Source organism: Cetorhinus maximus, chromosome 18, assembly GCF_964194155.1.
Source record: "Cetorhinus maximus chromosome 18, sCetMax3.hap1.1, whole genome shotgun sequence".
Classification (NCBI taxonomy): domain Eukaryota; kingdom Metazoa; phylum Chordata; class Chondrichthyes; order Lamniformes; family Cetorhinidae; genus Cetorhinus; species Cetorhinus maximus.
Genome location: NC_135896.1, coordinates 7,982,954 through 8,192,879, shown reverse-complemented (window position 1 = coordinate 8,192,879; position 209,926 = coordinate 7,982,954). Strand labels below are relative to the sequence as shown.

Below are 209,926 nucleotides of genomic sequence, written 5' to 3'. Positions count from 1 at the left end.
GTCAGATAATGCAGGCAGATCTCTAGTTTCCCCAAAGCTTGGGGGCACTTGTGGAAAATGACCATTGGCTCCTTCCATGGAGATGAGGGGGTAGATGCTTAATAATGAAACCCACACTTGCTTTATAAAATTACAGCTCAGCTTGGAAAGAAAAGCATTGTAAACCATTATGTAATATCAGTGAGCCAGTGCATACTAACAGACCAGGATACAGAAATTTAATTTTAGATCTTCCTGAATTGCAAGAGTTTTTTTTTAATGCATCATTCACACTCATTTTGATGGAAAGATCCAATGCTTCACATGGGCATTTAAGTTGAGAAGAACAAATTGAAGCCGAGATTTGATTACATAACGGCCAGGGTTTTTAGGTCAGCAAGTGGGGGGCAGGGCTGAGGGAAACCCGCAGAGGGAGCACATAGCGCTTCTTGGCGGATGTCATGCTGAGTGGGCCTTAATTGGCCCGCCCACGTAGCACGCCCTCAATCAGGGGTGCCCATCGGAGGCATGCCCGCCTGTGCCCGCTCCTGCGCCTTCCCCCCCAACGGGGGGAAAATTCTTCCCCAATAGATGTATTTACAGTCCTCACTGGAACTACAATGGTGCCACTAAACAAATCAAATTATGCAAGCCTTGTGATTACGATACATTAGAAGTGACTGCTGACATTTTTAGTGCTTTAAATCTGGGAAATAATAGAGAACCTAAAGTATATTTTAGCAAAATAATTTCAAAAGAATGTCTTTTGAAACATTTTATAATGTTAAAATAACTGCTGAAATTAATTTGGTAATTACAGGAAAATTGCACTGTCGATGGAATAAATGGTGCATTCTAGCATTCACTTTGAATTGCCAAAAAAGAATTTAAATTGCTTTGCAGTAGTAATTTGTTACCATAAAATAAATAACCTCCAAACAGAAGTCAAAATATAGAGAATCAATTTCATGTGTTAGGATTCTGGTGGTGGGTGTTTTGTTAGCCAACACCTAACATGTCAACACACGGTGCTGCCAAGCTGTGAGAACAGATCATCATTAGAATGTAAGCTGTGACTCAATGTAAACATTCATTGCATATTCATTTGTCTACATAGTTTTTGCTTGAAAATTAGGATTGGGTTAAAAAAAGTACCGTTTTTAATTCTATAAGAACTTGTTCATCCACTCCATCATCGAGGAACTGTTCTCGTACATCATTGATTACATCTTCAATCACTGATCTGTAGAGTTTAGGCTAGAGAAATAAGGAAAAATTAAAGAAAAAGAAAATTAGAAGTTTAAAAAGTGAGAACTAAAATAAATTACCCCACTTTTAGTCTTAGTTTATTATTAGTTAGCTATTTCCATTGAAAGCTGTTCCTTAACATAAGGTTTTTTTTTAAAAAGATACCTGTTTGTATAACAGTCCAGTAGGAGTGAATTACAATGCAGGTGAATAATCTTGGGTAGGTTCCCTGTTTTAGGAGCAAAGGAACATAGGCCTCATCCATCATCTTCCTAGGGCCCTTTGAAAGTCACTGCCTCATACTACTAGCTTTAAACTTAAGTGCAAAAATACCCTTCCTGTGATCAACCTCTTAATTGCACTATTATTCCGAACCCACAAAGTGAGTGCTTTTAGCAGGACATGGTATATACGTTGGCTTTCTTCACTGGTTTGGTTCCACCAAGAACAGCTTTCTCTCCCCTCCTGAAGGTGCAGGTGTATGGTTCCATTTGCTCTCTACCCTTCACTACATCCCTCAAGTGAGAGTTCATAATAGGAGGCTGGACTCTGGGTGCCAAAAGGTCATTTGATCACTTGGAACTGGACCCAAACTTATTCACAGCCAATGACAACACATGCTCTCATTTTCCAGCAGGGCTTACTAGATAGCACTACATCCACAATAGATTGGAGCAGAAAGCCCGGCTCTTTTATCCCTTCCCTAGCCCAGGAATACTGAAACCAAATATATACTTCCAACATCCTAGCTGAGATTTGCCAAGATTGATCTGTGACTGAGGATGTATTTTCTCAGCAATTAAGGTAGTTTCCTCAAGGTCCCACAACTCTGAAACAGCTCTGGGTTGCTCTGAATTTACAGTTTCCGCCGTTTTCTAGAGTCTAGAGACAAGGGACCAATCCCCATCAGGATCACTGTATTTGCAAATGGCCGAGGAGGGGGATGAACTGTCTGCAGCAAGGGAGTGGAGTTTATAACAATGGCTTCAGTTTTCCCAACGTTCAGTTGAAAGAAGCTGTGCTTCAACTATAATTTGTCAGGATGTTGTGGCCTACCATATCTACTATTGAAGGGTGGACAAGGAGGAATAATTTACCAGTCACCAAGGATGGCTCAAAGGGCAGCAGGTGCACTGGAGAGATTGAAACAAGGAATCTGAAATGAAGATGAGCTTGGAGCTGAGAGGCGACAATGCATTTGTGGATGTTGAGAAGGGAAGGAGGTTAGACATGCAGTGGTAAACAGAAAATACAGATAGGGCAAGGATAGTTTTTAATGAGGACAGGGGGAAAGAAAGTTATTTTGAGAAGAAAGAGTATAGCAGCTACGTTAACATGAGGGCCTGAGGTCCTTGAATGGTCAAGGATTTGGTGAGGTTGGAGGAGGAAAGGGGAGAGTGAGCAAATTAAACCCAGTACTCCCAATGTGGTATGACAAGTAAAACTTCTACTCTATGATCCTGGTTTTGAGTGACTGGATTCTGTTTGTTTTAATTGCTTTGATATATTGACTAGACATTGAAAGTGACATTTTTAATATTATTCTCAGGTGTCTTTGTGCTAAATGGATTTCATTCATCCTATACTTTCTGCCCTACAATTTTACAATCTAAGTGCAATATTTATCAGTGTTAAATTTGACTTGCCATGCAATTAGATGAACATCGATTGTATCTCATAAGGTAGTTTATTTTCCCCCTCAGAGCTGGGAAATACCCCATGTCATTCCTCTGCTAAATATCAGAATAATATGTGCCATCCTTAGGACCTCAAATGTAGCTCCTGGATTAACTAACTCCATTGCCATTTCCTTAAGAGTTACAGGAGCATATTTTGTGATATGAGCTCTGCTGCTATTTAAATGACTGAAATCTCCTTTGCAAAAGATTGTACTAACCTCCACATATCTTAAGTTAATTTGATTGCATCTAGGCTATTGTCTACTGCCTTCATCCGTGAAGAATTCATTTAATATCTATTTAACACCATATAACATTTTTAACCAGCTCTCCTGTTAACACTCCAGCTTCTTTCTGTTAACTACAACCTGCCTTTCTCCTATTCTTTTGCTTTATTTAATTATCCTGAACTCTTTCTTACGACTCACTTTCTTCGCTGCTGTTTCCCTGCACCTATTAAGACAGATCTCCTCGACACCTACAATGGCTCATTGCACAGCGTATAACTGAGTTATACAGATCAGGAAGTTCTGCGATTCGTGCTGAACTTGCAGATTTCAAAAACGTTGGATGTGCTACAATTGGCCTCAGCAATCCTGGGGTTGCAAGGATTTCTAATGATTGCAATCCAGTAAACCCTGCTGAAAGGAGTTTATTGGTGTACAGGATCCCCCTTTGCCATACTGCCTTGCACAGTCAAATAGCCAGCCAGCAGACACCCAGGTTTAGTATGGAGAATGGTCACCAGGAGAGATAACAGAAGAGTGTGAGCAAGGAATTATACCTCACCAGAATAAACATCAGCAGGAAAGGAGGCAGAAACCCAGGGAGTGGGAAGGGTAATATCTTTATTAAACTATTAAAAAAGACCTAAAGAATAGAACCTTGGTTAGGCCACACTTGGAATATTGCGTGCAATTCTGGTCGCCACATTACCAGAAGGATATGGAGGCGTTGGAGAGGGTGCAGAGGAGGTTTACCAGGATGCTGCCTGGTCTGGAGGTTATTAGCTATGAGGAGAGGCTGGAGAAACTCGGATTGTTCTCACTAGAGCGACGGAGATTGAGGGGCGACTTGATAGAAGTTTACAAAATTATGAGTGGCATGGACAGAGTAGATAGTCAGAAGCTTTTTCCCAGGGTGGAAGAGTCAATTACATGGGGACATAGATTTAAGGTGAGAGGAGAAAACTATAGAGGTGTGCGGGGCAAGTTTTTTTTACACAGAGGGTAGTGAGTGTCTGGAATTTGCTGCCAGAGGTGGTGGTGGAAGCAGGTACGATAGTGGTGTTTAAGAGGCAGCTTGACAAATACATGAATAGGATGGGAATAGAGGGATACGGACCCTGGAAGTGCAAAATGTTTTAGTTGACGGGCAATATGATCGGCGCAGGCTTGGAGGGCCAAAGGGACTGTTCCTGTGCTGTACTTTACTTTGTTCTTTGAAATAGGCTGTGGATTGTGTAATGAACCATTTTATCCATCCTAAGCCAGGAATGCAACTAACACTTCAGTTACATTCAATGCAATCATCTCAGATAGCTCAGCATTTACTAGTCTCGTCTGCCAAGCAACAAGTATTTTCCCTAGCTTGTAACATGTCGTTACGTGCACCAACTCACCTGACAAAAAGTTTTGGCAAATATACCAGCGTTTTATAACAAATTTTCAGCATGCAAGTTGGTGCAGAACTTGATGTGCTGGTCCCATCTAGCGACAGTAAGTCAGTATTGCAACTGGCTAAAACAATAACCACACTGACCAATACAATAAATATCCAGATGGGAAATTGTTCAGATAACCAATGAGAAATGACTGGCAAGTAAAGGACCCTCTGGTCTATCCAATCTGCCCCATACAATTGAGATACCTTATTACAATATATACACTCCCCATTCCACCCAAAAACAATGTTATCTCCTGGGAGAAGCAAAACAATCCAAGGACAGTTTGGGGAGGAAAAATCTTCTCCAGCAATCAATACTGGTCCAGATCACTTTAGCCCTGAATTCCCTGAAATACTTAAATAAAAAGAGAAAATGCTGGAAATACTCAGGTCTGGCAGCAACTGTGGGGAAGGAAAGAGTTAACGTTTCAGGTCAATGACCTTGGAGCTCATGAAAGGTCACTGATCTGAAACATTAGCTCAGTTCCTCTGATCAGAGGACCTACTGAGTATTTCTAGCATTTTCTCATTCTATTTCAGATTTACAGCATCTGCAGTATTCTGCTTTTGTGCCCCTGAAATGCTTAGTTTTTATAAGAGGTGATGTTGTTGCCATTTTACAGCAGCCTAGATTTTTCTTTTTTCACACATACAGACTGTACTGATAACTGTACTTCCAAACATATTGCGACAATGGGCAGAATCGTCCCAGATTTGCACTAAGTGCGGTAGCAGGCGTGAAAAACGACATTTTACCCACCAGCTGCAATGGCAGCTTTTCATGCCATATCCACTTCCCACATCATTAATTATACAGCCACAGGAAACGCGACATCTTGCTGGCAGGGCAGCCTCTGACCCGCCTGCTACACCATTACCTCACTCCAGGTGCCATATCTAAACTGCAGCCGCAACAAGGTTCGCAATGCTTACAGCTTAGAACTGCTCCAGTGAAGACATGGTCCTGAAAGAGTTCAGTGACCCGTCACTGGAATGCCTTTTGGAGATCCACCATGATGTCCTCCGCCCCCTCTCGGGCCATAGGAGGTCCAGCAATCTCACCACTCCGGCTTAGGAGGCAGCGGCAGCGGTGATCAGTGCCAATGCTGCACAGATGTTTGCCATCCAGTGCAGAAAGAGGATGATCTCATCCGTGCCACCAGGGTAAGGCAACCATCTCATCACTCTAAACTCACACACTCACAAGGCCATCACACATTCACTAGCATCTCACTCACTGCCAGCTCAAGAGACATCACCACACTCTGTCTCTCACACACACCCTCAGGTATCCATCTGGCCTCATCTCCTCTGGAGACTGCCTCCTCAGTCCTATCTTAAGGCCACTTGCACAGATCAACTTGTGCCCCACACACACACTGAGATACCCCTCTTCCCCAGTGCAGTCCTCACCCTGCAGTCTTTTCCCTTGCCTGAGGCCACTTCTCTCCCTTCCCCAAGCAAGTCCTGGCCCTGCAGCCATTGAAAGGACACCCCCACCTTACAGCTGGTCTGGTAGGTAGAGACTTGCCCACAAACTGCAACCGCCCCCCCCAAACAAAAATGAGGTAATGCCTGTGAAACCTGGCTCTGAAGACTGTGTGTGCTGCCCGAAGCAAGATAGGCAAACAAACCTCGAAGTTCCAAGCAAAGGGCAGCTCATCAGGTGCACGTTGTTTATGTACAGTTGTGAAACACATTGGCTGAATCCCAGGTGATCCAGCATGGGAGGGATGATTCTGGCAAGCAGGGCTTATAATGAGATGCCAAAGTATTGAAATTAGGTTCCTGATGTGTGACGGTTGGAAATGCGGCCTGCCATTGACAGGTGGAGCGGACGATCGCAAATTGGTTTCACAACGGCATAAAATTGATTTTTGGTCTTCTTGCTATATTGCCTGCTCACGCCCGACATGATGCTCCCCCCTCCCACCAACAGGACTGCATGATTCCACCCTATGTCTTATCACCTGCAATAGCATGTATTTAATTTATGCTAATCCGGGTCTGGGACGTTAGCACTGGGGAATGAAATACTTTTCATTTCAATCAGCACAGGTCAGGGTGTTCTCCCTACTCTGCCCTAATGTAAAAACACCTACAACTATGCAATGCATATTCTGTTCCAAGTGGAAACTCCAGAACGCTTCCCGAGTCCTGGACAACATGTGCAGGAAGTGTCATGAGCTGGAGGAGCTTGAACTTCAGCTTGAGGCTTTGGAGCCTGAGCAGCAGCTGACATCACTGTGGTGCATTTGAGGCCGAGAGCTACGTGGAAATGGGTGACTGACCGTCAGACAGTCAAACAGAACCAGACAGGACGTGCAGGGGTACCTTGTGTATCTGACTCTTCAACCAATATTCAGTTCTGAATACTGGCAAGGCTCATGGTTCCTCTGTGGAGTACAGGCATAGCCAAGTCAATGGCACCACAAGTGGCTCAGGAGGAAGGTTGGGAAAGCACATAATTTCGGATTCCATAGTTAGAAAAGCAGACAGGTGTGACCTTGTTTCCACTCGACCTTTCTGTCCTTGGCTTGCTGCAGCGTTCCAATAAAGCTCAATGCAAACTAGAAGAACAGCAGCACCTGATTGTCTGAATGGACCCTTTACAGCCTTTTGGTCCCCGCATAGAATTTAACAATTTTAGGTTGCAACCTCTGCTCCCACTTTGTTTTCTTCTTTGCTGGAAATTTTTCTCACTTTGTTCTTTTCCTCTGCTCCCTCTCCCCTACTCAAAACCTATTACATTTCTACCTTTACCCAGTTTCAATGAATGGTTGTAGACCTGAAACGTTAACTCTGTTTCTCTCTCCACAGATGCTGCCAGATCTGATGAGCATTTTCTATTTTTAATTGCAGGTTTCCTGTACCCACGTTACTTTGCTTTTGTATTGGAGTAGTGGTTAATGGTTGCTTTTTGGAACAGAGGAAGACATACAGTGGGCTTCAACAGGAATTGGAACTAGGACCACTGCTTTTCTTGATATATATTAATTACCTAGACTTGAGTATGCAGGCCACAATTTCAGATGATACAGATAGACCACAAGAAAGGTAATGTTAGACTTCAAGAGGACATAAACAGTCTGTTGGAATGGGTGGCACATGATAGATAAAATTTAATGCAGTGTAAAGTAGTAAGTTTTGGTAGATGAATGAGAAGAGGCAATATAAAGGGTTCAATTCTAAAGGAGTTGCAGGATCAGAGGGACCTGGGGTATATGTGCAAAAATCATTGGAAGTTGGCAGAGCAAGTTGAGAATGTGGTTAAAAAGACGTATGGGATTGTGGGCTTTATAAATTTTGGCATAGATTACAAATGCAAGGAAGTTATGATGAACCTTTACAAAACACTGGTTCAGCCTCAACTGGAGTACAGAGTCCAAATCTACACACCATACTTCAGGAAAGATGTAAAGGCTTTAAAGAGAGTGCAGAAAAGATTCATGAGATTGGTTCCAGTGACGAGGAACTTCAGTTAAATGGACCGATTGGAGAAGCTGGGGCTGTAGATTTGATACAGGTGTTCAAAATCATGAGGGGTCTAGGCAAAGTAGATTAGGAGAAACTGTTCCAATTGGCTGAAGGATCTAGAACCAGAAAGTGAATAGCAAAAGAATTAAAGATGAGATGAATAAAAACCTTTATTCGCAACAAGTGGTCAGGGTTTGGAATGCATTGAGAGTGTGGCAGAGGCAGATTTATTTGTGGCTTTCAAAAGAGGATTGGATATTTATCTGAAGAGGAAAAAATTGTAGGACTAAGGGAGAAGGCAGGGGAGTGGGGTGAGCTGAGTTGCTCTTGCAGAGAGCTGGCATGATCATGAGCAGAATCAGTCTCTTTCAGTGTTGTAACTATTCTATGATTCTCAGCAGGTCTGCCAGTGTTTGTGGAGAAAGAAGAGTTAACATGAGGTTGCTGACATTATATCTCCAACTTTTTCCAATTTTGATGAAACAGGTTTTAAGCAAGTACAGAGGCAGAGAAAGGGGAGAACAAAAGCAATAGGGTGGAATATGAGGAAAAGAGATGACGTAAGGAAAACTGAGGTGGTAATGGGACAAGTAAAGAAACGTGTCTGGAGGAGGCGGCTTAATGGGTAACTGCAGAATCATTCCCAGCAGCTGCCTGTTAATGGCATATTAATTATATTGTTAAGATACACAGAGGAAGGGCATTGCTTAATTAAGTACTTAGAACACATATAAAGAGAGACTGGCTGGTGTGCTTCCTCACCCCACAAAATGACATTTTGATTTAGTCAGATAAGTTTCCTTTGGAGTTTTGTTTCTGTTACAGTGCCCTTTTAAGAGGCTATTACTTTAATTTGGTTTGTTAGTTTGCTCATTTGTTTTAAGTTCATACCCAAAAAAAGCAGACACTCTGTTGGAACACTGTGTTGGCAGGCATATGTAATGTTGCATTGTGAATAAAACTATTATCAAGAAAAGTGTTAGCGTCTGTTTTCATACTTCATTTATTAGCTTAGGATCAAAATAACACTGCCGTTCAAAACCACACCAAAAAAACTTTGGGGGCAAAGGTTAGCACCTGAATTTTTTATTAAACTCAATATTGAGACAGGAAGACTTTAATGTGCCTAATCAAAAGATGCGGTGCTGTTCCTCAAGCTTACACAGAGCTTCACTGGAACAGTTCCAATTTGTTCCCTTTGTTTGCTTGTTTTTGGGTGGTAGCTGCTGGCAATAATTATGAATTTTCCCATTAACACCTTTAGTTGACACATCTTTTGCCTTTCCTGTCGCATCACCGCCATCCTTTTCCTTGCACTATCGTCTCTCATCATTTAATGTCATGTCTTCCATCCTATCAGATTTTTCCTTTTGTTCTTTTTCTCCCCTCCCCCTTTCCCTTCTCTGTGCTTTAAAATTGTTACATCTCTAACTTTTCCAGTTCTGATGAAAGGTCATCAACCTCAAGGGTTGACTGTTTCTCTCCCCATAAATGCTGTCAGACCTGCTGAGTATTTTCCAGCATTTTCTGTTTTTTTCTTACTGTACAGTAGTCTTTCCTTTATCCTATAAAGTGTATCCTTTGATCTGTGTGAGCAACATTGACCATTGTTGCCAAATTAGCCCCAAGTCCACTAAGAATTGATTTGAAATTGGTAAAGAGCCTAACAGAAGAGGTTCTTATCCATCACATAGATGCCAGAAATAAAAGGAGAACATTGATGATAACTAGGTGACACACTGGATTCAATATGTATTTCTATGATATTCAGAAACAATAATTTCTATAATACGCACAAATATGACTCAAAGCAGTTTACAGGGCAGTGGCCAAAGGTAAGACACTAAAAGAGAGGGAAACATAAGCATGATTGGTGAAGCGTTGAGGATGCTTTTGAAGGCACTGAGGGATGCTTGAGATGAAGGTACTGACAGATGGTGTTCCAGAGAGTGAGGGTATAGGTAAATCAACTCGTGCAGTTGAGGAAGAAATAAAAACAGATAATGCAGGAAATATTCAGTAGGTCTGGCAGCATCTATGGAGAGGGAAACAGTGTTAACGTTTCAGGTCAAGGATCTTTCTCCAGTTCTGAACTCTTTCTCCCTCCACTGATGCTGCCAGATCCAAGCACCTCCAGCATTTTCTGCTTTTATTTCAGATTTCCAGTTTTTATAGCATTTATAGTAGTATGTAGAGAGATGCATACAAAGGCATGCAATATGAAGCTGAAGTACAGTAATCTAATTTTACTTGTGTAATTTTACATAAACACAAATTTGGTTTTAGGTCAACTGATGGTTTGTCAGATAATACTCAAGGAGATTCCTGGAGTGGGAAAAACCCAAAGCGATGTCTGGAGTTTCATGGGAGGATCTCAAAGCTCAATTGTCTTTTAGAGACACATTATTTAAAAAGGAACATGGGGAGTTCTTCCAGTGAGCTTGCTAACATTTCTCCATCAACAAACATTACTAAAACAAATCATCTGATCTTTTCCCTAATTGATGTTTGTGAAATGCTGTGCACAAGGTGGCTGTCCTGTTTCCTACATCACAACCAGGACTAGAATTTGAAAAGTCCTTCATTTCCTGAGATTGTGTAAGGTGCCATTAAGTGCAAGTTCTTTTCTTCTTTCACTTCACTGGGACAAGGAGAGCAATGGAAATGATTAAATACAAGGGTGATGAGGGTGCAAACCTTCGGATGGATGACGATGAAGGTTCCACAAACAGGGTATTACAATTAGGGCTCAACTGCTCAATTTCTGTTTAATGGAGCAAACAGCTTCATATGAACCAGAACTTTAACTGGTACACAACGAAGTATGGTAGTGTGATCCAGGTAAATAATGAAGCCTTCTATCATTGGAACATGTAAATTGTTTGGGATACCACCCTACTGTCCTAATGAAATATAAAACTGAGATTGTCAGGACTTCAAAACTAATTGCTGTAATTAAAAATACAGAAGCAAAAATAAATTACAACACTTCATTTAATTTTAGTGTATGTTGTAAAACAATAAAACCTCATGTCCCATCAATTCTTCTCATTTGCCTCTGACTTGAATAACAGCAGTGATATGGGAAAACTGAAGCAGCAGTTATTTATCCCCAGATTCAAATCGCTTTTGGCTACAGAACGGTCAACCAAAATTAGTATCGAAAACACTTGCAACATGGTAACAGCTGAACTGAATATGGCTCCACACAGTATTCAGGTGCCGTATACACAATGAATACAGTGGCAAGGCATAAACATGAAAGCCTAGAGGAGTTGGCTAGTTGACACATTAAACAAATTGTGGTGTAGACAAGTGAAGAAACCTAGTTAAATATTATTTCTGCTTATGCACTTGCGACCCAGTTATTTCCCCCACTCATTTTAAATGGGAGACAGAAGTTGCAGGCTTAGTGAGGACAATGTCTGAAAGCTCCAGCCAGTGCAAACTCAAATGCATTCCCTCACTGTAATTTGTGGGAGCAGAAGGCACCAAACATGACAATTTTAATATCCATATGACAAAGGTTGTTGGAGTGCCAAGTTCAAATATGATTTTGTTTTTACAAATGCAAAGTCTCCCCATCTTAAACAGTAATAAAAGTTTGATAAAATTAATGCAGTACTGGCCTAGTTAAAATTCATATATATGATCTGAAACCAATCTCCCTCTTTTTGCAAAAGTTATGATTTCAGAAGGGAATCTAACAAGGGGAGTGGGAGTAGTAATTAAACTTAGTCTTAAAAGGCACAGATAAGGGTTTGGCAGCAGGGGTCGACGTAGTTAGAAATGTTGTAGGTGAAGAATCAGATTGGAGGTGTGGGAGAAGTGAGTTTGGGGACAGCTTGGCTCAACGACTGCATTCTTGAGTTTAAATCCCACTATAGACTTGATCATATAATCTAGGCAATCACTGGTCAGCATTTAATTATCGAGGAACCACTGTGGTTCCAAAACATATTAACTGGTTATTTATCACATTACTGTTTGCTGGTCTGAGTAACCTAGGTACAGGAGCTCAGCCCCTCATGCCCGTTTCACCATTCAAACGGATAATTCCTAATCTGTATTTAACTCCAATTACCTCCATTGATTCCATATCCCTTAAAACCTTTAAGAAAAATCTACCAACCTAAGGTTTGACATTTTCCATTGACCCCCTCAGTCTCAGCAGTTTTTGGGGGAAAGAGTGTTCCAGATTTCCACTACTCTTTTTGAGAAGTGTTTCCTGATAGCACCCCAACAGTCTAGCTCAAATGTTAAAGGTTGTTTGCTTGTTCTAAACTCCTTCACCAGAGGGAAGTGTTTCCATCTAACCCATCCAATACATTCATAATCTTAAACACCTTATTTAAATCACCACTTAATCTTCTATATTTAAAGGATTACAAGCCTTGTCTATGCAACCTGTCCTCCAATATAACCATCCTGAGGAGCAGTTCCCCAATCTGAATGCAATAAACCAGATTCAGTCTAACTAGGGTTTTATACAATTATAGGTTCTTACTGTGCCTAAATAACATGTAAAATGCTTCGGAACATTGAGGTTGTAAAATGTATAAGTAAACAATAGTTCTTTATTTAGAGGTACTACGTAAATAATTATTTATTTGGAGGTACCATGAAAATAATAGCTCTTTATCTGGATTCAAGTAGTACATAAGAACGTAAATAGGAGCAGGAGAAGGCCATTCAGCCTGTCATGCCTGCCCCACCATTCAATAAGATCAAGGTCCATCTTCTACCTCATCTATACTTTCCCACACTATCCCCCATACCCCTTAATTCTCTTGTATCCAAAAATCTGTTGATCTGACTTGAATATACTCAACTGAGTATCCACCACCCTCTTGGGTACAGAATGCCAAAGATTTACAACCCTTTGAATGAAGAAATTTCTCATCTCAGACCTAAATTGCTGACCCCTTATTTTGAGACTGAGACCCTAGTTCTAGACTCCCCAGTCAGGGGAAACATCCTCAGCATCTACCCTGTCAATCCGCCTTAAGAATTTGACTTCTAAACCCTAGGGAACATGGGCCTAGTCTACTCAATCCCTACTCGTAGGATAATCCCCTGGTCCCAGAAATCAGTGTGCTAAAGTTATGGTCTTCTGGGTTCCGCCATGCTCACTGGCAGAGATCGATGGCATTGGGATCAGTGGTACAGAGATATTTTCAAAAACGAAAGAGGATGGCTTGAGTTTTGACCACATTTAGCTGAACTTGCAGCTTTATCGTGTCTTAATGTTGAACTTGGAATCTTGGGGTTGATGAAGAGGAACAGGTACAACTGAGGGCTGTCATCATGTTTGGAAGACTATGTCATGTTTCCAGATGATGTTGGCAAGCAGTATATAATTAAGAGATGTGGAGCAAGAATGGAGCTCTGCTACACATCAAAGAAAAAAGCCTTTAGACATTTCAGACATCACACAATGCCAGTGATGCAGCACATAGGACTGGAACCATGGCAGCACTGGCATACAGATGCATTGCTACAAGGATACACTTTGCCACATTTATTCAGCATAGATTTCTTCTCACTTCAAGGAAAAAGAAATTTGAACCACTTTCCTAAACACAACTAGAAGGGATATAGCTAATATCCTCAGGTTGTTTTTTTGTTCTTGGGTTGTGAGTAACACTGCAAGAGAGGTATTTTTTTTCCCCCATTGTCAATTATCCTGAGGTCACTAAGAGTCAATCATATAGTGTGGGACTAGAAACAGAAACTGGCACATAATTTCCTGAATGACATCAGAACATCAATCAGGGTTTGAACTCTCATCCTCTGGTTTGCCAATGTGTGCACAAAAGTGAAATGAATGACAAGTTAAGCTGACCTGGTTGTAAGATGTAAATCAGTCAGTAGATGAATAGTCAAAATTGGTAGAAGGTAATGATAAATTTAATTTTTAAATTGGAAAAGGGTAAATGTAACAAGACACTAGAAAAATAGAATGACCTGTAAAGTGCTCAAGTGAAAGATAGGTCATGGATAGAAGTAATAATGAGGCAATAGGAGACATGATGAGTAAACCAAAGAAATAAAAGGCACAGACACAAGACATAGGAATGAAAACACTAAAATCTGGCAAAGTAGAGCTAGGTTCCAGCAGCTCAGCATATAACTAGAATTGATACCCAAATGATTTTACAGGTGGGATATCGGAGTAAAATCACAAAGGAAATATTTTGACACTGTGATGGCCACAAGTTTTACGAAAGCATAGTTCGACAAGTTAAAGTTCCTCTCACATCTACATTCACCTGTGATAGCCATGTGAATTTTACCATTAAATTTGTAAACAAAACCTTAAATCTTTGACTTAATTCAAACATAAAATGGTTTCAAATTAAGTGAAACTACTGCAGACGTGTACTCTATGCACCAGTCTACCGCAGTTTGTAATTAGAGCATAGATAAGACATTAAATTACTACTTCTCTCTCAACAGAAGGACTGGACATTATAAAATATAAACAGAAAATGCTGAAAACACAACAGTCTCAGGTTTGAGAGTCCAAGCCAAAAACAGTAATTTTCAGACATTGAGTTTTGAAGAAACCTTTTGCCAGCATTTTCCATTTTAATGAGATTTTCAACATTTGCATTTCTTTCTCTTCCACCATCTCTAGTTATAATACTTACATGGCATCTTTGAGAATGCACAGATCTTTGTTTGCACTGACATCACCCACATTGAGTTGAAAAATAACAGATATTGAAGATAATTCATTAAAGACTACCTCGAAAATTTATTTCCAGTAGTATGATTCAAGTGGAAATTAATTAGGGTTTGTTTGTGATTTTTTTGATTGTGGAGGGAACTTGGATGCATCATCATAAAGCATAAGGCACAAATTGAAATGGAACTTTAATTTCTCTGTTCTAAACTTACGGTATTGATTACTTAAAAATTAAATCAAGTTGTAGCAACAGTAAATGGCCTCGACGATCCAATAATAATGCATCGGTAGTTGGCACTCTAAGGTGGTATTGCAAGAACGCACAGTGGGACTGCTAATGATACATGACAGGTTTTAATTGGGTAACACTGTCCCTATTATTTCACCAAGGAATCTTTTAAACAACTTCCACAGTTTATCTTTACTGCTTCACCCAGTTATTTCTGCCCTTTCCAAAACACAGGAACACACTTTTCTGGGTAGAGAGAGAGACAGACAGTATTTAGGCATTTAAGCGGAGTTCTATTCAAGCTTCGTTTAAGTCAGCGAATCCATGCTCCCATTGCCAAAGCCATGCGTATGTCAAGCTCAAGCCTGCTCCATAACAGCCACAGAAGAGGATGTTTTTGCATAGAACGAGATCCATCTCACTAACTCAACGACCTTCACCAAGGCAATCAATCACTCACCAGCTGACTCTTACAACTTTCCAGGGATGCTAATACTCAACCAGTTATTTCCTTCTGTATTCCACCAGTGAAATAGAATTCTCTGGAAGCGCTCCATCTCACGAGGCAATGGTTTAGGCTTGGTGGTTAATTCTAAGCACATCATCTGTTGTGGATCAAGAGTCCCACAGGCATGGCAATCTCTGGTGCACATGTTGCAGATACACAAGGCCATAAGAAACAGGAGCAGAAGTAGACTATACAGCCCATCGAGCCTGCTCTGCTGTTCAATACAATCATAGCTGATCTAGGACCTGCCCTTGCACTCCCATATCCCTCGATTCCGTAAGCGACCAGGAATCTGTCTATCCCAGCCTTAAATATAGGTCAACAATGGAGCATCCACACCATCTGTGGTAGAGAATTCCAAAGATTCAGAGTGGGCTGAGGTGGTTCAGAATTCCCTGGCCTCTGTTTTCTCTTGGCCCTCTTCTCGGCCAGCTGAGCTTTGCGTTTCTCTTTGCCTCTTCCAATACCCCACTGAACAGTCAGCCTCTAAGAGATCCCAGCTATCAGTGGCTCTGTCCCAGTTGTCTGTGTCAATGTCCAACACTTTCATATCTTGCTTACAGGTGCCCTTGTAGCAGAGGTATGGACATCCAGCAGGTTGCGACCCAATGGCCAGTTCATCGACAGACTGTCTTTGGTTAGACCACAGCCATTCACCCAATGAACGTGGCCGAGCCAGCGCAGACATCATTGGTTTAGTAATGAGTGCGGTTTAGTAATGAGTGCATGCTTGTAGGACTGATTTAAGTTTGGGAGTCACAGATTAGCAAAAAGGTAAAGAACACAAGTGATTTGCAAGTAGCTTATTAAGAAGCGACAGTTTAAAAACAATGCATAAACCAAACAGATAGGAAAAACATATGACCTGTGACAGGTGAACAGTTTACCAAGCCTGGAGGAGAAATGAAGGAGTGGCACAGAGGTAGTGTTGATTGCTGTAGCTGGTAGCGACAGCCTTTTGCTGTCCAGCCAAGTGTTGAGAAGCTCTTCCCTGCCCCCTCCCACCCCCAACAACCCCCCCCCCCCCCCCCCCCCAGTCTTCCTCGCTCTTCCAAGGTCTTCATCCACTGGAAGAAGGCTGCTGGCTTCCCTTCAGAGCACCCATTTATATGCTTTATTTCTAGGGATTGGTAGTTTATCCTAGGGCAATCACTTGTTCGATCCCATCTGGCCAATGACCAGAGGGCAGGTACCCAAGGATTCACCTGTTCCATCCAGCAGTTTGCTTCAAGGTCATTTTTCAGTTCATCTCACGCTGGATGCCATTTGCTTATGCCTGCCAGACACGTGCCCTGATAAGAGGGTACCAGACCACAGCTTGTCAGCTCAGGAACGTCAACATGGAGGCCTGTAACAGGAGACCTTGACACAAGACTCCCAAGAGCACAATCCTCCTTGGCTATTACCTCTGTGCCTGGCTGCTAAGAACTTCGGTCCCCAAAGAAAAAGAGAAAAAAAACAACCTCAGTCAGGCGATCACAATACTATCCCTGCTAATTCTTAAAGGTGCCATTCTTACAGCCCTCTCTTTGAGAAGGAAGTATCCTTACTGACTTCTCATAGCTGATTTCTAGCTAACCCAGTTATTTCTAAACTACAAGCTTGTTTCCCTAATTTCTTGATTACATATCATAGATAAAATACAAAAGCTACTTGAATTACGTAGTCACAGCTTGGAGGAGATCACACCGAGCAGCTTTGGTGGGCAGCCAAATTTTCCAGCAGCTTAAATGAACCTCTGCTCAAATGATCGAAGACTTTGATGAGGTTAATGATCTCCTTAGTTCACAGCCATTCCCTTGCAGCTGTCAGGCTGAGAAGATCATGTTGATTGTGGATTTTCTGGTTCTGAAAGCACATTGGGGTTTGGGACAGATGTGTTCATCCAGGTTCTGCAAACTGACAAGAGCGACTACTTTTCCAACGATGCTCAGCAGAGAGATGTTTCAATATTGTTGCAATCGCTGCTATTGCCCTTATTCTTATACAAGGTAATAATCTTTCCATCATGTGTATCCTGAGGCACTGCCTAATCCTTCCAGAAGAGAAGCAGCTGCTGGAGTGCCAGTATTCCATAACAAAAACAGAATTACCTGGAAAAACTCAGCAGGTCTGGCAGCATCGGCGGAGAAGAAAAGAGTTGACGTTTCGAGTCCTCATGACCCTTAAGTTCTGCGGAAGGGTCATGAGGACTCGAAACGTCAACTCTTTTCTTCTCCGCCGATGCTGCCAGACCTGCTGAGTTTTTCCAGGTAATTCTGTTTTTGTTTTGGATTTCCAGCATCCGCAGTAGTTTTTTGTTTTTATGCCAGTATTCCATGCTTGATGAGTTCAGGCAGTGTATGGCATCACTATTTGCCTTCCCTACTCCACAAGTGAAATACACAATGCAATATTAGCCAATCTTTCCACTTTAAGCCCATTTACCCATCTTCCGCCAACACCAAGACAGAAAAGGAGGCTCTGGGCATTCCACCGCTACCCCACTTCCTCTCCAAATGCACCAATTACCCCATAGTAATCATCTGTCCTCCCAGGGACCCTAATGTCCCTTCCCACCTCCAGGGCTGAAATGCAGCCCTGATCTTTTCACTTACAGTTACCACCCTGTGACTAAGCATTTAAACAGCAACACTGCCCCATTGACTACTCCCATCTTCAATAAAAATCCTGCTTTACTATATATTTTTTAATTCATTTTACAGGATGTGGACATCGCTGGTTAGGACAGCATTTATTTCCCATCCCTAATATATGGAAGGCCTGGGAGCCCTTTACATCCCACCAAAAGTGAAATCCCACTCTGTGTTGCTCAAGGCATGTCTTTGCTTACCCCTCACAAATTAAAATTCAACAAAGCCATACTGAAGACACCATCCCACCATGAACCACCACCATCAGCCTGCAAGAAAATTCAAAGAACAATTCACCACGCAGTCCAATAGTGAAGGAAATCGGAGCCTGGACAAGGAAAGAGATGATCCTTTTCCCCTGTCTGGCAGAGGAGGAAAGGTCTTCCCCACTCCCCTCCCAGGCTGAAGTAAAGGCCTGTGCCTGATGGAACGAAAGAGAACATCCCCAGGAGAAGAGCTCAATTTATTTCCCCATCCCTCTTCTCATCCCCATTTCATTCCACTGCCCATCTCCCTCCTCTCCTGTCCCCCATCATGCCTTATCTGCTCCTCATCACCCACTCTCTCCTTCCTCCTAATCATTGCCTCATTCCAATCATCCACCTGTCCGCTAACCCTTATTTGAATATTACACTTGATTTTGACTTCTTACGTAATCAACAAGTTTTTTTTTAAAGAAAAAAAATGAAAATTTTCATTTTGTGTAAATTTTAAACGGTGGACACATTTATTTGCATCGAGACACAAAGAGAAAACAGATATTCGAGTAAAACTCTCCAGTCTTGTCACAGGAATTTGACAATCAACTTGCAACATTTCTAATTACAAGAATGGCTAACAGCCGAAGTAATAATCTATTCCCAAAATTTTACATCAACTTCAGGAATACAAATAGTGCTCCAGGAATATTTGGGCAATTTTAACACCAGTTTCCATTTACTGATTGGACCACTTCAGATGACGCAATCATTTTGATGTATTACTTTTGCTTACTCTGCAGCCCAAGACAAAACGCCATTCTGTAACTACTTACAGTGAACAATGAATATGAGTTAAAACTTCTACAAATCAGATTTTCTCAATGGCATAATATGCAAATTTCCTTTCACATATCAGCACATTTTTAATGGAAAGATTAGATATTGCTGAAAATATATTTATACAAAAGACCAGATGAAACATTAAACCCGAGACCTCACCTGCCTTCTCAGGTGGACGTAAAAGATCCCATGGCACTATTTTGAAGAAGAGCAGGGGCGTTTTCCCTGGTGTCCTGGCCAACATATATCCCTCAATTAACATCACAAAAATGGATAATCTGGTCATTATCAATTACTATTTGTGGGAGCTTACTGTGTAAATTGGCTGCTGCATATCCCTACATTACAACACTAACAACCTAAGTCCCTAAGTGGTCCAGGGTTAAATCTACCTCAAGTGTGACAATGACAACTGGGTCAATGATTGATTAGACTGACAGATTCATGCAGAACGATAGCATATGTTACTGGACTAGGAAACCAGAGTCCTGGACTAATGATCCCGAAAAAATATTCTACCATGGCCTGTTGTGGGTCACATCCTTCCTGTAATGCGATCAGAACTGTACACAGTACTGCAGTCGAACTATTAGTTTATACAGTTTTAGCATAACTGCCCTGCTCTTACACTGTAGACCTCAGCCAACAAAGGAAAATATTCCATATGCTCTCTTGACCACCATCTCAGCCCTGCTACCTTCAGGGATGTGTTCACATACAGTCAAAGGTCCCTCTGTTCCTCTAGACTTCTCAGAGCCCTATCCTTGTTTATTCCCTTGCCTTGTGTTCCTTCCCCAAATGCATTATCTCACACTTCTCCGGCTTTAATTCCACCTGCCATTTTTTGCCCACCTGACTAGTCCATTGATATCTTCTTGTAGTCTAAAGTTTTCATTCTCACTATTAACCATACGGCTAATGTTCATATCATCCACAAACTTAATTTAAGTCCAAATCATTGATATATACCAGAAACAGCAAGGAACCCAGTATTGAGCCCCTCTGGAACCCCACTGGAAACAGCCTTCCAGATACAAAAACACCCATCAACTACATTATAGTCTAGAAAGTCAGTTGGCGAGGGATATTACTGGAGCCACTCTTTATACACTTTAATTTGTTCAGATAGTTACAGATTACAAGCAAGCACTTCCTAACCAGTTTAAGCCAGCGTCTATTTTTATGGGCACAAGTGAATTCCCATTTAATGTCACAATTAGTATGCAATTAACAGATCACAACCCTTTGCTTCCTGCCACTGAGCTGATTTTAGACCCAACTTGCCATCTTCCCTTAGATCCCACAAGCTTTTAGTTTTCTGACTGGTCTGCCCGGTAGGACATTGCTAAAATCCATATTGACTACATTCAATGCGCTATCCTCATTGACCTCCTTATTACCTCCTCAAAAAAAATTAAGTTAGTCAGACATAGCCTTAACAAATCCACGCTGACTGTCCTTGATTAATCCATCTCTCCCTAAAATGACTATTTATGTTCTCAGAAATTTTTCTAATAATTTTCGTACCACAGATTATGCTGACTGGCCTGCAATTACTCGGTCTGTCCCTTCCTCCCTTTTTCAACAATGGTACAATGTGGCAGTCCTCCAACACCATGCCTGTAGCGCTCACTAATGCCCTCTAGGGAAGGAAATCAGCCGTGCTTACCTGGTTCGGCCAATGTGTGACCCTAGGCCCACAGCAATGTGGTTGACTCTTAACTGCCCTCTGAAATGGTGTGGCAAGCCACTCAGTTCAAGGGTAAATAGGGATGGGCAACAAATGCTGGCCTTGCCAGTGATGCTTACATCTCATGAAAAAATAAATAAATAAAAGGATTGAAAAATGCTGGTTGGAGGCTCTGTTATTTCTCCCATTAGCAGCGTGGGATAATTTCATACAGGCCTGGTCATTTACCCACTTTTAAGGATGCTAAACACCTTAATGTTTCCTTCTTCGCCATGCTTTTTCCATCGAATATTTCAGACATCCCCCTCCTTAACTATCATGCCTTCTTCATCATTCTCTATTGTGAAAACAGACACAAAGCATTAATCCTGAGAACCATGCCGATGTCTTCTGCCTCTACACACACGTTTTTTTTTTGGTCTTTAACTGGCCCTACTCTTCTTAGTTATCATCTTGCTCTTCATGTATTTATAAAATATAAATTTGGGTTTTCCTTGATTATTTGGCAGTAATTTTTCATGCCCTCCCTTTGCTTTCCTAATTTCCTTTATGATTTAATTCCTGCACTTCCTAAACTCCTAAAGGCTTTCTGTAATATTGAACTTTTAGCATCTGGCCCAAGGTTATTTTGCCCTTTCCTACCCTGCAAGCTTTTGACATCCAGGCAGGTCTAGATTTGAGAGTCCAGCCCTTTTACTTTATGGGAACATTTTTAATCTGAACCCTTTCAGCTCCTCCTTGAATGCCTCACTTCTAGTAGCTGGCTCCAGTCCACGTTTACCAAATCACATCCCAGCTTAGTAAAATCAGCTTTTCCCCCATATGAATCGAGCTGTTGAACTCACAGCTGGGAGGTGCAACTGGCAGCTAGGAGGACCACAAGTCACGTGAGAATGACGACTCAGGTTAAAAACAAGGTTAAACAAGTATGTCACAGAAAAGCACTAGCTAGTCAAGCAACAGCACAGGGCTGTGTAACAAGTAAGTTTGAAAGCAATGTTCCAGGAAGCACTGCTTATACATATTCTCCCACCGAAATCCTTGAGGATAAAGGTGGTTTTACTGTGGAGCTTTATCTTATAGTATTCCTTTCTACATTGAAGGCAGTTAACACAGAACACGAGATGGCTTCTGTTGCTAACGCCAGAGCAATTAAAAAAGAGCATAAAGAAATTGTTAGACCACAGAAAACATGGAGGAAACAGGTTAAATCTATTAAACAGATCAATGATATCCTGCCTCTTCCTCCACAACCACCTCCCTCTTCACTCCAGTGCTAAATAAAGGAACAGGTTTACAATCACTGTTTTCCTCTTCAAGGAGCAAGAACTCAGCCAGAGGAAAACCTATTTCAAACAGGATGGCAGAATACAATTATCCAGCACGACATGCAGAAATAAATATTTTTATCATAGTATCGTTACAGTGCAGGAGGCCATTCGGCCCATCAAGCCTGCACTGGCTCTCTGAAAGACCGTTCTGCATGTCCCACTCCCCTGCCTTACCCTCATAACCTTGCACATTCTTTAATATATAAAAAGTGAAAAATGTATTCTCAATAGGAGAATTGGCACTATTGCACTTGCAATCCTCTAATTTGACAAATATTCCTAAGCAGTGCAATAGCACATGGTGGAAACATATTCGTTGTGCATTACCCTCATTGAGTGCAATCCTCGATTGACATGATAGGAGACTCAAAGTGACTGGTTTGATGTGCAAGATGCAATGTGGAAATATCTAATCTAGTTGATTTTTCTGATGGAATCACTAAGAAAGTAGTTGAGTATCTATGAATATCATTGACAAGGGCTCCCTGAAGACATTTCATAAAGCTCCATGTGATTCTTAGCAAAAATTATAAGTCTATCTCTATTTTTTTCCTCTGATAGGGTTGACTATTGCTTAGGGAGGTAGAGGACAGGGTAGGAATAAAGGGTTCTTTGAGTGGTAAGCATTGTTTCCCAGGGATATTTTGGCTATGGGTACCCACATGGGCCCCAGTTATGCCTGTCTCTTTATGGGGTATGTGGAACATTCCTTGTTCCAGTCCTACTCAGGCCCCATCCCACAACGCTTTCTCCGGTACATTGATGATTGCTTCGGTGCCGCTTCTTGCTCTCATTTGGATCTGGAAAAATTTATTAATTTTGTTTCCAATTTCCACCCCTCCATCATTTTCACGTGGTCCATCACTGACACTTCCCTTCCTTTCCTTGACCACTCAGTCTCAATTTCTGGTGACAGACTGTCCACCAATATTCATTACAAGCCTACTGACTCCCACAGCTACCTCGACTACAGCTCCTCACACCCCGCTTCCTGTAAGGACTCCATCCCATTCTCTCAGTTCCTTCGCCTCCGTCGCATCTGTTCTGATGATGCCACTTTCCAAAACAGTTCCTCTGACATGTCTTCCTTCTTCCTTAACCAAGGTTTTCCACCCACGGTGGTTGACAGGGCCCTCAACCGTGTCTGGCCCATCCCCCACGCATCCGCCCTCAAACCTTCCTCTCCCTCCCAGAACCCCCTTGTCTTCACTTATCACCCCACCAGCCTCCGCGTTCAAAGGATCATCCTCCACCATTTCCGCCAACTCCAGCATGATGCCACCACCAAACACATCGTCCCTTCACCACCCCGGCTGCATTTCGCAGGAATTGTTCCCTCCGGGACACTTTGGTCCACTCCTCCATCACTCCCTACACCTCAACCCCCTCCCACGTAACCTTCCTGCGTTGCCCCTTTACTTCCCTCCTCCTCACCGTCCAAGGGCCCAAACACTCCTTTCAAGTGAAGCAGCATTTCACTTGCACTCCCCTCAATTTACTCTACTGCATTAGTTGCTCCCAATGTGGTTTCCTCTACATTGGAGAGACCAAATGCAGACTGGGTGACTGCATTGCGGAACACCTTCGGTCTATCCACAAGCATGACCCAGACCTCCCTGTCGCTTGCCATTTCAACACACCACCCTGCTCTCATGCCCACACGTCCGTCCTTGGCCTGCTGCAATGTTCCAGTGAAGCTCAACGCAAACTGGAGGAACACCACCTCATCTTCCGACTAGACACTTTACAGCCTTCTGGGTTGAATATTGAGTTCAACAACTTTAGATCATGAACCCTCTCCTCCTTTCTCACCCCCTTTCTGATCCCCCCTTTTCAAATAATTTATCTTTATTTTTCCTTTCCCACCTATTTCCATTATTTTTAAATGTATTTCCATCCATTGTTTTATCTCTACTTTTTAACTCTTCCTTTTAGCCTATTTCGATTCCCCCCCACCCCACCCCACCCCACCCCCACTAGGGCTATCTGTCCCTTGCTCGTCCTGCTTTCCACCCTTAATGTCCCCATTAGCACATTTCTTAGCTAATATCACCACCGTCAACACCTCTTTTCCCTTTTGTCTAGGACATCTTTTGGCAATCTCCACCTATCACTAGTCCTCTATCCAGCTCTACCTGTCCCACCCACCCCCCCTTAAACCAGCTTATATTTCACCTCTTCTCTATTTTTTTTTAGTTCTGAAGAAAGGAAGAGAGGCAGAGAGGTGTAGGGAGGAAATTCCAGAGCTTGGGCCTAGGCAACTAAAGGTACGGCCACCAATGGAGGAGTTACTATAATTGGGAATGGACAAGATGCCAGAATTAGAGGAGCATAGATATCTCAGAAGGTTATGAGACTGGAGGAGATTACAGAGCTAGGGATGGGCAAAGCCATGGTGGGATTTGAAAACAAAGATGACAATTATAAAGTCAACACGTTGCTTGACTGGGAGCCAATGTAGGTCAGCGAGCACAGGGGTGAGCAGGACTTGCTGCAAGTTAGGACACGGGCAGCTGAGTTTTGGATGGCATGAGTTTACCTAGATTAGAATGTAAGACACCAGCCAGGAATGCATTGTAATAGTCGAGTCTAGAGGTAACAAAGTGCAAAAATGCCAACAAAATGTTGGCCATTATCTAATGGAATTCAAAAGTGAGGAAGTGATGCTTCTGTTGCACAGAACTTAGTCAGATCCTGTCGTCTGGAGTGGCATACTCAATTTTAGGCAGAATCTCAAAGATTTTGCTTTGGAAGGAACACTACTTCAGGATTTAGCAGGTTAAATTACAAGGACAAGCTGCACAACCTCGACTTACATCCCCTCAAGCATAGATGGTTTGAGCTAATCAAGGTATTTAAAATAAATAGGAATTTAGTAGGTGGATACAGAGAAGCCATTTCATTTGATGGGGAAGTCCATAACATAAGAGTATAATCTTAAAATGAGAGCTAGGCCAGTCAATCGTGAAATCAGGAAGCACACCTCACAACATTCGAGGATTTAGATGAGCAACTGAAAACCCATAGCATACAGGGCTACAGGACAAGTGTTGGAAAATGGGATTAGGATAGGTGCTTGATAGCCGGCACGGACACGATGGTCCTGTTTATGTGCTGTATAACTCTATGACTATTTGCCACACAAACGGTACTGGAAATCTTGAGCTGCCTCCCCCCCCCACCCAGAAGGTTGCAAATTCTGAACCAATTTAAATTTTTAAAATGAGATCAATAGATTTTTGTTAGGCAAGGGTGTCAAGGGACATGGAGCAAAGGCAGGCAAGCGAAGATGAAATACAAACCCCTCATGATCTAATTAAATGGCAGAACAGGCCAAGGGACTAAATGATCTACTTGTGTTCCTGCTCCTTTCAGTTCTGACAAAGAGAATTATAATTGGAAATTATCTTATTCCTCTCTTCATAAATGTTGCCCTGGTATTTTTAGATTTTTTTTTTAAATTACAAAATAAAAGTTTAATTCTTCTGAAAATGCCAAGAATTTAAAGCAGCATAAGGAAGACATTAAAAGTTTAACCACTGAACCCAAGCCAGTGTTAATGAAAATGACAATAAACGTGACAATTATTTTTGTCAATGCTACATCGACATTTACATTAAGATACTGGCTCTCACCAGCAAGACAGAGCACTGGATATTCACTAATAGTGGAATTTCATAACTTACCATGTAAATCATATAAAACAGGGAACAACCATTTGGCCCATTATGCTTGTACCAGTTCTTTGAAAAAACACTATCAAATTAGTCCCACCATCCTCCCCTTACCCACATAAGCTCTGAAAATTTACCCCTCACTCCCACCAGTTCAAGTATACAACTACTTTATTAGCGAAAGGATCACTGCTTCAAAACAATCACCAATAGTCCAATGGAATTAGAAAAACAAGTGCTGGAAAACACACAGCATTTTCAGCTTTTGCTTCAGATTTCCAACATCAGTAGTACTTTGTTTTATTATAAAGAAATAAAGATTCATTTATATATTTAGCGTGTCTTGGTTGATTTACGTCTGTGAAAAAAAAAGACACTAGTCTGGAAAAAGGGCTGTTTGCAGCTTTGAATGCATTTTCACACACTGAACACTAGAGTGTAGCCAACCCTGCGGGAGTGCACAGCTCAAGTAAAGCTCACACCCTTTAAAGGGGGGGGGGGGAAAGAGAGAGAAAGAGAGAGAAATGTGAGAACGCCAGGGGGTGGGAAAGGGGAAAGAAATAAGATTTGGCAAAAAAAAAATCAGAGTGAAAGTAATAAAGGCAGGAGTCGTAAGGGCCCAAACAGGCAAGAGGGAAGATATTTAAGTAGGCTGTTTATCCTTGGGCCTTGTAGCTGTTGTCGAGCCTCCCTCTCCCCCTGCTTGCCTGCATGGCCCTCGCCAGGCTAGCCTCTTATATAAAGCCTCTCATTGTGACGTAGGGCTGGCAAGCACATCCCCACCAGACAACCGAGATTATAATAGAGGATGCTGGCTAGGAGAGGGAGAGAGAGGAAAGAGAAGAGGGAAGGAAGGAAGGAAGGAAGAAGGCCACTCACTAACTACCCCACCCCCAGCACAAAACATTTTTAAGCTTATGGAACACAAACTAGGCACTGCAGAGGCCAAATTGCAGACTGGTCGTGAAAGGAGAGAGAGGACAGAGCAAAATCATCAAAGGCTTGGGGCCCTGAGAAAGGGGAGAGAGAAAAGACTCTCCCACTCCTCTCCTTCAACCAGACCAGCAACACGAAATAAAAACCAGCCAGAAAACAAAATGGTTCAGCAGCACAGTGCAGCAGCCTCCATCTCTCAGTGTTCCTCTAGGGGATCAGCAGGAGTGTGTTGGTGTTTGGATTTATTCTATTTTCTAGTTGGAGTTTTTTTTTTAAAAATCTTCATACATTTATCTTCAAGGATAAAATTTTAAACAACTTGAAATCTGAGGGGAGTTGGAACATGATGAAATCTCAAAAGAAACTTCAGGATTGTCTTGGCTTCAAACTTGATTCCCTCCACACACACATATATATATCTCCTGAACTTAAATTTTCAGATTAAAGCACCTCATGAATTTCACTTTTTTTTATTCAGATACCTTCACAAACACAGCATTTATTTTGCTTAAATCATCTTTTTTTAATCTTCAACCAAACACCTGAATTATTTCCCCCACTTTCTCCTCCCCCCCCACCACCACCTTTCTTTCCCAAGCCACTTTAGAAAGCACCACAAGTTAAATGTATTTTCTACTCTTAGGCAAACATTGAAGAGGAGATTGGGGAGGAGGGGGGGTGGAAATGTGTTTTTTTTCACCAGCCATTAAAGAAAAAGTAAAACTCCAGCCACAGCTCTTGCAAAATAAGAAATCCCCTGCAGTTTTCATTATTTTTTGTTGTTGTTGCTTGCTTTGCTCCAGTTAAAAAATAAACTGCTTGGGGAAGGGACTCAGATCTTGTCTTTTTTTTCAAAAAACAAAAAAAAAAGACAAGAATTATTTTTTTTCTCCTTCAAATTCCAACCACGTCCTTCTGAAGTTTTTTTTTGTTTTGCTGATTTTTCTTTTCCTTTCCCCTGACTGGAAAAACAAAACGACTTTTCACATTTATAAATTTTTTTTTTTAAAAAAATGTTCCTTTTTTTAAAAAAAAATGCTCCATTTTGGAGGAAGGGGGATGAGGAGGGGGGAGGGAGGGAGAAGAAATACCATCAGGTTTTATTTCTTTTTTTGTTGTTTTTTTAAAAAATATATATTTTAAAAATATAAAATGGTTCCCATCTTAAAGTCTCTTTTATTTCGGAGGATAGAAAAAAAACAACCACACTCAACACACAAAAAAAAATCTTACCACCGGGTTTGAGTTGGCCGAACTCGCCATGTGGATACGGAGGAGAATTTAAATGAAATATCCAGATGAGGTGGGGTTTTTTTTTGTCAAGAAAAAGGTTTTTTTTTTCCTTATAATTTAAACAAAAATAAAGATGCTATACATATATTTTTGGCGGTGCTGCCTGGAGCGGGCTTGGGAAAGCCGTCCGTCCTCTTCCAGCGAGCGCTTATATACTGCCGAATGGAGCTTCAATTGCCGCTATAGGGAGGGTCGCGCAAATGAGGCGTTGCGTCAGCGCTCTCTCCCCTCCCCCCTCCACCACCACCAGCAGCAGCAGCAGACCGGTGTCGCGAGAATAAGGCGGGAGGAGGAGGAGAGGAGGAGGGGGGGAAGAGACATCCGGGCCTCTCCGCCCGCTCTCCAGAGGCATGCAGGGAGTTGTAGTCTTTCCACAGTCTTCGCCTGGCGTCCGCCCCCGGGGTGCAATGAAAGCTAAGAAGAGGAGTCGTATCCGGACTGTTGTTTTTCCTCCCCCTCGCTGCAGAATTGCTGCCAAGCCCTGCTGAGTTGTCCCAGCGCTTTTTTTTTGCCTTTGCTTTTGGTTACCGGGATCTGGAGGAGTATTCTCCAAGAGCATAGGCGCAAAATATGGAGTTAGGAACGTGAAGGCTGGACAAACCCAGCAGGCCTGGCAGCATCTGTGGAGTGAGGAAACTGAGTTCACGCGTCAAGTCCAACTCGACTCTTAGGAAACATGAAAGCAAAATACTGCAGATGCTGGAGATCTGAAATAAAAACAGAAGGTGCTGGAAAAGCCCAACAGGCCTGGCAGCACCTGTGGAAAGAGAAAAACAGAATTAATGCTTCCAGTCCAAAAGGACTCTTCTTAGGAACCGATAAGATGTGACCATGTAAAATATTGAATGGACTGGTGGGAATTGACAGAAACACGCACCTGGTGTCCTCCGCCCAACGACAAAACATGAGGCAGCCATCCACACAAACTACAAAGACCATTTGTTTCCAAGACAGTGAATCAACAATCTTTCTCCCCGAGGACAATCCCACAATGGAACAAGCTGCCAAGGGAAATAGTCACGTCCCCATCACTTGAAATCTTCGAGACCCGTCTTTAGATAGTTTCCATTTATCGGTTTTTCAGTATCATGACTACCAGGCGTCAGAAGGTCCTGCCTGGTTCAGCTGGCATGAACCAGAATGTTGACGAAATACAGAGGTTAGCCTGTGATTCTGACAGAACCAAAGCAGAAGGCAAAGAATAATAGGGTCCTAACAGCACTGTGGGGGTAGCTACACCACAGGGACTGCAGCTGTTCAAGAAGGCAGCTCACCACCACCTCAAGGGCAACTAGGGATGGGCAATAAAAAAATGTTAGCCGAGCCACATCCCATGAAAGAATTAAAAAAAAGTCGTGTGGCGCTGTGGGTAGCAACCTCTGAGCCAGAAGCTCCGGGTTCGCATCCAGTTCGAGGACTTGATGACTGTGAAACGTGCGTTCGTAATGCGATCAAGCAGGTTGATTGTCAATGTGTAAATCCTTCCAATGCACCTATGGCACGTGATAAGAATGGGAGAGCCTCCTGGTCAGCCACACTTGGTGTAGAGTGGTGCCCCTTAAGCTATAGCTTCTAGCTTCAGGCTAGCAATCTGTCCCAGGGAAAACAAACTAACGTAAGCATAAGCTTCATCTGTCTCATGTGCCTCTAGATGTGGAAGTCTTGAAATAATAATAAAAAATGCTGGAAATATTCAGCTAAAAAAAGGTTGCTGCAAGATCTACTGATTTCCATCATCCACAGTATTTTGCTTTTGGATTAAAGGAAAACAAGACTTGCATTTATATCACGCTTTTCAAATTCACGCGCAGCTAACTTCCACAAACAACAGTGATAAAGACCAGATAATCTGTGTTGGTTGAGGGATAAATATTTACCAGGACACCAGGGAGAACCCCCCCTGCTATTCTCCAAAATATCAGTCATGGGATTTTTACACCTACCCAAGCAGGCAGATGGGGGGCACAGTTTAACGTCTCCGCTGAAAGACAGCACCTCTACCAATACAATCTCCCTTCGGTGCTGCACTGGATTGTCAAGCCTTGAGTTTTGTATTCAAATCCTGGAGCAGGACTTGAACCCAAAACCTTGTGATTCAGAGGTAAGTGTACTCCCAACTGAGCCAGGGCTGACACTCACCAGAAGGTAAAAGGGGGTTTGGGCGCAGGAATCAACTCAACCAGACCTTTCTGGCATTTATGCACGTTATCAATCTCCTCTCATTCCTCTAACCCTAGAAAGAAAAGAAAAACTTGCATTTGAATAAAAATACTTGAAATGAGAACATTTGCAGAGCTATGGACAGTGGGACTAATGGATAGCACGGTCACAATGAGTTGAATGGCCACCTTCTCTGTTATATCATCTCTATGATTCTATATTGTGCGTTTCAGGGCATGTGGGCATGACTGGTAAGGCCAACATTTATTGCCCATCCCTGACTGAGAATGTGGAGCTGAGCCACCTGCTTGAACTGCGGTTCACATGATGTCAGTTCTACCACAGTGCTATTAGGGAGGGAGTTCCAGGTTTTTGACCCAGCAATTTTGAAGGAATGGCAATATAGTTCCAAGTCAGGATGGTGAGTGGCTTGGGGGGGAAATTGCAGGTGCTGGTGTTCCCATGTGTCTGCTGCCATTGTCCTTCTACGTGGTAGAGGTCACGAGTTTGGAAGGTGCTGTCGAAGGAGCCTTGGTGAGTTGCTGCAGTGCATCTTGTCAACGGTACACACTGCTGCCACTGAGCATTGGTAGAGGGAGTAAATGTTGAAGTTGATGAATGTGGTGCCAATCAAACGGGCTGCTTTGTCCTGGATGGTGTTGAGCTTCTTGACTGTTGTGGGAGCTGCTCTCATTCGGCAAGTGGAGAGTGTTCCATTATACTCCTGACTTGTGCCTTGTAGATGGTGGACAGGCTTTGGGGAGGCAGGAGGTGAATTCTCAGCCTCTGACCTGCTCTTGTAGCCACGGTATTTATAGGGCTGGTCTAGTTCAGTTTCCAGTCAATGTTAACACCTAGGATGTTGATAGTGGGGAATTCAGCAATGGTAATGCCTTTGAATGTCATGGGGTGATGGTTAGACTCTCTCTTGTTGGAGATGGCCATTGTCTGGCACTTGTGTGGTGTGAATGTTAATTGCCGCTTATCAGCCCAAACCTGAGGTATGGACTGCTTCATTGTCTGAGGAGTCACAAATGGTATTGAACACTGTGCAATAAGCAGTGAACATCCTACTTCTGACCGTATGATGGAGGGAAGGTCATTGATGAAGCAGCTGAAAATGGTTGTGCTGAGGACACTACAACAATGTCCTGGGGCTGAGATGATTGACCTCCAACAAACACAAGCATTTTACTCTGTGCTAGGTATGAGTCCAGTCAAGTGGAGAGTTATCCCCTGGATTTGCATTGATTTCAATGTTGCTAGGGGTCTTTGATGCTACACTTGGTCAAATGCTGCCTTGATGTCAAGGGCGCAGTCACTCTCACCTCACCTCAGGGTGCCCTAAAGCACTTTACAGCCAATGAAGTACTTTTGAAGCATAGTCACTGTTGGAAAGTAAGAAGACAATTTTGTAGACAGCGCAAACAGCAATATGGGAATGATGTTGATTGAGGGATACATATTAGCCAAGACACCAGGGATAACTCCCTTCTTTGAAATAATACCATGGGATCTTTTACATCCATCTCAGCAAGGACAGACAGTGGGATAACTTTGACAGCTTATCTCAAAGGGAGAAGCTCTAACAGTGCAGCACTCCCACAGCACTGTAATGGAATGTCAGACTGGATTTTTGTGCTCAGATCTCTGGAGTGGGACTTGAACCTACAACCTTCTGATGTCAGAAGCAAGTATTCTACCAACTGAGCCACAGCCAACATAGCATAACAACGCCCAACAGAATTGCCTTTATTCTTTTTACCTTTCTGTGCTTGTATAACTTCTTAAACACATTCAGGTTAGTATTCCAGGCACAGAGTAGCCAAATGAAAGGTAGGTGGTGGAATAAAACTAAGCTCTCAATAAGGAGCTTTGCCCCAGCGTTTGGAAATTCTTTAGTGATTGTGCTTCACTGATACATTATTTCGTCTCTCCACCCCCACCCTGAGCTGGTAATGATTGTTGTTAACGGTGCTTGTTGGTTCCATTACATGGCAGCCTCTTACTGCTTGCTACTGTCCACATTCATCAAGAACACTAACAAAAGGTAACCGACAACTTCAAAATAAAAACATGTCCCCTAAGGGCCTGGTCAAGCCTTGGAATGGGGTGCAGAGGAGATTTACCAGCATGAGAGACACTATTGTGGAAAGATCAGAAGAGCTGGATTATTCTTAGAGCAGAGGGTAAGCAGAGATTTGATTAGAGGTGTTCAGGAATCCTGCGGCGGAATCCGCAGGAATCCTGTGGCAAGTAACTCACCTCCTGACTCCCCAAAGCCTGCCTACAAGCCACAAGTCAGGAGTGTGATGGAATAGTCTCCACTTGCCTGGATGAGTGCAGCTCCAACAACGCTCAAGAAGCTCCATACCATCCAGGACAAAGCATCCCGCTTGATTGGCACCCCATCCACAAACATTCACTCCCTCCACCATCAACGCACAGTAGCAGCAGTGTGTACCATCTACAAGATGCACTGCAGGAACTCACCAAGGCTCCTTAGGCAGCACCTTCCAAACCCACGACTGCTACCATCTAGAAGGACAAGGGCAGCAGACACATGGGAATACCATCACCTGGAAGTTCCCCTCCAAGCCACTCACCATCCTGACTTGGAAATATATCGTCGTTCCTTCAGTGTCGCTGGGTCAAAATCCTGGAACTCCCTTCCTAACAGCACTTTGGGTGTACCCACACCACATGGACTGCAGCGGCTCAAGAAGTTCAGCTCACCACCACCTTCTCAAGGACAACTAGGGATGGGCAATAAATGCTGGCCTAGCCAGCAAAGCCCACATCCTGTAAAATAGATTTTAAAAAACACAAAGGGTTTTGACAAAGAGAGAAATGGTGGGAAGGGCAGTAACCAAAGGAGACAGGTTTAAAAGCTAAAACTGTACATGCTGCAAATCTGGAATAAAACACTGAAAATAGTAGCAGCAATAACAATAAAAACAGAAAATGCTCAGCAGGTCTGGCAGCATCTGTGGAGAGAAACAGGGCAGTTCCAATGAAAGCTCATTAACCCAACATCGGTTTCTCTCTGTACAGGTGCTTCCTGAGTATTTCCAGCACTTTATGTTTTTAATTTCTGATTTCCAGCATCGGCAGTATTCTGCTTTGAATACTTAGGAGCATCTGTGGAGAGAGAAACAGTTCATATTTCAAGCTGATGATGTTTCAAACATTAATTCTTTTAATGAAATTAAAGTCACTGAGTCCCACAGGCTGCTCTCTCATCAGAGATCAAGAGAGATGACTGATGGTGAGTTTAACCTGAGGGTCACCACACCTCAGGCAAATGGATGACCTCAGCCAGCCCAGGAATTGAACCCACACTATTGGCAGTGGCTCTGCATCACAAACCAGCCATTCAGCCAGCTGAGCTAGATAATGAATGTATTAGTAAAGAGCAGGTGAATGAAATGGGTGTCAGTGTTCACTGCCAGAGGGCCATGAATCTTTGGAATTCTCTACTCCAGAGGGTACTGAAGGATGGGCATTCAATGTATACAAGGCTGATTTCGACAGATTGTTGAACTCTAGGGGAGTCATGAGTTATGGGGGTGGGGTCAGGCGGGAAAGGGAGGTAAGGCCACGATCAGATCAGCCATGATCCTATTGAACTGATGAGCAGGCTTGAGGGGCGAAATGGCCTACTCTTGCTCATATTTCTTATGTTCTTGTTACTTTAATACAGGATGCAATGCTGACAGTGTAAGAGGATTGAAAATTTGTTAACGTTTGTTTGTGTCTACAGGATGTGGGCTTTGCTGTTTGTATTCACTGGGCCTAAAGATGAAATAAAAACAAAAAACTATGGGAAACACTCAGCAGGTCAGGCAGATCTGGAGAGAGAGAAAGAGAGAGACAGAGTTAATGTTTCAGGTCAAGGGCCTTTCATCAGGATTCACAATGACTTAAAACTAAAGATGATAGATAAAGATGTACTTACAGGTTAAGTACAAAATGAAGTATGTGCTGAGTCGAAGGAGGTAACCTGAGCAACCCAAAATGGGTAGGTTTGAGTGAGAAGTTTAAATTTTTTATATTCCCAATCCATCTTGAACTCACCCACTTCCAGAGTTAATTGAGGTGGGATGGAGAAGGGCTAGCCAATCCACTCCCAGTGAGCGAGTTGGTCAATAACAGTGTGTAAAGAGACTGTGTCCTTCCATTTGAACAAACTTTCTATTGTAACTCATGTTGGTCGGCCTCGGGGATCTCAGGAGTGAGAAGGGTGGGATCCAGAAGATGAGTGGCTTTACAGCATTGCCTGTGGCCTAGGAGGATCAGGAGTGTTTCCTCTAGGCCTGACAAACTATGCTGTAAACATCTCTCCCCCCCCACACCCGTGATCTGTCCACCAGCCACCGCGAGCGATCACCCTCGTGATCTCGTCCCATCCCCAACCACGGTTTGCCCCACTACAATCTCTCCCCTTCCCTCAACACTAGACCTCTTGAGGGCGATCACCCTTTGCCCCCCACCCCTCCAATGTGGCCATGTGTTATAGGTTTTCCTGCCTGATGGAGTGGGGCCTGTCAATCAGGCCAGCTCTTCGGTTTAAACCTGGAGGAAAACCTTGTACTGCCTGACCTGCCATCCATAAATCTTTCCCCTGTTCCAAACTCGTAGCCTCTGTGTCAGGTGCTTGCGCTCTCAATGTTGTGTGGGTTCAAGTCTGACCACAAGACTTAAATCTTCGAAAGTGGCCGGACAGGTTAACCAAGTAGTTAATAAAGCATATGGGATCCTGGGCTTTATAAACAGAAGCATGGATGACAAAAGCAAGGAAGTTATGTTAAATCCATGTAAAACACTAGATTGGCCGCAGCTGGAGCACTGTGTTTAGTTCTGGGCACCATACTTTAGGAAGGATGCAAAGCCTTTGGAGAGGGCACGGAAGGAATTTACTAGAACATTTCCAGGCACGAGGGGGCTTTCATGTGGATAGGCTGGAGAAACTGGGGTTGTTCTGCTTAGAGCAGAGAAGGCTAAGATGAGATTTAATAGAGGATTTTAAAGTCACGAAGGGTTTAAATTGAGTTAATAAACAGAAACTGTTTCCAATAGCTGAAGGATCGATAACCAGAGGGCTCAGAAGAATCAGAATGAAATGCGACATGAGGGAAAGGTTTCTACACAGCCAGTGGTTAGGATTTGGAATGCGATGGCTAACAGGGTGACAGAAACAAATTCAATAGCAGCTTTTGCAAAGGAATTGGGTAAATGCTTGAAGGAGAAAAAAATTGTAGGGACATGGGGAAAGAACTATGAAGTGGAGCTAACTGGAAAGGGCTGGTACAGACTCAATGGTCCAAATGGCCTTCTGTGCTGTACTATTCTGTGATTAAAAGGAGTACTATATTTTCAGAGGTTTTATATATTTGAGGATAAGCAGGAGAGGTATCTTGACTATGGCTGCCAACTCTTGTTGGACATATTCCTGGAGATTTCATCATGACTTTCAACAACCTCCACCCAATAAAACAGCCCTTTCTTCCCATCAACCAGATTTTTTAAAACAAAAAGTTAATAAATGAAAATGTTCAGAGGAAAGTTCTAAAACAATGTCTTACTGCACTGATCTTTCTCCTGAGTTGCTCACACAAGAGCCCAAGAGATTAATTGATCCTTTCTGGAGGTTCTGAGACAACTTAGCCTGGCAGCCCTAATCCTGGTCAACGTTTATCTCCCAACCATCATGATCAAAAACATAATGTCTGGTTGTTCATTTTCAGAAAACAGGTTGGCTGCCAAACACTGACTGCACTAGCAATCCATCACTTGTAAGGTCTTTCAGGATGTTCTAAGGAAATGGATGTAGGAAATAAGCCATAGTCCACGAGGGACTGTGGGCATCTCTCTCTATTTAGTTAGTTCCATAGCATGAGGGGTACCACTCCACATCAAGCATGGGGCAGTCAAGGGAGCAGGTCCCAAGTTTACCTCAGCCAGAACAAGAATCGAACCAACACTGTTGGTGTTTTTCTGAACCATGCACTAGCTATCTAACCAATTGAACTAACCGCCCCCCTTCAGGGATGTGACAAATATATAAATTCAAACTCTTTTCTTCCTAAAGTTCTTTCAATTTTTGCCCAGAAGTAATCCATCACTTGTAAGAGTAGGATGTTTAGCCCCTGATGGGGCGGGGAGTGGATGTGGGCTGGCGTGAAAAGTCACACTGTCGGCTGGTGAGCCGGTTCCCTGGCTCCATCCAGTCCCTGGGCCAATTCCCTGGAGGTGGGTTAAGGTCGGGGGCGAGGGGTAGTCAGAAGGCTACCCACCCGTGACATTCCACTAATTAATGGTCTATCATGGCCTAATGTCAGATTTTCCAGTCGGTCTCCAGGTTCCTGAGGCATCGTGTAACAGTGTAACTGTCTGGAGGCAGCCTCCCAAGGGCACAAGGGCAGACCAGGGGGGCGGCAGGAGAGGCAGGTTTAGAGGTCCTTCTCTCCCTGCCTTCAGCTGCAGGCAGCCCTTTGATGGAGATTCCATTGCCCACCACCAGTAATGGCCCGATTTCTGAGGACTTTTTTTATTTTAGATCTTAAAAGCTGGAGAGAAGGCGCCTCTATCTTGGGGCGCCATCTCTCTCACTTAACATGAAAAGCAACTGCTGCTGCTTCCGAGCTGGAGGGTCTCTTATTGGTCCTCCAGCTTCAAGAACCTGCTCACTGTCTTTAATTGGATGGTCAGCCTACCCTCTGGCCAGTAATTGGCCAATTTAGAGAAGATCACAAAGAGTGACTGCTCCCCATAAGTACGAGCATTCCATTCGAGCCTGACGGTGAAATTCAGAAGCCCTAAGGAAAAATCCTGCCCAAGGTCTTTTGGAATGTTCCAAGGACATGATAAAGTGCTATATAAATTCAAGTTCCTTTCTGCCTAAAGTTCTTTCAACTTTGCCCAACACTGTGCCTTAACCTATATTCTCCTCTAGAAAAATAACAGCTTCATTTCTCCCATTAGCCAGACCAAGATTACCAATTCAGCCCATGTTGTGAGCCCATGTCCAAACTCACATCAAACAGGCTCCTTACCAGTTATGGGGATAAAGAAAGAAAGACTTGTATCTATGTAGTGCCTTTCATGACCTTATGGCATCACAAAGCACTTTGCAGCCAAAGAAGTACTTTTTGGACCTGCTGTAATGTAGGAAATGCAGTAGCCACATTGTGGACATTAACATTATGAGAGCCAGTTTGGTCAGACCAGTCTGTCTGTTCCAGAGTTAAGCTACTGTATCGTACAGTCCTCCAGGAGATGGCTACTCTATGGCACTCATATTTATTAAGGACTGTGAAAAAAACAGAGAGGGGGAAGGATTACCAGCAACCCAGGCTCCCCCTGCCCCCTCTTCCAATGAGCTACAGAAATTAACTGCAAGACGTCTTTTACAATTTTTTTATGGTTTCCCACCCAAACTGACAGACTGCTTACCTGCTAACCGAGATAGCATCTGGGGAGGGCATGTCAAGTAGGTAGGAGATCATGAGGGAGTGGGGATTTGGAGATTGTTGCAGGGGGGTGGGAAATTGGGGATCGAAGAAGGGTGGGGAATGGAAGATTGCAGTGGGTGCTGGGGAACTTGGAGATCTGGAACTCACTGCCTGAATGGGTGGTAGAAGCAGAAGCCTTCATTGCATTTACAGAATACTTAGATATGTGCCTGAAATGCTGTAACCCACAAGGCTATGGACCAAGAGTTGGAAAATGGGTTTAGACTGAATAGCTCTTTTTCAGCCAACAAAGACAAGATGGACCAAATAGCCTTGTTTTGTGCCACAAATTTTCTATTTTCTCCCTAAGCTTCTCTGCCTCTTTATCTCTCTCTCTCTCTCGTCCTTTTAAACTGCTACTTAACACTGAGCTCAATTGACCAAGCTTTCAATCACCTGTCTTAATATCTCCTCTTGCGGCTCAGTGTCAAAACTTTGTCTAATGATTCTCCTGTGAAGCACCTTGGGATAGTTTGCTACCTTAAAGGTGTTATATAACTGCAAAAGTTGTTGTTGTTACTAGGCTTATGGCCCCTTGAGCCTGCTCCGCTGTTCAATAAAATCATGGCTGATCTGCTGCCTTAACTCCATTTTCTCATCCTACCCTCACATTTATTCATTCCTTGAGATTCCCAAAAATCTACAGTTTTGAATATATTCAATGACTGAATGTCCTCAGCTCTCTGGTGTATAGACAGTCTTAAACTGTTCAACCTTCATTGATTACATTCACAAGCAGGCACTTGCAATGCCTTTAAGTTAAGCCTTATTTACAACTTACCCAAACGCCCACATGAATCTGTTGCTCCGGCAGCTGAAGATAGCTGAAACCCCAGTAGTTTCAAGTATGCCTGGTGATGATACTGCACCGGTGGCACAAGACAGCAACTTTGTGGAACACAGACACTATTGCAAATTCAGTGGACTATGCAAATCAATCTCCGTAAGCAAAAGTATTCGCAATGCCACAAAGGATCTGTTATATTAACTGCAGAAAATATACCGATTCACGGAAATCACCCAACTTTACAGTCCAGCTAACAAGATTGTGAATAGAAAAGGAAGAACTTGCATTTATATGGTGCCTTTCACAACCTCAGGATGTCCCAATGTGCTGTACTGTCAATGAAGTACTTTTGAAAGGTAGTCGCAGTTGTAATGTAGTGCAGCTGCAATAAGAATGCTCCTGTATGTAAGTCCTCTTGCAATGAAGGCCAGCATACCATTTGCCTTCTTAACTGCTTGCTGCACCTGCATGCTTGCTTTCAGTGATTGGTGTACAAGGACACCCAGGTCCTTTTGTACATCAACATTTCCCAATCTATCACTATTTAAATAATACTCTGCCATTCTGTTTTACCTACCAAAGTGGATAACTTCACACTTATCCGCATTATACTGAATCTGCCATGTATTTTCCCTCTCACTCAATTTGTCTAAATCACCTTGAAGCCTCTTTACGTCCTCCTCATCGCTCACATTCCCACCTAGTTTTGTGTCATCAGCAAACTTGGAAATATTACATTTGGTTCCCTCATCCAAATCATTGATATATATTGTGAATAGCTGGGGCCCAAGAACTGATCCCTGTGGTACCCTACTAGTCATCGCCTGCCATTCCGAAAAAGACCCATTTATTCCTACTCTCTGTTTCCTGTCCGCTAACCAATTCTCAATCCATGCCAATATATTACCCCCAATCCCATGTGCTTTAATTTTGCACAGTAACCTCTTATGTGGGACTTTATCAAAAGCTTTCCAAAAATCCAAAGATGCCACATCTACAGGTTCCCCCTTATCTATTCTGCTAGTTATGTCCTCAGAAAACTCCAGTAGGTTTTTCAAACACGATTTCTCTTTCATAAACCCATGTTGACTTTGTCTAATCCCATTGATATATTCCAAGTGTCCCGTTATCACATCCTAGCATTTTCCCTACCACTGATGTTAGGCTAACATCAGGTCTGTGATTCCCTGTTTTTACCCTCCCTCCTTTTTTAAATAGTGGGGTTACGTTTGCCACCCTCCAACCTGCTTGGGACCATTCCAGAATATACAGAATTTTGGAAGATGGCAACCAATGCATCCACTGTTTCCAAGGCCACCTCCTTTAGTACCCTGGGATGTAGATTATCAAGTCCTGGGGATTTATCAGCTTGCAGTCCCTTTAATTTCCCCAGTGCTATTTTTTTAGTAATGCTAATTTCCTTCAATTCCTCCTTCTCACTAGACTGTTGGTTCCCTAGTATTTCTGGGAAGCTATTTGTGTCTTCCTCCGTGAAGACAGAACCATAGTAGTTAGCCTAGACTACATGTTCAAGTCTCTGTTCTGGGGATTAAAGCCGCAACCTTCTCACTCAGAAGCAAGAATGCTACCGACTGAGCTATGGTCAAGATACAAGGCCAGAAAATGTGGAGGGTAGAGGTGAAGGAGCAAATACTTAATGACCTGCTGAATCTTATCCAAGAAAGCAGAGACCTTTTCTTCAATGTTATAGCCCACTCAGACCTCATACCCTCATTATATTAAAGTGAGTTCCAGAGCTTGGGCCCAGGCAGCTGAAGGCATGGGCAGAAATGGTGGAATGATTAAAATGGAGAATTTTCAAGAGGCCAAAGTTGGAGGGATGTAGAGATCTCAAAGGGATGTGGGGCTGCATGGAGGAGGTAACAGGGGTAAGGAGGTCTGAAGCCATGTAGGGATTTGAAAACAAGGAAGAGAATTTTTAAATTGTGGCATTGCTATAAACAGGAATCAGTGTAGGTCAGCGAGCACAGGGCTGATGGTGAATGGGACTTGGTGCGAGTTAGGATACAGACAGCAGAGTTTGGATGAGCTTAAATTTATGGAAGGTGGAAGATGGAAGATCAGCCAGGATGGAATAGTCCAGTCTAGAGGTAACAAAGCCATGGATGAGGGTTTCAGCAGCATATGAGCTGTGGCAGTGGCGGAGGTGGGTGATGTTATGGAAGTAGGAATAGATGGGCTTAGTGATAGTGCTGATATGTGGCCGGGAGCTCATCTTAGGGTCAAATGGCTTGTGAAATTCAGGTTCAACCTGAAACAGTTAGCAGGGCGAGGGATGGAGTTTTAGCAGGGACAAAGACGTTGGCTTTGGTCTTCCCAGGAAATTTCTGCTCACCCAGTATTGGATGTCGGACAAACAGTCTGATAATTTAGCAATAGTGGAGGGGTCGAGAGATGTGGTTGTGAGGTAGAGCTGGGTGTCATCAGTGTACATGAGGAACTAACGATATGCTTTCAGATTGTGTTACTGAGGGGCAGGATGTAGATGAGAAATAGGAGGGAGCCAAGGATAGATCCTTGGGGGACAGCATCGAAAATGGTGCAGGAGTAGTAACTGAAGTCATTGCCAGTGATTCTTGGACTACGATTAGACAGATAAGAATAGAACCAGGTGAGAGGAGTCCCACCCAGGGACGACAGTGGAGAGGTGTTGGAGGAGGATGGTGTGGTCAACTGTGTCAAAATCTGCCGACAGGTCAAGAAGGCTGAGGGAAGGTTTATCTTTATCACGGTCACATAGGATGTTATTTTGTGACTTTAATAAGAGCGGCTTTGGCTCTGTGGTAACATTTGGGGTTGAACCTGATTGGAGGGATTCAAACATAGAATTCTGGGAAAGATAGCAACAGATTTGGGAGCGATATCACAAACACGCACATGGGTGAGTTGTAGTTTCAAGCGCATTTCTCTTTGTTTGAGTATTTTGATAATGCCTGCACCAACACTGCTTCATCCCAATGTCTGCTGTGTACAATAACTCCACACTTTACCTTTTTTTATTTCAGCCCATTTCAAGTTTATATTTTCAATCTTACGTGAGTTGTAGCTTCAATCCTTTTTTCTCCTTTTGGCTGAGGCTCAGTGGACTGGTTCATCTAGTCTCTGAGTCAGATGTTGAGGGTTCAAGTCTCACTCCAGAGATTTGACCACACGATCATGAGTGATCCTTCCCGTGCAACGCAGAGGAGGTGCTGCATTGCCGTACGTGTCATGTTTCAGCTGAGACATTAAAGCTGAGGCCCTGTTGCCCTTTCAGGTGGATATGAAAGATCCCATGGCATTATTCCATGAAGAGCATGGAAGTTCACCCTGGTGACCCGGACCAATATTTATCCCTCGATCAACATCACAGTAACAGGTACATGTGGTCATTATCACATCGCTGTTTGTGGGAGCTTGCTGTGCGCAGATTGGCTGCCGCATTTCCTACATTACAATCAAAAGCTCTTCATTGGCTGTAAAGTCCTTTGGGATGTCCTGAGGTCGTGAAAGGCGCTTCTGTTTCTGGGACACACAGCCTCTTGCAGCTCATTTATTTTTAAACAGAGAATCAGCTTCTCCTAATAAAGGGAGTGCTTCCTCTAATCTCTAGGGCCAGAATTTTACATCCCGTGGGCAGGCGCACAGCCAACCCATCCGACCTTGAAATAGCGCGAGATGACATCGGACGAGCATCCCGACATCATCGCGCACTCACACGCTATCTCGCTTGGTGGGCGCACGTGGCAGTCGGAAGCGTGCCTGCCAACAACTAAGCAATTAAGCGGGCAATTAAACCCATTAAGGAGGTAATAAAAAGCAATTTTTTGTGGCCTGTCCACTTTTACGGTCAGCGGATGGACCAATTGGCCAGGCGGCCTTTACAATTTTGCTTAAACCTCGATCCGGGGCAGGATGAAATCTTCGTTGGGGGCTGTTTTTTTTATGAGGGATGCTTTCATTTGCTTGATTGTGCTGCATGGACATACTTTGCAGCATTTTTGCTTTGCTCTGTTTATTTATGCAGAGGTCTGCAGCTCCCTGAGGCTCAGTGGAAGCGCTCACCAGCATCCGGGGTAACATCAGCGTCTACCCTCTTCCCGCTCCCACCGGCAGTGCTGAGCCTTTCTCAGCGCGCGTTTCACGCTAGCTGGCCGTTAATTGGCCAGCCAGCATGAAATAAAGGTCAGGGGTCGATCGCAGTCGACGAGCAAAAAATTCAGGCCTAGGTTTAATTAAGGCTTATACAGTATTTGGGTCATTTCTAGTTCTGGGATTGGATTCCAAGTTAAGTCATCTACTTTTGCCATCTCTACCTTTCAGCATTTTAACAATCCTGATTGATTTTTTTTCCTTCAATGAAAACAGATCTAGTTCTGCAAATCTCTCTTTGTATGTCGTTGATTTGAGGTTCTCAATTTTTTTTCCTCTGCAGACCAACTTAGGCAGGGCAGAAGAAACCCTCGGACCACCAACCGATCCGACCTCGCCCACTTTTGCTTATCACCATCAGAATTAACTGATGAGGCACCAATAAGGTGATGTCTGGTTCCAGGCTGGAAAGCTTCAGTCTCATGTGGGGCTTCCCCTTTAGCCAGTTCACCTTCTTAGTTTTCAGCCCCACAAATGTTGAATCTTGCAGTTTGAACAGCAACATAAACCTTGCTTACAAATCTACATTGTTGTCACGTGTGCTTATGATAACACAAGCCATGGGGGCAGGTCTGGGTGTGAGTCTTCACGCAGGTGGTGAGGATGAGGGTTCTGGCCTGTTCTCTCGTACGGTCTCAGCCATTTTAGACCAGCTCACGGGCCACCTGGAGGCCACAATTTGAGAACCACTATCATGGAATAACTCCTCTCACTCTCTCCATTCCCTCTGCAAAGAACCTAATTTTTTATTTTTCTTGGACTGTGGCTTTAAAAAACTATCATGGCTGCAGTTGAAAGACATGTTCACTGGAGCAGGATGAGGAATATCTACAATGTCGCTATCCTGAACCATAGAGTGCCATAAGAGAACAGGATGGTGCCGGAAACGGGTTCTGGACTAAGGGGAACTGCCTGACGACAGCATTGGCTCCTGACCAGGGTTTTGTGTGGTAACAGTACAGGCAGAACAGTTCATAGCCTGCAAAGAGGAAAGATCTGAAACCTCTCTCTCCTTTGTTTGCAAGATTCCAGCAATTCTGCCATGATAGCTAGCTGGTTATCCCTCACATCTCTGTAACCTGCTTTCTCTGAAAACCCCTGTCAAGAGGAAAAGGGGAAAAATCACCAGAAGAGATATTGAGAAGCAAGTTTTCAACCAGTAAACCACAGGCTGAAAGTGTTGGGATGCCACCTCGTGTCATCAATAACAAACTGCAAGGAATTTGGAAGACATCAATCAAAATCAACCCATCTAATCCTGTACTCCAGATTGGTGCTATTGAACTGTTTTATTTCACCCTTAAAATCCATGTTTTGTGTGTCTTGCATGTGTGTTTGTGTATAGGGGTTTAAGAAGGGGTAGAGTTTAAGTTATTGAGTTAGAAGTTAGCACTTCATATTTCTTTCTTTTCCCACTAGTTAAAGACAATTTGTTCAATAAACAGTTATTTACTTATTCAGTTTACAAACCTGGTGCTCGTATTTCTGTCAACCTAAATTAAACAGTTCAGTAGAATTGGGGCAATCTAGTGGTTTGGTCAAACTTTTCACATTTCTCACGGCTCGGGTAACAGTGGGGTGTGATATTACAGCACACTATCCTCAGAGTCGTGACACCTCCCAATATCATTTAGAATGTAGGGAAGCCAAAATCCACCTTAAGGTGAGATCAACTTATTCAGCGCAAGACAGAGATCAAACCTGGGACGTGCCTGGTTACATGTGACTGTTCCATGATGATCTGCTGAAATATTGGGGCTGTCACATTTTATTTTAGTGATGACCTCTTTAAAGAAATAATGAATTTGCATTCATATAGTACCTTTCGCAAATTGATTTGCAGTAAATAAAGTGCAACCACTGCTGTAACTTAGGCCAGGATTTTCAGCTCAGTGTGCGGTCACCGCCTGACAAGCACGAGCATGAAACAGCGTGCGATGACATCAGGTGAATGTCCCAATCTCACCATGCACTCACGCAATATTTCGGTTGGCGGGTGTGTGCAGGAGCCAGCAGCGCGCCCGCCAACATTAAGAGGACTGTTAAGCCCATTCATTAATTAATTAAAGTGACATTTTCCCTGCCCGTCCAACCTTACGGCAGGCGGGTGGGTGACTAGGCCAAGCGGCCTTTGCATTTTTTTTGCGAAACCTCATCCATGGGCGGGATGAGGTTTCAAACAGCGATTTTAAAAAAATCTTTAAACTCGTTTTTTAACATGTCCCTGCGCGTGTGACAGAGTCACACGAGGGGACATGTTTTCCTTATTTTTGAATTCTTCATTTTTAATGTTAGAAATCTTCAGCTCCCCGAGGCGCCTCTCTGCCTTCAGGGAGCTTTTGCTGAGCGCACCCGCCGCACAAGTGCAAACTTCAGCGCCGACGCTCCTTCCACCCCCACCCCGGCAGCGCTGAGGTCATCAGCGGGCGTTTCACGCTGGCTGGCTGTTAATTGGCCAGTCAGTGTGAAATGGCGGTCAGGGCCCGATTGCGGGCGGCAGACTGTCGCACGGCTGCTCCTGGGCCCGCCCGCCCGACAAAGGAAAAATCCTCACCTTAGGGAACACAGGGGCACATTTACAGACGAGCTCCCACAAACAGCAAAGTAATAATGACCAGATAATCTGTTTTAGTGATATGAGTCAGGGGATAAATATTGGACAGAATACCAGATGGAGCTTCCCTGTTCTTCTTCACAGTGGTGGGATCTTATAGCTCCACCTGATAGGGCAGACCTCAGTTTAACATCTCACCGGAAGTGTTGCACCTCTGACAGTGCAGCACTCCCTCAGTAGCGGAGTGTCAGCCTGGACTTTGTGCTCAACTCCCTGGAATGGAATTTGAAACCACAGTCTTCTGCTTCAGGGGCAACCAACTCAGGCACAGTATGCAAGACAACACTTGTTTCAATGATTCGTAATTTAGGAAGAAACATTAGCAACAATTTAGACACTGTGCTGCCTTCTGTGCTTGATTTCGATAACGAGGAGAGCGGTAAGAGTTGTCTAATTATAGTTTTGCTCAAAATAGCCCAAAGTTGTCACCAATAACACTAGAACCCTTCAAGAATAAGGAGTTGTCACTCTACCGTGTTCCATTCAATAACCACTTGGCCACAATGATGCAACTTGGAAAGCACAGAATAAACTAAAACAGAAATTGGATTAATACCTGGAATGGGTGGGTTGTCTTATGAAAAAAGGCTGGGCTGCCTAGGCTTGTATCCACTGGAATTTAGAAGAATAAGAGGCGACTTGATTGAAACATATAAGAGGCCTTGACAGGGTGGATGTGAAGAGGATGTTTCTTCTTGTGGGAGAATCAAGATCTCGAGGTCACTGTTTAAAAATAAGGGGTCACCCATTTAAGACAGAGATGATGAGAACATTTTTCTCTTAGAGGGTTGTGAGTCTTTGGATTGCTCTTCCTCAAAAGATGGCAGCAGCAGGGTCTTTGAATATTTTTAAGGCAAAGGTAGATAGATTCTTGATAAGCAAGGGGGTGTAAGGTTACTGGGGGTAGGTGGGACTGTGGAGTTGAGGTTACAATCAGTTCAGCCATGATCTTATTGAATGGCGGAGCAGGCTCGAGGGGCTGAGTGGCCTACTCCTGCTCCTAATTTGTATGTTCATATGTTCGTAAGTGTATTTTACGGCTGCATGAGGAATTGCTCAGGGTCCAGGTACAGCACTGTGTCGACATGATCACATGACCATAGGAAAAATATTAATGCAATGAGAGAATATGGAGAAGAACAATGATGATGATTCTGGGTGTCCGTCATTGAAGTTATGAGGAAAGAGTAAGGAAGCTGTGTTTGCGATCCCAATGGGCTGCATGAGAGTTTAAATCGATCTCATTAACACCCCATAGGAAGAATATTAATGCAATGAGAGAATATGGAGAAGAACAATGATGATGATTCTGGGTGTCCGTCATTGAAGTTATGAGGAAAGAGTAAGGAAGCTGTGTTTGCGATCCCAATGGGCTGCATGAGAGTTTAAATCGATCTCATTAACACCTGACCATGTGATCTCCTGGACATATTTCGATCACCTGAGAGGATCAGAGCAGAATTTTCCAAAACACATTTTTCCTTTATTGGCCCTGTGTTGGGGTGGGGGTGGAGGGGGTTCCATTTTTTGCCTCTCCCAGGAAATTGCATGGCTATGGGGAGGAGGTGAGGGATGAGGTGGGGATGAGGGAGGGGAGGTTGTTGATTAAGGTATAAAATGTCCAGTCATAATTCTCCACCATTATAAGTATGGGGCAGGCAGGCTTGATGGAGCAGCTGGTCTTCTTAGGCCCCTCATTTGTTACATGTTTGTAACTAACTTGAAGTTTTAGGGAATTCAAAGAGGATTAACAAAATTAATCCAAGGCAAAGTGCGAACTAATAAAGAACAAGGAGAGACAATATAAAGAGTACAATTCTAAATGGGGTGCGGGAGCAAAGAGACCTGGGGGTATTTATGCACAAATTGTGGAAGGTGGCAAGGCAGTCTGAGAAAGTGATTAAAAAGGTATATGGGATCCCTGGGCTTTGGCACCAGGGATGGTTAGAGTACAAAAGCAAGGAGGTTATGATGAACCTTTATAAAATAGCAGTTTGGCCTCAACTGCAATATTGCTTCCAATTGTGGGCACTGCACTTTAGGGAGAATGCGAAGGCTTTAGAGACAGTATAGAAAAAAATTACCAATAATGGTCCCAGGGGTGAGGAACTACATTTAAGTGGATAGATTGGAGAAATGAGCTGTTGTCCTTAAAACAGAGAAGGTTGAAAGGAGACCTGATAGAGATGTTCAGAATCATGAGGGATCTAGACAGAGTAGATAAGGAGAAACTGTTCCCATTGGTAGTAGGGTCAAGAACCAGAGAACACAGGTTTAAAGTGATTGACAAAAGAGCCAAAGGCGATATGAGGGGAAAATGTTTTTACGCGGTGAGTGTTATGATCTGTAATGAAATGACTGAGAGTGTGGCGGAGGCAGATTCAATCATGGCTTTCAAAGAGAGATTGGATCAGCACCTGAAGAGAGAAAAGTTGCAGGGCTAAGGGGGGGGTGGATGGTCAGGGAAGTAGCTAAATTGCTCTTGCAGGTGGCTGACACAGGTCGAGTGGCCACTCCTGCGGTGTAATCAGTCTATGATCCTATAATTATAAACCACTCATCTTAAGTACCTAGAGCTCCAGTAACAAATCAATCAAATCAGAGGACGAAGGAAATCAGGCACAGACAAAGGTAATACTTGGAATAGGTTGACAAAGATTATCCCTAAAATGGATAGTAAAATACGTAGATTCTTTAGTGTGATGTTATTTAGCAAGTGTCATTCTGTGCCTCAATACAACAACAACAGATTGCATTTTTACAGACCTTTAAAATATTGAAGTATCCCAAGATGCCAAATCACATAAAGAGATGATATAGTTCCTATAGATACCAAGGGATAATGGGGATAGCACAGGAAAATTGCATTGAAGTAGAAGATCAGCCATCTTCTAGTTGAATGGCGGAGCAGGCTCAAGGGGCCGAGTGGCCCAATCGCGTTCCTATTTCCTGTTTCTATGTTCCGATGAAGACAGATGGTTGAAAGCTGGTCAAAGAGGTAGGTGTTAAGGAGCATCTTATGGGAGAAGAGAGAGAGAGAGATAGAGAGGCCGAGTGGTTTAGGGAGAGAATTCCAGAGCTTAGGGGCACATGCAGGCAGCTGAAGGTGGGATGATTAAAACTGGGGATGTGCAAGAGGCCCGAATGGACCAAAAATGTGCAAGAAAGCCCAATAACAAGACTGAGAAGAGAGTATTAATTCCTGGGTTATAGCAGCAGCTTTTCAGATGCAAAGTAAATTCTGTGGAAAAGTATCAGGAACTGATTCAAAGATAAAGAACAGAAGTCCACTAGAAACTTTAATTTCAGAAATATATTTAAGTGAGAACGGTCATTTTTAGATGTTTTTCCTTTTGAAAAGTGCAACAAAAATGGCAGATGAAAGTACTTTCAAAAAGTGTTTTGATTGCCTTTATTTCTGCTTCTTCTGTTGGTAGATTTTGCAGAGTGGTAATGCCTAGAAACGTCCCAACCATCTCACTAAAAGCAAAAGAACCAACCTTTTCAAGTTAGAAACTTTAAGGACACTCTAGAATATAGCTGCTGAAATTGTAGGGTATGTAGGGTAGAAGTTTCAAATTATACTGGCACTGGAAGGTTGCCCGACAGGGTTTCATGGAATCTTACAGAAGGAGGCCATTCAGCCCATCATGCCTGTACAGGTTCTTTGAAAGAGCAATCCAAATTAGTCCCGCCACTCCCGCTCCACCCCACCCTGTTGTCTCCCCATAGCCCTGCAAATTCTTCCTTTTCAAGTATGTATCCAATTCCTGTTTGAAAATGACTACAGGTATTGAGTCTCCTCCGAGTGTCCTTTCAAACAGTGTGTTCCAGATCATCGTAACTCACTGTGTAAAAGAAATTCTCCTTGCCTAGTCCTGTGGACAAATATCTTAGATCTGTGTCCTCTGTTAACAGGATTCAAGCTGGTTGGTGAAGCAGAAACCAAGGCAGAGAGATTTTCTTTATTGAGAGAGTTTAGTGACTTGTTCAGTCTCACAGCTCTCCTCCCACACAATCCAGTGTCCCAGCTATCCCCTATTTATAGACTCTTTTAAGAAACAAAATCAATAAATTAAACTAAAAATCAAAAAATCAAAGGAATCTGCTATTTACATGTGCTCAAAGGAAATTAATACCCATCACCTGTTCCTCTCAACCTTAACAATGTAATTGACATTAACAAACCTTAACAATAAAATTGTTAAGACATTGACACCCTCTAGTTACCTACCCTCCTGCCAATGGAAATGGTTTCTTCCTTATTTACGCTTATCAAAACTCCTATAAGACCATAAGATGTAAGAGCAGAAATAGGCCAATCAACCCATCGGGTCCTCACCCCCATTCAATGAGATCATGGCTGACCTGATAATCCTCAACTCCACTTTCCTGCCTTATCCCCATAGCCCTTGATTCCCTCACTGATTAAAAATCTATCTCAGCCTTGAATATATTTAATGACCCAGCCTCTACAGTCCATAGATTCACTACTCTCTGAGGGAAGAAATTCCTCTTCACCTCTGACTTAAATGTCTCTATTAAATCTCCCTTTAACCTTTGCTCTAAGTAGAACAATCCCGGTCTCTCCGCATAAGAGAGATTCCCCATCTCTGGTACCATTCTACAAATTCTAGGGGATGAAGGATATTCTCCAAAGGGACCTTTCGATAAGAGCAGATGGAAATACCACTGGTGCTGAGACAGGCACAACGATATGTCAGCCTCAATCTAAAGAGGATGTGCTTCTTGACACTTAAAAAAAAGATCACTTTGAAATCTGATCCAATCAGTCCTTTCACATAAGGAATGAGTCCTGTTATTTTAGTCCCACTGTCTCCTAGTTTCAGTATCTAATGCACTTAACATTTATACATAATTAATCACAGCTCAAGTCATTGAGGCTGTAAATATTGACTTCAAGTTATAAGCAATGGGAGTGTAACCAGATCTTGGCTGCAGCGTATAACTCCACCTCTGCATCTTTGTAAATTAATCCAAAACTGGGGCTCATCAACATAACATGTCACTAATAAACCCATTAAGGAATTCAGGAGAAACTTCTTTACCCAGAGAGTGGTTAGAATGTGGGACTTGCCACCACTTGGAGTGATTGAGGAGAATTGCACAGATGCCTCTGGAATGCACTGCCTGAAAGCAGATTCAGTAGAATTCGACAAATCCTTGAAGGGGGAAAAAAACAATCGCAGGGCTAAGGGGCAAGAAAAGGAGAGTGGGATTAATTGGACAGCTTGTTCAAAGAGCCAGCATAGGCACAAGGCCAAATGGCCTTCCTCTGTGCTGTATTATTCTAGGACACATAGATCCGTGCTGGAGCTGGGATTGGAGGTGTTTGAAAGCTAAATGAGAGGCTGAGTAAATTGAGTCTAAACTCTCTGGAGTTTAGAAGAATGAGAGGCGATCTTATTGAAACATAAATGGTTCTGAAAGAGCTTGATAGGGAGACGCTGAGATTGTTTCCGCTGGTCTGGGAATCTAAAACGCATGGTCTCTGGATAAGAGGCTGATCATTTAGGACTAAGCTGAGGACAAATTACTTCACTCAAAGGACTGTGAATCTTTGGAATTCTCTACCTCACAGGGCTGTGGATGTTCCATCGTTGGATATATTTAAGCATGGATAGGCAGATTTTTGGGGGAAAAATATCAAGGAATCAAGGGATATGAGGAGCGGGCTTGAAGCCCATGATCGTATTAAATTGTAGACCAGGCTCGATCAGCCCTATGCTCTACTCATGCTCCTAGTCCTTGTGTTCTACAAAATAACCCCACTGGATGGCATGTAGGTTCCCTTGCTTTATTCCACTTTCTGCCCATTTTTGCATAGGTGGGATTGTAGAGGCTGGCAGGGGGGTAGCCAATCAGGCTCATTAAGAACCAAATTGAGGCCAGTTAAAGGAAATCAGACTCCAGGTTCCTACAGATGATGAGGAAGGCGGGGGTGGGCAGTCTAGGTGCCTGGTGGCTGACATCCAGCAGCACGTTGGCAGGAGAGAAGGGCGCTGTGTTCCAGCAGGCCAAGAGGCCTTCTTCTTCCTGCAGGAGCAGCCTTGGGCCACCCCGCTGAGGTGTTCCTGTCCCTGGCAGCTGAATCTGTTCATTAAAGATTTAAAAATAGTTGGAGACAGGATGCCTCCATTTTGAAGCACCCTCTCTCTTACTTTCCATTGCCGTCTGCTGCTCCTTTCAAGCTTTCAGTCTCTGATTGACTTTACAGCCCAGCCATTAACTGGAAGTGATGCTGATTCTTTATAAAGCTCTGTTTAGGCAACAACTAGAGTATCACACCATGCTTTAGGGTGAGTGGGGGTCCTTGAGAGGGGCCAGACAAGACTTACCAGAATGGTTATAGGATGAAAAACTTTACCTACAAGGTTAGGTTGGAGAAGCTGGGGTTGTTCTCCTTGAAGCAGAGAATATTGAGGGGAGATTTGATAGAAGCGTACAAGATTGTGACAGCTTTAGATAAGGTAGGCTAGGAAAAGCTGTCCCCACTAGCTAATGGTATAAAAACTAGGCGACTCAGATTTTGTTAGGAAATTTAGACAGGTAGACAGTTTAAGTAAGTTATATTTGTATTTGTGGGTGTTAGAAATGAGTTTTAGCTTTAATATTTAAGTTTGTTTTGTATTTCTGTATCTGTGTGTTAAGAAAAAGTCAAGTTGAGTTTTAGTTTCACTTTAAAAGGTGAAACCTGGATTCTGGTTTCATTTTTAGTGGACATAGCAGGCCTAAAGCTGTTTGAATGCCTGCATTGCTGATGAGTTTTACAACTCTTGGGGAGAAGTTAAAGTAACCACAAGAGTAGAAAAAAAACTGTGCCGATGCCTAGTGACAAGGGTCCAGAGAGGCAGGCGGGGGGCCTGGGGTGGGGGGCCACACACACACACAGAAAAAACTAGAAGAAGCAGTTTGGGTTCAGTTGGAAGCAGTTGCCAGCAGAAGCAGGTTTCCCCAAAGAAACTAAAGAATGAAGTCCCCAAATCCAGGGGAGTGGAACAGGAGAAAGTCCCAAGAAGCCCTTCTAGTCCGAGGAAGGACAGGAACCTGGAAAAGGTCCTGTTAAGTGAAATTAAGAGTGAGGAGCAGAGGAAGGCTCCAAGCTTCAAGGAAGCAGGTTTATAGCAAAAACAGCTTGTGAGAAGTCAGAATGTCCAAAGAGACAGCTGAAGGTCTGTAACTCTTTACTGTGGGCATATGAAGCAGTGGGGTACTGTTGACATGGCTGAGCATTTGAGAGAGAGTGCATGAAAGAAAGCTTGAATGCATGTGGTGACGCAGGGGAGAGGGACATCGGAAGGAGAATACAAAACCCTGGAGGTGGACCCTTGTGGAAGGCGTCTGAGAGAAAGCGTCAGTTTAGGAGAAAACTCCAAAGTCAGTTCTTGGAGAATGGAGATTGGAAACCCTCATGTGAAAGACGGAGTTCGGTGAGACTGGTTGGCTCACGGTGTGACAAGAGTCTGGGGGCAGCTGATGAGAGATTCATGGCACCTGTTTGGAGCGGCATCTGTCACTTGGTTTCAGAGTGGGGTGTGTTTGACCACAGGTTGCCTACTGGTTTATGTGGTCTGTGTATTTACTGTGTATAAGATAGTATTTGTAACTTGTGCTATCCTTACAAATCTGTATATATCTGTAAAGGTATGGTTGCGGGTAAAGGAGTATTATAATATAGTTCATATTTTCTTGTTAAATAAATGCTTTATTCTTTTGTTAAAAGTTCATCAGCTGACTCCTGTGACTCTGTTCAGCAGCCACTCTCCACGTTTCTAACCAAAAAATAAATGTTGGGATCTATCAAGCCAGGTCCCACCCTGGGATCAGGCTTGTCCAATGGTAACATCAGCTGGGATTGTAACAATTTAATGATTTGGACAAGAGATTCAGGAGGGATGTGAGGAAGAAGTTTTTTACGCAGCAAGTGGTAGTGACCTGGAACTCCCTGCCTACGGGGATGGTGGAAACAGAGGTGATGAATGATTTTAAAAAGAAAATTGGATGGGCATCTGAGGGCTAAGGGAACATAGTGGGGAACGGGACTGACTGGATTGCTCCATAGAGAGTCAGAATGGGTTCAATGGGCTGAATGGCCTCCTTCTCCTTCTTAGACAGTCCCTTGGGATTGGGGGTGACTGCAGACTCCGCCACATGGGGGCCAGGTGGTGCTTGAAGGGTCAGGCAGATGAATTATTTGGAGGTTTATGCGCTTCCTCCAATGCTTCGAGTTCACCTCTGCACATTCCCGACAAAGTCTCTCAATGCGTTCAATGTCTTCCTGAATAAATATTCTCCATTTTAGTCAGTCACAAGCCAGGATCTCCCATGCATCAGCAGGGATGTTTGACCTCTTCAGGGATGCTGTGAGGACATCCCAAAAGTGTTTCCGCTGTCCTCCTGGGAGTCTCCTGTCTCGACTGAGTTCTGAGTAGAGTAGTTGTTTTGGGAGCCTGGTGTGAGGCATTAGAACAACGTGTCCTGCCCAGCAGAGCTGGTTTTCAGTGATTAGGGCCTCAATGCTGGGCATGTTGGCTTGGGAGAGAATGCTGCTGTTGGACCACGTTTCTTGCGACCAGATTTGGAGGAACCTGCAAAAGCACCGTTGATGATATTTCTCCAGTGCTTTAAGGTGCCTGCTGTAAGTTGTCCAAGCCTCCAAAACATAGTCTAGAATGTGTGCTCAAGTCTCTGCAGTGGGGGCTTGGAACAATGCCTTCCGGCTCAGAGACCAGAGTGCCATGACAGACACATTATTGAGGCTGTGATCAGTACATTTTTTACTCAATTGCTGCAGTTCGCAACATTTTGTTCTGACATCTGCTGGCTCGAATAGAGATCAGATCAGATAAAAATAAAAATGCCCCAAGGACAGGGTGGCTTCAGGTCACATTGTCTCTTGCAAACACTGGCATAAGGCTACTCACAGCTGCTAATCTCTGTCAGTGGTAGTTTCACAACGCATTATCTCAGGAGTCATTCATCAACAGTCAACAAGCAGATGGCAAATTAGTGCCTGTGGGAGAGAGTGTTGGTAAACCACCACAGTGCTCTAGCTGGAAATCTGTTTCACTGATAAATAGGTGCTGCGTAGCTTCCAAAATGGCACAGCGTCTGTAGAAAAAATAAAGCAAATTCTTGAGAAGCTGTGCTGTTGGATGTGTCACCTTTTGGTTGAGACATTCAACTGAAGCCCTGACTTGATTTTTCAGGGTTTTTTTTAAGGCACGTGCGGCATAGGTACAGCACCATAGTGGTTACACTACTGGACAAGTAACCCAGAGGCCTGATCTAATGAATGGAGCCTTTTTCGATCCCTTCCCCCCACCCCACCCCCACTAGGGCTATCTGTACCTTGCTTGTCCTGCTTTCTACCCTTAATTAGCACATTCCTTTAGATAATATCACCACCTTCAACACCTCTTTGTCCTTTTGTTTGTGACATCTTTTGGTTATCTCCACCTATCACTGGCCCTCTATCCAGCTCTCTTGTCCCAACGCCCCCGCTCCCCCCCATTCGGCCCACCATGTCTGCGCTGGCTCTCCGAAGAAGCAATTTATCTAGTGCCACTCCCCATCTTCCTCCCCGTGGGCCTGAACAACCTTCCTTTTCAGATAAATGGTGATCATGAAACTACAGGATCATTGTAAAACCCCATCTTTCTTCTTCCAGCTTCTCCCATTTTACTTGAGGTCACCACAATGGTGGTTGATCACCCTTCTTCACCTCATCCTGTCAGTCACCCATTCCTCTTCCAGTCCCCCTGCCTTTTAGCCTCTCGCCACCACATCTTTCCATCTGGTCTTAGGCCTTCCTCTTCTCCATCTTCCTGGCAGTCCCATCTCCATCACTTGCTTCACCAACATTCCTCTCTCTCTCTCTGCAACAGATGACCATACCATCTCAATCTCTTCTCAGCTACTTTCTTCGATTCTCCCACAATCTTCACTGACCCTCTAGTGTGCTGGATTTTGTCCTTTCTCATTACTTCACACATTAATCTCAGCACCCGCATCTCATTAGCATCCAGTCACTGTTCCTCTCTTCTTGATGTTGCCCCTGCACTATATGGCAAGGCCGATTTCACAACTGCCCCACAGATTTTTCCTTTCAGTTTCAGTGATACCTTTTTAATCACATAACACTCCACTGCACATCTTCCAATTACTCCAACCAGAGCTAATCCATTATATTCACATCACCTCTCATTCTTCTAAACTCCAATGAGTTTGGCCCAACCTGCTCAGTCTTTCCTCTTAAGCCAACCTCTTCATCCCAGAAAACAGCTGTGAACATTCTCTGAATGGCTTCCAATGCAAGTATATCCCTTAAGTAAGGAGACCAAAACTGTACAGAGTACTCCAGGTGTGGTTTCACCAATGCCCTGTACAACTGTAGCAAACTTCCCTACTTTTATAATCCGCCCTCCTTGTAATGAAGGTCAACATTCCATTTGTCTTCCTAATTATTTGCTGTTCCTGCATGCTAACTTCTTGCGATTCAATATGCAAGGACACCCAGATCCCTTTGTACTGCAGCCCCTCTCCATTTAATAATATTCTGCTTTTCTATTCTTCCTAACAACATCACATTTTTCCACATTATACTCCATCTGCCAATTTTTTGTCCATTCACTTAACCTGTCCATATCCCTTTGCAGACTCTTTGTATCCATCTCAGAACTTGCTTTTCTACCTATCTTTGTATCGTCAGCAAATTTGGCCACAAAATAGATTGTAAATAGTTGAGGCCCAGCAATAATCCCTGTGGCACTCCACTAGTTACAGTTTGCCAACCTGAAAATAACCCATTTATCCCGACTCTCTGTTTCCTGTTAGCTAGCCAATCTCTATGGATGCTAATATCAACCCCAACACCTGAGTTCTTATCTTCTGCATTAACCTTTTATGCGGCACATTATTGAAGGCCTTTTGGAAATCCAAATACATTACATCTATTGGATCCCCTTTATCCACCCTGCTTCTTACATCCTCAAAGAGTTCTAAAAAATTTGTCAAACACAATTTCCCTTTCACAAAACCATGTTGAAATTGCCTGATCACATTCTGATTTTCTAAATGCTCTGTACTATCTCCTTAATACTGAATTCTAGCATTTTTCCAATAACAGGCTAACTGGCTTATAGTTTTCTGTTTCCCTCCTTTCTTGATTGGTGGAGTACATTTGCCGTTTTCCAATCCACCAGGATCTTTCCAGAATATAGGGAATTTTAGAACATTATAACCAATGCATCCACTATCCTTGCAACCACTTCCTTTAAGACCATAGGATGCAGCCCATCAAGTCCAGAGTACTTGTCAACCTTTAGTCCCATTAGTGTAACAGTAACATTAAATGTCATATTCAGATGGAGTAACAAGGAGAGATGACTGATTGTAGGCACTGTGAGCTGTTTACTAACAAACAGATGGTAATTTGATCATTGGCTTTCATTCAGAATAGGTTCCCTCCCGGGCTGTGTTGCAGGCACACCACTTGTTACCAGGAACACAGAGGCGCCTATGGCCTAGTACACTAATACGTTAAAGTTCATGAAATGGCTACATGTCAAAGAACCAAGGTAAGGGGAGTAAGAGACATAGCATCTAAGCAGGTAGTTGGAGTTAAGATCAGAGCAACTGCAATCTAGCTGAATGGTGGTACAGGCTTGAGGGGCTGAATGGCCTCCACCTATTCACATGTTCCTATCAGGCCCTTTGTAGGAAGCCACCGATTTTGAGAATGCTGTAGGAAAGCAGAGGCATTGTTGATGCCCTGTTTACTTAGCAGTGCTGTCAGTGGCCTCCCCATCTGACCATCCCCACAATGATGTTCATGAGCTGTAAATGAGCTGGTGCTGCCTCTCCAGCAGCATTGAGACACATCCCAAAATAAGCGTTGCTATAGCATTAGGAGAGCAGGCAAGGCAAGATGGAGAACGTTAGCCCTCAAAGGGTCCTGGCCTATTTTTGACTGCACCTGGGCATTAGTGTTACCAATCCTCCAGGACAATGATAACCTGGACATTGGTTGCAAGCAACTCTGGGAGAAGAGCCATAGGGGCATTGTTTTATTCTCCTGGAAAACCTCTGTTTATTAGTTATCAAAAAATTATTGGGGGAGGGGCAGAAAGTTCATTTGACTGGGTGGGCAGTCAGAGAAGGTCATGTGATGAAACCTCCTGGAATACAACCAAAGACAGTTGGCAATCTGGCTGGGATGATGACTCAGGCACTCTGATCAAAAAGTCTGGAAATTTTTATGAATAATTTGTCTTTAAACTTTGGACCCATTTTGAATGGGGGCTGCCATGGGCATTGCAGGAAGGTCTTTGTGGGAGAACTGATGCCCTGGCCTGAACCAGTCCCTTGAACCAAACCTTTTAGCTGCACATTGCCAAGGGACACCATATCAGCCTGCCGTTGCCATCCAAATCAAAGACCTCCTCTGGACTGGACAAACTTGGGCAAAGTCAATCACCCAGGGTCTCCGCACTCAGACTGAAATTTGATGCTCTGTTGATTTTCAGGGCCTCTATTTTGAGCATCAACTGCTTGACAGTTTATCCATTTATCACCAAGGACTTTCAGTAGCATTATCTGGCAGAAGAGGGAAGTGTAGACACACTAATAAAAGGATATCATGTGACTCTTACTTAATTGTCCCATAGAATATCATAGGAGTTATTGCACAGAAACAGACCATTCAGCTCAATTGGCTTATGCCAGAGTTTATGCTCCACACAAGCCTCCTTACACATTACTTCATCTCACCCCACCCCATCAGAATATTCTTCTATCCCTTTCCAGCTTCCCCTTAAATGTATCTACAGTTTACTATCCACCTCAACTCCCCCTTGTGGTAGAGAGTTCCTCATGTGCACCACTCTATGCTTAAAAATGCTTCTCTTGAATATCTTCTTCAATGTTTTAGTGACTATCTTAGATTTATAGTCCTTGGTTGTGGGCTGTGCCCCTCAAGGGGAACACCTTCTCTTTGTCTACCCTATCAAATCTCTTCATAATTTTAAAGCCCTCTATCAGGTCACTGCTTATTGATCTCTTTTCCGGATATAAGAGCCCCAATTTGTTCAGTCTCTCCTGATATTAAATTTGTGATGGTTTCTTACAGTTATTAAAACTGATGATTTATCAAAGTAGTTCAGTAGCTCCATGTTCCAGTTATTCTATCAGTTAGCTGGATGGTTCATCTGGTAGCTACAATGCCCACTGTGGAACTGAGTAAGATACAATACCAAGAAAGTCCCCGGTGAATCCCTGGTCTTTGATTAGTTTTCTGATCACAACCAACAGAGTAGTAATTGGGTCAACAATTAGCCTGAGTATCCCTTAATTCTCAGACTCTATTGGAATACAAAGAAAGATATACCACCTATCACAACCTCAGGTCCTTCCAATGTGTTTTCCAGCTAATGAAGCACTTTTGAAGTGCAGTCACTGTTGTAATGCAGGAAACGCAGCAGCCAATTTGCACACAGCAAACTCCCACAAACAGCAATGAGATTAATGACAAAATAATTTGCTTTTTAGTGATGTTGGTTGAGGGGTAAATCTTGGCCAGTGCGCCGGGGAGAACAACACTGGTCTTTTTTGAAAAAAATGCCATGAGATCTTTCATATTGACCTGAGAGGTCATACAGGCCTCAGTTTAACATCTCATCTGAAAGAAGCACCCCCGACAGTGCAGCACTCCCTCAGTACTGCACTGGAGCATCAGGTTAGATTTTGTGTTCAAGTCTCGAGCATGGGGCTTGAAGGAACAACCTTCTGGCTTGGAGGCAAGAACTAGCAACTAAGAAACAGCTGACCACCCTTAAGTGCCTTCACCTACAGGTGCCCTTGGATGAATCCAACCTACGAGGTTTCTCTAGAGTATTGTACTCATCTATTATCATTGAATGTTGCCATGAGATGAGCTGGAGTGACCTTAGCCAGGTCAATTCCCAGCTTCTCCAACCCAGTGGGAATACTGACACAGTGAAGAAGTCTGTGTGAGCACTCAGTTGCTGGATAACTGTAAAAGTGGCTCCCAGATTGGTAGCAATTCTGGTGCCTGTTTTGTTGCAGTGTTGACACTGTGGGCTCTGCCTCCGGAGACTAGCACTCAATGATAGTAAATACCTGTAAGAACAGGATGATGGGAAACGAGTGAAGCAATGAGGAAACTAGCTCTTACTCAGCTTGGACATAACAGTTGCAGTTTTTGTGATGCCATGAGTTGATTTCAGCATCAAGAGTCTCAGACAGTGATTATAAGGGACAAGCAACATCATGCACACTGTCTTTCTCATTTCCCATCCAGAAGAGGCCTTGAAGTTTGAGAATATGCAGTTCAGAAAATCAGGAAGTGAAAAGCTGGTCTCTGTAGAAGTGATCATAAAGCTGTCAGCTTGTCATAAAAAGCCAACTAATGTCCTTTAGGGAAGGAAACCTGAGTCCTTACCTGGTTTGGCCTATACGTGACTCTAACCCCACACGATTGACTCTAAACCTCCCTCTGAAGTGGCCTAGCAAGCTATTCAGATATATCATCTTCTCCCAGGGCAACGTAGGGATGGGTAATGTCGCCTTGCCAGCAAATCCACATCCCAGGAATGAAATTCCCCCCAAAAAAAATCAGTGTTCATATGTAAACATCTTGGAAAAATGCTTTGCTTTCCATCTGTAATATTTTAAATCATTACAGATAAAGCAGAATTATAAAACAATTTATCCAATCATTTATGATGAGAGAAGTTAGTTTTGTGGGTAAGTACTGCTGATATTCTCAGCCATTAGTGGCATTGATAAACAGACAACCTTCTAAATCTCCTACTTCATCAGCTGACTGGAAAAGGGGAATAAAATGTTGAAAGGGACTTTGACACTTTGTACTGGGAGGTGTCAGCTGTGGCTCAGTTCATAGCACCCTCGCCTTTGAATCAGAGGGTTGTGGGTTCATGTCCCACTCCCGGAAAACCAAGAACTGTGATTGTACTCGAAAGAGTTGTGACTGTTGATAACTCGAAAGAGTTTGTACTGGTACTGCAATAACACCGAGTCTCCGCAGGGCCATTATAGAATGATGGCACATCTCTGTACGAACAAAGGGCTGTTGAGTAAGTTGCATGTCCAATGTGGCATTGAGAGCGTGTCAACAAGGTTGGAATTCCTGGATAATGCTAATTCATCGCAGGATGCAAAACTTGAGACACAAATGTTGCTCTCATGAAAAAAAAAGGAAAATTGATTACAAAAGATGGGCTTTGAAAGGATGGGTAGACAGTTTGAACAGTCTATCTTGCCCCAGTGCAATAATGCTCTTTGTGTACACTTTGGCTAATTCATAACTTGTCATGTTTAGTAAAACACATTAATTGGCTGCATTTAATCTTTGCAATTACAATAATTAACAGATTTTTCACTTCTGGAGGTTGGCACAAAAATTAAATGTATAATTTTGCCAAACTAATCTGCCGATATTCTGGGGGAAGATGGTGGGTGTAGTGGTAATGTCAAAGGACTAGTAATCTAATGCTCTGGGGCATGGGTTCAAATCCCACCATGGCAGCTGGTGGAATTTAAATTCAATTAATTAAATCTGGAATTGAAAGCTAGTCTTAGTAATGATGACAATATAACTTTCACTAATTGTTGTTTAAACCCATCGGGTTCACTAATGCCCTTTAAGTAAATCTGCCATCCTTGCCTGGCCTGGCCTACACGCAACTCCAGACCTACAACAATGTAGTTGAATTTTAACTGTTCTCAGAAATGGCCTAGCAGGCCACTCAGTTCAAGAGCAATTAGGGATGGGCAACAAATGCTGGCCTTGCCAGCGACGCCCACATCCCATGAAAGAATAAATAAAATTGTCTGTGGTCCTCGTATTGTTCAGCCCTGAGCCACCCCAATCTGGCTCCCAGCTAGTGCAGTCTCAGGACCCTGATCCTGATGGCAGGGTCCTAAAGTCTGTGGGAAAATGCTGCCCAGTGCCATACAATTTCAAATACTCAGCATTTTCAAATGATGGAACAGCTGAACTGTTACCAGTTGGTAGCCAAACTGAGCAGCTATCTAAGCATGTGTCTAGGCTGCCATCAATGTTCCCTGTAAATGGTTGTCAAGAAGTGCTTTGGTTCGCCAAGATGTGTCTCATCCCTCTGACAGCATGATGGAAGGATAGTCATTAATGAAGCAGTTGAAGATGGTTAGGCTTAGGACACTACCCCGAGGAAGCCCTGCAATGATGTCCTGGGACTGAAGTGATTGGCCTACAGCAGCCATCTTCCTTTGTGCTACGTATGACTCCAACCAGCTTGGCCTTTTCTTCCCAATTCCCATTGACTTCAATTTTACTGGGGCTCCTTGTTGCCACACTCAATCAAATGTTGCATTGATGTTAAAGGCTGCCACTTTCACCTTACCTCTGTTATTCAGTTCTTTTGACCATATTTGAACCAAGGTAATGAGATCTGGAGCTGGGTGGTCCAAGCAGAGCCCAAACTGACCATTTGTGAATAAGTGACGCTTGATAGCACTCTCAATTACTTATCTGAGCATCCTAGATTAATCAACTTGGGTCTTGTCAAGACATTAACTCGATATGCAAAGTCTGTACAAACTGCTGCATGGCAGAAGTGTCTTCAATGCTAGTTCTGATCAATAGTTTTAACATCTGAAAGGGCACCTTGAAACCTTTAAAATCTCTTTTCAATTAATTCATAAAGATTTTTTTTTTTTTACTCATTCACAAGATGTGGGATTCGCTGGCTGGGCCAGCAATTATTGCCCATCCCTGGTTGCCCTTGAGAAAGTAGTAGTGAGCTGCCTTCTTGAGCCGCTGCAGTCCATGTGGTGTAGGTACATCCACAGTGCTGTTAGGAAGGGAGTTCCGGGATATTGATCCAGCGACAGTGAAGGAACAGCGATTATATTTCCAAGTCAGGATGGTGAGTGACCTGGAGGGGAACTTCCAAGTGGTGGTGCTCCCATGTGTCTGCTGCCCTTGTCCTTCTAGATGATAGTGGTCATGGGTTTGGAAGGCACTGTTGAGGGAGCCTTGGTGAATTCCTGCAGTGCATCTTGTAGATGGTACACACTGCTGCTACTGTGCATCGGTGGTGGAGAGAGTGAATGTTTGTGGAAGTGGTGTCAATTGAGCGGCTGCTTTGTCCTGGACAGTGTCAAGCTTCTTGAGTGTTGTGGGAACTGCACTCATTCAGCTAAGTGGAGAGTGTTCCATCACACTCCTGACGTGCCTTGTAGATGGTGGACAGGCTCTGGAGAGTCAGGAGGTGAGTTACTCATTGCAGGATTCCTAGCCTCTGACCTGCTCCTGTAGCCACAGTATTTATATGGCTATTCCAGTTCAGTTTCTGGTCAATGGTAACCCCCAGGATGTTGATAGTTGGGGATTCAGTGATGGTAATGCCATTGAACATCAAGGGGCGATTGTTGATTCTCTCTTGGAGATGGTCATTGCCTGGCACTTGTGCGGCGCGCATGTTACTTGCCACTTGTCAGCCCAAGCCTGGATATTGTCCAGGTCTTGCTGCATTTGGACATGGACTGCTTCAGTATCTGAGGAGTCACGAATGGTGCTGAACATTGTGCAATCATCAGCGAAAATCCCCACTTCTGACCTTATGTTGGATGGAAGGTCATTGACGAAGCAGCTGAAAATGGTTGGGCTGAGGACACTACCCTGAGGAACTCGTGCAGTGATGCCCTGGAGCTGAGATGACTGACCTCCAACAACCACAACCATCTTCCTTTGTTAGGTATGACTCCAACCTGAGGAGAGTTTTCCCCCTGATTCCTATTGACTCCAGTTTTGCTGGGGCTCCTTGATGCCACACTCGGTCAAATGTGGCCTTGATATTAAGGGCAGTCACTCTCACCTCACCTCGGGAGTTCAGCTCTTATGTCCATGTTTGAACCAAGGCTGTAATGAGGTCAGGAGCTGAGTGGCCCTGGCGGAACCCAAACTGGGTGTCAGTGAGCAGGTCATTGCGAAACAAGTGCCGCTTGATAGCACTGCTGATGGTCCTTTCCATTACTTTACTGATGATATAGACTGATGGGGTGGTAATTGGCCAGGTTGGATTTGTCCTGCTTTTTGTGTACTGGACATACCTGGACAATTTTCCACATAGCTGGGTAGATGCCAGTGTTGTAGCTGTACTGGAACGGCTTGGCTAGGGGCGCAGCAAGTTCTGGAGCACAAGTCTTCAGTACTATTGCCGGAATATTGTCAGGGCCCATAGCCTTTGCAGTATTCAGTACCTTCAGCCGTTTCTTGATATCACGTGGAGTGAATCAAATTGGCTGAAGACTGGCATCTGTGATGCTGGGTACCTCCGGAGGAGGCCTAGATGGATCATCCACTTGGCACTTCTGGCTGAAGATTGTTGTGAATCCTGTGTGCCTTATCTTTTGCACTGATGTGCTGGGCTCCTCCATCATTGAGGATGGGGATATTTGTGGTGCCTCCTCCTCCAGTGAGTTGTTTAATTGTCCATCACCATTCACGACTGGATATGGCAGGATCTCAGTGCTTATATCTGATCTGTTGATTGTGGGATCACTTAGCTCTATGACTTGCTGCTTATACTGTTTGGCACGCAAGTAGTCCTGTGTTATAGCTTCAACAGGTTGACACCTCATTTTTAGGTATGCTCGGTGCTGCTCCTGGCATGCCCTCCTGCACTCTTCATTGGACCAGGGTTGACTGCCTGGCTTGATGGTAATGGTAGAGTGGAGGATAAGTTGGGCCATGAGGTTACAGATCGTGTTCGAGTACAATTTTGTTGCTGTTGATGGCCCACAGCACCTCAGGGCTGCCCTGTCTTGAGTTGCTGATCTGTTTGAAATCTATCCCATTTAGCACGGTGGTAGCGTCACACAACACGATGGAGGGTATCCTCAATGTGAATGTGGGACTTCGTCTCCACAACGACTGTGCGGTCGTCACTCCTACCGATACTGTCGTGGAAAATGCATCTGTGGCAGGCAGGTTGGTGCATATGAGGTCATGTATGTTTTTCCCTCTTGTTGGTTCCCTCACCACGGGCTGCAGACCCAGCCTAGCAGCTATGTCAGGACACCTTCCTTTGCACTGTTTTAGACATGAGAGCAAAAAAGAGGGATCAAAAGAGGGACAAGAAAGAAAGTAACACTAACTGGTAGCTTGTACTTACTTTCTTTTAAACTTCCCTGCTACTTGGAGCTAAATGAAGGATTCACAGAAACATGTAGCGTGGAAGGTGGCCAATCTGTACATATGCTTCTGTACACTTTTTGAAAGAGCCATTCAATTAGGCGCACTACCCCATTCCCTCTTTGTAGCCCTGCAAATTTTCCAAGTTTCCCCATTCCCTTTTGAAAGTGACTACTGAATCTGCTTATTTCATACAATTCATTCTGGATCACATGTCACTACTTAAAAAAAAGGTCCTCATCTTCACTCTGCTTCTTTTGGCAATTATCTGTATCCTCTGGTTACATTTTGCAGAAGCGAAAAGTTCAGCTGACTGAGAAGAGAGCCCAGAGAAAACAGAGGCCAGCGAATTGTGCACCTTCTCAGCCCACTTAGTTCCTCTGCAGCAAATGTGGCAGAGACTGCCATGCCAGAGTGGGGCATCTGAGCATGCCAGGTGATGCTTAACACAGAGTTGACCAACACTGTGCAAACAATCATCTTACAAAACGGAAGGCTGCCACTGCAACTGGTTACCAACCCTCCTGCTAGTGGAGACAGTTTCTCCTCACTCACTTTATTGAAACGCTTCATAAGAGTCCATGGTTTCATTTTTCACCTGAGGCTTTTTCATCGCTGGCAGTTCCTTAAGAGAACTGCTTGGCCTCTGTACTCATACATGGCATCTACACAACACAACTCAAGCAGATGAGGTTTTCCACCGACATCAACAAGCATGGGCTTCTCAAAGCACACAGTGAGTGTATTGTATAATTTCAGGTGGTTATTCTAACAATAGAAGCGTTCATTGTTTGGTCTATGTTAATGCCATCCCAGATATTTAGCACATAAGTATGCATTTCAGTTCATAAGAAATATGATTTGAAAGCTGGCTTTTTAATTGAACATAGGTCAAAAATATTGAGCCCTAGGTAATATTAGATTTTTCTCCCTTCCAGATGGAACCCTCACCTTTCATGCTCCTGACACTAAACCAAGGAGGACCTGAAACGATCTGCCTATAAATGGCCTTTGCATATTATTAACTTGTTCGGTATTACATTCTATGATGAGTTAAGGCTGATAGATTACTTTTTATCAGAACTTGGTCTGACAAAAGGTCATCAGCCTGAAACTATAACTCTTTCTCTTTCCACAGATGCTGTCTGGCCTGCTGAGTATTTCCAGAATTTTCTGTCTATATTATCTAAGAATGTACGTTGGCTTCTGCTAGAAATTTTCTGATGGCTGAAAGAAGCATTCTTTTCAGAAACAACTGATCTTTGTTCCTTAATGAGAGTTGGCATCCTTCCAAAGACCATAGTCCCAGAAGTGTATACATTACCTTTTACATACTCTAGAAACACCACAAATCGAAGTTGACAGTTGTTTTGTCTTCCTGAACACAACAGGACCTTCAATTTGCTCATGTCCTTCTAAAAAAGTCTGTTTTCATTGTACTATCTACTAAAGAAGAAACCTGTTTCAAGTGAAGAATGTACTCTGAAGCCAAAAAAATGCTAGAAACCCAAACATTTACTTAAAAATACAAACACCATATTATATGTGAAAGTTACAATATGAAACACTTTAAGCAGGTAAAAGTGCAAAAGTATGAGTGCACATATTTCGTTGGATAGCCTAGCTTTGATATTTTTCTGTTTTTAAAGATTAAGGTGATCAAACAGCATCATCTTGTATTCATACAGCGACGTAATTAGTTAAACATCCCAAAATGCTTCACAGGGGTGTTAACACAAAATTTGAAACTGAGACATGTAAGGAGATATTAGGCCAAGTGACAAAGTTGGTTTTGACGGTGTCTTAAACACAGACAGAGAGGGGTGGAGGGGATTAGGGATGGGATTCCAGAGTTTAGGGCCTTGACAGTCAAAGGCACACCTGTTAATGTTTGCACAATAGAATTCGTGGATGTTCAAGAGGCCAGGATTGGAGATAGATATCTAGGAGTTCTAGTAAAATGTATAATTTAAAATGGATGTAGAAAATAAACAAAATTCCAAAATGAGATCAGGGAGGTTGGAATATTTCCTCAGAAAGGGGGATGCAAATTAATTTTAATACCTTCAGAAAGCCTTTTGCCACAAGTCTAGGTAGCTCTCATGCTTAGACAAAGCAGGATCCTTCCTTTATCTGAAAGGATTCAACGTCTTTAACTGTTAAAACTTTTAAAGAAAAATCATTTCATTCACAGTGATAAGCAGCTATGGGGTTTATCTCATAGGACAAACTGGAATAAATATTCAGCAGAAAGCGCGGGCTTTTTCAGAATGGATTCTACTCTCGTTTGCTTAGGTATAACTGCTCTTCACATTTGTCTCTTTTAATCTTGTTTCCTTTCACTGCGGCACTAAAGTCTAAAAAAGGATTCCCTCTTTCTAACCTCCAAAGGCATTATCCTTGTATAGTGGACCTAGGTGCAGCAGTGTGAGATACAGAGCATTTAAATCATGACTGGATTAACTAAATTCCCCACTTCAGGCTAAGGAGATAATAAAAAGATAACTAAGCCATGTTCGAAATCCAAAATAAAAACAAAAAAAGCCGAAGTAGTTAAGACACATTTGAAAGAAGAAAGATAGGTCAAAATTTCCTTTTGCTTCTGGTTAAGGATTACCACCTGGAATGATAGGTTATCTTTTGCTTTCAGGTAATAGCCCACTGTCCACTTCGAGCATTTCCTGAACAAAAACAAAAATACCTGGAAAAATTCAGCAGGTCTGGCAGCATCTGTGGAAGGGAGCACAGTTAACGTTTCGAGTCCGCATGACTCTTCAACAGAACTAAGGAAAAATAGAAAAGGGGTGAATTATAAGCTGGTTTAAGAGGGGTGGGGTTGGGACAAGAGAGCTGGATAGTGGGCCAATGATAGGTAGAGATAACCAAAAGATGTCACAGACAAAAGGACAAAGAGGTGTTGAAGGTGGTGATATTATCTAAAGGAATGTGTTAATTAAGGGTAGTCCTTACTTGTTTACCTTGCTTGTCCTGCTCCTACCATATACAGCACACCCATTGTGTCTCATCCAAGAATAGCCACTTAACTTAAAAGGAGAATGTTAATGTGTTATATAAATGCACCTCCACTTATTTCTCCTGCTTGGAGGGATAAACAAACTTATGTTTAAATAGTAAGACTCAAAATAATTATTATGGTTTAGCTTAAACCATTTCAGCTTTTTCCCCAAAAGGTCCAAGCGTTTCTTTTGAAATAAAATGTAAGCCCTTGGTTTCTCAACATCCTTCACGGCTTGCACAATGCACAAACTACAACCATCAAAAGGTATGAACAAACGACGTTAAAAGTTTTCCTGTAAGTCTCAGACACTTAACATTTTGTTGATAACGTCCTATTGTGAGAAGGCACCATATCACCGAGTCACAGAACACAGGAGGCCAGTTGGCCCAATGTGCCTGTGCTGGCTCATTCAAAGATCTATTCAATTCGTCCCAGTAACCCACCCCTCAAAGCCCTGCAAATTTCTCCTTTACAAGAATATTCAATTTACCTTTGAAAAGTGTTATCATATTAGGTTCCACCATCTTTTCCAGATCATAACTGTCTGGGGAAAAAAGGTCTAATTTCCTCTCTGGTTCTTTGGCCAATTATCTTAAATCTGCATTATTTCTGCATCTACTATCCTGCCAGTAGAAATATTTTTGCAATTTTTACTAGTGAAACTCTTTAATATTTGAACATCTCTCTTAAATCTCCTATTAACCTTCTCTGCTCTAAGAGCAATACCAGTTTTTCTAGTCTCTCCTCATAACTGAACTCTCTCATTCCTGGTATTATTCTAATGAATCTCCTCTGCACTATCTCAAAGGTTTGATATCCTTCCTCCAGCTCAGTGAGCAATTGCAACAGAGAGTCTCGTGGTATTCAGTAAATTTGCAATATAGAATATTATAAATGAGTGTTGTATTGTGAACATTACCAATATTTGTTCAACAACATTGTTTGAGTCATGGTATCTTATGATGGCGTGTAAGTGTCCCAGTGGTCAATGTCTAACCTAAGAGTGCTGCTACATGAGAAAACTGATTCCAATACAGAAATTCTATCTGCAAAACTCTGGAGAATATAATTATAATTTCTTGCTTCTTGCCTTTGAATTATCTTTACCTTTTTCACAAACAACTTCCACCCTTAGCATTCTAACAACTTACAGTTTAAATCCATATTTATCTCCCCCTCCTTTTTTTTCTTCCTCTATGCTGCAATCTATAAATGTTCATCTTAAAGTACTAATGCTGGGCTATCGATTACAATTTGCTGTTTAAAATTTAATAGAACGATGAAAAGCTCCATTTTAAACCTAGAAGAGATGTTACTGCATCTGCAATAGATTATGGAGATTTAACAAAAAAAATTGTCCTTCTGCAATCTTTTCCTGCTGAAAATGTTGATTGTTGGTGTTTTCCACAGTAGAGACTTCTTTTGAGAGTCCAGATATTAAGTGGTTCATAGTGAATTCCATCAAAGCAGCAAGCTCTGGCAGCTCTTCATTTTTGCTAACCCAAAGATGCTGAGGCTAATTATACCGGTAGTGATGCCTCAGGTTAGATCACCTAATTCACCTCAGACTGGGGCTTGAAGCTGCGTCCTCTTACTCTGCATGGCTCAGAACTCCAAGTAGTGCATTTACGCACTAAGAAATCAGGATGCTGAGGAGTTCAAGGAGAGCATTAGCAATATAAAAAAACACATCATCCTTGCTCGCAGCTCTGCAAAACATTTAATTTTCACAATAAGTTGAAGGCACATTGCATTTTTCCAAAGATGATGCATCTTAGTCGTGTTTAAAAAAAACAATAAAGCGATTTGAAAACTGCAGTCTCAGCCAACCAAAGAAAGGAAACAGTGTATCTTTAATTTAAACATTTTCTTTTCAGAATCGTCTGGAAAAAATAACTATTGCAAAACCTCAATCTCAGATGCACAGGCATTGAACAGCAAGGAGGCCTATTGCATGATTCTTTTATTCCCCAAGTGGAAAAAATAAATGGGGGAGAAACAACAAGACCAAAATTTTACTCTGAAATAGGGCTTACATTCCCCATGGTCCCTCCACTCTGCTCGAGGTTCGAAGTATGCACAAAATTTTTTTTAAATAGGTTATGTGGTATTTGGCAAAAATGACCAGTATTATACATGTAATCCATATAAGGAGGGTTGAATCCACTCTTTTTTTAATGTATTTTTGGATCAATGTTCTGTCGTCCAGGCTCCTATCAGCCTCTGTCATTGTATCTTGTGCCAATCAAATTCATGAAATACTGGAATCAAAACTCCTCTTTTGTTCTCTTCAGGGCTTGAAACTTGTACAATGGCAGCATTGTGCTATTTGATGCATAGACAGGTTGAATTTGCATTCTAACAGAACTAAGTTCATTATCTTGTCTCTTGAGTTTGGAGGGCTTCACTGCTGAATGCACTCGTTTGGATGATCAGTTTCCATACCATCCACATTTGGAGCCCGAAACTTTTTCTGTTCCATTTCCACCTGAACAAAATTCAAACAAGACCATCAGTGCAGGTGACAGGTTAGCACAGCTTTTAAAATTAGTCCAGAATAAAATCATGTTACACAACAAGTGCCATCACAAAAGTTTAACATAATGGCTTTTGTCTTTGCCAAGAAATATGAAGCATGCTATAAGTATATTCTGGAGAAAATGAAGTATTCACGAATATATTTCATGTATCTTGTAACTGTTCCCATTTGATGCAAAATTAGCATTCAAAAATGTAAGCAAGACAATTAATTTTCCAAAGTGACTGACTCAGTTGTATCAAACAGGGCAACCAGGGATGGGCAATGAATGCTGGCCTTGCCAGTGACACCACATCCTGTGAATGCACAGAAAAATTTACAGCAGAGGTCTGGTAGAAATTTTTTTGGAGGGATGAGTTAAACCCATTCGTTTGCATTTTTTTCGTAATTTGTTTTAATGATCTATGCATGGAGAACCCTTCAGAGGAATTTATAAGCATGAGCAATTCAGCAACAAACCTTGGGATGGAAGAAGCAGCGCAGAGACATAATTGAATGCGAGGGGATGCAAGTTTGAGTTTTTTGTAACTTAAGATATTAGTTCTTTTGTACGAAGTGTTCATTGTTCAAGGACAGTGAATGAATTAGTAATGTACCAAACAGTGAACATAACCTAGAGTGTACCTGATAACTGTAGTGAGCTTTGTAAACAACCCATTTTCTCACATCACTCTTATTGCCCACTCCGATTGATCTAACTGCTGCTTTGGACGCTGAAGCACTGGGCATGTCGAATTCCACATCCACACAGTGGACAAAACTAACAGGCACTTCCCGGTCAGATCCCAGCTCAAGGTGGCAGTAAAAAGAATGTGGATGGCCTGAAGCTGGAGAAACATAATTTTATTGGAACAACGAACATGATAAATTTTAAACTATTTTTAGAGCAGTATCTATTAGCTTTTACTGGATGCCAGTGCAAGCCATTCAATTGTACATAATCAGCATATATAAAGAGTCACACAATAAAACTAGGCAACTCACTACATAACTTCGTGACCTGCATCAGTTAGGATTAGGCTGTAAAAAGGCTAATAGAATTGTATGTTTTATCTCAAGAGGTACAGAATATAAAAGCCAAGAGGTTTTGATGAGTCAATATAAACCTTGAGAAAACTTAACTTAGAATATTGTGCATAGCATTGTGCTACATATACAGTAGGAAGGGTATTGAGGCTTTAGAGAGAGTACAGCATAAATTTGTCAGGATATTGCCTGGTATTAGGAAATACAAATATAAAGACTTGAAAAATTTGGTCTTTTGTCAATAGAACAACGCAGAAGCATTGTGACAGAAGGGATTGAAATTGGATGGGGCAGGATAGTTAGAAGCAAACAATTTCCAGTAGTTGAGGATTCAAAAATGAGGAGTAATAGATAAAATCTTGAATGTAAGAGATTTCAGAGAGCAAGATAAACTTCTTCACACAGAGTTGAGGCTGAATTATTCACTCCCAGGGTTGGTGACTGAGGTAGAAATGGTCAATATTAGAGATTAGATTGAAGAAGTGGATGAAGGAAAAAGGGTTGAAGGGATATAGGAATAGGGTGGGTAAATATGATTAGAATTATTTGCTTACATGGAGAATAAACAACAACAACACAAGTTGAGTTGAATGGCCTATTTCCACGTTGTAATTTCTAGGTATTTCCAAGTATACATAAAGCATTGTGAAAAATATATTTTCAAAGCCTATTAAATGAATCATAAAATGCACTCCATTGTAACAGCTGAATCCCCTGCTTCCCCACCCCATGCCAGCGCCCACTACCATCTCAATAATACATATGTTCTATCATTGCTCCACATGGTCTCCAGGTCATCTGGAATTGCAGCTGCAATAACAGGTTCGGCACTGCCATTGGTACTTGGAAAAGTGAAACAATCTACACAGGTTCTGGTCTATTTAGTGCACCCATGTGCCAAATGGCAAACTGGCAGAGTAGCAGCTCTTTGAGTAAAGAGTACATTAGCTTGGGATGGAGGGAGGAGAAGTTAATTATTACAGATGTAACAGATGTAATACATTCCCTCAAAGAATGTAATAAAAATATATTTTATGTCTATGCTAGAATTTGATTATATTTTTATTACACAGTAATTACTATTTGTTGATATTCAAATGCAAGTCAAAGGTCAGGACCCCAAAATGGAGATGCTAAGCAGAGGCAGTGATACTGCCTCAGAAGAGAGGATAAATTGGAGAGAAGGCAAGATAATTGAGGAATACCTGGAGCTTCCAAGTATTGTCAAAAATCTGAGACTGGCTGAACATACAAAATCTTGCCTGCAAGATGTCAGACAAGGAAGGTGAAGGACAAGAGGAAACTTACAAGAAATATTTGCCTTGAAAATGTTCCCACTGGAATAAGACCATAAGATGTAGGAGCAGAAGTAGGCTATTCGGACCATTGAGACTGCTCTGCCTTTCAATGAGATCCTGGCTTGTCAATTAAAGTAGTCCAGCAAAGGATATTTTTTTAAACTCTCACTGACAGCCCTAGACTTTTATCACATTTAAACAGCAGGGGATTTAAAAGATTTCAGATCATGATACTTAAGCAGACCATATCCACCTTCAAGAGCATTTATGTCTACTGCATAAATGATTTCCACATTGTAGGTTAAGGCCCTTGCAACAGCCAAAATAGGGTCTATTTGAACTCAGCACTAAGTTCAAATGGCCCTGCTGAGTGTAGGTTTCCCTCCTGTGTGAATCCCCCCTCCCGCCTGCTGGCAAAAAATATGTGTTGGATATTGGAGTGGGGCCGATCCGGGTCCTGCCTGCCATTTTTAAGGCCCTCCCAATTCTGTGAAAATCCAGCCTAACTGTTTGGGTCAATGACCTTTCATCAGAACAGGAGTTCTGGATTTCATTTCCAGCATTTTCAGTTTTTATATGTTTTCCAGTATCCAGAATATTTTGCTTTTGTGTTATTTCTTTTGATGTAAGGTCTCCAACCCTGAAATGCTAACTCTGTTTTTGTTTCTCTACAGATGCTGTCTGAGTATTTCCAGTATCTTCATTTTTTATTTCAGATTACTGTAACTAGTTCTGCATTTTGCAGTTGTTAGAATGCTCAAAATCTTGGTATGGCATAGGTGTTTTTTTATATTTTTACAATACTCCTCTGCTGAAAGTGCAGACCTATGACCATCACTGAGTATCAACAGAGAGTCCAGGCAATGTGTGCCAGCAAGCAATTTGAGCATGGATGATCCTTAGCATGCACTCACTCAAATGTCCATACATGCATTTCACAGGATATCTATCAGTGGTGAGAATGCTGGCTCAATTTTTACTCCCCATAGCCCAGGGTGTAATAGACCAATAATAGCACTCCAACCACTATCCCCAGTGACACTGTTAATGCAGAGCAGACCAGAAAGTGTTTACTTTGAAAAATGCCCTTTCCCCCACTCCCCCAGTGCTGCATTGTTCAATACTGATAATTATTTTGTAATTGTATTGAAATTCCTGCTTAGCCGAGATAGCAGTGTAGACAGAAACAAAGGTTAATGCTTTCTGAGTACAGTTTGTTCAAACTTAAAGACAGCTTATAACATCTACAACAGATGCAAATTAGGCAATAATATTTTAGGCGTTGTTTACACACTGGTTTAATTCAAATATACCATCTGTGTTGATCTCTCATTGGGGTAATCAGTGGAACTAGAATTTTATTTGCTACAGTATGTAAAATTATTCACTGTCAGAATAGAAAATAGACATCTACAGGGCCAGGATTTTGTGGCCCCGCCGCAGCGTGTCTCCCCCCCGGTGGACGCAGTGAGACATTTAAATCTCCATTCAGTTCGGCAGGATCATAATATCCAGCTGGGCAGGAGAGGCCGTGAAATCCTGGCCCAGGTCCTTTTAGACAACAACAATAACTTGCATTTATATACCACTTTAATGTAGAAAAACATTCCAAGATACTTCACGAGCAGGATTAAAGCCAAAATTTGACATTGAGCCACATAAAGAGAGGAAATTAGTCAATCTTGGTGAAGGAGTGGATATGCGGTCAGAATTTCATCTCAGAGGCAAATAGGATGCCGAGGTTGCAAACAGTCTGTTTCAGCCTCAGTCTGTGACCAGAGAGAGGAATGGAGTCACTGGCTGGGGAACAGAATTTGTAACGGAGACCGAAGATGGCTTCAGTCTTTCCAATAGTTAATTGGAAGACATTTATGTCAGATGGTCGGACAAGCAGCTTGATAAATAAGAGACTGTGTAAGGAGCAAGAGAGGTGGTTGTGAGGTAGAGCTGGATGCCAGTGTACGTCTTTTTTTTGTTCATTCACAGGATATGGGCGTCGTTGGCTAGGCCAGCATTTATTGCCCATCCCTAAATGTCCTTGAGAAGGTGGTGCGGAGCTGCCTTCTTGAACCGCTGCATTCCATGTGGTGCAGGTACACTCACAGTGCTGTTCAGAAGGGAGTTCCAGGATTTTGACCCAGCGACAGTGAAGGAGCGATGATATATTTCCAAGTCAGGATGGTGAGTGGCTTGGAGGAAAACTTTCAGGTGGTGGTATTCCCATGTGTCTGCTGCCCTTGTCCTTCTAGATGGTAGTGGTCATGGGTTTGGAAGGTGCTGTCTAAAGAGGCTTGGCAAGTTCCTGCAGTGCATCTTGTAAATGGTACGCACTGCTGCTACTGTGGGTTGCTGGTGGAGGGAGTGAATGTTTCTGGATGTGATGTCAATCAAGCAGCAGCTTTGTCCTGGATGGTGTCAAGCTTCTTGAATGTTGTTGGAGCTGCACTCATCTAGGCAAGTAGAGAATATTCCATCACACTCCTGATTTGTGTCTTGTAGATGGTGGACAGGCTTTGGGGAGTCAGGAGGTGAGTTACTCACTGCCTCTGACGTGCTCTTGTAGCCACAGTATTTATATGGCTAGTCCACTTCAGTTTCTGGTCAATGGTAACCTCCATTGATAGGGGGGGAATTCAGTGATGGTAATGCGATGGTTAGATTATCTCTGGTTGGAGATGGTCATTGCCTGGCACTTGTGTGGTGTGAATGTTACTTGCCACTTGTCAGCTCAAGCCTGGATATTGCCCAGGTCTTGCTGCATTTGGACATGGGCTGCTTCAGTATCTGAGGAGTCGCGAATGGTGCTGAACATTGTGCAACCATCAGCAAATAGTGAAACCAGATGTTTTGTTTTCAGATGATGTTGCCAGTGGGGCCGCATGTGGATGGAATTTTGATCTTCTTGTCAAAAAACAAAGTATATTGCTGCATGTTTGGAAAGGTAATGTCGAAAGGCTAAGCTTACATGGATTATTTTTGCAGTCATGTGCCTTCTCTTTCTTTTGATGTTCTGTACGACAATAGAGAGTGTAAAAATGCTTTTTTGTAATTACGGCAGAATTCTATTACATTTTTGTGCGCAATTGCCTTTGTCCAGAAACATTGCAGTGTGAGTAGTAAAACTAGATTGGTCACTTAGGTTTTATCATTCCATCTTTTTGTAATACCTGTATTGGAAACAAGGGGTGGAGTTTAATGCTCACAGAGATGGGCCCATCCACTGGCTTAGAGAGCCAGGGGCAACCTACTGTGGCTGTCTGCCCACCCCCCCGACCTCATTTCTCTGGTTGCCATCGAGATCCTCTGTGTCTTCAGGGTAGACATCCCGCCTTTTGAGAGCTGTCAGCCTATCAGAGGCCAGCAGCTCTCCAGTACTGGTGGAGCCACCAGGAGTGGGAGCATTGCCAATACTGCAGGAGGCCCATGTTGCAGAATCATTGTTGAAGCCTGGAGTTAAGCTGAATAGGCAGGCTTTCCGGGGGCCAGTCAGGAAGGGCACAGCAAGGAGAGCGGGAAGGGGTTAGTATTTAAAAGCAAGAATCTTCATCTGTGGGTGGCCCATGCCTCCAATGGGTCTCTTTGTTGGGCATGGGCTACCCAGGTAGAAGGGACACACCCTCCCAAACCCCAGGTCACAGGCATATGCGCTCAGGTTTACCTGGCTGGCTGCCCATATGGTGTCTCCCCCGCCCACTGTTGGTTGAATACCAGCAGTGGTGGGATAAGACCTTTAAGTGGCCATTTAAGGGCCTCAATTTACTTTCAGGCAGGTAGGCTGTCCTCGAGCCCAAAGCGGGGCAATAAATAGTTTTAAGAGAGCTGGTGGGCTTTTAAGTCAACTAAAAAGTTAACGGAGACAAGGATGGTTAAAATTGTGTCGCATGAGATCGAACTAGCTCACTTTAGCAGAAACGGAATGGCTGGGGTTTCTCTGTACTACATTACACTTTAAAAAAAAATGTTTTTAAAACAAAGAAACATCAACCTATATAGTGCCTTACATACTGTCAGGATGTCTCAAAATGCTTCACAGGCAATGAAGTATTTTAGAAGAGTAGTCATTACTGTATTATAGGTGCATGTGGCAATCAAATTATGCACAGCAAGTTCCCACAAACAGCAATAAGATAATCAGCCAAATAAAATGATTTTGCATTGTCGGTTGAGGAATAAATGCTAGCCAGTATACCAAGAGAGCTTCCATGCTCTTCCTCGAATAATGCCATGGGAGAGAATGCAGACGGTGCTTCAGTTTAATATTTCATCTGAAAGGCATCAACATCTGATACAGCACAGTCGTGTCAACCTACATTAATGTACTCAGCTCTCTTCCAACTCAAATGTGACAGTACTACGACCAAGAATGCTGACCCTCAAAATGGCTTCTTCCAGAGCATATTGGAGAATTGTGAATGTTTCTCAGGGCTTGCCGGAAACATACAAGAAAGAAACCATTCAAGCTTTTTTTTTGATCATTAACAGGCATAAGTCAGTGGTAAACATCAAAACACCAACATGTTTCACTGGACAATTAGTAAACGTCCCAATTTGTTTGGGGCAACCTTAGCTTAGATGACTGTTCATTGTATGAAAACTAACTTATTTTTGCTGAGTACCTACTCAATAGTAAAGATTGCAAATAAAACAGGACCATGATAAGTTTTGAATGTTTCTGATATTCTAGTCATTTTAATTGTGGTAAATGTGAAAAGATACAAACTCTAAAGTTCCAAATGCCTATGTACTTCCGATCAATTTTGTTACGGGTCTAGGTATTATTATGAGTTTACTTTCTATTAATATAAAAGCTTGCAAAGAAAAGCCAGTCGACGAAACTCAATTGGTTGTTTAACTTTTATAGAACCTTGGGGAGACTACATCTAGATTATACACAGATCTAGTATCTATAACTACAGAAAGGATAGAGGCACTGGAGAAGGTATAAAAATGATTTACTAGGATGACACCAGAACTGGGATGTTATAGTCAGAAAGCCATAACAGGCTTTGGCTCTTTTTGAGGAAAGATGAGGCTGAGAGGTGAACTGATAAAGGTCTTTCAAATTATTAAGGGATTTGATGGGGAAGATAGAAAGAAAATGTTTCCACTTGTGGAAAATTAAGTAACCAGGGTCCACATATATAAGCTCGTCATTAATAAACCCAATAAGGAATTCAGGAGAAATTTTGTTACCCAAAGAGCAGTTAGAATGTGGAACTCATTACAAGTAGTAGTTGAGGCGAATAGCATAGATGCATTCAAGAGGAAGTTAGATAAGTACATGAGGGAGAAAGAAATAGAAGGTTATGGTGAGATGAAGTAATGTGGGAGGAGGCTAGTGTGAAGCATAAACACCAGCATTGACCAGTTGGATCGAATGGCCTATTTCTGTGCTGTAGATTCCACGTAAGTCTATGTAACTCCTTTCATACAGTTGTTAAACACTACTGTATTATTCAAGCTGACTGTCTGCATTTGGTGCAACTGTGAATAAGCTAATATAAAATGTTTGGTGTGACTGTTATTAATTGTCTTCAGAAGTAACAGGGATGTTTAGAGGTATTTTCATTATATATCCAGAAACAATAAATTGGTTTGTTATTCACCCAGAATCCACTATTGCATTTAACACTGTGTCACACAGTCACACTTCAAATCATAGGGAGCCACAGTAGGTGCCTATGGAAGCTGACTATTGTATTGAAAGGAGAAAAACATCTGGTGTCAACTTCAGGTGTAATTTTTAAAAATTCATTCACGGGATGTGGGCTTCACTGGCTGGGCCAGCATTTATTGCCCATCCCTAATTGCCCTTGAGAAGGTGGTGGTAAGCTGCCTTCTTGAGCCACTGCAGTCCATGTGTTGTAGGTGCACCCACATTGCTGTTAGGGAAGGAGTTCCAGGATTTTGACCCAGCGACAAGTGAAGGAATGGCGATATATTTCCAAGTCAGGTTTGGGAGTGGCTTGGAGGGGACCTTCCAGGTGGTGGTGTTCCCATCATCTAGTGCCCTTGTCCTTCTAGATGGTAGTGGTTGTGGGTTTGGCAGGTGCTGTTGAAGGAACCTTGGTGAATTCCTGCAGTGCATCTTGTAGATGGCACACACTGCTGCTACTGTACGTCAGTGGTGGAGGGAGTGATGTGTGTGGATGTGGTGCCAATCAAGCAGCTGCTTTGTCCTGAATGGTGTCAAGCTTCTTGAGTGTTGTTGGAGCTGCACTCATCCAGGCAAGTGGAGAGATCACACTCATGATTTGTGCCTTGTAGATGGTGGATAGACTTTGGGGAGTCAGGAGGTGAGTTACTCATTGCAGGATTCCTAGCCTCTAACCTTCTCTTGAAGCGCGCACTCGTTCACATGCACGAAGATCACGCTTGCCTGGCTCGCAACCCCCCCCTACCCACTTGCACAGGCAGTGTTGAGCGCTGCCGCTCACATTTCATGCTGGGCGGGTCTTAATTGGCCCGCCAGCATGAAATTGCTTTCCGGCCCCGATCGCAGGCGGCAGTCAGCTTCCTGACCTCCCCCGCCTGCCCCTGCGAGCCCACCTAACATGAGTGCGATCTTGCTCATTGTGTTTGCCTATTTACTGAGCAAATTGCAGATTTCCATACCTCGAGTTACTCTACAACTACACTTCAGGAACAGGGTAGGCTACAGCCCTTCTGCCATTTAATGAGGTCATGGCTGATTCCCTTCCAGCCAAAACATAGTCAATATTACTCTTTTTATGGTTAATTGGAAGTAGAATTTCATCCCAATGTGGGCTGGACTCCAATAGGTCACTCACTCCCCTCTTGACAACAACTTGTATTTATATAATGCCTTTAGTGAACTAAAACATCTCAAGGCACTTCACAGGAGAGCTATCAAAAAAAATGACATTGAACTACATAAAAAGTTTTAGGGCAGATGATCAAAAGCTTGGTTGAAGAGGTAGGTTTTAAGGAGCACCTTAAAGAGGTAAAAAGAGATAAAGAGGTGGCGAGATTAATGGAGGGAATACCAGAGCTTAGGGCCTTGACAGCTTAAGCCACAGCCAATGAAGGAGCAATTAAAATCAGAGATGTTCAAGAGGCCAGAATTGGAGGAGCAAAGATTTCTGGAAGGAGTATAGGCCTGGACAGGGTTACAGAGATAGGGTGAGGCTACGGAGGAATTTGAAAACAAGGATGAGAATTTTAAAATTGGGCTGTTGCTTAACCAGAAGCCAATATAGGTCAGTGAACGTAGGGTTGATGGGTGAATGGAACTTAATATGAGTTAAGATATGGGCAGAGTTTTGAATGGCCTCAAGTTTACGGAGGTCATGGGACGCTGGATATAAGTTTATTGCAATAGTCAAGTCTAACGGCCTCAAAGGCATGGATGAGGCTTTCAGCAGATAAACTGAAGCACAGACAGAGTCAGGCAATGTTATGGAGGTAGAAATATGTGACCTTAGTGATGGCAGGGATAATTCTAAAGGGGGTGCAAGAAGAGTAAGACCTGGGGGTGCTCATGCACAAATCTTTGAAAGTGGCAGGACAGGTTAACAAAGCAGTCAATTCAGCATATGCAATCCTGGGATTTATAAACATGGGCATAGGGTACAAAACTGCTGAAAATATATAAAAACACGAATTCTTCCTCAGCTGGAGTATTGTGCCCAATTCTGGGCACCTCGCTGTAGGAAGAAGGTGAAGGCTGTGGAGAGAATAAAGAAGAGTTACTAGACTTGTTCCAGGGATGAGGAATTGCAGTTATGTATATAGAATGAATAGACTGAGGTTGTCCTCCTTAGATCAGAGAAGGAAAAGAGAAGACTTGATATAGATGATTAAAATCATGAAAGGTTTAGATAGACTAAATAAAGAGAATCTGTTTCTGACAGCTGAAGGGTCAATAACCAGAGGGCACAGATTTAAGCTGATTGGCAAAAGAACCAGAGGTGACATGAGGAAAAACTTTTTAATGCAACGAGTGGTTGGCAAAGCACTGCTTGATAGGGTACAAATACAGATTCAATAGTAGCCTTCCAAAAGGATTTGGGTAAATACAGAGATAAAATTGCAGAGATATGGGCTCTAACTGTACTGTTCTTCGAAAGAGCCAGCACACATCCAATGTGCAGAATAGCCTCCTTCTGTGCTATACTATTCTATGATTCTATGATAGAAGAACTTTGCTGTTAATGTTACATATTCCCAACAAGCCTAATTAGATCTCTCCAATACTTTAACAACATTAGAAACTGGATAGGCATATCCCTTGCAGAATCCTTAACAGTTATATAGCTCCGATCACTTTTAGTTTTGCATTTACATAACCTATTAGGTTCCCTAGTACAAATCTGACAAGTAATACAGAAATGAAATGTTTCAGTTTCATTCATCCTAAGCAAATATATAAGATTTTTGCAATAGCAGCTACATTTCCCATTACCTTTCAAAATTTTGGATTGCCAGTAATCAAATGAAAAGAAGAAAATATATTTTTTACTACAATATATTAACATGTCAACGATATTGTCATTAATTCTTTTGATACACAGCTTGTCAGCCAATTTTATGGAACTTAACTTGTCTGGAGGCAGAATTCCATACTTGGTACTTTAAAACTTTCCTTTGTAGTATAATCATAATCCAATACCATACTTTGGTGTAAAGAAATAGACTGGTTAGGGCAAAACATTACAGTAAAAGTTCCCATACAGATACAACATCCTGACTGGCACTCACCTGAATTTTTGTCTGGGAGTCTGTTGATTCTCCATACAATAGCCTTAAAGGCATGTTCATACTTGGCACTTCCCAATGTTACTCTCATTACAGGCTCAGAGCCAGACATGCTAGTACTACCAAAGCTGGCACTCCTATTCACTCTGGCTTTCAGAGATTTCTCTCGTAAGACACCTTCTCGTCGAAAGTTCTTAACCCAATCCGTCGGCACTGGATACCGAATCATCACATTTTCACAAGGTGTTGCTGCAAATTGATCTTGATTGGACACAAACCCTGAAGACATCACCAACCAAGACTGAAGTTCTACTTCAGCACCCTTAACTGTAGCTAAGGTTTTAAGGGAGAAAGGAAGGGTCTTTTCACCAAAGGTAGTCCTGAAACGCATTAATTCAAACCTATGACCATCTAATGGTAAAAACTTAATTAATCTAGAATCTTTGAATTCATCAACAGCCACACATTTGTGGAACTGGCAGTCGCTCATTTTAATCCACTTGGTTGTAGATGTGGGAATAATGTCATGCCTTGATACCACTTCATTTCCCTTCATTTGAACATCATTGAAGCCTATCCTGCATTCTGGCATCCCAGACACAAAAGCCAGAACACTGACATGAGTGACCACAGAGTGCTGGATGAGTTTGTTGTCTGCTTTAGCCACAAGACCTCTAAATTCATCCTGTACTTCCACTGTTATCTCTTCTTCAAAATAATTGGCACAAATGTCCCTGGCACTTGGTAATTTCATTAGTATATCCTGAACTGTAGTCACAAAACTTACATAATCTTCATAACTCGTGGTGCCCAGTTTCATCACCTGCACCCTGACTGGTGCTTGCACTACTGTTAGCATGGGATGGTATTTCCGTTTTTCCTTGTATAATACTTGATCTATTCTTATAGTGTGTATTTTCCCATTTTCATCAAAGTTCTGAAGTTTGAGTTCAGACAACTCATGGCAGGGCAGAAGTTGGACCTCCCTAAAAGGCTTTTCAAGACCCTTTTCATAGAAGAGTTGTAAACATGCATTATCCAGCATTTTGACATATATGGGACCCCAGTGTCTTGATGACATTATGTTCTTTTTCTCGGGTATTCTCAGCATCATTGGCCATCCATCTTTAGGTTCCAGGTGATTAAAGCTAACTGTGCAGCTTTCTGTCTCTGGAGTGTGCAAAGGATCATAGGGTAAAGTAGGGCTCTCAAGTTGATCTGGATCCAAGGCATGGATTTGCTTAAGTTGAGTTAGAGCTTCAGGGGGAGGGCTGCAGTTCATTGAGTCGTCTGTAAATGTGGGATTTAAAGCATTACTGAACATAACGGAATCCCTTTGACCACTGACGTGAGAGCTGGAAAATGGGGAGTCTGGAGAATGACCAAATGACATAATAGAATCCCTCTGAGTATTGATTTTTACATCATTTACATCAGCAGCAGGAAATTGTGACATCATATCTTCAGAATTCATAAATACAGAATTCCTCTGATTACTGGTTTTTACATCAGAAAATGAGGGAATCAGATCCTCAGTATTACTGAATATAATAGAATCCCTTTGATTGCTGAGTTTTACATCAGAAAACGAGGACATTGGATTTGGTGAATTAATGAAAACAGAATCCCTCTGATCGTTAAGGCTTACAGCAGGAAATGGAGAGGCTAGATTTGGAGAATTTCTGAACACAGCTGAATTCCTTTGATCATTTAGATTTCCACCAAAACATGGCGAAGTGGGATCTGGAGAAAGATTGGTTGACATAATAGAATCCCTTCGACAATTGAGATCTGCATCAGAAAATGGAGGTTCAGGTACATTTTGTTGTTGAAAGATGTGAGATGTGCTTGCCAATGAATTCACCAAGGCAGACTTATCATTTTGGTCAAAGAATGCTCGAAATGGATTGATTGGTGATGGCTGGACATCACGCAGAGCTTCATCCAAGAAAGGGTTAGTAGTGCGGACTGGCAAAAAGGGGTTTATAGTAGGGCTAATTAATGCAAATACATCATTCTTCTCTTCAGCAGAAAAATCCACCAAATTATTCTTTGATGCTGTTTTTTCAATGCCAGCTTGAGGCCCATGGAAAGTCTTGTCCTTTTCAGTTTTATAGTTATGAGAAACTCCTAGTTTTAAAGGAGATGATTGTAATGGTGAAACAAGATCTGGATCATCATCAAATGTCACCCAGGTTGAAAAGCGTGCTGTTGACATTCTGCACCCATTCAGCTGCATGTTATCAGGGCGTTTGTTCACTGTTTCTATGCTAGTTCCATTGTGATGATAAAAAGAGCCAGTATCTGAAGAGAAAGAAACAAATATTAAAAATAAGGGTTAAAAACAAAATTGTGAATGCTAAAATATAGAAATAAAAGAGGAAAATACTGGAAATGGACCATGTCAGCAGGCTGATCATACTTAAAAATAAAAGACGGTAAGCTGCTTCAGGTAATTATTCATCAGATTGGTAAACAAGGTGTCAAAGTCTCCTGTATATGTTACAGTTAAAATTTCCATGTCGATTCATCTGATCAGCCTCCATAATATCAGTGAAAGATTGGCAGAACACTTTCTGATTTTCCATCAATGTAACGACAGCCTACTCTACAACTTCGCCACCCGTCACCCATTCCCCGCCCCCCCCACCCCCCATCCACCGCACTACGGAACCATTGTGAGAAAATTGTGGTAATGGTTCACTAAAAAATTGAGAATGATCCCATGTGTATGAGAGGCTGACATAGTATTAACGCAAAAGAATTGTACTAGCAAGAATACGTAACTTTTATTACAACTACACAGGCTGTGAAGAAAAACAGTGCTCGGAGAAGCATTGGAGATCATACAGATAATTTGGGCACAATTAGAACCATAGAAAGCTTATGGCACAGAAGGAGGCCATTTGGTCCATCGTGTCTGTGCCAACTGAAAAAATGGACCGCCCAGCCTAATCCCACTTTCCAGCATTTGGTCCATAGCCCTGGCACTTCAGGTGCACATTCAGGCACCTTTTAAATGAATCGAGGTTTTCTGCCTCTATCATTCTTTCAGGCTTTAGGTTCCAGACCCCTCCGTCCCTCTGTGTGAAAAAATATTCTTCATCTACCCTCTAACCCTCTACCAATCACTTTGAATGTATGCCCCCTAGTCACTGACTTCTCTGCTAAGGTAAAAAAAGGCCCTTCCCATCCACTGTGTCCAGACCCCTCACAATTTTGTACACCTCAATCAAATCTCCCATCAGGCACTTCTGTTCCAAGGAAAACAACCCCAGCCTATCCAATCTTTCCTCATAGCTGCAATTTTCCAGTCCTGGTAACATCCTGGTAAATCTCCTCTGTACCCTCTCTGGTCTCCTTTTTGTAATGAGGTGACCAGAACTGCACACAGTACTCAAGCAGTGGCCTAACTGATATTTTATGTAGTTGCAGCATAACTTCCCTGCTCTTATATTCTATGCCTCAGCTAATAAAGGAAAGAATTCCAGATGCCTTCTCGACCACCTTATTAATCGGTCCTGCTACCATCAGGGATCTGTGGACATTCACTCCAAGGTCCCTCACTTCCTCTACACTTCCAGTATCCTCTTAGTTATTGTGCATTCCTTTGCTTTGTGTCATGATTATGTGGCATGTGCATGTGTGATATTAGTCTTTAATTTTATCAGCCGATCAAATATATATTGAACTCCTTTAAAAGGGCTTTTAAAAAACAAACAGAAACACTGATTTAAGATGGTTGCCACAAGTCACCTGACATCTGGTATTACAAGCTGACCAGTTTCTGGAAGGTTCCAATTTGAATTACAATTAAGACATGCCAAGAGAACCTCCTATGGAATTTCGCACCTGCTGATGTCAAGAACTACTTCAAAAAACTTACTGAAACTGTACTGGACGTCACTATTTGCATTTCTTTAAAGCTACTTTTCGAGCGGAGGCAGAAAGTTTACCGGGACAATAGATATACAGAAGGTGCTCTTCCTATCTCATCAAGATGTTAATGGATCATTCAGGAGTTAATGGCTGGGACATTTGGGACATTACAGAATCTAATCACCCCAGCCATAAAACAATAGCTATAGACAGTCCAGACATGAGCTAATCAATAACCTTCTGAAATCATTATGGGGAGAGAGGTCATGTGATTGAATGACCATTTTTGAATGTCTTTATTACAACAGCCAAGCTGCTAAGCAGAATTCTTGAAGAAACCTGCCAGTGGAGGAGTAATACAATTTTTCTCTGCCTTCTCTCTCTCTCAAGATCAAGACCCTATCTCTATTACAGTTTGAAGTCCAGCACAGAGGTAGGTAATTCCCAGTGAAAGGGACATCAGGTGCAATATCATCAACTTTTGGAAAAGATGAGTTACGTTTAAGAAAAAAAGACTGTCTCCAGAAATTACAGTTTGCATCGGCTTCAACTCCAATGAAATTTCAAGACCGCAGTGGTAAAATTTTACTTCAGCCATGGCTGCCAGCAAAAGACTCAAACAGTGCACTCTCTATTTTTGCCTTTTATCATTGAATTTTCAATTTGGCTAAAAAGTAACCTCCTGCTGCATAGCTTGTTATTCGGCATGCGTGTGTGTGTGTGTGTGTGTGTGTTGCAAAGGTTGTGATGTAGGTTTACCCTTTAAAATATCTTTATATCTTTACCTGGGTGAGTTTTTAACTACATAAAAACTAACCCCTTTGTGTTTTAAATTCACCAAAGCCCGTCAGATTGATTTCTTTGCAATGAGCACGCAAATAGTTAAGCACTGACATTGAATTAATACCTTCATCCATTAACTTAATTAAATCCTTGTTTTTTTTTGCTAAAGTTTTTTGTCTTGTACTCATCAGGATAACTCACAAGAATTTTTTGCAAACTATCCTGATGAGTGCAAGACAAAAAGATTCGACAAAAAAACTTTTTTTTAGCAATACTCAAGTTCTGTACTACCAAATGGCTATTAAATTAAATCATTAATTCATTGAATGAAATAAAACCCTGTTATGATCAATCGAGGGGTAAAAAAAGGGGAAAGTCCTGACGTGTTCTCACTGATCATAGCACTTCACTAACCTCCCCAAATGCACCACCTCACACTTCTCTGGGTTGAATTCATTTGACACTTTCCTGCAATCAGCAGCTATCATCCTCACCGTCAACCACACCGCCAATTTCTGTTTCGTCTGCAAACATCTTGACCATTCCTTCTATATTTATGTCAAAATCATTAATACATCCACAAAAATCAGGAGACCTAGTACTGAGCCCTGTGGAATCCCACTGGAAACAGCTGTTAATGAAACTTCATTGAGTTGCAATAACACCTGTCAACAATTACTCTTTGTTTCCTGCCACTGAGCCAATTTAGTATCCAGATTGCGACATTCCCCTGGATCCCATGGGTTTTTATTTTTTAGCCAGTCTGCCATGTGAGACCTTGACAAAAGCCTTGCTAACATCCATGTAGACCACACCAACTACACTACTCTCATCAATCTTCCTTGTTACTTCCTCAAAAAGTTAAATTAAGTTAGCTAGACATAACCTTCCCTTAACAAATATACGCTGACTATCCTTGATTAAACCGTGCCTTTCTAAGTGACAGTTTATTCTGTCTCAGACTTTATTCCAATAATTTGCCCACTACTGAGGTTAGACAGACTGGCCGGTAATCATTTGGTCTATCCTTTCCTCCCTTTTTAAACAAAGGTACAACATTAGCAGACCTCCAATCTTCTGGCACCATACCTGTATCCAGTGGGGATTGGAAAATGATGGTCAGACCTTCCGCTATTTCCTCCTTGGCTTCTTTTAGCAACCTGGGGTACATTTCATCTGGCCGTGGTGATTTATCCACTTTCAAGGATGTTAATCCCCTTAATACTTCAACTCTCCCTATGTTTATCATATCCAATTCTTCACAACTCCTCCTCCTTAACTACAATGACTGCATCATCCCCCTCTTTTGTAAAGAGGGACGCAAAGTATTCATTAAGACCCATACTCACATCTTCCACCTCCACACATAGGTTACCTTTTGGTCTTTTATGGTCCCTACTCCTTCCTGAGTTATCCTCTTACTCTTAATGTATTGATAAAACATCTTTGGGTTCACCTTGATTTTGCTTGCCAATACTCTTTCATGCCCTCTCTTTGCTCTCCTAGTTTCTTTTTTGATTTCGCACCTCCTCTTTCTATATTCCTCTTGGCTTTTTGTAATATTGAGTTCTTGGTGTGTTGGATCCTGTGCCCTGGTTTGTTGGGACTGAAGGATCCGGGTTGCACACTTGTTTTGGGGCGACCGAGTTGGTAACACAGACAGAAAAGATCAGTAGACCATTCTTCGAAGAAACACATGCTATTTATTTACAAAAGGAACTAAGCAGCTACACTTGTGTGCTTACAACTCAAAACTTTGTCTTTACTCTTCAGACTCTTACTCAAGACTACTGATTACAGAGGTAGCCCTGCGCTACTCTGCTATTGGGTACCAAGATCATGTGATCTTCCATTACGACATTTGCTTTAAAGGTATATTACACATCAGATTACTACATGGTGTCTGATAGAAGCTTTCCTTTTCTGCCTTATCTTACCTGTAAGTTTCTTGATATCCTAGGGCTCTGTAGTTGGCGATCCCACTCTTTTTCTTTGTGAGAGCATGTTTACTCTGAACCCCTTGAATTTCCTCTTTGAATGCCTCCCACTGTTGTGATACCAATTTACCTTCCAGTCGACTTTTGCTAAATCACTTCTCAGCTGAGTAAAACTGGCCTTGCCCCAATTTAGAAATTCTAACTACTGTTCTATTTTTGTCCTTTTCTATAATTATGTTAAAACTAACTGAATAATGATCACCAACACCAAAATGCTCCCCTACAACCACTCCTTCCACCTGCCCAGCTTCATTACCTAAAACTAAGTCCAAAGCCATGCCCTCTCTTGTTGGACTAGCAAAAGAGTTCTCCTAAATGCACCTTAAGAATTATGTTCCCTTCATTCCTTTCACTCTAAAACTATCTCATTTAATACTGGGGTAGTTAAAATCCCCTACTATTACTGCCCTATTGGTTTTGCAATCACAACTCATTCAGAAATACGGGTGGAAAAATTAAAATACAAGATTTTGTTACGCAATAAATCGCAGGACGACTGCTGTTGAATTTGGAATCCTGGCAATGTATCAGGCTGTATGACATCAGGAGAGTGCTGAATCAAAGCCTCCTGATGTAGAGAACACATCTGTGCATGGCCTTCTCCTGTTGCAACACCATGCCACACAGACTGCCCAGGAAATAGCCAGCAGCGAAGGTCACACCACAAATGATCTTGCCAGAGGTGAGGTTATGCCAGCACCGCTTACTCACCCGGCAACAGCAGATAGCCAATTTGGTAATCAAGTGGCCAGTTGGGGACAGACGAGTGAAGCTGCTGAGATCTTACTGCAGATGACCTCCCACTGATGCTGAATCCTGGTAGATGGCGGAAGGCTGTCTCCCAGTGGCAGGCTGGGAAGTGGGAGGTGGCCAATGAGGCCATCTTTAACTCTGTGCCCTCTCTACCCATCACCGCTGGAGCTATGTCTGCCAAGAGGGTTACAGCTGCAGCCACATCCTTCCAGAAGGTCAGAGGACTGGAAAGAATATAAAGAACAGCAAAGAACGACAAAAAGATTAATAAGGAGGGAAAAGTTAGAGTGTGAGAAAAAGCTAGCTAGTAATACAAAGATGGATAGTAAGAGTTTCTATAGATATTTAAATAAGAAAAGAGTTAACAAAGTGAGCGTTGGTCCTATAGGGAGTGCGTCTGGGGAATTGATAATGGAAAGTAGGGAGATGGCGAATGAATTAAACAGGTATTTTGCATCGGTCTTCACTATAGAGGACACAAGTAACGTCCCGGAAATAGCTATAAATCAAGAAATTAAAGGGAGGGAGGAACTTGGGAAAATTACAATCACGAGGGAAGTGGTATTGAGCAAATTGTTGGGGCTCTGGGCTGACAAATCCCCAGGTCCAGATGGACTTCACCCTAGAGTCTTGAAAGAAGTGGCAAATGAGATAGTTGATACACTGGTTTTAATTTTGCAAAATTCCCTCGATTTGGGGAAGGTTCCATTAGATTGGAAAATAGCAAATATAACTCCTTTATTCAAAAAGGGAGGCAGAAAGCAGGAAACTATACGTACGAACATACGAGCAAGGAGCAGGAGTAGGCCATTCAGTCCCTCGAGCCTGCTCTGGCGTTTAATAACTGATCTGATGGTAACCTGAAATCTGCATCCCACCTACCACCAATAACCTATCACCTCCTTGCTTACCAAGGATCCATCCACCTCTGCCTTAAAAATATTTAAAGGCTCTGCTTCCAACACCTTTTCAGGGAGAGAGTTCCAAAGGCTCATGACCTCAGCGAAAAAAATTCGCCTCATCTTGGTTTTAAATGTATCAACTATCTCTTATTTTTAAACAATGACCCCTCATTCTAGATTCTTCCACAAGAGGAAACATCCTCTTCACATCCACCCTGTCAAGACCCCTCAGGATCTTACATGTTTCAATCAAGTCACCTCTTACTCTTCTAAACCCCAGTGGATACAAGCCTAGTCTGTTCAACCTTTCCTCATAAGACAACCCACCCATTCTAGGTAGTAGTCTGGTAAATCTTTGCTGAACTGCTTCCAACGCATTTACATCCTTCCTTAAATAAGATGACCAATACTGTACACAGTACTCCAAATGTGATCTAATTAGTGCCCTGTACAACTGAAGTATAACCTCCCTACTTTTTTATTCAATTCCCCTTGCAATAAATGGGAACATTCTATTAGCTTTCCTAATTACTTGCTGTACTTGCATATGAGCCTTTTGTGATTCATGCACCAGGACACCCAGATCCCTCTGCACCTCAGAGCTCTGCAATCTCTCACCATATAGATAATATGCTTCTCTTTTATTCTTCCTGCCAAAATGGACAATTTCACATTTGCCCACATTGCACTCCATCAGCCAGATCATTGCCCACTCACGTAACCTATCTATTTGTAGCCTCCTCTTCACAACTTACTTTCCCACCTATCTTTGTGTCATCAGCAAATTTGGCAATCATTGCATCCATCCCTTCATCCAAGTCATTTATATAAATTGTAAACAGTTGAGGTCCCAGCACTGAACCCTGTGGCACATCACTCATTACATCTTGCCTACCTGAAAAAGACCCATTTATGCCTACTCTCTGCTTCCTGTTAGCCAGCCAATTTTTTATCCATGCCAATATGTTACCCCCTATACCATGAGCTTTTATTTTCTACAATAACCTTTGATGTGGCATTTTACCAAATACCTTCTGGAAACCTAAGTACAGTAAATCCACCTGTTCCCCTTTATTCACAGCACATGTTACTTCCTCAAAGAACTCCAATAAGTTGGTTAAACATGATTTCCCTTTTAAAAAACCATGTTGACTCTGCCTGATTACCTTGAACTTACCCAAGTGCCCTGCTAAAACTCCTTTAATAATAGCTTCTAACATTTTCCCTACAACAAATGTTAAACTAGCTGGCCTGTAGTTTAACTAAAAGCAAAATACTGCGGATGCTGGAAATCTGAAACAATGGTTGCCTGTAGTTTCCCACTTTCTGTCTCCCTCCCTTTTTGAATAATGGAGTTACATTTGCTATCTTCCAATCTCATGGGACCTTCCCCAAAACTAGGGAGTTTTGAGAAATTAAAACCAATGCATCAACTATCTCACCAGACACTTCTTTTAAGACCCTAGGATGAAGTTCATCAGGACCCGGGCTCTTGTCAGCCCACAGCTCCAACAATTTACTCAGTACCACTTCTCTGGTGACTAATTTTCCAGTCTTCCATCCCCACTTTAATTTCCTGGTTTATAGCTGCTTCTGGGATGTTATTTGTATCCTCTATAGTGAAAACTGATACAAAATATCTATTCAATTCATCTGCCATCTCTTTGTTTGCCATTATCAATTCTCCAGACTCACTTTCTGTAGGACCAACGCTCACTTTGTTAACTCTTTTTTAAGTATTTATAAAAACTCTTACTATCTATTTTTATATTTCTGGCTAGTTTCCTCTCATATTCTAATTTTTCCTCCTTATTAGTCTTATAGTCATCCTTTGCTGTTCCTTATATTCTGTCCAATCTTCTGGCCTTCCACTTGTCTTTGCACAATTATATGCTTTTTCTTTAAGTTTGATACGATCTTTAACCTTTCTAGTTAACCATGGATGGTGCACCCGTACCTTGGACTTTTTCTTACTCGTTGGAATGTATCTATTTTGTGAATTCTGAAAAATCCCCTTAAATCTCACTGCATCTCTACTGACCTATCCCTTAACCTAATTTGCCAATTCACTTTCGCCAGCTCAGCTTTCATGTTCTCATAATTGCCCTTATAAAAACTTAGTCTCAGACTCACTCCTCTCTCCCTCAAACTGGATGTAAAATTCAATCATATTATGGTACTGCCATCCAGGGGCGCCTTCACTATGAGATCATTAATACTCCCATCTCATTGCACAATACCAGGTCTAATACAGCCTGCTGTCTGTCATAAAGAAAATGTTAGAAGCTATTATTAAGGATGTTATAGCAGGGCACTTAGAAAAATTCAAGGCAATCAGGCAACGTGGTTTTGTAAAAGGGAGATCATGTTTAACCGATTTATTGGACTTCTTTGAAGGAGTCACATGCGCTGTAGATAATAAGGAACCAGTGGATGTAGTGTACTTAGATTTCCAGAAGGCATTTGATGGGGGGGCCACATCAAAGGTTATTGCAGAAAATAAAAGCTCATGGTGTAGGGGATAACACATTGGCATGGACAGAAGATTGGCTAGCTAACAGGAAGCACAGAGTTGGAATAAATGGGTCCTTTTCTGGTTGGCAGGATGTGACGAATGGTGTGCCACAGGGATCAGTGCTGGGGTCAACTTTTTACAATTTATATAAATGACTTGGATGAAGGGACCAAAGGAATGGTTCCTAAATTTGCTGATGATGCAAACATAGGTAGGAAAGGCAATTGTGAAGAGGACGTAAAGAGGCTACAAAGTGACATAGATAGGTTAAGTGAGTGGGCAAAGATCTGGCAAAATGGAGTGTAATTTGGGCAAATGTGAAATTGTTTATTTTGGCAGGAAGAATAAAAAAGGTTATATAAATGGTGAGAGATTGCAGAGCTCTGAGATTCAGAGGGATCTGGGTGTCTTAGTGCATGAGTCACAAAAAATTAGTATGCAGGTACAGCAGATAATTAGGAAATGTAATAGAATGTTATAATTTGTGCGGGGAATTGGTTACAAAAGTAGGGCATTGGTGAGACCACATCTAGAGTACTGTGTACAGTACTAGTGTCCTTATTTAAAGAAAGATATAAATGTGTTAGAAGCAGTTCAGAGAAAGTTTACTAGTCTAAAACCAGGAATGGTCGGGTTGTCTTATGAGTAAAGGCTGGGCAGGTTAGGCTTGTATCCACTGGAATTTAGAAGAGTATGAGGCAACTTAATTGAAAGCTTTAAGATCCTGAGGGGTCTTGTCAGGGTGGGTGTGGAGAGGATGTTTCCTCGGAAGAATCTAGAACTCGGGATCACTATTTAAAAAATCGCTCATTTAAGACAGAAATGAGGAGAAATCTTTTTCTCAGAGGGTTGAGAGTCTTTGGAACTCTCTCCCTCAAAAGGCGGTGGAGACAGAGTCTTTAAATGTTGTCAAGGCAGAGCTAGATAGATTCTTGATTAACAAGGAGTTGAAATGTTATCAGGGGTAGGCAGGAATGTGGGGTTGAGGTTACATTCAGATCAGCCATGATCTTACTGAATGGCAGAGCAGGCTTGAGGGGCTGAGTGGTTTACTCTTGCGCCTAATTCGTATGTTCGTATGTATGTATGTTCATATGCCTAGCAGCTGTGGCTATACCTATTTTTATAGATTTTTTTTATATGTCTCAGAGGGTACCACCATCTTCAGGTGATCCCAATGTCTCTAACGGCAGTGCACACCGTGCCCATTTGTGCTGCCAGCTGACTACACCCTTGAGCACTCCCACTTGCCCTCCAGCCTGCCACTGTCCCTAACTGGATGGGGCTCCAGGAGGCGCAGCTACCTTGGAAAGATTGCATCGGCGGGCAGGACGCTCAGGCCATTGGCGTCAGGATCTGCATATGGTCCCAGTCGGCATTTAAAGACTAAGGCGGTACAATTCCGCCTTGTGTCTAAAACATGGAGCAGGCTCACTGGACCATAATTGTCTCCTGTTCCTACATGCAAGTTCCTGAATAATAGCTGAAATTGAATCATTCTAACTGCAGGCAATTAAATCCTATTACTTAATTTAATAAAATCTATATGAAGGACTAAACCAGTAACTTCAACATTTTCTAAAGATTATGGACAATGCATTTGAAAAACTTAAATTTATTATTCTATCTCAGAGAAAGAAGTGTGTTGTTTGAGACTATTTGGCCTGCCTGGCTTTTGTGTGTACTTTTGTTGTTAAAAGTCTAAAGGGAAAAATTTATTAAATTCAAATAAACTGTGGTTGGATTCAAAAGATGCATAATTAACACATTTTGCCACATGGATGCAACAGATAAGCAATGGAGATTTTTTTTAAGGATATAAAATGTTGTTTCTGATCATTATTCCATACATTTTTATCTGAGATTCATGTTACTTCAGGAGCATGATTATAGATAAAGTCATGAAAGTCATTATAACACAATTTAACAAATAAAATGTGGCAAGATTCATTGATTAATTTTTTGGAAATCAACTCTGATTCCGGTAATATTTGCCAGAGTTTTTAACTTTCTCCCTCCCGGTCTGTATGCCAAGACTGTTAACAGCTTCTGCAGCTACATATGCAATGAGTAGGAATTAAGAGAAACAGCACCCTGGGTTAAATAAAGAAAGTACTTGCATTTTTACCCCCTTTTCACAACTTCAGCACGTCTTGAAGCACATTGCATCTAATGAAATACTTGAAATGTAATTGCTTTTGTACCATAAGGAATGCAACAGCTAATTTGCACACAGCAAGTTCCCACAAACGAGAGAATTATAATCTGATGTTGATTGAGAGTGAAATCTTGATCAAGGTGCCTTTATTTCCATGTTATTTGCATAATTTATTTCCATTTTTAGTTTCCCAATGGCAAAGACAGGTAGCCTTTCATTGATAAAAAGTCAGAAACTTGCTATCAGGAGATGCTGCTTTCAGGGGATGGTACTATTCCTTAGCATAGTTTACCAGTTCACTGTTTTTACCTTAATAACTCTTCAACCTCATCTGCAATCTAGCATGATCCAGGACCAAAGCTATCACTCAATTAGAGTAAAATGTTACTGCAGTCCTGAAAAGACTAAAAAGTGTGACAGGTTTATTAAAATCATAGAATTTAAAATTTAATTCAAGAATCAGAAATAAAAATGCATACTCCTTCACAGTTTTTAAACTAAAACTTGATTTAGCGCAATTTAACTTTACAGTATTTGAATATATACCACTTAAAAACAAGCTGGGAACAGTAGTTTGTTCCTTTAACACTGTGTTCCTGAACCTGAATTTTAGTTCACTGTAACTATACAACTCACATATGAATGAACATCGTCCAGTGATTACAAGCTAATTATTTTTCCTTTTACATTTAGAACCTGTGTATAAAAATTGCATAAAATGAACTGAGTCTCAATGAAATGAAGAGAACACTGTTACCATCAGGTTTATCTAGCAAACAGATAATAATATGTTTCAGCAAAAATTAGCGTTTAAACCAAAACCCATTAATGTTGTGCACAGAAGCAGTTTACATTACATTCAGGTTGCTCCCAGATTTGTACCAAAAGTTCTTCACCCTAATGTGACATCAATGTTATCTCCAGACAGCCCAAATTTGGATGGAGAAAATCTATACATTTGTACTGTTGCCCATTTTCACAATTTAAATAGGTATAAACAAAAGTTTCACATGCCATTTTAATGAAACACTGTTAACAATAACTGGTTTGTTCTCTATTCAGGAAAGTATCAGCATTTGGTTGCTTAGCCACCTGTGACTCACCCAACTATTGACCTGCACTGAAAGTAACATTGTAAATGAATAAAGCTTCTTTCCACAAGTCTACCATTCCACTCATGAGGTTTATACTGTTCAGGTAGTAGTTCCCTTCATAAATGAAAAATCCAGATCTATTTTAATGGGTTGGACAGTTCATGTGCTCTGGTTATAAAAATCATTAAAGCAGGTTACTGAAGCTGTAAATAAGTATCCATGAGTTCTTGAGGTTTTGATACTTTATTTAAGTTATGGTTAACTCTTGGAATGCTGTAATAGTAATTTAATTTATCTTAATTCTTGGATAAAAACTGGGGCCCTTTGTGGTTCATTTGAATTAGTACCATACCAATTACTGCATTTATCCACTGATCCAGCCTAACTGCAGTGCTAACTTATAACAGCTAACAACACAGACTTGGCATCCAAACTAGCATGCCCCCTTGATCCAAACATACCAACTTACATCAATTGTAAAATGCAGTAACAAGTTGTGAACAAAGCTTTAGTTATACCCAGACTTGCATGGTATTGTCATCCTCAGCCTTTGGCCAAATATTTTTGACGCTGAATAACAATCCTCTCCAAGGTTCTTATAACTTTCCTCTCTCTGTCACCCACCCTTCCCAAGGACATTTGTAATCACGATTACTCGCCCACAAAAATGCTGGACACAAAATTTTGTCCAGCAAGATCTCAGAAGCAAACATCAATTTCTTACAAGGATAGATTTTTTAAAAAAGAAACAACTATGTACATAGCAGGGCCAAACATTTTCAGACTAAAAATCCAGATCCCTCCACAAGCTAGAATTTTCACTAGTGCTTGATGGTGCTTTGTTGTGCTTTGGTAAAAAAAAAGGATTTGAAATCCTTTCATTAGCCAAACATTTTAGAGAAAAACCTTTTTCATCATGTAGAGATAATTGTGCTACTGGATGTAAATTATTTATCCTATTTAAAGTTTATTTGTGCTCAACCAAGCATACATTCTGGGGCTGAAACATTGACTAATTTTTCCACTTCTGTCAGCAAATATCAACCATAAAGAACTCCCAAAGTCACATTTGCATGCAGAGCAAAAATCTAATTTCTCTACTGCTCAATGCATCTGCACCAATGTGAGTAAAACCTTGGCAACGGTATCAGTATGAACAGTTCATTTTCTTAGATGCAATTCAGTGACAAGTTGTGGACAGTTTTACGCCTATTCATATCAAGTTCATATTCCGATAACCAGCAGAAAATAGGACTTTAAACATTTTGCTGCTTGGAAGGACTAAGTTCAAGACCACTTTTAGTAATTTAGTTACAAACAATGCACTGAACTTAATTACTATCCAATTTTCACATGTCATGTGAGTGTTGCTCTATGCTATGGTTAATGTATACCTCTCAGCGAATCTACATCCTCTGTTTTATTGCATAAAAGGGAAATTATTGACAATACCAAGCTCCCACGCACAATCATTGATTTTGAATATCTACAAGAACACAAAAGTACATTATATCTCAGAATAAAATGTTTCAGAAGCTGCTGACTTTTAGTTCATAAGTATTTTTCATTATGACGTGCCTTTAAGTTCTTACTGAAATGGTAGCTCAACACATTTGATGTGCAAAGTCATGCAGCTATGCATAACTAGTGCATGTTTGCTAATTCAGATGTTTTGATTTTTCTTCTTTAGTTTCTATCAAGACCGTCCTTAGGCCTTTTATTAACAGTATACAAGATTAGCCTACGGCACCCTATCCTTGCCCTTACATTTATTTTTGGAAGTAAAACGCCACACATGCTTGGCTTCTTATCGTGATCGCACAGTTGAAACCGTGAACTCACTTTGTGGAATAATGTGGGGTGAGTGTTTATTCAAACACTAACAAGCTGCATTCAGAGGTGCTATTTCGTACAAATTGTGTGTAAAATTATCAGACATAGCACACTAAGTGTAACAAAAACAGACAACAGGGTTTTATCTGTTTGATTACTATGCATTTGCTTTTGGCAGAAGGCAGTTTAAACAATGCAAATAGTTATGTGTGTGTACTTTGAGATTTAAGAATGATAAAATAAGTAATTTATTCAATAAGCATCAACTTCATTATCATTTACTGGTATACATTTATATTAAATACATTTATATTTTACTGCAGTTACTAATATTACTGTGTTTTTCAACCTTATATTCTAATATGTTGTATTTTTTTTTCATCTTTGCTATTTTCACTTGATTTAATTCACTCATAGCATCAAAAGTGTTAAAGTCATTGAAACATATTCATTGGAATTTTATTTCATGGACTTTTCCTGAACTAGCATTCCAAGATAAAGGGTTTTTATAGGATGATTAATGAAAGCAAGTCAGCAGTAGAAGTAGCTACTTGCAGCCAGATTACACTTTTGTCATCTACAAATCTAACGTGTACGAGCACATTGTACTGTAGGCTTAGGTTGTTGATTGCAATTCTTTACTTGCTAATCTTGCTTGGTCTTTTGGAGGCAAGATGTTGATTGAAGTTAAGGGATAAATGTCAGAAACTGAGGCCTGTTCTCTCAGCAGTATCTAAAGATTTCATTTATAGAGAATGCAACACATCTCGTAATTATGGTTTCAAGGTTATAAATTTACACAGAATATCAGCTGTGAAACCATATTAACCACTTGCCTTTCCTGTGAAATTTTCTTCCATCCGGTGCCAGCAAATGGATCTCCGTCCCTTTTGCCAGCGGAAGTTCAAAGTTAATGATCACCTGCTGAACCAGGTTTACAGGACATGCATTAGGCCTAGGGAAGGCTCTCAGCTTATCCTTTTGTTTCCCTATGCAAACCCTCAAAGTATTTCTGCGGTCTTAGCAACACTTTGTGAAACATGTCCTCATTACAGTAGCCTCCAACTATAATGTGTTAGGATACAAACTAATGAACAAACAAAAAAAAAGCTGTTATATCCTGTAGCATTACCTCATACCTAGCATTCCAACAAACAACTTTTGATATACCAATAATATACCTTCATGTTCAAGTATTCCATGACAAAAATTTACCAGCCTCAGCCAGGTCAACTGAGAAGTGATGAATGAAGAGGAACCATTTTGTTCATTAATTTTCAAAATTTTTCTCTTATGAAAACTTCAGTATCTCTTTCTAACTTATTTAATCACAGAACAAAACAGTGCAGGAGGAGGCTATTCGACCCATGTCTGTGCTGAGCCCCAGTCTCACAAATATCTGCATGTCTCATGCAAACTCCCTCAGATGTATCAAAGTTCGAAATATGTTCTTACAGTAAAAGACATTAATCAGACTTGATTAGAGTTGTTGCAAAAATAAGAGAAAACTTTTGAGAAATAATTGCTAAACCCACCAAATTGTTTCCATTTTCATCTTTGCTGATGGATAGACATCTATTGTGGTCACATTTCTTGCTCCCTATTTCATTTTATATTACCTTTAGATTATCCAGCTTAAAATTCTTATTTAATTCCTTAATTTGATTAAATTTCTTTGATCGTAGCTATTTAATTCTAATGGTCACCCGGTTACATAACATGGTCTCATCAGTGAAACTTATTATCTATCACATTCTCGAAGTATTCTCCACTTTGTCATTTACAGGTAGCATGAACAGCAGAGACTTTGTGACATTCCTTGTGGCGAAATTAATTCTGGAAATTCCCACACAGCTGAAGCATATCTTAAAGGAGTGGCACTGAAAGTGGTTGCCAAAATGTCCTACCTTTGAACTGAAAGTAATAGCACGAATCCACGGGGATAATTGGAGATGGTTGAGGAATAACTATAGCAATATCAAAAAGCAAAAATGCACAAGACATACCATTCTTTTCTAAACATTTTTAAACTGAATAATCATAAAACACAGCTGTTATGACAATCAACAGAAAATGGGCAATAAGGTCATAATAATATTGTTTAAGTTACAGGGGTTGAAGGCCGACTTATCTGCACTGAAATCATAAATAGGCAAGAGCTTTTCAGCTGTTTCTAACAAGCTATAAGAACAGAGCAAAAAAAAATGAAGCTAAACCTGTTGCTAAGCACTGATGGCAATACAAATCAGCAACTCAATTCTTCTCGATCAGGCTGCAGTCTTTTAAACATTCCAGCTGGCTAATACATCAACCTCATGAATACACAAGGCTCAGATTTGTAAAAAGCACCGAATTCATTAAAACTCCCACAGAAGCCCACAAACATTCATTTGTCTATTCTTCAAAGCACAAAACCCAATTTGTATCCAAACTGAAGCAATCTGTAAATAAGTGAAACAAAACCTTTTATATTCCACAAATCCTATAAAACAATTTAAATGTTTGCTTCTGTGCTACACTATTCTTATAACAAGCACAAACTTGTTTATTTCTACTTTCATTTGTTAAAAATTAAAACAGGTAATAAGCTGATTTAATTATTTTTAATTTTACAAAACTCAAGACATAATGCAGTGTCCTGGATCCTGTGCTAAGAAATTATCTCCTGAACTTTACTCGACTACCAACAAAAATGCATGAAAGGTCAAAATAACACCCACTTTTCTCATGCTAACGCAAGCTCTGAAATTAAAATGCCAATATCAGGTTACTACTCCGTACAAACCAAAAGACCTAAAATTCCCTAGATCAACAATTTTATTTACAGGGAACAAAGAAATACTTGTTTAGGGTTAGGAAGTTCATTGGCGAAAGGGGTTAGAAGTACTCACTCAACACTCTCAAAGTTAGGCTCCGTTTTGATAAGTTTGCAGTTCAGTTCTCAGCAGATTCTTCTCTGACACTATCGTTTCTCTTGTCATGTGATGGACGAATTATGCACACTGCATGCATGAGGACTTGCGTCTGCATGTCTGCCTGGGACAGGCTGGCATTTAACTGCTCAGGTCAAACAGATTTAAAGATGACACAACACGACGCGAGACACCCACAGCATATAAAAAAGCTTTTCAAGATAACAGATTGTTTAATTTTCGCAAGACTTCAGCCTATTTATCCCTATGTCAAGACTGTACAACCAGAAGGCTTTAAACAAAAAGCTTTTGCAGGTTTAGTTGTTTCATGCTAGTAGTGGTGCACTAATTTTACAACTCTAATTTTATTTATGACGTGCAAATCCATCACACAAATCCTCATTTGTGCAACCACACAGCAAGACTTATTGAGTCAATTCGGTCCCTCACAGAAGCAGCATGCTCATTCACGTTCAGCGAAGTAACAAGGAAAGCAGATTCTGATACATTTTTAAAAAAATGCATTCCAAAGAGAAAAAATTTAGAGTGTTATCAAGAAAGGGAAAAGGAATGGGACTAGCTGAGCTGCTCTTTGCAGAGGCAGGGACATGATGACTAAACAGCCTTTGTAACGGCTAGCCGACATCCTTCCATCTACAAAAGATGACAGACAAGCAGGAAACAAATCCATTTCAAATGGGGTGTCTTCGAGAGCTAGGAACTAATTATTGTGCAAGTGTACATCCAGGGCGTTACATTTTGTGATTCTGTGATTTACTGCTCCGTTGCAGTCAGGTGCCAAGCACCAATGTATTAGTCCACCAGCCACATGGAGAGCGTAAGAAATACACTCGATGAAGTTCCAGCATTTTAAATAAAAGTGTGATCTTTTCGAACTTAGGGGAACCAAAAGGCAGGTGCATAGTGGTATTGTCACTGGACTGTTATTCAAGAGACCCAGGGTAATGCTCTGGGTACCCGAGTTCGAATCCCACAACGGCAGATGGTGAAATGTGAATTCAATACAAAATTTGGAATTAAAAGTCTGACCATGACCATGAAACCATTGTCGATTGTTGTAAAACCCCATCTGGTTCATTAATGTCCTTTAGGGAAGGAAATCTGCCATCCTTACCCTGGTTTGGCCTACATGTGACTCCAGACCCACAGCAATATGGTTGACTCTTAAAATGCCCTCTGAACAAGAGTAATTAGGGATGGGCAATAAATGCTGGCCTAGCCAGTGATGCCAACATCCCATGAAAGAATAAAAAAAGACATAATTTCTCTGCTGTAACCATTCTACAATTCTGTCCATCCTATGTGTGGGATCAAATAATCTCTGTTAGAAGTTAGAATTGACAGGCTGACAAAGGAAAGATCTATAGTGCAATCCGTTCATAGTTATCCATAGTATTGGCCTGGACTGGCTGCAAAACAAATGGGGTTCTCCCTCCAGGCAAAAATTCAGTCAGGCGTCAGATCAGGGACCAAGTGTTGCAGCAGAGTCGGAAGAGATACAGCCCAGTCAGTCGGTGTCTCAAAGTTCAATGAGACCACTGACACATAGAAACACAGAAACTAGGAGCAGGAGTAGGCCATTTGGCCCTTTGAGCCTGCTCCGCCATTCATTATGATCATGGCTGATCATCCAACTCAATAGACTGCTCCCGCTTTCTCCCCATATCCTTTGATGCCTTTTGCCCCAAGAGCTATATCTAACTCCTTCTTGAAAACATACAATGTTTTGGCCTCAACTACTTTCTGTGGTAACGAATTCCACAGCCTCACCACTCTCTGGGTGAAGAAATTTCTCATCTCAGTCCTAAACGATCTACCCCGTATCCTCAGACTGTGACCCCTGGTTCTGGACTCCCCCACCATCGGGAACATCCTTCCTGCATCTACCCTGTCTAGCCCTGTTAGAATTTTATAGGTTTCTATGAGATCCCCCCTTATTCTTCTGAACTCCAGCGATATAATCCTAACTGACTCAATCTCTCCTCATATGTCAGTCCCGCCATCCCAGTATCAGTCGGGTAAACCTTCGCTGCACTCCCTCTATAGTAAGTACATCCTTCCTCAGATAAGGAGACCAAAACTGCACACGACATTCCAGGTGTGGTCTCACCAAGGCCCTGTATAATTGCAGCAAGACATCCTTGTTCCTATACTCGAATCCTTTGGCTATGAAGGCCAACATACCATTTGCCTTCTTTATCGCCTGCTGCACCTGCATGCTTACCTTCAGCGACTGATGTACGAGAACACCCAGGTCTCGTTGCACATTCCCCTCTCTCAATTTATAGCTATTCAGATAATAATCTGCCTTCCTTGCTACCAAAATGGATAACCTCACATTTATCCACATTATACTGCATCTGCCATGCATTTGCCCACTCAGTCAGCTTGTCCAAATCACACTGAAGCATCTCTGCATCCTCCTCACAGCTCACCCTCCCACCCAGCTTTGTGTCATCTGCAAATTTGCAGACATTATATTTAGTTCCCTCATCTAAATCATTAATATATATTGTGAATAACTGGGGTCCCAGCACCGATCCCTGCGGTACCCCACTAGTCACTGCCTGCCATTCAGAAAAAGACCCGTTTATTCCCACTCTTTGTTTCTTGTCTGCCAACCAGTTTTCTATCCATCTCAATACACTACCCCCAATCCCATGCGCTTTAATTTTACATGCCAATCTCTTATGTGGGACTTTGTTGAAAGCCTTCTGAAAATCCAAATAAACCACATCCACTGGCTCCCCCTCATCAACTCTACTAGTTACATCCTCGAAAAATTCCAGAAGATTTGTCAAGCATGATTTCCCTTTCATAAATCCATGCTGACTCTGTCAGATTCTGCCATTGTTTTCCATGTGCTGAGCTATTACATCTTTTAGAATGGACTCTAGAATTTTCCCCACTACTGACATCAGGTCTATAATTCCCTGTTTTCTCTCTACCTCCCTTTTTAAATAGTGGGGTTAAATTAGCTACCCTCCAATCTGTAGGAACAGTTCCAGAGTCTATAGGATCTCGGAAGATGACCACCAATGCATCCACTATTTCTAGGGCCACTTCCTTAAGTACTCTGGGATGTAGATTATCAGGCCCTGGGGATTTATCGGCCTTCAATCCCATCAGTTTCCCCAACACCATTTCCCTACTAATACTGATTCCTTTCAGTTCCTCCCTCTCACTAAACCCTGTGTTCCCCAACATTTCTGGTATGTTATTTGTGTCCTCCTTTGTGAAGACAGAACCAAAGTATGTATTTAGTTGGTCAGCCATTTCTTTGTTCCCCAATATAAATTCCCCTGTTTCTGACTGTAAGGGACCTACATTTGTCTTCACCAATCTTTCTCTCTTCACATACCTATAGAAACTTTTACAATCGGTTTTTATGTTCCCCACAAGCTTACAATCATACTCTATTTTCCCCTTCTTAATCAATCCCTTGGCCCTCCTTTGCTGAATTCTAAACTGTTCCCAATCCTCAGGCCTGTTGCTTTTTCTGGTCAATTTGTATGCCCCTTCCTTGCATTTAATACTATCTCTAATTTCCCTTGTAAGCCATGGTTTGGCTGCCTTTCCTGTTTTACTTTTGCAGCAGACAGGAATAAACAATTGTTGCAGTTCACCCATGCGTTCTTTGAATGTTTGTCATTGCCTATCCACTGTCATCCCCTTAAGTAATGATTCTCAATGCATCATAGCCAACTCGCGCCTCATACCATCATAATTTCCTTTATTAAGATTTAGGACCCTAGTCTCAGAATCAACAACGTCACTCTCCATCTTGATGAAGAATTCTATCATATTATGGTCGCTCATCCCCAAGGGGCTTCGCACAACTATTCGCCAATTATTCCTTTCTCATTACACAATACCCAGTCTAAGATAGCCTGTTCTCTAGTTGGTTCCTCAACGTATTGGTCCAGAAAAACATCCCGTATACACTCCAGGAATTCCTCCTCTACAGTATTGTTATTAATTTGATTTGCCCAATCTATATGCATATTAAAGACACCCATAATTACAGCTGTTCCTTTATTGCATGCATCTCTAATTTCCTGTTTAATGCCATTCCCAACATCACCACCACACTTTGGGGGTCCATATACAACTCCCACTAACGTTTTTTGCCCCTTAGTGTTTCTCAGCTCTACCCGTACAGATTCCACATCATCGGAACTAATACCTTTCCTCACTATTGCGTTAATTTCTTCTTTAACCAGCAATGCAACTCCACTGCCTTTTCCTTTTTGTCTGTCCTTCCTAAATACTGAATACCCCTGGATGTTCAGTTCCCATCCCTGGTCACCCTGCAGCCATGTCTCCGTAACCCTGACTAGATCATACCTGTTTACATCTATTTGCGCGATTAATTCATCCACTTTATTGCGAATGCTCCTCGCATTAAGGCACAAAACCTTAAGGCTTGTCTTTTTAACATTACTTGCCCCGTTCCCACTATTTTTCACTGAGGCCCTGTTTGATTCTTGCCCTTGATTTCTCTGCCTATCACTTTTCTTATTCCCCTTTCTGTCTTTTGTTCTTGCCCTTGATTCCCCTTCCTCTGACTCCTTGCATAGGTTCCCATCCCCCTGCCATTTTAGTTTAAACCCTCTCCAACTACTCTACCAAATGTTCTCCCTAGGACATCATTCCCAGCCATGCCCAGGTGCAACCTGTCCAGTTTGTACTGGTCCCACCTCCCCCAGAACCGGTCCCAATGTCCCAGGAATCTGAAACCCTCCCCCTCACATCATCTCTTCAGCCATGTATTCATCCGATATATCCTGCTATTTCTACTCTGACTAGCACGTGGCACTGGTAGTAATCCTGAGATCACTACCTTTGAGGTCCTACTTCCTAACTCCCTATATTCTGCTTTTAGGACCTCATCCCTTTTTTTACCTATGTCGTTTTACCAATGTGTACCACGACCACTGGCTGTTCACCCTCCCCCTTCAGAATGTGCTGTAGCCACTCTGAGACATCCTTGACCCTAGCACCAGGGAGGCAACATACCATCCTGGAGTCTTGTTTGCAGCCACAGAAACGCTTATCTATTCCCCTTACAATTGAATCCCCTATAACTATTGCATTCCCACACTTTTTACTCCTCCTCTGTGCAGCAGAGCCAACCGTGGTGCAACAAATTTGCCTGTTGCTGCTTTCCCCTGAGAGGCCATTCCCCTCAACAGTATCCAAAGCGGTATATCTGTTTTGCAGGGAAACAGCCCTAGGAGATTCCTGCACTGCCTGCCTAGTCCTCTTGCTCTGCCATTCCCTTCCTGCCTGTGGACTCTTAGCCTGCGGTGTGACCACCTCTCTATACATGCTATCCATGATACTCTGTCTCGCAGATGCTCCACAGTGTCCCCAGCCTCCATTCCAGCTCTGAAACCCAGGATTCCAGGAGCTGCAGCTGGAGACACTTCCGCAAACATGCTGGCCCCGGGCACTGGAAATGTTCCCAGCTTCCCACATAGAGCAGGAGAAGGAGGAGGAGACTGTGAATCTTCAGCCAATACTCAATGGGAGCATGTGGCACAAAAACAAGCCAGAAAATTCAATTTTCTTGCACTTGGGAATTCAGAGTATAAGCGGAAAATTCTAACTTTTCACCAAAAGAAAATGGCCTGCTTAAGATCGTTGGCAGGTCTCCCAGCCATTAATCACTTACATGGACATACTGGATCTATTAATCGCCACTCTGATGTCAAGCAGGGATCACAATTCAATTTTCAGCACTGCTGGACCTTGAGCCAGTTAATATTGAAGTTCTGAGCATTAACAAAGGATAGGACTGCAGTTTCCACTTAGTATTATGACAGCTAAGAATGCACCCACCCACTAGGTAGATGACAGGCATTACAGTTGGAAAAGAGTCAAATGGGATGGGTCTCTAATACACTAATTTCAAAATAGGAAGAAAGCACAGTCTCCTCTCCCCATTGGTGATGGGCAATGTGCTAAATACAGAAAGAATTCCTTTCAAACATACATGCTGCCTCCAATTTATTAAGGATTCTGCATTTCACAGCACTGTAAATGTTTGAATGGAAAAAGAGGTTCTGCTTAAATGCACAATGCCTCAAAGGGATCAACCTAGCCAAAGAAAAAACTGTTGCTCCAAATATATCATTGGAACAAAGGACTTAGGAGCAGGAGTAGGCCATTCAGCCCTTCAAGCCTGCTTTCCATTCAATAAGATCATAGCTGATATGGTTGTGTCTCAACTCCACTTTGTCATCTGTCCCCCATAACCCTCAACTCCCTTGTCTATCAAAAATCTGCCTAACTCTGTCTTGAATAAATTCAATGAACCAGTCTCCACTGCTTTCTGGAAGAGGATTCCACATACTACTACCCTTGAAGAAAAATAAATTCTCCTAATCTCAGTCTTAAATGGTAGACCCCTTGTTCTTAAAACTGTGCCCCCGGTTCTAGTCTCTTCCACAAGGAAACATCTTTCCAGTAGCTAACCAATCAAATTTGCCTTTTTACATATTTAAATCTCAGATCTACCACCCCCACAGGGGTTTCTGGCTCTCCCCCTAATGTGCACAGGTTAAATGGGGGAATGTGAGCAATCCTATGGATTTTTAACATGCTGGCATTTTTTAATGTTGCAATCCACCCCCTCTTCCCAAGCAACTGTTTCAGTTTTCTAATTCCTGTGCCGTGGTTACTGTGTCCCATATAACCTGGAAGAAAGTTGAATCAACTTCTGTTCAGTCAACGCACTGAGGGACTGGGAACTGTTTAGAGCCCCTCGGGCTGTACAGCTCACAATGGATGTATGCATTGAATACTAGTTGTATTATAATTGTATTGAAGCACCTCAGAGTGCAACATGATGTATGTTGATAACTCCAATACCATCGTCTGTAATGACCATATTGAAATGATTGTAATATTCATTGATTGTATTGATGCACCTCGTGATCCATGTGTAAAAGTTGAATCTGATTGTACTTTTGTGATGGCGATTTTGAAATGTTTTGTAATGTTCTTCCAGATATTTTATGAATAAAGTATATTTTTCAAAAAAAAACTTCTGTTAAAGCAATGAAAGCACACTTCCAGAAAAAGATCTGTGAGCAAAAGTTTTCAACCTAGGTGAAGAAGCAGCTGTCCTCGTTCAGTATTTAAAGGCTTTCCAACCCATTGATTTCACAGGCTCATCAATCCCCACTAGCTCTCGCCTTGTTGGCCACAGTTGTTTGAGTCAGCTCAGAAAACCTGTGTGCAGGCAGTTAAATGCAGAATGCAGGTGTTTAGGGACTATTAGGTTGGAGGCTATGGAGAGAAGATTGCCTGAGGAGATAAGGTCAGTCACATTCCAGGAGACAATGTTTTGGTGTTTGGTGGTGCCATCATGATCCAAGAGGAGATAGGAGCGAATTGGTGTTCAACCTCTGCCAAGTAGAGATCAGTGCACCAGACAACAACAGCACCACCCTTATTGCTAAATTTGATGTCGTCGTTGGGGTTGGTTCGCCAGGTTTGATGGCGATGCTGGGATTGGTCAGCAGGTTTGATGGCGACTTTGGGGTTGGTCAGTAGGTTTATGGCAATGGTTGTACTCGGTCTACAATTCTTGTATCTTGTACTTTATTTGACTTTGATCTGCTCTTCCCTATTGTCAGCCTTCACTGTAGCATGGGAGCTGCTGTGCAACTCTACCTTGAACTTCTGATGAGGAAGAGGAGCAGTATCAGCAACACCAATAACATCAGGAGAAGCATAAGCAGGAACAGCAGCTGCCTGCTCCTCAACTACCTGCCAATCCACAGGACAGAGGAGATGAACTGAAGAACTCAAGCTTGAAGGAGGCAATACTCCCAGCACAGAGAGAGGATCAGCTTTCTTGGTATGTCAGAACAACAGTGCCTAAGCTTGCTGACTGGCCAGAGCAAGGTATTCCTCCATCCTATTTAAACTGTTAAACTGAGTATGCCGGACATTAGTGAAGGCCAGCTGCCTGCTGCCTCAGATGTGCCATACAAGTGGCCAATCTTTCTATGGAGACATCATTGGCAATCATACTGGAGACAAACTCCTCCAATCTCTCTCCAATCATGCGCAGTGTCTGGAAATGCCGATAGAATCACCTTTCCTGCTGCTGCTCCAGAACAGTCCTCTTTGCAAATGACCCATGAGGCTCAGCATCTATGTTAAGCTGAGCTTCAAGTATCCTGCACCCTTTAACAGGGACTCTCCACTGTTATCCCATCTCCAACACATGCTCCTGCTCACATGATTTGTGGTTCACTAAGTGATAATGTTTTTTTTCTATCCTTTCTTGGCATCGCTGACAAGGCCAGCATTTTTGAGAAGCAAGCAGGCTGACAGACAGATGGAACTGAGTGGGGAATGCTCAGCGAGGAGGCATGGAGGTGCTCGGAGCCTATGACAGCTCAAACCAGCCCAGCTTACTGGACTGACAATGCTTCTGGCATTAGCTGACCCTGATGGAATCCCGCAAGTGGTTAAATTTCACACTTTTATTCCAAGTATTATCAATTTAATCACGAATAGCCCTTGAATTGAGTGGCTTGCTAGGATATTTCAGAGGGCAGTTATGAGTTACTTTGAGTCTGGACTCACTTGTAAGCCAGAACAGATAAGGATGGCAGATTTCCTTCCCTAAAGGACATTAATGAACTGGGTGGATTTTTGCAACAATCAATGATAGTTTCATGGTAGTCATTACTGAGACTAGCTTTCAATTTTAAATATGTTAATTAATTGAATTTACTAATTGATTGAATTTAAATTCCACCAGTTGCTGTGGTGGGATTTGAACCTGTGTCCCCAGATTATTAGGCCTCAGGGTGTGCGCATCTAAGCTCATGGAGGGGGCACATGACACTTATGACACAGTTTCCTCAGCCTCCTCCTATATCAGCTCCTGCGTCACACTTGAAGGAGCTGTGGGAGATGAAAGATCTGAATAAGAACTGACAAGGAGAAAGGATTCAAAGCCATTGTTGTGCAGATGATCATTTCCCAGTTACTGATTACATCAATTTATGAATGAGTGTTGTACGCCATGTAGCTGTGAGATATCTAATTCTGTCACTAGGTATCTGGGAGACTATAAATTCTCCATCTCCAATGCCATTTAGCTGATCTCCATGACCTATTTGTCTGTTGTGGTCAGGGTGGCTATGACTGGAGGGCCAGCTCTGGCTCTCTTCATGCAGGGCTTCAGGGAAAGTTAAGAGTTACAGGTATATCAATGATTTGAATGAAGGAACCAAATGTATGGTTGCTAAATTTACTGATGACACAAAAATAGGTAAGGAAGTAAGTTGTGAAGAGGACATAAGGAGTCTGCAAAGGGACATGGGTAGGTTAAGTGAGTGGGTAAAAATTGGCAGATAGAGTATAATGTGGGAAAATGTGAACCTTTTCTACTTTGGCAGGAAAAATAGAAAAGCAGCATATTATTTAAATGGAGAGAGATTACAAAGCTCTGCGGTACAGAGGGATCTGAGTGTCCTGGTACATGAATCAGGAAAAGTTAGTATGCAGGTACAGAAGTGATTAAGGCGGCAAATGGAACTTTGTTTATTGCAAGGAGAATGGAATATAAAAGTTAGGATGTTTTGCTACATCCTACCTTGTAGCTACATGCTACTTTGGTGAGACCACATCTCAGTAGTGTGTACAGTTTTGGTCTCCTTATTTAGGAAAAGATATAAATGCATTAGCAGTTCAGAGAACTGATACCTGGGATGGAGGTGATTATATTATGAGGAAAGGTTGGACAGGCTGGGACTGTATCCATTGGAGTTTAGAAGATTGAGAGGTGATCTAATTGAAACATATACGATCCTGAGGGGACTTGACAGGGTGAATGCTAAAAGGAGACTAGAACTAGGAGACACAGATTAAAAATAAGGGGTCATCCATTTAAGGCAGAGATGAGAAGAATTTTTTTCTCTGAGGGTTGTGAATCATTGGAACTCTCTTCCTCAAGAGTGGTGGAGGCAGGGTCAATCAATATTTTTAAGGCAGAGGTAGATAGATTCTTGACTAACAAGGAAGTTAAAGATAATAGGGGGTAGGCGGAATGTGGAGTTGAGGCCACAATCAGATAAACTATGATTTTATTAATGGTAGAGCAGACTCGAGGGGCCGAATAGCCTACTCCTGCTCCTAATTCATATGTTTGAGAAATGGAATATTTTGAGAGGATAGAAGAACAACATTTATGGGAAGTTCCTGAGAGGGATGACAATAAGATGAAGGTGAGCGTCAGTGTTGGCTGTTCAGAGGGGAATGTGAAGAGGTGCCTCGAGAGAGAGGAATGGGTGCAGCTGCAAGGTATGTTGGTCTGAGAAGTGCTGTCCAAGAGAATGCTGGAGGATTCACAGTGTCGGATGCCACTCACCTCTCCTTTCCTGAATCTCTTTCGGCATTGCATCCGACTGAGGTATCACAATCCTGTTGCTGACCTCTCAGTCACTTCAAGACATGCCTGCTTCAATTCAGAGGCAAGCATCTTTCTCCTGTCTGTTGTACACAATATTTCCCTGTGGACTTTTACAGCTGTAGCATGACCTCCAGGGAAACCGGAGATATCCTGGGAAGTGAAGGGGAGAACAGCCATCCCACGTTGAGCCATCATCATTTTGCTTGCTCTCTTTCCTCTCAGTTCTGCAATCGAGCCATTCTGACCTCTACCAAGGTTCCTTTAAGTACAGAGTCTTTAAGTATCAAGTGCAGATCATCACGCTCGCCCATTCTGATTTGTTGGAAAACCCGGAAGTGGGATGGGAATGTCATGTCTGAATTAAAAAGTTACAGCAAAGCCCGCTCGATGAACCTTCGGGTTCCTGACTTGCTGCAGGCCTTTTCCACTCCAAGCAGGTCAAAAGGTAAAATTTCTGCCCCATATTTCAGTGAAATGGCACATTTTTATTTTGGTTCTCACTGAATATACGTAATCAAAGCTCGAAAAAGATGTACATATGAAATGAGGTGTCAACCTGGTGAGATTAGCATGTCCTTAATTTATGGTTAATATCAGAATATTAAAAGTATTGAACTCATCTTGATTTTTATTTTAAGAATAAGATAATAGAGTGGCCTCCTTCTGTGCTGTAATCATTTGGCCTGTCATGTCTGTGCCAGATTTCTGCAAGGGCATTTAACCTAGTGCCACTTCCCCACCTTTATAGCATCAGAGAATGATTACAGTACTGAAGGAAAAATTATTAAAAGGAAATTTAATACATTTTTTTTAAAACAATGATATTTTAGCAAAGATTTACAGTAAGATAGTTGCTAAAAAAGACTTGTAAATCTAGAAGTTATTACCAATAGAGAATAAAGGGTTAACTAAATTTTTCCAAACCGGTAGCTATCATCAGAGATTCTGAAATGTTTATTGTGGCAAAGATGTAGTTGCTAATGAGAATTTATGCCGCCACTTTTATAGTGTTTCAGAATGTGGCTTGTAGTCCAATAAAGAAATGGTTTGTTGGCAGGTTTAGCTTTCACCTGTTTGCTTCATTAGTTAGGCTAAGAGTACATGGAATCCAGACAAACAAGTTCTGTTCTCACCATACAGCTGCACTGTCATTCAATCTTTATTTTCCCTGGGCTTCTGACGATTTACTGGAATGTGCAATATGAACCACATCCGTCTCACCTATTCAAAAGCAGGTTAAAACACGTCCATCTGTAAGGTGTACCAACCATTTTACTTACAGCAGTTGCCATGGTGATTGCACAATGAAAAGTGTCCATTATAACTCAGCACAGCAACAAGGACCCAATATCAGCCTATGAAAATGGGAATTTTAGCTTTGAGAAACGATTGATATTTAGATATGCAATACTACATCTGAATCTTGTTACACAATATTGTATCTTTCCTCTAAGCAATTACACATTTGATCAATAATTACGTTTGTTGCAACATGAAACCATTTTTTGACAAAAGAAATTTGCAGCCACCATCAGTAACCAGATTCTGAATTTGTCTTGTTGGGTTGTAAAAATGGTCAAAAGTGCCAGCATGGCTCTAATATTGAAGACTCCTTGGAAAAAAGTTGATTTTTTTGGTCAGGAACAATATTCTACTTTCATCTTTTTGAGTGCATAACATCCTAACTATGCAAATAAACATAGCACATAGTGTGATAGAATTGAAAAGTGGTCAGAATAATCAGCGGTTGATCTGGAATTGGCTGGTTTACAGAACACTATATTTTAAAAAATTATTTCTCTAATAATTTTCTTTCCTATAGACACAATAACTTACGTCTCAAGGTGCTCAACAAAAGCAATAGCGATAAAAAAACATTTTGACATTGACTTTTTTATTCATTTACGGGATGTGGATGTCTCTGGCTAGCCCAACATTTATTGTCCAATCCTAATTGCCCTTGAGAAGGTGGTGGTGAACTGCGGTCTTGAACTGCTGCAGTCCATATGGTGCAGATACACCCACAGTGCTGTTAGGGAGAGAGTTCCAGGATTCTGACCCAGTGACAGCAAAAGAACTGCGTTATATTTCCAAGTCAGGATGGTGAGTGGTTTGGAGGGGAACTTCCAGGTGGTAGTGTTCCCATGTATCTGCTGCCCCTGTCCTTCTAGCAGTCATGGGTTTGGAAGGTGCTGCCTAAGGCATCTTGGTGAGTTGCTGAAGTGCATGTTGTAGATGGTACACACTGCTGCCACTGCTCATCAGTGTGAAGGGAGTGAATGTTTGTGGAAGGAATGCCAATCAAATCGGCTGCTTTGTCCTGGATAGTGATAAAAACAAAAAACTGCGGATGCTGGAAATCCAAAACAAAAACAGAAATACCTGGAAAAACTCAGCAGGTCTGGCAGCATCGGGTCATGAGGACTCGAAACGTCAACTTTGCTCTTCCCCGCCGATGCTGCCAGACCTGCTGAGTTTTTCCAGGTATTTCTGTTTTTGTTTTGTCCTGGATAGTGTCTGGCTTCTTGAGTGTTGTTGCACTAATCAGGCAAGTGGAGAGTATTCCATCACACTCCTGATTTGAGCCTTGTAGCTGGTGGACAGGCTCTGGGGAGTCTGGAGGTGAGTTACTCACCACAGGATTCCTAGCCTCTGACCTGCTCTTGTAGGTACAGTATTTATATGGCTAGTCTAGTTCAGTTTCTGGTCAATGGTAACCCTCAGGATGTTGACTGCGGGGGATTCAGTGATGGTAATGTCACGGGGTGATGGTTAGATTCTCTCTTGTTGGAGATGGTAAATGCCTGGCACTTATGTGGTGCAAATGTTACCTGCCATTTATCAGCCCAAGCTTGGATATTGTCCCGGTCTTGCTGCATTTGGGCATGGACTGCTTCAATATCTGAGCCAGTGCTGAACATTGTGCAATCATTAGCGAGCATCCCCACTTCTGACCTTAGATGGAAGGTCATTGATGAAGCAGCTGAAGGTGGTTGGGCCTAGGACACTACCCTGAGGAACTCCTGCAGTGATGTCCTGGAGCTGAGATAACTGACCAACAACCACAACCATCTTCCTTTGTGCGAGATATGACTCCAAACAGTGCAGAGTTTTCCCCGATTCCCATTCACTCCAGCTTTGCTCGGGCTCCTTGGTGCCACACTCGGTCAAATGCTGCCTTGATGTCAATGGCAGTCATCTCACTTCACCTCGGGAGTTCAGCTCTTTTGTCCATGTTTGAACCAAGGCTGTAATGAGGTCAGAAGCTGACTGACCTTGGTGGAACCCAAACTGAGCGTCAGCAAGCAGGTTATTGCTAAGCAAGTGCCGCTTGCTAGTGCTGTTGATGACCCCTTCCATCATTTTCCTGAAAATCGAGAGTAGGCTGATGGAATGGTAATTGAATAATCCAGGTTGGATTTATCCTGCTTTTTGTGTACAGGCCATACCTGGGCAATTTTCCACACAGCTGGGTAGATGCCAGCGTTGTAGCTGTACTGGAATGGCTTGGCTAGGGGTGCAGCAAGTTCTGGAGCACGAGTCTTCAGTATTATTACCAGAATATTGTCAGGGCCCATAACCTTTGCAGTATCCAGTGCCTTCAGCAATTTCTTGATATCATGTGGAGTGAATTGAATTGGCTGAAGACTGACATCTTTGATGCTGGGACCTCCGGAGGAGGCTGAGATGGATTGTCCACTTAGTATGCCTGGCTGGAGATTGTTACGAATGCTTCAGCCTGGTCTTTTGCACTGACGTGCTGGGCTCCCTCATCATTGAGGATGGGGATAATTGTGGAACAACCTCCTCCAGTGAGTTGTTTAACTGTCCACCATCAATCACGACTGGATATGGCAGGGCTGCAGAGGTTAGATCTGATCCGCTGGCTGTAGAATCGCTTAGCTCTATCGCTTGCTGCTTATGCTGTTTGGCATGAAAGTAGTTCTGTGTTGTAACTTCACTAGGTTGACACCTCATTTGTAGGTATGCCAGGTGTTGCTCCTGGCATGCCCTCCTGCATAATCATTGAACCAGGTTTGACTGCCATGCTTGGTGGTCATGGTAGGGTGGGGAATATGCCAGGCCATGAGGTTACAGATTGTGGTTGAACACAATTCTGCTGCTGCTGATGGCCCACAGCGCCTCATCCTATTTAAGAAGGTGGTAGTGCCACACAACACAATGGAGGATTTCCTCGATGTGAAAACAGGACTTTGTTGCCACAAGGACTGGTGGTCACTCCTACCGATACTGTCATGCACATGTCGGCAGGCAGGTTGGTGAAAGTGAGGTCAAGTACGTTTTTCCCTCTTGTTGGTTCCCTCACCATGTGCTGCAGACCCAGTCTAGCGACTATGTCCTGTAAGACTCAGCCAGCTCGGTCTGTGGTGGTGCTACTGAGCCACGCTTGGTGATGGACATTGAAGTCACCCACCCAGACCTCAGTGATTCCAACATGAAGGAGTACTGATTCATCAGCTGAGGTGGAGGGAGGGGTGGTGGGGGTTGGTGTGGTGTGAGATAATCAGCAGGAGGTTTCCTTGCCCATGTTTGACCTGATGCCATGAAACTTCATGGGGGCTGGAGTCAATGGTGAGGACTCCCAGGACATCTCCCTCCCAACTGTATACAACCATGCCGCCACCTCTGCTGGGTTTGTCCTGCCAGTATTGATGGTGGTGTCTGGGACATGATCTGTAAGGTATGATTCTGTGAGCATGGCTAGTCTGTGAGACAGTCCTCCCAATTTTGACACACGTTAGTAAGGAGGATTTTACAGGGTCGACAGGGCTAGGTTTGCCGTTCCAGTGCTGGGTGGTCATTCCTGTTTCATTCCCTTGTATTGATTTTTTAGGCCACTGCAGAGGGCATTTAAGAGTCATCCACATTACTGCAAATCTGGAATCATATGTAGGCCAGACCAGGTTAGGACAGCAGGTTTCCTTCCCTAAAGGTCATTAGTGAACCAGATGGGTTTTTATGACAAATCGACAACGGTTTTAACTCCATATTTTTATTGAATTCAAATGGTGGGATTTGAATCTGGGTCCCCAGAGCATTACCCTGGGTCTCTGGATTACCCATCCAGTGACAATACCACTACGGCACCGCCTCTCCTCCTGAGCCATAGAAGGAGATAACCAAAAGCTTGATCAATGAAGAGTGCAGGAGGGCATGCCAGGAGCAGCACCAGGCATACCTAAAAATGAGGTGTCGACCTGGTGAAGCTAGTCGTGAATGGTGGTGGACAATTGAACAACTCACTGGAGGAGGCAGCTCCACAAATATCCCCATCCTCAATGATGGGGGAGCCCCAGTGCAAAATATAAGGCTGAAGCATTTGCTACAATCTTCAGCCAGAAGTGCTGAGTGGGCGATCCATCTCGGCCTCCTCTGGAGGTCCCCAGCATCACAGATGCCAGTCTTCAGCCAATTCGATTCACCCCACATGATATCAAAAAGCGGCTGAAGGCACTGGATACTGCAAAGGCTATGGGGCCTGACAATATTCCTGCAATGGCACTGAAGATGTGTACCTATCCAACCGGCCAATTACAGCCCCATCAGCCTACTCTCGATCATCAGTAAAGTAATGGAAGGGATCATCAACAGTGCTATCAAGTGGCACTTCTTAGCAATAATCTGCTCACTGACACCCAGTTTGGGTCCCACCAGGGCCACTCAGCTCCTGACCTCATTACAGCCTTGGTTCAAACATGGACAAAAGAGCTGAATTCCCGAAGTGAGGTGAAAGTGACTGCCCTTGACATCAAGGCAGCATTTGACCAAGTGTGGCATCAAGGAGTCCTAGCAAAACTGGAGTCAATGGGAATCAGGGGGAAAACTCTCCGCTGGTTGGAGTCATACCTAGCACAAAGGAAGATGGTTGTGGTTGTTGGAGGTCAGTCATCTCAGCTCCAGGACATTACTGCAGGAGTTCCTCAGGGTGTCCTCTGCCCAACCACCTTCAGCTACTTCATCAGTGGCCTTCCTTCCATCGTAAGGTCAGAAGTGGGGATGTTCGCTGATGATTGCACAATGTTCAGCACCATTCGTGACTCCTCAGAAATGAAGCAGTCCATGTCCAAATGCAGCAAGGCCTGAACAATATCCAGGCTTGGGCTAAGTGGAAAGTAACATTCGTGCCACACAAGTGTCAGGCAATGACCATCTCCAACAAGACAGAATCTAACCATCGCCCCTTGATGTTCAGTGGCATTACCATCACTGAACCCCCCACTATCAACATTCTGGGGGTTACCATTGTCCAGAAACTGAACTGGACTAGCCATTTAAATATTGTGGCTACAAGTGCAGGTCAGAGGCTAGGAATCGTACGACGAGTAACTCACCTCCTGACTCCCCAAAGACTGTCCACCTTCTACAAGGTTAAAGTAAAACTAAAACTTAGCACCTAAATACAGAAATATAAATTAAACTTAAAGCTAAAACTTGTTCCTAACACCCAAAATACAAATACAACTCGCTTAAGCTATCTCCAGTTCCTAACAAGAGAAACAGTGAATGGTTCTGGTCGAAGGCTGAACTGAAGAAAGATAGAAATGTAAGGGTTTATAAGCCAGTGGAAGGGGAAAGGGGGCAGGAAGAACAAAGGGGGAGGTCTGTAATAGGGTGAAGGCCAGGAGAGATTAAGTAACAAAAGATTTCATGATGTTCCTTTGTTCTACCTGCTCCTTCCCCACTTCCACTGCTTAAAAACTTACATTTCTATCTTTCTTCAACTCTGATGAAAGGTCATTGACCAGAAACATTAACTGTTTCTCTTGGCAGGTGCTGCCTGACCTGCTGATTTTTACCAGCATTTTTTTGTCATAGAGTCAAAGTCATAGAGGTCTACAGCACAGAAAAAGGCCCTTTGGCCCATCGAGTCTGCGCCGGTCAAACAAGTACCTAACTATTCTAATCCCATTTTCCAGCACTAGGCCCATAGCCTTGTATGCCATGGCATCGCAAGTTTTTATTGTTTTTATTTAAGGTTTGAAAAGTATAGTCTTACATGTGGTAGGTATTGTGTGTGAGTAAAGCAGCCTTATATCAGTGAGATACTGTGGGTTGAATAGGACAATAAAAATGTTACAATTTAAACAAAGTTGGAGTGCAGTAAACATCTGATAATGCATCCTAATGACTCAGATATGCTATGTGATCGTGACTGGATATGAATTGCAAACAGTCATTGGTGTATGGGTTTTCTAGGGCGATATCATCCCTTCCTGCCAACACTTCTTTAAAATGATAATTTTTGTCTTCAAATTATTCCGTGGCCTTGACCCCTCCCCACCTCTGCAACCTCCTCCATCTCAGAGATCCATGTGATTCTCCAGTTCTGGCCTGTTGTGCATCCCTGATTTTCATCGCTTCATTATTAGCAGCCATGCCTTCAACTGCCTAGGGCCCTAAGCTTTACAATTCCTTCCTTAAACTTCTCTGCCTCTCTACTTTTCTCTCTCTCCTCCTAAAACCTACCTCTTTGACCAAGCTTATGGGCGCCGGTCCAAATAGCTCTATGTGGTTCAGAGTCAAAGTTTATCTGATAACGCTCCTGTGAAATGCTGTGGGATAGTTTTAGTACATCAAAGCCACTATTAAATGCAAGTTATTGTTGTCATCAAAGGGAGTGAACTACCCATGGGATTAGAGAACAACCTTCAGGATACATGGAAAAACTTTGCTCATTTCTTATTACCTAGCAAACTACACCTGCTAGAAGTAAACAAACAGCAACAGGAAACTACTGTAAATTGTGCATGGACAGAAACACGGCCTAGTTACTGGAACTGATTTTCCAAAGTGGCTAAAGTGAAGTTTCATGCAGAATTATATTTTATGTAAACCAGTTCAACTTACTTGGACATTTAAAACTTTTTTACTGTTTTGATATTGTATTAACTCTAATTATTCAGGAATACAAACTTATGCATGAACTACATTACATACTGATTTATTTTTGGCACACAAATACTGTTTTTAAATAGGTGTAGGCGAAATAATATGGGAAAAGAAGCAAGACTGGCTTCATCCCAGATAATACTAATGATGTGCTACACCACTGGGAAAACTGTTAGTTTTTTTTCTACACCTTATAATGAAAGGCCTCCACAGGTCAAATACAGAAAAAGTGAGACTACAGTAACACCAAAATTGCATAGCCTGACTGACTAGAATCACATTCTTGCAGTCACAGAAATCTTTTGCTAATTAACAAATACAGACAAAGGGTGATTACAATGGTGCAGCATGACCTAGGCTGTCTTGGATTGTGAATTAATTCAAACTTGTGTCTTTTTTCACCCCACATACCTTTTGTGTGTACTTATTAAAACACTAATTTGAATGATCTTTCATTCCTTTTCCATCGTAAGTGTAATGTAACTCACCACACCTGCTCAATGGCAATTAGGGATGGCCTTGTCAGCAATGCTCGAATTCAAGAATGAATAACAAAAAAATGATATATGCAGTCTTTAACAGTTAAGAAGTTAATAGAATATTGAAGGGTGCATAAAAATGTAAACTGTTTGGATGTCTATGGGATCTTGTTTGGCTCAACCCCCACTGCACACTTTGTGGTACATTCACAAAAAAAAATTATCAGTGCAAAGCAATTTCAGTTTCGCACCAATGCTAACCTTGTGTGGTATAAATGGGGTATGAAAGCCCAAACTAAATCCAGGGATTCTCCCTCAAGTTTCGATGGAAACACCCATTTTCTCAAAATATTAAATAAAATAACCTGTGTGTTTTATCAGGACATTCAATAGATTGCTGAGCAAAGTGACAACACAATGGAGCTATATTTCATGCCCAGTTATGGGGAGACTGCTTCCCAAAGAGAAGTCAAACCGCTACGTCTTTAGTCAGATCAGGATCTGACTCTACTTTGAACTGCCTTTTCTCTTTCAGTTTTTCCCATGTTACATGGGGTCACCACAATGCTAGATGATCACCTTCATATTAACCATCATTTTTTTTGGATTTGGCAGGTGGATGTCCTTCCTGCTGCTAACCCTCCCCATTTATCCAGGCTGGGGACCAGTCCTGGAATGGGACTTGAACCCAGGGCCTTCAGGAGCAAGAAAGTTACCCACTGAGCCACTCAGCTCCCTCTATTTGGCCATTGTCCAAAAGTGGCAAAATAACTGCTCACAGGTAAATAGCTGGTTGTAATAATAGTTGTTCAGACTTTAAAACTGGAACCATCCTAGTTTCCATCCTTTGAAAAAGTTACACTGGGAGAGGCTTTCAAATTCAGGAGTGTAAAACAATAGATATTAGATCAGCCACCTATTATATGTCCAAAACGAATTTCAGTCATTGCTGAAGTTGAAAATTTCACCATTTGACACAGAGTTGGTGAAATGTATATTTCACCTCCATTGACAACTACTCAGCAACAGTCTCTCCTCTGAAGCAATTCCAGCCAGACTTTTCTTACAAAGAAAAAATTTCAAGAACAAAATGGGTGTAAAGGAGATATTTATCCAGAGTTGTCTTTAGAGTGGATCTGGCTAGATCCAGTTCCACAAAGCTTTCCCCTAAAATTTAAGCTGTGGGAGATAGAAGATGAGAGGGTTGTTTGGGGCTGACTTTGATCAGACGATTAATGACTTGAGTAGTTCTGTTCAAAAGCAGACGGTCAATTCCTTTGGATCTTCCACAATGCATAGGATTCTTGGACAGATTCTATTTAGTGTGCATTGACAATAAAGGCATCCTTTGCAGGTCCCAAATGTTTCCTTTCAGTGGCATTCTAATTCATAAAGAACTCGATATAAATATGGACATCTATAGAACATAATGATCAGTAGTAGTAGACAGGGAAAATTGTGACTCTTGTTAGGAAACAGAGATAGTATACTAAGTTATATTGGTATTTGTGAGCGTTAGGAATGAGTTTTAGCTTAAGTTTGATTTGTATTTCTGTATCTGTGCATTAAGAAAGGTCAAATAGAGTTTTGGTTTCACTTTAAAAAGGTGCTTGTACTTCTAATGAGGAGTTTTACGAGTCCTAAAGAAAAGGTAAACAAACAAGGGTAGAAGAATTGGACTTTTGCCTAGCAACAGGGGACCAGAGAGGCAGGTCCCTCCCAGACACACACAGAAGAAAAACAGCAGTTTGGTTTTGGAAGCTGTTACAGTTCAGCTGGTTGAGAGTAGCTGCCAGGAGACAGGAGCAAAGGGGACAGATATCCAGTCCCAAGCTTAAGAAAAACCCCAAAAATTCAGGGGAGTGGAAGAGGGTAAAATCCCAAGAAGACCTTCTAGTCAAAGGAAGGACAGGAACCTGGAAAAGGTCTGGTTAAGTGAAGTTAAGAGTGAGGGGCAGAGAGAAAGGCTCCAAGCTTCAGATGTAAAGAGACAAAAGCTGCAAAAGCAGAATTAAAGCAAGAACAGCTGGCAAGACACGAGATCATCCAAAGAGATGGCTGAATTCTGTAACTCTTTGCTATGGGCATGTGAAGCAGTGCTACTGTTGACGGCTGAATCGGTAAGAAAGTGTTTGTGGAAGACAGCTTGAATGCATGCAGTGACCCAGGGAAGAGAAACATCAGGAGAGTTCGAAACCCTGGAGGTGAACCTTTGCGGAAGGCATCTGAAAGCAGTTTGGGAGAAAGTCTTGGAAAGTGGAGATTGGAAATCCTCGTGTGAAAGACGGAGTTCAGTGAGATTGGTTAGCTCACAGTGTGACAAGCATCTGGGGGGAGTTGAGGAGAGATCCATAGCATCTGGTTGAGGTGGCATCTGTCACTTAGTTTCAGAGTGCAGTGTGTCTGACCACAGAGTGCCTATTGGTACATGGACTGTGTATTTACTGTGAACATTAAAGTGTAAGATAGCTTTCGTAACTTGTGTTATATTTTTAAAATCTGTACACATCTGTAAAAGTATAGTTGTGGGTGAAGGAATATTGTAATATAGTTCATCTTTTCTTGTTGAATAAATGTTTTATTCTTTTGTTAAAAGTTCAGCAGCTGATTCCTGTGATTCTGTTAAGTAGCTACTCTCCACATATTTAAAAAAACAAATAAAAGTTAGGTTCTATCAAGCTGGGTTCCACTCTGGGATCAGGCTTGTCCAGGGGTAACCTCAGCTGGGATCATAACAATCTTACAAGAACATAAAAAATAGGAGCAGAAGTAGACCACATGGCCCATCGAGCTTGCTCTATCATTCAACATGATCATGACTGATCTTGGGCTCTAACTCCATTTTCCTGCCAATTCCCCCTATTAGTTCTCTGAAACCCCAAAAAGCTATCTATCCCAGCCTTAAATGTATTCAACAATGGAACATCTATTGAATAATCCTCTGGGGTAGAGAATTACAAAGACTCACAACCCTCGAGTGAAGAAATTTCACCTCATCAGAGTCCTAAATGATTGGCCTCTTATTCTGAGACTGTGACCTTGTCTTAGGTTCCCTGACCAATAGAAACAATCTCTCTGCATCCACCCTGTTAAGGCACTTCAGAATTTTATAGTTTTCAATAAGATTGCCTCTCATTCTTCTAAACTCCAGAGATTATAAACCCAATTTACTCAGCTTCTCATCATAGGTCAACCTTCTCATCCCAGGGGCCAATTTAATGAACCTTGGCTTTACTGCCTCCAATGCAAGTATATCCTTTCTTAAACTTGGAGACCAAAATTGCACACAGGACTCCAGATGCAACCTCACCAAAACCCTGTACAACTGAAGCAAGGTTTTTTTATTTTTGTACTCCAATCCATTGCAATTAAGACCAACATGCCTTTTGCCTTCCTAATTGCTTGCTGTACCTACATGCTAACTTTTTGAATTCCTTGTACAAGCACACCCATGTCTCTTTGAACATCAACACTTCCAAGCTCCTCACCTTTTAAAAGATATTCTGCTTTTTCATTCTTATGACCAAAGTGAATAACTTCACATTTCCCTATATTACACTCCATCTTGTTGCCCACTTACCTAACTTGTCTATATCTCTTTACAGCTTGTGTCCTCCCCACAGCTTACCTTTCCACCTAGTTTGGTATCATCAGCAAACTTAAATACACTACTCTCTGTCTCTCCAGTTAGATTGTAAACAACTGAGGCCCTTGTACTGATCATGTGGCACTCCACTATTCACTGCCTGCCAGCTTGAAAAAGCCCCATTTATGTCCACTCATGTTTTCTGTCCATTAACCAGTCCTCTACCCATGCTAATATATTACTCCCAAATCCATGAGCCCTTATTTTGCCTATTAATCTTTTGTGCAGCACCTTATTGAATGTCTTTTGGAAATCCAAGTATAATACATCGGCGAGCTCTCCAACGCCTCTAGTTTTCGGATGATGGCGGACGGAATCTGGACTTCAAGCCTAGGCATGCCTAGTTCCCCATTCCTGTTATTGCTGTATAGTAGACCATCCGTCGTATGTGGCGGAAGGTGCAGAATTTCTTTGGTTCCGTTTTTGATATATTGGTCCAGTTTGACTAGTGTATTCTGTGAGACCTCTGCGAGGATCAGGTGGAAATATATTCTGGGAATCATATGCGTTTTGAGGATTTCAATCCTCTGGATAGGCCGAAGAGCTGCCTTCTTCAGATTCTCTATCCACATACCGATTCTGGGTCCCCATTGCTCCTCAGTTACTCCTGCCCATGGGTCGATTCTGGCACCCAGGTATTTCTCCGTCTCTCCTGGTGGTATGTAAGAGATCGGACCTCCTTTCAGCTGCCAGTTCGGTCTAGTGTTGTACAGGAACGTCTTCAATATAATACATCTACTGGTTCCCATTTATCTACCCCACTAGTTATATTCTCAAAGAACTCTAATAAATTTGCCAAACAGGATTTCCCTTTAGTAAACCATGTTGATTTGTTCTAATTATGCTATGCTTCTCTAAGTGCATTGTTAAGACTTCTTTAGTAATAGATTCCAGCAGTTTTCTAACAACAATCAAGCTAACTGGCCTGTAGTTCACTGCTTTGCCACTCACTCTTCCTCTTGAAAAGTGGTGCAACATTTGCCAACTTCCAACCTAGTGGGACCATTCCTATCTAAATCTGAGGAATCTTGGAAAATCATAGCTGGCACATCCACTATCTCTGCAGCTTATCTCAAGGGTGTAGGTCCCAGGGATTTGTTGGATTTTAGCCCCTTAAGTTTCTCTGCTGATATTAATTTCCCTAATTTCCTCACTCTTTTTAGCCCCTAGGTTATTGCCTATTTCTGGTATGGTATTTGTGTCTTCTACTGCAAAGGCAGACACAAAATATTTGTTCAATGCCATCACCATTTCCTTGTTCCCATGATAATTTCTCCTGTCTCTATTTCTAAAGGATCAAGATTTACTTTAGCTACTCTCTTCCTTTTTATATACTTAAAAAAGCTCTTACAATCTGTTATTATATTTGTGGCTGGTTTGTTCTCATATTCTATTTCTTCCCCTTTTTATCAACTTTTTGGTAGCTTTTTGCTGGTTTCTATAACACTTCCAACCCTCAGAATTGCTACTGTTTTTTGCAACATTGCAAGCCTCTTATTTTAGTCTAATACTATCCTTTACTTCCTGAGTAAGCAACGGATGGGTCCTCCTTGCTGAGTTTTGTTTATCGATGAAATATATTTTGTTGAACATTTTGAATTGCTTAAATGTTTCCCACTGTTCATTTACCTCCATACCTTTCAGTCTTTTTACCCAATTAACCTTAGCCAGGTCTCCCTTCATACCTATTTAATTGGCTTTGTTTTTAAGATTTTTGTTTACAGTACTGGAGAGAGAGATGTTCCAGAGGGGTCAACAACAAAATCTCTCTGCCTAGAGGTAAGGAATGAAAAAGGTGCAATAACTTTGATCAGTCTAGTATATAGGCCACCAACTACTGGAAGGGATGTAGGCTTTATTAATAGGGGCATTGAGTACAAGAGTAAGGAAGTCATGTTGAACTTATTTAAGATACTAGTTAGGCCTCATCTGGACTACTTGCATCCAGTTCTGGTTGCCATACTTGAGGAAGGGTGTGAAGGCACTGGAGAGAGTACAGAGGATATTCACAAGAATGATTCCAGGGATAAAAACTGTAGCTATGAGGATAGATTGGAGGGGTTGGGACTGTTTTCCTTAGAGAAAAGGCAGCTGAGAAGAAGCTTGTTAGAGGTATTCAGGATCCAGAGGAGTATGGACAAGGTAAAGAGTGAGACACTATTCCCACTCAAGAGCAGAGATTCAAAATAATTGGCAAAAGGAGTAAAAGTGAGATGAGGATTTTTTTTTAACCCAGAGGATGGTTGGCGTCTGGAACAAACTTCCTGAGAGGGTGGTGGGGGCAGGTTCGATAGAGGTATTCAAAAGGTAATTGGATTGATATCTGAAATGAAAGAATGTGTCAGGTTACAGGGACAAGAAAGGGTAGTGGGACAAGGTAGAATGCTCTTTCAGAGAGCCAGTGCAGACTCAATGGGCTGAATGGCCTCCTTCTGCACTGTAAAGATTTTGTGCCATCAAAGGAGGCTTGTCAAGTTGGTGCGGTGCATCTTGCAGATGTACACACTGTTGCCACTGTGGTGGAGAGAATTAATGCTTACAGTGGTAGATGGGAAATTAATGTTTAAGATGGTGGCCATCTAATGAGGTCTATCTGAATAACAGTCTTAAATTAGGCAGTCCTGACAGGGACATTTGCCTGGGTGTTCTGGAATCTTCACAGTTGATTGCATTCCAAAGTTCTAGGTGGTGCTCAGAGTCATTTCCGCATAGGAGGAGGCCATTCAACCCATCAAAGTCATGCCAGCTAATCCAGTCAGCCCCATTCCCCAACTCTATCTCCATAACTCTGCAAGGTTATTTCCCTCAAGTGGACAATTTCCTTTGAGATGGTGACATCATAAACACACAAAAATATAGGTCCGCAATTCCGACAACAGGATAAGGCTGCTGAATTTAGCTATGCAAAGAAAGGCAGTTTACTCCTGTGTAAAAATGGAGCACAGGACACTTATGCAAGCTTAAGTCACCAGGATAAGTGTAAAAGCAGCAGAGTGATGCATGGACTTACTCCATTGTAAAAGCATGCAGTGATAAAGCAAAAGTACCAATAACGTAATATTTCCTAGAAAATGTATTCAACTTCAACCTGAGGAGAGTCAGATGCAAATTATTTCAACAGCGCAGGTAGCTTAGTAACTGCAGGCTCAGATCAGTGCTGTGAACTAATGTTTGTAAAGAGGCGCTTTGTAACATGTAATGTTTTGAGGGGTGCAATTAAAATGGTGGAATGTTTGCTACCGCAGGTACTTCTCCCAGCGCTGCTCGCATATGCCAGGTGCAACCTTTCAGATGAGAAATAACACATCTCCATCAAGGATAACGAGTCTGTACATGAAATGAAAATACAACCACTGTTTTAACCATGTGCCAGCAACCATAAACACTAAACTAAAAAGTAGAAAATGTAGGTTGAGGCAGCAAAAAAGGAACATTAGTTGATAATGCAGGAACTTTCAACCAGATAAGTAAAGCAACAAAACATGTATTTAAGCCAAGCATTCTCTAGCTCATTAGCCACATTAACAGCATTTTAATCAGGATGCCTGAGCTCATATGAGAGATAGACAGAGGCAGCGTCATGGAGCAAAAGAGAAAGGCTGTGATAGAGGAAGAGAAAGAGCTTGCATAGAAGGGTTGAGGAATCTCTAGCAGTATCTTTTCTGGCAGGAACACTGAAGACAGCAATACTAAATTCTGAGCCACAGAAGGAATATTGAAAATACATCCTGCTCCAAGTCCTTGCAAGAACTTGAAACGTTACCTCGGTTCCTCTCTTCACAGGTATTGCCAGACCTGTTGAATATTTCCAGCATGAATCTGTTTGACTGAATGTGGTCAAATTCCACTCACTAGTCTCATTCTTCCTGCACCCTTTCATCCACTACCCAAGCTACCACAGTATTAAGTAACCTGGACATAACTGAACTTATTGCTTTATTGACTGCCATGCACACATGATTAGAGAAGGAAAAATATAGCATGCAACCAGGCTTCCATTCAGCAGTAATTTTGCAAGAGCAGCTTATTGCTTGGATTGATGTTTTTAGTTCTTTAGTACACATAAAACTTATTTAATATGCCTGTTCATTTATTTTCTCCTAGACTATCACTTGGAATTTCCTTGAGGGTTTTCCCAACAGGCTAACATAACTTCAGCAGGTCAACAAGGTGTAAAAAATGACGTTTTTGTCAAATTATAATGGCAGATTGGTAGAACCCAATCACTGAACAAATTCACATTATAACGGTAGTAAGACAATTATCAAGGAATCTGCAAGCTTGAAGCACTGTAAAGTTTAATTCTGGTGATATATGCAAAGCTGAACATTGATTTCAGGTGAAAGAAATAAAAACTACTCAGCTGAATTGATTTTCCAAGTTTACTCCCTACTTCTTTATGTCTAAACCATGGCATTTCCATAAGTGCAATGATAAGAACACGCCAGTAAAGCTAATCTCCTCAGATACATTCAAGGGAGTGGCAGATTCTGTGGCCTCTGCTAGAAGGGTACCTCTTAGTTGGTTGTCTTTTCCTGTGGTATGGCCTTATCTTAAAGCATTCCTCATTTTTTCTTCCTCCTACTTCTGTTCTCCTCCATCATATAGAAATGGCCAGACAGTAAAGAGTGCATGATTGAAAGGCTGTAGGAAAGACTTTTTTCTGCCCCAGTAACTCATTTATTGCTACCTTGACTCCATTCTTTCTCTCCTTGTCCAGTCTCTTCCCACCTACATCCACGATTCCTCTCACGCCCTACATCATATCAACAATTTCCAGTTCCCTGGCCCTAACCGCCTCCTCTTCACCATAGGCATCCAATTCCTCAACACCTCCATCCCCCACCAGAATGGTCTGAGGGCACTCCGCTTCTTCCTCGAACAGAGGCCCGAACAATCCCCATCTACCAATACTCTCCTCTGTCTGGCTGAACTTGTTCTCTCACTGAAAAATTTCTCCTTAAACTCCTCTCACTTCCTCCAAATAAAAGGTGTGGCTATGGGTACCCGCATGGGCCCCAGTTATGCCTGTCTCTTTATGGGGTATGTGGAACATTCCTTGTTCCAGTCCTACTCAGACCCTCTCCCACAACTCTTTCTCCGGTACATCGATGACTGCTTCGGTGCCGCTTCATGCTCTCGTCTGGATCTGGAAAAATTTATTAATTTTGCTTTCAATTTCCAACTCTCCATCATTTTCACGTGGTCCATCACTGACAGTTCCCTTCCCTTTCTTGACCCCTCAGTCTCAATTTCTGGTGATAGACTGTCCACCAATATTCATTACAAGCCTACTGATTCCCACAGCTACCTCAACTACAGCTCCTCACACCCCACTTCCTGTAAGGACTCCATCCCATTCTCTCAGTTCCTTCGCCTCCGTTGCATCTGTTCTGATGATGCCACTTGCAAAAACAGTTTCTCTGACATGTCTTCCTTCTTCCTTAACCGAGGTTTTCCACCTACGATGGTTGACAGGACCCTCAACAGTGTCCGGCCCATCTTCCCTACATCCGCCCTTACACCTTCCTCTCCCTCCCAGAACCATGATAGGGTCCTCCTTGTCCTCACTTATCACCCCACCAGCCTCTGTGTTCAAAGGGTCATCCTCTGCCATTTCCGCCAACTCCAGCATGATGCCACTACCAAACACATCTTCCCTTCACCCCCCCGGCAGCTTTCTGCAGGGATCGTTCCCTCCGGGACACCTTGGTCCACTCCTCCATCACCCTCTACACCTCAACCCCCTCCCACGGCACCTTCCCATGCAACCGCAAAAGGTGCAACACCGGCTCCTTTACTTCCCCCCTCCTCACCGTCCAAGGGCCCAAACACTCCTTTCAAGTGAAGCAGCATTTCACTTGCACTTCCCCCAATTTAGTGTACTGCATTCACTGCTCCGAATGCGGTCTTCTCTACACTGGAGAGACCAAACGCAGACCGGGTGACCGCATTGTGGAACACCTTCGGTCTGTCCGCAAGCATGACCCAGACCTCCCAGTCGCTTGCCATTTCAATCCACCACCCTGCTCTCATGCCCACATGTCCGTCCTTGGCCTGCTGCAATGTTCCAGTGAAGCTCAACGCAAACTGGAGGAACAGCACCTCATCTTCCGTCTAGGTACTTTACAGCCTTCTGGACTTAATATTGAGTTCAACAATTTCAGATCATGAACTCTCTCCTCCATCTCCATCCCCTTTCCGATCCCCCTTTTCCAATTATTTATAATTTTTTCACAACTATATTTTTTTCTTTTCCCTCCTATTTTTAAATTTATTTCGATCTATTGTTTCATCTCCACCTTTTAACCCATTTCGATCCGTCCCCCCCACCCCGCAACCCACACTAGGGCCATCTGCCACTAGCTTGCTTCCCTTAATGTCCCCATTAGCACATCCTTTAGATAATATCACCACCGTCAACACCCCTTTTTCCTTTTGACTATGACATCTTTGGCAGTCTCTTCTTGGCCTCCACCTATCACTGGCCCCCTATCAAGCTCTCCTGTCCCACCCCCTTCTACCAGCTTATATTTCATCTCATTTCTATGTCTTAGTTCTGATGAAGGGTCATATGGACTTGAAACGTCAACTGTATCCCTCTCCGCACATGATGTCAGACCTGCTGAGTTTTTCCAGGTATTTTTGTTTTTGTTCTAGATTTCCAGCATCCACAGTATTTTGCTTTTATCTCATTTGGTGGGGGTGTAATTGCCTTATATAAATATTAGATATATATTCTATTATATATGAATAATTTTTCCAAATAATTATGATGGAATATTTGCATGCTCATATAAGCTCAGATGCAGAGTTGGTTTACATTCAGATTGTAAGAGGTATGAAACTCTAGTCTGAGCTGGTAAGGAATACCTTGAGCCGGCTCTATGATCAGCATGTTCCCATTTGTTTACTAAAATCTCCATGTGCTCCTCCCAACTCAAAGCTTTGACCTTTACCTGGTGTACCCTCCTTAAACTAAGTATCTAAATTCCCTGGACTGGAAACTGTTGGCTCTTGTAATAGGAACTAATGACAAAATGATGTGACGTGCTGTGTTCTTTTCCTGCACTATGAGCTGCAGCCGGTTCTTTGGAGATAGTTTCAGAAGGAGCAAAATAGGTTAGTATACTAGCTGCAAGGTACCCTTTCAAGCTTCTCTACGTAATCTTGCTCAGGCAAACTGCACGAGTGATTAAACAAGCAGAGAAAGTAGCAAAAGAATAATTGTAAATTCCCCTTCCTGCTTCTCTCTATGAGCCCAGCCCTAGGATTGAGACTGTTCTTAAAGCCTGCCAAAGAGACCTGAAATTGCAGCACCATTCTCCAATGCACCTTTGCTCATGCCTGTTATAAGCCACCTTGAGCAGCAGGTAAATAGATGTTTGAAGAGTCATGGACACTAGTAATTTTTCACCCAACTTACGTGAGACTTCAATGTAATATTGGTACATATTTTGCTGACATTAAAACGTTTGCCTTGTAGAGACATGTCTATGTAAATATGATTTGTATGTGATCTCAGGCAAGTTGTAACAGGATATTCTGCCAAATGTTTTCTGAACAAATTGGGTAATCATACTAAGGTTTCCTGATCCTACCAACTTTATCCTGATCTGTTTCTAGCTGCTAAAGACACTGACCATTTCAGCTACCCTTACGCAAAAGCAGAAGACTGCTTTTCTGTTCTTATCTCAGACCCATGGAGGCAACTCTTCTTTTCTGAACTTGCTCTTGTAAAAATTACTCATGCTGCATCAGAAATGATACTCTCTCCATGTGGCCCAATTAAATTGAAGGTTATTCAGAAATATATTTTGCAACAAGCCAAAGGACAATCAACTCTGCTTTAAATGATAAAGGTTGTTGTGCAGAAAATCCTGCCCCCATTATCAGCAAGCATCCAGCGTAAAATCCAATTTGGGTCAGGAACTTGCCAAAAGTATTTAAATGGGCTGCCTCAATGTTAGTACAAAAGCAAAGTACTGTGGATGCTGGAAATAAAATAAAACAGAAAATGCTGAAAATACTCAGTAGGTCAAGCAGCAGTTTTGGAAAAAGATATACACCTAAAGTGTTACGGACAGGAGGCAGCTTAATTTAAACAGTCCCGATTTTCTTCTCACCGCCTGTTCGTAAACAGAAAGGCGTTTTGATTTTGATTTCCCCCTCAAGAAGCGGTGACAAGTTTCCCAACCCCTCAGTTTTGGCAAGATCCAACTTCTATTAGTAACCCCACAGCAAACTCGAGAGAGAGGGTAAAATCAGAGGGGTAGTTTATTCGCACACACTCAAACACGAGAGGAAGGGTGCAAGGTAGCCTCCTTTTTCACTCAGAATAAAATAGAGGGGATAGAGAAAGAAATATTTACAGGGCAAAGACCACTGAATAAAGAATTATTGTTTCACATGAGTCCAGAATCAAAATCCAATGGTGTATTCTTTCAGAGATCGGCAGGCTGAAGACTGAATAATTCGCTTCTCCAAGATGGGATAGGCACGGAGAGATGAATTAGTCTTGTAGGCGATGGTATAGAATTTCAGAAATCCCAGTAGAAACAGTGCCGGTGGGAGCCAGGCATTCACCTGGACTGAGCCCTTGTTTTGAGCTGCCACTTGCTAGATGGAAAATGGCAGACTGATTGGCAGTACAGCAAAACAGCGCAACTGGTTCTCCCAGCTAGGGGGATCATGTGACTCCCACTTCTCCACTTTAGCATCGAGAAAGGATGCATATTCCTTTGTCTAGATTCTGGAGGTGGTTAATATTTCAACTATTAAGAATGTGAAAGGAGGTTGCAGGGTCTTTTGTCCTAACAAACTAATAGGGCAGAATTTTCTGCCTGCTGGGCGGGCCTGACCCAATCCCCGGTGGACGGGGAACCGATCCCCGCCGGAGAAGGAGGCCCTGCTGCCATTTTACATGGGTGGGCCAATTAAGGCCCGCCCAGCGTGATGTCTGGCGGGAAGCGCTATGTGCTTCCTGTGTTGACGGGGGGGGGGGGGGGGGGAGAGAGATTCCCCAAAAGCGAGTGCTCGCTCTTTTGCGCATGCGCACGAAAGAGCGCACATCTCCCTGAGGCTAAGTGCTGCCTCAGGGAGATTGCTGACATTTCTAAAAATATGAAAATTAGGGGGAAAAAAAGTTCCCTAACATGTCCCCCTCATGTGTCAATGTCACATGAGATGGGACATGTTCATAATTTACATGATACGTTTATTAAGCTTTTTAAATCCCTACATGAAACCTCATCTCGCCGGTGGATGAGGTTTCATGTTTTTTCTATTGCCCACCGGGGCTCCTGGCCTGCCTGCCAACCTTAAGGTTGGATGGGCAGGTCCTTTAATTGTTTCAATGATCCTGTCAATGGCCTCAATTGGCCACTGACAGTTTGGTGGGCGCACAGCTGATTTGGCTGTGCCCTCGCTTTCCTGAAAATTTAAATGGGGCGGGATGATGTCGGGGGTTCCTGCGTCATTTTACACGTCGGCGAACAGGCCCCACCCCCTGCTCACCGACAGCAAAATTCTGCCCATAGTCTCCGTTGGCTGGGTCTGGCTTAGGAAATGTAGATGGCCTTTGTATAATTCCCTCTGAATTTGGTTTCTGCAGCTCACAGGGTCGATAGTGTTTCTTCAGAGATAACATGTGAGCTTCTTCAATACTGCCAGAAAGTTCCTTTTGTTTGAAAGTCACAGCCAGACATTGCTTCAGTCATTTTAAAGTCTTTGTCCAATTTTAAAAATTTTAGTAAGTAGCCATGATGATATCATTATAAATATAGTGTGAGGTCTTAGCTCCGTTACAAAAGTGTGAGGCCAATGACCTTTCATCAGAATTGGAAAGAAATCAAGAGATGAAACAGGTTTTGAGTAGAAAGAAAAGGGTTGAATTTACATCGAGCCTTTCACAACCACATGACATCCCAAAGTACTTTACAATCAATTAAGTACTTTTGAAGTGTAGTCACTGTCGTGATGTGGGTAACAAAGCATCCAATTTGCACACAGCAAGTTCCCACCAGCAGCAATGTGATAAGGACCAGGTAATCTGTTTTAGTGATGTTGATTGAGGTATAAATATTGGGTAGGATACTAGGGGCAACTCCCCTGCTCTCCAAAATAGCTGTATGGGGTCTTTGTCAATTGCAGAAGAAACACAGGGTCTCAGTTTAACTTCTCATCAAAAGATGGCACCTCCAATAGCGGTGCACTCTCACAGTATTCCACTGGATTGTCTGTCTTCAATGTGTGCTCAAGTCCTGGAGTTGGATATGAACCTTCACCCTTCTGACTCAGAGGCAGAGCACTACGAGCTGAGCCATGGTTGACAGCAGACAGGGGAAATTGGGGGGAGGGCGGTTTTGGGAAAGAACAAATGGAATGATAGGGTGGAAGAGAGGAGATTAATTGACAAAAATGAAGAAGGTACATGGCAAAAGGAGATGGTAACTGGACAAATAAAGAAAAAGAAGTATCTAGAGCAGCTGTAAATGGGAATTAACAAAATCATTACTAACAGCAGCCATCCAAAAAAATGAGGTCACAGGTTATGATCTGAAATTGTTGATTTGATGTTGAGTCCAGAGGCTATAAAATGCCTGGTTGAAAGATGGGGTGCTGCCAGTTGGCTTACGTTGAGCTTCATTGCAACTGTTTTGGATACTGAGGATTCTATTTGCCTTGCATCAGATGACCCTCCAGTGATGAGCATCTTATTGGCAATGTGCAAAGCATGCCTTACCTGCTCCATTAGCAAAGCGATCCTGTTTCAGGAAGCTGCAGATGTCAGCAGAGGCCTGCATGAATGCCCGAGTTTCCTGAAATGTTGACAGAGCTGATCCTCTGCCTACAGAGCCTATGTTGCGCTCTCACTTCCTTCCAACCAGATGTCGGTATCTATTTCTTCTGCCATGTGGAAGGCCATGTGAAGGCGGGACTTCGTAACGACTGTGTGGTGGTCACTCCTACCGATACTGTCACGGACAGATGCATCTGCAGCAAACAGGTTGGTGAGGATGACATTAAGTATGTTTTTCTTCCTTGTTGGTTCCCTCACCACCTGCCACAGACCCAGTCTAGCAGCTATGTCCTTTAGGACTCAGCCAGCACAGTCAGTAGTGGTGCTACCGAGCCACTCTTGGTGATAGGCATTGAAGTCCCCCACCCAGAGTAAATTCTGCGCCCTTGCCACCCTTATTGCTTCCTCCAAGTGGTATTCAATATGGAGGAGCACTGATTTATCAGCTGAGGGAGGGTGGTACGTGGTAATCAGCAGGAGGTTTCCTTGCCCACGTTTGACCTGATGCCATGAGATTTCATGGCATCCGGAGACAATGTTAGTGACTCCCAGGGCAATTTCCTCCCGACTGTATACCACTGTGCCGCCACCTCTTCTGGGTCTGTCCTGCCGATGGGGCAGGACATACTCAGGGATGGTGATGGTGGTGTCTGGTTCATTATCTTTAAGATATGATTCCATGACTATGACTATGTCAGACTGTTGTTTGACTAGTCTGTGAGACAGCTCTCCCAATTTTGGCACTAGCCCCCAGGTGTGTTAGTAAAGACGGCTTTGCAGGGTCGACAGAGCAGAGTTTGCCATTGTCGTTTCCGGTGCCTAGGTTGATGCCGGGTGGTCCGTCCGATTTCATTCCTTTTGCATGACCAATCTCTTACTTTGAGAAGGAGCTGCATACCCAATGGATTCGAAAGTTACATAATAGTGTAACTGAACCCAAAATGCATATGACAAAGTTCTGTACGAAAAATTATATACGAACATATGAATTAGAACTTAAGCTTAAAGCAGTGTATATTCAGGGAACGGATAAGAAACTGAAGGAAGGGTGGAAGCAATGAGTATTTGTTATTAGAGGAGTTATGTCAGGTGGGGAGAGAGAAGTTCAGATTTTCAGGTGACATGGGCAGCTCAGGAGTTTCCATTGAGGTACACAAAGTGTGTTCGTGGGCAGAATTACAACAAATGAAAGAGTGTGCAGATAAATGCATAAAGAGAATTATTTCAAGCAGCAAATGGTTAAGATCTAGAGTGCACTGAGAGGGTGGTGGAAGCAGATTTAATAAAGTTCAAAGTGTCAGCTGAGGCTCAGCAGGTAACACTTTTGCCCGAGTCAGAAGGTTGTGGGTTCAAGTCCCACTCCCAGAGATATGAGTACAAAAATCTAGGCTGATGCTCTGGCGCAGAACCGAGAAAGTGCTGCACGGTTGGAGGTGCTGTCTTTTGGATGAGATCTTAAAACCTCTGCCCTCTCAAATGGATGGAAACGATCCCATGATACTAAGAAGAGGAGCAGGGAGTTATCCTTGGTGTTTTGGCCAATATTTATCCTACAATTTACAACACAAAAACAAAATCTGGTTGTTTCGACCTTGCTGTTTGTGGGAGCTTGCTGTACACAAATCAGTCACCTCGTTTCCTACAATATGACAGTGACAATAGCTTCACAAGAACGCTATTGGTTGTAAAGCACTTTGGAATTTTGAGATAACGACAGGCGCTATATAAATGCAAATTCTTTTTCAGAAGAGAATTGGATATATACTTGAAAAGTATAAATTTGCAAGGCTGTAGGGAAATCAGAGAAGTGGGAGTAAGTGAATAGCTCTTACAAAAGGCTTGCACAGGTACAATGAGCTGAATGGCCTCTGTGCTGTATAATTTTATCCTACATTGAATGGGGTGTCCTAGATATCAATGTTGAAGCCACCACTGTGTCTAATTTGTCTGCAAAGCCTCCCTGAAAAGGTCAAAAATAGCTGCCAACTCATGGGAGAATCTGGCTTTTGACCGACCAAAATGGAGCAAGCTCATTCAGAAAGGCACCGCATGCATCGTGACTTTGTCGGAAAAGTGCAGGGGCGAAGTTGAGGCGTCGGAGCCTCAAGCACCACCTGTCCCACATGTGCTAGACTCTGTAGATCGCACATTGGACTTATCAGCTATTCCAGAACCCATTAACCCGGGGAAGCGAGTCATCTTCAATTCTGAAGGACTGCTTGAGAAGAAGTAATTTGTATTAAATTGGATTCAGAAACTCAAAGCAAACTTGCCAAATGTGCAGGCAATAACAAACAAGGAGCAATTGAATTTGAGGAGACAGTTCAAAATGAATAAGACATGAGGGGAACTACGGCAGATGAAACATTATAGATAAGTGTAACTTCTGCCACCTGCTGGATATATGCAGCACTACATCTCCCTGTTATTAATATTCGGTTAGTTACATCTCTCAAACATTTTTCCAGTCATCTCTTAACCGCCTTTTACATATAGTGCGATTTGTGCCAAAGATGTTGTTCAAAATTGAAACAAGCCAAGATGAGCTGCAGAAAGTTACATGTGGTATATGCAATGTGTCAAAGCTCCAGCGTCCCTCTGCTGACATTACTTTTGAGGCATGACTATCAAGATCTTCAACCTTCCAAGAAACATTGCCAATTGTACCATCAATATGGACCCATATATGGACCCCATCTGCAAGAGAGCATCAGCACCCAAGCCTCACAATCACCTTCCACAACTGTTGCCCTTCACTACTATGTACACAAGCCAATACAAACATTAACAATTCTTTGTTTTCTCTCCTTGCAGAAGAGAGCATACAACCTTGGGAGTAACAGAGAGTGAGGCAGGGTGGGGGGTGAAAAAGGTGATGGGGAGGGGGCATCCCTCCAGTGACAGGCACCTTTATCACCCTCTGGCAATGTGTGGGCTCATGGTCTCCTTTATTTAAACAGTTTTGACATCACAAATCAGAACATGTAATGCCTGACACGTATCACAAGGCGGTGCCTACGTCATTATATGCCAGCCTTTAAAATAAGAGCAGCATTTATACAACGCCTTTCCTGACCTTAGACTATTCCAAAGCAATTTAAATCCAATGAAGTACTTATAAAATGCAGTAACTGTTGTAGGGAATGTGGCAGTAATGCAACATGACCAGATCATCTGGTTTAAGGCATTAAAAAAAAATTCCCCTCAATATGGTGCTCTTAATATTGTACATGCTCAATTTAGCGGAGCAACAGTTTCATACCTTCTGCCATGAATCAGCAAAATTCTTGAACATGTAAAAACAGCCTTTTCCCATGGAAATACTGACAGTATTTGCAAATGTGTCCAAGGGATGATCTCAACTAGCACATTAAATCTATTTTGCTAAAGCAGCAGTTGTGGGCTTCTTCCTTCCCCACCCCCATTCCCTACTGAAAAAACAAATTCTCCTCCATGTCAGAAAACTGCTGCAGGAAAGAGAAAGGGCAAAATAAAACAGGTGTAAATGGATGACATTAGAAATGCTATCCTGCAATTTTACCAGAGATTTGGCTCACATTACAACCAATACATCAAATAACATATTGTACTTTGAGCAGTCAATTGAAAAAAAACTTGAAAATATTTAGATCTCTGAACTGGTCACTTTAGAGATTGCTGGTCACTAGAGAAAATAGCTCTTCAACACCTAATAAGTTGGACGGGCCCTCCATTCCCTACCTGGACGTGGCAACATCAGATAATAGGTTATTTCTATCAAGATCCTCAATGAGGCTACCACTTACAACTAGCAAGAAACATAAAAATGGACTTTAAGAGCATCTATAGGTATGTAAAAAGGAAAAGATTAGCAAAGATAAATGTGGGTCCATTACAGGCAGGGAGAGAAAAATTTGTAATGAAGAATAGGGTAATGGCAGAGAAACTAAATAATTACTTTGTTTCTGCCTTCAGAGAGGAAGATACAAGAAATCTCCCAGAAATAACAGAGATCCAAGGGACTAATGAGAATGAGAAATTGAAAGAAATTAGTTTCAAAAAAGTAGTATTGGAGTAATTAATGGGACTGAAAGTTGATAAATCTCTGGGAACCAATGATCTACATCCCAGAGCGTTGAAAGAGGTGGTTATAGAGATAGTGGATGCATTGGTGGGCATCTTTCAAAATTCTATAGATTTTGGAATGCTGCTTGCAGATTGGAAGGTTGCAAATGTAAACACATTATTTAAGAAAGAAGAGAGAGGGAAAATGGTCAACTACAGACCTGTTGGTGTGACATCTATAGTAGGGAAAATGCTAGAATCTATTTCTAAAGAATGTGATAACTGGACGCTTAGAAAATAATGGGAGGATCAGGGAGAGGCAACATGGATTAATGAAAGGGAAATCATGTTTGACAAATCTGAAAAGGCTGTGAGGAGACTTGATAGATATATTCAAGATCCTGAGGGGTATGGACAGGGTAAATAGTGAGAAATTGTTTCCACTCAAGAGAACATTAAGAACTATAAGGCACAGATTCAAAATAATTGGCAAAAGGAGTAAACTTGATGTGAGGAAAAATGTTTTCACCCAGAGTGTGGTTAGAGATTTGAACAAACTTTGTGAAAGGGTGATGGAGGCAGATTCAACCGAGGTGTTCAAAAGGGAATTGGATTGCTACCTGAAAAGAGAGACTGTGCAAGGTTACGGGGATAAAGCAGGGGAGTGGGACTAGGTGAAATGCTCTTTCAGAGAGCCAGTGCAGACTCAATGGGCCGAGTGGCCCCCTTTTGCACTATAAAGATACTGTGATGTTGTAAATCAGTTGGAGTTTTTTTGAGATGTAACTAGCAGAATAGATAAGGGGGAACCAGTGGATGTGGTGTGTTTGGATTTTCAGAGGGCTTTCGATAAGGTCCTACACAGAAAGTTAGTAAACAGAATTAGAGGATAGGGAGTAACATATTGGCATAGATTGAGGATTAGTTAATGGATAGAAAACAGAGAGTAGGTATAAATGGGTCATTCTCAGGTTGGCAGGCTGTTACTAGTGAGGTACTGCAAGGATCAATACTTTATTAAGAATCCCAACTTATCTTGTAGTTCCCGACCTCTGCCTGACGACAAGTCCTGACAGGTCATGTGCAGATTGTGAGCAGGCTCCGCACACACAGCACAGCATTAGGAGTTCTTCAGGCTGAGGACAAGCATCCAGTGTGCTTACAAGAAAAAGAAATGGCACGAAAACCCCAATCTCAGGACCCAGGAGCGGGGCAGCATATCAGAGAGAATTCTCAGACAGGACAAAGTGAGAGGGGACAGGGAGATATCCCAGAGAGTGTCAGAGATCTGGGGTAGAAGCTACCAGGAGGAGACCACCACTGGTAGGAACCACTGGGGGGAGGTGTAAGGAAAGAGGTTCCAAGTAGTAAAAGTGCTGTGCTTAGCATTCTTCAGTAGTGAGGGTTCAGGGGAAGCCCTGGAGATCTGAGAAGGGAGCAGAAGGTTGGTGACAGAGTACTGCAGGCTGCTGGGGCAAAGATAACACTTTGGAGTGGTAGGGTTCTGCTCAGCACAGCTGAAGATGTGCTTGAGAGTTCTGCTGGAGTGCAGACTCAGGAATCCAGGGGAACGGAGTCTCATGAGACAAGATTGAAACTTTGCCACCAGGAGAGCTGTCGTTGAGGTAGTCCGAGTTAGAGCAACTTTTGGAGAGAATTCCAAAGCTAGATCTTCAAAGGTGAAGGCTAGAATCCCTCAGGTTGCTTGACTCTGTGTTTACTGAGGTCTGGGTAGATTGCTAAGAAATCCATGCCAATTATTATGCACTGTGGTGCATTTGGCCACAGTTAGTCTGTTTTTCACATGTGTCTCATGTTAATTCTGAATGTTAGAGCATAAAATTGATATTGTAAATAGTTTTATTTTCCGACCTTGCATAGTAAAGTTTACCTCGCGGAGGCTGAGCGTCAACTCGCAGACGTTTCCTCCTACCTCTCCCTGGACCATGACCCCACCACAGAACATCAAGCCATTGTTTCCAGGACTGTCACTGACTTCATCTCCTCTGGAGATCTTCCTCCCACAGCTTCCAACTTGATAGTCGCCCAACCTCGGACGGCCCGCTTCTACCTCCTACCCAAAATCCACAAACAGAACTGTCCTGGCAGACCGATCATGTCAGCCTGTTCCTGCCCCACGGAACTCATTTCCCGTTATCTTGACTCCCTTCTCTCTCCCCTTGTCCAGTCCCTTCCCACCTACATCTGTGATTCCTCTGACACCTTACATCACATCAACAATTTCCAGTTCCCTGGCCCCAACCGCTTCCTCTTCACCATGGATGTCCAATCCCTCTACACCTCCATCCCCCACCAGGATGGTCTGAGGGCCCTTAGCTTCTTCCTTGAACAGAGGCCCCAACAATCCCCATCCACCACTACTCTCCTCCGTCTGGCTGAACTTGTTCTCACACTGAACAATTTCACCTTTAACTCCTCTCACTTCCTCCAAATAAAAGGTGTGGCTATGGGTACCTGCATGGGCCCCAGCTATGCCTGTCTCTTTATCGGGTATGTGGAACATTCCTTGTTCCAGTCCTACTCCCGCCCCCTCCCACAACTCTTTCTCCGGTACATCGATGATTACTTCGGTGCTGCTTCATGCTCTCGTCGGGACCTGGAAAAATTTATTAATTTTGCTTCCAATCTCCACCCCTCCATCATCTTCACATGGTCCATCTCTGACACTTCTCTTCCCTTCCTTGACCTCTCTGTCTCAATTTCTGATGATAGACTGTCCACCAATATCCATTACAAGCCTACCGACTCCCACAGCTACCTTGACTACAGCTCCTCACACCCCGCTTCCTGTAAAGACTCCATCCCATTCTCTCAGTTCCTTCGCCTCCGTCGCATCTGTTCTGATGACGCTACCTTCAAAAACAGCTCCTCTGACATGTCCTCCTTCTTCCTTAACCGAGGTTTTCCATCCACGGTCATTGACAGGGCCCTCAACCGTGTCCGGTCCATATCCCGCGCATCCTCCCTCACGCCTTCTCCTCCTTCCCAGAAACATGATAGGGTCCCCCTTGTCCTCACTTATCACCCCACCAGCCTCCGCATTCAAAGGATCATCCTCCGCCATTTCCGCCAACTCCAGCATGATGCCACCACCAAACACATCTTCCCTTCACCCCCCTTGACGGCATTCCGTAGGGATCGTTCCCTCCGGGACACCCTGGTCCACTCCTCCATCACCCCCTACTCCTCAACCCCCACTTATGGCACCTCCCCATGCCCACGCAGAAGATGCAACACCTGCCCCTTCACTTCCCCTCTCCTCACCGTCCAAGGGCCCAAACACTCCTTTCAAGTGAAGCAGCATTTCACTTGCATTTCCCCTAACTTAGTCTACTGCATTCGTTGCTCCCAATGCGGTCTCCTCTACATTGGAGAGACCAAACGCAAACTGGGCGACCGTTTTGCGGAACACCTGCGGTCTGTCCGCAAGAAAGACCCAAACCTCCCTGTCGCTTGCCATTTTAACACTCCACCCTGTTCTCTTGCCAACATGTCTGTCCTTGGCTTGCTGCATTGTTCCAGTGAAGCCCAACGCAAACTGGAGGAACAGCACCTCATCTTCCGACTAGGCCCTTTACAGCCCTCTGGGCTGAATATTGAATTCAACAACTTTAGATCTTAAACTCCCCCTCCCCCCATCCCCACCCCGTTTCTTTTCCCCCCCCACCCGCTTTTTTTTCAATAATTTATATAGATTCTTCTTTCCCCACCTATTTCCATTATTTTTAAATCTAAAACTAAAACCTTTAGTCTTTCCACCCCACCCCCACTAGAGCTGTACTTTGAATATCCTGCATTCCATTCTTAATTGGCACTTTTCTCAGACAAAGACCACCACCTTCAACACCTCTTTGACCCTTTTGTCTCTGACATCTTTTGATTATCTGCTCACACCACACCCTCAATGTGTCTCTTCCCCCCCGCCCCCCACCCACCTTAAACCAATTTATATTTCTCCCTTGTTGAAACTATGCTGCAGTTCTGCCGAAGGGCCATGGAGGCTCGAAACGTTGACTGATTTCTTCTCCGCCGATGCTGCCAGACTTGCTGAGTTTTTCCAGGTAATTCTGTTTTTGTTTTGTAAAGTTTATTTTGTTTGTTCAAAATCCGTGGAATCTTGTAACTTTATTCTCTTAACAAGTGTCTTGGATCTCAAGCTTTGTCTACTTTAAACAAATAGTTACTGGTCCCTAACCCGATTGTACCAAAAACGTGAGGGTCTGGTCCAGGATCAAAACAAATTGGGGGTACGCCCGGGATTTTCAAAAAGCTTAAGCTTATTTGCGAAAGCTTGTGCTTAAAATAGAGAAAGAAATCAGATAGCATGAACTGGCTAGAGAAAACCTTAGGTTATGGGGTGAAAGAGAGTCTAGTAGTTCAGATGATGAGTCAAGTCTTACTCCGAGCTTTAATATAGCAGTGTCTTTGCCTTGTGTCTAAGTTCACGGAGGACAGAGTTGAGAATTATTTTATCTTATTTGAAAAGGTAGCTACAACACTAAGGTGGCCAAAGGGCACACAGAATCCAATTTTGCAGAGCAGTTCGGTTGGGAAGGCTATGGATATTTATTCTAGCCTTTCGTCCGAACAATACTCAGAGTTTGAGACAATTGAAACTACGATACTTAATGCTTATGAAAATGAAATATTTGTAGAATTTGCTAGGGAGAAAGAAATATTGTGGGACTGGTGGTTTTGGGCACTGAAGCCTGAACAAAATTTTGAGATTGTGAGAGAGTTAATGATACTGCCATAATTTCGCAACAGCATCCCAAAAGCTATGTGGTCAAACCTAGAAGACCGTAAGATTTCTAAGATACATGAAGCAGCAGTCCTGGCTGATATATCACATAGGCAGCTAGGGGGGGCAGTAGATCTCCATTTGTAAACCCACGTGGAAGCTGGAGGTATAGAGAAGAGTCTAGCTTTCGGGTTTCAGCTAAGGAAAACAATAGCATAGAGGTTAAAAGCAATGTAAAGAAACCAGTTTGCTTTTAGTGTCATAAGACAGGGTATCTCAAAGTCAGTTGTTGGAAGCTGAATGGAAAATCAGTGGCAGTAATAGAGACCCTTAAGGAATCTTCATAAAAGACAGTAGCAGTAAACAGATGTTAAAATAATGACAGTGGTGGGAATAACAGGAATTGCCAAGTCAAATTTTTCAACAGGAAAGATTGAGATCTCAAAGTGAACTTAAAGGGGTAATGACATCTGACACCAAACCAAAAGTGCTGGTCAGTGTTAAGACACAGGGTGTAGCATCAGGAATCCAGGGAAGTGTACATTTAATAAAAGGCCTTTTAAAACCCTAAATTGATTAGAATGTGTTATGTGACGTGCATAAGTAACTCAAGGTATTGGAAAGAAACATAGAAGTCCAGAATGGAGAAGCGGTTGACCTCACTCGGAAAGAATTAAATAAGACCCTTTCGGAATAGCATCAGGAGAAACTGAAAGATCTTAAAATGCTCAAGAATCAAACCAAGCCAGAATACCAAATCCTTTTGCGAGGAGAAACAGAGAAGCCATTTAAAGTTGATCATCCTTGAGTTCGGAAAGTGAACTAAAGATGGTATTACGCCTACAGCTGATGAAAAGGGTGACAATTAGGCTTTAACTTAACTGAAACATTCTTTGCAGAGTTAAAGAACCACTGTTGGAAGGTAAAGCTCAGGCTCTGAGTTACAATTGTTCCATGATATTTAAGTCCTGTTAATCCTATTTGTCGCATGTACTTGCTTGTTTGGGTTGAGCCTTTATAACATTGTAAATGTGTAATGGTGGAAAAAATGAAAAAGGCTATTTGTACAGTATGTCATATGCTATTTGTTAGAAGTTTATGATGTTAAGAAATTCTTGTAAAGAAAGCTTCACTATGGTGAAGCCTTCTTTCTCCTAAGGGGAAGGATTTAAGAATCCCAACTTACCTTGCCATCGGGTGGAATTCGGGAACTGCGAGTCCCGACAGGTCCTGGGAGTTTCTGCGCATGTACAGATCAGGAGCAGGATGCACTTGTGCAGCATGGCATCAGGAGCTCTTCAGGCTAAGGACAAGGGTCCAGTACGCCTGCATGAAAAATAAATAGTGCAAACATGCCTATTAGGGGACCCAGAAGCAGGCCGTCATATCATAAAGGAGCCCCAGATAAGGGTTAGGGAGAGGGGGACAAAGAGCGAGAAAGAACTGAGGAAGGAGCCACCAGCTCCTGGTGAGCTTCTGGTGAGACCACCAGCAGGAACCATCAGGGAGAGGAACAAAGAAAGAGGCTCCAAGTAGTTAAAGAGATGCGGTTAGCAGGTTTCTAGTAGAGGGGGCTCAGTAGAAGCCCTGGAGATCTAAGATGGCAGCATAAAGCTGGTGACTCTGTGCGGGCCATTGGGGCAAGAGTAACACTTTGGAGCAGGGTGTTCTGCTTGGTGCAACTGAAGAGCTGAAGCTGTGCTTGCATGTTGCTGGAGTGCAGTGCTGCAGACAGGGGAGAGAGGCAAACTGAATTCCTTTATTTTTCTTACCATCTATCTGAAAGCAGAGATGCTTTAATTTTTTAAATAGGCTGTGGTGTATTTCCCCAAACCCTCTGTTTGTGAAGTCAATTTTAAAGTGACTCGCAGCAAACTCTCTTTAGGGTAAAATCAGAAGTACTGTTTATTCATACATTCAAACCCAGGGAATGGACATTGTGACTATATACACACCCAAGCACACAAAGAGGAGATAAGAAAGAAGAGTTTAACAACTAGGAATCACTAAAAAAAATCAAAGCTATGGATATTAATTCACGTGAATGTCAGAGTCCAGCAAGGATTCCTTCATGTAGGAGTTAAAGTTCAGGCAGGTTCAGCTAGCTGGAAGTAGGAGTTGCTGAATTCCTTCAAGGTTGGTGATGGCGCAGCACAATGCGGTTGGTATCCAGAAACTTGGTTCACTCAACAGGCAATGGCAGGAATCTTCCAGAGAAACCAGGCTTTGAGGAGGTTTAGATTTAATACAGGCTTTGTTGTCAACCTGGAGGCCTGGACAGGCTAGATCTTAACAGCAGACTGACTTGGGATTCTAGGAATGTAACATTAAAATTTTCCAAAGGCCAAAGGAGCTTAGGTCATGTGATGTTGCCCATTAATGAGTCGGTTTTGGGTTAACAATCAGTTTTGATGTCTCTGGTCAAAATCCATTCTTCACCTTCGGAGATAGATGGTGGCTTTTGATGCTTCACAAGTATAACATGTTTCGATGGTTCTTTCTTTGTAGTAAGTTCAGGCTGGAGAGACAGACTATCTGCTCCTCCCTTGCTTTGTTGATTATAATGGGTTCTCATAATTATAGGAGAGAGATTCCACAAGTATGAGGGCTGAGCTATGTCCTGTAATTACTAATAAACGAACATACAAATGAGGAGGAGTAGGGGTCGGCCACTCGGCCCCTCAAACCGGCTCCGCCATTCAATAAGGTCATGACTGGTCTGATTGTAACCTCAACCCCACATTCCTGCCTACAGCCAATAACCTTTCACCCGCTTGTTAATCAAGAATCTATCTAGTTCTGCCTTAAATATATTCAAGGGCTCTGCTTCCACTGCCCTTTGAGGAAGAGAGTTCCAAAGACCCTCAAAAAAAAATTCTCCTCATCTCTGTTTTAAATGAACAACCCTTTATTTTTAACGGGTGACCCCTAGTTCTAGATTCTCCCACAAGAGGCAACATCCTCTCCACATTCAACCTGTCAAAACTCCTCAGGATCTTAAAGGTTTCAATCAAGTTGCCTCTTACTCTTCTAAATTCTAAAGCCTAACCTCTCCAACCTTTCCTCATAAAACAACCCGACCATTCCTGGTATTAGTCTAGTGAACCTTCTCTGAACTGCTTCTAACGTATTTACATATTTCCTTAAATAAGGAGACCAGTACTGTATGCAATACTCCACATGTGGTCTCAGCAATACCCTGCATAACTGAAGCTTAACCTCCCTGCTTTTGTAATCAATTCCCCTCACAATAAATGATAATATTCAATTAACTTTCCTAAATACTTGCTGTACCTGCATACTAGTCTTTTGTGATTCATTAACTAGGACATCCAGGTCCCTGTGAATCGAAGGGCTCTGCAATCTCTCATGATTTAGATAATAAACTTCTTTTTTATTCTTCCTGCCAAAATGGACAATTTCACATTTGCCCACATTATGCTCTATTTGCCAGATCTTTGCCCACTCACTTAACCAATGTCCTCTTCACAATTTACTTTCCTTCCTATCTTTGTGTCGTCAGCAAATTTAGCAATCATTCTTCAGTCCCTTCATCCAAGTTATTTATATAAATTGTAAAAAGTTGAGACCCCAGCACTGATCCCTGTGTCACTTGTTACATCCTGCCAACCAGAAAAAGACCTATTTATGCCAATTCTCTGCCTGTTAGCTAGCCAATCTTCTATCCATGCCAATATGTTACCCCATACACCATGAGCTATTACTGTTGGAAGTTTCCAGACTGTAGCCAACTTGCAAATCATATGACCTGTAACAGCTATGGTTTTGGTCCAGCAAAGTCCATTTTGAAATAAGCAGAAAATAAGGCTTTATTTAAACAATTCATGATCTCTTTCATGTCTTTGGGCATGAGAGCAGACTTGGGAACCCAGGGGAACAGCGTCTCAGGAGACAAGATTAAAACCTGTGAGGTGAGCCATTGACGAGGCCGTCCGAGTTGGGAGCGTCTTTTGGAGAGAATTCCAAGGCTACGTCTTCAAAGGTGAAGACTAGAATCCCTCGTGAGAGAGACAGAGTTTCAAAGAGATTGGTGACTCGGTGTTTACTTACATTTGGGTGGGTTGCTGAGAAATCGTGGCATCTAGCTTGGTCGCATTTGCCATTTTTTGTGCAGTTTGGTGCGTTCGACCACAGTTTGCCTGTTTTTTTTAACATGTACCTCATGTTAATTCTGAATGTTAGGGTATAAGTTTGATATTGTAAATTGTTTTATACTCTGGTCTTGTATAATAAAGTTTATTTTATTTGTTCAAAAACCATGGAATCTTGTGGTTTTATTCTCTTAGCAAGTGTCTTGGATCTGAAGCTTTGTCCACCTTAAGTTACATGCCTCTAACCGAATTGTATCTAAAATTGTGGGCCTGATCCAGGGTTATAACAACCTGGGCGCCCAGCTATTCACAATTTATATCAATGATTTGCATGTGGGGACCTAATACAATATTTCAAGTTTGCAGATGACACCAAACTAGGTGAGAATGTGTGTTGTGAGGATGATGCAAAAGGGCTTCAAGAGATTTTGGACAAGCTTAGTGAGTGAGTGGGTAAAAACATGGTAGATGGAATATAATGTGGATAAGTGCAAGGTTATCCACTTTGGTAGGAGGAGTGGAAATGCAGAGTATTTCTTAAATGGTGAGAGATTGGCCAGTGTTGATGTACAAAGGGACTTGGATATCCTTGTTCATAAGTCACTGAGTGCTTTCTGCACATGCACGTTAGCTATTAGGAAGACAAATGGTATATTGGCCTTTATCCCAATAGTATTTGAGTACAGGAGTCTTGCTTCAATTGTATAGAATCTTGGTTAGAACACATGTGGAGTATTGTGTACAGTTTTGGTCCCTTTACTCCAGGGAAGATAAACTTGCTGAGAATTCACCAGGCTAGTTCCTGGACTGTCCTACGAGGAGGGATTGAGGAGATTTTTTTTATTTATTTGTTCATGTGATGCAGGCATCATTGGCTAGACCAGCATTCACTGCCCATCCCTATTGTCCTTGAGAAGGTGGTGGGGAGCCACCTTTTTGAACCACTGCAGTCCATGTGTTGTAGGAACACCCACAGCATTGTTAGGAAGGCAGTTCCAGGATTTTGACCCTACGACAGTGAAGGAACAACGATATAGTTTCAAGTCAGGATGGTGTGGTGGCTTGGAGGGGCACCTAAAGGTGGTTGTGTTCCCCTACATCTGCTGACTTGACCTTCGGGGTAGTAGAAGTGGCAGGTTTGGAAGATGCTGTCGAAGGAGCCTTGGTGAGTTGCTGTAGTGCATCTTGTTGCCACTGTGTGTCAGTGGTGGAGGGAGTGAATGCTGAAGGTGGTGGATGGGGTGCAGATCAAGCAGGCTGCTTTGTTTTGGATTGTGTCGAGCTTCTTAAGCTGCACTCATCCAGGTAAGTGGAGAGTATTCCATCACCTTGCTGACTTATGCCTTCTAGAGTCTAGACTTTGGGAAGTCAGTAGGTGAGTTACCCTCTACAGAGTTCCAAGCCCCTGACCTACTCTTGTAGTCACAGTATTTGTATGGCTGGTCCAGTTCAGTTTCTGGTCAATGGCGACCCCCAGAATGCTGTCAATAGGGGATTCAGTGATGGTAATGCCATTGAATGTCAAGGGGAGATGGTTGGAGTCTATCTTGTTGGAGATGGTTATTGCCTGGCACTTGTAATGTTACTTGCCACTTATCAGCCCAGGCCTAAAATTTGTCCAGGCCTTGCTCTGTATGGACTGGGACTGTTTCAGTATCTGAGGAATGGCAAGTGATGCTGAACATTGTGCAATTAACAACAAACATCCCTACTCCTGCTATTATGAAGAAAGGAAGGTCATTGATGAAGCAGCAGCAAACATCCCCACTTCTGACATTATGATGGAGTGAAGGTCATTAACGAAGCAGCTGATGATTTTTGGGCCTAGGACACTACCCTGAGGGACACATGCAGCCATGTCCCAGGGCTGAGATGATTGACCTCCAACAACCACAGCCATCTTCCTTTGTGCTAGGTATAATTCCAACCAGTGAACCATTGGAGTTTTCCCCTGATTCCCATTGCTCCAGTTTTGCTAGGGCTCCTTGATGCCAAGGGCAATCGCTCTCACCTCACCTCTTGAGCTCAGCTCATTTACCAGAATGTTGTCAGGGCCCATAGCCTTTTCAGTTTCCAGTGCCTTCAGCCGTTTCTTGATATTACATGGAGTGAATCGAATTGGCTGAAGACTGGCATCTGCGATGCTGGGGGCCTCAGGGAGGAGGCTGGGCCTGTATTCTATAGAGTTTAGAAGAATGAGGGGTGATCTCATTGAAACTTACAAAATTCTTAAGTAGCTAGACAGGGTAGGTGCAGAAAGGATGTTTTCCCTGGCTTTGGAGGGGTGGGTGGCAGGTAATGGAATCTAGAACCAGGGGACACAGTCTTAGAATAAGGGGGAGGCCATTTAGGACTGAGATTAGGAGGAATTTCTTCACTCAGATGGTAGTGAATCTTTGGAATTCTCTACCTAGAGGGCTTTGGAAGCTAAGTCATTGAGTATGTTCAAGACGGAGATCGACAGACGTCTAGATACCAACATCAGGGGATATGGGGTAAGTGCAGGAAATTGGCACTGAGGGAGACAAATCAGCCATGATCTAGTTGAATGGCAGAACAGGCTCAAGGGGCTGAATGGCCTACTCCTGTTCCTATGTTCCTATTGGACAAATCAAATTGGCAGAGGTAGCCTGGAGGATAGAGTGCATTCGGGACAGTTTCTTAAACAATATATTCTGAAACCAACCAGGGAACAGGCTATTTTAGACCTAGTAATGTGCAGTGAGACAGACTTAATAAAAGATCTTATAGTCAAGGATCCTCTAGGTAGGGATGATCGTAACATGATAGAATTTTGCATTTAATTTGAGGGTGAGAAATGTGGGTCTGAAACTAGTATCTTAAACTTAAATAAATACAATTACAATAGGATGAAGACAGATTCGGTTAAAGTGGAATGGGAAAATAGGTTAAAAGGTAAGGTGGTAGAGAAGCAGTAGTAGACACTTAAGGTTATATTTTGTTATGATCCTGGACCAGATGCTAAAGTTTTTGGTACAAACCAGTTAGGTACCAGTAACATTTTGCTTAGACAAAGCTTGAGATTAAAGACACTTAGAGAATAAAGCCACAAGATTTCACGAGTTTTGAACAAACAAAAATAAACTTTACTATCCAAGGTCAAAAAGTTAAAACAATTTACAATATCAATCTTATACTCTACCATTCAGGGTTAATATGAGATACATGCGAATTAACAGGTAAACTGTGGTTGAACACACCACATTGCACAAGAAATGGCAAGTGCAACCAAGACCGATCCCATGGATTTCTCAGCAATCCACCCAGATGTCAGTAAACACCGTGAGTCAATCTCGTTGAAACTTCATCTCCCTCACGAGGGCCTATAAGCTTTTCACTTTCGAAGGTCAAGCCTCTGAATTACCCCAAAGCTACTCCAACTCAGACTGCCCGAACAACTGCACACCTCCCAAGCTTTCAATCTTGTCTTCTGAGACTCCATTCCCCTGGACTTACAAGTCTGCACTCGAACCTCTACCTACTGGTACAATTTCAGCTCTTACTAGCTGGCTAGCTTCACTGGGCTGGCACTGCCCTGGATTTCACCAAGCTCCAAGCGCACCAGCTACACCAAGCTATAAATGTGTCCAAGGCTGCTTCTGAGCCCTAAACTTTTCCAGCACAGACCCAGTGACCTTCTGCTGCCTTCTAAGCTCCCCAGGACTTCTCCTGAGCCCCAACTGCCTGGAGCTATCAAACGGCTCCTGGGACTGCTCCTGAGCCCCAGCTACACAGAGCCAGCTAACAGCGGCTCTTTTGTTGCCTGAAGCCCGCTGACAGCAGCATCTTTTCTCCTGCTGCAGGACACTTACTCCCACAGCAAACACAGATAAATTGAAACACTAGGACTTTCTTAAACTCTACCCATCAACATGATGACATAGCCTTCCAAGGGTTACTGAATGTTTTTAAATTAATTGTAGCTTTAACTCCCAAAACAAAAAGACTCTTGTGCTGCATTTCTTTGTAAGCAATGTAGTCACCTCATCGCCAATTCTCCAGCTGCATAAGCCCAACTGCTGTCTTATGATCTTACCTTTCTGGCTGTTAACCCTCTAAGTCAACATGGCCCCAACCTTTTAAGTGTAATAGTCTTCAAGTGGTTTTAGTTACACTTATCGCATTTTCTACAGTTAAACTTTAACCTTCCCAGAACTAAAAATTACATCTAAAATGTTATGAAGTATGAATTAGGAATTTATATAACAATTTCATAACTCTCAATAAAGATTTGTTCCATTGAGAAGGAAAGACTACATGACAAAGATGCACCATCCATGGCTAAGGAAGGCAAGGAGGCTAAGGATGGTATCAAATTGAAAGAAAAGATGCACAATGCTGGAATGATTAGCGGTAGCCCAAAGGATTGGGAAAAATTTGGAAACCAGCGAAGGAGGACTTAAAAAAAAAATTAGGGAGAAATTGGAGTATGAGAGAAATCTCACAAGCAAATATGAACACAGACAGTAAATGCTTCTCCAAGTATACACAAAAGGAAAAGAGTTTCTAAAGTAAGCATTGGTCCTTTAGAATTAATAATGGGAAACAAGGAAATGTCACAGACTTTGAATGAGTAATTTGAATCTGTCTTCGCAGGAGAAGACAATACAAAAAGCATCTCAAGTATAGTTGAAAAGCAGGGAGCAAAATGGGGGATGGAATTCAAAATGATCAAGATCACTAGGGAAGAAGTACTAGGAAGACTAAAATGCCCTGGACCTATTGGCCTGCATTCTAGGGTGTTAAAAGAAGTAGCTGCAGAGATAGTGGATACATTGGTTGAAATCTTCCAACATTTCCTAGATTATGGAAAGGTCTCAGCTGCTTGGAAAACCACAAATGTATTGCCACTATTCAAGAAAGAGGAGAAACAGAAAGCAGAAAACTATAGGCCAGTTAGTATAATATCTATCATTGAGAAAAAGCCACAATCCATTATTAAGGAGATAGTAGCAGGACATTTAGAAAATCAGAATACAATCAGGTAAAGTCAATATGGTTTTGTGAAAGGGAAATTGTGCTTGACAAATTTATTGGAGGATGTAACAAGCAGGGTGGATAAAGGGGAACCAGTAGATGTAGTGTATTTGGATTTCCAAAGGCATATCATAAGGTGTCACATACAATAGAAGAGCTAATGGTGTTGGGGGTGATATATTAGCATGTCTAGATTATTGGCTAACTAACTGGAAACAGGATAATTGGGTCATTTTCAGGTTGGCAAACTGTAACTAGTGGAGGAATCTGCTGGGGCCCTCAACTATTTATGAGCTACATGAATGACTGGATGAAGGGACTGACTGTGTTTTGGCCAAATTTGCTGATGATCCAAAGAGGTAGGAAAGTAAGTTGTGAAGAGGATATGAAGAACCTGCAAAGAACTGTAGATAGGTTAAGTGAGTGGGCAAAAATTTGGCAGATGGAGTATAAAGCAGGAAAATGTGATGTTGTCCACTTTGTCAGAAGAAAAGAAAAGCATATTATTATTTAAATGGAGAAAGGCTGCAGAATGTGTGGTACAAAGGGATCTGGATGTCCTTGTATATGAATCACAGCAAGTTAGCATGCGGGTATAGCAAGTAACTAGGAAGGCAAATGGAATGTAGGCTTTTATTTCAAGGGGTATGGAGTATAAAGGTAGGGAAGTCCTGCTACAAATTAAGGGTACCTAGAGTACCCTGTACAGTTTTGCTCTCTTTAATTAAGGAAGGGAAATACTTGCATTGGAAGCAATTCACAGAAAGTTCATTAGGCTGATTCTTGGGATGAAGGGGTTGTTTTATAAAGGAAAGGTTGAACAGGTTAGGCCATTACTCATTAGAGTTTTGAAGGATGAGATCTTATTGAAACATCAACTCTGAAGGGGCTTGATAGGGTAGATGCTGAGAGGATGTTTCCCCTTGTGGGGAGAATCTAAAATTAGGAGACACAGTTTAAAGATATTTCAATAAGAAATTAGGAGGAATTTTTCTCCCTGAGGATCGTTAGTCTTTGGAATTCTCTATCCCAGAGAGCAGTGGAGGCTTTTTTTTGTTCATTCACATGCTGTGGGTGTTGCTAGCTGGGCCAGCATTTATTACCCATCCCTAACTGTCTGTGAGAACATGATGGTAAGCTGCCACAGGCCAGGTGGTGGAAGTGCACCCGTTTCTGTAGTGCAGTGGTTATCACGTTCGCCTCACACATGAAAGGTCCCTGGTTTGAAGCTGGGCAGAAGTGAGGAAAATTTGTATAGTGCTGTTAGGAAGGAAGTTCCAGGATTTTGACCCAGTGACAGGGAAGGAATGATGACATAGTTCTAAGTCAGAACGGTCTGTGGCTTGGAGGGAAACATGAAGGCGGTGGCATTTCCGTGCATCTGCTGCCTTTGTGCTTCTAGGTGGTAGAAGTCGTAGGTTTGGAAGGTGCTGGGGTATTATCTGAATATATTCAAGGCTGAGTTTGACCGATTTTTGATCTTCAAGGGGGTTAAGGCCACAATCAGATCAACCATGACCTGCTTGAATGGCAGTGCAGGCTCAATGGGGCAATTGTCTACTCCTGCTCCTATTTCTCAGCTCTTATGGTGAATTCTGTGTATTAAATCTGTAGGAGTAAATGTCATTAAATAATAAGTTTTATTTAGTTGCAAAGATTAATTTGATAGCATCTCCTGGTGAATTCCCCAGATCAAAACTCCAATAATATGGATCAAGTTAAATGATTTCAGCCAAGGCACAGGGGTTGGTGCATTACAACAGGCCTCAACTACCATGATAAAAGCAAAAAAACTGCAGAAGCTGGAAATCCAAAATAAAAATAAAAATATCTGGAAAAACTCAGCACGTCTGGCAGCATCTGCGGAGAGGAACACAGTTACTGTTTCGAGTCTGTATGACTCTTCGACAGAACTAAGTAAAAATAGAAGAGAGGTGAAATATAAGCTGGTTTAAGGCGGGGTGGGACAGGTAGAGCTGGATAGAGGGCCAGTGATAGGTGGAGATAACCAAAAGATGTCACAGACAAAAGGACAAAGAGGTGTTGAAGGTGATGATATTACCTAAGGAATGTGCTAATTAAGGGTAGAAAGCAGGACAAACAAGGTACAGATAGCCCTAGTGGGGGTGGGGTGAAGGAATCGAAATAGGCTAAAAGGCAGAGATAAAACAATGGATGGAAATACATTTAAAAATAATGGAAATAGGTGGGAAAAGAAAAATCTATATAAATTATTGGGAAAAAAGGGGGTGGGGATGGAGGAGAGAGTTCATGATCTAAAGTTGTTGAACTCAAGTCCTCAACTAACATAGTTTAGGGAAGGGAAACTGGCCATTACCGCCCAAGAGAGAAATTTATTTAAAATGCATTTTTGAAACATGGAATGTTTTTCCACAGGGAATGGTTGAGGCAAACAGCATTATATCTTTTAAGGGAACGCTGGCTGAATATTTAAAGGAGAGGAGTATACAGGGCTATGAGAAATCAGCAGGGCAGAGAGATTGATTTTGGACTGCTTTGGCATAGAGATGTAGATGAATGGTCAGTTTCACACAGGAAGGATTTTGGAGCTAAAACTTATTCTGAAGTGCTGGCTTTTAAAACAAAGTGGGATTTGTGCAAGTTTAAAAAGCGAAACCACAGACTGCAGGAAAATGCAGAATGTGTATTACAGTCATCCACAACCACTGTTACCCAGAGCAGTTAGGAACAATATATCAGGTTTTTGTTTTTGTTTTGGATTTCCAGCATCCGCAGTAATTTTTTGTTTTTATAATATATCAGGGCCTCCCAATAAACATTCACACTTTAAGGGGATGAAGCTAGTGCAGTAAAGGGTCAATTAGCATCTCTTCAAGTCACCTCTTTGTCCTTTTGTCTATGACATCTTTTGGCTATCTCCACCTATCACTGGCCCTCTATCCAGCTCTACCTGTCCCACCCCCCTTAAACCAGCTTATATTTCACCTCTTTTCTATTTTTCCTTAGTTCTGTTGAAGAGTCATACGAACTCGAAACGTTAACTGTGTTCCTCTCCGCAGATGCCGTCAGACCTGCTGAGTTTTTCTAGGTATTTTTATTTTTGTTTTGGATTTCCAGCATCCGCAGTTTTTTGCTTTTATCTTAGTGTTTAATTGACTGCCACTTCTCTTCAAGGAATGCCTACCTTGAAGAAGTATTGCTCTTCTCTCCGTCAGGATTTCCGTCTCTCTCTTTTGCCTTGTTCACCCTCATTGCTTTCCATTTCTCTCCTAGTGTTTGACAAGGTGTTTACTAAAACTCGCTTTCACAGTCATATTTCCTTCCTCAGTGACTGTCTCTGTCTCCGACTTACCTCATGTGGATTTCAACTGAAGTTCCATCCCTCATGTTTCGAACCCACCCAGGATTACAGGTATCTCCTGGACACACAACGCTCCTCGGACTGCTGTTCTCGTCGCATCCTGAGATCCACACTCAGTGCCATGCGCTGCCAGATGAACACACTTGGCCTCTCCCTCCAGCATCACCGCTGCACCCTATTTCTAAGCTGCCCATGCCCCCAGTTTCATTTTATTCTTCGTCTCATCTGACGCCTCAACAAGAAACTTTGTCTCTTTCTTTCAAGTGCAAAGGAACGCAAACTCCAACAACTCATCGACACCAATGTCCATCCAGGACTCTCCACTCCTGCCAGTCCCTCTGTCCCCATCCCGTCTTCCAATCCCAGCCCCGGTCGTGTATTCACCATACCCCCTGACCTTCCCTTCTCCGATGCTGAACGTTCAGTGCTCAGCAAAGGACTTAGTTCCATACCCTTGCGCCCTCATCTCAATGAATTTCGGGCTCGGCACGATGCTGAACTCTTCTTCCGCCGCCTTCGTCTCCGTGCTCACTTCTTTGGGCAGGAGTCCTCTCCCCGTTCAACGGATCCTTTCACCCGCCTCCAATATTCTCCCTCCACCTGGGCCCCCTCCCTCTGGATTCTTACCTTCCCTTGATCTTTTCATTGAGAACTGTCGGCGTGACATCAGTCATCTCAATTTCTCTGCTCCTCTCACCCACTCTAACCTGTCTCTCTCTGAACTTGCTGCACTCCGTTCTCTCAGGTCCAACCATGACATTGTCATCAAACCTGCTGACAAGGGTGGTGCTGTTGTTGTCTGGCGCACTGACCTCTACCTTGCAGAGGCTGAGCGTCAACTCGCAGACACTTCCTCCTACCTCCCCCTGGACCATGACCCCACCACTGAACATCAAGCCATTGTTTCCAGGGCTGTTACTGACCTCATCTCCTCTGAAGATCTTCCTTCCACAGCTTCCAACCTCTTAGTCCCCCAACCTCGGACGGCCCACTTCTACCTCCTACCCAAAATCCACTAACAGGACTGTCCTGGCAGACCGATCATGTCAGCCTGTTCCTGCCCCCACAGAACTCATTTCTTGCTATCTTGACTCCCTTCTCTCTCCCAAGTCCAGTCCCTTCCCACCTACATCCGTGATTCCTCTGACAGCCTACATCATATCAACAATTTCCAGTTCCCTGGCCCTAACCGCCTCCTCTTCACCATGGATGTCCAACCCTTCGACACCTCCATCCCCCACTGGGATGGTCTGATAGCTCTCCGCTTCTTCCTTGAACAGAGGCCTGAACAATCCCCATCCACTACTACTCTCCTCCGTCTGGCTGAACTTGTTCCCTCACTGAACAATTTCTCCTTAAACTCCTCTCACTTCCTCCAAATAAAAGGTGTGGCTATGGGTACCTGCATGGGCCCCAGTTATGTCTGTCTCTTTATGAGGTATGTGGACATTCCTTGTTCCAGTCCTACTCTGGCCCCCTCCCACAACTCTTTCTCCGGTACATCGATGATTGCTTCGGTGTTGCTTCATGCTCTCATCTGGACCTGGAAAAATTTATTAATTTTGCTTCCAATTTCCACCCCTCGATCATTTTCACATGGTCCATCTCTGACACTTCCCTTTCCTTCCTTGACCTCTCTGTCTCAATTTCTGGTGATAGACTGTCCACCAATATTCATTACAAGCCTACCGACTCCCACAGCTACCTCGACTACAGCTCCTCACATCCCGCTTCCTGTAAGGACTCCATCCCATTCTCTCAGTTCCTTCGCCTCCGTCGCATCTGTTCTGATGACGCCACTTTCAAAAACAGTTCCTCTGACATGCCTTCCTTCTTCCTTAACCGAGGTTTTACACCCACGGTGGTTGACAGGGCCCTCAACCGTGTCCGGCCCATCTCCCGTGCATCCGCCCTCACAACTTCCTCTCCCTCCCAGAACCATGATAGGGTCCCCCTTGTCCTCACTTATCACCCCACCAGCCTCCGCATTCAAAGGATCATCCTCCACCATTTCCGCCAACTCCAGCATGATACCACCACCAAACAAATCTTCCCTTCAACCCCCGGCGGCATTCCGCAGGGATCGTTCCCTCCGGGACATCCTGGTCCACTCCTCCATCACCCCCTACACCTCAATCCCCTCCCACGGCACCTTCCCATGCAACCGCAGAAGGTGCAACACCTGCCCCTTTACTTCCCTTCTCCTCACCGTCCCAGGGCCCAAACACTCCTTTCAAGTGAAGCAGCATTTCACTTGCACTTCCCTCAGTTTAGTCTACTGCATTCGCTGATCCCAATGCGGTTTCCTCTACATTGGAGAGACCAAACGCAGACTGGGTGACCGCTTTGCGGAACACCTTCGGTCTGTCAGCAAGCATGATCCAGACCTCCCTGTCACTTGCCATTTCAACATTCCACCCTGCTCTCATGCCCACATGTCCATCCTTGGCCTGCTGCATTGTTCCAGTGAAGCTCAACACAAACTGGAGGAACAGCACCTCATCTTCTGGACTGAATATTTTCAACAATCTTAGATCATGAACTCCCTCCTCCATCCCCATCCCGATCCCCCTTTTTTCCAATAATTTATATATATTTTTCTTTTCCCACCTATTGCCATTATTTTTAAATGTATTTCCATCCATTGTTTTATCTCTACCTTTTAGCCTATTTCGATCCCTTCCCCCCACCCCACCCCCACTAGGGCTATCTGTACCTTGCTTGTCCTGCTTTCTACCCTTAATGTCACCTATTAGCACATTCCTTAGATAATATCACCACCTTCAACACCTCTTTGTCCTTTTGTCTATGACATCTTTTGGCTATCTCCACCTATCACTGGCCCTCTATCCAGCTCTACCTGTCCCACCCCCCCCCACCTTAAACCAGCTTATATTTCACCTCTTTTCTATTTTTCCGTAGTTCTGTTGAAGAGTCATACGGACTCGAAACGTTAACTGTGTTCCTCTCCGCAGATGCTGTCAGACCTGCTGAGTTTTTCCAGGTATTTTTATTTTTGTTTTGGATTTCCAGCATCTGCAGTTTTTTGCTTTTATCTCTTCAAGTCAATGTCCCAGACAAGGTTAGGATTCAAAACCCAATTCCCCTTGCTGATAATAAGGAGGTAAACAAAGAACATGTTGGCAGCTAGATTTGGAAAAAAATACTTTGAAAACACTCAGCCTGTCAGGCAGCACCCATGGAAGAAAGGGTGAGATGTTTTGCATATCGATCCTTCAGAACTGGATGATAATTCAGAAAAATAACATTTAAAAAAGGAACAAAACAAGGGGAAGTAAAAAGGGAAAAGCACAAATATAGCCACCAAAAAGAATCTAAGAAGCTAAGTGGAGAATAAGAGGTAGTTAAAGGGCAGAAGAGATATTTCTACTGCAAATGATAAACTGCGAGGGCCTTCAAACAGGTGAAGTAGTTAGAAATGCTGGAGTATAATGAAGATGACTTGTTTAAGGAAGATGACCATTGATGTAGGGAATCATGGCACAGTGTTTATCTTGCATCATCACACAAAGTTAGTTTCAACCAATTGAATTGAGTGAATCTGATCATAATTGTTGCTCTGTATGTGCACCTTTCTGTGAAATATAGAAGTTTAATAAATTTCACATCACCTCAGACCTCCTTCAGAGAAACTGAAGAAATGTTTGTAAAAAGAGAGATGGATATCCAGTCCAGATTCAGATTTAGATTACGTTACTGTAGCTGTAGTTATAGATGAGATTAACTCAATTCCCATAAAAGACGTTCAGACTGGCAATGGGAGCAACTAATCCCACTAAATTCTAGAAAAAAAGTGTACATGACAAACCCAAATTTGTATCAACAACAAATAAAATCTATTAAAATTTACGATTTGGCTATCTTTAACTGTTGCTATTCATTGTGTTTATGATCACTAGCAAAACAAACAAATGGTATCCTTACAGTCATGTAATCAGATACTTTCTCTGTGGTCATGTTTTACTGCTCTCTTTTTGAATGACCAAATACATGAATCGTACCATTATTTCTGAGACTGATCTCTTCTTCCATTACACAGCTGAGAGTTAAATTATCCTTAACCATTTGGAATATACTTTTTCTTCCCATTATTCCTCCTTGTCTCTCCCACCATTTAATCATCTGTTCTCCATGCAAACACCTCATAAATCATTCAATTTCTTTTCCTGTTTTTTTCTTTTCCCCATTCCTTTGATCCTGCTCTTTTTTATATGTTGTTCATCTGTAATATCGCCTAGATCTGAGGAAGAATCTCAAGGTGTGAAATGTCAAACCCTAGTGGGGGTGGGGTGGGGGGAGGGGATGGTGTGGGGGGAAAAAAAGGCTAAAAGGTGGGAATAAAACAATGAATAAAAATTGAAATAAATAAATATAACAAAAAAAATTATTATAATAATAATGTGGGAAAATATATATATAAAAATTAAAAAATAAATATTTGAAAAAAGGGGATCAAAAAGGAGTGAGGATGGAGGAGAGAGTTCATGGTCTGAAGTTGTTGAACTCAATGTTAAGTCCGGAAGGCTGCAACGTGCCTAATCAGAAGATGGGGTGCTGTCCCCCCAGTTTGCATTGAGCTTCACTGGAACATTGGCGGAGGATGATCCTTTGAATACAGAGGCTGAAGGACAAGAGGGACCCTATCATGGTTCTGGGAGGGAGAAGGAGGTCTGAGGGCAGAGGTGCGGGAGATGGGTTGGACACTGTTGAGGGCCCTGTCAACCACCGTGGGTGGAAAACCTCGGTTAAGGAAGAACCACTGCACCTGCGGTGGTTGACAGGGCCCTCAACCAGCGATCCCTGCGTTCTGGTCTCTTGAATATCCCCAAGTTTAATTGCTCCACCATTGGCAACTGTACTTTCAGCTGTCTAGGCCTCCGTCTACCTGTGATCCCACTCCTTAAGATGCTTCTTAAAACCTACCTCTTTAACCAAGCTTTTGGTCATCTATCTTAATATTTCATGTGGCTTGGCATCGAGCTTTATTTGGTAACACTCCTATGAAATATTATGAGATGCTTTACTATATTAAAAGGTGCTATACGAATTTGTCGTCGTTGCCTGGAGCTGCATGCTGCATGAAATTTTTTTTTTTTTTTTTATAGATTTCTATACAATATGTATCATTCAGTTCAGATGAAAAATTAATTTGTGCTTTCCAAACCACTGGTTATGTAACTTCCGACCATTTTGCAGTCAAACTGGTCACAACAATTTTAGTTAAGGTTTTTCAAAATTTACACTTTCATGGGACGTGGGCATCGCTCACTAGGCCAGCATTTATTGCTCGTCCCTAATTGCCCTTGAGAAAGTGGTGGAGAGCTGTCTTCCTGGATCACTGTAGTCCCTTATTTGAACAGTTATAAGCTTCCAGTAACACTGTGAAGACTATTGTCAAACATGACCACTCAACACCCTTCATTTTGAGGCTAATGGTTAAACATCTGTTCTTCCCACCTTGTGAGATGACTAATCAACTCACTTCATGCTTTTGTAAGTTCTGCAAATAACTCGCCACCTCCTTTTTTAATAAAATGCAAGATTAATCATCTGTAAATCTTTAATAATTCTATCAAAACAATTATAGTTTGAGTTGGTGTAGCTCAAATAGCAAAACTCTTATTTTACAGTTACAATGGAAATCAGTGTTCAAGGTTGCAAACATACTGTTGTAGTCTGGACATCATTCATAAAAACTTGATAATCAGTCTTGTGGTATCTGAACCATAGCATGTCTGTTAACATATTCCAAACATTTTTTTTGTGCATAATCAAGCATTTACTACAGGAGGCAAGATTTTCACATTTCTAGTTACTTTATGTACCCCAATTTAAAGTTACGACTGCAGACTGGATGTATATCAATACTGGTTGTAACCGCCTGCCTTTTGAATCATTATCACATAGCTCAAGCCAACTCACAGGGTTAACAAATGAAATTTCTGATTGTAGTACTGTTTTTGGGCTTATTCTTGTCATAACTTGCATTTGTATCTTTGTGTCCAGACAAAAATCTAAATTTATTTAGCCAAGTTCAGTATGCACGAGAAAAATATATATACTTTATTTCTAAAAAAGTAAACCTCTATAATTACGTATCTCAGTGAACTATACATTGTGGAGTGTGCCAGATATAATGAAATATGCTGTCTTACAGATCCACATTAATTTGTACTTACCTGGAGAGTCAGATCTTGAAATACTGTTGCTGTGCAAATCATCTGTGTCAGTAGAATGCAGATCTGTGTATGATTGAGTCAAACTCAGATTACTGGGTTCCTCGCAGTGTGTAGCCCAGCTGCCTTCTGAAGTAGGAGGCCCTCTTGAACCTAAAAGTAATACAAAAAGCTGCAACGTGAGACAGTGTGAGAACTATAGCACTATGAAGGGAAACAAGGTGGAAAAAAACCTCGTAGTCAGTGGCATTACAATCTGGTATGTGTGCGTGAATGTGAGTGTGTGAATTTTCTCTAAACATCACTTTAAATCTGTTGTATACATGTATTGTGCTTAGCAGCACCTATTAGGGCATACTTCAAGACTATAACATTTCTGGGACTCAGACGATGCCATCTGGGCAATGAGGTGCATTCCTTTGAAATATACCTTTACATATTATGTAATACATTCAAGAGGTGCTCAGGGCTGCTTTCTTTTAATAATTTTATTTGCAAACAACAAGACCATAAGACCATAAGACATAGGAGCAAAAATTAGGCCATTCAGCCCATTGAGTCTGCTCCGCCATTCAATCATGGCTGATAAGTTTCTCAACCCCATTCTCCCGCTTTCTTCCCGTAACCTTTGATCCCCTTACCAATCAAGAACCTATCTATCTCGGTCTTAAATACACTCAATGACCTGGCCTCCACAGCCTTCTGTGGCAATGAATTCCATAGATTCACCACTCTCTGGCTAAAGAAGTTTCTCCTCATCTCTGTTCTAAAAGGTCTTCCCTTTACTCTATTCTTCCTACCAAAGTGCATGACCTCACACTTCCCCATGTTGTATTCCATCTGCCACTTCTTTGCCAATTCTCCTAACCTGTCCAAATCCTTCTGCAGCCTCCCCGCCTCCTCAATACTACCTGTCCCTCCACCTATCTTTGAATCATCTGCAAACTTAGCCAGGATGCCCTCAGTTCCTTCATCTAGATCATTAATGTATAAAGTGACAAGTTGTGGTCCCAACACTGACCCCTGCGGAACTCCACTAGTCACCGGCCACCATCCTGAGAAGGATCCCCTTATCCTCACTCTCTGCCTTCTGCCAGACAGCCAATCTTCTATCCATGCTAGTACCTTGCCTCTAACACCATGGGCTCTTATCTTACTAAGCAGCCTCCTGTGCGGCTCCTTGTCAAAGGCCTTCTGGAAGTCCAAGTAGATAACATCCATTGGCTCTCCTTTGCCTAACCTACTCGTTACCTCCTCAAAGAATTCTGACAGATTTTTCAGGCATGACCTCCCCTTGATGAAACCATGCTGACTTTGCCCTATTGTACCATGCACTTCCAAGTATTCTGAAATCTCATCCTTAATAATGGACTCTAAAATCTTACCAACGACCGAGGTCAGGCTAATCGGCCTGTAATTTCCCGTCTTTTGCCTCACTCCCTTCTTAAACAGGGGGGTTACATTAGCGATTTTCCAGTCCTCTGGTACCCTCCCTGACTCCAGTGATTCCTGAAAGATCACCACTAACGCCTCCACTATCTCTTCAGCTATCTCCTTCAGAACTCTGGGGTGTAATCCATCTGGTCCAGGTGATTTATCCACCTTCAGGCCTTTCAGTTTTCCTAGCACCTTCTCCTTGGTAATGGCCACCATACTCACCTCTGCCCCCGACTCTCTTGCACTTTGAGGATGTTACTCGTGTCTTCCACCGTGAAGACTGACGCAAAGTTCCTATTCAGTTCCTCCGCCATTTCTTTGTTCCCCACTACTACTTCTCCAGCATCATTTTCCAGTGGCCCAATGTCAACTTTTGCCTCTCTTTTACCCTTTATATATCTAAAAAATCTCTTGCAATCTTCTTTATATTACTGGCTAGTTTACCCTCATATTTAATCTTCTACCCCCTTATTTCTTTTTTAGTTGTCCTCTGTTGGTCTTTGTAGGCTTCCCAATCCCCTAGTTTCCCACTGCTCTTCGCCACATTGTATGCTTTCTCTTTAGCTTTTATGCTGTCCCTGACTTCCCTTGTCAGCCATGGTTGCCTCGTCCTCCCTTTAGTATGCTTCTTCTTCCTAGGGATGAATTTTTGCTGTGTCTCCCAAATTACTCCCAGAAACCCCTGCCATTGCTGTTCCACTGTCTTTCCTGCTAGGCTCATCTCCCAGTCAATTCAGGCCAGCTCCTCCCTCATGCCTCTGTAGTTGCCTTTATTCAACTGTAATACCGTTACATCTGATTCCAGCTTTTTCCTCTCAAATTGCAGGGTAAATTCTATCAAATTATGGTCACTTCCTCCTAAGGGTTCCTCCACCTTAAGCTCCCTTATCAAATCTGCCTCATTACACATCAAGCTCCCAAATCAAATCAGATTTTACAAGATCATAGGATAATCACAGGTAAGAAAAGTTATTCATCCAATCTTATCGATCCAGAAAAATTTCCTGTTCAGCATCCAATTGTTTCCTAACTAATCCCAGGGGTTTCACCTGCACTATCACAGAATCAAAGAATTGATACAATGCAGGAGGCGGCCATTTGGCCCATCATATCTGCAAGGCCTCTCTGAATGAGCAACTCCCATTCCCCCACCTTCTCCCGTAACCTTGCACATTCTTCCTTTTCAGATAACAGACCAATTCCCTTCTGAATACTTCAATTGAATCTGCCTTCACCACACTCTCAGGCAGTGTATTCCAGATGCTAACCACTCGCTGTGTGAAAAAGTTGTTCCTCATATCACTTTTGCTTCTTTTAGTAATTATTTTAAATCTGCGTCCTCTCATTTTCAGTCCTTTCACGAATGGGAACAGCTTCTCACTATCTCTGTCCAGATTCCACATGATTTTGAATACCTCTATCAAATCTCCTCTCAACCTTCTTTTCTCCAAGGAAAACAATCCTAACATCTCCAATCTATCTTCGTAACTGAAGTTCCTCATCCCTGGAACCATTCTCGTGAATCTTTTCTGCACTTTCTCTCGTGCCTTCACATCTTTTCTAAAGGTGGTACCCAGAACTGAATACAATACTGTAGCTGAGGCCAAACTAGTGACTTATACAAGTTCAACATAACCGCCTTGCTCTTGTACTCTCTGTCTCTGTTAATAAAGCCCAGGATACTGTATGCTTATTAACCACTCTCAACCTATCCTGCCATCTTCAATGATTAACGCACATATGCTCCCAGGTCCTTCTGCTCCTGCACCGTTTTAGAGTTGTACCCTTTGTGTTGTCTCTACTCTATATACTCCATATTTTCACCACTCTATCTGGGAGCCTATTCCAAATGTTTATCAAAACCTTGTATGAAGAAGTTCCTGATAACAAGCCCAAAGTGAACTTTTCACTAGTTTGTATCACTTATCTGAACTTAAAATGTTGCAAAATTCTGAAGTTACCTTTTCCATTCCCTTAATTATGTCATTTACCTCTAAGCCGGCTTCAGAAGTGCCTTCTTTTCCTATATTTCTTTGTAACTCAGGCCTTTGACACTAAGGGTCAGTCCTTGGCTTTACCCTTCCACATTGCACATTACAGGGGAATAACAAACCTTATGCAAATTAAGCAGAGGGGAACTTCTAAGAACATTGAAAGTAATCCAATCACAAGATTCTTTAACCCAAATTTCAAAATGAAATAGTGCCTTTCATTTACTGAGGTGTATGGTAAGCAATGATTTTTCTACTACTGAGATGCAACTTGACCCGTTTCCCTTGGGGTTAAATGTTACTTGGAGATGAAAATGAAACTGGTTGAGGGAGGGGGAGGAGGGGGTGGGGGAGGGTCTCCTTTAAATGGTTCAGCAAATAGATGTTGTGTACCTAAACCATGCAAATTATGCAGGACCTAGATTCGTCTCTGGTCAGCTAATTGCACCCAAGGTAGAAAACTGGCCTCAGCACTCATGAGATAGGGAGAGGAAAAAAATCAGCCAGGATACCCCATTCCCCATATCCCTATCCAGTGACCCCTCTCTGTTGGGCCCATATCTTGTGCGCACAGTGAGTAAGGATTGAGTTTGGTTGTGATTCACCCCAACCAATCCCCCACCACAAACAAATAGTCTGCTCTCAAGATTGACACAATTGACATAAATGGCTAGTTGAAGGCATCAAGAAACCAATGTCACTGAAACCACACCACGTAAAAGCATGAGCATGTGAAGGGGAGTGAGGAAAATTGGCAACACACATGAAAAAGAAAGTAGTCAAAGAAAAAATAATGCTTCTGGAAATCATACAAGAGGCTATGTTACATTCTACCAAATTGTTTTTAAATTCACTGTTTCCTCCTCCTCTATTTCACATATTCACTCCAACTTCACTCGACATGCTTCTTGCACATTTTGCTTGCTTTCTACTAAATACACACTGTCTGGCCTCTGAAATTGGGGGTATTCACTGCAACAAAATGACCAACAATGTTCTCAGGAAGAACACCGTTTTTTAATATTTTGTCTTAGCATTTCAAAAAAGTTGTGTCAAAAAGTGCAGTCATTCTTTTAAATTCATTTACTGGATGTGGGCATCGTTGGCCAGGCCAGCATTTACTGACCATTCCTAACTGCTCTTGAAAAGGTGGTGGTGAGCTGCCTTCTTGAACTGCTGCAGTCCATGTGGTGTAGGTATACCCACAGTGCTGTTTGACCCAGTGACAATGCAGGAACGGCGATATAGTTCCAAGTCAGGATGGCGAGTGGCTTGGAGGAAAACTTCCAAGAGGTGGTGTTCCCATGTACCTGCTGCTCTTGTTCTTCTAGATGGTAGTGGTTGTGATAATTAAAGGTGAAAGGTATGTAGGCTATATCTCTCAGCGATTGGCTGATTTTTGAAAGTTCTTTGATGGGACATAGGCATCGCTGGCAAGGCTATCATTTGTTGCCCATCCCTAATTACCCTCGAACTGAGTAGCTTGCTAGGCCATTTCAGAGGACAGTTAAGAGTCAACCACATTGCTGCGGGTCTGGAGTCACATATAGGCCAGACAGCATAAGGACAGCAGATTTCCTTCCCTAAAGGACATTTGTGAACCAGGTGGGTTTTTACAACAATCGATGATGGTTGCCACAGTCACCATTACTGAAATAAAAGCAAAATACTGCGGATGCTGGAAATCTGAAACAAAAACAAAAATAGCTGGAAAAACTCAGCAGGTCTGGCAGCATCTGTGGAGACTATTACTGAGACTTGAATCATAACTCCAACTTTATTAACTGAATTTAAATTCCATCAGCTGTCATGATGGAATTTAAACCCATTTCCTCAGAGCATTAGCCTGGGCCTCTGGATTACTAGTCCAGTGACATTACCATTATGGCACTATCTCAAATATGTTTGATCAAATCAAAAGCCTTGTTCCTTCAGTTGTTCATAATAGGCAGAGCACAGACTGTACTATACCAGCCCATACTTGCAAAACCCAAATCAAACGTCCACACTAAATGCGGTTCCGCGATTGGGCAGCACTTGAACAATCCTGAGTGCACTAATAGCTACCCTGTCAATTTAAGATAGTCAGTCAAGCTCATAACTGGCTCATTTACACTTGTTAGATGGGACATACATTCATATCACAGGACCCATTATCTGTGAGCAAAAGGAACATGTTCAAGCCTTGTGCCTTTTTTAAAAATTACCCAAGACCTTGGGGAGCCCCATTGCTTTCTCCATGGCAATGCCTCAGCCAGTGTCCTTTCTCCTGTAGCATAAATCGTTGTGATCATTTGAAATTTGGCATTCTTGCATTTGTCCTGAGTGCAAGACAAAAAGCTTCAGCAATATATCTCTTTTTTCAAGCAATATTTAAGTGCTGCACCAAGTGACTATTTATATCAACTCTGACTAAATCTCTTTTCATGTACATCAGTCCTTTTTTTAAAAAAAAAAATCAATATTGCTACTTCTCCTCCTGTCTTATATAATCTGTCCCTCCTAAAGACATTAGAACTCATTTTAGTTATTTTGCACTCCTGTCCAGCTTGTAGCCAAGTTTCTATCAGTGTTATTGAATTAATATCTTCCAATGAACATAATTACTTTACATTTCCTCAGTTAATTTCCTGTATTAAGAACATTATAATGCATGAACTTTATTATTTTGTATTAGAAAATACTCTTGTTCAAGTATATGCCTTGCAAATTTACCACAGAGGGTTGCCACAATGCACTCTGTAAATAATACAGCAGCCACATGCAGTGTCCAAAGGCAGACAATGTGAATCTCTGCGTTTTCACTCAATAAAGATGCCATCCTCAGCCGATGGTAATCCAGACTGAAATATCATTACAACCCTTTCCAACTGATGACCTAGGCCCCTAATGGGGTGGGGAAAATAGAATCCCTGCTTGAAGGGAAGGGGGAATTAGAGTTGATCCTGCAAGTTGGCTTTGTGAAGAACCGTGAGGTCTCTGCCTCCGGTCTTAGACGATTAAGGGGATGGACAATGAGGACTACTTCGACAGAAATATAAAATGTGCGTGTATGGATCAATCACAAATTAAACACCTTTCCTGATTTTCCCAAAGAAGATTAAATGGTGTGCTATTGCCACAGTTGACTTCAGCCCTGGGGTTCCACAGCAAACCACATCCATGACATCCTAGTCAAAAATCTAAAAATGGACTAAAAGTGCTGCAGCTTCCATCTAGACAAGGCAGCTAGTCCTTATGGGCGGCTCCACTCCTTAGTGCAAAGCCCAGAATGGCTTAATGGTTCCGTAAATGGCATTTATAACCTAACAGCTGCTCCACTGCTCTGCCAAAAGCTCTTTGCCATTAAGAGACATGTTTATAGTTCCAATTGTAAATCTGACAAAACAGACAAGCAAGTTAGGACACGACTTTCTGGAAGACTCATCACGTTCATATTATTGGACCATTGACTGCAGCCCTGTACTTCTCAAAGCATGATGGGTGACCTTTTCTATTACAAGAAACGATTTTAAAGGTTTCTTTGTGTTTTACTTTCTAACCCCCAGCGAAGTGGCCCTGCTGTTCTTCAGTGATGAAAGGAGCATGTGATCTGTGAAAGAATGTCAGTTATGCAATTATGGTAAATCCAGTTAATGAGTAACGAAGAATGGTCAGTGGCCTGAACATATCCATCATCTCTAATACCAAGCCTACACAGGTGGTCTCAAAAGGATTAGTAAAGCATGGGTTTGTTAAAAATGGTAAGGAAAGGGTTACTGACAGCTGCTTCACACTGTTCACGAACTCAGGCAAATGATGTCTTTTCCATGTGGCTTAACTCTACCCTGCTGAGTCATGAAATTCTCAACCACTAACCCATCAGCACTGCACATTAGCCTTCAACTGAAACCATCTCATTCTCACCTTCAAAAACTGAAATAAGGAACAATACCATCCAGATTATGTACCCACAGGCACAAGCTGAAATATACTCTTATTTTCTGTTGATTATTTTTAAAACCAAAACTAAAAGACAATGTCAACTGAGCTTGGATTATATCCATCACCAGAATTTCTAAATGCACAATTATTGGTTCACTAGCATATCTTCAAAAGTGTAGTCTGTGCCAAAAAACATGGGAGTGCTGATGTTAGTTAAATAGAGAGGCTGTGGTGGTCAGAGATGTCGGCAATAGAAGTTGGGAAGCCTGTTTACTTTATGATGGACAAGCGATCAATTCTCACAAAAAAGTGATAATAAAATATTAGGACCAGATTTGAGAGTACAGAGTACTGGAAGTGAGTGACACTTGTAAGGCTTTTCATTATATTAGTTACGGGGCTACACAATTATATAGGCCAGCAGGAAATGAAAAATAACTAAATTATGAATTCAAGTAGAAGTGGCTTGTGGGTTGTTTTTAATGTCAACTGTTGAATTGTTTTTGAAATTTAATTTGTCTCCATCAGGAATTTTATATGCTTAAAACGAACTCTTAAATTTCTGACACCTTCTGGAATTGCTGTAACTGTTGTTTAAAAGACATGTACAGCACAGAATTACAGTATCTTTACAATGCAGAAGGAGGACATTCGGCCCATCAAGTCTGCACTGGCTCTCTGAAAGGGCATTCCACCTAGTCCCACTCCCCTGCCTTCCTGTAAACTTGCACATTCTTGCTTTTCAGGTAGCAATCCAATTCCCTTTTGAATACCTTGATCGAACCTGCCTCCACCATCCTTTCAGGAGGCTTGTTCCAGACTCCAACCACCCTCTGGGTGAAAAAAAATTTCCTCATATCACATTTACTCCTTTTGCCAATTATTTTGAATCTGTGCCCTCGCGTTCTTGATGTTCTTGAGTGGGAGCAGTTTCTCACTATTTACCCTGTCCATACCCCGCAGGATCTTGAATACCTTTATCAAGTCTCTTCTCAGCCTTCTTTTCTCCAAGGAAAAGATTCCCAACCTCTTCAATCTATCCTCATAGCTACAGTTCTTTATCCTGGGAGTCATTCTTGTAAATTTCCTCTGTACTTTCTCCAATGCCTTCACATCCTTCCTCAAGTATGGTTCCCAGGACTGGGCGCAGTACTCCAGATGAGGCCCAACTAGTATCTTATACAAGTTCAACATGACCTCCTTACTCTTGTACTCAATGTCCCTATTAAGAAAGCCTAAGATACTATATGCTTTATTAACTGCTCTCTCAACATGACCTGCCATCTTCAATGACCTATGTATGTATACACTGAGGTCCCTCTGTTCCTGCACCTCCTTTAAAGGCTCTCCCTTTTATTTTATACTGCCTCACCATATCTTTCCTGCCAAAACAAATCACCTCACACTTCTCTGCATTGAACTTCAGCTGCCACTTGTCTGCCCAATCCACCAACATGCCTGTGTCTTTTTGAAGTTCAAGACTATCCCCAACACAGTTGACAACATTTCCAATCTTTGTATCATCTGCAAATTTTGAAATCATGCCCTACACACCATGGAATAGGTTATTAATATATATATCAGGAAGAGCAAGGGTCCCAACACCGACTTCTGAGGAACTCCACTATAAGCCTTCCTCCAATCTGAAAAACCACCATTTATCCTGAAGATGCAGAAAATTTGGATTTATTTTAAAGTGCTAGCCAGGACCAGCAGCTAGGGTGCCAAAGCATACACAGGCAATCACAGCCTTACACATGAAAGCTAAAACTTGTACAAAGGGCTCCGCTGTAAACTTGCGATTAGGAAATGGGAGACACACGGGCTGGGACACGGGATAATTCAATCAAGAAATGGGGAAGGCCATTTTGCACCGTCTGATAGCCATCTTCAAAAAGGACAATGCTTAGTCTCTGCACTGCAATTACTGTACAAGAACACAATTATCAGCCCACTGGGGGGTCATTGTGCTGTGGCCTTTGTCTAACTAATACCATTAAGTTATAACTGATAATAAAAGATATATAAACTGTGCTCATTTGAACCTCGGTGGAGAAGCGCCTGGATTGCCCAGCGTTTGCTCCCCACATGCATAATTAAGGAACCACTTGAATATTGCATCTGGACTCCGAGTGTTGAAATTTTGTACCAGAGTATTCCTCGGACCTTTCAATCCCTCTGTTTCCTGTCACTCAGCCAATTTCTTATCCAAGTGCCTACATCCCCTTTTATTCCATGACCTAGAATTTTGCTCAAGTCTGTTGTGTGGCACTGTGTCAAATGCCTTTTGAAAATCCATATACACATCAACAACGTTTCCTTTATCAACCTTACCTGTTACCTCTTCAAAAAAACTCCAGCAAGTTAGTTAAACATGATTTTCCCTGATGAATCCATGCTGGCTTTCCTTAATTATCCTGCACTTGTCTAAGCGATTATTGATTTTATCCCCTATTATAGTTCCCATAAGTTTCCCTACCATTGAGGTCAAACTGACTGGCCTGCAGTTGCCAGCTTTATCCTTGTACCCCTGTGGCACCTCCCCTGTGTCTAAGGAAGACTGGGAGATTATCACTAGTGCAATTTCCACTCTCACTTCCCTCAGTACCCTTGGATGCATCTCATCTGGTCCTGGTACTTTATCTATTTTAAGTAATGATAGCCTTTCCAACACCTCCTTCCTCTCGATTGTAAATTCTTCTAGTGTACCAGTTATCTCCTCTCTCACCTCGCTCTGGGTAGCAAGCTCTTCCTTTGTAAAGACAGATGCAAAGTGCTTGTTCAACACCTCCGCTATTTCTCCAGCCTCCATATGCAAGTCCCCTTTTTTGTCCCTAATCAGCCCTACTCTTTTACCATCCTTACATTATTTACATGCTTACAGAAGACCTTGGGGTTTCCTTTTATGTTCACTGCCAGCCTCTTTTCATGCTCTCTCTTTGCTTTTCTAATCAATTTCTTTGCTTCCCCTCTGATCCTTCTATATTCAGCCTGATTCTCCATTGTATTTTCTACCTGACATCTGTCATACGCGATTCGTATCTGTATTCTGATGACATTCTCTGATGTTAAAATAAACCCTATTGCAGTTAAAAATAGTATACTATGTATTTTTAATATATAATACACACATTATTTAAACCAAAATCTATACCACAGTATTATCCATAAAGCAATTTTTGACATTAAGAACCAATATTGCAAATTACATATTATAAAATTATAAACTATTTTAACTAAAAAGACTGAAAGGTTGCTTTTGTTCTGCATGTATGTGCTTTTTCTTTCTCTTTCTTCCATGCTTACTTTTGTAAAACTGTTTTACACTAACCTACATCTACTGTTCAGTCACTTAGAGAAGTCTGAGGGAGAAAAGTCTTTGAGAATAACTCCATCCACTGATAGGAAATACTAACTGCACTGTTTAGAAGACATATCAAAACTCATTTTCAGTTTGCATCACTATTTTAATGGAATTTCTCTTAAATGCTACATACAATTCTTAGTATATTGTTATTTGCTTATAAGATACTGGATAATTAAGCCAAATGATATTGTCCTTTGAAGTGACAGCTCCACAGTATCAGTGGCCTGTCCATGCCAATTTGTTCCACACAATTGCATTTTCACACACATTTACAAAATTTCAAACAAATTTTCAAGATGATGTCCAGGTCAGGAAACAATTGACCTTGAAACTACCTCCTGGGGTCAAAACCAGTCTTCACTGAAAAGAGTACGATTTCCATTGAAATTCAACATCTTTGTAAGATACATATGAAAATACCCAATTTAGATATATTCAAGTTAAAACAAAGCTCAAGTGCACTCTTTATACATTTCACAAGATGGAATTTCCTCTCAATGGGCAAGATCTCCTTTGTCACCAAGCATAAGCTGTTCACTAATCTCGTGCTGTTGGCACTAGTCAGCATGTAACTGGAAGTTATTAGACCAGGTAAAATTTTAGATGGTGTTTTCCTTGTTATTTTCTCACTGCTTACACAGACACTTTTCAGTAGGTTAGAACTACAGTCATAATACCACCAAATCTCAAAGGGAACAACTTCTCAACTAAAAAGCTTGGAGCACAGCCTTTCCCTATGGCAATGCTTTGACCAATCAGAGTCAACCTGCCTAGTTTGCGTTTAAACAAAAGCTTGGCAGTTAATTGTTCCCTGGTACACACTCCATGGCAACGCCTCTACCAATCAGAATCCACGCCAACAATCAGTTAAAAGTTAAAGCAATATGTGAAGGAGAGGTTTTTTTTTTGTCTTTTTAATGAGCTAAATGCTTTTAATTTTGTCAACACCTAATACACCCTTGAGTAGGGTCTTAGTTTTGAAATGAATTCATGGGATGCTGGCAAGGCCAGCATTTATTCCTCACCCCTCACTGCACTTGAGAAGTTGGTGGCAAGTTGCCTTCTTGAATACAACTGAGTGACTTGCAAGATCATTTCAAAGAGCAGTTAAGAGTCAACCAAATTGCAGTGGATCTGTAGTCACGTGTAGGCCAGACCAGCTAAGGACAGCAGATTTCCTTCCCTAAAGGACATTAGTGAACTCGATGTGTTTTTAATGACAATTCAGTAGTTTCATGGTTAAACCATTACTGATACTACTTTTTATTTCGGATTTAATTAGTGTACTTATTTATGTATATAAATTCCCAACTGCCATCTTCCTAACCTCTGGATTATTTGTTCAAAAACACAATCACTATATATGTTCCCCTTCTTATCCCTCTAGACCACATATTCTGGAGATCCACCCTATGTATCCCAGGATAAGAAAACAGACTTAATTACAGAAACAGCAGTCAGGCAACCCTACCATTTCCATAGATGTTGCTGGACTAGTTGAATATTTCCAGCATTTTCCATCTCAGATTTCAGTTTTTATTTCAGATTTAAAGTATTTGCAGTATTTTGCTTAGTAGCCCTGACCACAGCATGGCTTCCTGGACAGCTCTCGTGCAGATCTCAACCCAGTTTCAAGTTGTACTTTCACACTTTCAAAGGGGCTACAAGAAATTAAGAGTTAAAAATTTGTTTGCCCAAATTTTTAGTCATGGTGGTCACAATTCACAATGTGCCCATGCCCACTCATCTGAATGATTGTGGTGTTAGCTGTGCGCCTCCAACTCTGATCTCTACCTATCGCAGCTGGCGGATTCTGCTCAGAGTAGGGTGGCATGGCAGCATTGTTTGCTGATCGCAGGTAACAGGCACCTAAATCACTCTTAAATGGGAAGATAAACAAAAAGATTGCTACAATGGAAATTCTTGGAGACTGAACACCAGGGCAGAAAGAGGAATCCACAGTGACATATGCAGCGCTGGAGGCATTAGTGATGTAGGTAGGCATCAAGAGAGATACCATAGCCCCTCAGGAGGCCAGGACACCCTCCAAGGGTCACCTTTGGAAAGGAGTTGGAGAGATGGCTAGAAAGATCAACTCCTGGAATCAGGACCTGACAGTAGTGCCACAAGAAGTCTAATGATCTTACACGAGTGGGTCAACAACAGTGAATGCATTTCCACATGATATCTCCTACCCACCACACCACCAACCTCTCATGCTGCTCAAAGCACTGCACTCCCAGTCAGCTGGCACACAAGTCACACCTAACATTAAAGTATTCTACACACCTACCAACACTGTCAGCCTCACACCCACGTCCACATATCTCAAAGTTATTCAGCAGTGGCAGACATATCACCCAAACAGTGCCACACACCACTTACATTCTGCCCTCTCTCTCTTGCAGGACAAGGTAGTACACATCAGAAGTAAGCAGAGCAGAGTCAGCGAGGGACAAGGAAACCTGCACCTACTGACCCCTACATAGTAGACGGTTCCCTGCATCATGGTACCAATTGCAACAGGGTCCTTTGCATTTGACATCACTGAAAACATCAAGGATGATGCCATTTTCCCACCTTATGTCCCTTCTCATCACCCAGCAGATCTTCACCTTTCTATCTGGCACGATGAGCAAGGTGCTGATGCAGTGACCATGGACCCCCTTGCTTCTCACCTGAACCACCTTCTTCACATCAACCTTCCCTTTCAGAATTCCTGCTTTTCAGAGGATGCCTCTCTGGCAAATGTAGGAACTCACAACAGTACCTCCAAAAACACTCAGTGGTTTGTGACTCTTTGCAACAGAAAAAAATCAAAAGTTTTAACTCTTTCTTTCAATCCAGGTGCCTGGCCATTTAAATAACGCTACCGTGGGGCCCATCTTGCTGCTTCACGCTTCTTTTTAGAACAGCAGACATGCCAACATTGCCAGAACCTGCACTGTCCAAATTTTGAATCCTGGCCTCATCAGTCAATCGAGCTGTGGTGTGCCAAGGTAGCAACAATTCAACATGCTTGGATGCCCATATCATTGGAGAATGCCATACAGGCTGCACAGGCAGTGGCCAGTGGCACATGCTACTTCCAGTAAAGGCAGGCTTGCTTTTGTAGTGCAACTAACAACTGTGCTATGTATTTGAATTTTGTGTCAAAAGAATATTAGAAAAGCTAAGCAAATGCTAAAGGAAGGAAATGCATAAACATTGTCACAACCAGCATTCCTTTGGGTAATGAATAACAATTCACAAAATTACTTTCAGGCTACACTCATATTCTAATCACTAACCTGTTGACTGAGGGTGGAGCGGTGAAAGATTAGGCCATGGTTGTTCATCAAACTGAATCCATCCACTGGGCATAGATGCTGTTTGTGTCAGACACACTGGGCTATGCTGGTTTCTAACCAAAGGACTATCTTGAATGGATGAGCAGGATTGCTGAATGGCATGATTCAAATAATTATCATCTCCCAGTGATGTAAACGAGGCTGGTGAATAGTTTCTGTGGTCTCCAACTGTTGATCATAAAATTATTTTCACATTATCATTCAGTCTATCAAGTTTTGCTAATCCCATGAACTTCAGGCTATAAACAAAATTTTGATTTAAAAACAATTGACCTCTTTGCAGGATTGTCTCAACTGCTTTAAGGAAATAGAGCCCAAGACAAAAAGCAGGAAAAGGACCAAAAATAACATTGAAAGGACTGTTCCAACATCAACTAATAGTTATCTTTACTTTTATAAAAGAAAACTAATGCAACCCTGCCTGCTCCTAACAAAAACAATTGATATTTTTGTTATGACCTTCTGCAAGTACACTGTACATCAGAAGATAAAAAGTTAAACGTTTTCTTAGTTTTTTGTTTAGAACTATCAATTGCAGTAAACTACATTCTTTGGCTACATGAAAGGAGCAACATTCCTCCCATTTTGGACATCAATAATACTTTGCTGAACTGTGATACATAGCTCTCATTTTCCAAAATATTAGAAGGGTGGAATTCTGGTCAGTGCTTGAAGCAAAAGTGCAGTTTTCTGAGGAAAATCCTGATTAAAACAGGACATTTGAAACATATATTGTCACAGTGCCTACTGCAGTGCTGCTGTACTCTTTCTGATAATAAAGAATTTGTCTAATTTTCAATTAAGATTTTGATGCATGAAATATTAATTTCCTATAAAATAATTGAGAATTTTACCTGCATCTCTTGCATATGCTGTGCATTGTGCATCATCATTAAAGGAGACCCAGTCTGATCTATGGGTAGCGATCACATTAGCAGATAACATAGTTGTATCAAGTGCGTACAAATTGTTCAATGTGATGCTGCAATAATACTGTGATAGGGTAGTAACGTTGAAGGTTAACTTTCATCCGAAGCAACTTCATCAATTTTCTTGGTAACTCCTCGATTAGGGAACCAAACATGGTACAAATCCACAAAATTTTACTGTGAAACATATAAAGCATTTAGTCATAAGGTTAGTTAAGAGAACAAAGCATTGAATCATGCAGCATTATCATGGAATGACGAACAACTTAACAAACATGCAGGGTCGTAAAAACACCATTCAATGCATCTCAAAATTCACTTTTAATTGCAAATCTGGCTTCCTCCTCTCACTTAGGCTCTTGCATAATTGTTCAATGTCAAGCAATTGGTAAATATAATTTAAACTGCTACAAATCTGAAATTTTGTAATAGGAGCTATCTGCATGCTTACCAATGTATCGTTTCCTCGTAGTCTGAGCTCATGGTTTATGATTTTAATGTTTATAGTCAGAAAGACAGAAGCACACATTTTGTACATAATGTTACTCTGCAATAGAATCGTAATATTCCTCACCAGTGATGTCACAAAGGAGGAGTGCTGGCTACTGCCCATTTTCCCTAATCGCACTGTCACTAGAACAACACTGTCCTGGCGTCACTGTAGGAGCAGCTTCAAACAATAGTTGTGCATCCAGATTGCCTATCACTAAACAGATGTAAAAGAATAAAACACTGGAACAAAAGGGGATGAAGACAAACCAGTAAATGGAGATTAACACCCTTTAGATCACCACAAACTAAGGAGGTTTGGCAGTCCACATGAATAGCTATAGAGGCAAAGCTCAAGCTAGATTTATCTAATCAAGGAAAAATTTTTAAAAATCTTTCCATTGCAATAAAATAACAAGGGCTCCAAAGTGCCTTGGATGACTTCCCTCATTAGTAGGGCTACTAGTCGGACATGCTTCCCAACTTTCTACAAAATTCAACAATTTGTATTTTTATAGCACCCAAGCTTAACAGAAGATCCTAAAATGCTTCACAGAATCAAACAAAATAACCATAGTGACCAAAGGTAGGGTTAAAGAAGTAGGTTTGAAAGAGACCTTTGAAGGGAGAGGAGCAACATGTTGAAAGAATTCAGGGCAAGTATCCAGACCATGAAATCAAGATAGCAAAAAAACTTTTACTGCTAAGGACGTAGCAATGGGAGAGGAGGAGAATACCAAAGGAGCACAGAATAGAAAAGGGGAAAGTGTGTGGTGGTAATGGGGCTGAAAGGAGTTGCCGAGATGAGGAGGGGTGAGGCCATAAATGAAGAGAGAGAAATTTGGATTGATGCACGTGCCTGCAGAGCACAATGCAGCGGCAATCAATAAAAGCAAGCAATTTGAAAAAAGAACAAAGTACAACAAGCTCACAAATACAGCAATATAATTTACTGTTGTTGTTTCACATGCAATTGTTCAGGCTGCATATTAACTAAGATTGTTGAACAAACTCAAATTAGGCGTGATTAATCCCTTGTCTCAACACCTATTTGAAGTATTGTTTTATCTTCTATTCTACTCGGGGGAATGATGCAACAGCTGAGACTGCTCCTATTCTACTCTTGAAAAGCAATTTTACACTGAGTAGTGTCGTGATTCAGATTCTCGGTGGTGCTGCCTCTATAGAGTCTATAATGTCAGCTGGTAAAGCCAATATTTAAATAAGCCACAGAGAACAGAGTCCCTTGTGTTAGTTAGGTAGGTAGGTCAAAGAGATGAACAGACAGAGACAGCAAGACAGGGAGAGAGAGAGAGACAGAGAATGCACAGGGGACAGGGACAGAATGCAAGAGACAAACGCAGAGAAACACAGACAAAGCGAGATGTAGAGGGGGAGAGAGCGCGAGAGGCAGGGAGAGGCAGGAGCAGGGAGAGGCAGGGAGAGGCAGAGAGAGACAGAGAGAGACATACACACGGTGGGAGTGCTACAGTTAGCCTTGGGGGCCTCTTGCCCAAGCTGAGAATTCTTCATCCAGTGCTCCCACACTTGTTCACTGGTTAGTGATTCCTGCTGGGTGTCAGATGAGGCCACGAGCAGCCTCAGCTGCAGCATCCTTCCCACAGTGGCCTGTTCAATGCATAGGCTCATACATAAAGAATGCGGACTAGGCTGAGAGTCCAAAATATTCAGTACCAAATGGAGTAATATTTCGCCAACATCAATGTTCCCTCAGAGGGAAGTGAAATAGAAAGATTGGCAAATAAAGAAATTCTCATTTTAAACAACTGAAACCTCAACTTGACATTACTTGCTTCCAGCTAGGTTTAATGACCTACAATTAATAACACTCTTCTGTCACAGAGGAGTGAAAGGGTAGCAGTTTTTAAGCTTGTTCCCCTAAAATGCCTGTCCATGACCCTTAAAATATAAAACAGAATAAAGTGATTATACTGCCAAATGAAACAATACCACAGATCAGAAATGGACATCAACAGTGACAGACAACATACGATCATTGCATTCAATGGGATTTAACAAGCCTTGCACAACAGTGGCTGAAGCCACTTCTGAACAATAAACCAAATGATAATACATTGCATGTGGGCAGCAAAAAAAAAGCAACAAAAATTATATCCGGGATTTTTTAACCAATGAATAAACAAGGAAGTCTTATTTAGACTCTATACTATACTTCCTGGTGAAACATCAATAAAGACACTGCATGACAATTCTGTAACTGTATTGCACAAGTCCTATGAACACTTCTATAAATCAGCAACAAACTTCAGAACCTTGCTTCAAAATGAAATGACTTAGACAAAAAAATTCTACACGTTGAACATTGTATTAAGCATGTATCATAGTGATTAAAAGCTAATTACAACAGTGACTACACTTCAAAAGGTCTTCATCAGCTATAAGAGCTTTTGGGATATAGAGCTTCCGAAAGGCACCATCAAAATATAGGTAATTCATAGGTTCTAATAGGTCTCAGGATTTAAGTCACTAGACCTCCACCCTGATTTAGGTTACAATTTGTAACAAGCTCTGAACATACTCTACTTTCTCACGATAAAACATTATTTTTGTTACAAGAAATATTCACTGAAACACATACATTCCTGGGAGGCCACAAGTCTAGTTTTGTTTCATTTCATTTGAGTTAGCTGTTTCAGAAATGACCAATCGCTTTGTTGACTGAATCTGCCTTGCATGTTCATTGTTGGAATGACAAAAATGTAACCAAATATATATATAGCAAAAGTAAATAAAAAATTCTGGGAATTTTTAATTTTAGATCAGGAGATTTCTCTTCATACCATCCTTTCGTCTTCTGAAGGTGCGGACTCATGTTGTGGTACAATTCCACAGAGGACAGCAGCTCTTCAATATCCTAACTATGCAGACAAGAGCATTCACAACGATTTGTGCATGGGAGATACTACATACAAATCCAGCCCTATTCTTACATAACATCCACACAACTGCACTTTCTACAGCTGAATGGCAATCAAGAGTGAATACCTAGCAGATTTTCCTTTCTAGGTTCCAGGTTTTCAAGGGCACAGATGTAGAGACCTTTCTACCCTAATGTAGCTAACACAAGTCAGAACAATGAGGTCCTCCACATATAATATATATAATAGCATATAATACAACTATCCACTCAATCATCAAGAGGTAAAAACACAAAGTGCTGGAAAAACTCAGCAGGTCTGGCAGCGTCTGTGGAGCAAGAAACAGAGGTAACGTTTCGAATCCAATATGACTCTTCTTTGGAATTTCAAATCATCAAGAGACCTCATCTTAAATGTTCCTTTAAAAGTATGGATACCGTGAATAATCGTGTAAAACTTGATCTAATGTAAAAGTCAACCTATAACGTTTGGCCTAAAAAATGTTATTTTTCACATACCTTGTGTAAAAGTTGGACCTAGTTTTTTCAGGGATCAGGCCATGTTGTCATTGTTAATTACTTATGGTTCATTTATTTAAAGACACACACAGGGCGGGGCCTTCAGATTTTCCCTTCGTCAATTCCAGCGGCAATGTCCCAGCCAATTGACAAAACTAATTTGAACCTATCATGATGTCTTCAAGAAAGAATAGCAAGTATACAGCTCAACTTAAATTGGAGAAAAAAGTGGCAGAATGGGTTAACAGGCAAAATGGTCATATTATCACATGCAGAGCCATTTGACTCTACACTCTCAGAGAAGCGAAGAAAGATGATACTTCAGAATTCAAGGTGGTGCACATGATTCATGAAAAGGCATGATTTAGCACTCCATCATGGACAAAAACTTCACAGCATCCTCGACCTGAGCTTGATGATAAAAATCATCAAATTCCAACATTTGTCATCCAACATCAAGTGCGAATCTATTGGCCTGCATTGGAAACTGCATACGAAACACTAATGCTCTTCAACATGTCAGCCAACAAGGCTGTTACCAAGATCAGTGAAAAAAATCATCCTTGTAAAGATGGCTGACCGCAAAAAGATACGGTTCACAGTGGTTCCATCTTGCATGGTGGATGGCACAAAATTAAAAGGCAATGGTGACATTCAAGTGGAAAACTCGCCCCCAAAGAGAAAGTTCAGAAAGGCTTTTTCATCCATGTTCATGAGAAAGGCTAGATGGGTAAAGGCAACTGCAACAAATGGATCAAAGTGTGGAATTTGAGAATAGAAGAACTACGCAAAGAAAAAGTTCTCATCTGGGACATGTTCAAATCCCACCTTGTTGATGATATAGTCAGTGGTGTGAGAAGACCAAAACTGATGTGGCAGTTATTCATGGCCGTCTTAGAAGTGTTGTTCAGCCCTTGGATCTGTCTGTTAATAAACCCCTCAAGAACAGTATCCAAAAGATGTGGAAGAATTGGATGTTGGAAGGCCAAAAAAAAACGTTTACTAAGGGTGGAAATATGCGCGCTAACTAGCAGCATTGTGTCAATAGGTCGAATCATATCTCTCAAAACTGAAGTTCCTTTCACAAAATGGAAGAATTTGGTATGATCTGGACATGTGGATGCTAACCTAGGATTTTTTTTTTAAAAAGGACATAAGTTCACCTTGGAAATGTAAACACGCAGGCCTCTTTCAAGAAATCACCTGACCTATATGGTACTTGAGGAGGAGTTGTTTGTTTGTGTTGAACTGCAAAGCACTTTAATTAATGAAAAGCTGGGAGACAAAAGAGCAATCATATGGCAGAAGAAAAAGTTAAGTTGTGAACATGCTTGTTTTGAAGGCAGTCTTGTTGGAGAATAAGGTGAGGAAAGGCAGCTACCTTGACTGGCTCCGTCTCTCTCTAACTTTCATAAAATTGTGTGTAGCTATCAGCCTGTAGCCAGAGAACCCTCAACTGATTGTAACTAGTCCGCATTTGGACCTGCAAAGCTGAGACCAATGATGATATCATCCAGGCATCCGCTGGGAATAGTGGCCTGTCTTCATGCGTCGAGACCCTGTGGACTTTATCCTTTATTTTAAAATACACATCCTCCAAAGCCCATCTCTGCAGGGAGACTCTGTTTGTTTGTCTGTGTGTGTGTGTCTGTGCACGCGCTGGGGAATTCTTTAGGAAGAGGTAGATAGTTATACTTCCTTATTACAATTGTGTGTTAACCAGTATTTGTGACTTGTTAAAAGAAGTTTGTTTTAAAATAAATTAATCGCTGAGATTTTGAAAGAAGCCTGGTCCTCTGAGTCTCTTTTCTTCTGGTTGTTAGAGGTATAGGTATACAACTGATCATTCTGGTGAGAAAATTAAACATTTAAATTAATGGTACGGCCGGTGGGGTAGTGGGACTTGATAATTCATATACTCCTCCCATCCCGGCTGTAACAACATGGAATGAACTTGGCACCAATATTGTCAAAAAGTCATTGCCATTGAATATGTATTGCATCTCCCTATCCCTTCTGCCAAAATACATCACCTCTCACTTCTTCCATCTTACACTTGTCTGCCCATTCTGCTAGCATATTGCAATCAATTGGTGTCATCCTCACTGTTTGACGCTCCTCCAACTTTGGTATCATCTGCAAATTTTGAAAGCTTGCTCTGCATTCCAATACCTTTTTAATTCTTCCTGTTCCTAACTTGTCTCTAATGCACCTTACTTCCTTTCCCATCATTCCCGTTTCCCTATCCTTGAATCTCATTGATTAAAGAAATGTACTGTTGCTTCCGTCATTTAGTATTGTCCCAGGTGCCCCATGGCATTGCACTGTTATGAAATTGCACTTCTAGCAATTTGCCATACAAAAATAATCGGAGCTGAAAGGTGGGGAAGGGAGGAGAAAAATTCAACTCAGTTCAATCCATGAATATGACTGCCCTAGCAAATTTTGAGCCACAATAAAAGCCCTGCGCCCTAAATGCAGAATAAATAGACAAGAATCAATTATAACACAATATCACAAGTCCAAACTACATCATAAATCAGAAGAGCAACACAACAGCTGTTTGATAAATGTTACCTGTATTTCAAAATTTTACTTAGCGCACAGAATCCATTCTCTAAGCTATAACTTTTCAATATCCTGCACTTCGAGATACCTCAGATACAGTATTCTTAACAATTCAGTTAATTTTTGCACAGAAAATATTGAATTGGCCATTTAGTTGAATTAAGCAATGTAGAGAGTAGACTGTGAATCTACTGCACAAGATACTACATTATCAGATAAATTGAATTTTGAGTAGACCTCAGTATAAGCACAGCACACCACGGGCCAATGAGGAGATAATTGTATCTCTCGTTTTGTAAAAGTTACGAATGAAGATTCTTTCTTCAAATGAGACAATGTTTCATTGTGACGATAGGATCATATTTGGCTGCTGTGCTTCCAATCAGTTACTCTACATTTGGGTTTTTAAGTCAGATGGAGCTAAAGAACCGTATCATGAAAGGCCATTGACCTGAAATGTTCATTCAATTTCTTTTGTCATGATACTACCTGACCCGCTGCATATTTCCAGCATTTTCTGTTTCATTTTAGATTTCCACTAGCCTGGAAGAATACAGCTCCAACATTCACTTAAACACACTTTTTAAGGCAGAGGTAGATAGATTCTTGACTAACAAGGAAATCAAAGGCTACCGAGGGTAGGCGGGGATATGGAGTTGAGGCCACAATCAGATCAGCCATGATTTAATTGAATGGCAGAGCAGGCTTGAGAAGCTGACTGGCCAACTCTTGATCCATGTTCATATGTCCATAAGCTCTACACCATCCACAACAAAGCAACCTGCTTAATCGGTACTCAATTCATCACCTTAAATATTAATTCTCTCCACCACTGACGGACAGCGGCAGCAGTGTGCACCACCTACAAGGTGCATTGCAGCAGCTTGCCAAGCCTCCTCCGATGGCACCTTGCAAACCCGCAACCTCTACCACCTAAAAAAAAACAAGATCAGCAGACACCTGGGAACACCACCGCCTGCAAGTTCCCCTCCAAGTCACTCACCTTCATTGACACTGGGTCAAAAACCTGGAACTCCCTAATAGCAGTTTGCGTGTACCTGTACCACATGAACTGGAGCAATTCAAGAACACGGCTCACCACGACATTCAAGGGCAATTAGGAATGGGCAATAAATGCCAGCATCGTTGATGACGCCCACATCTCATGAATGAATTTTTAAAAATTAATGCATTGTATTAAAGGCAGATTCTTGCTCATCTGTTAAAACCGTCTGTGATTAGCACAGCAGGATACCAGGGTGTAGAGCCCCAAAAACTTTAACTCCCGGCTGTAAATCCAACATAAAATCTGCAAAACTGCCCCATTACAATCCATCATGTTGTTCAAGCTTTGATCATTAGAACATAAAGGACTGCCATTTTTAAAACAAAATATATCATATTAATTTTGTTCTAACTGCAGTATATGAAAATACACTGCAAAAAGCACACTTTAGTGCCCCACATTGCAACACATCTACCACTTATCTTCCAAAAGAAAGATTTATGACAAGTTCAAAACAGGAAACAGAAGTTTGTTGCCCTTAACTCCAGACCAATTGTTTAAACGTCGGGCGGAATTTCCCAAAGGAATAATTATTATTCTGGAGAACACACTGAACAGAAATATTTACTTATCAGAAGGTATTCATGGTGCTAAACAGAAATAAAAAAAATCTTTATGCATAAGCCCATCCCCAGGACAACGTAATTTGTTTGCATTAGTCATTGCTTGCTGAGTGACAGTTAATCTCACTTCCATCCATTAGTCAAGATCAAGGCTACACGTCACTTAACGACACTTATTAAAAAAACTTTTTTTGCGGGATGTGAGCGTTGCTGGCTAGACCAGCATTTATTGCCAATCCCTAACTGCCCTTGAGAAGGTGGTGGTGAGTTGCCTTCTTGGACTGCTGCAGTGCACGTGCTATAGGTACACCCACAGTGCTGTTAGGGGAGTTTTTAAAAATTCATTCACAGATGTCGGCTTTGGTGGCTGGGCCAATATTTATTGCCCATTCCTAGTTGCCCTTGAGAAGGTGGTGGTGAGCTGCCTTCTTGAACCACTGCAGTCCATGTGGTGCAGGTACACCCACAGTGCTGTTAGGAAGGGAATTCCAGGATTTTGACCCAGCAACAGTGAAGGAACGGTGATATATTTCCAAGTCAGGATGGTGAGTTACTTGGAGGGGAACTTCAGGTGGTGGAGTTCCCAACCACCTGCTGCCCTTGTCCTTCTAGGTGGTAGTGGTTATGGGTTTGGAAGGTTCTGTCTAAGGAGCCTTGGTGAATTCTTGCAGTGCATCTTCTAGATGGCACACACTGCTGCTACTGTATGTTGGTGGTGGAGGGAGTGAATGTTTGTGGATGGGGTGCCAATCAAGCGGGCTGCTTTGTCCTGGACGGTGTCCAGCTTTGTCAGTGTTGCGGGGGCTGCACTCATCCAGGCAAGTGGAGAGTATTCCATCACATTCCTGACTTGTGCCTTGTAGATGGTGGACAGGCTTTGGGGAGTCAGAAGGTGAGTTACTCATCGCACGATTCCTATCCTCTGACCTGCTCTTGTAGCCACAGTATTTATATGGCTAGTCCAGTTCAGTTTCTGGTCAATAGAAACCTCCAGGATGTTGATAGTGGGGGATTCAGTGATGGTAATGCCATTGAACATCAAGGGGCGATGGTTAAATTCTCTCTTGTTGGAGATGGTCATTGCCTGACACTTGTGTGGCGCGAATGTTACTTGCCACTTGTCAGCCCAAGCCTGGATATTGTCCAGGTCTTGCTGCATTTGGACATGGACTGCTTCAATATCTGAGGAGTCGCGGATGGTGCTAAACATTGTGCAATCATCAGTGAACATTCCCACTTCTGACCTTATGATGGAAGGAAGGTCATTGATGAAGCAGCTGAAGATGGTTGGGCCTAGGAGACTACCCTGAGCAACTCCTGCAGTGGTGTCTTGGAGCCGGGATGACTGACCTCCAACAACCACAACCAGCTTCCTTTGTGTTAGGTATGACTCCAACCAGCAGAGAATTTTCCCCCCCACCCCGATTCCCACTGACTCCAGTTTTGCTAGGGCTCCTTGATGTCACACTCGGTCAAATGTGGCCTTGATGTCAAGGGCAGTCACTCTCACCTCACCTCGGGAGTTCAGTTCTTTTGTCCATGTTTGAACCAAGGGTGTAATGAGGTCAGGAGCTGAGTGGCCCTGGCAGGAACCGGGCATCAGTGAGCAGATTATTACTGAGCGAGTGCCGCTTGATAGCACTGCTAATGGCCCCTTCCATTACTTTACTGAAGATTGAGAGTAGACTGATGGGGCTGTAATTGGCCGGGTTGGATTTGTCCTGCTTTTTGTGTACAGGACATCATGGGCAATTTTCCACATGGTGGTAGATGCCAGTGTTGTAGCTACAGTGGAACAGCTTGGCTAGGGGCGCAGCAAGTTCCGGAGCACAAGTCTTCAGGACTATTGCCTGAATATTGTCAGGTCACATAGCCTTTGCAGTATCCAGTGTCTTCAGCTGTTTCTTGATATCATGTGGAGTAAATCGAATTGGCTGAAGGCTGATATCTGTGATGCTGGGGACCTCAGGAGGAGGCCGAGATGGATCATCCACTCGGCACTTCTGGCTGAAGATTCTTGCGACTGCTTTAGCCTCATCTTTTGCACTGATGTGCCGGGCTCCTCCAACATTGAGGATGGGGATATTTGTGGAGCCTCCTCCTCCAATGAATTTAATTGTCCACCACCATTCACGACTGAATGTGGCAGGACTGCAGAGCTTAGATTTGATACATTGGTTGTGGGATCACTTAGCTCTGTCCATCACTTGCTACCTATGCTGTTTGGCACACAAGTAGTCCTGGGTTATAGCGTCAGCAGGTTGACACCTCATTTTTAGGTATGCTTGGTGCTGCTCCTGACATGACCTCCTGCACTTATGGAACCAGGGTTGATCCCTTGGCTTGATGGTAATGGTAGAATGGGGGATATGCTGGACCTTGAGGTTACAGATTGTGTTCGAGTACAATTCTACTGCTGCTGAAAGCCCACAGTGCCTTGTGGATGCCTAGTCTTGAATTGCTAGATCTGTTCGAAATCCATCCCATTTAGCATGGTGGTGGTGCCACACAACACGATGGAGGGTATCCTCAACGTGAAGGCAGGACTTCGTCTCCACAACAACTGTGCGCTGATCACTCAGTCATGGACAGATGCATCTACGGCAGGCAGGTTGGTGAGGATGAGGTCAAGTATGTTTTTCCCTCACCACCTGCCCCGCAGAACCAGTCTAGCAGCTATGCCATTTAGGACTCGGCCAGCTCGGTCAGCAGTGGTGCTACGAGCACAACTTGGTGATGGGCATTGAAGTCCCCCACCCAGAGTACATTCTGCGCCCTTGCCAACCTCAGTGCTTCCTCCAAGTGATGTTCGACATGGAGGAGCACTGATTCATCAGCTGAGGGAGGGCGGTACGTGGTAATCAGCAGGAGGTTTCCTTGCCCATGTTTGACCTGATGCCACGAAACTTCATGGGGTCCAGAGTTGATGTTGAGGACTCCCAGGGCAACCCAACTGTATACCACTGTGCCGCCACCTCTGCTGTATCTGTACTGCCGGTGGGACAGGACATACCCAGTGATGGTGATGGTGGAGTCTGGGACATTATTTGTAAGGTATGATTCCATGAGGATGAATTTCATGTCAGGCTGTTGCTTGACTATTCTGTGAGACAGCTCTCCCAATTTTGGCACTAGCCCCCAGACGTTAGTAAGAAGGGCTTTGCAGGGTCGATAGGCCTAAGTCCATCCGGTTTCATTCCTTTTTTTGTGACTTTGTAGCGGTTTGTTACAACTGAGTTGTAACATTTCTGACAGCATTTAAGAGTCAACTACACATGCTGTGGGTCTGGAGTCACATGTAGGCCAGACCAGGTAAAGATGACAAATTTTCTTCTCTAAAGGGCATGAGTGAACCAGATGGGTTTTTATAACAATTGACAATGGTTTCATGGTCATCATCATTAGACTTTTAATTCCAGATCCTGCCATGGCAGGGTTCGAACCCGGGTCCCCAGAGCATTACCCTGGGTCTCTGGATTGCTCATCCAGCAACAATACCACTACGCTATCGCCTTGGCTCAGCTACAGTGAAGGAACAGCGATATAGTTCCAAGTCAGGACGGTGCGTGGCTTGCAGGGGAACTTGCGGGTAGTTCCCATGCACCTGCTGCCCTTGCCCTTTTAGGTGGTCAAGGTTGCAGGTTTGGAAGATGCTGTAAAAGCAGCCTTGGTGAGTTGCTACAGTGCATCTTGTAGACTGTACAAATTGCTGCCACTGTGTCAGTGGAGGGAGTGAATGTTGGGGTGCAGATCAAGTGGACTGTTTTGTCCTGGATGGTGTCAACTTGAGTGTTGTTGGAGTTGCACTCATCCAGGTAAGTGGAGAGTATTCCATTATGCTCCTGACTTGCGCCTTGTACATTCTAGAAAGGCTTTGGGGAGTCAGGAGAGTCACTCGCCACAGAATTCCTGGCCTCTGACTTGCTCTTGTAGCCACAGCTGGCTGGTCCAATTCAGTTTCTGGTCAATGGTAACCCTTAGGATGTTGACAGTGGGGGAATTCAACAATGGTAATGCCATTGAATGTCAAGGCAGGATGGTTGGATTCTCTCTTGTTGGAGATGGTCATTGCTTGCAACTTGTGTGGCACAAATGTAACTTGCCATTTATCAGGCCAAGCTGGAATGTTGTCCAGGTCTTGCTGCAGTTGGACATGAACTGCTTCAATATCTGAGGAGTCGCAAATGGTGCTGAGCATTGTGCAATCGTCAGTGAACATCCCAACTTCTGACCTTACGATGGAAGGAAGGTCATTGATGAAGCATTTGAAGTTGGTTTGGCCTAGGACACTACCCTGAGGAACTCCTGCAGTGATGTCCTGAGACAAAGATGATTGACCTCCAACAACCACAGACTTTGTGCTAGGTATGATTCCAACCAGTGGAAGGTTTTCCCCCTGATTCGCATGTTCTACAGTTTTGCTAGGGCTCCTTGATGCCACATTCAGTCAAATGCTGCCTTGATGTCAAGGGCAGTCGCTCTCACCTCACCTCTTGCGTTCAATTCATTTATCCATGTTAGGACGAAGGCTATAATGAGGTCCCTGAGCTGAGTGGCCCTGGCAGAACCCAAACTGAGCATCAGTGAGCAGGTTATTGCTGAGTAAGTGCCACTTGATAGCACTGTAGATGACCATTTCCACCACTTTTCTGATGATCGAGAGCAGACTGATGGGGCAGTAATTTGCCGAGTTAGATTTGTCCTGTTCTGTGTGCACAGGACATACAAAGAGTGCTATTTTTATAATATATATTTTATAATCTATATTATTTATATAATATTTAATATATAACATTTATAAAATATTTATAATATATTACATACAATATAATATATAACATATTCATTATATATTAATTGTATATAATATATATTTATTATATTTTTATCCTCCTTTTTATTCTTTTCCCCCCCCCAACCACTGCCCTCTCCCCCAAAAGCGCCATCTGTTACTTGTTCTTTCACAGAGTGCTGACACTTGCTCTGCTCTTAACATGTTCTGCTTTCTTAACTTTATGCCACTATCAGCATTTTCTTTAGGCTTCACCACTACCATTAACACCTTTAAGACCTTTTTCTTGCGTCCATGACATCTTTGTCAATCTCTCCTTAGCCCCCACCTATCACTGACCTTCTATCCAGGACTGTCACTGACCTCATCTCCTCTGGAGATCTTCCTCCCACAGCTTCCAACTTGATAGTCGCCCAACCTCGGATGGCCCGCTTCTACCTCCTACCCAAAATCCACAAACAGAACTATCCTGGCAGACCGATCATGTCAGCCTGTTCCTGCCCCACGGAACTCATTTCTCGTTATCTTGACTCCCTTCTCTCTCCCCTTGTCCAGTCCCTTCCCACCTACATCCGTGATTCCTCTGACACCTTACGTCACATCAACAATTTCCAGTTCCCTGGCCCCAACCGCTTCCTCTTCACCATGGATGTCCAATCCCTCTACACCTCCGTCCCCCACCAGGATGGTCTGAGGGTCCTTAGCTTCTTCCTTGAACAGAGGCCCCAACAATCCCCATCCACCACTACTCTCCTCCGTCTGGCTGAACTTGTTCTCACACTGAACAATTTCTCCTTTAACTCCTCTCACTTCCTCCAAATAAAAGGTGTGGCTATGGGTACCCGCATGGGCCCCAGCTATGCCTGTCTCTTTATGGGGTATGTGGAACATTCCTTGTTCCAGTCCTACTCCCGCCCCCTCCCACAACTCTTTCTCCGGTACATCGATGATTACTTCGGTGCTGCTTCATGCTCTCGTCGGGATCTGGAAAAATTTATTAATTTTGCTTCCAATCTCCACCCCTCCATCATTTTCACATGGTCCATCTCTGACACTTCTCTTCCCTTCCTTGACCTCTCTGTCTCAATTTCTGATGATAGACTGTCCACCAATATCCATTACAAGCCTACCGACTCCCACAGCTACCTCGACTACAGCTCCTCACACCCCGCTTCCTGTAAGGACTCCATCCCATTCTCTCAGTTCCTTCACCTCCGTCGCATCTGTTCTGATGACGCTACCTTCAAAAACAGCTCCTCTGACATGTCCTCCTTCTTCCTTAACCGAGGTTTTCCAGCCACAGTCGTTGACAGGGCCCTCAACCGTGTCCGGCCCATATCCCGCGCATCCTCCCTCATGCCTTCTCCTCCTTCCCAGAAACATGATAGGGTCCCCCTTGTCCTCACTTATCACTCCACCAGCCTCCGCATTCAAAGGATCATCCTCCGCCATTTCCGCCAACTCCAGCATGATGCCACCACCAAACACATCTTCCCTTCACCCCCCCTGACGGCATTCCGTAGGGATCGTTCCCTCCGGGACACCCTGGTCCACTCCTCCATCACCCCCTACTCCTCAACCCCCACCTATGGAACCTCCCCATGCCCACGCAGAAGATGCAACACCTGCCCCTTCACTTCCTCTCTCCTCACCGTCCGAGGGCCCAAACACTCCTTTCAAGTGAAGCAGCATTTCACTTGCATTTCCCCTAACTTAGTCTACTGCATTCGTCGCTCCCAATGCGGTCTCCTCTACATTGGAGAGACCAAACGCAAACTGGGCGACCGCTTTGCAGAACACCTGCGGTCTGTCTGCAAGAAAGACCCAAACCTCCCTGTCGCTTGCCATTTTAACACTCCACCCTGCTCTCTTGCCCACATGTCTGTCCTTGGCTTGCTGCATTGTTCCAGTGAAGCCCAACGCAAACTGGAGGAACAGCACCTCATCTTCCGACTAGGCACTTTACAGCCTTCCGGGCTGAATATTGAATTCAACAACTTTAGATCTTAAACTCCCCCTCCCCCCATCCCCACCCCGTTTCTCCCCCCTCCCTTTTTTTTCAATAATTTATTTAGATTCTTCTTTTCCCACCTATTTCCATTATTTTTAAATCTAAAACTAAAACTTTGTTAGTCTTTCCACCCCACCCCAACTAGAGCTGTACCTTGAGTATCCTGTCTTCCATTCTTAATTAGCACTTTTCTTAGACAATATCACCACCTTCAACACCTCTTTGATCCTTTTGTCTGTGACTTCTTTTGATTATCTGCTCCTATCACTGCTTGCTTATCTCCACAATCACCACACCCTCAACTTCTCTCTCCCCCCGCCCCCCCCACCTTAAACCAGCTTATATTTCACCTTTCTCCTAACTATGCTTCAGTTCTGCCGAAGGGTCATGAAGACCCGAAATGTTAACTGATTTCTTCTCCACCGATGCTGCCAGACCTGCTGAGTTTTTCCAGGTAATTCTGTTTTTGTTTTCTATCCTACTTTGCCTGCTTCACCGCCCCCCTCTTCAACAGTATAAATTCCATCACATTTCTACTTCTCTAACTCTGAAGAAGAATCATACAGTCTGGAAACATTAACTCTGTTTCTCTCTCCACAGGTGTTGTCAGACCTGCTGAGTTTTTCCAGCATTTTCTGTTTTTATTATGTAGAGTGCTATGTCAGCCTAGTCCTAGCACTGCCTGTCGCCCAACCACTCATTTCCATTGATAAGGTCTGGGCTGCATGTCATGTAAATCTGATTCCTACCATTTACTAAACTCCAGACCTCCATTCACCTTTGCAGTCCAAGCTGCCTATCAGTTCACCTCATTTGCTTTCACTAATTCGACCTCTGGGCTTGGCATCACTTACTCATTTATAGAAAAAGTAGCACTAGCCTTTTAATAACAGATATACACTAAATATAATGAATCATTTTAAAAACTTTCAACATTGCATAGAATTTACATTTATACTGGGAATTGGCCAAGTTGCAGATAAGCACATTACTCAACATTAATATGTAAGTAAAGTCCTAGAGCTGCATGTTACTCAACATTGCTTATTTTTATTGGTTAAGGCCCAGGACTCTGTCTCACTTAACTATTCATAGTCGTAAATTGACCTAATTTGCCTCCATCAGTTAAAACTCCAAAATTGTGCATCTTTCAGCCTTGGTTACTTCCATTAGTTAAGTACCCCAAGTTCTCTACGAGACATAACAAATCATAAGAGGGAAAGAAGTCACACACCATCCACCCCACCTGCAGTCTCCCGAAGTTCTGTTTCATCTCTAGAGAAACACAAAGAAAAAGTGGCAACAGTCACAGAAATATTCAAAACCACCCAAAGGGAAGGGATGCAGTGGCAAGAAGTGTTCAGAGAAGTAATTTAGATCAACAGGAAAAAAAACTAAAAGGAAAAGGCCTCCCAAAGAAAATATTTTAGAATTATAGAAGTTTATAGCAGTCATTCAGCCTTCCATGTTTGTGCTGCCTCTTTCGTGAGAGCAATCCAAAACTAAGTTAACTGTCCTGTTCTCTCCCCATAATCTTGTTTTTTCCACTGCTTCAGAACTTTAGACATATTTCCTTAAATGATCTCTGCCTCAATCATTTGTTGTCGCAAAGCTATCTGTTCCAAAAACCGATCTCAAAGAAATTTATCCTAGCCTCGTTCTTCACATTCTTAGTGACGGTTTTAAACCAAAAAACTTTTATCACCAAGTCTCTTTTTCCTCAACCTGCGTCCCAGTGTAGATGCATATTCTGCGCAATATTGAAAGTTTTTTAAATGATTTCATTATATTAATTGTATATCTGTTATTAAAAGGCTAGCATAGGGCATGTATTTCATGTACACAAATTCTCTTTTCTCTCCGCAAACCTCAATTCCTACTGCCATACAATTGCCAATTTTTGCAGAGAAGTTAGAGTTTAACGATTCCCATTCAAATTTGTTATGTCAACGTCAATATGTAGTTAAACTCTGAAATCTCCTTCCAAACGTCATGTATATAAGGAAACCTGTTTATACAAACTAATCAGGAACAATGCCTCAGATAACTCACCAGTATTTTAATAAAAATGAGAAAATGTATTTATTTTTGGAACAGAATTTATAATTTCAAGTAAGCTCAATAACACTTACAAATCAATTCATTTGCTAAACTCAGTACATCTAGATCTAAGATAGTTTTCATCCCCAATGTTATCTTAAGACAACTTACAGCACAATTACAGTCTACTGATAATTTAAAGTCAGTTCTTGAATTATCCAGTAACCCAATTGAAGCAATTTCATTACGGTGGCACCAGGGGCTTTTTTGCTCAGTTCAAAATTGAATGAAGTGGCTTCTAAATAGCATGAGTAGACTGGAGTAATAAGGCGTTGTCTACCTATATTGTACATTTTAATATTTTAAACTCACTTCCAATCCTAGGCACAAAAATTACTACTTAGTCCCTTATTTTAGTGGATTTAACGAAGCTGAACCAAAATAAGGTTCACTTAATGTCGTGCTCTGCATCAATATTCATCAGTAGTTGTAACAGTGCAACAGTAAAGATAGCAAAGGAACGATTATCCAACTAATTATAAAAAGCAGGACCATGATGTCTTGCAATAATACTGAAAACAAAGTAGCAATCTGGCACAGAATTGGGCTATTTTGACTTTGGGTGATGGAATAAATTAACCGGCCATTATACACCCCTCTGACTCTATTGACTTCAGGCGTGTCAGCACAATTTCACGACAACTAAGATACTATCCTATGGGACATCGCAGGTGCGAGAGAAAAATGATGTTTCCAGAGGAACGTGTGCAACAACAAACCACATAAAAAGGATAGGTGTTAGATGGAAAAACAGACTAAACTTATCACTAAATCTCCGAACAAGCAAGGTAATGTGATAAAGAGCAAGAAGATGGTAATACTTCACATTGAAAAGAATTACAAGTATGGATACTGAAACCTCTAATAACTACTTGATGACATTAACATTAAACTGTTGTCAGAGGTTTGAGCTGCAGGACTACCTACCGAAACACTTCAAAACACACAAATCGGAAGTACACAAGGAAAGTAACTTGCTTTTTCTACAAGCCTCTTTTCCAGAGGCAGTTACTTACAAGGCGCCAATCCTCAAACTAAGCCTTTGTGACAGAAGAACCCCATAATACATGACAGAACTAGTAAGCAAGTTTTTTTGAGAGAATTTTATGATCCCAGCATCAAGTATCACAGGTTAGAGATCAAGCTCATTATCTTTGCTGGCAGGACACCTTACATCACACATCCCCAATTCAGAATACAGATGAAATAGCTGGCAAAAATCCTTAGCTCACAGCAAAATGTTGTATGTTGTTGTGGCTGTCGAAGGAAAGCGGTTCAGAGGCAGAGAGTCTGAACAGTAACTATTTATTGTAGAACATAACTATATACAGATATACCAGTCAGTAAGCTTCTTCAGTCCATGCCATGAGCTATCTCGATTCAACCACTACCAGACTACTACTAGTTCATGATGTTTACATCGTGTGGGCGGTACTGCTTCCCCAGTCCAACATTAACCCTTTCAATCCTGAACGCCCTAACACTACACCTCCCCCAAGCCTTTATCCAAATATATTTACATTTTTATTTACATGCTACTCATTCTCCCCCGCAAGTCTCTCACTTCACAGGTTTAAACTGTCTGGAGGGTTCACGACTCTCCCTGATCGTGTTCTTTTGAAGCTTGATGATCTCAATTTGGATCTCTTTGTTCTGACTTGGCTGCTCTTCAGTAGAAGCTGCAGTATTTGATGTTTTGTTTGTTTGATCTGGTTCACCCAAACATATTATTCCTTGAGGAATTCAGATCAGACTTCTCCTGTTCCTTCTTATTGTGCCTTGTGGTATGTATCAAGAAAGGTGCTGTTGATCTTCATGCCTTAGGACAATGACATCTTCTCTGCCGAGGCCTCTGATCCAAACCTCGTCTCTGCCGTTAATTTTGGGCAGGTTTCTGGTATGGTACCCCATATTATAAGTGTAAGCTTGTTGCTTTCTGTAAGACTGTTCTCGAACCTGAACCTTCTGATATTCTTGGACTACTAACGCTGGGATTAACTTCTTGGACAGCATGGGAAGCTGAGTATGAAGTTTTCTGCCCATTAGCAGCTCTGATGGCACCAATCCACATTGCAGTGGAGTGGATCAATATGTCAAAAGTGCTATTGGAAAGTTGTCATTTTTCTTCAAGAGGGCTTAATAGTATGGACGCCCATTTCTGTCTCCGTTAGATTGTGGATATCTCAGGGAGCTGTGAGATGTTGAAATCCTTAGCTCTCAGCGAAGTGAGATCAGTAAATTGCGGCCGTTATCAGACACCACCTGGTCCGGAATGCCACGTATTGCAAAGGCGTCTTTCAACAACCTAATGACCAACTCTGTGGATGCTTTGCTTAAATGCCCCACCTTGATCCATCTAGAGCAGTAGTTGACAATGATGAAGAAGGATTTGCCGTTGTACATAAATAGATCCATTCTCAAACGTTCCCACAATCTGGTAGGGAACTGCGTGAGGATAAAGGACTTCCTCTGGACCGCTTTGTGCAGCGCACACGCCTGGCAGTTTAAAATCATCTATTCGATCGCTCTTGATATTCCCGGTCACCACATTACAGACTAGGCTCGTGCTCTGCATTTTGTGATGCCCAATTGCCCTTGGTGTATTCGTTGCAGAATTTCCGATCAGAATGAGTCAGAAATCTCCAGTCAGAGCAAGACGAGATTGACCAGCCGCTCACCATACACCAGGAGGTCATTAATTATGGTGAAGTATTTCTGTTGTTCAATGTACAATTTTCAAGACAGTGCCCATCAGGACACTGCTGTGGCCAACCTTGTGTGCAGTACTGACAAATGTGGAGGCACTCTTCATCTTGCATCTGTTCTTGGTGTATCTATTGTAGCTTCTTAGAGGTCGCTGGCAGTTATGTTGACACAAACTGGGAATAGATATTAATTTTTTTGGGGGAATATTGTCTTATTCTGTGAAGGCGGCTGTGTGTATGTGTATCCATCTCTAAACGATTTCATTAAGCTGGGGAAAAGCTACTAGAGACAGGTTGTCTGGGACGTAAGACATGAAAGAAGAGGTATTAGGTGTGCATTTGTAATGAGATATTATGGTGGGTTTGAGGTATAAGCAAATAGACTGGATCTAACATTTCCATTTTTAGATAAGTTGAAAGGTCGTTTGAATATTAAAGGGAAGTCAGAGATGACAAGAAACATTTCTGTATCTTACAGGATTTCCATGAGTAAACCAAAGAGGCTATATTACATTTTATTGACCCAAAAGCAGAGACAAAATAGAAACATCAAAGATATTATATTTGGAAATATCTGAGTTTCAAAGAGGTGTAAGAACAATGGAACCTAAGATGAAAGGTGGGGGAAAGGTATTTTAGAGTTACTGTGGAGAGCCTGGGGGTTGGCTATGTGAGGAAGATCTCCTGGAAATAGCTCTAGGCTGGGGGAAGGTGCAGTTTGAATCAGCCTTCCAGTTAAGCCAGAAGTGTATTGGGCTGCAAAAAGCAGTCTTGTTCTGAAGCCTTGGATTTCCACAGCAAAGTGGGAGAGAGTTTAACAGGTCATGTGGTATGCCTTTATTAAAGCTTCAGCAGTTTGCCTTGTGTAATATTACTGGATTTTTATAGTTAAACAGCTATAAGGGAGCATTGCCTGAAAGGTGTTTACTTGTGGTTCTGACCAAGTAGGGAGTCTTTTTGGGGAATGTTTTATAAGATTAATTTTAACTGTGTAACTGTAATCTTGCGTGCTTAAGTTTTCTTTTATTCTGGTTAATAAAACTTTTACTTTTAATTTTTTAAATCCCAAAAGTGTTACTGGGCTTCTTGCTGCAGAGTTCAGTACGTTTTCTTCTCATTTTCAGAATACAATAAAAAAGTTTTGGCCAGGAGGCCAAGTTTGCCTTTTGGATTTGGTTTGTTCAGCAATTAACATCAGCTGTGGCCATAACACTGTTGTGGGATGGTCAAATGTGGCCCTGGACACTATCTGCAGTCATTTGATGCTTCCCCTGGATGTACACTGTCTTGTAAGCAAAGCGCAAGAGATGCAAGCAAAATTTCTGAATTCTGGGGGTCATTCTGGCATGTTCCTCCTCATCCAGTAGTGACTAATGGCTTGTGACCTGCCTTGATGATCACTTTGAGCAGAACGATATAGTCAGAGAATTTCTCACAAGCCTGCGTGACTGCAAGACCCTCTTTTTCTATAATAGCATACCTCATTTCTGTCTGATAGTGCCCTAGGTGAGTAATATACAGGTCAACAGCATCCGTCCAGCTGCTCTTGGAACAGGACTGCCCCTTGACCTGTTGATGAGGCATCCGCTGCCATTGTGGTGGATAGGGATTGGTCGCAGTGAGCCAGGAAATCTAGCGAGAGCAGCATGTCTTTGATCTGACAGAATGCATGCTCCTAGTGCGCAAGTCAACACCATGCTTGGGCCTTTTTCAGTCAGTGTCGCATGGGCTCCATAACTTGAACAAGGACTTGGCAAGCTGGTTTACCATGCCCAGAAATCTTTGGCGATCTGGAACGAATGATGGTGTTGGAAATTCACTGATTGCCTTTGTTTTAAGTGGGTCTGCCATGATGCCTTTGGTACTAACAATATGATCTATTAAACGAAATGGAGATCTTAGAGAATTTGCGCTTATCATTCAATGTTAGTTTGCTTCCTGCAAGCAGTTCAAGACAGCCTCGAGTCTCATGTCATGTTTCTTGACAGTCGTTCCATGAACAAGGGCCATCCATATGGCAGATGACTCCTTTAGGCCTTAAGATGGCTGATATCATGCACTGAAAACTTTCAGGTACCAAGGTAATGTCGAAGGGCAAATAACTGAAGCAAAATCTGACGAATGGGGTTATAAAAGTTGTCAGCAGCTTAGATTTTTCGTCTAACGTTACCCGCCAGAAGTCATTGTTGGCATCAAGTTTCGAGAACATTGTACTCTCTGAAAGCTTGGTCAAGCTGTTGCTTACCGAGGACATTGGGTGCTGTTCCCTTGCCACAGCCTTGCTGAGTTGTGTCAAGTCGACACAGATGTGAACGGACCTGTTTGGTTTCGGAACCGGGACCATCCCAGAGCACCATTTCTTTAACTGAGTGATGGGGGAGATGACTCCCATGTTGGTCATCTCGTAAAGTTGCAGTTGTACTTGCTTCATAAGCAGATGTGGCATTTTCCTTGGAGCGAACAGGCACACAGGTTTGGCATCATTTCTCAGTGTTATGCTGTATTCGGTCTTCGGTCGCCCCAGCCCAGTGAAGAATTTTAGAAAATCCTTCTTAAAATCAGAACCTTGCTGGTTAATTGCTTCAATCTTTTTGATGAGGTTGAGGTCGACACAGGCTTTCCTGCTCAGAAGAGAAAATTCTTGATTGTGAAGCACACATAACATTTCCCACATTTGTTTGTTCTTTTTTAGGAGCATTACTTGCAACATACCTTTGACCTGGAGCTTGATTCCTCCTGTTCCGGACAACAGTGTTGTAGACATTGGCTAACCAGTCATGGTTCTCTATTGGATAGAGCATCGCATTTGTTCCTCTGACGAATTTAAAATTAGTAATGTGCCCATTAACACATATGTCAGCATTCCAGAAGGTATATCTGAGATCTTTAATCTTGCCTAGGAAGCATTGTTCTTCGTCTTGGTGTGATTCTTCTAGGTTATTGATGACTTTTTCTACAAAAGGTTTGCTGGTTATCATTTGTATGTTTAGAGGATTTTGATTGCACATTTTCCCCAGCCTTTTACAGTGGAAACATTCTGCTGCACTTGCAGGACACTGTTTCCAACTGTTCCATTGAAGTCTTCCATTTTGGCTTTTTTTTTCAGGTCACACTGCAGATTTTTCAATTTTTATTTTCAGAGATTTTGGGATTCTTCACCTGCTGCTGCTATGTAGCACATTGTTGTGGCTGTCTAAGAAAGTTTCAGAGGTATAGGTCCTGAACAGTAACAAGTTATTGTAGAATATAACTGTATATAGATATACAAGACATTAGGCTTCTTCAGTCCAAGCCATGAGCTATCTCCATTCAGGCCACTACCAGACTACTACCAGACATGACTACCAGACGACTAGCCTTTACATCAGCAAGTGGGTGGTACTGTTACCCCAGTCCCATATTAACCCTTTCAGTCCTAAACACCCTAATACTACACAAAACCTGTGCAAAGCCTGCAAAACAACGCTGCATGCAATCTTACTCTACTGCTGCCGTGAAGCACCTTGGGCAATTCACTGAGCTGAAGGCTCTTATATAAATGCAACTTTGTGTTGTCATAGGCAGCATGAGGTATATGAGGTATATTCCTGAGCATGCGCCTTATCTAAAAGAACCTCGTATCACAAAGGCCTTGCCATCAGGAGGCAGGCATCCTGTTGGACATAAATATAAAAGCAAAGTGCTGCGGATGCTGGGAATCTGAAATAAAAATAGAAAATGCTGGAAAAACTCAGCAGGTCTGACAGCATCTGTGGAGAGACAAACAGAGTTAGAGCTCTGAAGAAGGGTCATACAGACTCGAAACGTTAACTCTGTTTTTCTCTCTCCACAGATGCTGTCAGGCCTGCTGAGTTTTTCCAGCATTTTCTGTTTTCATCCTGTTGGACATGTAGTTCTTTCAAATATCACGTGCGGTTATTCTGGCACAATAACTTGTATTTATATAGCACCTTTAACATAATGAAAAATTCCAAGCGCTTCTCAGAAGCATTATAAAACAAATATGACACTGATCCACAAAGGGAGATATTAGGGCAGATTTTTAAATATTGGTCCAAGATATATTTTAAGAAGTGTGCCTCAAGATAGCTTCTCGTCCTTAGTTCACTCAATTCAGTCATATTTCTAGGCAACTACAGTAAGGTGGAATTGCAAAAGTGCAGAAACATGCACTAAGTCAAAAGATTCCATTAAAAAAAATCCAAAACATATGGTTTCAATCATCAGAGAATTTGTATTTGTAGAAATTTATATCTTGCAATAAATTAACTATTTGAAATATGTGACCTGCCAGCTTTTTCAGAATTCAGGGGTGTATACTGAGCATCCCATATATCATTCCAGTATGTAATGCAAAGAAAAGCTCATTTTCAGTCCTGTGTACATGAATTTTCTCACTCTACATGAGGCTTATAAATTTTGGATCACGCAAAACTTGGGCCTGCCTTTGGACATTTGCTTTATTAGCGTGAACACAAATAGACTGTGTTGAGAAAAATCCAATTTGCTGCATGTTCTAATATAGTTGGAATCGAGTCAAATCTCATTTGACTCATCTATTAATAGAATTGGAGGAGACTGCCACTAAGGAGATGTTAGGATTCACTTTGTTGTGTAATTAATCAAGCTTATATGATCAAATTGTACAATACATAAGCTTAGTGATGAAAAGTCTTAATTTGTATCTATTATTGGTATGATTTATGAATTTTGGGGCATATTGTTAAGAAAGTCTTAAAGTTGGCACCTTCTTATGTGCAAAATACTGTGATATAGTTTTAAGAAAGTACTCAAGAGTCATTTGGGAGTGAATTGAAATTATAGCTAGGACACATTTGGGCTCCAAACTGTTTGGCCAGGAATGTGACAGAATCCACAGACTAGATGTTCCAGAGCATCTGGCCAAAGGTACAAGTTATAGTTTAGCAGTTAGAACATAGCAAAGTTGATTGGCTAGAAGAATGGTTTTGGGCCTAGAATGTTCCAAGGATCTCGGTTAGTTACAAATTAAGGTTAGATTGTTGTGGGGACATTAGGGATGCTACTCCCATTGGTCAAGAGTTGCAAATATAACATAGATGCACATATTGGACTAAATATTACAAATCTATCTGCTAAAAGGGTATAAAAATAGAGGTAAAAGCAAACTACTGCAGATGCTGGAAATCTGAAACAAAAATAAAAATTGCTGGAAAAACTCAGCAGGTCTGACAGCATCTGTGGAGAGGAAGACAGAGTTTCGAGTCCGTATGACTCTTCATCAGAACTGAAGAGAAATAGAAATGTGGTGAAATATAAGCTGTTTAAGGGGGGTTGGACAGGTGAAGCTGGATAGAGGGCCAGTGATAGGTGGAGGCAAAGGAAAGATTGCCAAAGATGTCATAAACAAAAGGTCAAAGGGCTGTTGACAGTGGTGATATTAGCTAAAGGATGTGCTAATGGTAACATTTAAGGGTAGGAAGCAGGAGGAGCAAGTGACAGATGTCCCTAGTGGGGGTGGGGTGGGGGAAGGGGATCGAAATAGGCTAAAAGGTGGGTATAAAACAATATGGAAATAAATTGCAAAAATAGTAATAGAAATAGGTGGGAAAAGAAAAATATATATATTTAAAAAATAATAATTATTAGAAAAAAGGGGATAAAAAAAGGGGTGAGGATGGAGGAGAGAGTTCATGATCTGAAATTGTTGAACTCAATGTTAAGTCCACAAGGCTGTAAAGTGCCTAACCGGAAGATGATGTGTTGCTCCTCCACTTTGCGTTGAGCTTCACTGGAACATTGCAGCAGGCCAAGGACGGACATGAGAGCAGGGTGGAGTGTTGAAATGGCAAGCTACAGGAAGGTCTGGGTCATGCTTGCGGACAGACTGAAGGTGTTCCGCAAAGCGGTCACCCAGTCTGTGTTTGGTCTCTCCAATGTAGAGGAGACCGCATTGGGAGCAGCGAATGCAGTAGACTAAATTGAAGGAAGTGCAAGCGAAGTGCTGCTTCACTTGAAAGGAGTGTTTGGGCCCTTGAACGATGAGGAGGGAGGAAGTAAAGGGGAAGGTGTTGCATCTTCTGTGGTTGCGTGGGAAGGTGCCGTGGGAGGGGGTTGAGGTGTAGGGGGTGATGGAGGAGTGGACTGGGCTGTCCCGGAGGGAACGGTTCCTACGGAATGCCAACGGGGGGGGTTGAAGGGAAAAAGTGTTTGGTGGTGGCATCATGCTGGAGTTGGCGGGCATGGCGGAGGATGATCCTTTGAATGCGGAGGCTGGTGGGGTGATAAATGAGGACAAGAGGGACCCTATCATGGTTCTGGGAGGGAGAGGAAGGTGTGAGGGCAGATGTGCGGGAGATGGATCAGACATGGTTGAGGGCCGTGTCAACTACCGTGGGTGGAAAACCTCAGTTAAGGAAGAAGGAAGACATGTCAGAAGAACTGTTTTGTAAAGTGGCATCATCGGAACAGATGCGACGGAGGCGAAGGAACTGAGAGAATGGGATGGTGCCCTTACAGGAAGCAGGGTGTGAGGAGCTGTAGTCGAGGTAGCTGTGAGAGCCAGTGGGCTTGTAGTGAATAATGGTGGATAGTCTATTACCAGAAATTGAGACAGAGAGGTCAAGGAAGGGAAGTGTCAGTGATGGACCAGTGGAAATTGGAAGCAAAATTAATAAATTTTTTAAGGTCCAGATGAGAGCATGAAGTGGCACCGAAGCAGTCATCGATGTACCGGAGAAAGAGTTGTGGGAGGGGGCCTGGGTAGGACTGGAACAAGGAATGTTCCACATGCCCCATAAAGAGACAGGCACAACTGGGGCCCATGCGGGTACCCATGGCCACACCTTTTATTTGGAGGAAGTGAGACGAATTTAAGGAGAAATTGTTCGGTGAGAGAACAAGTTCAGCCAGACGGAGGAGAGTGGTGGTGAATGGGGATTGTTCGGGCCTCGCTGAGGCCCTTGCACTTGCCAAGGTTTAGCATTTATCACAAGACACTTGCTGGGGGCACATTTGTTGGGAAAGAATCAGGAGTAGTGCACTTACCAGTAAGTTAGCATTTGCATTGCCAGTTGATAGAAAATTGTCACAAGTTGAGGGGTTGCTGCAAGAACCTGGTATTGAGCTTAGTTAGTGACTAAAGTAACTATCACAGTGCTAAGGATTGCTCTAAGAATCCAGTATAGACAGGGTCGCCAGGGCTAAAGTAATTGCCTTAAGAAAGAGAAAAGAGAAAACGTAGAACCAATTAGCTACAAAGGAGTCGTTCACTCAGTTAAAGATTAGTCTGGGAGAATCAGTGGTAAAGTAGTGTTAGTCATTTTGGAAAAACCACTCACCGTTTCACGAGAGGGTGGTCGGGCAAAAGAGCGGGCGCCAAACAGGGAGGGGACGAGCGCCAAAGAGGGATGGGGCGAACGAAAGAGCATTCAGTAGGCAGCTGTGAAGTGTGTAGCTTCAACCGCTAAGGTTTACTGGGAGCTTTAGTAGTTAATCTAGACTGGGATTGGCAAAGGGTCCACTAGGCTGAAGTCTGTAAACTGCAAAAGGATGTGTATGCATGTTGGAATTAAGTTGACTAAGCTAAATCTCAAAGGACATCAGGTTCAAGGAACCAAGACAAGACGACCCCAGAAGTCCTGGGATCCACAGGAAAGACAGACCGACACGCATTGCGTATCGTGTCATGCCTCAACTAATGAAAAGTATCAATCTTTATTGTCCAATAAACCTTGTAAACTTGAATTCTAATTTAGAGATTATCCTTTTTGCCAATATGGTTATTCTTCGACAAGAATTTTCTTACTCTGGGGTTTAGTACATAGTCCAAATCCCCACAGAGATAAACAGAACTAAAGCTAACAATGCTGGTTGTTCCTCTTTCCTCCAGAGACAGAAAAAGTGTACATACAAGAGGGTGTGGTGGACAAGTGACAGAACTACTAAGGCTCAAATGGGCAAAATGCATGACTTCAACCATTTGGAACTTGCTTTTACTTTTTCTTAGTTAAAATCTCACGACTTCAAAGTTTAGGTCATGCACAGACTGCAGATTTTGAGGCATAGTTTATAATAATTCAAAAGGTATTTGAAGGTATATATTCAGCTCTGCAGAATTTACTACTTTTTAAAACTCCGCAAAAGCCTGTTCGCTAGGGTATAGCTATTTTACCTCAAAACATCGGCAAAATATTGTCTTTGGATGATTCACCTTGATATTATAAGAAAAATTAATACAGGAAATGAGTTTGGTTGGTGAGATAGCTAGTTTCTTACTTTATCACATTATAATGGGTTGAAAGCAGGGGTTGATAAGACCGTTTGTTCTATTCAGTTATCAGTCAAAATGCATACGCAGTTGCACTCATTTTATTCCTTCGGCTATAGTTTTCTTTAAATAATAGGACATTAGCAACTTGTTTACTATGTTCACGCTGCAGAAAATGTAGTTAAACTCAAAAGGGAAATGCACTCAACTGTTACATTATCCTTACCAGATATAAAGAAAGATAACCATGTTTACTGGTTTGTCTCAATCACCATCTGAGATTGTGGCTAAGAACTTCACATTCACATTACTTGGGCTGAAACTTCATGTTGTCACATTAGGTTTCTGTCCCTCAGCTCTCTCTAAAAAGTGTATTTAAATAAACAATTGGGAAAGCTACTGAGGTCCACTGATTTTCTGATGTTTCAGTGGAATATTCTCCTAGTTTCATGAAAAAAAAAGCAAAAGATACACAGTATTCTTAGTTATTAAAATCATAATTTGTCCAATGCAACTCCGCTAGCTAAACAAAACAAATAAAATCCTAAACCTAATTTATGTTAGTCCAACACAACCTTTGCTCTGAAAATGCTACATGAACACCCTGCACCTTCCTTTAGTTATTTACATCTGTGAAGAAAGGTGCAAGTTCTCCAGTTTTAAAAAAAAGAGTTTTTAAAGGAAAACAATCTTATTTCTGTACACCAGCAAACATTCTCAGAAAAATTAGACAATATATTTCCCATATCACTTCAGGCAGCTGCAGAAGTGTGAACCATCATCCCCTCTGCTTTCGCAGCTTCCAGGAGCAAACTTGGATTGGGTTTGGCAAAGAATTCACCATACAAGGAACAACAGTGAATTACTAGGGAGAAATCAAAATCCAAATCACCCCAACATCCCAACTGTGTTGAACCTCTGCAATGATTACAAACTATTTCCAACCACATAGCACCTTGATAGTATTCCTAGGGCCAAGGCATATTCTAACGTATTTTATGCTTGCTTGCTTGGAATTTTGCCACTGGTTGTTTTAACAAGCGTCCATACAAATTCTCTTAAATTCACATTCTAAGAGTGCAGATAAGAGTGGAAAACACAATTCTGTAAATACCTCTGAAGAGCTACTCATAGGAATTGATCTCCACGTTTTCTTCTGTGGCATTGCTATTATTTCTAACAACCACATTCATGCAAATTCTCATTTACCTTTGGTGTGGGAATTTAAATGTGTAAAAATCATTGCCGTGTAACTCACATTCCCCATTAAAATAAAGGTTGAAAAAAAAAACCCTTGGGTCCTTTTCATTAACAGGATCTGACAACTATTTTTCTGCACAAGTCCATCGTGCTACAGCTTATTGTTGGGAAACAATTGTTTATCCAGCCTTGTGATTTTCCAGAAGAACTAACTGTACATTGACTCTTTTTCATTTGACTCTCTTTTAATTGTCAGTTTTAAAGTATTATTTTAAAGGTCGTTTTTTGAACGATAGAAAATGACTTTAAAATGAAGACTTAGATTTAAATCACTATACTCAGCACCTTAAATGCTAAAGTAAAAACAGAAAACGCTGGGAGTACTCAGCACCTGTGCAAGTATTGGAAACATTTTTTGTTGAATGAAATTATCTGAATTAGGTTACAGGTGCCATTTAAACTTCTACAAAGTTTTTGCTCATATTATTAACCATCAACTCTTATTAAAAGGTATTTGGGTGTTTTTAAGATTAGATGTGTTCATACTTTCGAGTTTTATTTCAACATAATGAAATTATGAACAAATCTAAAATTATTATTTTTTTAAAATCCAAATCTGTTCACATTTTCGAGTTTTGTTTGAAAGGAAGTTACCTTTTTTCATCCTTTCATGGTTACGTTCAAATAAAACTCGAAAGTCGGCTCGAGAAGTTTTCAGAGCCAAACACAAGAACTAAAATTGGCCACAAGTCGAACTACACTGGGGAGGCGGGGCACGAGGACCCGGCGGCATCCTGGCGGCTCGCACACAGCAACCTGCTAACGCAAGAGGTGGGGCTGGGGAACTTTTAGAAATACATATAAATAATTTATAATTGTTCATATATAATACATACGTATAATCAATAATTCACCTCGATTCTGGCAAAAACAACATTCCCGAATCCATCGCCGGCCGTGTTAAATCGAAGTTAAACAGTCTTCCTCCCCCCCAACCCCCCTCTTCGCTCGAGCTCGAACGGTTCCTGAATCAACCGTTGTTTAATTTAAACCGACATTTAAAACGCCTGAGAATCGGAGCGCGCCGCCTCTAAACAGCTCGAGCCGCACGCTCCGGCCGTTGCCTTGACTCCACATAAAACCGGCTCCTCTCATTGGCTCCACCCGCCCGAGGCCCCCCGATCACCCAAGCCCCTCCCCCAACCCCCCATTTCCCTACTCCAAGGCCTATTGGTCGACCCAGTCGCCGCTCTTCTCCCTTTTCGATTGGTTAGACTGCCGCAGAGCCCCCCCCCCCCCCCCACTCTGACTGGCCCAGTTGTCCAGCCTGGGTTGAAGTGCGCGTGTTCGCTCGGGTGGAAAATGCTGGAAATGGGCAGCAGCGTCCGTGAAGAGAAAAATATCATGAATTTCGGGTTAGGGTTAGCAACCAGCCTTCCAGGGTCGACCTGGAGTCTCCAGAAATTGAAGATCAATCTCCAGGACACGGTTGTGTGCAACCATAGAGAAAAATCATCGGGATATTAAAACCTTTTTTTTTGTCATTTTATTTGAACATTTCTCTTTACCGGATATCAAAATACTGAAAATGGAAGGGAGGGGGGGAAAGGTTATTTGGCTGACAGTAAAGCAATCATCTAATTGGGCAATGAGTCTTTTTGGATTCCAGCTGGCATAAGAAGGCTGTGTGCCTCAAGGATGGATGTGTTGGCCAACTAATGACTGGAGCATGGGGGCAAGTCATCTGATAAAACTCCAGGAATGCATTTAATCACTAAGATAAAAGCAAAATACTGCGGATGCTGGAAATCCCAAATCAAAAACAAAAATACCTGGAAAAACTCAGCAGGTCCGACAGCATCTGCGGAGAGGAAGACAGTTAACGTTTCGAGTCCGTGTGACTCTTCAACAGAACTAAGGAAAAATAGAAAAGAGGTGAAATTTAATCACAGTTGGCAACCCTATTTCAGGTCGATGACCCTTTTCCCTCCTCCACTTTGTAAAGACCAATTGGGATTTGTTCATTATTGCTATGACTGATTTCCAAAAGGAGCTGCCAATGAGCAATATACAGCATTTGAGCACAAGAATCCAGGCTGACACTTCAGTGCAGGACTGAAGGAGTGCCGTGCTGTCAGATTCTTTCAAGTCTTTCAGATTTGACGTTAAATGAGGTCCCATCTGCCCCTCAGCTGGACACAAAAGATCTCATGACACTATTCAAAGAAGAGCAGGGGTTATCCCTAGTGCCCTGGGCAATATTTATCCTCAATCATCACAAAAATAGAAATCATCTGGTCATTATCACATTGTTGTTTGTGGAGCTTGCTGTGCCTAAATTGGATACTGTGTTTCCTACAATACAATAATGACTATGCTTTGAAAGTACTTAATTGGCTGTAAAGCACCTTGCACCATCCTGAGGCTGTGAAGAGCACTGTAGAAATGCAAGCCCTTCATTTTTATGCAAATTTGGTATACAGGTACAAAATATCAGCACAAAAAGGAGGCCATTGAGTCCATCATGCCTGTGCCAGCCATTTGAAAGAGCCATTCAATTTGTCTCACTCCCCTGCTCTTTCCCCTAGCACTGAAAAGGAAACAAATCCTGCACTTCGGATCCCACTACCTCGTTGAATGTCCAGTCCCATGTGCCCAAAGATATGTGGGTCGAGAATTGGCCTGTTTAGTCACACGAAGACCCGTAGCAGAAAAACCAACCCTCAGTAGTCATCATCCTCGAATCGAGGAACAGCGATAACGATGACAAATATTTCCTCAAGTAAAAGTTCTCTTTTGAAAGTTGCTACCTACTCTGCTTCTACCACTTTTTCGGGTAGTGTATTAAAGATCATAATAACACACCACTGGTTCTTTTGCCAATTACCTTAGATCTATATCCTTCGGTTATTAACCATGCTGGCAGTGAAAAAGAGTCTCCCCTTACTTTCATTAAAACCATGATTTTGAAAGCCTCTATTAAGTCTCCCCTTAACCTTCTCTGTTCTAACAACAATGTTGGCTCTCATCTCAAGGATGCTGGAATACAAAGAGGAAGAAGTGATGCTTCACTGGAAATTTTGGGCATTGCAAGTCAGGAAAGATTGGCTTTGGAGGGCTGACTCACTAGAATGATAATGGGTCTTAAATTATGAAGTCAGGTTGTATTCACTTGAGTTTAGAAGGTTGAGGGGGATCTAGTTGACACGTTTAAAATATTAAAAGGATTCAATAGCGTGATTCACAGAAATTACTTCCTCTGGAGAGGGAAACATTAAAATTAGAGTGTCTTAAATGGACTCACTCTATCCAGAAACTCAATCCACTTTTAGATTACTTTATTACTATAGAATCATCTTGGAGGACGAGTAAGGCCAACCCCACCTTCCTTATTATTAATTCTCCTCTTTATGCTTCCTCCCCCATTTCACGTTGACCAGTGGGGATATGGCTAGGAAGTGGATATATTGTTCGCCATGCATAAGATTCCTTCTCCAATGGAAAATAAATCTTGCTTTCTCTACGCACCCACGTATACTCTCCAGCAATTTTCCCCACAAATCTCTGTAGTGCCATGGAACATATTTCTGTGTCAACCATTCATAACCAGCAGCCAGCCACCACTGGCACCAAGTTTCACAAAGTCAGCTAGTAGAATCTTCCCACATATAATCAACAGTCAGCCACCATTAAGTCATCCATCTTATCACCAGGGTGCAGCCAAACCACAGTCTGCCAATCTACTAACAATAGTAAAAACAAAAAGCTAAAAGCTACTGCGGATGCTGGAAATCCAAAACAAAACAAAAACAGAATTACCTGGAAAAACTCAGCAAGTCTGGCAGCATCGGCGGAGAAGAAACCAGTTAACGTTTCGAGCCTTCATGGCCCTTCGGCAGAAGGGCCATGAAGGCTCGAAACGTTAACTGATTTCTTCTCCGCCGATGCTGCCAGACTTGCTGAGTTTTTCCAGGTAATTCTGTTTTTGTTTTTTTTTACTAACAATAGTAAGTCATTAGCTAGCCAATTGCAGCAAAATGGAGAGTTTAGAACTAGGGGTCACAGTCTCAAGACAAAGAGTCAGCCATTTAGGACTGAGATGAAGAGAAATTCCTTAACTCCGTTTTGTGAATCTTTCGAATTATTTATACCAGAGTTACTGGTATATTCAAGGCTGAGATCAATAGGTATTTGAAAACTAAGAGAATCAAAGGATATGGAGACAGTATGGGAAGTGGAGTTGAGATAGAAGATCAGCCATGATCTTAGTGAATGGTGCAGCAAGCTCAATGGGCTGCACAGCCAACTCCTGCTCATATTTCTTATGTTTTCCCTTTTCCGTCCCTTCCATACTCATTTCAAGGAGATCACCTCTCTTTCTTCTAAACTCCAGGAAATATAGGCCCAACTCAATACTCAACATCCCTTCATAGGACAGCCCTCTCATGCCAGGAGTCAATCTGGTGAATCTTCATTTCACTCACTCGAAGACACTCAAAGGTATTATCCTTAGGTAAGTGGGGTGGATCATCGCCCAAGTTACGGGAGCTATAAGATGTGTATCGGTTGTGGAGTGAAAGCGACGCAGGAGTGGAAGAAACAGCACAACAGCGTATTAAAGCAAAGCCTTAATACAATGCCAGTGTACCAGATGTCACACCTCCAGATTCTAGCCACAACTTTCAGTTATATAGCACTTTTTAAAATAGAAAAACATCCCAAGTCACTTCACTGAACAGTAATCAGACAAAATTTACACCAAGGCAAAGGTAATGATATTCTGAAGGGTGACTTAAAACTAAGTGAAGGATGGAGTGGCTTCGAGGAGAAGAGAGAGATTGAATGGCAAAGAAGTTTCGGGAGAGAAGAATTCCAGAGCTTAGATGGCTGAAGGCATGGCTGCCAATGGTCAGGTGACAGGAGTGGTGGATACAGAAGGTGGAGCAGCAGAAAGTTCTTGAAAGCTGGTAGGACAGGAGAAGGTTACAACGATAGTGAGGGGCAGGCCTTGGAGGAATTTAAACACGAGAGTGCGACTGTTAAATTT

General features: G+C 42.3%; 2 protein-coding genes across 8 annotated transcripts in view; both read right to left on the bottom strand.

Moving 5' to 3' along the window:
- The window catches only part of gtf2a1 (general transcription factor IIA, 1), a 55,319-nt gene extending 26,992 nt beyond the window's left edge, over nucleotides 1-28,327 (bottom strand). The window contains exons 1-2 of one of the 2 annotated variants that reach the window (XM_078562061.1): nucleotides 28,014-28,327; nucleotides 1,135-1,236 (exon numbers count right to left, since the gene is read on the bottom strand). In XM_078562061.1, coding sequence (XP_078418187.1) covers nucleotides 1,135-1,236; nucleotides 28,014-28,043 — 132 coding nt within the window. In that variant the 5' untranslated portion in view covers nucleotides 28,044-28,327. The remainder of the gene's footprint in view (nucleotides 1-1,134; nucleotides 1,237-28,013) is intronic. The other variant, XM_078562062.1, reaches the window with a different exon arrangement.
- A 40,933-nt stretch (nucleotides 28,328-69,260) lies between these two features.
- Nucleotides 69,261-206,022, bottom strand: ston2 (stonin 2). Of its 6 annotated transcripts, none has more exons than XM_078562043.1 (8): nucleotides 205,776-205,917; nucleotides 176,294-176,425; nucleotides 175,645-175,896; nucleotides 174,731-174,958; nucleotides 160,725-160,874; nucleotides 81,144-83,444; nucleotides 70,723-70,925; nucleotides 69,261-70,047 (listed from the first exon to the last, which is right to left on the bottom strand). In XM_078562043.1, exons 3-8 carry the CDS (start codon nucleotides 175,733-175,735, stop codon nucleotides 69,964-69,966), a joined length of 3,057 nt encoding a protein of 1,018 aa, XP_078418169.1. In that variant the 5' UTR covers nucleotides 175,736-175,896; nucleotides 176,294-176,425; nucleotides 205,776-205,917; the 3' UTR covers nucleotides 69,261-69,963. The 6 variants fall into 6 exon arrangements, with proteins under 6 accessions (XP_078418169.1, XP_078418168.1, XP_078418171.1 ...); XM_078562042.1 differs by having other exon boundaries at nucleotides 205,794-205,855; XM_078562045.1 differs by lacking the exon at nucleotides 176,294-176,425 and having other exon boundaries at nucleotides 205,776-206,022.
- Nucleotides 206,023-209,926: the final 3,904 nt, after the last annotated feature.

What these genes read in the sequence shown, in the direction of transcription:
- ston2 (XM_078562045.1), bottom strand. Translation starts at nt 175,735, where the DNA reads ATGTTATCTGCTAATGTGATCGCTACCCATAGATCAGACTGGGTCTCC. An exon ending in GCTCCACCCTCAGTCAACAG is followed by an intron (nt 160,875 to 174,730) that starts GTTAGTGATTAG and finishes TATTACTTTTAG; the next exon opens with GTTCAAGAGGGCCTCCTACT. An exon ending in ACTCCCAGACAAAAATTCAG is followed by an intron (nt 70,926 to 81,143) that starts GTGAGTGCCAGT and finishes ATGTTTCTCCAG; the next exon opens with CTTCAGGCCATCCACATTCT.